Source organism: Mytilus edulis, chromosome 2, assembly GCF_963676685.1.
Source record: "Mytilus edulis chromosome 2, xbMytEdul2.2, whole genome shotgun sequence".
In the NCBI taxonomy this organism is placed as follows: Eukaryota; Metazoa; Mollusca; class Bivalvia; order Mytilida; family Mytilidae; genus Mytilus; species Mytilus edulis.
The window spans coordinates 70,001,995-70,290,352 of record NC_092345.1 but is presented as its reverse complement, the minus strand read 5'-3'; the positions used below and the strand labels follow the sequence as shown (position 1 = coordinate 70,290,352).

The 288,358-nt window shown below is 31.7% G+C and overlaps 7 protein-coding genes and 1 long non-coding RNA gene across 12 annotated transcripts in view; 4 read left to right on the top strand and 4 right to left on the bottom strand.

The window, feature by feature from the left end:
* The window catches only part of LOC139512802 (E3 ubiquitin-protein ligase TRIM33-like), a 3,930-nt gene extending 2,528 nt beyond the window's left edge, over positions 1-1,402 (top strand). The window contains exon 2 of the mRNA XM_071300721.1: positions 1-1,402. This exon is cut by the window's left edge and continues 823 nt beyond it. Within this exon, the coding sequence (XP_071156822.1) occupies positions 1-1,209 (1,209 nt within the window). The 3' untranslated portion in view covers positions 1,210-1,402.
* Positions 1,403-14,779: 13,377 nt separating this feature from the next.
* On the bottom strand, positions 14,780-20,971 carry LOC139512801 (uncharacterized). The gene is made up of 5 exons (XM_071300720.1): positions 20,527-20,971; positions 18,586-18,738; positions 17,054-17,186; positions 16,271-16,639; positions 14,780-15,372 (listed from the first exon to the last, which is right to left on the bottom strand). The coding sequence occupies exons 1-5, from the start codon at positions 20,946-20,948 to the stop codon at positions 15,175-15,177; spliced, it is 1,275 nt and encodes a 424-aa protein (XP_071156821.1). The 5' UTR covers positions 20,949-20,971; the 3' UTR covers positions 14,780-15,174.
* A 4,074-nt stretch (positions 20,972-25,045) lies between these two features.
* Positions 25,046-36,299, top strand: LOC139512800 (integrin beta-1-B-like). Its single transcript, XM_071300718.1, has 8 exons — positions 25,046-25,522; positions 29,819-29,868; positions 31,020-31,177; positions 32,674-32,783; positions 33,492-33,578; positions 34,091-34,238; positions 35,576-35,677; positions 36,118-36,299. Exons 1-8 carry the CDS (start codon positions 25,451-25,453, stop codon positions 36,198-36,200), a joined length of 810 nt encoding a protein of 269 aa, XP_071156819.1. The 5' UTR covers positions 25,046-25,450; the 3' UTR covers positions 36,201-36,299.
* Positions 36,300-53,030: 16,731 nt separating this feature from the next.
* LOC139512798 (secretin receptor-like) lies at positions 53,031-159,484 on the top strand. 3 transcript variants are annotated; one of them, XM_071300717.1, is made up of 14 exons: positions 53,031-53,416; positions 97,474-97,566; positions 143,351-143,450; positions 144,614-144,724; positions 145,093-145,229; positions 147,507-147,601; positions 148,690-148,858; positions 150,625-150,781; positions 154,464-154,524; positions 155,095-155,164; positions 155,598-155,689; positions 156,346-156,484; positions 157,311-157,352; positions 158,742-159,484. In XM_071300717.1, the coding sequence occupies exons 2-14, from the start codon at positions 97,564-97,566 to the stop codon at positions 159,102-159,104; spliced, it is 1,539 nt and encodes a 512-aa protein (XP_071156818.1). In that variant the 5' UTR covers positions 53,031-53,416; positions 97,474-97,563; the 3' UTR covers positions 159,105-159,484. The 3 variants fall into 3 exon arrangements, with proteins under 3 accessions (XP_071156818.1, XP_071156817.1, XP_071156816.1); XM_071300716.1 differs by having other exon boundaries at positions 97,274-97,566; XM_071300715.1 differs by lacking the exon at positions 97,474-97,566.
* Positions 159,485-169,098: 9,614 nt separating this feature from the next.
* Positions 169,099-191,422, bottom strand: LOC139512797 (probable N-acetylgalactosaminyltransferase 9). 3 transcript variants are annotated; one of them, XR_011662335.1, is made up of 12 exons: positions 190,414-191,422; positions 186,693-186,859; positions 185,627-185,804; positions 182,178-182,378; positions 180,110-180,227; positions 179,051-179,138; positions 178,640-178,737; positions 176,757-176,891; positions 176,086-176,193; positions 175,128-175,253; positions 171,355-174,551; positions 169,099-170,777 (listed from the first exon to the last, which is right to left on the bottom strand). XR_011662335.1 is itself a non-coding variant. In XM_071300714.1 (11 exons), exons 1-11 carry the CDS (start codon positions 190,743-190,745, stop codon positions 174,411-174,413), a joined length of 1,692 nt encoding a protein of 563 aa, XP_071156815.1. In that variant the 5' UTR covers positions 190,746-190,831; the 3' UTR covers positions 171,802-174,410. The 3 variants fall into 3 exon arrangements, 2 of the variants coding, with proteins under 2 accessions (XP_071156815.1, XP_071156814.1); XM_071300714.1 differs by lacking the exon at positions 169,099-170,777 and having other exon boundaries at positions 171,802-174,551; positions 190,414-190,831; XM_071300713.1 differs by lacking the exons at positions 169,099-170,777; positions 182,178-182,378 and adding an exon at positions 184,696-184,899 and having other exon boundaries at positions 171,870-174,551; positions 190,414-190,837.
* Positions 191,423-201,948: 10,526 nt separating this feature from the next.
* LOC139512796 (adenylosuccinate lyase-like) lies at positions 201,949-228,486 on the bottom strand. Its single transcript, XM_071300712.1, has 13 exons — positions 228,299-228,486; positions 216,490-216,693; positions 215,870-215,914; positions 213,588-213,667; positions 213,082-213,253; positions 212,516-212,562; positions 209,911-210,001; positions 209,286-209,355; positions 208,059-208,206; positions 206,988-207,078; positions 204,503-204,592; positions 203,694-203,870; positions 201,949-202,524 (listed from the first exon to the last, which is right to left on the bottom strand). Exons 1-13 carry the CDS (start codon positions 228,449-228,451, stop codon positions 202,432-202,434), a joined length of 1,461 nt encoding a protein of 486 aa, XP_071156813.1. The 5' UTR covers positions 228,452-228,486; the 3' UTR covers positions 201,949-202,431.
* An 11,432-nt stretch (positions 228,487-239,918) lies between these two features.
* On the top strand, positions 239,919-242,403 carry LOC139510655 (uncharacterized). Its single transcript, XR_011661943.1, has 3 exons — positions 239,919-240,139; positions 241,386-241,474; positions 242,272-242,403. It is a non-coding gene; the product is annotated as an uncharacterized lncRNA (long non-coding RNA).
* A 10,251-nt stretch (positions 242,404-252,654) lies between these two features.
* LOC139510654 (pancreas transcription factor 1 subunit alpha-like) lies at positions 252,655-254,044 on the bottom strand. The gene is made up of 2 exons (XM_071297205.1): positions 253,577-254,044; positions 252,655-253,144 (listed from the first exon to the last, which is right to left on the bottom strand). Exons 1-2 carry the CDS (start codon positions 254,001-254,003, stop codon positions 252,960-252,962), a joined length of 612 nt encoding a protein of 203 aa, XP_071153306.1. The 5' UTR covers positions 254,004-254,044; the 3' UTR covers positions 252,655-252,959.
* Positions 254,045-288,358: the final 34,314 nt, after the last annotated feature.

Below are 288,358 nucleotides of genomic sequence, written 5' to 3'. Positions count from 1 at the left end.
ATATGTTTAAAGGAGAAACAAGTCCTGGATACTGATGTACAGGGTGTCCAGGGAATTTATAACACGTCACACAACATGCACAGTGTTTTGAAAGCAGCTTCTAAACATGCAAATGATGTCCATTTCATACAATGGCAAAACAAGATTGAGAAAGAAGCACAAATGTTGAACGACATGATTTTTGATATTCATGAGCCCCTGACCAGTTCACGGGTAACTTTCACTATAAATGATGATCTTGAAAAAATAACAAAGTCTCTCCGTAACTTGGGCGATTTAAGTATTAAAAAAGAAAACGTAAATCTTATAACTGGATTAGGAAAAGTACAGGAATTGATGCAAGAAAACAAGAATGAGTACCAAGATAATGTGTCGATGTTATCTTATCAACTGCCATTGCAACAATTTTCGGTGGAAACCAAAACTGATGAACATGCAAGCTTTATTACTGGAATGGTAATGCTACCGAACAATATTCTGGTTTGTGCAGACAAAAATAACTCAAAACTGAAAGTATTTGATGCAGAATTCCAAATTCAAAATGAACATGAACTAGAGTTTTCTCCATTTGATGTTACTATTGTAGGTAAAAACAAAGTAGCTGCTACAATACCATCACAATCCGTAATTTCAATTTTCAGCATAGGTTCTTCGATACAGTTGAAGAAAACAATTGCCACTAAAGATAGCTGTTATGGTATAGCCTATGCAAACAAACGATTCGCATACACATGTCCGTTTGCGAAGGACACATGTGTAAAAATGATAACTGACAATGGTGAAGCAATAATGACAATATGTCCAGAGGTAAATTTCCAATCACTGTTTTTGAGACCGTGGTATGTAAAGTTTGATAATAGTGGAACACATTTGTATGTCTCGGACTGTCACCGTGCCCAGATTTATTGTTGTGTCGGTACTACACTTCGTCGGTTTGTCTATTCTCACGATCGGTTGAACGCACCAAGAGGTTTAGTTATGAGAAAAAATGACGATTTTTTTGTAGTTGGATGGGGATCGGACAACATTCATTTCATAGACCACAACGGACGTTTTATAAGGGAAGTTGTTAATCGATGGAATGGTTCGTTTAGTCCTCAAACAGTATGTTTGACTTCAAATGAAGATAGCTTGATAGTGTCTTTAGACCCAACTAGCTGTAACAGTAATACACTTTTAGTCTTCGAACTTCCAGAGGAAGGGTTTTAAAAATTGTTTTAGAAGAAAAAGACTATGCATTTGGATATACTAATTACAAAGCGTGAATATAAGATAAATTTCGCTATGATAAATCAAGTGGACAGCAATATATACAACTTTATTTCATTTGAACTCATATGAATATTTATTTAAACTTCAAAGCAAGCGAAGAAAGTTTCCATTAAAGTAATGAAAACCGTTTCGTCAAGTGTACCGTTTTTTAATTAGCATAATGTATTAGAAAAATCGGGATTGACAACTAAGTTGCAAATCTGGAAGAGAAATGTGGCGGAATGCATTTCATTGATCGCCAAATGACACACCAACACACACAAGTCATTTGGTAGGTACATTTTGATAATCAAAGAGATTAAGATTAGAAAACTTCATTTACTGCATTAAATTCAAAACTAAATGTGTTGTCACTCAATTTTGCTTGAAATATTTCTGTTGTCAAACTCAAGCCTTTCGAGGGTAAAATGAAGGACTCGTGTCATATTCATTCAGCTTATACATATATAAATATTTGCTATATACATGTATTTGATGACGATAAGCTATAATTGTATTTTTACTAGATTTCGAAATAAATAGCTTGTCGTTTCTCTATTTTGTTACAAAATCTTGCCGTTTTCAAATAATTGATCTTTGATCCCTTGAAATCAACTACAGTTTTCATCAGTACAAACGCAACGACACTTTGTACATCTTAACTTTCTACATTGCTTCATATAATCATTATAAGATAAAAGAAGTTTTGGTATAATTGTTAATGAGAGAAATATCTGCCAACAGAGACCAAATGACACACAAATTAACAACTGTTGATCGTCGATCGTTGCACAATGAACACTGCCCATTTCGCAAAAACAGCTACAAAAATTTAAAGGCCACGAAATGACAAATGAAAAACAATTTAAACAAAAAAAAACAGAATGTCTAATTTTTGTAGAAAATGATGAATTTTGGACAGGTACTTTCAGAATGTGGTGGAGTTAAACAAGTTTTAAAAGAACCACAAATGTAATATTTCAGAGGGTTTGAATGTGAAACTCCGTTGTCTGTGCCCATTTGGATTCTCCAATCGTGCATATGCGCTTATAAAGGGCGAGGGTACATATCTTTTATTATCAACCCAGTTCAACACTATCACATCTTCAAATGACTGTCCGTTTTCGGGAAACCTTTTATGGTGTCGTTATGTTTTCGTTGATTAAAAGAAGGCGAACAATACCAAAAGGGCCTTCAAATTCATAAGTCGATAATAAATCATGGCTAAAAAATCAAAAAGACTAAACGAAAAGCCTTCAACATAAAACACAACTGAACATAGAAAACTCAACACGAAGCAACCGAAAACGTTGAGTGATTTTAGGTAATAGCTTCCTTGTGCTCAACAACCACCTATTAAAGAAATCATGATAGAAAATACAAGCCCTGGAGTATCGTTACAACTAGAAGGTATATACTCCATATGCAGGCGTTGTTGAAATATTGCTACATAGAAATTGTACGTTCACAACTGTGAAGCTGATACCATACCTTTTGTCTTAAAAAGTTTTTTTTCAACCGACCATCAATATCAATTTCTAGATGCAAGACTTCATTTACATAGTGGAATGTGAGGTTGTCACGAGATAATGCTAACTGCTTATCTATCTTCCTAAGAAGCTTATGTATGAAGTCAGCCTCATATGAATAAAGAAACAAGTTGGCAAAAAGATAAACTCTTTCAGAGACATATCCGACTCTTTTAAGCTGAATTTTATAGTTTGTTCTCATGTTGTACTGTTACACTACTGTCCCAGGTCAGGGAAGGGTTGTTGCAGGAATTTTTTTTTAATCAAAGAGCAGATTGCTCTGAGGGGTACGATTGCCATTGTTTTCATTGATACATGTATTAGTATTATTTTCAAAAATAATTCGACTGCACGTGTAAAATACTCGTAAAATGTAATTTACGTAATCTAAATAGTTATTAAACTTTAAAAAATAGCCAATCCTCGATACAAGTGTATGAACAATGTACTAATTGTCTTTTATTTTTGTACTATTAATTCCAATTTGAATTTTCCACAGCAGTCACTGAGAGTGAGAGAAGGTATTTCACTTCGTACATGTCGTACCTTATCACATATTATCCTACGTGAATTCTAGGTGGAACCCCTATTCCCAACTCTTTAAATATTAAATTTCCTTTGGGTCAGTGGCACGACTCTTTTCCGTACACATTCCTCTGTTTAAATTGCGATCGGTTTTAATATAATACGACGTCTATCGAAAGAACGAGTTAATTTTTCTCGACGTATCGTTTGACGAAAGTTACTTACGGAAGGGAGACAACTCGAAGCGATTATATGGAAGACTCCATTTTGGCTGAAGGGGTGTTCTAGTTACACATTTACGTTGTGGACTACATTTATTTTAATTTAAATGATGCATATGATTTAAAATTATGCAACAACAATAACCCTCAATAGCATACATACATAGAAGGATCTCGTGAGTTTCAAATTAATCAATGGAGTGGGGAATCCAGGGCAACCATTCAATCTGATACCCCTTCAAGTCAAGAAAACTATACGCATAATTACATAAACAAACCTTAGACTTGTGATTTGTAGCAAGGACGTATATTAAATTTTAATTAAACGACCTCCATTTCTTTATGGAAGTACAATATCAAATATCAGTTTCATAACGGTGACATATATGAAAACTACACTTCAGTTCTTATATGACAGAAATAGATTCATCGATCGGAATTCAGAGAACTCTCGCATGTTATCAAAACTGGGGAATTCCCTCTGACGTGTTTCTAAATTTATAAAAACACTAAATATAAATACTGCTTAGTTTTGATTTTCCGTGTTGTTAAAAACACGCATACAAGTCCAGGGAAATATCGACACATGAAGATTATGAGAAGAACATTATAGGACAGTTGTTTAAATTCAATCCTTTTGTTTTTATACCGTTTAAAGCAAGACAATCACAAGAATCTGAGATGTTCCTTGATGTTTAGAATAAAACGGTTGACGTGAGGGCATGGCCCTGAGTCAATGGTATAAGTCTATAGATTGCTTAAAAGCAATCGTATTCCAAAAACCTGGCATTCTGTATGTGTCTGTCCTTAGTGAAGAGTCTGTTAATCAGTGGTTGTCCTCTGTTGCAAAATATCAAAATGATTTTTTCTTATATTGTTTACTACATAAATCAGGCCATTAATTTTCTAATATGAATTGTTTTACATTTGTCATATCAGAGCCTTTCATAGCCTGCTATGCAGTATGGCCTTTGCTCATTGTTGAAGGACATATGGTGCACTAAAGTTGTTAACTTCTACATTATTTGGTCTCTGGTGGAGAGTAGTCTTATTGGCATTCAAAACACATGTTTCTATTTCTATATTTGGTATTTATGAAACAAACATGTCTTAAATAAAGTAAGTGTACATGCCTAACTAAACTAGAGGCTCTAAAGAGCCTGTGTCGCTCACCTTGGTCTTGTGCATATTAAACAATGGACATGGATAAATTCATGACATAATTGTGTTTTGGTGATAGTGATGTGTTTGTAGATCTTACTTTACTGAACATTCTTGTTGCTACAATTATCTCTATCTATAATGAACTTGGCCCAGTAATTACAGTGGAAAATATTTTCTAAAAATTTACAAAAATTTATGAAATGTTAAAAATTAACTATAAAGGGCAATAACTCCTTAAGGGGTCAAATGACTAATTTGGTCATGAAAACTTATTTGTAGATGACGTTGCACACGATATTGGTGTCACTTTGGAAATATGGGTTAAAAGGCGTGTTATTCAAATTCAAGCTCTTATCCTATACAATAAATATCCATGTTATGCATATCATTCGAAAGGAAATAAACCACAGAAATCAATAACACAGATGATTTTGTGCTTTGTCTATTTTTTAATGAAAAACTTTGCTCATTTCGATGCCTATAACGTCATTTCAAGGGTGTCCCGGTGTTACAATTTTGTTTTATGTGAGTCTTTAAAATCCCAGTGCGGATTCATTAGTCAGTAGAATGGTTAAAAATTTTGCAATTGTTTTGTATACATTTAAATTAAAATGAAGTGACAGACGTTTTTAACTTTAAGAGACGGAAGATCGTCAAAAGAGTTTAAATAAAAAAGAGAAAAAATGTCCCAATTAGCTGCTCAACCCGAAATTTTTTTTTCTATCTTCACTTTCATAAGATATTACGAACGAAAATAGATTTTAATAATATCAGAAAAATTATACATGTCCCGAAGAAGCTATCTGAAGTCATCATTAAGTAACTGCGGTCTTATTTTAAAAACATCGTCATTTTTCCCGTGTCCAATAAAATGTCCCGATGGACAAAATAACACAAAGAATAATTCAGAGGCTTTTTATCAAACGAAATTCTACTATATCTCAATTTTTTAACACCTGTTAACTGATATGAATGGAAAATACATTTAATTTCCTTTAAAATGATATGATATGTACTTTTGTTTGAGTTGCAGTTAGAAAATCCGAAACGATCTAAGATGTCCAATGAAATGTCCCCGTAACCGTAATTTGACGTTCGCGTTATAATAACGTTAAACTGTATACGAATTTTCTTGCATATTTGGCATAACATAATTTCATGATATGGTCTGATCTATATAAAATAAAGTTCTCGTTTAATATGCATTAAAATACAGATCTGCATTAATTCATGCATATAGAATGAAATTCAAAACAGTGTGGCTGTGGCCATTGATTGGCACATTAAATTCATCCATTGACTGGGACAATTTACGTGAACGTTTGTCTGTAACGACCGCTGTTCACGACGTAAATACGATAGACATTTAAACTGTGGGGTCACCAAAGGTTTCTTAGCGCCTTTAATTATAAAATAATTCGAAAAATTAATTTCATTCTAAGATGTCGAAATATTTAACTCGGATATTTTATAAAGACAAGGCCCCGGAGCTATAACAAAGAGATAACTAACTAATGACCACATTGAAAAAGAAAATGCGATCAAAAGTGAGATCTTCTTAATTATCCTCCTAAGCCAGATATTATCTGTAATTCCTAGCGTTGCTATTAAAAGATTCGAAGCTATACACATAAATGAAAATTCTCAGAAAAATTTTATGAGAAAAAGTACACCTTAGTCGTGAACATTTCAGTAAAACGTGCATGCAATCATTTTTTTTTTTGTCACATCGACTCATTTAACAGAACGTTTTATCAGAGAAATACTTGTATGTCATAAACATTTCAGTATAGCTAACGATCATACTACTGTGAGTAGCAATTCCAAGTCATCTACCTAGCAATATGTGTTTGAAAAAGAAGGTTATTACATTTAAAAGTTACTGTAGTGTGGCAGAATGAAGATTATTTTCTCGAATCTCCAACAGAATTGCCTGGTACATAGGCAAAGTGATGAAACTAGTATATTGAAATTGAAACTTTTATTTTATCATAATTTGAGAAAGAACGAAAGAGAGAGAGAGAGTGAGAGAGTAGTTGTCCGACATATATGATGGATGGCACACAAACATGTAGCAGCTAGCTTCAAGGTAATAATTTACAGACACTCCCAACTCATTCTAGAAAAAAAATCAACCAATCAATCTGTGGTGTAAAGTAGATCTTTTTTTTATCTTCGCAGAACGCCACAAAACATAGCTTGAATTTTAATTTTTACATCGCGATGACCGTGAGGGCATTCCGATGTATTGTTGCCATAGAGATTTGACTTTCGTTTTTGACTGGTAATCGATCGTATAAATACGCGGATATCATCGAGTGCAAAATAACATTTCTTATCGCTTGTTATAAATTCACTTCTTCAATGAATACCCATAAGAACAGAAATTTATATTACGAAAATATTATGTCGTTACAAATATTTATATGCATTAAAAAATGCACACGTACAGAAAAATTGTGTTAACGCATGCGGAAGAATATCACAAGAAAGTTGTTTTTTTTGGAAAATATGAATGTCTACTCAAATCCAATCTATTGGAAAAATCGAATTGTTATAGAAGAGTGTCCACCATGCACTTGTACTGCACTTTTATTAGAATCATAGAATAGAATGATGTACAATTGGATGAAAATTATACATACATGTAACTGCTATATACAATTATAAATATAATATATAACAACAAACCAGGGGCCGTATGCATAAAACATCTTAACTTAAGTATTCCTTAAACTTAGATTTGACTAAGAATTTCCTTAGTTAAGTAAAATTCTTAAGCGGTATGCATAAACTTACTTAAGTCTTCACTTAACTAAGGAATACTTAAATCGGAACCTTTCTCTTATTACCGTATGATACTAGCTCATCACATGACTGTACAGTCATCCGTGTAAAAGTTTGTTATGATTGATCAATGCATGCTTTTATTTTAAAGAGCTGGGGTTAAATTGATATTGGTATGTAAAACAATTCAAAAGAACGTATAAACATAGTATAAATGATGAACAATAGGCGCATATAAGACAACGCTTTTTAAGGTTGATGTTTTTACGGATGAGCATTGGAAGAAAAATATTTCAGTAACCCAAATGAATAATCTTTAATCATCTTTTAATGGGTGTAATATTTTTTGGATACAACAATATGTTTTAAACTCTAACAATACATGATCAAGGTTTCAGTGGCGTAGCACAAGACTAAGGGTAACATTGTAAGCAAATCATTTTACAAAACATTTTTTTTTCAATAAAATGTTCACTAATTATATATAGTTCAGCTTATTATGCGCTGACATCTCCCTTTCCAGACCCCTTGTTTACATTTGCTTATGGTTTGAAAAAAATCTATGAGAAATTCACATTTTTATCACTTCCCTTTTTCAAAAAAAAAGGGGGGGGGGTTAGAAAATTTTTCCAGGAATCCATATACAAACAAGGACATTTTTCAAAAGTCCTACACTCTTTACTGACACAAATTATGACAGTAAGTATATTCTCAACATCTTAACGTACTTAGCAATATTTTCGAAACCGCAATATATCTCATTGAATATATAATGAAATATAAAAAAAAATTTGATACGAGTAAGGTATCATACATATCTTATATGATCTTATATAAACTGAGGTGTAGCAGTGGGGACTTTTGACTTCCGTAACAGTGATTCCATAAACAATCAACTTATTGTTTCAACAAAATGGAGGTCCATGTCCACCCAATCTAATTAAAAACCGATCTCTCATCGCTCCTGTTTCTGATATGTCGCGTGGGAGATCTAACGAAACCCGCTTTGAGGTCACATGTGAGTGACCTCGTAGGTGTGTCTTTTTCGACCAATGAAATTGAGTCTTCCACGATCTTGGAAGTTTAACGTAAGGCAAAGGGATGTAACTCATTTTATTTACGACGAAATCGTCAGTCATAATAATTCATAAACTTTTTTGATTGGCTTATTAATAGGTCGTCAACTCATTTGCATATCTTTATAAATTCATGACTTTTAGTTCACTCACATGTGACCTCAAAGCCGGTTTCGTTAGATCTCCCACGCGACATATCAGAAACAGGAGCGATGAGAGATCGGTTTTTAATTAGATTGATGTCCACCTCTCCCCTTTGTATGAAAGAAATCCACCTCTTGGTAGGTCTTAAAATTTTTCGATTTTGTCCCTGTAAGTGAAAAATGTTTAGGGTATGCCCTACTTCTTTAAATGAAACTAAATTGAAAATTCAAATGATTCCCCCCCCCAAAAAAAAACCCACACACACATGATATTAAAAATGTTTTTTTGCGTGCCCTCTCTTCATTCCTTAATTCTGTTAGAACTTACAGTTACGAATGATACACGCGCGGTGTATTTTTAAAATCTAAATAACGTGCACGTACAGAGTAAACAAAAGAAAAATAGAACCATGAATAACATGAGTATAAAAACTGAGTACTTTTCGGTATACACACGAGATATGGGAAATAGTATATAACTACCCACTGTTATCTCTTTATTTGTTGATTATACGTGATTTGAAGAAAATTACGATGATTGTTAATATTAAGCAATAAATAAACGAACAATTAGTATTTTATTACTGATATAGTTATTAATCAAGGTAACGGTAGGTAACCTATTCATGTTCTGCAAAAAACGCATACTTTCGATTGATTTTAAACTATGTTTGAAAATTTAAGGAAGCTCTATAGGTACCTTAGACTTAAGTGTTATCTTAGGCGTTTCCTAAGTATAAGGAGTTTTATGCATACCACTTAAGTTTTGTGGGCGTGACTTAAAACAACTAAGATTTTACTTAGGAAATACTTAGTTTAATATTTTTTATGCATACCACTTAGATAAAAAGGGCGGAGTTTCCTTAACTTAAGTGTTTACTAAGGAAAATCTTAACTTAAGTAGCTTTATGCATACGGGCCCAGAGTATACGTATTTGTATCACCATAATAGATATTAAAGCAGTGAAGTTGAATTCCTTGTCATTTATTCATCATCCACGCACGAACTTGTCTCAGAAAAAATATATCTCTGTACATAAACCTCAGTTTTCCGGTAAAGAAATGTGATTTTTTTCTGAGAAAATTAGTGCTTGTGACCATCCACAAGAACTTACGGTCATCCGAGGTTCAGTACTTCAGTACTTTGATTATACTTTTAAAACAATGTAAAAACGAAACCAAAAAGATTGAAACAAAAAACATAAAAATAATCAGATGAATGTCAAAGAAGATTTTGTGTAAACAAATACTCAGTTATATGTTGAAAATGGAAGCGCGGAACCAAAATTATTGTATAGTATAAAAAATGCATGAAATGCATTCCTGATGGTCCATAGTTGTTCGCTTGAGAAAACACTGAACTATGTTAACATGCACATATAGCAGCTACTTTAAAAAATCACATCTAGTAAAAAAAAATGTATTATTCAAAATCGGATTTCGACCTGCTGGTATTGGTCTGTGTAAAAGTTTCCATACTTTGCCAAATTCTATAATTTCAAATATTTAAAAAAAGTATTGATTGCCGACCCTTTTTTGAAGCTTGAGTTTGTGAAAAAATATCAGATGAAAGGATAGCTTGCAAAATATGTTTCCGAAAGCAAAAACAGAACAATACAGAATCACGGATCTCATTTGCACAATAAAGTAGAAGATGCGGCCGTATAAAACCAATTAATAATTTCTATATGCAAACAACAATGAGCAAAACCCTTACCTTATAGTCAGCTATGAAAAGCCTCGAAATGACAAATGTAAAACATCTCAAACTGAGACTACTATAACACATTTATATGATTCCTTGATTGGATACAATAAACGGGATGTTTCAACAACTTCGTTTGTCGGATTTATGAGAATTAACAATCCATTCTCAATCATAGTCGCATAGCTTATTTTAAAAACTTTTCAAACATGTTTATTATGAAAAACTATTAAAATACATTTATTATTATAAACTATTATAATATAATAATCATTAAAGTAGGATAATCATAATAATATTCATATAATAATAGGCATAATAATGACAGCATTGAGAATAATATTTTGCTTTGTATTATTCCTTTTTAATTGAACAATTACATGTCGTCTGCTAACGGTAAAATACGAAACTACGTTAAATTAACGCAGCTAGCTTTTTTGAGTGTAGCCGGTTTAATAGGGAAATCGAGAGTGACCAATCTCTGTGTTATAGTAGTCTCAGTCTCAAACGAGAAAACTAACGGTCTGATTTGTGTGCAAAATGTGTAAATTCCTACATAACATGAATTTTCTTAATTATTTGCCTGGTAAAACAGTCCTTATTTAAAAAATTTAATCAATGAAAACGTTTTCTTTTAAAAAAAAATTAATTTAGACCCCGACCAACTTTAAATCATTGAAAGTTGGCAACGGCAGCATAAGAGCACGTATTTCTTTTTCAAACATGATGCACATTTTATAAAGTTTTTTGTTAGAGATTTTTGAAATAATAATATAGTTAAAATTGACCATGAAATCGGGATTGATTTTACTTATACGTTAAAATAAATAATATGAATTATAATGTAATTATAAGTCACTGTTTAAGAAAAATTAAATAAAACCAAATTCTTGGACTTTTATAAAACGTTAATATAATAGTCCCAGGATTAAAGTATTGATAAAATAAGATTATGAAAAGAAAAATAGCTTACGATATACTACCTACATCTTTCACATAATCAAAGACAAATCAAGAAGCATTTGAATATTAATTGAGGGAGCGAAATTACCAAATTACAACAAACATATATACACGTGTAATTGGGGAAAAGAGACAGAAACAAGAAACGAAATATTTACAATTTCACTAGCAAAGATAGGAGAAACAGATTGTTGAAGGCCGTACAGTGACCTATAGTTGTTAATGTCTGTGTCATTTTAATCTCTTGTGGAGAGTTGTCTCATTGGCAATCATACCACATCTTCTTTCTATATATTTAAATCATTTTACAAGACATCAAATTGTCATTTTGTGCTATTATTGCAGACAATTCTTCGCAAAAATTAAAAACTGTTATGTATCTAAAATTTGTTTTAATTCAATGGAATTTTGCAACCGGCTTAATTGAAAAAACCGGCTTAATTGAAAAAATAAAACCATATAAAGAAGCAACTTCGAACATCTCTTTACTCTAAAGCGGCATTTTCACATGAGTAGAATATAAGGTCAACGTTTGAAACTTTCCGTTGAACAACGTCAAAATCGTCATTTTATTAGGAACGTCGTGTAACACTGAATGGCACCAATACCGTGCGTAACGTCAGATCTTATTTTGCTGAACGTTATTGCTGTATACAGTTTATCTCTATCTATAATAATATTCAAGATAATAACAAAAAACAACAAAATTTCCTTAAAATTAGCAAATTCAGGACAGTAACCTAACAACGGGTTGTCCAATCCATGTGTTAACATCAGGACAGATAGATCTTGACCTGATAAACAATTAAACCCTGTCAGATTTTCTCTTAATGCTTTGGTTTTTGAGTTATAAGCCAAAAACTGCATTTTACCCCTATGTTCTATTATTAGCCATGGCAGCCATTTTTGTTGATTGGCCAGGTCACGCCACAAATTTTTTAAACAAGTTACCCCAATGATGATTGTGGCCAAGTTTAGTTTAATTTGGCCCAGTAGTTTCAGAGAAGAAGATTTTTGTAAAAGTTTACTAAGATTTACGAAAAAATGGTTAAAAATTGACTATAAAGGGCAATAACTCCTTCAGGGGTCAACTGACCATTTTGGTCATGCTGACTTATTTGTAAATCTTACTTTGCTGAACATTATTGCTGTTTACAGTTTATCTCTATCTATAATAATATTCAAGATAATAACCAAAAACAGCAAAATTTCCTAAAAATTACCAATTCAGGGGCAGCAACCCAACAACAGGTTGTCCGATTCATCTGAAAATTTCAGGACGGATAGATCTTGACCTGATTAACAATTTTACCCCTGTCAGATTTGCTCTAAATGCTTTGGTTTTTGAGTTATAAGCCAAAAACTGCATTTTACCCCTATGTTCTATTTTTAGCCATGGCGGCCTTTTTGGTTGGTTGGCCAGGTCACGCCACACATTTTTTAAACTAGATATCCCAAAGATGATTGTGGCCAAGTTTTGATTAATTTGGCCTAGTAGTTTCAGAGGAGAAGATTTTTGTAAAAGATTACTAAGATTTACGAAAAATGGTTAAAAATTGACTATAAAGGTCAATAACGTCTAAAGGGGTCAACTGACCATTTGGTCATGTTGACTTATTTGTAAATCTTACTTTGCTGAACATTATTGCTGCTTACAGTTTGTCTCTATATCTATGATAATATTCAAGATAATAGCAAAAAACAGCAAAAATTCCCTAAAATTACCAGTTCAGGGGCAGCAACCCAATAACGGGTTGTTGGATTCATCTGAAAATTTGAGGGCAGATAGATCTTGACCTGATAAACAATTTTTCTGTCAGATTTGCTCTAAATGCTTTGGTTTTTGAGTTATAAGCCAAAAACTGCATTTTACCCCTATGTTCTATTTTTAGCCATGGCAGCCATCTTGGTTGGTTGGCCATGTCACGCCACACATTTTTTAAACTAGATACCCCAATGATGATTGTGGCCAAGTTTGGTTTAATTTGGCCCAGTAGTTTCAGAGGAGAAGATTTTTGTAAAAGTTAACGACGACGGAGACGGACGAAGGACACCAAGTGATGGGAAAAGCTCACTTGGCCCTTCGGGCCAGGTGAGCTAAAAACAGAGATTAATTGGCTGTGAATCATTTTTTTGTCATTTGTTTTGCCTTATAAAATGTGAAAATGGGTTTGTTTAAATGATTTCTATTGGTTGAATATTGCATTTCTGTAATCCTGATGCCATTTAACAGCTTATGTGCACAATGTATTCTCTCTGAAATCTAGAATAAAGTTTTAAAACTATTTGATATAATGATCAAATGCATAGTAATATTTATTCAAATATGAAACTTTATTAAGAAAAAAATCCTACAAAAACAAATGAAGTTTGCTTGATGTAAGGGGGTAAAAACAAATAAGATACTGAGATGTGATTTTTGAAGTTATGTTTGACCAAAGTCAATTCACCATTAAATGAGCAACAGTGAACTTATAATGTCAATTAGTTCTTCAAAGTGCATCTCTGCACACAATTTGATGAATTAGTATGATTTCTGAACTTAAAGGAGTAGGTTCAGTAAGACCCCTTTTTGGCCCCAAAATATAGCAGTTTTACAAAATTGTTAAAATGTATACCTTTAGTTATTAATTGGACAGTAGAATGCTTCTGTTACATAAATATGGGCTGTTTTTGACAATACAATGCACATATATCCAGTACTAGCACCATTAAGTCATGCTAAATTACTGAAATCCTCATAATTCTAGCATTTTAGTTAAATTTTAGACGGTTTTTGTGTAAAACGAAAGAGGCCGCATTTGTGTTCATCCTTAATATTGAAATGTAAGTTGTATTTTATGATAAAACATAACATATATAAAGGTTGAGGATGAACACGGATGTGGCCACCTTCATTTTTACCAAAAACCATCTGAAAAGTGACATTTTTCGGCATATTAGGTAGATTTTTCATATTTGAGCTTGAATCGGATCGTTTTGAATGACTAAATCTGTTAAAATATTTCACATAAACTAATTAATTCAAATAAAATAGACACTTAAGTGTTTAAAAAGTGGTCAAAATCTTTCGTCAGATGAACCTGAAATTTGAGGCCAAAATCGGTCCTTACCGGACCTACTCCTTTCACCAAGTCAAAAGTTTTGACTCAAAACAAAATTACAGGGTAGTGAAATTATTTGATGCATCATATATTCATTTACAAAATTACTGCTTGACACTGGTGCTTGAACCAATTTATTGAGAGAAAAACAGTGTGCATAAAAATTTTAAAAAGCAATTGAACTAGCTAATAATATAAGAGAGCTTAAATTTAAGGTAATTTCTCTTCAAGGTGTATTCCTATTCCATGTATCCCAACTAAGATGATTGCACAATAACCTGTTATTGAGATTGAACATTAAGTATAACACATGTCAATTTAACTTTATTACAAAGTAACCAATCCTTTACATGAATGACAATCTCACAGTTCAAGAGGATTAAATGATCAACACAATGAGATATAAATGCCGATGTAAAACCAAAGTCAATGGCCCATGACTTGTAGGTCTCTGTGATCAACAGTTGCCTGGATGCTGTTCTTATGTCCAGTTGCATCCCTACACATATTAACATGATATATACATGTTATATATAGTTATTGAGATAAGATCTCAGATATGTCTTATAACATAAGCACTAAAACACCAATCTTTGTCAAGGGTTTCTATTTTGTTCTTCCTAAAATTCGTTGAGATGAACTGATCAACTTAGCTTTGGCTTTATGCATGGTGCATTATTTTGTTTTTCAAATTGACTATGTCCTCTCAGCTTGTAGATGAGTTAGCACAACATTTGTCTGATAGTCTGAAAAATACTCTGTATAAAATCTTTCTGTCTTCTGGATAGAATATATCAAATGGTCTTGAATAAGTTATGTTCACTGAATGATCATCAGAAAGTTTACCAGTTTGTTTTATTTCATCATAGTCATCTTCTTGTAACTTCAAACAAGTAACAATTATCTAAAATTAAAGGTTAATAAATAAATTACTATTGTTATATCTGAAATTATTGTTTGAAAGTTGAGCATGTGCATTATCATTTCTCTGAATATAGTAGTACTTCTGTGATATGTTTGAGTAGCAAAAAATAGCTGTATGACAAAGCTCACACTTTTTTTCTTCAAAAATATTGTTTTTCAAAATTGTCAAGCTCGACCTTTAACCATGACTTACTTTGATTTAATCCACTTTGACCATGTTAACAGATAATGATAAAAGTGCATATCAATTTCTCATTAAAATAACTGTCCCCACCATAAATTAAGACATTTTACTGTCAAATCATATAAAATACAGGTGTGTTTTAGATGGTGCATTATAATCTCAAAATCCCATATATATTCATATTTGAAAAAAATAATTAATACACCTATGATTTTTCCTGAACATCCTGAACATCCTTTTTATTAATCAATACCCATAGAAAATATACCTGAATTTAATATATAGTTTTAGAAACAAGCACTGAATAAATTATATATGGACAACTTTTGGTTAATTTTTCTTATTTGTTTTGGTACATATATACTAGTCTCCATTTCAACCATTATCATGATTATTAAAATTGTCCAAAATATAAATTCCAAGATTTCTAAAGGACTACATACATGACATATAAAATTATATACCTATCTAAAACTTAAAAAGCAACAAATTACTCATTTTTTATAAGTTTCAAAATGGAACATTTTTTACATAAAAAAAAACATTGAAAAAAAAATATTTTAGAAAAATTTTATACAGATCTACATGTATCATGTTTCATACACATGATACATGCGATAAAATTTGTGATTATATTAATAAATATATCATTTTTATATGTACTACACTTCATATGACTATAACTCTAAAATACCTTTGTTCCATGTACAATCATTCCTATAACATAGGGACGGGGAGCAACGGTTTCATATTCTGCCAATAGTTCTCCACCATGTTCTCCTAGTATTGTTGGATCAAGTGTATGTATATTAAAATCACTCATTCTTGAAGAAGAAGAACCAAGGTCTGTATTTTCTGCGGAGCTAACAGTTGATGAAACTACTGTAGTGGTTGAGAACTGACAACTTCTCACTGATGATGTTGAAGCTGTATTATTTACTGTATGGACGACGGATGGCTCTCTATGATCTGATGTTGCACATTGATCTTCTATTGAGTTTACAGTTTGATTAGATTTTGGACAATTTTCACCATTGCATTTAAAGTTGCTCATCTTTTTTACCTATCAAAATGAAATTGTGCAAAATTTAGTTCATTTGGTAAACATTAATATTTCTACTTGTTAACTTTTGGAGGAGAAATATTTCAAGGAATATGTCCTATTGGTGGCATTATCTTCACTGCAGCTAAGTTAAAAGTTTGTTGCTCTAACCGGCTCCATGGAGGGGTATATAAATAAACACGCCAAAATCTTTACAAAAAACTTCCTTAGTTTTGCATTGAAATTGCAATATTCATGAGAAAAAAGTTATGTAAAATATTTTACAGACTATATTTTGTGATTTGTTTTAACCCCCATTCCACTTGATAATGGTATGTGAAATGATATCATTGCCACATGTCAATGATTAATTTACATAATTACATGTATCTAATGCTCAAAGAATCTATATCATCCAAAATTTTCAGAACTTACCTTAATAACAGAAACAACAGCTACTGTTTGAAAGGGCAGATCTCTTAAATCTATTAAACTGTAACGGATATCAGGAACAGATGAAACCATTGTGTCACCAACTCTAAAAAACCTTTGTTTTGAACCACCAGAACTAAAAAATAAATCAGAGGTCTATCAGTGCTGTGAAACAATTGATATAATATCAATATTCATAAATCATGTTAATCATGTAAATGTAAATTAACTGCATGTCATTTCTTTGCAAATGTTAATTTAATTCAACATGCTCAAAACATTTGTTGCTTCGCATCACTGTGCGCAGCTATTAGTTTCAGTTGACATACACGCCATCTTGAATTAATTACTGATCACATGATATATTCTGATTGGTTGCATTATGATGCAGCTGAAATACTTTAAACACTTTAGTATTGCCTTAAATGAGATAAAGAATTACAGACTTTACGTCCTGAACAAGACATCAAATGCCAGAAAATTACCTATGTGTATTTCAGTTCTGATCAACTGTCATTAATTCGTGTTCGTTTTATTATGCACATACTTCACAGATGCATTCCATATTGAAATATCAATTATTAATACATGTTTATTTGCCTTGTTACTCTTCAACTTGCACAATTTGCTTTCTTACAATGTTCCTATACAATGTTAACAAAAATGCATTATCTGTATTTTATAACTTTTGACAATCTACATGTAGGTACACCTCCAGAGAGGCACACCTCAGGCAAGAGACTTGAAGAGTCGTGTCTATTTATAATTTTTTTTAATTTTCAACAAGTAATTTATAATTTTTAAAAGCATGGGTGTATAACACACACTCTTAAAAACTTTACAATGGAGAAAAAAAGACTTTTCTTCTATCATGTCTATAATCCAGACAATAACATTTATAGCAAACAAAGGGGTAACATCCATGAGCATGATGAGGACATCATTACAAGAGAAAACATCAATACAATAATATAAAAAAAACACATAACAAATCACTTACAAACCAACCGCGTGCCATGACAAAGTTACTCAGAATTGTCTAAAATCAAGGGCTTACCACAGCGCTATCCAAAAATCCTGGGGAGAACACTGAGTCAGTACACCCATTTTATATCAATCAATATCTAAATATACCACATTTTCAATACTAATTCAACAACCACATGCATGCACACATATCAACTTAAATTAGGAAAGTGTGACCTGAGAGTTATTTTCATTGTTAAGAAGCACTTATTTTATCAGCTCTTCATGCTCTTGGTATTCAGTTTATAATTCAGAGAATAAAGGGTTGATAATTCTGTGGTTCTTTTGACTAAAACAGGATTCAGATATGCAGAGAATGGCACAATTTTAAACAAAATAGTTTTGTTTTGTTTTGACTGCTTTATACTTCCAGCTGTACTCTTAATATTGATCATGTTGATACTTTAAAAATTATTTCAAATGAAAACTTTCAAAACAAGATTGAAAACAGGAATCCCCATTCATAAAATCATGATAACGTTTCTTTGGAAATTTACTTTCATACTTACTCAGAAATCATACAAAACATCTCTCCAAATTTTAACATCAATTCTGTGAAGAACTGCTCATCATAATTATTGCCTTTTAATGTTCTAACAACAAATTCTCTAACTCGAAGAATGAAGTGGACTGCTGCTGCATATATCAATGGAATATTTTCTCTACAAATAACAATATATATATAATAATAATGGAATTAAATCATTTTTGTTTTTTGCGATTTATGAAATTTACAGTTTTATACATAGTATTACAATAAACCATGTTGTATATTGTACATAAATGTGTAGGCAGTGGTATGTACAACATGTACATTGTACATCAATTCATGTTTTAATATATAGTATCAAATATAAAATGCAAATGCATCAGAATTTAAAGCAAAACTATTACCAAACATATACATTGGTATATATATATAAAACGTCTGAATAGTAGTCAACGATTTTCCCCACTTAAAGGCACGAATCGGGTCTGTTTGTGCCCAATCATGTTCACAGCCCATTCACATTCACCCCCTTTCTCTTTCTCACCCTACACCTTCGCACCCAAAGTCTGTTGGCATCCTACAGGTTCGAGCCCAATTTCTATTGGTTTTGTGTTTGATAACTTGTAATCCAGTTATGGTAAGTGTATTGCTGTAAATATATATTTTTTTCACTGTTTCTAAATAAAGTGAGATTCTGTCAACCAGTATTTTTTTCACTGTGGATACATTTTGTATGTTACAGGGAATTTGTAAAACAAGGGATTTTGAAAAAATCACTGGACTATTTAGTGATTTTGTAAACACACTAACAGTTTCAGTGGTTTTGTAAAATCCCTGAAATTGTTAGGGATTTTACAAAATCACTGAAAATAGGGCTACATGACATGTAGGGAGTTTGGAAAAATCCCTGTTACAATTAAGTATAACTTGCTTTTAGAAATGTGTTTTTCTTAATATAAAGATAGACTAATGATCACTAATGATTTTGAAATATATTTGTTTAATAAACACTGTGAGCTAGAACTAGTGTATAATGATAATGACTATTTGAGAAAGTTTAGAATCTTATTAACAGATATTTCACTGTGTGGTAGAATACATGTAACTGATATACATGTATGACCAAAGAAAGTAAAACTTTTGTCCTTTTGGTTTGTTAGAACCTATTCATAAACTTGCAAGTACAAAACAAAGTATTTTTACCTATATTTTCTATTGTCTTTTTATATTATTATTTTGTGAATGTTATTTTGTAGGCAGCAAACTTTAATAATACAACACTTAAAAGTTATTTTCTTTTTATATATCAATTTTCATGCAATCTCTGATTTCACAAATTCCCTGTACAACATATATACATTGTAAATACCAATTAGCAGTAATGCAGTAATCATACATAATTTAAAACATTTAATAAAATTAATAATCAAATTAATAATAAAATAATTCCACAAATTTTATTCCAGAAAATAGAGTTATTTGATACATCGTATACATACTGTAACACATAAAAAATATCTAATAATCCAACTGAAATTCAAATAAAAATTGGGCGCAAACGTGTACATGGTGTAGGGTGCAAACGGACTTCAGCAAATGTTCAGGGGCAAACATGTGAGGTGCGAACTTGTAGGATGCAAACTTGTATTGGGAGCTAACAGGCCTGAAACCTTCATCATCCCAGGTTCAATACAATTTCATCACCTGACATGACCAGTTATCCTCAGTGGCAGTAGTCCAAATAATTATGACGTCTTGAAAGGCTATTATAATTTTTTTCTTTGACGCCTTACTTCGAAGTAAGGCGGCATTATTTGGACTACAGTGGCAGGTGATGAATAGTGAGGACCCACTGGCTGCCTAAAAAAGGGGGTCACTCTGGTCATGCTTAAGTGATTCCCTATATAATTAACCAAATTTTTTCCAGAAAAGGGGGCTGTCTGTTTATAATACAATGTACCTGGTAACTAATGATCCTGATTCTACAAAAGTAGAGTAATTTAATTTCAACTTATTCAAATTCTGGTCAATTGTTTCAACCATTCTTCTCGCAACGTCAGATCTGTACTCTCGTCTTCTTGACAAATGTTCGTCCTGAGATTCCTCAAATATAATACCATGTTTATTTGTTGATATAGTAAAATCAATGCAGTCTGACAGGTAATTGATCAAACTTTCGCAATCGTCTGAAACGTCTTTACAAATAAACGGGACGCTATCTAAAACTTCTAATGGAGAAGTTAAACTATTTTTTGAATACGAAATACCTAAAGATGTTAAGTTTTGTAAATTCCAACACGAAACATTCGTAGGCAAGACTTTGCTTGTACAATTTGAAGTTGGCGCATCTTCAAAATCATGTTTTCTTTTGAGAGCTGCCATTTTTACTAGGTCCGATACCGTATTCGTTCGCCCCAAATACTGTCGTCCTCATTCTGTCTCGTACGACAATAGTCGTTCCAAGTCCGATTCGTTCCAAGGTCGTTCCAAGCCAGTTCGTTTTAGATTTGGACAATTGGCGTACCAAGTCAATGGTCAATTAGTTCCAACTAATTTAGTTCAAACAATTTGTCCCAACTTTTTTATAATATATATGTATTTATAGATAGAGTAGTATATGAATAATATTTAATTACAAATTTAGTTGCTTCATAAACAGATATTCACATTTCAGAATATAAATCTGGAATGTGTTTCAAAATACAAATACCTAGGTTTATATTTAAGCTCATCTGGTTCATTCAGTTATGCTCAAAATGAACTATACAAAAAATCCCTGAAAGCTCATTTCAAATTAAGGAAAGATCTTTTATCACTTAATCCTGATGTAAAAACAAGTATTCATGTTTTTGACCACACTGTAAAACCTATTTTATTATATGGTAGCGAAATATGGGGGATGTTTAATTCTCTTTCCTCTAAATGTAAGAAGGAAGATATATCTTTTGAAAAATTGTATTCAGGTTTACCCTGTGAGAAACTTCATATAAAATTTTGGGGTACACAAGAAAACAACAAATGCTGCAGTGTTATCTGAACTTGGAAGATTTCCAATATATTTTAATATTATAAAAGGAATGTCATTGTACTGGTATAGATTAGAGAATTTAGGTAATAATTTTCCTCTATTAAAAGAGGCATATACACAATCAAAGACACTACATCACATGAATATAACATCATGGTATGGTTCAATAAATGTTGTTTTTAAAATACTTAGTATTGACTATACAAATGCCATAAATGCTCCATTTTGTGAATCCTTATACAAATTTAAGAAATATATACAAACCAAGCTATCAATATTGTTTATTAGCTGTTGGAAAAAACAAATAGATAAATTTTCAGACAGTAAACTGAAAACCTACCTTTTATATAAAACAAATTTTGGTTTTGAAAAATATCTAACATTGATCAAGAATTTTGAACTTAGAAGAAGTTTTACTAAATTACGTGTATCTTCTCATAGATTACAAATAGAATTAGGTAGATATCAGGGTATTCCCCGAATTAACAGAATATGTAATAAATGTTCTTCCAATACTGTCGAAGATGAGGCTCATTTTCTATTTGATTGTAACAAATTTGAGGATGATAGAAATTGTATGTTAGCTAGTATTGCACAATATAATTCTTATTTTAATCATATGAACAGTCAAAGCAAAATTATCTGGTTATTTAGTGTAGAAAATGTTGAGTTACTTAAAATAATATGTAATTTTATATACAAACATCTTCCTTAGTGAAGATTAGTTAAAGGAAATCTATGTGTGTATATACATTTGATTGGACATAGAAAATTATATTCATCTGAATATCACAAACATACTAGCCGATTAAAAAAAAAAATAATAATTGTTAAGATATATTATTTATTCAAATGTTCTCTTATATCCTTGAGGCATCGTCCCCTGGTATCAACTGCATTCAAGTTACCTATGATGCTTCCTTGTTTGCTTTTGATACAGGTAGGAAAGAGACATTTACACACATTTTACATGCCTATGGCCCATAAGGTATCGCCCCCTGGTGTCAGCTGCCTTTAGGAAACCATAATGCTTTCCTATTTGCTGCTGACACAGGATGAGTCATGGACATGTTTAATTTCTACTTTCTTTTTGGCTAATTATTATATATTTAATTGATCCAACTTTTTGTGTACTATACATATGTGGATATCAATTTTTCTTTTTTTCTTTTTGGGCTGCTTGTTTGTTATCTATATCAACCACACTTGCAATAAAATGCATTAGTATTAAAAAAAAAAAACATACTATAGATTCTTTATCTACGTATTCTTTAAGAACTTAAATAGTTCTCGTTTAACTTTTTTTTTTTTTTTATCTCATTGTTTGTATTGTATTATGAAAAAATTATTGATGTTGTAATGTTTATGCCCTTTGGGGCCCATAATTGGAAAATAAAATATCTTATCTTATCTTATCTTATCTTATATATATAAAACTTCAAGAAAAATACAAAAAACTGTTTTCAAAATAAGGGGTAAACTATTTTCTTGTTCAAAGAAAAAAATTAACAAGCTCTTCAAGAATAGACAATACACAATAAATTTGTTAATGGAAATGGAGAATGTGCTTTAAAAAAAATCATCAAAGAGCATAAAACAGCAAAAATACCACCAATAGGTCTTCAACACCACGAGAGATTACTGCGGCTGGATAAGGGTCAGCCGGTCCCTAACAAAAAATTGTACTAGATAAAAAAACACATACAAGGCTAACAAAGGCCAGACGGGCCCCTGACTTAGGAGAGTCGCAAAAAATTCGGCGAAAAAACTTTTACGCCTTTATATAATATCCAATAAGGAAAATACTATATCTTAAACTTTTAAAGATATCTTATTAACAATACAAGACATTCCATAAAGTATTTGTTCAAAATATATATATATATATATATTAAAAAGATATAAGTTTGTTAATACACATTTCCAGTCTAGCTTTCAATGCATTTGTAACAACCTTTAACCCCTCTGACAATTTGCATCTGTGTCCATACTTGTAAAAAGATATAAGATATCTTATAAACAATACACGATACCTTAATGGGGAAACCTCCTTGTATATATTTCATTAGATATCTGATTAAATTGGTAAGATCATTTCAAATTTGATAATATAAAAACCCTTTGCTATCTTTAATTCGTCATATTAAATTTTGTTTTTTTGTAGACAATTATGTTTCATCTTTTTAATTGTTTCTCAGGGTTTCCTTTCCATTCAGGATCCTAAATAACTTACTAAGCAGTGTTGGATTTTCTGATTCGTGTAGGCCATACAGTAACCTTTGATTGTTTTTAAAATCTTCATTCTTTGGTCTTTGCTTGTTAGTTGTCTCAAAATCAAAGATTTAACTGCATGTTTAGACAATGGACGTAAACACCATCCAACCATCGTCCCCACACATTTGAAAAATTTACTTAATAAATAGAAGTTCAATCTGTTGAATATACAGTTACTTCCTTTACACAAAAAATAAGGACTGCATTTCCTCTATTATCTTTGCACGTTTTACATGCTTTAAACATGCCAACACAATTAACAGTTTATCTTTGTTTTGTTAAAACTCTGTTTTGAAATTTCACTTACTATACAAATAACAAAATTCTAATTAAAATGTTGATCTCTGATTACGTTATAATACTAGAATTAAAAATATTGATCTCTGATTACGTAATCAGAGATCAATATTTTAATTAGATTGCAAATAACAATACTTGCATCAATGTCATGTTTATTTGTAACATTTACAGGATCTTGCACATTTTTTTTTTAACAAGAGACATTATTTGGTATAATCGGGTAATGGTTTAATGAGGTACCCTTTTTTAATTCTTGTCACGGAAATTATGATGTTTTAACGCACGATTAAATAGCATTTACTATATAACACTTGGTATAGTTGCCATATTGCTTGTATGTCCCAAGGTATCATCAGCTCAGTGGATGTTGTTTCGGTACTTACATGATTTAATTGCAGCGTAATCTTCTTAAATTAATATAAATCTAATCTTTGCTTGGTATTGTTTCAATATTTCCGTTTTCTTAATTTGCAGTTTTTAAATAGAGTTATGTGTATAATTTATGATTACACATTTATTCTTCGATGGCATCAACCAAATATACATGTATAATATATAAATTTGTTCTAATCGGACACAAATGTGGACATTTTGAATTCGTTTTCTCGTTTCCTAAAATAATACGAAGCCGATTAAATTTGACACTCCTAAATGATTGCCAAACGATATATTATGTAACTGAACATAATATCAAAGATTTTATTTACATAGATATAATATGATGTCGTCAAATTAGTGAAGAAACTGTATCATTCCTACTTCAACGATACGACAATTTTCGACTTCCTGCATCTAAAATAAGCATATTTTTTTTCGTTAATTGATACAAACGGTTTCAAATTATAATTATAATTGATAGTTCCCATGTACATTTCTTATTCATTTTTCTGGTTCCTAGTATTACATGTACATATAGATATCAAATTGTACAGATGAACTTTCTATGTATTAGCCTGAGGTTTTACATGACTTAAAATTGCAATATCATATAGTAACTTTTTAACAAACGGAGTTCTTTAAACATGTTAAAAAGGCAATTAATAAAGGAAATACTAAGAGACGGAAACTGCAGGTCATTGGTGTTATTAGCTATACTATTTCAATTCAATATACTTTTATATATTCACTAGTACCTACGCAGTTGTTCTGTTGAAGCACTAATCACGCTCATCTACACATGATTTTTTTTTTACTGCGTTGAGTGATAACATTTATACAGCAAAGTTGGTAGAGGAAAACGAAGTTCGATATATATGACTGAAAACAGTTTGAGAACAAATCAATGGATATGATTTTCGATTTTGCTGTTTTAATTTGTGTTCTTGGACGAATTTCTGGGGAGCTAACTACACAGGTAATCATAACTATTTTTGAAAATCACGCGTTTTAAGGTTATTTTGAATTACTGGTACACTAATAGCAAAAGCTATTTTTACATCGGTTCGATCCAATCAACTACACATAACGCATGTAACGTGAAAATCAACAAAATATTATTCATATTCCTAGTATACAAATCTTTGTTAGAAAATATCAACAGAGTAAAGTTCTTAATTAGTTCTTAGACTATCGTTTTTTCAACAACAAAAAAAGAAGAATGTACACATAATACAAATACTGGTATATTGTAATAAAAACCGACAACTAATTATTATACTTTGTAAAAATATTTAAACTAGAGGTAAGAAATGTAAAAGTGACACGAGGCTTGCACTTGTTTGTATTGACAGCTTACTTGTTACGTTTAGTTCACTTATTTTTATAGACAGTCATCTTGTTCACAATTATACGAGATAGTCTGATACCTCGCAGTGTCAGTAGCAGATAAAGTCACACACAACATCGTTTGTGTTTTTGAATCATATGAATTAGATATTGACAATACCTACTCTAGAAGTGGCGTGAATCAAAAGTGGATACTAAAAAAATCCACAGATCTTTTAGAGTACATAAAATCTAAAACGCTTTCATCTTGAAATAGTATAAAGCATTTGACTTTTCTTCACTTTACGCAAATATTCCCCATTCCAGACTAACTAAAAGACAAATCGAAAGAGTTGGTTGATAATTATGCCTTGTTTCACGTAAAGATACAAGTTTGTTATCTTAGGGAGGGATAAATCGTTCTTTGTAAAAAATCACTCCGATTCAGACAAAAAATTCTCTGATACTGGCATTATACAGATGCCTGATTTCTTCATTGACAACATGTTATTTTTTTTGGAGGACGTATTTTTAACAAAAAAACACCATACCCATGGGAAGCAACTGTTTTTTCTTCTTATACCGACTTGTTAATTTATTTATATGAGGCTGACTTCATACAGGAACTTCTTAGGGAGAAATAAAGCGATTAATATCAGTATTCTTTAATTTCACTTTCCGCTATATAGACGGACAGGTGTTATCTCACCACATGTATAATTCCAAAATTTGTGACTATGTTGAATGCACCTCTTTCATCGAGTTTACGATAAAGGATGCAACATTCTTAAGTCTACTTCATATTTTGACTTGCATCTACAAATTGACAATGACGGTCGATTGATAACAAAACTTTACGACAAAAGAGATTATTTCAGTTTCCAATTGTGAGCTTTCCATTTCTATGCAGCAATATTCCAGTTGAAATAATCCATTCGTAAATTGTACGGAGACAATCAAGAGTTAGTTAACGGTTATTGAATATCTGTTTGACAGATGACGACGGATATGTTCCAAATGTCGTAACTACAATCTCGCCCCCTTCCCCGAATGTGACCTACGGAGACATATTACAAGGTTTGTACTTACATGAGCAACACGACCCGAGCACCTGAGATGATCCCCAGATTTTGGTCAGGTTCGTGTTGCTCAGTCTCTCTATGATGTTAAGTGTACTGTTGTTTGTCTGTTTGCCTTTTTCTATTTTAGCCATGGCATTGTCAGTTTATTTTCGACTTATGAGTTTAAATGTCCCTTTGGTATTATTCGCCGCTCTTTTAATAACCTTTTCATGTATCTTGCCAAATCCCCTTTCAAAAAGTTTATATGGTAACAAGACATGATTTTAAACTTTAGCACTAGTATCATGGAACCTGTGTAGTGGTGCTCATAGTTTTATCCGTGATTTATTTATTGCTTTGACTTGACACTAAGATATTGGCTATTTCAAAAATCTTATGAGTAAGGTGAATTACATGATTTCTGCACGTTAAATGCACACATTAAATCAATTATTGGAGGGATCGTGCGTGCAGGACAAAATTTATGAGTTGTTCCATCATATCGTCTATTCCAAGTGGCAGTCCAAAGTTTGTTGCCTGACATAGCCTTTTTTTAATGAATTATCCAAGGGGTTATTATGGTATATAAACATAGCTGTCCTTATACTTCCCCAGTAATCATTTAAAAAATAATAAGTCTTGTTTTTAAGTTGCGTATATGAATAAAAAGATCATGAGTAATAATAAGACAATTCACCATCGAAGTCACAGTGTATAAAAAGTAAACAATTATAGGTCTAAGTATAGACTTCAACACGGGACCTTGGCTTACACCTAACATGTCCATTTTGTTTGGTTATGATGAATTTATAAAATACAGACAAATTCGGAATTGGGATGATAAGTGTTATCTTTAAGAACACTTGCAACAACTTTTTCAGAGTGCTATGGTGATCAGTTACAAGGGCATGTCCTGCCCCTGTCAACATTGTGACCTCTTTTTTCAGTCGATGGCTTAATGTCTGCTCTTCGTCCTGGTCAACCCCTCTTATCTGCCGAGAACCGATCTATTTGGTGATTGCTAGTTAGTTTGTACTCGTTCTAAATATGCATGTAACATTTTCCCTATACGTTAACAAAATTTTAATAACGTTCAGCCAATTAAACCGGTATAAACATCGACTTTTGTATCCGTAAAATACCAAAATCTCTTGAAACGCCGGATTTGCCATTGGACCATCCATTCTCAAATCTGCTGAAGCATAACCTCCCGAAATTTAAATCGTTTAGTCTCAATTAAAACAAGGGTCCAGCTACGCCACTCGAGTCAAAATGCGTTTGAAATTAAGTTAAAATTTGAACATACATGTATATGTAAATTGCTCTTACACATATACAAGATTCAGTTGGATACCAGAACAAATATCGAATCATTAATCATCAAGGAATACGTAAAAGTAAATATAAAAGATCTGTGAAGGAGCTTTTGATTCGACTGATAGGTTGTGCATATATATTGTAAGGAGTCCATACAAATAAAATGCTTTGGCAGCTAGCCTCTCTAGGAACATTAGACTGGGACCGTTTGCCTCGTATATCTCTTTTAAGGAATTTATCCAACTGATGACAATTTTATTCTCCATGTTGCAATTTGATAACCAGTATCGGTCGATTTCTCTTGCAAGACTTTACAATTTTCAAAGTTTAAAAACAATATTATTTTTACACATACATGTTTTTTCAGGAGGCGAGATGTTTTGTCTTTTCTATCCGTACGTTCGTATACGAATATTTTATTTTTTTCATTATAGTGATTATGAACATGAAATTTTATACAAAAAAGAATTGAAATATGAGTTGATAATTTGTTTAAAATAAGTTTGTAATATATAATAAATCTTGAACTTCGCTTTCGTGTATTATCATACATGCATTGTTATTTAACTGTGAATACCTTTTAGATTTGGTACATCGAGTACCCGCTTAACGAAAAGCCCGTGCACATACGTTAATATAGAACTATTAAATATACTAGGAACGAAATAATATGTATATTTATTATACAAAACCATGAGTTAGAAAAGAATTCCAAATTGTATGTCGCAAGAGATTCAAATTTTAATTCACGTAGTTGAAAAAAAATAAAATCTTTACTATTTAGCTGACTGAGAAACACAACAAATATTTTTATTGCAATTAATATGAAATTATAATACATGAAAAGTAATTAAAATTATAGTTGACAATCATAAGACCATCATAAGTCATGTCGCGAGGTGTCTTAAGTTTACGACAAAAGTTATGACGAATCGTAACTTGGGTCACTTTCGAAAACATATCTTACGACTATGACATGTCCTAAGACCATCATAAGACATGTCTTAGTCATAAGATACTTTCGAAAACCAGGCCCCAGAAGATCACATTTGCAGGTTTTTTTTTCTTCTAAAAATGAAACCCCTTGCAGTTCATCTTTCGTAACTTTATTCATTCTGGGTATGTGTTTAGAAATCTTACGACTTGATACACCTTGTCTCAGTTGAAGCAATCACAAAAGAATTCCTGTACAAACACAGAGAACCTTAAGTGACGAAAGTCATTTTTTTTTCTTTAGGATATAATTTCAGTTTCCTCGTATATATTTTAAGTCTAGTCATAAACTGTTATAATTGCATATCTATTTTTAATTGACTGAAAGTATGCAACGTAACATTTGGCACGCTTTTAAATTTTGTTGAATTCTATAATGTCAGTGAATCGTGCTGTTTTTAATTAATAGTTGTTCACATCATTTGGTTTATAAACAGCTAGCAGTATTAAACAATTTAATGAATTTAGCAGTTTTTTCTCCCAAGATGATTTTTATGATATATGTTAAGATGCGTTATACAATTATCATATAAATGTTTATACATTCATCTTCTCTTTCGTAATTTATTTTGCAGCCTCCTGACAGACGTAAGCTCTGCACAGATGAAGTAAGCCAATGTGTTCTGTGAGTAGTTATTTCAAAAATAGATCAGATGATAAAAAACGTATATAATCTTTCAATAAACTAAAACGCCCTAAGCACTGCTAACAACAGTTGATAAAACTGAATGTGAAAAATGAAAAGGTTAGATAAATGTCTTTAACAAAGCAATACACAAACATGGATTGGTAAAAAAAAAATTATTTCAGTACAGGTTGAACAAGACCAAACAACGATGTAGAACAATGCTCAAGATGGTTACTTTTAAAGAACACGCTGTCAGATAAAATACTGTTTTGTTTTAAATTCGCCGTGTTCCTCCACATCACCAAAATACCGAGAATAGACAGCAATCCCATGGAGTCTATTCGCGTAGTAGTCAGTTTCTTCGCCACTGGCTCTAATATTTACGTTTATTTCTTAAAAATTCAGTTGAAACAAATATTCAATTTAATAACTCACTTCAAATCAAAAGGCGGAGATATTTCGTTATTCTTAACCTGAAAAATTAAAAATTTTGCTATCGCCGAAGCAAACATAAAATTTAGGTTAGTGGACTGTACCTAGTCCTTCCAGTAATCTGTTTTTTTTTGTGCTAACAAAGATTAACTAAAAGACGGAGTTATTACATGTATGAAACAAGACATTGAAGTCAATTCATATGTTTTACAAAACACCAAGCAAACGTCCAATTCCCACGACCAAAATGTATTTAAGCTTTATAGCTTAATGGTTCATGCTTTTTTAAATATTGTTTTATACGTTTGCATGCATTGCTACCTACTTTAGATAATATCAAATACATGTAAACACTAAATAAAATAAAGAGATGCATTATAATTTCGTTGATGAGTTTATTCCCAATGAGACAAGTATCCACAAGAGACCAAATGGAGTAGATGTTAGCAACTATATGTCACCGTATAAATACATCACAGGTAAAGTTGACCATATAAGAATTTGGCTTTTCCTTTCATATCCCTTTTGTTGATATAGCCCCGACCGTTTAGGAAGTACGCTCGTCAAGAAGGTTAATACAGAAAAGCGTTGTGTACACAAGAAATATCAATTGTTATTTGCGTAACTTTATTTGGTATCGCTTTTTTTTTTTTATTTTGATAGCGTTGTCTTTAACATATCTTTACATTTAAGCAAATCTTATTCTAACTTTGTAGCCCAGGATCAACAGATGTATGTTCTGGGAGAGGAGATTGTGTTTGTGGTAACTGCCATTGTTATTCAAGTAGAGGCGATTTACCACTGACATACACAGGAACATGGTGTGAATGTGATCCATCTAGTTGTCCGTCATTTAATGGGTTGGTTTGTGGAGGTAAATATATGGTCCGAGACCACAATTATTTCGTACTAACTTGTGCATTTCTTTTAGACAATAAAATATTGAAAATTAAAAAAATCCCACCTGCGCTTTCTCAATAAAATGTTTACAGTGTGTTGTACTACTTTTGGGACAAATTATTTGAAAATTATAGAAAACTTCACCAGCTCTAACTCAAAATATGGACAATATTATGTTAAGGGGGTCTTGAAATCTTTTGACAGCTTCCGAAGTGCTAATTTTTAACCTTTTTCAGCTGGACCAAATCACTCTGAACCCAATTTTTTTGACAGTGTAATTTCACCCCCTTACTATTTGAGGCATAAAACATGAAGAAATAAACTTGGAAGGTGTATAAAAAAAAATTGACAAGTAACACACTGTTGACCAACACTAGGGACTATATTCAACGAAAATCAAGGAACGACAATTGTGGTCTCGGACCATATAATACAATGTATCATCTAATGGGGTTGTTTGTTGAGGTAATTTTTTTTATAGAATGGTAACTACTAATTATTGTTTTAGAATACGGATACAATAGAACTTTCAATATGTATGCTTGTTGTTTAAAACGATATTTAAAGTCATATTTTTGTGACAGAAATAATGTCAGAAAAAAAGAGAAAAAAAAGAAGAAAAACACAAAATCATATAAAATCAGCAAGAAAGAGAGAGAGAGAGAGAGAGAGAGAGAGAGAGAGAGAGAGAGAGAGAGAGTATATAAATATATATATATTTCAAAAAGTATATAAAGGAACGAGACTTCTATTGTCTTCCCTAGGGTATACACAAACAAAGATATTTTTTTAGCAGAAATCAAATAAATAATGCCAAATAAATTGGGCAAAAAAAATCCTGAAAAATAAAACGAAAATGTTGATGCTTTTCAGGTTCTGCTTTAATTTATTTAACTTAGTAAAATTTGAAATCGACCAGAGTTGAAGAATTCAATTCGACCTATACTTTTCTCCCCTTAATTATTAACTCAATAGCCCATATATGGATTTTTTAAGATTTTATTCATAACCTCAGACACATACTTGTGTACAAGAGGACAATATATACAAACATATTAAGATAATACATAGCGAGACAGGACAAACGAAACACAAATACATAGTATATTTTAAAAGATAATTGGTATAATTAGATTAAGTATTTTATGATTTTCTTCACGAAAATTGATAATTTCCTTTGAACTTTGGACGAACTGTTACGTATTGCTGTGCTTTTATGTCAAAAAACACAACAACATCGATACATATGTTCATTTTTTTACAGATATGTATGTGTGTGTTTTTTAAGGGGTAGGGTTTCTAAGAAAAATATGTATGCAGTTGTTCAAATAATAAATTCATGAATTCAATCTTAATATGTTGGATCACAAAAAAAAAGATCAAAATCAGTTGAAATATCAGAAAGGACTTAGTACTACTACACCTGCTCATGTTGATAAGGTAAGATATAATTTGTATAATATATTACAGGCAGTGATCATGGCGTCTGTGATTGTGGATTCTGTAAATGTTATAAAAACTTCGATGGTAAAAACTGTGGATGTTCAACAAAGAAAGATATGTGTACAGCAAATGATGGAGTAGGTGATACAATACATTTTTGCCTTTGATATATGCTGATCGTAATAAAACAAAAAGAGGCACAAACGATGAACTGAAAACTATTGTGTATTAGACAAAATTTCTCACAGCTGTAATTATTATGATAAAAGAGGGGCGAAAGGTAGCAGAGGGACATTCAAACTCATGTTTATTGTAGAAAAAGGTGTATATATCAAAAGAATAAGATGCGGTGTATACGCCAATAAGTCTGACCCAAAAAATAACAAAAAGTCATTTAGATGGTCAACATGCAGTCATTAAATATAGCAAGGTGTCTATGCAATCTGTCAAGCTCTAAACATGTAAACCCGTGATATCAAATGTGCGAAAAAAATTAGATGAAAAGATCTGTCGTTGACGTAAAATTACCAAATAACAAAATCAAATAACAAAAATACATATTTGAGATCGGACGCATGGGACAGGCACATAGATGGGGATATCTAGTCCAGACTCCTCCGTTTACATGTCCCCTCAAAGTAATGTTATATGTTTTCCTGCAATTTGTTGTCCTAAGAGCCAAAACACTAAAAATCGGTACCATTTTGAGCCAAAATTTACTTATCTATGAGTTTGCATTCAACATTGAGGACTAATGCGCTCCATAGTATACTAATTCAAGATTTCCAGAAAACCAGGTGGTCCAATATAAGGAATACAATCAATCAATTATCTTTTTTTTATAGACTATTTGTGGAGGACACGGTGAATGTATCTGTAACAAGTGTAGATGTGACAAAGACTATGCAGGAGAAAAATGCACAGAATGCAAGGTACAGTAGTTACTTCTAATGTGTTTCACTTTTAAATTAGTCAACTTTTGCCTTGTATCGCATATATATACATTTAGAAATGTCAAACAATGACGAGTCTGAAAACGTTCTAATGATTTTATCATGTACCTTCTTCATAGAGCTAATTTTACCCACATTGGATTTGGCATTTGCTCTTTATTTTCGTTAAACCAACAAACATTCATTTGTTTTTGTAAACTTAAAATGAAATAAGAAATATATCTAATAAACACTGAAAATAAAATTGTGGTATTAGTTTTTAAGGCAATTTGATATACTTTCTCACAAACAAAATCCTATTAGAAGTCATCTTTTAAGTTTACAGCGGAGACAAACATTGAAAAAAAACCCAACATTGCACACAATAAATGTGTATACACGTCGTAATTCTTCTTAATAAACAGTCTACGTGTGAACAACGTGAATACATTTCTATATAATACATTTTATACTGGAGTGCATTAAGAAATGTTTTATTTTTATTGCTGTAGAATTGTCATACGTGTGATGCCAACAAAGAATGTGTTAAATGTATGTTAGCGAGGTCTGATAATTCCAAAGGCGAGACGAGTTGTAAACAGCAATGTAGTCAGATTAATGTCAACTTTGTAGACGACGTAGAAAAGACAGATTTACAAAGTACGTCCTTTTATTTTTTTCACAATATGCTCATTTTCTAATTAAAAATTAAAAGTACATAAACATACATTATAATTATGTCTCCGATTTCAGTGTCCAATTATTTGTTTTTTTAGATGTGTGCAGAGATATATCATATGAACCTACATGCATGACATTGGATGAAATCTGAAAGAACATCAGCGAACCAAATTATTCAGTATATGGAAACATACTAAAATTTTCTCTTCGAAAGCTCTTATTTCACGATACTTCTATTTAAGGCTCAGGGTAGGTGTTTCTGGAAAAACATCTAATAATTGGACTTTTTTTAATACATGTATTAATAAGATCTATACCTTAACTATGTAATTGTTTTTATTATTAAGTTATCTAAATAAACTCTTACCGATAGTTGAACTTTATTAAACGCATAATATTTTTAACGGAGGAACTTGCAACAAGTTCTGTCGATTATACGCACAGTAGGAAAGGTATATAAATTAAGGGAAAATCTTACAAACTCAGTGGGGACCTCGGTTTCCGAGTGTTCTAACTACTTTCAACACTGAAGTTATGAGTTCGAACCCCGCACTCTTTTGTTCTTTTTATTTGGATTGAATAAGAGTATGAGTTGTCGAAGTTCGGTTGTTCTACCCGGGCTCTCCGACTAAAAACAACTGACGCCACAAAATAGCCAAAAGTGCCGAAAGTTCCACAAAAAGGTATACCTTCCACTCATTTTGCCCATAATCATCACCTTGCGAAATCTTTAGTAGCAACTCTAAGAATTCTATGGAGATTTGTTTACAGCATATTTTGCGGCTTGTTTTTTTAGGCTAAGGGTAACATCTATTTATCGATATTATTATTAAAATTATTTGAAGTATGGAAGAGGATTAATATGAATAAAAGGATACACGTGTAAACGTCTTTAAGATAACATAAAAGACCGACTACATCATAGTTTTGCATGAACATTGAATTTCTTTCTTTTTTTGTGAGGGGTTTCTTCATCAGAAAAATCGTATATTATTCTCTCCAATACATAATGCTGTTTACAGAAGGGCAAACCACAAGGATGATTAAATGAATAAAAGTCAAGTTATCTCGCTTTGAATAAAAGAAATCTTTATCAGCGTATATTCTATTTACTATAATTATAATATAAAGTTGTAAACTATCATGTCTTGTTAGTCCAACAATGTAAAATCTGAATATTTGAGGAATTTTCAGGCTTTGATTCAGTTTATGCCTAGATATGCAATAAAATCTTGGTATCCCCCAACTGTACTTTGTCCAGTGCATATAACTAATCAGATATCTAAGCTTAATATATGTATGTGTATTTATTGTAGACACTGATTCTGAAATATTGTGTGAATATGAAGGAATAACCTACATTGTACAAACAGATAAAATCAAAAGAATACAGATCAAAGCTGCTTCGAGAATTGAAGGTAAGATAAAAGATATCTAAAATGATATTCAATCTGACATTATTCAATGGAATCAATGCTCTTTTCATGTTTCTGAAAGAAAAAAAGCAGCATAACAATTACAAAGATTGCATCACATTCGCCTGGAAAAGTTAGCAGGTGGTGACAGAACCCTACACAATAAAAGCACTCTGATATTACTATACAAAATCTACGACAAACTGAATTTAGCTTTACTAATTGAAGTAACTTTTTAGCTAAAACCAGCTTTAGCCTGCAGCTATTTTACGCATAAGCGATCATATACACTTTAATAGTAGATGCTTCAATACCAGTATCAATATAATATGAGTAATTCGAACTATTCACAAGAAATATGTGTTTAGAAATATTACTGTTTCCTAGTTTTTATATATGATTTTTGACATAGTAAATATTCAAACCTTTTTATAACTTTGTAGAAAATCCTAAAAGCAGTGGAGTTATGTATTCATCGATGGTTTTTGTACCACTGCTTGCTGTATTGACATGGGTGTTTCAGTAATGTGTACTTTGTAAAGAGACTTATGATACGCAATGTTGTTCTTGTGCCAATACAAATCACGGTGTCGATTTATTTTCTTAATAGATTTTTAAAATTACATTAATGGATCATTGATTTGTTTACTAACCACCATCATACCAATTTTACTGAAAAAAAATCTGGTGGTGTTTTGTTATGTAGACTTGTGTATATATATTTAATTTATTGGCTCCAAGCATTATCGTTTAAAACGGTACTACCGAATAGAGTCCAGAATACAGCAAGTCACACATATAATGAATAATCCGCATATACAATTGGAAGAAGATTCAGACAGTGTTATAGATTGCTTTAACTTGTTCTGTGTCCATGGGTGCAAATAACGGAACTACACCCGTTCCGTCTAAGATATACTCAATATTCTCTTTAAGGATGTATTCTTCTGAGGTTTCAGTCTCATTCAGTCTCAGTGAAATCTCGTTCTGTAATTATTTCCAAAACATGGGTCACAAGTGGAAAATAGCAATGAATTTATTGCATAGCATAATCAAACTTAACTCTGTGAAAAAATTGGGTATTTCCAATGAGTCCTTTTAGGGTAATCAAATTTTAAAATCTTATTACCAATCAAGTAAGTCTTTTTAGCCAAAATCTTGAGAAAATGATTGAGGGATACACAAAAAGATTTTACCAGAAACATGTACATCCCACATCCCTTTTTTCTTTTCAATTTTTTTAAATATGTATTATTTCAATCATTTATTACAAAGAAGTTGAAATAATTTGCAATTTGTCATTAAAACTGAGAATAATCACAAATTTATAAAATTGACAACATGGTAAATTTGACACAAAAAAAATATCAAAATATGATAAAACTTTCTTACATTAACACCTACCTATGTTTTGTTTTAACTAAAATTTATTCAGATTGGTCCCCTCCATCTTTATTGAAAGTATGACAAAAAGTTTAATTGTGGATTTGTGATTTTTTCATGATAATAGGCCAAAAATAGGTTAAATTTGATGAAAAATGTGAAAATCATCAAAATTGGGTACTTTCAAAGGGCCATAGCAAAAAAGAAGTGCACCACCATATGAATTTTTCTTCAGCAACTATTTTTTTACAGTCATATAAACCCAAAAATCAGGTTTAGAAAAAAAGTTTAATTCTAGAAATTTTTGACTCCTCAGAGGTGTACATCCTTAAAACTAATACAGTTGTCTGTTAATAGATTTAATGATAATTATCTATTGCATAAATTTAGACGTTTATGGTCTTGTCGTTTACACATTAAGTGGGTATTTTCCGAACAACACGCAATTGAATGTATACCATTAGGACGTTCCTCTGTTGTTATCGTTAGTTATATTTTTAATGGAAAGCCATGGTACCATCTGAAGCAGGATTTTCTGGAAATGTTCTGACCTTTTCTGGTTACTTTTTTACTACTTTACCAAAAAATTTCATGTGAACCAATGAATAGCGTCCTGGTAGATAACAAGACAAATGAGTAATATTCTTTTAATCCAACTTTAAAGTCAATCCTGGTATCTTTGATGAGTTTATTTATATAACAATACTTGTAGTCTTGATTACAGAAAAACATCCTATTTTGAATCTAAGGTTACAAATTAAGTCATATTTTAATATCATAACGTTTCTGGTTAAAACCATTTGCGGGCGCAAATGGTCACCTTTTTGAATAATCTTATAATTCAAAATTTCTGAATAATTTCCGTACATTCTATGGTAAAATTGGTTCTTTTGGTGGTGCATGTTTTGTGAATATTAGTTTTTTTATTGTTTAATTATTTTCCCACGTTTTGCACAACAACCTTGATAATATCATATTTATCACTTAACCCAAAAAGGATCTTTTTTCATATTTATCTAATCTGTAATCTTTGTACTTCCAGTTAAAGCATGAATTGAGTTGTGTCTTATTATGTTTAAGGTGTTATCCTCTAAAAACTGTCTATTGTGTTATGATGTTATCTTGATTTACTTTATATTTTATTGTCTTTACAATGGAAGACGCAGAAGTAAAATCAAAATGACAAATGGAATCCTTTCTTATCTGTAAACGTTCGAATAACCAACATTATAAGTTTAAAACATATTCATGTCACTCAAACAACGGTTTAAGTGACATTCATGATATATATTTGTTTTATAACCTTATAAAGGTAAGACATAATACAATAATACATTAAGCATTTTCTTTTTGGCTGGTCAGCATTTTGTGTTTTTTCATCAAGTGTAGTTAAAAGGCTTTTTGAAACATATGCTACTGAAAATACTTTAAGTCTTATATCATATTCGAATCAGAGATAGTATTTATTTCAAGAGGATATTCCCATACGTTAAACCTAATCTTTCTGAGAGTCCTCAGAATAATAAAACCATATATGTAAAGGAAATACAATATTATCAGATAATACATACACAAAATACAATTGTAAATAGATATAGAAGAAAACGCATATTAATTTGCACGATTTATGACAATTTGTGTAATATTTTGTTTTAAAATATACTAGTGTAATTCGTATGGTAAACTGTTTCATATAAGAGAACCAGAATTGTAAATGTACTATTAAAAAAAATAATGTTTTTTTTGCATTGGAAGATTTTATAGTTTTTTATCAGCTGAACGTATATAATTGTTGACCCCTAACACATTTGATTTAATTTACAGTTAAGCATTGGAACATATTTTTGTCGTGCACACCACATGGTTCTGTGAATACATGTCTGGTACGATAAAAACTATTGATTGATTGATTTATTGTTAGTCTTTTTCATCTAAGTAGTACAAAAGGCAGACGATGAAATGAAAAGGTTAATATGGAATAAACACGAGTTACAGGAGAATTATATAAGGAATGGATCAAAATAAAAAGTAACTACAGTTTTGACTACTACAAGAAAGATATGCGGAAACGGGTAGTCTCGGAAAATAAGGATGATTTAAGGGTCTTTTTCAGACTATCATACATATCGTCCTAACATGGGCCACACATTAAAGTTTCTCTGACGGACAGGTTGCATTTTTGAAGATTCCTTACAATAATGGAAGACTCGCTGGAGGAATGTAAAACTCAGGTGAAGTAGTTTGGACAACTTCAAAACCCTATTGGTACTTGCATGTAGTAATAAACAAAACGTATTTTAAAAAAGACATGAAAACAAACTGTGTATTAAAATTCAAAAGTCTTAACTAAATGATTTGAAGAGACATTGTAAACTAGAACAGTAATTTACAAATGCTCCAACATTATAAACGCGAAACATGAAAAGAACACTGTTGGTTAGTTATCATTTCCGAATGAGTTAAATAAAGGCAACAGTAGTATACCGGTGTTCAAAAGTCTTAAATCGATTGAGACACAATAAATCCGGGTTACAAACCAAAACTGCATATATATAAAGATGTGATGTAAGTGCCAATGAGACAACTCTCCATCCAAGTCACAATTTGTAAAAGGAAACCATTATAGAGTTTATAGATTTGTATACCAAAGTATGGTCTTCAACACGGCTCCGTCCGTGAGTTGTTTACTATACAATCAAAGACTGAACTGGTCTATCAATACTAATGCTACGTATACATCTAACTCCAAATACTCAAATGTAGCTGAATTCATGTTGTACTTCCGGACAAAATCTTACAATATTGAGGGAAAGATGATTGAAATGAATATTTTTCGGCACCTGGAGACCCAATACATACTCAAACGACATGCATTTAAAAGAAATGAAATCATGGACACTCGTAGGTTCATTTTATGTTCCTTTGGAATTTAAACCAATGATGATGATCTGATTCTTCATTCTACTGGATACCAATATTGCATGAGATTTGCTGTACTTTGAAAGGTAAATGACTTACATACATCATTTTCGATATTTACATTAACTTTTCGCATACTCTAGTTGGATACACAATTTCTTAAAATCCGTGAAATTGGCCATTATGATCTTCGTACCTTAGATATAAATAACTGATACAGAAAATACCAAATAAATTGTAAAAAATGAGAAACAGAAAATAATATAAAAGAAATGGGGAAAATTACCAAAGGGACATTCGAACTTGTTAGTCGAAAACAAACCGTTTTTAAAATAGATTAGACCATTGGTTTTCCCGTTTCTATGGTTTTACACTAGTAATTGTTGGGGCCCTTTATAGCTTGCTGTTCGGAGTGAGCCTAGGCTCCGTGTTGAAGGAAGACCGTATCTTGACCTATAATGGTTTACTTGTATAATTGTAATTTGGATAGATAGTTGTCTCATTGGCATTTATACCACATCTTCCTATATCTATGACAATGCCATACCAAAAAAGGAAAGTTAAAACAAGACAAACAACAGTGTATATGTTAGCGGCAATAAGTGAAATTAGGCATTAAGCTTAAATCCTAGGCAATAAGCTAACGCCTAGGCATTAAGTTATTGCCTGAAATTTTCAGGCATTAAGCTTATTACCTGAAATCTTATGATGATTATTCATCCTATTGCCGAACATAATTTTAGGCAATAAGCGAAATCTGGAATTAATGCATATTTGGTGATTATTTCTTGATATATAGGAGTTACTTAATTTATTTCTAATATAACATGTGTAAATATACATTTATTTGACAGATCTTCAAATTTAGTAAGTTTATTTAGTAATTTTAGCAGTTAAAAAACAGAATTTACACATACTTTTTTCATTTTTTTGTGATATTACAAAATATTAAAAAGATTTAAAAAAGTGATTGTTATAATCCAATTAAACAAGGGGGAGATTTTATAAAATAATTTTAATATTTATTTGAAAAAATTTTTCACTTCACTATAGTCGAGCTGGTTTAAACTGGTCAAAAGTAGACTAAATTAAAATGTGATTTTTTTAGCTCACACCATTTTTCAAATTTTTTTTATAGGATAAGTAAGTTTTCTTTATTAACAGTTTCACAACTTGTGATAACAAAATTATTTGAACACAAATTTTTATCAAGTTTTCATATTTTTAGATTATTATTTTAATATAGATAACATATCTTATTAGTGATTTTATTTCCAGTCTCTTATGGAGAGCTCCCTCAAAGCATGATTTTACTGATTATATGTAAAACTTTGCAGTTAGTTTGTTCAATTCTAATATAAAACGTAGTTATATTTTTTACTTATGTTTTGTTTCATATAGTTTACAATGTACACATTATTATAATTTAAAACTAATATTTATTTTCTAATAATTAGTCGGTTTTTAAATTAAAGTTGTTGGTTAAATTTGATACAATATTATTTTTTTTTTCATTTGCTATTTTTTACGTCAATACGCGGTAAGGACATCCTATCTAAAATAATCCTCGGATAGCTTCAATGTGCATTCTGAGACATGTCGTAAGTCGGTCCTAATTTTATCATAATTTCTGTCCTAGGAATATCTTAAAGGATCGATCTTAGGACAGTTTCGATAAACAGGCCCCAGTTCTCATATTTGTTATTATTTAACAAATATATTGTTATTTAAATGAATAAATGTCTTTTATTTACTAGCATTTATGTTTTAGGCATTAAGCTTAATGCCTGCACATATTTTTCAGGATTTAAGCTTAAATCCTAGGATTTAAGACTAATGCCTAACATCATTTAGGCAATAGACTTACTGCCTAGGCGTTAGCTTATTGCCTAGGATTTAAGCTTAATGCCTAATTTCACTTATTGCCGCTAACATATACAAACGTAGAGAACTAATGACTGAGCAACACAAACCCCAAAAAACATCCGGATGATCTTAAGTGCTCTGAAAGGTTGAGGAGATCGTGCTCTACACGTGGTATCTGTTGCATGTAGCTCGTGTAAAGAAAACATCGGTGACAAATATGATTCGGTATGCCATGTTTGTGGAAAAGAGGTATTATGTGGTTACGACAATTGGAACATATATATATATATATACATATGTTTGTGGCATAACATCTTGGCCACAAGTTTATTGTTTTCTGTTTAGTATTAAATTTATATTAAGATCTATTTTGTTACATCTTGTGATCAATTTTATTTGGCAATCGCCAATGGAAGTCAGTAGGGTTAAAGAACATCAGTTGTTCGACCTGTTAGTCAAATGCGTTTCGTTTAAATATACTTTTTCACTTTTTGGTCTTTTGGAAAATGTTGTGTGTGCTGTACTTAGACCCTTCTTCAACGAAATTTGTTTTACATGCACACGTATAAAAATTGCGGTTTTTATCCAACGCAATCATAGGTTTGAACGTAGTTTTTAATTTAGAGTATATATACTCTAAATTAAAAACTACGTTCAAACCTATGATTGCGTTGGATAAAAACCGCAATTTTTATACGTGTGCATGTAAAACAAATTTCGTTGAAGAAGGGTCTAAAATCTTTTATCTTTTACAAAAGATAATTTTAATTTCATCGCTTGGAACTCTTGGTTTAATTAATTTTTTATGAGCAGTTATCCTCTTTGGAGGAAATTAATATTAGTACACGCAAGCTTGTAAATATCGGATCGACTTTAAGATATATATACTCAATATGCAGGCGCTGCCTCAATGTTACAATCTAGACATGTAGACAAAAGTTCTAGCTAAATGACACAATAAGAATAGCCAAATTTAAAAAAAAATCAACATTTGCGGCAGGCAGTTTCTTAGAACTTTTATTAATCAACACGGAGTTATATAATAATAGATTAATTAATGCAAATACCAACGCTCGAAGATTCAATATCTCTTTATCACATTAACACATTTGTTTTTTTTATATATCCTTTAAGTAATATTTAGTGTGATTTGTGGCCGTGAGTGCTCAGTAGTAGGTGTATCGAAATCAAATTTTAAGAATTGTATAACATCCATACTTCTGTTGTAATTTGTTTTATGAACTGAACTGCAATTATGAGAAATAACTTAATCAATACAAATGTTACCACGTTGTAGAGCTCATATTTTATAGTAACGTTTCCTGGTTTGGTGATCCATGTCATCATATCTTGAGCAAGCATGATATGAACGTGACAATCTCCTAATAGCATTCAGATTACTCAATGGATAATTGAATCGAATTAAAGTATACCATGATAAATGCATGTCCGTCCCTAATGGAGAAGAGATCGAAATATCGTGTATCATGGAACATCATAAAAGATATCGAGAAGACAAGATATGAAGGGAATTTGTCAACAATACAAAGTGAATGATGTGTTTACAAGCCTCACATTGTCATAATGATTACAATAGAATAAGGATAGGTAAAATCATCTGTATTGAGAAAAATTCTTCCATAATTTTCAACGAATTTTATTTATGACTTTCATTGATAAAATGCAAAAACTTGCCATATTTCGAAAATAACTTCCTATGTTTGTGTAATCTATTGCTAATTTTATATTATAATGTAAGAGTTATAATTTATTTGTAAGTTTATTTCTTGATAGGGTAGTCAAACCAACATTAATATATTGATTAAGCTTTCTGATAAGTAAACTCATCACAGATACCAGGACCAAATCCTGTATATACGCCAGACGCACGCCTCGTCCACAAAAGACCCACCAGTGACGCACGAATCCAAAAAGTTAAAAAGGCCAAACAAAGTACGAAGCCGATGAGCATAAAGGACCGAAATTCCCAAAAGTTTTGCCAAACACAGCCAAGGCATAAATTAAGGTAAAAATAGTTAACTAATGTTGACATTAGGAAGAGACAAATCAAGATAACACACAACAACAGAGGGAATGGCATAAACTGCAAAATGAGCGAGACTGGGATCGTTGACTATGTAAGCTTCTCCTCCTATGTATGCATCACCTGTATTCACGTTCGCCCAAAATGTCAAGAATAAGATACAATCGGTAATATTATAAATCTGGGGTCGGTTTCACGAAGCTATCATAAGACCTGTCATAAGATATATCTTAGGATATGTCTTATGATCCTCTTATGACTATCCTAGGGCATATCTCAGATCTCGCCTCGAAGCTGTCTTAGGATTATCTTAGCAAGATATTCTAAACATGTCGCAAGTTCTTTAAATTTTAAATATTAACATGGATTTATAGAAAAAATTATGTAAATGAAAAATGTCTTTCCGACAAATTACAAAGAGTATTGATAACTAGATAATTTGCAAAATTGATATAAAACATAATTGTAATTTATATAAATAATCTAGTAATAGTTAACTTATATAATTTACATGTGCAAAATTGAGAAAAAGGAATGAAATTATTATATTTTTTTGTACAAGTGAGTTGAATTCAATTTGTTACTGTATCGGTTATAATAAGGTTAAAGGATAAAATCGTGCATTCTTGATACAAATGCATCAAATGTACATTGTTGACAAATCATGAAAATCAAACAATACAATTTTAGTGGTGAGCAGGAAAAGGAAAATAGATTATTGGATAATAATTAGATAATTTGCAAAATTTTATAAAAAATGGGTGTAATTTATATAAATAAACTTATGTCTATCCTCAGACCATCATAAGACACCTCTCGTGTAGTCCTAACTTTATGACCAACTTTAAGAGAAAGTTTGTGAAACCCACTTAGGACTAATATATGTCGTATGACCATCCTAAGACATGTCTTAGTCCTAAGACAGCTTCGTGAAATTGGTCTCTGTACTGGTATCTAAAGACTTGACACGACAAAACATGCCGCTGTTTTTGCTTAATCTGTGTATGGCGGTTTATTACTGTATTTTTGTGATTTTACTTTTTATTTCTACTTTGGTTGTTATCATGAATCTCAGGTTCACATAGATTAATGAAATGTTAGCACTCATTTAAGGTAAGGTTAGCGTCCATAGGGAGATAACTTTAATTCAAATATTTGAAAAAAGGAGAGACCCGCCATTTTGAATTGCTTTGATTAACCAATGTTCGATTACTACAATATTATCGAAAATAAAACAACACCTACCCCAAAATCGCCATTTTAATGTACTTTATCAACATTTGAATCGTAGAAGTAACCAATGGTAACCTTCAGTTTGTTTGTTTTCATTTATACGACATCACGTTTAGTCATTACGTCTTTGTGCAAAAACCATTCACGAAGTTTCACTGACTGTTAAGCTGTCTCTTTCATTGAATTTTTAAGTCTGATGCACGCCGTTTACAGTGGCGGATCCAGAAATTTACACAAGTGGGGGCCCACTGACTGCCTAAGAGGGGGCCCGCTCCAGTCACGCTTCAGTGATTCCCTATATAGGTAACCATTTTTTTCCTAAAAAAAGGGGGGGGCGGGCCAATGATTTTTTCTAAAGTGTAAATACAAATTATAGAAACGCAGGATTGAGTGAAAAACGGCACATTTTTTGTGACAATTGGTCTTTTCAAATTTACAGTTTGCAAGGTTTGTCCAGCAAATACGCACACAACACACACGTTTACATTATTCAAAATTTGATATTTTATCAATCACTTTTACAACTGAGGGAATGTTTTTAATAGTAATTTTTTTATGGATGCAATAAATATGTGTCTTTCAGACGCAACTATTGTATTGTGTTGTCCTGAACATGACTGAAGTATTTGCCACCGGACATTTTACAACCTCTAATCCAACAAACTGCTATGCATATTAGTCAACTTTGAAGTAACTTCTCTAAAAAACAAGGATGGTAACATGTGTCTCTACACAGACACACTATAAAATTTGGGAAATTGTTAGTTTTAGTCTTTCTTGGCGATTTTTGAGGAAGAAAACAAAATATATTGCAATACTTATATTTCGAAGACACCGAAAACATAATCTGAATTGACAGCTGCACAAAGTGTGACATTATCCTCTGGACTTTTATTTCATTCCAAAATAAAATGTAGAAGCCGTTGCTTTGACAACCTTCGGAGTAACTAAACATTGATTGGTCGTTGTTTGCCGAAACAGTTTGATAAAATATATGGAGGTAAACAACTACTTATTGAATGAAGTAATATGTAAGTGCACGACTGCCTGCAAATTCTACAGAGTAAGAACGCATAATCTACTTTGATTAACATTTAACAAAATAATGCATCCTCAATTTGTTGCTTAATAATACGTCTTACTAAAAAATGCTGCCTTTCTGCACTGGTATATATAAAATTATACGCGTAATGATGTACATAGTTACAACGTTAACGCAACATACCGATTTACCAGTAAACTTCAAAGACTGTTTTGTAGACATGTCTATATATTGGAATTCACTACTAAAGAAGGGATATAATTATTTGCCATATTTTGTTTTGAAAAGACAGGATATTCTTCTTAACTTTTTGAAAATTAAAATGCATTTTCTTTGTACGATTCCATAAATGTTTCAAATGGTCCATTAACCAAACGATTATCAGTAGGTAATGGATTTCGATTTTCTAATGTGTATGTTTGCAAGTCATGGTTTTCTTTTGTAATCAGTATCACGTCCCCAAGACAAGACAATATGCAACTACTACATTTGTTCTTCTTTAAAAATGATAACCATTCAATTTTAAAATATACCATTGATTGAAGTGTAAATATATTTTACTTTACTGGCCACAGGAGTGCCTTATATTTGTGACATATATATATATATGTTTCAAAATAAAAACACAAGTACTTTCGATTCTACGAATGGAATTACTGACGTCATTAACAATAATTCGATTCTCTAACTACTTCTATAATCAGTTATTGTTGTTGTTACTTAACGCTTTTGTCCGTTTCTGCATTTTCGAGTTGATTTAAGAGCTTTGTTCATCTCGGATAAATTATTAAATTTGACAGCCTCACAATAGTGGGTGTGTTAAAATAATAAAACGTAAGTGCTCTGTAGGAAGAAAAAACGACATTGTTTACATTATATAATTTGTTTTATATGTGGATCATTAGTAGTTGATAGTAGTGCGCTGATTTGTGCTTTCCTTATACTTTTGTGTACGTTATGTTTTGGAAACATGAGTTATTGAAAGTCAAAAGTTTAATGTCACTAAAGTATTGGTGTACTTATACCAAATCAACAATATGGCAACCAACATGTTTTACTATTTTAAGTGTTGAAACTATCTCAAATGTTAATCAATGTTCAATTTTCTATTCGCATTCTTTAGATGTTTTGCAAACCCAATACGTTAAGTAAGTAATAAAAGGTATAAGGAGGACACAATGAAACAATTGAAAAGAAAAAAACCAACTGGATTTCAGCCTTCTTGCTTAGTATAGGGAACCCACAATGAATTTCGTTAGAGCTCATTTCGAAACCCTTAACAAAATTACAAACTGTGAATATCAGTTGAAAAGATAGACTCGTCAAATCGGTAAGTAAATAAAAACAACCCAATGAGATGATATATGATTAAGTTGGTAAATAAAACGACCAACAAAAGATTTATCAACATCAGAGTAATTTTAGCAACTAAACAGTAGCCCAAGTCCAATTTCTACAAATAAATAGTCTATGTTTGACAGGCTAAAATATAAATAAATACACGTCCAAATTATGTAGCAGTAGTCTGTGAAAAGTTAAACTTGCGTTAATCCAGAAGAAAGCATCAATAGGGTTCATGAGCATACGCGTGAAAAACAGGACAGCAATATATGTTTAGTGATATATTACATTAAAAAATAAAACATTGGTAGTACCTTTATGAAAATATCTGACTATATAGTTCAAAAGTACCAGGCTTATAGTTCTTTAATATAATTTGATTCGCCAGACGCGGGTTTCTTCTACATAAGGCTCATCAGTGATGCTCAAATCAAAATAGTTAAAATGTCATGCAAATACATGTATAAAGTTGAAGAGCATTGAGGACCCAAAGCTCCAAAAAGTTGTGCCGAATACTATATCAAATGAATTGATCAGATAAAGGATACATATTCCAATTTTTATTTTTATTTATAAATGAATACCGTTCATCATTTTAGAAATTTATGGTAACGGAATTAATTTATTAAGTTAAACATGCATTACGTTATTTGAATTCAATGTCAATTAAACGCTCATTTGAAAGGTTAAACTAAAGACAATTCTTTAACCATTTTTTGATAGTGTTCGTTATGTTTCACAGAGGACATCTTTGTAGTCAAACTCCCGTTTAGTTTGTTTTCGTTGATAACAAAACAGACTGCGAAGTATCACATAATTTGTGTTGTCATGAGCATGATGAGTGCTACCTTACTATTTTGGATCACATGAGATAATCCCCCGATTAATGTTGGGTTAGTACGCAATTATAAATTTGCCTAATGCTGTTTTCTGGACTGCTGTCTTTTCACAAAATAGAAGTACAATGTGGGTAAAAGTTTTAAATCAATTGATTTGTAAATCAAAAGTAATAGTATGTAATTCCAATATGAATTCAGTTCGAGTCGTTTAGAATTAAGTTCTTCACATGTTTTATACTCATTTGCGTTTATGAGTTCGATTTGCGATTCGTTTTAAATCGTTTATCTGTCTATCTTATCCACCAATGTATCAAGAGTAAAAGGGTTTCAAAATGACTTTGTTCTTATCAATTTCTTAAAGTTTAAAAAACTTGAGACTAGTAGTTTCAGAAAAGATTTAAAAAGAAATGCTATATAAAAATCAAATCACATGCTTCCCTTCTATAAACATTTGTTAGAATTGGTCAAATAGAGCACTAGTATATCGGGAATGTTATCAATGCGTTTCAATTTTGTTACAACGGATCAAGTTTTGAAGATTGGCTCAGCAGATTCCACAACTGCTTTGTCATCAATATTTTTTTAAAATGATCTAGACGAAATGAGGATGTTTTATGCAGTTCCATATGTTATTCCTGTAATTTTTATTCATATTGCCTGGTAGTTTCAGAGAGATGATCAAATGTCTAACAGCGAACGAAAATCAGACAGACAAAAGGAAAATTGATTACAATAAAAGCTCACTTAGCAGTCATCAGAAGAACTATATTGGCAGAACAATATTTATTATGAAGGCTTTATTCCTCTGTATACGGCATATTGAAATTGGTCAGGTCAAAAGCCGGTAAAGTAGAAGAAATATCGTTTTATATCTATAATTTATTTGATACGATAACACTGCACATATCTGTGCAATGCTTTAACAAATTACTGCAAAAACACAGTACTGCTTTATTCATTAAGAAAGCTTATTTGTCATATCTTCACATTAAGCAATAATCGTATCGTTAAACAGGCTATAAAATTCAACGGTATAGTAAAATTTAAAACAACGCTCAAGAGAAAACCAACGTCCTGACGTATGCGTAAAACGATAAACGGAAACAAATATGGCAGATACCAACGAATGATAATCACTGAATTTCAATTTCAATACTTTAGATAGGAGAGGTTAATATGTTTTAAAGTCTTCAACCTTCTCGTTACCTAGTAAAGAATTATAACAGCACCACATATTAACAAGCTGTAAAATCAAGTTGAAAGAGCATGACCCATTAAATCAGCACGAGCACAAACAACGAACTTAGAGTACCCAAAGTTCAATATAAGTTTTGGTTTTTCGAATATTGAAGCCCAGTGCTATAGATCCACAAAATTCTGGTCCGATCGGAGAGAACATACAAGAAAGTAGTACATATTTAAACAAAATAGTTGTTGAATATCTTTTTCAATAGGTGAAATACTTATTTAGCTTTGGTATCAAATGAAAGCATGGGAACTTGGGATCATTGTAGAACACTTGTTGAAAGATTCTTTTGATTAATAATAAATTATATACAATTATAATAGAAGAACACATTTGCCATGTTTTTCAGATCAGAAGTACCTGGTTTTGTACTATCAAAATTTTGGGAACTAGTACGCTCTAATATGCAATTAAAGTTGTTTCAGAATAAGGTATAATTTTGACATGAAATGAGTACTACTTTATTTGTACTTTAAACACAGACATAGTATCCAGTAATGCTTAGAATTGTACAATTTAACGTAGAAATCAATGAAGATAATACAAAATATTGCAATTTGTCTTGAAATTGGGACTAACGCCGTACTCTGTCTTTAATTTGCAATTAACTGCAAAGATATGGAATTAGATTAAATAGAACATTTATAAATTTAATAATAAAAACTATTTAAATTACAAGAAAAGGAATGAATAGTTTCTGCATCTACAAATTTCATCAGTCCATCAGAATATTTGGTTACTTGGAAGATAATTTGCCTACTTAGCAAAAAAATTTCTTATAATCTGCTACAGTATTAAATTAAATAATTGTTTTTAAAAATTTAAAATTTTTGCATCTAATGCTATTCTGAAGCAAATAATAATGACTTCCTAAAATAATATTGAATTATTGTATCTTGTATGAGACGAACTATAACAGCATTATGTGTAGTTTCAATGTAATTATAATAAAAAAAAATAAGATAATATTCTAGAATTATACATATGCACACACACATATATATGTGTGTGTTCACGTCTAGCGGGACGGCTGCAGTGCAGGCGATTTGGTGTTAGCATGGGTTCGAATCCCGGCGATGGAAGAACCAAAAATTTGCGAAAGCAAATTTACAGATCTAACATTGTTGGGTTGATGTTTAGACGAGTTGTATATACATTATGTACACAGCCATGTATCACCATCATTGATGTATCATCTGTTGTAGAGTTGTCACTGACTCAGACGTACTTATAAATATAATTATTTTCTGTGACTGTATATTACATTAATTTGTAGGATCCTTTACTATAGATAATTTAGCTGATCTGTAACAATGACATCTTCATGCCTTATATATCATGTACTGTAGTACGCCGCTAGATTAAAACTGACGAGGAAAGGTAACACACGGCCAGCGAAAGCTCTTTTTTTGAGAGCCCAGGTGGTCGTGTGGTCTAGCGGGACGGCTGCAGTGCAGGCAATTTGGTGTCACGATATCACAGTAGCATGGGTTCGAATCCCGGCGAGGGAAGAACCAAAAATTTGCGAAAGCAAATTTACAGATCTAACATTGTCGGGTTGATGTTTAGACGAGTTGTATATACATTATGTACACAGCCATGTATCACCATCATTGATGACGATCCGATGGATACATCTGTTGTAGAGTTGTCACTGACTCAGACGTACTTATAAATATAATTATTTTCTGTGACTGTATAATACATTAATTTGTAGGATCCTTTACTATAGATAATTTAGCTGATCTGTAACAATAACATCTTCATGCCTTTTATATCATGTACTGTAGTACGCCGCTAGATTAAAACTGACGAGGAAAGGTAACACACGGCCAGCGAAAGCTCTTTTTTTGAGAGCCCAGGTGGTCGTGTGGTCTAGCGGGACGGCTGCAGTGCAGGCAATTTGGTGTCACGATATCACAGTAGCATGGGTTCGAATCCCGGCGAGGGAAGAACCAAAAATTTGCGAAAGCAAATTTACAGATCTAACATTGTTGGGTTGATGTTTAGACGAGTTGTATATACATTATGTACACAGCCATGTATCACCATCATTGATGGCGATCCGACGGATACATCTGTTGTAGATTAGTCACTGATTCAGACGTACTTGTAAATATAATTATTTTCTGTGACTGTATATTACATTAATTTGTAGGATCCTTTACTATAGATAATTTAGCTGATCTGTAACAATAACATCTTCATGCCTTATATATTATGTACTGTAGGACGCCGCTAGGTTAATAACTGACGAGGAAAGGTAACACACGGCCAGCGAAAACTCTTTTTTTGAGAGCCCAGGTGGTCGTGTGGTCTAGCGGGACGGCTGCAGTGCAGGCGATTTGGTGTCACGATATCACAGTAGCATGGGTTCGAATCCCGGCGAGGGAAGAACCAACAATTTGCGAAAGCAAATTTACAGATCTAACACTGTTGGGTTGATGTTTAGACGAGTTATATATATTTATATATATGTGTGTGTGTGTGTGTGCATATGTATAATTTTAGAATATTATGTTATTTTTTTATATATATATAAACACGTTTAAATTGAAAACAACGTTCAAACCTACGATTGCGTTAGATTTAAACCGCAATTTTTATATATACGTGCATGCAAAACAAATTTCTTAGGAGAGGGGACTAAATAAAACCCAAAGCAAAATTTTCTAAATGACAAAAAAGTGAAAAAGTATATTTTAACTAAAAGCTTTGACGAGCATGTTAAGCAACGAATGGTCTTAAATCATCCTCCTGACTGCAATTGGCGACTGCCAATCAAACGTATCACCAGATGTAATATATAAATATTAGCTACACTATTTGTCAAAAACCTATTGTGTTACAAAATGTTTCATTGAAAGATGTTAAAACGAAAGGAGTATGTTTTCTGGATACAGCTGATGCTAACATTCTGTTTAAGCCAAACATCATAATTTAATGGAAATGTGGCATGCATTGAATGACATAAAGTACCAAGAAACGGCCAAAACTAGAAGTTAAGGGGATTACGGAGACAATCAAAAGTCTTCCATCAATACCGAAATAAAAATTAAACAACACAACACATGAAGACAACCATAGACAACCACTGACCCACTGACGGGAATAAAAAACCAATCTAAAGCCAGCAAGTTTTGTAAAAGATAATTATTGAATTTAAGTTATTATTACTAGAATAATTTCAATCCTTCGATACATGCAATGTGTATCTATCAAAACCAAATATTGAGTAAACGACTTCCTTGATGATCATTTGTGTATTGCTTTTTATAATCATAATAGTTATTCTGCATGCAATTTAATTTGTATTTTACTGCTCGATGTACTTAAATACTTCCCTTTCATAATACTGTTCTTTTGAGAACTTTAAGATTAAAACACGTGATCAATAGATTTGCAGTCAGTATATATAATATGTAATGAATATTTATATCACTTAATTTTCCGATTTTGTACTGTCTTCGTTTATTTCGTTACTTTTGTTCAAATTGTTTTATTGCCAATCATGTTATTTTCAAACCAATCATATTTTTTACACTTAAATAGTTACTTTAATAAGCGTTCAATGAGAGAACAAACTTTGTTATTATTGTTGTAATAATCAGAAGTTTTGTGTATTCCAATATAGAGGAATATTTAACGTACAAACTAGTGGTATTCGAAGACATAACATTTCCTCGCATTTATTTATATGAATTACATCTTTCAACTTTATCTTAATTGCTTTTTAATTACAAGAGGATAATTTATAATAACAGTATTTTTCCTGATGGAAACTCATATGCTTAATAACACGAACCAAAGATTAAAGACCGTACTACAGGTGAGTTTCTTCTTACATTTATTTTGTATATTTGGTTTATTTATTTTTTCGTAAAATATTATTATTAATATAAACATATGAGATTCTCTACATGATAAATACACAATTTGGCAAAAGAAAACCCAAAAGAACTCTTAATTATAGTAGTATTTATTCTTTAAAAATTGCTTTAATATATATATAATTTGCAGTATAAATTGTTTAATTTGTTACAATAAATATAGCATTTTCACATTCATAATGCACTTGTACTTCTCATAACCAATAAGAGAGATGGCGGAGCATTTATTTCTTATTACTGCTCTTTAAGTATTTTGAAGAAGAAAAAAAAGGAAACCTCCTTCCCACTTTTTCGGACAAGATCGTCATTTAAAAATGAAAGGCTTACGGAATAATTCCTACTTAGTATAGGTTCCAAATTTGTTCACTTTACTGAACTTATTCACCATACTGTGATTTTTTTTCTAAACTTGATTTCTTTCACAAGTTGAAAACATTTCATCTAAATTTGATATATTTTTTTAAAACGATTTGCACAAAAAGTGGTAAGAACTATATTTTCTCTATAAATCATTTGAAACGTCTAGCTGCCGAGAACGCTATTCAAGTCATATGTAGATAAACAAAAAATGCAATTGTTCATGCGTTGACTCGTTTCGCTTTGAAAATCTTCACGAGGTTCTTTAAAGCACAAAAACATCACAGGACCATTAAACACAAAAAGGCACATCAACATAATATCGCTTAATACCAAGAATGCCTAGTCGTCATTCACATTACTGGGTTTTCATATTCTCTATCATGATTAACTACACTTTTTTTGTACAGTAAAAACAATCCGATAATTCTTTTTTTCTGAATGCAAAAGCAAAAAGATATGAAATGAATGTGCTTATATATGATAAAGAGGAGAAAACAAATGACCGAGTAATTGCATATGGAAAAGCGATTCACGCTGAGATTAAGTAATATATTATGAAATATAAATTGACATAAATGTCTGAATAATAGATTGAATTGCAAAGATCTAACTATTTATTTTGTTTGTAACCATCTCAAAAATGTGTTGAAAGTCGGCATTAAACAGATTGTTTGATTTGTATTTGATTGAACATTTACTACTGCGTTATTTGAAGGAAATGGTTTAATAATGCAAACTTTAATTTAATGTAGTATTGACAAAAGAGTGTGGCACATTCAACACTGAATGTTATAATTATGTGGTTAATTCATTAAGAGTGTAAATCGTGTTATAAAGAAAAAGGAGAATATTTTCATCAATAAGACAACAACCCAGCGACACAATTGATCAATAGGTACAAAGACTAACTCGGAATGAAGGTTAATATAAATACAATGCATCAAATCACTAAGTGAATAAACAATGTTAAAATTAAGCAGCTACTGACGAGGTGCTTTATTTGAGACATACACTTGACATGTTGTGGCGTTCCTCTAAATTTTCTTAAATTTTTTACCTTCCTCCTTGTTTATTCCGTTCAGTGAACTAACACAGTAACATACCCTTACTTTGAAAATAAACTTCACGGAAAGGAATTAAAACTCTTTAATAATGTGCCATACCGATTAAGAAGTATTGCCGGGAATGTATCAACATGAACTAAACGACACGTGGATTCAGATCTGCCCATCCTTTGGAGCACCTAAGATCACCCCCCCCCCCCCCAGTTTTTGGTGGGGTTCGTGTTGCTCAGTCATTAGTTTTCTATGTTGTGTTTTATGTACTATTAATTTTCTGTTGGGTTTTCCTTGCATTACAGCTAATTTTCGACTGACGAGTTTGAATGTCCCTTTTGTATCTTTAAAACTCTATTTTGATAACAATATAATAGATTAGAAAAACACAATCACAATTAACGCATCAAAAGAACAAAACTGTGTCAGAGAATGCTAGCATGCTCAAAAATGAGAAACAATGGTCTACATATATATATCACTGACAGCATTCACGTATATGTCAAACAGTTTGCCACAGTGATAAATGTAAAACATTCGTGACTAGCATGTGTATCATGCAGACAACAAACTGAACTGTTCAGTATAACACTGTAATTATGGTAGTTATCGACAAACCAAGTAAATTTATACGAAAAAATATATGACAATTACTTAACATGTTTGACCAATATATGACATTAACTATAAAGTGGTGGTAGAAGTGCTTATGTTGTGAAATAATAACGCTGATAGAAAACATGACACGTAACTTCCAACACGAGCAAATCGAACCAAATTAGAAAAAAAATACACTCCATGATAAGCCATCGGAAAATCGCAATACCAAAAAGAAATTTAAGAATGGGAAATCCAGGCTCTTCCTTTATTAAACTTTGTAATAGCAGTATTTTGTTTTGAATATTTTATTTGAGAATTCCTCTGCTTTGGTCAGTTTTACCTTGATAATAGATCTCTTTTAGGTCATAGTTCTACTCCTTCAGAGTTACTCAAAGACTCTGTGTTTTTTTTTAAATTGGGACTTAGTTCGTTTCTGCTTGTCAATGTTGTCTTAAATCATGGATTGTTCGGAGTATAGCAATTGTCTACTAAATATGCAGTCTTGTCATGAAAAATGTTTTCCTGAATAATTTATTTCTTTGGTAATTATCGGCAATTATGCGGTGTAGGATTACTATGTTCAAAATAATTGTTTTACGATTCTAAACTGAAAAAAATCAATTTGGGATTTTTTTAAACCTACTTTTATATGTTTATAAGTTCATAGAACGACTTTGCCCTGCTGTTATATGCAGTGAATTGTCGTCTAATTATCTTTGACGATAAATTTATTACTTGTATATTGCCTTCCATTACATTGACGATAAATTCAGTGAACTGTATATTCCATGAATTCATTGACGACAAATAAACATCATATAGTCAACGGATACAAATATTTGGTATCTTGATGCGAAATGGTGACACTCGTTCTGATAGGTAATATATCGCGACAAGTAGATAGTATACCTTGCAGATCAGCTGTTTGTTTGTTCGTAAATATGCTTGCCACTACACATAACTGACTGTGTTTCAACCCTTTTTTAAGCTGACGTGGAAATGCATTAACCGAACACGAAAGTGATATTTTATATAGCCTAGTTGGTCGATCGCGCGAGTGATTCAGGACGCTGAACACTATACATGCAGTGTTTTAAGATGTCATAGATGCTGTGTTCGATTCCCTCTAAGGGAAGAATACAGTGTTCTTACGCTATCATGCAATCTAATTTTGTTTGTTTAAACATGAGGCGAAGTATTTATAAATTATGGTGTTAGTATGTAAATGCATAAGTAGGTTCTATGTATATGGTATATACATTGACGATTTGTCTTAAAGAATGATAGTTTTATATATACTTCTAAATATGTAAAAATCATTTAAAAGTGAGCTGGGTTGTCACTTCGTTCTTTTTTGTCCGAAAAAGGAACACTTCCGTTAGAATTAAATGTAAATTTTTTAGGTAGATAACTCCTTATCTTATAAATTAGTAAATATGAAAGTTAGAAAAGTAAGGTTTCTATGTATGTTGGCGTTTGCTTTTAGTTGTACATGTAGTTCTGTAATTCTCTTGTTCCATTGTTTTCCTCTTATAGATGATGTTTTTCCTTCGCTTTTATTTTGTTACCCAGATCGGTTTTTGTTTTTTTTTTCTTAATCAAGTTTCATTTATGACTATGGAACAGCGGTATACTACTGTTACTTTTATTAAACGTAACGCAAAATGTAAGCGTATGAGTATTTACCTAAGAATTTACATTGTAAGGGGAAATGTTATCGGCACTGATTTTTTCAAACCATATTCAAGATAATGTTGATATGAACCCTTGATATGAATTTTACGAAAATCTGACAAAACTCTTTTTTTTTTATTTGTATGAAGTCAATTGCGAACGACAAGTAGATGGAATCGACAATCAATGGTTTTATCTAGGCAGCAGTACTAGTACATGATTTATAACATAGTACACAGCTGTAACATAAAAGAATATTTGATAATTAGCTCTCACATTATCTCATCATTATATAAAAACGTCGGACATTCCTAATTGAGATTTATTTAAACTTAGCAACGACGAAAGTATATAACCGGTTAATCACCAACATAATTAATATTACTTTGTGTTTAAAATATGATTATAAATCTTTTACCCACAAATCAATAAGGGTCATTTATAGCTGTACAGAAAATCGTCGCAATGAAAGGATAGAGATCGACAAGTCTTTGTAATGAAAAAGCATCAGCATTTTGTTAAACTTGATATGTTCGTAATCTCCATCTGTACACTGCAAAATGCCAAATCTACTATTTAAAGTCATGAATAAATTTTAATTAAGTAATAGCTAAGACTATTTTTTTATTTGATATTTTCGCATTAAAATCGCTTTACTGTTTACAATGTTCAATACATTGTTAGCAGTACTACCTTACAAACCATTGTTTCTTTTTGTTTAACTCAAAACATAGAATAAAAGAGTTTCACTTTGTTGTATAAAACATGTAAATCAAAATACAGCAGTAGAATAAAAGCAGTAGCGTATATCCATTTGCAAATGTATTTTTAAAGTAAAATCACAAAAACGCAGAGGATAGTTCAAAATGGAATGTCCCTAATCAAATGTAAAAATTAAAAGCTCAAACACATCAAACGAATGAATGACAACTGTCATATTCCTGACTTGGTAAAGGCATTTTGTTCTCTAGGAAATGGTAGATGAAAACCTGGTTTTATAGCTAGCTTAACCTCTCTGTGCTTTTATCAAAATTTGTACCAAGAATATATGAATTTTATATTTTTCGACAATTTACACATTTTGCTTGTATCCTGCAGTGCAATCCAGAACTGTAACGGGTTTTTGTTACTGCACATCGTTGTCTTTGATTTTGTAGAAAAATCGACTTGTATTTGAACACATAAATGTTGTTTGTAAAATAGTTGGCTGATTGCAGGATAAAAATAGTTTTAAGAGCTGATACTCCAACAGTGCATGTTCACAAATGAATAAGTTGTGTGAAATATTAATCTTAACAATCTTATATATTACCTTCAATGGTAACACAAAACTGTTGATTAAAAATCTCATAGAACAACGTTTGATTGTATCGACAAGCTATGAACTTTGAACTATTTTTATTACGGATAAATGAAACACATGCAGTAAATACTTACAATTTCAACCAACGATATTTATGAATTAATGGTCATTTGTTAAAAAAATTGAACAAAATAATCCATAACTAGGCAGTTTCATGTTTGTAATTATTAAGCAAGTATAAATTGTGAAAGTTAAGATTTTGTCCAACGTGTTTGCATTCTACAATAAGTCCGTCTGTTATCTTTTTAAGTGACCAATATACAAAAATGCATGAAAGTGTGCTTCATAATGGTTTATTCAATGGTCTGCTTAAGACGCAATATTAGTGTTTACTTAATCCTCCTATGGTATATGTATTTAGAGGTAATGGGTTGAACTGCAGCCTTCCTTCCCTAATATAACCATTTATCATGAAAAAGGGGGGGGAATCGAAAAATCATCTTTAACTAATTTTTCGTCCGTACGATTCTAATGTATTAGCAGCTGGATACACAAAAAGGTATACTCCAACGAATCAAAAGATTCCTGTAGAGTTTGATTGGCAAACGTAACATGTTAACTTTAAACGTAATAGGTTAATTGCTTTAGAGTGTAGAAACAGATAGAAGTTACAAAGGGAACAATCGATTATCATACTTTGTAGAATAACATACCATGAACAAAATGACATACTTTGAAAAGACAAACAATAATTTACGAATATCACACACTGCACAGAACATTAAGGAATAAGCAAAACGAACTGCAACTTTCTTAAAGATAACACAAATTAATCAAATATGATGATCTTTCCCTCTTTCAAGTTTATATAGGGAACATAAACACGCAGTTCATTTTTTGGTAACATTTCTCAATTCCCTGTACCCCTATTTTTGACACTTTTACCTTTTATGTCTGTTTGTTTTGTTCACGCATCATTGTCAATAGAATGGAATTTAATGCGACTGTCATACCTGTCATACACGTGAGAGGTTTAACTAGCTTTAAAACCATGTTCAATCAACCATTTCTGCATAAGAAAATGTCTGTGACAAGTCAGGAATATAACAGCTGTTATCCATTCGTTTGATGTGTTTGAGCTTTTGATTTTGCCATTTGATTAGAGACTTTTCGTTTTGAACCTCAGAGTTTAGTGTTTTTGTTATTTTACTTATTTCATTGTGCATGTTTATTTGTCTGAGATGTGTATGTTGACACAGTTTTGGATTCATGATCCCAATTATTGTCACATAAACATTAAATTTGTCTCGATCAATCTGGACATATTTTGACATTCTTTATAATGTCTGAATATGTCTTGACATTTTCTTGACATTCTTGGTAAAGTTTAAACATGTCTTGACACATTCACGACTGTTTTAAAGCTGTCTAAATATATCTCGACACATTATTGACGTTCTTAAAGATATATTGATCCTATATTACAACAGTATAGATTTCAGCTATATTATGTATAGACACATATCTAAATAAAGGCAACAGTAGTATACCGCTGTTCAAAACTCATAAATCCATGGACAAAAAACAAAATCGGGATGACAAACTAAAACCGAGGGAAACGCATTAAATATAAGAGGAGAACAACGACATAACACTAAAATGTAACACACATGTAACACTTTAAACACTTTCTTCTGCTGTTTTATACTAATTTTTATTATCGCTAAACTAAACTTAGAATAATTATCATACAATAATACGCTGCTTATTATAAAAAGCCACATTTTGTTACAATAATTGTTTATATACGCTATTAACATTAAATAGTATGCATGAAAAATGAAACATGTCTATAGTATGATTGGTTTTAATCATTTAGCAATTATTCATAAGTGTTATAAATCATCATTTGTAATTATTTACAAACCCCCATTTGAATTGGTTTATATTAAAATACTCACATTGGTATTTGTTATTATTTTAGATTTCATACTCGTAATCGTATTTATAAAAATATTTATTTAACCAACATGCCCAGCTTTTGTTTTTATTGTAATTAATGTAACATTAAACATCAGTATAAGAGAAATAAAGATAAAGATATATCATGTTTATTGGTCATGATATGTAAAACTCAGACTTGTCAAGTAAATTGAAGACACAATTCAAAATGTTCCGAAAATGTCAACCCATACTGAAAACAAATAAGAATGTCGAGAACATGTCGAGAAATTTCAAAACAGAATTCAATTGTCGAGATTTATCAAAATATATTAAGACAATGTTCAGAGTATGAAGAAGTTGTCAAGTAAATTTCATACAACTCAATATAACGCATCAATTGTCAAGAAAAAATAATACAAAAGTCATACTTTCGGAGAATGTTGAGTAATTGTTCCTGCAAATTAAGACAAAAATTGGTCTTTTCTGAATTTTGGAAATTCGCCAACCATGGGCCTTATGGTGTTACCGTTATCAGTAATTCCGAGATTGTTCCGCAACGAATATTAAAAAATCCGCGATAATAAGTTATACCGACTGTTTTTCTTCTAAACGGTTTCACCTATCAAGCTGAATTTTTGTATATGAATGATAGAATAAATAAAGATAATTAGGTGAAGGAGTCAGTTCAAGGGCCACATTTTTAAAACATCATTGCGTCTTTTTGCAAGAAAAAGAACGAAACGTTAGTTGGTATGATTGGGAAACATAACGTATTAAACAAAGTATAAATTATCAGTAAATATCAAAACAAATATAGGCAACAGTAGTATACCGCTGTTCAAAATTCATAAATCGATATTTACTAGTTTCCATGCTGTAAGGCTTAGAAGTCAGCGATCTTTTTAGGGAACTTTTTATGCTTGCCGGCCTGATAAGATTGACAATATTACCCAGAAGACTTAATTTATTCTCCTTGTATTGCAAATAGATTGTCATCGTAAGATACCCATCAGGGTGTCTGGTCATTTTGTGAAGAAATATAAGTAAACAAAAAAAGACTACACTGAATTTAAATTATTTAACAACACCCTCTATATGGTCAAAAGACAACAATAGACGGGAAATACCAGTAATAAATTTGAAACCCCTGAAATTATATGTAAAGTATCTTCAAAAACATGTCAACATTTATACTCTTTCTGAAGTTCTTAACCTCATAGACAAAGGATATTAACATAAATGACGTCTTATTCATATGAAAATTAACAAAACCCACAAAAGATGTCTGAGATGTGTTTACAACATGGTAGATCTCCGTTCGGTCCATCCTCAGCTTCAATAACTTTACAACAATCCCTGCTGTAATAGCACTTAAGATCAAGAGACAAAATACTTGTATACTATTTAGATGATTGGTTTCTTTTGAATCGGAAAAATCAAATAATTGAAGATCGAGAATTAGTACTCAATCACCTTGTCGAACTAGTTATCGTTATTACCCTTAACAAATCTACATTGAATTCATCCCACGAGATAGCTCACTTAGATGCAATGATATAGTTGGAAAAGGGTATCGTTTTGTGTATACAGAACAGAACATTCAAGTAATTTAGTTTGCAGATCTGATAATTTTTAGATATTTTATGTATCTATTAGGATAATTTCACCCTGCATAAAATTAATTCCAAATGTAAGATTACACATGATACACGCTAGATTTAGCAATCAAATTAAACACGATGTTCATCTCAAATTTTTATTTTGTTTTAATTTTTTTTTTGTTTTTTATGATGCTTTCTACTAGTTTCTATCGGTAACGTACATTTGCGATTCTGTTTTGTTTGTTTTTGGTAACATTTCCATCAGTATGTCTATTTGTCTGTGATATTTATCTTTTCCTTTAAGTAGTAGCAGTTAACTTGTAACCAAGGGACAACATACTTGTATTCTATTTGAATAATTTGCTTGATTTAAATCATAAAAAAATCAAATTATTGCAGATCGAGAATTAGTACGTAATCACCTCGTCAAACTAAGATTCATTATTAACCTTAAAAAGTCTACTTTGAATCCATCTCAAAAGATAACATACTTAGATACAACGTAACATTTGGATGTGGTAATCGTTTTGTCAATATAGCAAAGAACATACAATTGATCTAGTTGAACATATATATTTGTATATATTTTTTTAAAAGTTTACAAATTATACAAAAGTAATTTTCCATGGTCCTTTATTATGGTATTGACCTGTTCTTGAGTGACGAAAACAATCACTCATCTTTCGAGAGTGTGTTTGATTTATCGCATTAGTAAAACCTTCTACCAGTTTCTTTTTGTTCCACAGATTTCGTATTGGTGACGAAATATGAAAAACGCATCTTTTTAGGTAATTTGATACTGTAAGATAAAAACAGATATTCAAAATGCAGACACAAATTCTTACATTTTTGGTAAAAGCATCATGAACGTGCTTTCCAATTAATCTATCCTGATGTAATCCACTTTTTGCAATACACAAGACACATCGTTAACGTAAGCGCATCAACTTTATACCTTATTTAGCCTTAAACTTGTTTTTTTACATCGTCACTGATGAGTTTTCTTTGACGCAAAACACGCACCTGGCTTGTAATATTATAAGCCTTGTATATTAGACGAGTTTGTTTACTCTAGCGATCCTCTAGTAATTTTCTACAAAACATGTTAACACGAACTACACGTTTAAATAGCCTTTCACGTAGCGTTATGTATTTTTTTCATGCATTTTTGATACAGTCGTGAGTTTTGTTTCATGTTAAGAAGTTCGTTTAAATGCGAAAAGGTCCATATTTCAAGTATTTGTTGATAAAAGAGGGACGAAAGATACCAAAGGGACAGTCAAACTCATAAATCTAAAATAAACTGACAACGCCATGGCTAAAAATGAAAAAGACAAACAGAAAAACAATAGTAAACATGACACAACATAGAAAACTAAAGAATAAACAACACGAACCCCACCAAAAACTAGGGGTGATCTCAGGTGCTCCGGAAGAGTAAGCAGATCCTGCTCCAAATGTGGCACCCGTCGTGTTGCTTATGTGATTACAATCCGGTAAATAGTCTAATTTGGTAGGTCACATTCATGACAGGGAAGGGGATTGTTGTTACGACGTAAGGAACATATCCGATATCATTTGTGAAACGGTTATTCCATAACGGTCAACCAACTCGTGATGGCGTCCGTAAAATTTACGAAGGGATGATTTCAACTTCACCATTTGGAACTCTTGGTTTAATAGCTTCCTTGTGAGCAGCAACCCTCTATCAAGAAAATCATGATAGGAAATGCAAGCACGGGAATATCGTATCAATTGGGAGATATAATTCTGACGATGTTCACTTCAAACAATTATTAATTTAATTTCATATCAGAAATGATTCACAATTCAAATTTACTATGGACAGTGACTTTGTAATATCAGGTCGTTTATGTTGAATATCATATCAAGTAAGTAGTCATTATGCTGAAGACAAATACATTAATGTCATTATTCAAATGTGTCGTCATCTGTGAAATTCTTAATTGGTATAAATATACTCTGAATCCTAATGTTTTGACATTTAAATATTCATTACATAAAATACAATATCCTATCTTGATATGTTCCTTAATTGTTTGCAATATTTCTAGATGAAAAATGAAATATTTGTTTTGGTAGCCTGCTTCAGTATTTCCTTACACCATGCAATCTATCAAAATTAAAAACATATTTTGTTTAAACGAACTTGTCAAAATAAATTAACGATTTCTGCAAAATTATAGATATGAATAGACAACGCGTAATGAGTTATGAATATTTCAACGTTACAATGAGGCTTACCACTTTGCAGTTATTTAGTTAAGTATTTTTGCACAGAAGTAGTGATATTGTTAGTTTGATTTTACTTAGATATGACCCCAGAATAGTAATGGTTATGCAGGATGGCACTATATTGTGAATATGATGTTTAGTTTGTATAAAGTACCTGAATCTATAACAAAAAAACAATTAAAGTTTTGAAGTTTTACATTTTATTCACCTGCGCATCAATATTTCAAATTCACCTACATATGGAAATGGAAATGATGGGATATACTGATATATAATGATTTTCCAACTCATTCGGTATTAATATATAAAGAGCTTGCATCTGCTACCCATACTTTATAAAATGTCACCAGTTTATGTGCAGAACGTTTATGAACCGGGGTCTTGTCAAAGAACGTCCTGTCCGTTTCCTAAAAATAAAATCATCGAAAAAGGGAAGCAAAAGATATTACAGGTATATTCCAACTAGATTTACTCGCACATGGTTGTCAATATAACTGACTGTCTTACATGTCAGAGGTTTAAATACACATATACAACTGAATTTACCATATTCTACACAAGGAAATGACTGTTCCAAGTCAGGAATACAACAATTGTTAACCATTTGTTTGATGTGTTTGAGCTTTTGCCTCAGTTTGGATGTAAGACTTTTCTAAACAAGTGAAACTGTGAGCTTCTGCTCACTGATGATACCCCCGTCCAAATATGCATTTGGATACTTTTAACTACAATATTTTTAAATATGCATTTGAATGAATTCAAAACGAATCAGGATATAGAGGGACCTTTTAATTTAGGACGGATCTAATTGATGAATGCTATAACCTTGCTATAGCAAAGCACTGTAGAGAGGAAATTTTAAGTAAGAAATGGAAAAGAGGCAACTGGATAATCTAATCTTAATAATGTAAAATGGTAAGTGTTCGGTAAACAGGAAGTTGTCGAGGGTTGAATCTGAAAACGCATCACACGGTATAGCTGACTTATATCAAGCCTGAAACCAAATTTCAGAAATCCTGGTAGTGTAGTTCCTGAGAAAAATGTGACGAAATATATTCATGGGACGGACGGACTGACTGACAGACTGACGGACTGATGGACTGACGGACTGACGGAAGGACAGACAGAGGTAAAACAGTATACCCCCCTTTTTTCAAAGCGGGGATATAATTACATAGAACCGCTAAGTTTTGTTACGGAAATTTACGAATTGTGACAGATTAATGTGATTTTATAAAGCAACATGATTAATTCTATAATGTTCTTAAAATGCGATGATTTCTTTTCAGAATTGATTGTCTCTTGCATCAATTTCCCCAGTGCCTTATTTCATGCCTTTAATAATCTTACCATAAAATAAACATATCTAACAATCGGTAGATAATCAGTAATATTATGCAATTTTGAAATTTAAAAAAAGAAAAATCATTCAATTCCTATTTTTTTTTTACACAACTGTTACGTTGAAATCAGAATAAAATGAGAAAGTGTGGTAAAAGAAAATGAATTAACTCCAAACGGATGCAGACCAGACTGTTTCAAAACTTGTATGTTATGCTTGTAAAGGGAAGCATCCACGTTCCCTCAAAATTCACAATTCACCCGACGCATCTATTCATACAGGTGACACCTTTTTCCATTATGCCCTTTCACTACCCTGTCAGGTACCTAAAAAGGGAAGGCATCACACAACGCCCATAATTCCAGTCAAATGAATAAGCGGCAAAACTGGAACTGGCAGAATCGGTAATAATATCGGATAGACACACCACAGTTTAAACTTGGGAATTATGATAGAATTAAAATGTGACAATTGACCAATTCGTGATCGTGCCGGTTGGATTTGAGTTGTGAAGTAGTAATACAATAGTATTACATCGATAGTTTCAAGTTAAGAAAAAAAACTCTTGTTTTACGATTGCTATAATGAAAAAATGCACTTCAATCGATATACATACACGCCATATTCTAGTAGGTTTTCAGTTGGCCATATAAATATGTATTTTATCTTTCATCAATAGGTAGTTCACATGGGAAAACCTAAAGCATTGCGTTTGACAATTCAACCCTGTTTTCAAAAATCTTTGGCATTTCTTTTATGATCAAAATCCAAATATAAAGCAGAATTCTTGTCTATCAGTATTCTTAGTTATAAGCACAATAAGCTGAAGGACATTTTAATAATAATTATTATTGGAATTTCAAGGATACAAGTATCATTCATAAATCAGAAAATGAAATCAACGCACTTTGCTAGAATTTTTGTCTTTTGTCATTTTAAAAATGTAATCTTATATCTATTATAAGGTTTGGGATTGATATTCTAGGTTAAAATTGATTTTTTTGTTTGTCTCAAATAAGGAAACAAAGTAAAATAACAAAAGAAAAGAACTCCAAGGAAAATTCATAACGAAAAAGTGCATTATCAAATGGCAAAATCAAATGCTTAAACACATCAATGGAAAGGAAAGAAACTGTCATATTCCTTTCTTGGTAATAGGTATAGATAGCTATAAAACCAGATTTAAACCACCATTTTCTACATAAGAAAGTGCCTGAAGTCAGGAATATGACAGTGGAATTATCTATTTGTTTGATATGTTTGAGCTTTTGATTGTGCCATTACCTTTGGGATTTTCCGTATAGAATTTTCCTCGGTGTTCGATATCTTTTCTTTTTTGTTTGGCCCATTTTCTGGAGTATTGACCCATTATTCCACTTTTCTATTTTTTGACCCATTTTTCTGTTGTATTGGCACATTATTCTGTTTGTTGTTTTACTTTTTCCTTATGTAAAAAACGGTCTTTTATGATGAATGATGAAGCTTCTCGGATTATTAAACCTTTTGCTCTTTTTAGATACTGACATGTCTTTCAAAGATTATTTGATCAGTTAAAGTGCAGACCCCTTAATGCATCTTTCGATTGATGATATTCTGTTATTATGATTATAAGGAGATGAGTGTGCATTTGAATGAGACAAAACAATATGTAAAGGAGGTTTCAACGGTATCATCTGCAATTTTATATACGCGTTTAACAATAACAAAGGGCTATACGCACTTTAAACAGTTGAAAATCAATACTTATATTTCAGAAAAACCGTAAAATATATATCATGTTCCTTAATATGTTAGCCATAAAGTCATAAATACACTAATCTGGATTGAAAAACAAGATTAAAGCCTTCAGATTATATGTAAAAAATATGTTTTATTCAGATATATTTTCAATGATAACAAATTGCAAGGATTATATAAATTTTCTGCCTTCATCACTTAAGCCTCGGTCACACCTTACCGGATAGCACGAACGGATGACTAAAACGGATGAAAATAAAAGTTGTCCGTTTACAAAATTATTCTCCGTTGGGAGTCCGTTTGAAGTACTGACCGAATAAAACGGCTTTTATCCGTTTCAGATCCGTTCATCATCCGTTTTATCCGTTATACGTCCGGTAGAAGTCCGTATCTCGTCCGTTCAACATTCGTTTTATCCGTTAAACGTCCGTTAGAAGTCTGTTGGTGAATTTATCTTCCAGACCTTCAACGGATGTATAACGGACACGTAACGGATACAAAACGGAAACGAAACGGATGAGTACCGTACAAAACGGACGCCTACCGGACGTTCAACGGACATTTCATCCGTTGGACGTCCGTTCAAAGTTTTGAACATGCTCAAAATTTTCCACCGGACAAAACGGACGTCGACGAATAAAACGTACGCTAAACGGACATGCAACGGATATGGATGGACGTCTAACGGATAAGAACGGACGTCTAACGGACATGAACGGATTGAAAAAAAAAGATATCCGTTAGGCATCCGTTCGAGCTATCCGTTAAGGTGTGACCGAGGCTTACGGCATCCGTTCAAGCTATCCGGTATAGTGTGACCGAGGCTTTAAAAAATAATCTATTCCAAAAGAACCTTTGAATATTAACGAAACACTTTTGAAGTGACTCATTAATTTATAAAAAAGTCTACCTGAATATCCATTTAAACATAAAGGATAAATATGCTAAACTGTTATTATTTAGCAACCATTAGGCTAAGTAATAACCCCAATTTATGACCCTAACCACTTAAAAACAATAATCGGACATAGAATACACTTTCCACTCATCATTGACCGTATTTTAGAAATAGCTAATAAATGGAATGAAATTTATAAAATTGTGATCAAGTTCTTTTTAAATATAACAAGACACCATTACTTTAAATTCAATACAGATTCTAATACAGGAAACTCAAAAAGGGAAAGGTAATGGCAATGTATACGGAACATTAGACTAGAGATGTAAGGTTGTCAAAAGTGTTAATGGTGGCTTAAAAGAATCTGTAATTGTTTATGTCATTTTATAAATCTACATTGCATATCGATTTCTTAATGACAATCATTGTCATCAGTTTTGTATAAGAAGAAAGATGTTTCATGGTATTGCAAGGCTTCAGTTTCTATGCATTATCAGTTAGCTCGCTTATTGTTTGTCTGATTGGTTATGCTTATGTAATAGATAAAACGTAAATTATATTGACAAATTTAATTTTACCCAAATCTTACTTTAGGTCGAAATTTATTCATACGGAACAAATAACCAATTTAAAGTCTTTTGATAGAAAAACTGTAAAAGTTCGTTGAGATATACACTATTCGGTTTGTTTAAATTAATGTGTTCTTGCGAAGGAAAGTATATTTATTTGAATATGTGTACCGTATTGATCCAAAGGATAATTTCACAGATAATAACAATTCGTTCCTATATTTTAGACCACGAATTTCACTAACATTAAAAATACCTTACACAACAGCTACTTTTGTGTACACAAGTGATGCCAGGACCTGCAAATATGACTTCCCAAGTACAGGTGAAATCATGAAAACCGATTATGAAAGTTTAAATCTTTTATTTTACATTGTTGACCTGATATTAGAGTAGTTATAAGCCCCAAGTTTGCAAACAAAGAATTGCGGCCTCAATTTTGTCTGAACGGAAGAAATAAATGTTTACCACGATGTTCTTTCAGACTGTGAAACGCGTGTTCAAAATTTTTAAAAGCAAACTATTCTTAAATCCACTTTTTTTGTTTTATTAAAGCAAAACTATTATTGTAAAAACATATTAATCATTGAGGCTTTTTTATGTTTAGAAAATTACAAAGATTTTGTCGACAGTCTTCTGTTTAACTTCGAAAAGAAATATTGTTGGTAAAACATATTGTTCATTTTTCGTTACATAATCTCTTCTGTTATAAACGATTAAATCTTTTAGAACGGGAAATGTTTTTTTTAAGACCTGAAAAGATGTAAAGTTTCTGGATTGAGATGTGGCTATGTTATCAATGACCTATTCAAAAGTTTCAGACAAATGTATTGTATCATTCAGCATTTAAGGTTTTTAAAGTAGATACAACTGCATTAAGTTTCATGTGTTTCGTATGAAGTATGTTGAATTAAACAGTAATTTACATTGCTATTGGAAAAATCTCTCACAATTCGTATAAGTCGTCATGCAATTTAATCATCCTTATACGGAACCGTGAATAAAGTATACAGTTAAAACGGTCAGTAAATTCTAGATGTGTATTTTGTAACCTGCTTCAGTATTTCTTTACACCATGCAATCCATTAAAATTAAAACTGTTAAAACGAACTTGTCAAAATTAATAAACGATTTCTTCAAAATTGTGGATATGAATAGACGACGAGTAATGAGTTATGAATATTTACTTAACGTTTCAAGTAGGTTTACTACTTCGTTGCTTTTTAGTGAAAGGGTCTTTTTAACAGAAGTAGTCATATTGTTAGTTTGAATTTACTAAGATATAAACACAGCATAGTACAGACACATGTAAGATGGAAAAACAATGTGAACATGATGTTACGTTTTCATTCAGTACGATTTTAATTTTGAAATTTTATATATCCTCCAGCTTAGCATCAATATACCAATTTCAAACAAAAGTACACAAATCACAAAATAGAATTCTAGTGACTGAGCAACACGAATCCACCTAAAAATGGGGATGATGAAAGGTTATCCGGATGGGTAAGCAGATCCTGCTACACATGTGGCAACCGTCATGTTGCTCATGTTAGTACCAACTTGGTAAGTCTTATTCGGTAGGTCGCAATCATGTAAATTGAAGGGGATTATAGTTACGACGATTGGAACATGTTCATTGTCATCTGTAAAACGGATATTCCATATTGCTCAACAAACTCGTGATGGCGTAGGTGAAATTTACGAAGGGATGATTTCAACTTCACCACTGATAATTTTTGTTTGTTAAATCGACATCCCCTACCGACGAAATCAATAAATGGGGAAATATCGTATTAACTGGGAGATAAATACTCCGTATGCAGGTGCTGCTGGAATGCTGCTACATTGGAAATTGACATCTAACAATTGGAACGCTGTAACCAATATAGAAAAGAAGATGTTGTATGATTGCCAATGAGACAACTCTCAAAAAGAGACCAAAATAACACAGAATTTAACAACTATAGGTCACCGTATGGTAAAGCCCATACCGCATAGTCAGCTATAAAAGGCCCTGAAATATCATTGTAAATCAATTCAAACGAGAAAACTAACGGATTCAATCAGTCTTTTTCCGTTAGCTTTTGTTTTCAACCAACCCTCATTGTCAATTTTTAGATGTATGCCAGATTGATATGAGGCATATTAAAGATAGAAATTATTGTTCTTCATATAGTTCCTTGACAACAGTTATCAATACTTGCTACCATTTATCAAATATGAACACGTAAATTGTCTGCGTTTCCTGAAACTCCCAATTACAGCTCAAGCGAAGGTTTAAACAAATTTGGAATTTTAATTATTTCAATCCATTTCTTACTCCACTTTTTCATCAACTTATCATTGCTCTTTTTCTGTGTATTCAGGATTAATTCTGCACTTTACAAGACAATTGGTCTTAAGACACACATTTATTTCTGTATACAGAGCGTTTGTAAAATGAGAACCTATGACTTTTCATTGTGATTCGCATTTTACAATCTTGGTTCAGTTTGGATGCAAGACTCTTCAAAATAAATTAAAATCACTTAGTTTTGTTATGAAAATTGACAAATATGACAGATTTAAGTAATCATATAAAGGGATATGATTAATTCTATAATTTTCTTAAAATACGACGATTTCTTTACAGAATTAATTGTCTCTTGCATTTCCCCAGTGCTTCATTATATTCTTTTAATAATCTTACCATAGAATAAACATATTTAACAATCAGTGATGTTATGCAATTTTGAAATCTTCAAACAAGAAAACTCATTCTATTCTTAATTTTTTAACACTACTGTTATGCATAAATCAGACTTAAATGAGTGTGTGTGGTAAACGAAAATAAATTACCTCCAAACAGATTCAATTCAGGCTGTTTCGAAACTATGTTATACTTGTAAAGGAAAGCATCCACGTTCCCTCAAAATTCACATTCACCCGGCGCATCTTTTAATACAGGCGACACCTTCCTTAACAAAAAATAAACATACATAACAATCAGTGGATAATCATGTTATGCAATTTTGAAATCCGAATAAAAGAGAAATCATTGTAGTTCTTTTTTTTAACACAACAGTTATTCCTGTATAAATCAGAGACGATGAGTGGGTGTGGAAAATTAAAAATGATGACTTCCAAACGGATTCTGATCAGGCGGTTTCGTAGCTTGTACGTTATGCGTGTAAACGAGAGCACCTATAATGTTCGTGTTGTTTATTCTTTAGTTTTCTATGTTGTGTCATGTGTACTATTGTTTTTCTGTTTGTCTTTTTCATTTTTAGCCATGGCGTTGTCAGTTTGTTTTAGATTTATGAGTTTGACTGTCCCTTTGGTATCTTTCGTCCCTCTTTTTATACATAATTTCCGCTTTGCATCTTTTAACACAGGTAACACCCTTATCCATTGTGCAATTTCACGACACTAGCGTGTACATCAAAAGAGAAGGTATTTAATATGCAGGCCTCAACCAACACATACAATTCCAGTTGAATAAGTAAATCAGGAACCGATAAAATCAGAAATAATATCGGATGGATATCCCATAGTTTATATTTGGGTAGTATGATAAAATTAACGGAGAAATGGGAGAATAAATTAATTTATGATAGGAGCGGATGGTTTTAAGGGTGAAGTGGTAATTTCATAAATTACATCAATAGTTTGAAGTTAGGAGTATACTCTAGTTGTACAATTGCCTTATTAAACAATGCACTACAATAGATCTCCATAAACGCCATATTCTAGTAGGTTTGCATATAGCCATATATATATATATGTATTTTATTTTTCATAAGTAGGAAGTAAACATAGGAAAACATAAAGCATTGCGTTTGACAATTTATCCCTGTTTTCAATAACCTTTGGCATTTATTTTATGATCAAGATCCAAATAAAAAGAAGAATTCTTGTCCTATGAGTATCCTTGAGTACCCTCAGTTTTAAACTGACTGAGCTGAAAACATATATGTATTAGCGATTAAGGGAATTATGAGTAAAAGGATACTAGTATCATCCATAAATCAGAAAGTGAAATCGAAATCATTTGCTAGAATTTTTTTCATTTTGTCATTTTAAAGATTTAATGTGTTGTCTGCGTCATATGGGTTCAAGAATATTTGGCTAGATTATATATTATGAGGTTAAGGATTGATATTCAGGATTGAAATCGATATTTCTACATTGGCTAGAGGTATAGGGGAAGGGTTGAGATCTCATAAACATGTTTAACCCCGCCGCATTTTGCGCCTGTCCCAAGTCAGGAGCCTCTGTCCTTTGTTAGTCTTGTATTATTTTTAATTTAAGTTTCTTGTGTGCAATTTGGGGTTTAGTATGGCGTTCATTATCACTGAACTAGTATATATATTTGTTAAGGGGCCAACTGAAGGACGCCTCCAGGTGCGGGAATTTTTCGCTACATTGAAGACCTGTTGGTGACCTTCTACTGTTGTATGTTCTATGGTCGCGTTGTTTTCTCTTTGAAACATTTCCCATTTCCATTCTCAATTTTATTTGTTTTTCTCGCAAAAAAGAAAACGCGGAAAACAAGTAAAATTACAAAGGTACGGAACTCCAAAGAAAATATTCAAACGGAAAGACCATTTAAAAAAAAAAGCTTAACCATATCAAACTAAATGAAAACAAATGTCATATAACTGTCTTTATACTTCCTCTAGCTAGCTATAAAACTGGGTTTCATCCACCATTTTCCCTATTAAAACTTGCCTGTATGAAGTCAAGCATATGACAATTGTTATCCATTTGTTTGATGCGTTTGAGCTTATGATTTGGTCATCTGCTTAGGGACATTCAATTTAAAACTTTCCTAGGAGTTCGGTATTATTGTTATTTTACTTATTTCATATGAAGAAAATGGTCTTTTGTGATAAGTCTACTCGAATTATCAAAACACCTTTGTTAGAAACTGACATTCTTTTCAAAAAATAAAACAGAAACAGAAAGAAAAACAGAGCAGAGAAAGGATAAATGTATCAATGATAATATTCTAGTCTGTATAACGATTGTTTGATCAGGTAAACATGCATTAAGGTGTCGACACTTTGATCAGGTAAAGTGTCGACACCTTAATGCATGTTTCGATTGATGATATATTTTTGTTTATGTGATTATAAGGAGATGAGGTACATTTGAATGCGACAAAGCAATTTGTGAAGTATGTTTTTACGGTATCATCTGCAATTTTATATACGTGTTTAACAATAACAAAAAGCTATAAGCACTTTAAACAGTTTGAAATCATTACTTATATTTCAGCAAAACCGTAAAATATATATCATGTTTCTGAATATGTTATTCGTGAAGTCATACATACATTTATTTGGACTGAAAACTACATTAATGCCTTCAATATGTATGTAACAAATGTGTTTTTATTCCGATATCTACAATAATCACTTGTAACAAGATATATATAAATTTTCTAGTTTCATGACTTTAAAAGAAATCAATTCCATAGCAATCTTTGAATGTTAGCAAACCATTATTACTGTTTTTTTTTTTTTAACTAACTCATTTATTTATCGTGTGTACTTAAATATCCATTTAAACATTTTAACATACAAGAAAAATGTGCAAAATTGTTTTATTTAACCAAGTTCCCTTAGACCTAACTTCAATTTAAAAACACTACCACGTTACAAACCATAATCGGACATTTCATATACTTTTTACTTATTATTTACCATCTATTAGAAGCTATTTATAAATGGATTTAAGTTATAAAAGTGTGATAAAGCTCTTGTTTAAACATTAAAGGACACCATAACTATATATACAATACATATTCTAATACAGGTATTTCAAAAAGGGAAAGGTAACGGCTATGTATCCGGAACATTAGACTAGAGGTGTCAGGTTGTCAAAAATATTAATGGTGGCTTAAATGAATCTGTAATTGATTGTATAATTCGGAAATCTATATTGCATATAATGTTTTTAGTGAAAAATGTTTCATGGTATTGCAACGGTTCAGTTTCTATGCATTATCGGTTTCTCGCATTTGTCTTTTGTTTTCGCTTGCTTATTGTTCTTATATTGGGTATGCTTAAACACCAAATATAAGAACAATAAGCAAGCGAGAGAAAAAAAATGCGACAAACTGATAATGAATAGAAACTGAACCCTTGCAATACAATGACACATTGTACGAAAATATTAGTTGTATAAATGGATCCTCAATAGATATAAAATAAATTGTATTGAAATTTTTTATTTTGCTCAAATCTTATCTTATATATAGGTCGAAATTTATTCATACGGAATAAAAAACCAATCCATTGTCTTTTGATTGAAAAACTGTACAAGTTCGTTGAAACAAACAATTTTTGGTTTGTCCAAATAAATGTTTTTGCACAGGGAGGTCAGTGAAATTATTTGAATATGTTTCCCATGTTAATACAAAGTATAATTTCTCGGTTTATAACAATTCGATCCCGTATTTCAGACCACGAATTTCGGTATCATTGAAGAAACCTTAAAACAGCTACTTTTGTGTTCACTTGTGGGTGTTAAGATCTGCAAAACATGACTTCCATAGATCATTGGAAAATCATGAGACCCGATTATAAAAGTTTGAATCTTTTGTTTTACATTGTTAGCCTGGTATTATAGAAGTTATTAGTCCCAATATGGCAAACAAAGAATTGCGGCCTACGTTTTGTCAGAACGTAGGAAAGAAATGTTTACCCAAATTTGATTTAAGACCATCAAACGCGTGTTAAACGTTTTTAAAAGCTAAATATTTTGAAAAGCCACTTATTTATATTTTCATTGAAGAAAAAGCTATTGTGCAATTTCAATCACATATAATTCATAAATCATTTAGTCTTTTTTGTGGATAAAAAATAATAAAGTTTAATGATTTAGTCGACAGTCTTCTGTTTAACATCGAAAAGAAATACTGTTGGTAAAAGTTATTGTTCATGTTTCGTTGTATAATCGATTCTGTTATAAACGATTAAATCTTGTAGAACGGGAAATGTTTTTAAGACCTGAAAAGATGTAAAGTAGCTAGATTGAGATGTGGCTATGTTATCAATGACCTATTCATTACTTCCAGACAAACGTATTGTATTATTGCAGCATTAAAGGTTTTTAAAGTGGGTAAAACTGCATTACATTTCATGTGCTTCGTATGTAGTATGTTGAATTTAACAGCTATTTTTGTTGCTATTGGAAAACTCTTTCACAATTCGGATAAACCGACATGCAGTAGTTTGAACATCTCCATATGGACCCGTGAATAAAGTATATAGTACAAATGGTAAGTATCAGTTTATTTTCCGTACAATTTGAATATTTTAGTTTATCTTTGGGTTTTTTTCTAGAAATGGATCCAATGTAGACAAATGTAAAACAGAAGTCTTATATATCCTATAGTTAACTCTTTAAGAGCAGGCGATTTATGACAGCCGGACAAACTTCACGGACATTGTGATTTTACGATGTTTTTTCAATGAATACTTTTTACTCCTTTTCTTTATCTCTTTTTTTATCGGTTATCAAAGATCATTGAATTTTCAATATGATTCAATAGTAAGATAGATGACGTATTATTAGTTTTTGATGATGGAAGGCAGCTTTTGTGGCTTAAAGGGATAATTCGCGATTTTTCACTTTTCATCTTATTATGTTCATAATACCATAAAAAACATATTCACCAAGTTTTATTTCGATATGAAAAGTAATAAAGAAGAAAATTGGGAATTATTAATTTTATTTTTTCAAATTCCTGACTTATGTGACGTAGTTTAAGTCTTTTAGCATGCTGGGAGTGAAATTAATCTCATTTAAGTCTTGTTCGTTAACCATCTAATAACGCTATTTAAAGCGCATCGACGACCTTTGGTGTAGCTATTAACCAACGAAAAGTAAGTGATAGCCATGCAACTTTTAAAATTAGATTGTAGGATTTATGTGTGGATTTTTTATACGAATTCTAGTAATTAAAGTGAATAATACAATAGAACATTTTTATGATTTTTTTTCTTCAAACACTTTAAACAAACATATGAAACTGACACGATCGATAGTGTTTTGAAACATACATGTTTGTATTCTGAACTTTTTGCGTCATTCAAGCAAACATTTTCACTTGCTTGTACTGTGGAAATAAAATGTGTATTAATTTGTGACACTTAGTGAATGTTGAATGCGTAGTTAAACTGAAGGTAATTAAAAGATTAGCATTATGTAATTCTAATCTTTCGATCTTCATTCAGTGACATCTAGGCGTCACGGTTCACCATTTCAGGTGTGAACAACATTTCGTATGAATGATATACGGGAGTCAGTTATAGTTTTAGACACAGAAATGTAAGAAAAAGAATTAAAATGAATTTACGGGAGAAATAAGGTCGCACAATAACTGGATAGCTGTTGTATATTTTTATATAATTTGCATAAGCTCAATTTTAAATGAATTATGACTTCTGATTACTTTTGTAACGATAAAATACTGAATTATTTTAATTGAATAAATTTATAAATAAAAATAGCCTTCTAAACACGAGTGTATGAACTAAAAATTGTACTTTTTTAAAATTAGAATCGGCAACCTTTAATATTTCAAACAGATTGCAATTATATAATTTAGTCCATCCAAAGCGATCTTTATTTAACTATTTAGGAATTAATGTTCTCATCAAAATATTTTAAATCTCGCACCGCATGAATACTTCAGCTATTTGAAAAAAAGATGTTTTAAAAAATTGAGAGGAAATTTAAAGATCCTCTTGGAATGGAATCGACAAATTACGAATAGATATTCTTTTCAAGTGTGAAAAACGTCAACCAAATTTATTCATAATCGGGAGCATCCTTATTAAAATAGTCTTCTTTTCACAACGTATAATACTTTAACTATTTGACCAACGATGTTTAAAAAAAACGAATTTAATGTTATCTTAAAGTCTGTTCAACTGACAAGAATACCCCTAAAGCGGACAAGCAGTTTATTCTTTAAATTGCTGTCATTGAATATCAAGAAAGAAAATAAATCCCGAAATTAATTTGAAACTTTAATACTCAATAGTTTTCCTAGAAAATATTCACATCCCTTGGGGTTTGTTAGTGTACGTCCAGTTGGTTTATTCCCGATTGTCCCACTTTTTAAAATTTTAAAGTTCTGATTGTCCCACATAAAAAGTTCTGATTGTCCTACATTATTTTATGAAGTAAAATGTTCTTAGATAAACAAGGTAACTGTTGTTTGTTTTGCAAAATAAACAAGAATTAATTATTGCACATAAAATATTAATTTTATAAAAGTATAAAATATCAATTTTATAAAAGTGCAAAATATTAATTTCATAAAAGTACAAAATATTAATTTTAGAAAAGTATAAAATATTAATTTTATAAAGGTATAAATATTAATTTTATAAAGGTATAAAATATTAATTTTATAAAGGTATAAAATATTAATTTTATAAAGGTATAAAATATCGATTTTACAAAAGTATATAAAAAAAAGTCATCAGATAAAAACACTTTTAATATAAAACCAATATTATATCTCTGTTTTATGAAATATATCTACAATGTTACGTTTAATATTTATAAAACAAATGTCAATACCATAATTTTAATAACATTTTCTTTGTAAAGTTTTTAAATAAATAAATAAATAAATAAATAAATAAATAAATAAATAAATAAATAAATAAATAAATAAATAAATAAATAAATAAATAATGCATGCAATTATTAACTCATTTACATTCTACCCTCTATCAGAGAACAGTATATCTAACAGTCAATTAATATGTTCCAGCATCTATATATGAAATTATTGATGGAGAAATGTTTCTACTAGTGCCTTTGCAATGTTACTAGGGATTTCAGAGGACATGTTAACAACATTCTCTGCGCTATTGATTAGACTGTTAAAAAATCACCTGAACCAACAACGTTCTTTATTGATAACGAAGCTGTTGTCTAGATTTTGACCAGTTTTGTCTTTTAAATAACTACTATTAAAGATTATTTTACCAATATTCCTTTTGTCTTTGTCGAAAAGACTCGTAACCAACTATATACAGAAGAATCAGACTTCAATAAAAGAAAAAGAAGATGTGGTATGATTGTCAATGAGACAATTCTCCACCAGAGACCAAATGACACACAAATTAACAACTCAAAACAATTCCCAATTGTCCCACATTTAAACTTCCCAACTGTCCCACAAACATATTACCGATTGTCCCACAAAATTTCGTTACTTTTTTACCTGTAATTTCAAAAAGTGGGACAATCGGGAAGACACCGTCCAGTTGCATATATTTTACATGAATGTCGGAACAATTGTGATGAAGTCGAATTTCTTCCTTTATTCGAGAATTATCTAATTGATATATAAATTTGTGATTTTACTATGTTCATAACTTCGATGAACCGAAGCAAGTTATATATCGACCTGTATTTAAATCAAATTGGTCCTCTTCTTCTTCTTTTGGTATACAATAGTCTATCGAATTCGATGATTACATACTGTTGGCATACGTGGACTAGTCTATTTACAAAACTGTGACCCCGATTTACACAAAATGTATGTTTCTTTCTTATGTTCAATGTATACATGTATATATTTTAAATTGCGATATAGCTCCGTAACTTCACGGCTATACAGGCGTAGAAACTAATCGTCGACAAGTGCGTACATTTTTTTTAAATCAATATTTCTGGTATGTGCCAATCTGTCCTTTACTATTGACAACGAGTATATATTATATTTTCCCAAATTAAACCTTTCATCAAATCTTTTTTTTTGGGGGGGGGGGAGGGTATTATTTATATTTTTGTAAATAATATTCTTTACACCAGTAATGTTATTTATAAACAAGCGTATGAGTTTAGTAATGACTAGTATATTATATCACTTTTGGACACGCAAGACAGAGATGTATATTATACACCTGATAGTTCAAAATGGAGAGTTATAAGTTATCTGCCGTGTACACTGATCAATACCTACAGAAGTGAAATGATGCATGAACTTGCAAGCCCGACAGGAAATCGCTTGAATATCTGGACGTGTCACCTCACACCCCTCACAATACCTTTGGGAGTAATACCTTTAGCCATGCTGGTGATCAGATGAGGGAAGATACCAATTTATTTGAATAAAATTTATAACTAAAAGAATTATAAACGAATTAGATTTTCGAAAACAATTTTCACGGAACACTTATTTATGATTTGAAGTTTGACTTTTCAACTAATTCCAACATTAACAGTTTAAAAATAACAGACTATGGTTATTTAAAAAAAAAAGAACATTTTCCGTATCAATTTAGTTAGTCAGATAAAACAACTGTACGATTGACAAGATATCTACACGCAATTACGACTACATCGGTTACTGTGGTTTTGGTCCTTTGTGGTTTATAGACATATCGTGATTTTTAATCGGAGAAGATGACAAAATGGCGGAACGCAGAGAATTGATACTCTAAATTGAAAATCGATGGTGATCTCTTATCTAGCGGAATAAAACTTTAATATCTATAAATTTGAGCATTTCTATACAGAATGGACATAATATCAATTTTTGATTTTTTTGCGAAGTTTCCCTTTAATGAATGACTAGTATAATAATTATTATATCAGGTGAATAGGTTAATATGTTGTATGTAAATCTATAACAAAGCTCTGTGTGAACGATACTAAGCTAGCTTTTCGACAACACAAAAGAGAGACAGGAAACATAAATCTCGTATCTAAGTTAATAAGTATGTCAGGCCAATTCCAAATGGAATGGTTTTCCGTAACCCCTTGCTCGAAAATAAAATATTGAAGGACATATATAAAACTGAACAATATAATTGCATTGTATCGGAATATACACTATGCTAGACAAAACCATATAAATGTAATTATATTTTTGCATCGGATGAATGTTTGTTTTCAATTTGCATCAGATGACATTTTTTATCTATCGTAACATGTTTAAACATATTTCATTTTAGTTAATCAAAATGACTTCAAACAAGTTTTGATATGATATCTTTACTATTTTCCCATTATCAGTTATCTTAGTGCGAACAGAATAACGTAATGCTGTGAAATCGATTGAAAACCTCACATAATGTCATAAAGTGATCTTGCATTTTTTAACAGAATATCGAGTTAATCTAACGAACGAACATCATTTGTAACAGATGAAAATACATTACAGTACTTTGCCATGGTATATTAATCGTAATAATAATATCAGATTATTACATGGCATTTTTCATATCGCATGTATTATCAGCCCTAGGTTCAATATCAGCCCAAGAGCCGCATACGGAATTGGTTTAATTAACTGTTGAAGTCCTTCCGGTTGTTAACCTCTATGCCATTTCGTCTCTAGGGTAAAATTGTGTCTTTGTCAATAATGCACATTTTATTTTAATAGTGCTGTCTTAATTTCTGAATCTTAACTACTAATATCTACTAGATCGCCTTTAAGGAAGGACGCTTCATTTATAAAAACCGTTTGCATACGAACTATTATAGCTACTGCTTATACAATATACGTTCCATACCAGGGGTGACAGTCATCAATTTAAAAGATTATTTCGGGCTGTTTTTGACATTAGATAACTGTCAAAATAACTGATTATAGCTGTTAGATTTGTGAAACATGCCTAATGTACTTGTGAATCAGTTAAATTGTATACATTGACCAAAAACAATCAAAAACAATCAAAAGAAGATTTATGTTTTACGATGACAAACTGTACGTTTATCTTGTTGAAGTATTGGTTGTTGGTGGTTAATGTTATTTGTTGTACTTTAGAAGTTCACATAATTTTTTTTTTTAAAGTTTTACACACAGTAATTGGAGTACTGATAGCGTAATGCATAGAGTGGTTACTGTCAATATAGAAAACTAAAAACTTAGCAACACAAACCCCATAAGAAACTGGGGGTGATCTCAGGTGCTCCGGAAAAATAAGCAGATCCTGCTCCACATGTGGCAGCCTTCGTGTTGATAATGTTTTTTTTCAAATCCGGTAAATAGTCTAATTCGGTAAGTCACATTTGTGAAAAGGGAAGAGTATTGTGGTTACGTCATAAGGAACATATCATATATCATCTGTGACACGGTTATTCCATAACGGTCAACCAATTTGTGATGGCGTCCGTAAAGTTTACGAAGGGATGATTTCAACTTCACCATTTGGAACTCTTGGTTTAGGAGCTTCAAAGTGTGCCGCATATTTTTAAAGGCACACGTTGTATTGGAAGAAAAACAATGTAAAACAGTTTTAAATGTTTACCCAACCTTACAGAGATATAGAATGATTAAAATTGTAAAAAGTGCACAATCTTATTATTTAAATCTTTGCAGTTGAACAAGCACATGTAAACTAATTTTGATCTGAATAGATCTGAGTTGACTGAACTATAAATGCATAAGTAATTTTCAGTCAATTTTTAGACTTGTCAAATGCTATTAATTTAGTACTGTTCCGACAAATGGCTTGAGGTTAGTTAAAACTTTTCATTAGTTGTTATATATCTGTTCACATCAGCTACATACCAACGTACTGTTAAATTACTGAACAGCACTGAATTGACTATAAGCGAATTGTCCAGTATACTTAATTAAAGCAGTGGCTGAGTCAGGAAATCGACCGAAAGACTCAAAATGAATGAATAGTTCATTGTTCAGACTTTTCACATGATGTTAAAATTAAAATGTCTGTTGGCGACTAATATTTATTTACTAGTGAAAACAATTGAATGTCATTAATGTTCATTGAATCGTATTTTTCCACCTCATGAAATGTTTTTGCAATTATGATGGTATTTCAATAAACTCAGTACCTTTTACATATATTATTTTGAGCTGTTTTCGTATGCCTGGTTTTTTTTGGTCATAACTCCTTCAATATATTTTTAGACAAATGAAGGGTTTAGTGCAACAAATTTTACCATATTTAAGTCTGCACCAAACTGCAGTCATAATACTATTTAACAACAATCCAGCTATGCCGGTCTATAAGATATATCGATAGAAATAAACCGATGGGGTTTGTTAATAAGACAACAATGGTGGCCAATAAAGATCAAAAGACAAATATGTTACATGTCAGCGTTTGGCATTTAACCAGGAAAAAAACCTGAAGTCTGCTCTCATTTGCATCATACCACATCTTCTTTTTTATATATAAAAGACTTTGGTATGGCAAGACGAGAAATATTTGAAAAAAACCATATTTGGTATATACTGTAATAAATGATGAAATGGAAATGTAGTGTTCAGTTACCAACGAAAACCGCTGCAAAATTTGCTCCCGGTTACTGATAGGCATACACATATTGTGACAGTGTTTTACTTGTTGTAAGCGTTCAACCCTTTCTAATATTTTTGAACATTTTGGGACTTTCAAAAACATTTTATTAAATAGTGAAAGGATAGATACATATTGTTATAAAGTTTTAAAATTTTGATAGACATATTTGTCTGAAACATATCAGCCTTCAATCTTGAGTTTTTGAATCTTAGGTCGTCCAATTAACACAAACATAAAATTATATTAAATCGCAATAATATATAGTGTATAATACAAATATGATATTGATTGTTCAAATAATTCGCTAATAAAGAATATAGGTATATTGTGGTATTCTTCAACAATATAAAGCACAGAATATTACACATAAATAATCTTAAATACACTTTTGCATTGCTATTGATAATGATTGACGCTCCCCTTAATCATTGGGTTATCATTAATGCCACAATAATTATATCAATAAATAATAAAGTCGTTATCGTGTCGGTTCTTTAATGTTTATGCATCTTGAATGGTTGAACAAAATTGTAAGTTTAAGAAATATGGTCTATATTAATCATCAATGATATCTTAAAAGCATTTGAAAGATTTGAATAAAACAAAGGGAAAAATAACAAACATTAAAATGCAGACGAAAGAAATATCGTAAATAGAATTTTCTGCAACACAGCCAAATAGAATAGATTATTAAGTGGGAGTTCTTCGAACAGCAATTGATGTTGGTATTTTAAAGTATATTATCCCAAAATGATACTTTTCTTTACTATCTATATACTTACAGAATTTCAAATGTAAGTTATGGTTCAAAGCGTTTCTACATTTACGTTCCGACTTTTATTTTTGCGTTACCAACGATATGTATCAAGTAATATGGGTTGAATGCCAATGAGACAACTCTCAATCCAAGTCACAATTTATAAAAGTAAACCATTATATTATGTTATTTTTGTACCATGTTAAAAAAAACTTTTTTCCGAATCGTTTTAAAATGGTATTGATCGAGGATGTGTTATTGATAAGTTGCAAAATTTTGTTGTAAAACTTTAAATGTTGGCTGTGAATCTAAGATATTTAATTCATATCAGTATATACAAGTCTAAATGGAAAATCACCTTCATATATTAATAGTTACATGGTGTGTAAGTGACCTTATACGATATATATGGGTTCAGTAAATTTCATATGGGGTAAGATCGAAGCTCGAATCCCCATATGACATTTACCGACCCCATATATTAGGTGACTAGCACAACGTGTAACGAATTTATCCTACCGTCTATCTTCACATGTGGTATTTTTAGCGGCCTCTCAAGGTGATCAAGTCTTCAATACTTAGTATTAGGATCCTACTTCCATTTAACTATACAGAAAACGAATGCCAACAATAACAACTTTTTAGCTTAAATTTTTTTTTATGAATTTATTTCAATCGTTCATTACATGCATCAATTTCATTTTCTGTTGAATCCTTTTAGATTTTTTTTTTTTTTTTTGAAAGGGAAGAACCTCCGGTATGCCAATAATAACCACTTGTTAGCTTTAATTATGTTTTATGAACTTATTTCAACCTCTATAATCATCAATTTCTTCGTCTGTTAAATCCTTTCAGATTTTTCCTCAACACATGTTGTTTTTATAAAGGGTTGTGGCATCTTTATGGTTATGAAATGGAAGGAACTCCTTAATTACAAACCCCATATGATAACTAACCATCTATGGTAACTTACCCTATTTTTTTTAGGACATCCTATATAAAATATACATAGTCACCACTTGTAGTCCTTTAACTAATCATATCTCTATAAATCTATAGTAAGTAAGATGAATGAATATCTATACTATTAAACAATTGGCACGGATCAAACGTGAAAGGTTAGTAAAGGCTGGATTGTATGTTAGAACAAACGGGACTATCTTGCTGCGCCTAAACCCCTTATCTATGTCCAATTTCTTATAGCCTCGTTTTTTAAAAAATCCGCGAAGTTCCTGTAACCGTTTCGTGACAGCCTCCTCAGAGGAGCAAATCAGCTTTAATAGTTTGTTCTATCATACAATCCGGCCTTTACTAACCTTTAACGTTTGATCCATGCCAATTGGCAAACTATTGCCAAACACCCTAAATTATCCAAGATCTTTCCCAATCCTCCTGTCTTAGCTTTTTGGAGACCAGCCAGTCTGAAAGACTTGTTTGTTAGAGCTGACGTCTCCTCAAATAAAAGCTGTTCAATTGCAGGATGGTGCAAGTCATGTGGAAACAAACGATGTCTGACTTGTCAACAAATACAAAATACTCAAACATTTACGTGCCACTGGACTGGGTCTGTGTACACTATATTTTGCAATGTAACTTTCAAAACCCAGAATGTTGTATACCTCCTTCAGTGTCGATGTAGCATGCAGTATGTTGGCGAGACAGAGCAGTCATTCAACAAACGCATGAATGGTCATCGAAGTGACTACACTTGCAAGCCCGACCTACCCGTAAGTCGTCATTTGAGATCACCTGGGCACGCACAAGCTGATCTCAAAAACCTTACCATCACAATCATAGACCACAACGAGGGTTGGTCGAAGGTTGACAGAGTCGCTCGGTACAGATTTTGTATAAGAAAGTTAAGGACAGTTTCCCCAGAGGGCATAAATGAAAAACATAGAACGAGTCACTCATTTTCCTGTCATCACTTGTTTCTAGTAACTCCAGCTTCCGTTCTGGCTTTACAGTTCGAAGATTTTTTTTAAATACCAGTTTGAATTACAGGGCTTCATTCATTTGGGATGGATGTATAAGGACGTAGCCACGATCAATTATTTTACCTTATTAGATAAAACTCATTTTTCTAATCATTATTAAACTGCTATTCGTTTGGGAGGCTTAAATATGTAGTTTCTGTTGCAATTGCCCTACCTTTTTCAAATTTGAAATATTATACCAACTTGGATCGGTTAGGGTATTTTTTATTTTTTTTTATTTTTTTGTTTGGGGACTGCCCTCCATGCAGTTATAACATCTAAACTGTCAAAACCTTTGGAAATTTAGAGTTGTGTCATTTCACATCGCAAATAACTATTTTTATTTGGCATATCTTTGTAATCTTTGCGCCGTGTTTGGAAATTTTAAAATTGTACAAGCGTCTGTGGTGTTCGCTTAAATTGTATAAATTTCAAGATTTAGATATTTTCTCAGTTTAAATATATTGACATGATTCATTTGACATCGTGCTATTATTGAAGAAGGATATCTGTTATCCGAAATATCTAATATTTGTTCATTTTATAGTTATTTAATGGTGATGTTGTACCCTTTTTGACTTGTTATATATTATATTTTGTAGTGTACAGAAACACATTACATGATCCATCGCCCTGTAAGATTAATCGTTGACTATTTATTCATTCATTTTATATATATATATAAAGATACAGTCACAGATATATATGTATATTTTCCAAAAGAGCAAAAAAGTGAAAAAGTATATTTTAACAAAACGCATTTGACTAACAGGTCGAACAACTAATGTTCTTTAACTCTGCTGACTGCCATTGACGATTGCCAAATAAAATTGATCACAAGATGTAACAAAATGGATCTTGATATAAATTTAATACTAAACAGAAACAAAATTCAACTTGTGGCCACGATGTTATGCCACAAACATACGGTGTCAATATGTTTTTAGTACATCAGATCCGGATTTCGACAATAAATGTCTCTTAAGTGATGTTAGGGATCGAAACGGTATTTGGAAGGCCATATAAAAAGTACCCTCATTTTTAGATAAACTCTTGAATTTTAAGAGTCGATATAGGATGAACGGATCATATAAACCGGAGGGAAAATATGATACAAGCCCAAACGAAAAAATATAAACGAGTCTAAATTGAAAACTACGTTCAAACCTATGATTGCGTTGGATAAAAACCGCAATTTTTATACGTGTGCATGTAAAACAAATTTCGTTGTAGAAGGGTCTAAAAACAGCACAAACAACATTTTCCAAAAGAGCAAAAAAGTGAAAAAGTATATTTAAACAAAACGCATTTGACTAACAGGTCGAACAACTGATGTTCTTTAACCCTGCTGACTGCCATTAGCGATTGCCAAATAAAATTGATCACAAGATGTAACAAAATGGATCTTAATATAAATTTAATACTAAACAAAAAACAAGTAACTTGTGGCCACGATGTTATGCCACAGACATAAGGTGTTAATATTTTTTTGTACACCAGATCCGGATTTCGACAATAAATGTCTCTTCAGTGATATATATATATTTGCCTTTGCAAAAGCAAATATATCTATTTCTGAACTTAAAAATTGCTAAGTGCTTTAACTTTGGGTACAGTTACACAAATGAATGACCTCTAATGTATTCATAGAATTTAGTGTACACAGTAGGAATGTTTAACTTAATCCAACATCGTAAAATAATGCATGTATCTCTTTGATTTAAGAATATAAAAATAAACTGAATGTACTTGAAATAGATACATTTTTGCAATAAAATACATTTAAAGTCGGTGTAACTTCATTTCAAAGTTTTTCCCTTAAAATCGTAAGATCATTATAATAACCAATCAATTAGGTTTTTTTTCATTAAAATTGACATGATGCTGCTAGATAAGTTTTCTTTAAGTAGACGATATAAATCCTTGGGGTCTTCGAGACTTGAATTTACCGTTAAGTGTCATTTTCTTTATGGATGCACAGCCTCAGTGGACTTGTGGTAAGGTGCTTGTCTCGAGTGTGTAGGGGTCGTGGATTTTATCCCCGTTCGGGTTAAAAAAAAACAACTTTAAAATTCATATTTTTCAGCTTCTCCTCTAAGTTTGCGAAATGAAATAGTCCGTGGAAATACTTTTCGGCTCATAGTTTGAATATTTGGCTAACCATGTCTTCCTATGAACAAGCTGGTTAAAATATATCTGCTCAGTGTGTCAATCTTGTACAAAACAGAGTTCATAAATATATATATATTTATATCGCATCAACATGTCCTCGTCCTAAATGTCCATTAACTTTGCGGTTAGACGTTATACAGCAATCTTGTCATATTTTTTTTTGTTACTTACGAATTGTTAGAGTATGTTAATTACCAGAAAACAAAACTCACCTTTGAATGATGAGTTGAAAACAAAATCAGTAACCCGATAAATACGTATTTAACATTAATAAAACTAGAAAATGTTCGGACACAAACAATTAATTTTAAATCATTAAATCCAATTGATAGTTGACGATAATTATACAATAATACGTCATTAACAAGACGAATTTGACACAAAAAAAAATCCCAGGTCTATTACATAGTTTTGGACATGCATGATTTAAGTCCTTTCAACAACATTGTGTAACCTTTTTTAAATACATCAAATACCATATATATTTGGTACAGCCTTGGCTCCTTGTACATATCAAGGACATGGTCACAAAAAGAGGTAATTTTTGCATGTTTTGCAATTCTAGTCCTACTCAAAAAAAGTTTGAAGCTTAAATGCAAATATGTTAGGCAAATTCCAAGACTATACATACTATTAATATTTGTTTGTGAAACTAATCTCATAAGGGATATCTGTTACATTTTTTTAATTCCGAACTCAAGGTTCCAAATAAGTGACTTAATCATACCTCCTACTTTTTCCGTGCATAACCTTTAAAGAGCGACGAAAGATACCAGAGAGACAGTCAAACTCATAAATCGAAAATAAACTGACACCGTCTGGCTAAAAATGACAAAGACAAACAAACAACAATAGAACTCATGACATCACATAGAAAAATAAAGAATAAGCAACACGAACCCCTTAAACTGTAGGTTAACACAACGAAAATTAAAAAAAAATGTGAGTTTTTTTTAGGTAATTCGGGTAGTAACACTTGCTCTTACTTTTTGCGTACTGCCATTTGATGATCATTCAATTATATAGAAACTTTAAGAAAATCGAAACTCTACCTACAAAAGTCATGTAAAATAATTGAACTATATAATTATAAGGCTTTTAGAACAGGCAGTACAAACCAATAAATTTATTCTTTTAAATGCGCAATAAATGTCATTTATCGACAATTTCCAGTAAAGATACATTTGTAGAAAGATTAACACTGTTGTAAAAAAAACATGAATATATTTGATCGATCACAGATTTTAATGTCAATGATATGAAATCTTGCTACATTACATAATTATAGATAACATTGAAAAGAAGGAAATGTCTAATTGCTTCCATTGATAAAATCAGCATTTGACATATGAATTCCATCTATTATGTATGAAGGTTTAATTTTTTAAAAAATATACCTGTTGAAAAATGAGTTGATTATTTTCCATCGTTTGCTTGTTCATAAAATTAGTCGATCAAACTTACAACAGTATTGTTAATGTTGAATTCATAGGTTTTTTTGCTGAATTATTAGCTTAATCTTTGAGCATTTACGTGTATAACGTATAATGAAGCACTTTTTATTATTATTACCGATTTCCATGTTCTGATTGTTCTATAATTTGGTTATGATCCTGCAATATAATACTCTATAATTGAACTAGATAATAAACATTTATCGAGTTAACTGTGGTAATGGATCTAAGATAAACATCATAGAAGTGGTGGAAACAAGGGATGTTGGGCGTATTTTTTTTTACACGAGACTCGACATACAAACACAGAATCTTTTCAGGAACTAGTGGGTTGGGTTATTCTTTACTTCCCTTTTTTTATCAATCTCAGATATTTTCGGCCTTGACAAAATGAAACTTGATATTGCTAGCAAAATTGAAGCAAGTTTTCGATGTAAGTCCGAAAGTATGAGAACATAGGCGAGTGCCGATTTGAGAAAAAGCCTCTCGTAAAGGTTTTTAATTCACCTATCTAACACACAGCTAATTTTGGTATCAATTGAAAGAAAAACTTTTAGAGCATACGATTTGGGTGGTCGTCAAAGTTCCCTATGGTTACGTTTCTTGCAAATCTCACGAGAACACAGACATGTCGAAATACTTTGGATTATACAATGACATTTAACATTGAATATATCGGCATTGTTGTAAATATGTTATTCATTTTTATCTAAGATAGCTTTGACTACATTCTAAAAAGACATAGAATCCAAAAGAAAGAAGATTTTAATGAAAAATTAGTTAATTCAGACGCATCTGTCAAACCAACCCTAAAATGTAAAAACAAATGCCATATTTGTTAAGATTGTCAATGGCAATGACTTATTAAAACTCTCATATGTTTTGTTTTTATAAATTCCATGTACCTTGAAAGATTGCGACCCACATTGAAGCACAATGATGGATATTAAATGTTTGACGACTTCTCTAAAATCTGCACGGTATTCCGGATATGTATCGTGTTTATCCCAGACACTCAAAATTTATATAAATCAAGTATCTAATATGCACAGTTTACATTTTAGTTGCCAAAACACAAGTCGTGTTTTAACATATTTCTAAATGAATATTCGTATATGTGTTAACGAAAGACCATTTTAAGCATTACTAACGATATTGCCATGTGATATGTAAGCAGCAGACTGCATTTTGTAGAATAGTATATTCTTAAATATTATCATAATTACTCATCATGGGTGAGTGGCCAAATCCTGTGAAATGTGCGCCATCTCCAATAGAGTGCGGTCGCATGTCCATTAATTGGCAACACTGTATAATATGTAAAAATACTACACCAAAGACACTGAGTATAACAACCTTAATGAATGCTGTAAGGCAAAGACAAGATGATGTGTTTAGGTTGTTTTTGAGTAAGGTTGGTCCATTAGATGACATTATTATGAACGACATAAAATATCACAAAACTTGTTACAGGACATATACAAGCAAACACAAATTCCGTCTCCATCAAGTCGTATATCTGCTGCAAAATTCCAGCAACAGCAGTCTGAAGCAGAAACTACAAGTTCATGTTCATCTCCAAACATCCTTACTAGATATAGGCTAACACAAGATTTTTTGTGTTGTATCTTTTGTAAAAACAAGACCTTTAAAAAAGATCGAAAACTTCATCGTGTTTCCTCGTCTATGAGGGTTCAAAGCCTTTTTGAAACAGCAACTAAATATGCTGCCAATGAAATGCTCTCTCAAATTGCAGATAAAGATTTCACATCAAATGCTATAAATCACTCTGGTTGCATAACAAAATACCTTTTGCGAGAAAAAGAAATTAAAGCAGAAACCAATGAAAATAATACTGGTACCATGTACGATAAAACATTATCCATTTGTTGAGTCTATAAGCGAAGAATTGTTCGTTCACAAGATGGTGTTCTCCTTGTCTAATCTCCTTTCTAAATATAAATCATTTCTTCCAGAAGACGTATCATCTAAATACACTTCTTATAGACTTCAACTTAGATTAAAAAATCACTTTCGAAAACATATTGTTGTAGATGTAAATCACGGCAAGGGGAGTCTAACTTCCTATATAGTAGTTCTCTCACATTTCCCGAGGCAGTTAGAACTGCTATTCGTTTCAAGGCCGAAACAAAGTTTACTTAACTGAAGATGTCTGCGTGCACTTCAAAAAACGACCAAACCGACGAAAATCAAATATCGTATTCAGCTGCTTCAAATCTCAGACGTGAGATTAAAAATGCCGTTGTCCCTATGGATACATATCCTTCAGTTGATGAAATGTCTTTGTCGAAATCACTAGAGACCGTGCCTTCTGTTTTGACTGGCTTTATAAATTGGCTTATCGATGACTCATACAGCCAAGTAGATATTGAAAACCATTTATCTGACATTCCATTTGAAAGAATAAGGAAAAGCTAAGCTTTATCTGAATGCATAGTTTGATTGCACAAAAAAGCTTTATCACCACTATACATTGGCCTTACATTTCAGTTACATCATAATATGCACGGTTCGAAAGCTTTGATCGATACATTACATTCGCATGAAGTTTGTGCATCATATCATGAGGTAAGGCGATACCTTACAAGCCTTGCGTGCTCTGAATTATCTCAAGTTCAAATCAATACATTCATTCCCAGTGGAATTCGCCAATACAACGTTACAGTCTCAGTCATACATAAAGGAACTGATAATGTCGACATCAATGCTGAAACAGTTGATGTAAAGGATGCTTTCCAGTCAATGACAAGAGCGGTATTCCAGGTATGTGAGGAAATAAATGGTGAAACTGAGCATCTGGAACACCAAAAAATTGCTCGAGGTCGCATAAAAACCCTGTCAATAGACGAGAAAGTATTTTCCCTTACCACATGTGCTTCCTTTACAAAGCCGAAACAAAGAGCGTAACCTAAACGCAAAAGTGACGTTTATTAAGAGCACAAGTTTGTTGCGATTGCCACCAAGCGAATCTGCATTCAAAGAACATGTTTTGCGGTCATGTCTTCAAACAAAATTTTGGATTTTCTCACATCTCGATCACCCAAATCCTTTGTCTCCTTATGAATTAGTCCGATATTACTCTGACGTCAAACGGCTTTTTTTGCCAGACAAGCTGGGCCCATGGGACGTCAGAGCTCGTCCCATATCAAAAAGTTGATATTTGCCCGTCCAAAATAAATGCGCTGCTTCTTCGCTTCTGGTGCCAACTAACGGCCTTGGAATTATATAAATCGGGTATCAATTCATTTTTTATTTATCTCTTCATTTAGTAAGCTTCATCTACCTGCGACCCTTTATTTTCTCATAATTAGACAGATATGGGACGAGCTCTAACGTCCCACGGCCCCAGCTTGTCTGGCAAAACAGCCGTTGGACGTCAGAGTATTCTCAGACTACTTATGAATACGGATGCTAAAGAGTTCACATGGCCCGGATCCAGTCTACTTTTTAGGCATGATGACATCCGATTTCCTGCAAGATTTAATAGTTTCTTGCAAGGGGAAATATATATGTAGCAAGTCGAGGAGTTGCTGAGAGCAGCAGATGTATTGCACTGAGCTTTGTCTATGTCAGGATAGCAAAATATATATTCTAAAGAGAACATCGACCTCGGAGATGAAATGAATGACGATGATGAAGATTAAAACGATACCATTGACTAACAAAAGAGCAAAGGAGCAAAGGAGCAACATAAACAACCTTGCTAGTGATCTTCGACCTTGACGTGGTTGGCAAGCTTAAGACAATTAAATCATAATGTTTTTATAACTGTCGAACTAACATTAGACCAAAATAACATATATTTTTAACTGTGCTGTAAACATGGTAAATATGCGCTTTAAAGCAGTTTTACGATATGTTTTGATATAGTTTTATCAATATTTTGTCGTTATAAAAAACATGCTAGGCGATACATTAGAACTAAGAAAACTAGTTATATATGTTATTATTATAAAACCAATAGAATTTGTGCGTTTTCGATGCAAAATTAAATATAACCGAGCGTTTTGCGTCAATGCTCGTAAAAAAATATCATTTTCACAAAAGTACGAGATTTTTTCTTTTTAAACACTTTCATTTTAATTTTATTTCAGAAACAAAAATTAGATAGATTATAGTTTATCAAATGATATATTTCTTATTATATTGCAGATGATTTTGTTTTTAAACTGCATTTTTCGAAACAATATCGTCAAATTATGACTTATATTTTTTCCCTTTTTTCCCGTTTTTAGAACAATGTGACCATTTCCCAATTTGACGACCAGGCAATTCTGAATGTACAATAAAAGACCTTTCAAATGATATATCATATAGCCGTGTGTTAGGTAGATGCATTAAAAACCTTCGAATCCTTGTTTTGGCGCTCGCCTAACAATTAATATCCATGATTATAAAATCAACTGTTCATGACACAAATAAAGTTCTTTAAAACATGTACCCTTTGTAGGTCCCTTGATATAGTTTGGGTCGTAAAATGAAATAATTCAATTGGTAATAGCCAAATAATGCGCGAGAAACCTACATGTCTGTTTGGTTTCAGTGTCAATTATAAAATAACTATATAACTTAGCATTGCAATCTGCTATTTCATCTCTAACCATATCACTAAAGTGCATAATAGATATAAAGCACTAGGGTGATTTTGTTTTATTTAAATGTACTTTTGAACATAGCTATTATCAATGAGAAATTGTTTATGAACTGAAAATATCAGACCAAGTGGTATTGAAAAACCACTTCAGTGTTGTAATAATTGCATATTTAAGTCTACTTCTTTCTGACTAATTATTACTGGCTTGTTTTGAGTTCTGAAAAAAAACCGTTTATCTTATTCTCTGAATGTAATTAGTTTCTGTTAATGCGATAGAGCTATGATATAGTCCTGATAATTAATAGTGTTAACAAGTGTCATTTCCCTATACAATATGCTAGTTAAAGCATGATTTTGGTAGTGATGAGAAATGATGAAATGCGATTTAAGATATGTTTCCGATTTTCAATATTAAATTTAGCTAAATATATGGAATCAAACACAAGTCTGCCATCTATCGGTTTAAATGTTTGTCAATGACCTGCCCTTATGTTTTAGTTCCGGGAAAGTGGGACTGCCTTTGTAACGAAGATATCATAGGTGTCATTCTATGTTGTGATGTTACACAATGGTATAAGGTTAGAATAAAGCTTGGAGCCTATTAAAAAGTTTAAACCTGCTCCATGCATGTGTTTGCACCTGTCCTAAGTCTGGAACCTGATGTTCAGTGGTTGTCGTCTGTTGATGTTGGTATACAGATTTAACCGTTGGTTTTCCGGTTTGAATGGTTTTACACTAGTAATTTTTGGGGCCCTTTAATAAGAATGTGAGGTGAGAAATCTTAACCAATCAAATATCAACTCTGTAAAAGAAGAAAATCTGCGTATTGTCTATCAGTTATAAACTACAAAAAAAAATCCTATTTGGTCAATGGTGTTTTTAGATCTACATTTTACAGATATAACTGTATAAAAAATCATCTTTGACGGCAATAAAAACTGTAAATGATTGTAAAACGAGGGAATATTGGTTTTCATCAGCTAATCAAATTTGGCGTTTCAATATAAATAATATTCGGAACTGACAATTAAAGCTTGATTAATTGTATCTGGTGCAATTGTTGTTGAAACACTACTGTTCACCGTCAGACGGTGCCCCTCACATACTTTACATATTAAATAATCTATCGATTATTTCTGTACTGTATTTCTGTTCATAAATTATTTCAATATGATTCCGTCTATTTTTGTTGCAGTGTTTAGACTGAAATTATTTACCAAGTAATACAGACTATTGATGGATAGTTACATTGTTACATGAAACCACCTCATTCGGCAATGATTTATCTTATCGAAAAGTGCAAAGAGATCTTCAGCTCTTTCACAAAGATGTGTTGTTATATAACATCTGTGATATCTATAAATAAATAACCCATATGTTTTAGAATATTGTTTAGAACTGCAAACGTTCGGTGTGGATGAATTGTAAAAATATGAAGCCATAAACTTATAATGCTTAAAGGTTTCTCTTCGCAGATATCTAATAAAAGTTCTCAATATTATAGATATGACAATGTGCAAATGTGTTAAATTATTGCCATAAAAAACTTCATTTAAGAGCCAACATTAACATGTTAAACATACATTTATTTTCTTGACAAGAACAAGTTCTACTAATTTCAGGTTTCCGATTGTCAACTTTCCTTTTCTACGTAGTAAAAGAAAAGCAACACTTCTATTTGGAGTGTAGATCTGCCTCATATTTCTAAAGCGTGCATTTCCATATTTTGACTACTTTACCGATTATGTCTGTTTTGTTCACGCATCGTTGTAAAAATAACGGAATTTGATGCGACTGTCATCAAAGTGAGAGAATTAGCGCTATAAAACAAGGTTCAATCCACCATTTTCTACATTTGAAAATGCATGTACCAAGTCAGGAATATGACAGTTTTTGTCCATTCGTTTGATGTGTTTTATCCTTTGATTTTGCCATTTGATTAGGCACTTTCCGTTTTGAATTTTCCTCGAAATTTTGGAATTTTGTGATTTTACTTTTTCCTATCATGATTTCCTTGATAGCGAAATACTGTTTAATTGGAAACTTTTAAACCAAAGGTCACAGGTGGTAAAATGAAAGACATCTCTAACATAAAACGCTAGCACTTTTGTCTTTAACGCTTTACTTATGGAATGGATTTTTCTAATTTGGGTAACCTTAATGTTAAAATATCCCAAGATTTGTCAAAGATACATGTATAAGGCATTTGCATCTAGTGTAAATTGAATGTAATGATTATCATAAGATTTGCACATAAATAAACTATATACTTAGTATCATTAGAATATACATATTGTGACAACACCACAGCCAAGAGAAAAATACACAAAAAAGCTTAAGTCCATGACACCTAACAGAAAAATTAAATTTGTGCAATGCAAACTAATCGAGAAATGAACAAAACCAGATCCTGTAGAAGGATATGCAGTTACTTCAACACTTGCACCGGTTACTCACTAAAAGTCAGATACAGTGTATGTGATGGTGCCGTGCAAAGTAGGATTTTGTCATATCTTGATCAAATGTGACGACATTTGTTATCTTTTGGCTCATTTGTATAAGCCTCAAAAGAGGGTCGAAAGAGACCAGAGGGATGGTCAACGGTTTTCTAGTGTCAGTGGGGATATAAAAACATCATATATCATTTTTTATTTTTTTATTTAGTAGAATCAGGTATTCGAATCAGTAGCGGTGTCACGGAACATAAGTTCCTTCATAATATAAGTTCCAAAAGGAAAAAATATTCTGCAATATTATTTCCATATGAATAAATATTACAGTATATGTTCATAACGGAATAAATAGTATAGAATATTTGTTCCCACAGGAATAGGTATTATGACATTGTTTATAACAAAGTTTCCAGTGGAACTTGTGTTAGGCGGAACAAATATACGGTGACAGTGGATCAGTAAACGATTTATATTCAAAAGACCTTTTTTAAAGTGGATTTAAAAATTGCTATCAAATTAAACTGTGAGAATTTGGTTTGATGTTACTAGATTGGAAAATCATTGTGTTAAGACTCCTTTAAGGTTTGCTGATTGTCATGTAAGAATACCTTTTTGTCCTTTAAATGGCAAAGTCGATATTATGTTTAAACTAGTTATATAGGATGTTTTCCTGAAATAGATTTACATTTGATTATGTGCATGTAATATATTGCCTTTTTTGTATTATATTTTGAAGATTATTTGCTGATACGTGATTAGTACAACATTCGAACATTGACCATATGGAACATCAAGAAATATTTCCGAAGACTTCTCACATAATTCTATCTTTTATCGTTGAATGATGTATTGGAAGATATAATAACTTTGTTTGTATGGTCTTACGAAATATTACAAGTTGGTGCTGCATACTTGACATAATCACACTGAAATTAGTTTGTAGGAAACATCATAGTAACAGCTACTACTCAACAAGCAAAGTAGGAATATCAACAACTATAATGAAGTCTCAACAATAAAGTTACAATGGTAAGTGCAGATATTTCATTCTTTTTGTTATTGCATGCGTTGTTCAATGTATCAAGATCTTAACACTATATGCCACCAAAGGAAGGGATCGGTTTGAAAGCATTCGATAGTAAAACTTACCTAGATCTAACCCAATTTCATTATTATAGTAACATTCATTTTGAAAACAGTATGTTGCCAATAACCTCTCGTTTTTAAAAGACTATTATTATTTTGTGATGTGATATGTAAGGTTTATAGGCACTAGCCACACCATAATTTTAATTTTAATTAGAAACGTTTTATGCCTTTGTAGTTTTTGTGCTGTTTTTTTGTTATTGTTCTTTACCTCATCGTCAAAATTAAGAATAGCTAAACGTTAATGAAACAACTAAACATTTTAGTAAAATAACTGCTTTTAGGATGGAAACTAAGAGTATAAACACTTAGGTTTAAACAAAAAAGTGTCGTTCAGTCTATCTAAACTCATTATTGGCATAGACAATGTCTTAACTTATAAATCAAAGTCCTGATGCGAGATACAAAATAAACTATTCTTGTAAATATTAGTTCTATTTAGCCTTGATATGTCTTGGAAACCATAAAAAGAATAATAACGTGGAAAGACACCGAAACCGAAAGGCAATGTTTTAATGAACTCATCCTATAAAAGTTAACAAAAAGGATAAACAACATAATTAAAGTTAACTTTACCAAATGGTATATTACCGTGATGTATTAAAAATACAAAACTCTACAATTTGAATTGAATACCAATGTATGGTATACAATAACATCCTGATCATACATGATACTAAATCTGGATGAAAGTCTTCGGTTTTAACAAAAGATACCCTGAGGAAACTTATGCCAATATCTATGGCAATATAATAGTTTGCTGGTTACTAATGAGGTGTCTAAATCCTCTAAGAAAACAGACGTTCCCACTTTTGCTTTTATTGCACAATTATGATGAAGGTTATACTAACCATTGAATTGTGGATAAGATATATTGGCCTTTTTTAAAAGAAAGTAATGAATCTGGATTAAATAAAGAAAGCAACTATCAATAATTATACCAAACTTAAGTTTATCCTTATAATCTTATAGCACCTGCTAATACCGAGATCGTTACGTATTTGTTACCTAATATTTTTTAAACAAATCTGGCTGTTGTATATGAATAAGAAATAACAGAAACGGAAGAGTTTATAAACATCTTTTGTGTTGAATTTGATCAAAAAGTAAAAGTAAGCAATGATGTTCTTGGTTACCAAATAAATAAACATTGTTCATTACTGCAGCTTTTTGTCTCTTGACGTTAAACCAATAAGGTTTTTTTTTTGGGGGGGGGAGGGGGGGGTTGATATCACAGTGTAATAAATTTCAAAGAACTGTTTTAAATGAAATCGCTGAATAATTGAGAATGGAAACACAGCGACAAAATTCTGCACCATGAGGTAGGCTTCAGTTGGTCCCTTACTACAAATGTGTACCAGTTTAGTGAAAATGGCCGTCATACTAAACTCCAAAACATATGAGTGAACTAAAATTAAAATTAATACAAGAATAACAAAAAACAGGTGCGAAAATGCGGCGGGATTACACATGTTTAGTGAGATCGCAACCCTGCTACTATACCTCTAACCAATGTAGAAAAACAAACACACAGCAATACGCACAATTTCAAAGAAATCCGGGTCAGATTTCAGAATAAGTAACAAAACAAACTGAACACAATTCCAATGATACAAAAATTATGAAAGGACTACTAGCAGTTACTGATATGCGAGCTCCAGACCTCAATTTAACCGATTTAAAGATTATGTCTTAATCATAGGAAGAAAATAATCCGTACCATGCCAACAACTGGTTTTATAATACATGTGTCAGTTTCGATACAAAGACCTCATGAGTAAATCTATATTAAAAGCAAAATATTCTTTTTAGTCGTTTTGGGGCGATTTTGAGGTTGTCATTTCTTAAAACACATCGCTAAAATAAAGAGCAGCCAAACGTTATAAACCACTGAACATATAAGAAGAAAGAAGCTTTCCTCTGAGACCTATATTGTGAATCAAACCATTTGAAGTTATATGTAAAACGCTATAGAACGAAAAAGTTGTGTTGTGTTGTGTTCTGTTGTTTTTTTCTTTTTTTCATTGAAACCATTATGATATAAAACATATTGTACGAACTTCAAGAACGTTCTGTGTGGTTTGTGACAAAAAAGTTATCATCCAATCTATACTCGTTATTTGCATTGATATTATCTTAATTCAAAGATCCTGGTGAAGAATACAAAAGCTTAATTCGATTTATGCTTGCTTTGTCTAGAAAACAATGAAAAGTAAAAACACAAAAATACAAAACGGAAAGTCCATAATCAAATGACAAAATCAAAAGCCCAAGCATATCAAACGAATAAATAACAACTGTCATATTCGTTACTTGGTGCATTTTCTTATGTAGAAAATTATGGATTGAATCTGGTTGTATAGCTAGTTAAATCTCTCACTTAGTTTAAACAATATTTGTTTTCAAAAAGTGCACAAAATATAATTATACAATATAAATAAAGGGATTAGGAAACAAGAAACACTTATATAAATCTGTCTCACTTGTATTACAATCGCCTCAAATTTAATTATATTGACAACGATGCGTAAACAAAACACGTACAATACCGCTGGCGGGCTAAAAAATGCAATGTTTATTTTATTTAACGTTGCGTCGTTTGTTTTCTCTTATTTTTTAGTGTAAATTGACATTGCGATAAGACGTGTCACGGTACTTGTCTATCCCTAATTCATGTATTTGATTTTGATGTTATATTTGTTTTTCTCGTGGGATTTTGTCTGATGCTTGGTCCGTTTCTGTGTGTGTTACATTGTAGTGTTGTGTCGTTGTTCTCCTCTTATATTTATGCGTTTTCCTCATTTTTAGTTTGTTTCCCCGATTTTGTTTTTGTCCATGGATTTATGAGTTTGAACAGCGGTATACTACTGTTGCCTTTATTTATATAAAAAAAATCCGCTATAAGACCAGCAGAGACGTAAATTAACAAAGGAATTAAAAACAACAAGGAGTGACTCAAGTAGTAAAAACATTTAAAGAGGAATACGATATTGTATGACTGCCAATTAACAACGTTTCATCCAAGTCACAATGTGTAAAAGGTAAACCAATTTAGACCAAAGTACGGCCATCAACACGGAGTCTTCAATCCCACCTAACAGTAAACTTTACATACAGAGTTTTTATCCTACTGTTATAAAGACATCTACCATTGAAATGACATTGCCATGTATGGTATACAATAAATCCGGACCAATTTCATACTACCATATGAGGATGATAATCTTCGGTTTTAACTAGAGATACTCTGACAAAACTAACGCAAATATATATGTTGCAATTTGATATTTTGATGGTGGCTAATGCGCTGTCTATATTCTCTCAGGACACAGACTTTTGCTTTTGTTGTACGATATAAAAGGTTATAATAGGCAATGACTTATGAATAGGATATACTGGCCTATTATAAACGAAAGTAATGATTGAATCTGGATTAAGCAACTATCAATAATTATACAAACACTTAAGTACAATCTTATGATCACATAACACCTGCTGGTATCTAGAACGTTAAGCAGTGTACTTGTTACCTAATATTTTATAACAAATATTACTGTTGTAAATGAATAAGATAAAACAGAAACGGAAGAGGTTATAAACATCTTGCATGTTTAATTTGTTCAAAGAGGAAAAGTAACAATGATGTTCTTGATTACAAAATATAAAAAAACCATCGCTTATAACTGTAGTGTTCTGTTTCGTAATATTAAACAAATTATGATTATGTTTTGGCTTATATCACAATGAAGCACAGTGAAAACAATAACTTCTGCTTGTATAAAGTCATTGTATCTATTTTAAAAGGATTTGTGGATTAGTTAATTAATTTGCACATATTATATATAGGAAAATGTATATAATTAAGATATATAAAAGAACAAGACCAGACTTTTTTATTTTATTATAACGTTATCATATGGGCATATTTCCTGACATTGCAGAAAAATCATGCCTTTTCTAGGTGTATAATACTTGTCAATCGTTAATCAACTTGCAAACAGATACAACTAAAGATGATAAAGTAATCGTACAAAATATACAAATGTCCTCATGTTTTGTTGCCATGATACATGAAAAGATCAAAATTATAATTTTATTTTATTTTCAAAATACCCTTCACTACTTATAGCAAGTCATAAAAGGTCAATATTAAAAACATGTTTGCATGTACATATATAGCAATCACGTGCAATTTGATTTTTGTAAGTCTGTTGGATTTCATATTGTAGGTTAGAAAGAATGGTTATAATCGTTTTTACATCAGAATCGGTTTGTGGATCGAATCAGTCAACCTTATGGTTCATCAATGTTTCACGTTCAATATTTTATGACTATACTTTTGAGTTTTAATGCAAAACTATTACATTTTATCGTTGTCTTGATTTAGTGGTTTGAATGACAAATGGCAATTATTGACCACTAAAAGTTTATTCATAAAATATTGGTAGCATAGAAATGGTACTATTCAGGATTGTTAGCAGTATGCTTAAACCTTTACAATATTAATCGCAGTAATCCTCGTTGTGAAAATCAAGTTTATTAACGAGCAAAAATGTTAATGATCAAAGTATTAGATATACTTATTTTGTAGTAAGTTTCGAAAGTAATTCTTATACATTTATGTGTATGTGTTATTTTTTTTTGTCATAATCAGCATATTTTCATTTGCCCGCCCTCTCCCTTTTTAAATAGAAATAATCCGGTAAAGTTTGTTATGTTACATATACAACCAACAGACAATTGTATTTATAGAACATCATAAGGAAGGTTTTTTTTCGCCATTTCTAATTTTAAACCCATTCTTTTTTACATAAGGAAATGTCTTTTCCAAGTCAGGGATAAGACTGTTTACCGTTCTTTTTTTATTTGCTTGGTTTTGATATTTGTCATTTGATACTGTGCTTCATTTTTGCTGGTGTGTTTTGTAAATGCGACTTTCTGTGTTGCTTTGGTTCTTACAACGTGACTCTGTACTTTAAAAGATCCTGTCAGTATGGTATTGTCATTATGTTATATTTCTATTATAAACTAGGGGGAAAAAACGTTTAACCACAGACGTCAAAATTATTCAATCACGCAGTGGAATGAACCATTTGTGGATTTTATTAATCTTTAGAACTTTTGGACAATTCTAAATCTCGGACTATTTCTTAAATTAATTCTTAAATACTTTTGATGTTTTAACCCTTTATGCTAACACATGGCTAACATTACCCAAGTGACATTTAACATTGTTTGTGTAAACATTGAACGACTAAAATATGTGACGTATACATTTTCTGACGTCAGAAACAGCAATGAATTTGTTTTTAATTTGATAGATGCTTTTGTGCTCTGTTTAATTTTTCTTTTAAAATTGTAACACGATGATGACTGCTGTACCCATATGTCAGACACAGCAATGAATGTGTTTTTAATTTGATAGATGCTTTTTGTATTCTGTAAAATTGTTTCTTTTAAAATTGTAACACGATTATGACTGCTGTACCCATATTTTGAATATTTTATTTATTATGTCTGTTTAGTTCACGCATCATTGTAAATATAACGGAATTTGATGACACTGTCCTACAAAGTAACAGGTTTAGTGCTATTAAACCAAGTTAAATCCACCATTTTCTACATTTGAAAATGCATGTACCAAGTCAGGAATATGACAGTTGTCATCCATTCGTTTTGATGTGTTTTGTCATTTGATTTTGCCATGATTAGGGACTTTCCGATTTGATTTTCCTCTGAGTTCAGTATTTTTGTGATTTTACTTTTTCCGTTGTGATTATTTCTTGAAGATCGGAATTTTTGTTATTATAGTTATCAAAGGTACTATTATACGTTTTTTGTTAGTTAATATATAACAATTTGATATGCAAATGTTAGCCTGGTGAATATAGAGAAAGTTGTCACACGTTCACTCTCTTAAATTTCCAGATTTCCTATAGGTTTATATTTGATGTACAACACCCCTCTTACAACGATACTACGAGTATAAACAATAAAACATACCAGTAATATAATCAATTGTTAATAGAAATCTACGCGCACAGAGATATTTTTATAATTTTTGTTAGTCAATGTCAGGAAAATCTACCATGTCCAATTTTCCGTACAGGTGAAGGCTGTACAAAGGTATGAAATATGAAATTTTATAAATGATAACTATAATTGTAGATAACAACATCTGATTAAACAATCATAAGGTAAATCCTGATTTTATTGCAATATTATCAGTAAAGCAAACATCTTTTAAAGTTTGTAAATTTTCATTAATCTTTTACTTTGTCTAAAGACATATTGCTAATTACTTGTGTCTTGTATTGCAGGAATTTTATATAATATCCGATGTCTGCTTTTATCGGGTTTTTTTTTTGGTGATGCTGTAGGGATATCAACCGAGTTTCATCTCTATAGGGTGCAATCAATACACTTACAACTACTTTTCTCTTCCCCATGGATAAATTACAGATTGTATTTACAGCACAAAAAAAGGTCATAATATTTATGTTACATTACATCCCAGCTCCTTTGTTCTAACAAGGGTGATCTGAGACGGATCACCCTACCAGATCACCCCAGTTTGAGTTTCTTTGTTATGCATGCTTTCCTTTGTTCTGTAACATTTTGGCGGGAATGTCAAATCCACCATAAAACTTAATTAATTATACGGAAAAGACTATTTATCAAAATTCAGGTAGAAAAAATCCAGTGTATATGCTGGGATTCGAACTCAAGACCTTTAGCATATCAAGCCACGACACATTTTTTTTATCTTTATGCCACGACACATACCACTACACCAGGACGACTGGATACGAACTAACAGTTATTTAACATACTTAAAGGAAGCAAGATCTTTTATAAGTGGGGCGAGTTGGCAGACCTTTATTCATTGGGGTTTAAATCTTTTTCGTTAATAAGTGAGTTTTCAGACTGATTGTTCAATTTGATATACACTTTTTCAAAAGTCGGGCGAGTCGGTAAACAAGAGTGGGGCGATTTTTTTGAAAAGTGGCGATATAGTAAGGGCCGATTGGCAAGTGGGGCGAGTTGACATTGTTTGATATCTACTCATCGTGTTCGGGGGTCATAAAGGGTATACATCATATAGTAATATATAAAGTATATTTTAATGGTTGTGTGGCGTTCTAAACTAGATTTTATTAATTGTAAATGGTTTTTTCGTCTAATCTGAAACAGCTGGGATGTAAAATAGTTATCCCATTCGGACTTGTTGTGTCAGTGTTAGATCACCCTCTGGCCTCCGGAGTAACTGATTTAAAAATCGCAAACCAACAGATCGTTTGGAATTTCAATTCTTATCCCAAAATATTTGCATTCATATTACCCTTAAGATTCAGATATGCCAATACGATACATGACATTCATATTTTGGCAACTGAAATATAAAATTTAAAACAACAAATACACCGCATGATTTTTGATCCTGGTATGTGTACTGGTGCGTTTTTCTATAAAAACAAATATAAACACGAATGAGAACAACTTATATTAACAGCCCAACCCACCAATATGTCTTCAACACAGCGAAAACATCCCGCACCTGGAGGCAGACTTCAGCTGAACCCTAACCGAAATATTTACTAGTTCAGTTAAAATGTACGACGCACTAAACTCCAAAACATATGAATTAACTATTTTAAATTTTAAATATATACCAGCTTTCATAAGTGTTTGGTATGACTATAAATTTTCACTTCTGTTTTCGTACTATAAACAAAAAAAGTATTTATTTTGTAAAAAATATTTCCTTTCTTCATTTATACTGTCTACCTTTACAACAAAATTATATTCATTTACCTGTGTACATTATTCTACTTGGCGGCATTTTGTTCAAGGTTGTGGTTGACTTTCTAAAATTATTTAACATCGCACCCCTTATCATATTGCTTTTGTATTTACATTGTGCCATAGATCAAATTTCGTTGTTCAGTGTATAGGTATAGGGAGATGTGGTATGAGTGCCAATGAGACAACCCTCCATCAAAGTAAACAATTATAGGTCAAGGTACGGCTTTCAACACGGACCCTTGGCTCACACCGAACAACAAGCAGTAAAGGGCCCCAAAATTACAAGTGTAAACCCATTCAAACGAGAAAACCAACGGTCTAATCTATATAAACAAGGCGAGAAACGAGAAACATGTATAAATTACATAAAAAAACGACAACTAATGTACATCAGATTCCTGACTTAGGATAGGTGCAAACATTTGCAGCGGGTGTAAACGTTTTAATGGTACCAAACCTTCTCCCTTTTACTGAGACAATAGTATAACATTACAACATAGAAAACTGTTCACTTGTAATATTATTTCTTCTGATTCAGTTAAGCCATTTTAATTGATATGTTTCCATAGATTTACGAGTTTTGAACAGCGGTATACTACTGTTGCCTTTATATATTTAAAGTGTGTCGTTTTATGTTGTGATGTTACAATATTGTTTCAGGTAAGGATGAATGTTTGTACCTATTAAAACGTTTAAACACACTGCATTTGTTTGCACCTGTCCTAAGTCAGGAATCTGATGTTAAGTAGTTGTCGTTTGTTGATGTGGTTCATACGTTTTTCCCGTTTCCCGTTTTTAATTTAGATTCGGTGATCCCATTTGAATGGTTTTACACTAATCATTTTTGAGGCCCTTTATAGCTTGTTGTTTGTTGTGAGCCAATACGCCATGTTTGAAACTGTACTTTTACCTATAGTTTTTCCTTTACAATTTGTGACTTGGATGAAGAGTTGTCTCATTGGCACTAAAACCACATTCTTATATCTAAGACTTACAAAGCCAGGAGGCTTCTGACTCGTATAGATAAATTTAGAAATTGCTGTACAGATATTTTTTGGAAGATTTGTGTTTTTGCTTAATCTTTCCATTGTGATTAATTTTTCGCTGGTTTGAGTTTAGTTTAGTCAGAATTAATTATGAGAAGGTATGTTGGATAGGAATAACTTGTCTTATTGTTTGAATTATGTAAAAATAAATGTCAGTGTCAGACGTTTTAAACAATATTAATAGATTTCACGGAATGGTTCAATTCGTGTTAAGTGTATAAACGTCTAATTCTAGTTTCTGGAACAACCTTGATCAGCCATAACGAGACAATGAAGTTCATTTAAAGATATTTTTGAAATTGGCTTGCAATCCAATAGTTTGAAAACATTTTATCGCTTTTTAAATAACAAATAATAAATAAATTTGACAATAAATCTGAGCATAATCTCCGAACCGTTTTCTATTGCTCATGCTTCCTGTAATAATTCTTTCGTTAGTGCGTAGTTGGAAGAGTGCAACCCTCTGTTAACGTTATCGAGGGGTATGTAAGTGAAATGCCTTAAGATAAAATTTCTTATGCAGCAAACACCTCTAAATACGTCTATATCAAGTGCCAAATTAGCCGGTATTATTTCAAGTCGTTGCACAACCTACTTTGTCTATCGATCCATTAAGGCTCCGATCATAACTTTGGAAAATGTATTGGCCACCTGTAAACCAAGAATCATGCTTGAATAATTTCCAGTCTTTTGAATTTATTCCTTTGTGTTGATTTTGGCATTACAGAATAAGTTTTTTCAGATGTGTGTTGATCAAATCTTTCGATTCCATTTCTTGGTTTTGTTTTTTGAGATAAAATATGCGCTTTTTGTATTGTAGAATTTATAATTGTAATTATAATATTGTTATAAGCATCAACGTCTCTTTGTATAAAGATCAGCCTGACGTAAACACATACTGAGTTGCCAAATATCAAATATCAAATTTTTAATATTTCATTACTTTCTATTTATACCACTGAATTTGGCATACGTTTGCATCTGGTGTTCTGTTTTGTTTGAACATTGTATCATCACAGTTATTCACAAGTTTGTTCGTGCAGTAAAGTGTCAGTATATGTTTAATCAGACTATAATGAAATGATTGGTAAATAATGGGAACTTGTTTAAAGCCTGCATTAAAATGAAATGCATGTTCATGTTATAAAATTAGAATTAGGAAAAATCAAGGTTCGATAGATAAAAAAAATAAAGGTGTTGAGAAATGTTTGCTATATCATTCAATAAATATGATATATGCATTATATGTAAGAATAATAATAAAAAATTGACAGGAAGACCAGAATTGATAACTTCTTTATTCTAATCAAATTGGTAATTCTAAAAACTAAAAAAAAAGGAGTTAGGTTGTGTACTATTTACTGATTCACATAAGGTTTGTTTTTTTAAGAAGTGAGTACCGATATTATTGATTTTTAAAACTTTTGTATTGTTATTCTGTTCATTTCAGTGTTTGTTCATTATTATACAGATTATATGGGGACTGGATCATTAAATACTAATACATGTATAATGTTTAAATAAAAACGAGTACTTAATCAATCCAAATATCTCAACACAATTCCTAAGACACAATTCTCCTTTTCTTGTAATAGTATAAATATTCAGAGATTTGAAATAAGAACGAGTCATTAAGCAATCCAAACATCTCAGTACTATCTCCAGGACAAAAACCTCTACTTTTGTAACAGTATATATCTACTTGGTCGCACCAACTTTTAAAAAAAATACAAACTCTACAGAAGACTCGGAATGGTTTACAGCTGTCATACAATAATGACTATTATTCTTTGGTTTAAACCGATATTCTTTTTTTAAGACCGAATGATATCGTTTAAAAGCCAGACAATTAGTTTAGTGTTTCCAGAGTATGAATATGTTATGTATCCCTATGCTTTCAAACCTTAATCAAGGAAAAAGAAGGGATTTGTGTTTACGTCCATGACACAAGATAAATATATGCAATCTACAAATTCAAAAACAAAGGAATATTGCTTTTAATACTGTTGTTTTTAAGCTGAATAATAGTAAGGATTTCAACACGGAGAAAAGCTGCCACATTACTGCAATTTAAACATTATTGATGTTTATTTGTTTTGTTTTTCTTTTTTTTTTTTAAAGATGTTTAAAGCTAGTTCGGATAGACTATCTTGCTTATTCATCGTTCACCTTTCCTTTTAGAAATTATACATAGGAAGGATTGCATGTTAAAAATTAAATGTTCATGTGATTTTCAAAAATTAGTATGAAAATGGGGAGGGAAAAACGCCTTTAAGTTATCACAATTTTAGATTCTACGGCAACGTGCTAATCACTCCATAAGGAACAAATCAATAGGTCTTTACTGGTAACAAAAGAGTTCATACATGTACAAACAAACGAATATCAACTGCCATTGCTGTTAGGACCTTGATATATATTATGACTGCTTCATGCAAAATTATATTGATGAAATAAAACACACATTTGACGCAAGATAGATTTGTGCTTTGTATGAATAGGACACTATAATTTTCCCTTATGACCAAATAGTCATCGGCCAAAGTACACATTTTATAATGTTTTGTATAAAAATTGGATTTCAGATTAATTGCGTTGGTATATATATAATGTTATCACTTTTATAAAAATTGTTTTCACAAAAAACATAATTTTCAACAAATCAACTTTTAACTAAAAAATGTTGACATATATAGCAGATAATCATGCTAAAGATCTATGTCAATGTCAGTTTCATTTATAAGTTACAACTAAACCAATTAGAAAAACATAGAGATGCTACAGTATGCAATTAAGATGTTATGTTATATCATCACAAATTATCTGCATATATTTCCTGAAATAGGGACAAATCATGACCAAAAGTCACGTCAGATAAATAATTCAGTAGGATTTCTATTTATACTTGTTTCTTTTCTACTTAACATTTAATGAAACCAGACAAAAGTTATGTTAAAAGCCCAATTAATCCTTATTTTGATACATTCTCTAAGAGAATGATCATTTGATTTCCCGGTGGCGGGTGAAAGGGAATTAAAAATGAATACAGAAAAGAAAACAACCGCCTGTCATTCCCTTCGAAAATCAAATAGTTGCCCTCTTAATATAGAAACAAACACAAAACAAATTACGAAAACCTAAAAAAATATTGTGTGACATGGATCTTGGATATAACATGGTGCAATAGAATGCTAGATAGCTCCTCTTTGCATGTGGCACTGATACTAAAAAAAACAAGGGTCCTGTCGATGAAATGTGGTTTTATGTCTCAAAATTATGTGTCTGTCTATAGCTGGTATTCAAAAGGTTGATGGATGTATAACTATTTCATCTGTTTCATATTTTGCTTTATATGTATTGGATATATACGCAACTTATTTATTATTATAGTAATTTTATCCTGCATATTTTTCGATGTTATGAAAACATCACCAAACGACTTTGATACTTATTTAATCTTTTTTAACATAATGTCAGCTGCTTACCAGATAACCTATTACTACTAAGTTATTATAGATATCTTTAATGCATTTCACATTGATATCGAAGATTTCTAGTAAATACTAAGTATTGTGATAGAAAAAATATTTAAACCAAGAAATAAATAACCTATTGAATACCATGATATCTCATAATGTTGAATGAAACAAAACTTAATCTTTTGATTTTCTGGTGAAAACCGAGAGTGACATCTACTAGAGAATAAATGGTATCGCTATTTTACGAAACTTTCCTTTGATCTTGCTGACTGATAATTTCCTTTCTCAAAGGAGTCGGATAATATGAAAATTATCGCTAGAAACTAAGGGGGCACGTAGCGTTGTCAATGAAATTGACATAAAATTGACAACGTCGTCATAGGTAAAATAGCGATAAACAGATTATCATTGGTCATTTCAACTCAACTGTTTGTCTACCTTTCACCGTACCTGCTCAAGCGAAAACAGAAATCTCGTTAAGATGATCAACGATCATCTATAATTATGGCATAGAGATGACTGCAACTTTCCCGTTGAGAATGTTTCATTTCCCAAGCAACAGTGTTCCAACAGCCACTGAATTTAGAACATGATAAAACATCCATTCTTTATAAACGTCATGGATCTGGAAACAGTGTCTGGTTTCATAAGGAACGCCAACAGCCGAATAATTAAAAGTAAAGGATACATAAGAATTGAAGCGGTCGAAGAGCTAAATTACCAAATAAAAACCTAAAAGTTAAAGCCAAATCTTTCCATGGTCGACTTTGTCTAGGGAAGTTGAAATCTCACTAGTTCTTTTTATATTTATAAATTCATCAACGGATTATTTTGAACTAGTTTTTTTATAAATCATGAAGTACTGATTTCTGGGCTTATGATACCATATAAGATTTCGAATATGGGTTACAGATGCTATTACAACTTAAAAATGTGATTCATAGAATTGTATTCCGTTGGTCGTGGTTACAATTCCATCGGTTTTTGTTCTCTTAATTCATATGTTGATTTCATATTTACAATGTGATAATTTGATACTTACTTGTCCTGTTAGTGATTAATGCGTCTAACCTTTTACCTTATTATTATTGTTATCGGCAATTTGGCATGTTCAAATATTTCGTTTCCAATACCAACTTTTTTTAAATACTGCTAGTTTACTTTTTTGGTTGTTATTATATAATTTAACTTTCGACGTGTAAATAATTTGATGTTGGATGTAAAATGTCTTCTGATTGGCTGACACACTTTTGTCATTTGACCGTGATGTCATCAAAATTTTTTCATGATTTTCTCCCCGGCTTTAAATAGAATTTAAAATCAAATTATAAGGAATGCTACACGTGTTATTCAGTGTGCACCATATTTTTTATGTTATTTCTTCAGACAGAAAAAAATATTATAGTCATTCCTTAAAAATATAAAGAGACTAGCGTAGTCGTGAAAGTAATCTAAGAATCTGCTATTCAAAGATAGGAGTATATACTAATGGTTGTATAATCTCCATTTATTGTTATGTACAACATAAATGAATATTACTCCCCGTCGTAAACTAGTGAAATCTGTAATAAAACAAGAATAAATAAAACGGAAAGCACTTTATATAACATTAGCATTTTGTCACCCACACTATTTTCCCCCGTATATGTAATCAATTAAAAACAATATATCCTATGATATCTTAGGAATTCATACACATTGAAGGAATGTTGATAAAATGTATTCAGAACATCTAATATTAACATAGAGTTTGGTTCAGTTTAAACTTTTATTATTTTTTTATTCTATTCTCGATTCGTTCGAGGAAAACTGTCATAATCATTTTTTTCTAGGATAGACATGTCAAAATCATTCCTGGGACAGAACTGACAAACAAGGATAACTGGTTTATAATTTGGTGACAACAGACTTCTGACTTGGTCTAAACATTGACTCATCAGTGACTCCCGACTGAAAACATTTAAAGTCATCTAAAGACCGCGGTTAGAGAGCATTGAGAGCTAAAAGATATTCTAGGGTAGAAAATATCTACTCTTAATTTCTTTTGAAAGTCACAATCAATAGAGAAAATTTATAACAATTGTTAGTGTGTTTCAGTGCTATTATATATAATACATTTCTATTTCGTGCAGTTACAATGATTTTGATAGATTATCTGACAACTACGTGCAGATTTGCCATGAATAGAAAGATTATAGTATAAAAGGACTTTTCAAATGCGTTGAAATCAAACTTACATACATAAAAAACAACCAGACAAGTCTGATTGTCTTATACATTATACTCCTGGGAGAAATTGCATCCCATTTTCTTATTTATATAAACAATAAATTGATGAGAAATACATTAGGGAAGTTGTAGCTCATGGGTTATGATCGTGAAATATTTCATAAATATCTGTTTACATCACTATTGTATTTAATTGTAATCGGAGAAAATCATAACGTTTGGTACTTCTATGTACCTGAGTATTTAATTTTGTTTTTCCTTTTCGTGTCTAATAAAATACAAAGTAGAGACTTGACGAAAAATACAAAGGTTAAAGCAGAAATAGCAGTTTTAAACTAATGAAAAATCTAAATCGTATCGGAAGATATCAGCGCTGTATATTAAACTTCTTATTCAACTGAATATTTACAAAATGCTATAATAGTCATGTATGGTCTTATGTTCACATAATTTGAACTCTGATTTGAGAGTTCCGTTTGCTATGTTTCACAGATAATGCAATACAAACATAAAAAAACCACTATATTTGCAGTTGTGTCGTCACTGAACAGACCATTCTACACGAAATTATATGGATTTCGTATTTATTTTTACCAGAAAAGATAGAGTTCTCTGCATGATACTATTTCAGAATTATTTACCCTAATGTTCTTCTTTATGAACATATCTAATCATGTTAATATGTATGTGGTACAAGCATGTGCTCGATATTTGCCATTCCTGATTTATATTCATAAAAACATATATTCTTTTCTTTCTTACTTAGATCGATTTTAGTCACACTATCGAGCATAGTCTCATTCTTCAATCTTACAGTTTAATCTATACATATTATTTTAATTATGTTCAACCATAACTACCGAATTTTGTTATACTGTACATCAATTTTTGAGATCCTTATAGAGTAATTCCAGGTCATGTGCGTTATGTTTTATAAATGACATCATAACCCTCTTAGTGGTTGAATATTTCTAGTTGATTTAGCAATTAGAATTGTAAAAATAAATTTCAAATGTAAGCATATATTCAAAGGTAATGCCGCTTATGAAATGTAACTGTATTCCTTTTTGTATGTGGGGATATAATACGAAAAACAATGATATTGTATATTGCTTTGGACGACAGTAGTCTAAAAATGGTAATAACCGAACACTAATTAGAAGAAACAAATTAGGGTAAAAATTGAAATGTGAGTGGTAAACTTCCATCAACTGCCATGCAAGTTTACACTCGGTCAAAACTTCACTATCCATACAATTACAGATCAAACGACTATACTGGTATCTACATATCTAAAACTGCAAACACATGTTATTATTGATTTGAAACACCGATAAATCGTATGAGGCAACAAATCCGTCATCATTACCATACATTAATAAAGGTCAATTGCAATAACCTGACATCAAAGTCCCATGGTTGACATTTTGTATTTGCGCCTGACGCGTGTTCTCGAAAAAAATGTAAAAATAACAAATAAAGTAGGAAGTTCAGGAGCATTGGGGATCAAAAATTCATAAAGGTTTTGCCAAATACAGCTAAGGAGGTAGTATATTCCTGAGGTAAAAAAAAGCCTTAGTATTTCAAAAATTCAAAGTTTTGAAAACAGATAATTTATGATAATGAACATATCAATGATAACTCAAGTGAACGCAGACGTGCTGACTACTCAAGTCTCTACTTGAATGGCTGTTGGGGCGGTCTTTGTGTTAAAGGCTGTACGTTTAAAACAATTTTAGCAGTATAGTTGACGCCCTTTATCCTATCACATTTTAATTTTGCATTTATTATTGCGTTTCTGTCATTTAAGACTAAAATGCACAATTTTAATTTCTGCGATATTTAGAAAAAAATCCTGTTTAATTTATATAAAAATTGACAAAATGCGAGTTTAAATTATTGCAATTATTTTTCCCAATAATTTCTGAGTTTGCATTAGTTAAAATCTGACGGGATATTTGTTCTATTTAGAATATGGTGTTGAGGGTGTAAGTTATTTAAAAACTGTACCGTCGTAAAGTTATTTTTATCTTCTCTCCCAAAATTTCATTAAAATTTAAATATTATAACCTGTTCAATATTTTACTTTGGAGAATACAATAATATATCGTAGTCAAACTTTGAATTTATTTGTTATGAATATGCATGTATTAAACATATTTTGTTTTAATTTAATTCAAGTTACCTCATGTCATTAGAACATTAAAACTGTGTAGCAATTATAGCGTTCTAAGTTCTGGCAGTCGTTTTTAATAAATAAGATAAATGAGGATTATCTCCCTTGCCATTATATCGATGATAAAAATCAGTTTTTAGTCAATACACTAGTATCATCAATATAAGGTATGGTCTTAAATTTCGATTATTCATCTGTTATAGGTATCTGCATATCAGTTTAACTTCACACTCAATTGATACAGTCAGAGAATAGCCAGTGATTCCAAAGTGTAGTCATGACATTGGCAGTTTAAACTTAACTTTTAGCTATTGTGTTTGAATATCAATTTGGTATCTTTTGCCTTTCTAATAATAATATATAGTATACAACAACAGGTTATTATCAAAAATATTTGTACTAATATTGTCTGCTCCGCATATCATTAAAAGTGCGATGTCTTATAGAAACTGGGCATGTGTTACAGAGACGACAACAGCCCAGTCAAATAGCAGAAAACAGATAAAGGCCAATAATGTGTCTTCCGCACAGTGAGAAAATCCCGCACTTGGAGACTGTATTCTGATAGCCCCGAAATAATCATGTATATTCAGCGAAATAGATACTTCACTAACGCGCAAAACATACAAATACAAAAGAATTGAAAACAACAAACACAAATAAAATTAACAAAGCCTAGAAGTGCAAAAAAAATGTTTGTGTATAAGTTAATTACTTGATTTCTGTACAAACGATCATTACTGAAGCTTAAATAAGCACTGCAACCAAAAGTGTCTTTTAATAAAATGATTATGGTATACGGTATTTAGAAGAGAACGGATACCCTTTTCGACTCTGAAAACATTGATTCTTAATAAAAGATTTCTTAGTATAATTGAACGAATTATTTTAGATACTTTCTTCATGAAAGTATCTTTTACCTGAAGACTTTTCCTATTTACACGAATCAGTAATCAGTTAATGTACAATATTTCCTTGTGATAAGCGCAAAAAAGTTATAAGTAAATGTTTTAACAAATGTTGAAAGCAACTTAATCACAAATGATTACATGTAAAATAAACTGTCAAATGATTGCCAGATTCTTGTAAACAAATGTTTCCGAGTCTACTTAATGCATCGTCAATGCCAAGTATATCAATTAAACAATAAATAAATGTTTAATAAATAGTTATACAATTGTATATTAAATTATTTCTCCAAAGCTAATTAATAGGTAAACATTCATTAAATATTATTGTTACAAATGTGACACGAAAAAGATGTTAACCAGACACAATATCAAGCTTTTAAATAATATAAACAAGAGCTGGTCATTATGACATGCACTGACCATGACACCTGCAAAAAGTTTCAAAGTTATCTATAGAAATATAAAGTAAAATCCTTTTCCTGCTTTATCTTTTTATTCAGAAACTCTCAAAGTCAGTTGTTTGGAAAAGCTGAATAAATATATTTCAGCAGCAATTTCATTACATTTGATTTAAAACAAAACAAACAATATGTATAAAGTGCACTGAGGCTTTCGAACTGCTAGTGAAATATACAAATGTTGCTTGTTTCATTTTGTCTCATAAAGGTTTGATTGATATAATTAAACTTTTGAAAACACATATTGGATGTACAGGCATAGTTTATTTATTACATGATAATATAAGGCAAAAATTTAAACAGAAAACGAAGAAGTCTTTGACTATCCCTCCTTTGATTTGAGGTAATATAATTACAATAAATATTTGAATCGCTAAAAAAGTTACATAAGAATAATATATTGACCTTTTCGTCCTCAGGTATTGATTAACTTATCACCAAAGCTATAAATGCATATATGTAAAGTATTATCTGACTAAAATTTGTATTGTCACGATAATACAGTCAAACTAATTCAGAAAAATCCAGTGAATGGATATTAAAGTTACTACAAAAAAAACATAAACGAACGATTGTCAGAGAAATGTTTCATTCAAGCTGCTTTGTATTAAATCCTCAAAATCCAATTTGGTTACTTTTTGATCAATAATTATCAAAATACAGAAAATAAAACATATATCAACATTAATTTTTGAATGACATAACACACCTAATACCATAGGACACAGAATTCGTTACCACAGATATAAATGACAATATAAACAAAGAAATGTCGTTGCCTTTGTGAGTACTCATTCGATCACATCAACTGAAGAAACAAATATTTAAGTTAACAAACGTACAATAACTATATACTCCAACAAGCAAAAATCCATAATTTTTTCTATAATGGTGTTAGTATAGGAATGAATATCAACCTATCACATGTGTAAAGCGAAACGATATTTATTAACTGTTGTGAAATTATGTACCAAAAAACTTTTCCTAACAAAATAAATGCCTTTGTAAGATTTCAATACCGCACAGAAATTCACGATTTATAATTAATGTTGGTATCTACACAATTATGCATCTGACTTTTCAAAGAGTATTGGAATGATCAAGTATCTGGAGATTTACCAATTCTGTTCTCCTTTTCCCAAATTAGACCTTTACTGTTTATATATTGTGACGTAGGTAGATAGTTGCCTCATTTGTACTCATACCACACCTTCTTAAATATAGCTATGAAATTTTAACATCAGTGAACTAAATTTGTGGCCATATCTTCGGAAAAAATTAATGAGGTTTGAACATCACTTGACTACTGTTGCCTATAACCAAATACAAACGCTACTCGACTGCAAGTAATAATTTCTTAAAATTAAGTTTTATGAATAAGTATTGTTTTATAAAGTGTTTGCAAGCTTATTAGTTAAAACCGATAGAAACAACCTGCAAACTTGATCTGCTACTGAAGAAAGTGACGTCTATGTATGGTCATATTCATTATTGCCGCTAACTATTTCCTGTACTTGTGGAGAAAGAGTCAACATTCGCTAGCTTAGTATTTTGTAGTTATTATATTTGGATGAAAGTGACTTCAGGGTTTATATATAGACATAAATTTATGAGATGAAATAGTCATTTCACTTTATGCACTCTATGGCAATTATCCGAGTCAATACTTTTTTTTCGATATAACATATTACGCGAATAAGATAATTGTACGTGTCTACTATAGTTGTCAATTTTAGGTATTGTCCAAATGATGTTTACTAACAATGTCCACGGGGAAAATAATGTTCACAGTTCTAAACGCAGAGTGTGTAATATACTACCGAGAGAAAAAACCAGTGCATTTCTCAAACCAAGAGAAATATTTTGAACATTTACTGTCTTTTTTTGTATACATTTTGTCGTTAAAAAAGTCATGGTCAGTGCCATATTGCCCATGGAAAAAGGATCGGGAATATGTTGCATTCTATCCTACCATTGTTTTTCGTTATTGAAAAGACGTATCAAATATAAACGTTTTTTTTATTAAACTTACCACCAGAAGATATTTTTTCTCCCTATCGATGAGATTTCGATGTCTTGATTCTGTTACGTCAATAGTGTCAGCCGTTTACACAATTCGTCGTCTAATATTTACAGAATAAATCCCCACATAACAGATGATTTGGTTTGTACGATTTATCTTAAGCAAAGTCATTTGCAACGCCAGATCTAAAAACCTTAATTCTCTGTATCCATAAAGACGCTTATTTTCATTTTTCTGAGCAAAAAAAGTGAGCTCATATTTAAAAACAAAATGCTCATCTTAGTTTAAGAATTTAAGAAAAAAATGTTCACAACGCATGGAAAGCCATTGACACGATAAATTCCCAACGCTCAAAAATCCGAAATATGAACATTTGATCAGAAATCATACAAATACCTCATGCAAAAATGAGTATCAAGGGATATCATCAAAATGGTTTTACAAAAATACTAAAGTACAAAGTACGTTCAAAAAGGGTGAAGTCTAAAAAAATCCGTTAATATAAAACTATATCAGCCGACGTAATGGATTGATAACAACTGTCATAATTTTGACTTTGTACAGGCGTTTGATAAGAAATCTGCGGATAAACTGATCTTAAAGTTATTAAACATTAACCTTATTTTCACTTGTTTATAGTTATTTGATATAGACAAACTTGAAGGTGGATTTTTATTGCAATAAGAACATATACCGTCGTTTGTTGTTAATAATGGTTAGAAGATATCAGTAGAAATATCATAGTAATAATCTTCACTTAGCGTTTTGTTATATAAGTAATTTGTGCATTCCCCTGACTTTTGATTATAATAGTAGAGATATAACAAGCGTGTACCAAAGTCGTAAAATTCAGATTTATGTATATGAAAGGTGTGTTTTTCATCCCTACAGTTAATCTACTAATTCTTCACAAATCTTATGTTATATCTTGTCTAGCATCAGCAAAACTTTTGTGATTGCAATACTAGTCACAACTTTGGTACACTTATCTTCATGTATGTGTTCTTTTCTTTTAACAATATTTTCATGCAATGAAATTCTGTTAGCTTGCTTAGGGCATTGTCTAAGATCGTATCTTCCTGCACTGTATGCATTAACATTGAAATGGATTATAAATTCAGGATATTGGCCAATTTAATACACCTTATCGGGGATTAGCTATGTGTCTGCCATTACGGGACATCACAAAAGTTTCTGTAAAATGTTGACGTCATAATTGAAAATACCTGACGCCATAATGGAAAAGTGATTGTTGTAAGTCGTCAAAAGATCAAGCGGGACAGAGTTTCGAGTCAAGCGGGACAGATTTCCAAATAGCGATAAGGTGTATAAAATGACTATTTAATATAAAAAATGATATAAAAGTGGGAAATCTTAAGCACAGCAACAGGTATGAGAGTAGAGGTCAGCATGATTGCATATCAAAAGAATACTTTGGGCTTGCTTTCACTTCGTTTACACTATTTGTTGTTGTTTTTTTTTAATTGAGTAGGTTTTTTGGGTTTTTTTTTTTATCTTTCATAATCAACTGATTAAACCGAAGATGTAAGATTCGGATATCAAAAAAATGTGTAAGGCATATGATTGTGTGACTATCAAAAATGCGTTTGTTACTTTGTTACTTTGAGAATTTGATATTGATGACAGTGTTTTGATAATTTCTGATTTAAATATCCACAGCTTGTAAACGCTGAATAAGAGCTTGACTTCTTGTTAAAACACATTGTATAAACACCTGTCTTTTGTTCAAGTGTTATGTTACTCCTCAGATGTCTTTATGTCGTTGGTTGATGTGAATCTAACATAATTTCACATCTTTTTTTTATTCATGCAGCTTTGAATATAGCATAATTTTTTTTCATTGAAAGAGAGATGGATTAAAATGACCAATATTTAACTTTTTATAAAAATATGGAGGTGTGATAGTGTTGTTAACACCAAAGGCCGATTGGGGTTAATATATGAATTGGTATATCATCGTATACTGCCTACGCGTCACCTGCAATGGGAATAGCCATTTCCCAACTCAATTGGTATACAAGAGCTTGCAGTTGCTACGCTACTCAGTTTCGTCCTTTTTCTACAAAGTTTATCAGAAGATACCACGCCCTTGTTGACAAATTTTGCATTTTAATAAGGGACTTTCCGAATTGAACATTCCTTGGTGCTCGGTATTATTGTTATTTTAATTTTTTATTATTATTTAAGAATCGTTCATATACGTCAGTCACGTTCGTTAAGAGATTGACATCGGTTTACTTTCTCCTAACAAGCATTCGACTTGGACTTTTAAAGTTCATATGACAATTTTTACTGTTATGAATATTGTTGATGCTCTCTGTGTCATGAATTACAATGTATCAACTTTGTCAGTTTTATAATCATATGCTCCCATTGGAGCAATAAACTAAATTTTCTAATTTCATATTTTGAGAATTGTATTAATTTTAATGTACTTGCGTAATTATTGAAATGAAATTTCCAAAGAAGCTACAGCTTACTTTGTGTTAACTTTCTCATATTGAAAGTACCAATTAATCAATATTTTTTACAAATCTTCTTTCATTTCTTAAAACGAATTTCGCAAACAAAGCATATATTTGAACGATATTTCCAAAGTCACGTTTGTTTTTTTGTGTGTGTTTAGGTGTTTTGAGTGAATCTGACCACTATTTCTTGTGTAGACCGGTTTTTTTATTGAGTGAAATAACACACGATAAAAGCAATTAACCCTTATTTTGAAAATACACTATAAAATTGAGAAAGGAAATGGTGAATATGTCAAAGCGGCAACCACCCGACCATAGAGCAAACAACAGCCGAAGGCAACCAATGGGTCTTCAATGTAGCGAGAATTCCCGCACCCGTAGGTGTCCTTCAGCTGGCCCCTAAAATATGCATAATAGTACAGTGATAATGGATTTAATTTACTAGTTTAATTCAATACTACCCAACTTATTCTAAATAGTATGCAAGTTTTTAACTCAAACTACGCTCTGTCTGTAAATTTCACCACAACGTTGCAATTTTACAAAAACATAGAAGCTAATAAAATTATTCGCAAGCGAATCATTTTATTTTATTTGGTTTGTTTTCAGCTTTGTACTTTTTATGTTTCCACAACGTGTTGAATTATTTAAGGAGTGTAGCTATTGTGAATACCAAAGTTCATGAAGGTGTCAATTCTAGATCTTTGACTTTCTCTGTTTAATGTATTCCCTGCTATTATTTATGAACAAAGGACAATTTATAACTAGAGATATGGTCTAATAGACACGTTGATATTGTTAAAGACTTATTGATGCCGTCGCATTAGCATGTATTGCGCACTTTTCTTTTTCATTTATAGATACAGTACATCCTCGTTTATCATTTTAAAAGATTCAGGGATATTCAGGGATGTTTGTTGCGTTGATTTATTCAGTTTACGTAAGCTTGTACTAGATCATTTCATGAAAATAGAAAGCTCCTGTATTGTCTATTGTTATATATTACTTTGTAAAATAAATAAATAAATTATTAAAGCAAGCTCTTTTCCAAGTGTTACACATCCCAGTTCCGATTAATCTTCCTAACACTTATTTTTGAAGTGTCTTTTGAATTTTCCTCGGAGTTCAGTATTTTTGTGTTTTTACTTTTTTCCAATTGCACGATAAATGAAAAATAAATTTTCCATCGGGAAAACTTCAATTGATGCATAAAAATGATTTTATCTCAAAATTACTGTATTCGTTCATCTACACTCAAGTATTCTTTTAAAGTAACTGTAAATGTTAAGTAATATAGATTCACTAAAAAGAATTGTTGTACATGTGCATGTGTATCAAAAGGTTATCCTCCCACATGTTGAAATGAAACTGTTCTTAGAAGTGTTCTAGTACAAGCTTACGACATCCGAATAGATGAAATCAACTTACAAGAAAATTGATATCCCTGATGTTTTTTTAATGTGTAGTTAATAAATTCTTTTCATCACATATACTTTATATTCATATTAAACTCGGTTTCAAGTCAAAAAGAAAAAGATATAAGTTTTCTTACAGAATTACATCATATTCACCTGAAAATCGAATTGTACACTTTACCTTTACCGTTTTTTTTAAGGAAACTTTTGATAGCTATATTTGTAGAAATATCAGTTAAAACACAATTCTATGTCAATTGTTGGTATATCCAAACTGACTCTGATGTAAAACTCGAAAGCAAGTAAGATATTAGCAAAAAATCAATTCATAATCAAAATATTAATCGTATTTAAATATTATACATATTTATCGATATATAGAATGCAGTTGATAATAAGTCATTTAACAGATCACTGACATCACTTGGTCAATAATTGGAAGTGATGACCAAATGGTTAATGAACATATTACAATCTATATCATCTGTTATATCTCTGTTTGTGGTTTCTTTTGGAAATCTGGATTTGAAGGCATTTTTAAGTGTCTGTCTTAGTTTTTTTTTTTTAAATAATTAAAGTTTCTGATCAATGTCTTGTATATAAAATTTTATCGGTAAGAAGCGATCATTTGCATTAATTAAATTTTGCTTGTAAATAAAGAGCTGTATGAATATAGATAAAAAAAAATCTATGTAAATTTTGTATTTTCAAAAGCAGGTGAATGAATATGAATTCATTTCAATATCATGAAAAACACTTTAACTGCAAAAAGATTTTATACACGACACATACACACTCTTGAATGATGAATACAGCAAATACAAAGTTTATAGTTAGTATTCATTTTGTTTTAAAAAATCAAATTTTGGTAGTAGAAATTGGTTCCTTTTAAGATGGATCATAGATATATATTACTACTTTTGGTTTTCTAATTTATTGCCAAAATGATTTGGTTATGCTTTTTTCAAAAATATAAAAAAAAATATGGAACATTATGCCATTTTTTAAGCTACAAGTCGTGCAAAATTGCCATATTTGTACAGATATTTCATAAAAAACATTTAGTTATGTGAACAAAAGAACTCTTTGAGACAGAATTTTTCAATAAAATATGGGAAGATGAATTCTATAAAATGCTTTCAGAAAAAAAAGAAAAACAAGTGTTACCGAAGTTGAAAATTATACGATCATTTGTTGAAAAGTTTTATTAAAAGAGTTATCTCCCCTTAAATGGCTAAGTATATATGTACGTATGTTTGTTCTGGTAGATTCCACCGTTATTCGAAGCACCACACGAGAGCTGTGAGGGTACAATGGAATTCGTATACACTCATAATGATTAAAATGCAGATTTGGCACTTACGTATCAACAACAATATCTACAATGACAGTCCCGATCCCACAAAAAGGGAGTTCTGGGACACCGGGAAGTCTTGGTTTTTTTTTATTGGGAAAGCCGAAGTACTCAGCAATTCAATATGATATTTTCCGGGTTTTTTTGTCTATTTAACGTGTAATCTATACATTTCTTCTTCTACTAATATGGGACTTTTTTAAGTAGCTATATCTAGAGAATCTCAAAAGTCCAGTGTCCAAATTTGTTTTTACATTTATAGTGATACCCGAGTATTCATATTACGTTTGTAAATTCCCGCAGATAAATAGAATAAACGAAACAACAACGGGGAACCATCAATATCAATCACAGACAGAAAAAAGAATGACTAAAAAAGTAAAAGACAAACAGATAAACATCAGGCGATAAATGAGTATAAGAAACGTCACATTGATATAACTATGAGTTTTTTGGTAAATTTAAAAACCCATGAAGGTCTAAGACTATGACGTATCTACACTAATTCCTGTGGATGTTAGATGTGTACTGATTGATATTTAAGTCTTAGATGTACAATTGCTTTTATATTTTGGTTTTGGCTTTGTACTATATTTCAATAACTGCAAGTATTTCCAGATCTATTCTTAGTGTCGTTTATTTTGTTAGGAAGTATTAATACCATGTCACGTCCGGTCTGTGTTCTTGTTAAAAATATTTCTGCTGTGCATCGATGTAATGAGATTAGTAATTTTTGATAGATTTAACGTTTTATCCTCATGTTGTTATGTTTCACAAATGTTCCAGGTTAGGAGAGGATTGGCGTCTTCCAGCTAGTTTAACCCCGCCACATTCTGTATGTTTCCGTACCAAGTTAGGAGCGGGTTATTCGGTGATTGTCTTTTGTTGCTGTAAACCATATTTTTTTTCCGGTTATTATTTTATACATCAATCAGGCATTTAATCTCCTCCTTTGAATTGATTTACTTATTTTCTCAATTCACTATGTTCAACCGAAAATAAATTATTTATATACTCTAGGCTCCTTATTTTCTACGACACCCTAATACCAACCACGAAATATAATGCGTATGTCTCAATTATTTGCAGTGAAACTATTTCTGTATTAATAAAACAAAGACTATAATAGAGACTGTCAGGTGCGGTGACCATCTTCATAATTTATTAAACACATAAAACACAAGACAAATGTTCTCAAATAATTTTCACCACAAATGGCATCAGTTCATTCAAATAATATACAATGGCATCAGTTCATTCAAATAATATACAATGACATCAGTTCATTCAATTGACATACAACCTACAAAAGAAAAGCACATAATCAAAATATGACCTTTAGCATTAGGCATGAATTGTTATACTGAAGATTAATCTTCCTATAAACAAGTACACGTATACACTACTCGTTAGATGGTCTCCACCCTTGTCGATAACTTTTCTCGTGCACGCACGACTTTAAATACTAACGAAACTTCTTACTTTATTGTTATTACAATTAGCCCGCTACATGAACTCGAAAATTCATACGCCTGTCGTAAATAAATATATATATATATATATGATTTCGGGACCTTTTATAGCTTACTATGCAGTACTGATTTGGCTCATTGTTTAAAGCCGTATGTTGACCTATAGTTAATTTCTATGTTCTTTGGTCTCTTGTGAAGAGTTGTCTCATTGGCAATCATACGATATTTTCTTATTTTTAGATATATGAACTATATACTTACGCAAAGCCCTTGTTTTTTCACAAACAAATTGAAAATATCGAAGGTACTATTAAAAAAGATCAATAGAAAAAATTACCCATATACTTGAAAGTTAATACACGATCAGATCAATATGCGTAGAATAGGGTTGCGTTCAATATAGTATCGGCTACGTAGTGCTGCGTAGATTTATGACTATTGAACGAGTAGCTAGCCTAGCTGCTATCGATATCTTTATAGCAACTAGGCTAGCTACACGTTCAATAGTCATAATCTACGTAGCCCTATGTAGCCGCTACGATATTGAAAGCAAACCAGGTGTTCCGAAAATAATCACATATCACTAATGTGGGTAATACAAGTACGATGGCGTATTATAATGGAATATCCAGGGGAAAATATAGTAATAGGAGAATTACACTTTGTTATGTAAGGTGCCACGACACCATTTCAACCAATCTGTATTGAGAATGAATGTAAACGTAACCCTACTCATACAGGATATTGTCGTTTGATGTTGTATTTTTTTTCTCTTAAACTAGCATATAAATATACACGAAGAAAACTTTTGGTAAAAAAAAAACTCAGTTGTCAATGAATTTGTATTACAATTTAGGGGTAGAATAGCAACATAATATATACACTGTTTTTTTTTTGTATAAGGCTAATTCCGATTCAATAAATTAATTCAAACATGGTATGTAAACTGGCATTTTAAAGGTGAAATGAGAATAATTCAGATATGCATAGTATACTTAAGTAAATTTAGTAAATATTAAGCGACCTGTGGTAATTGGGTTTTAATTTTGGCTGAATATATCACCAGTTAACCAGTTTAGAGCTGAGTAGATCTAAATAGAATGAACAATAAATCCTTATGTTATTTTATGTCGTTTTCAGTTTATTTTCGATTGAATATCCTTTGGTATCTTTTGTCTCTATCTTCAGACCTTTGATTGATTTTCTGAATCATTCACAACTCTTATGCAATCCTGTTCAGATAATTCGCTTGTAGTCCATGAAGCTTTGTTCAGACTGTTCAGTAGTTGCTAATAACCTGTACACTCAACATATACATAATACTGAATTAAATAAAAGCTACTAAACAGTTATAAGTTGACTGTAAGCTTATTGTTTGAACAAGACTGAATTTACGACAGTGTATAAGTCTGAAAATTGATTGAGAGATTGAATTTACTTAAGAACTTATTATTCAAACTTCAATGATGCCGTTCAAAACAAAATGACTGTATAAGACTAAAATTTATTTACCATATTATAGGGGTTTTTAAATGGTTGTATAACAACTTATATATGTATGTGAAGCTTTGGTGTGAGCAACACACGATATTTAGTTGGAATTTATTTCGATTGCTGAAAAAAAAAACAAGTATATTAAATAAAGTTTGCTTGTGAATTCATTTATGAATATGGAACAATTGATTAAGAAATCATAGTTCAATCTTCTATGATAAATACGAGATAATATCATACCTAATTAAATGTTTATATAAAACTCCTCTGTATTTAGCTTTTCTACTTGTGCTACTAGAAAGAAATAAAGACTCGCCCACTCATTGGTAAAGAAATATATCCATCAACAGAATACAACAGTGAACCATTAACATGGATATCACAAGAGGAACGTGTATTTGTTTTGTATTATTTTTGATCGAGTGGTGTGCACATGGATTCATAACATATGAGGTAAAACGTTCAATATTTCATTTTCTTTCAAAACGATATCACTAATCGATTTAAACATTTATTTTGCTGCAAACAGTTCATCATTTTTTTTTATAATAAAGCATACGCATGTAGGTTTTTTTAATATCATTAAAACATTATGTATACGGCATTACTTTTTAACAAGTGAAACAATATTCATTTTTATTGCAAAATGAAGGGTTGTAAGGCCACTCTTTTGGTCTCTTTAAATTCAAAAATAAAAGGATACTTTATAACTACTAGATAATAGACTTCAGAAAATTAATGTTGCTGTCCAATATATTTTTCAACTTATTTACCTATTTTTCTAATTATATTCCACAATACAAAATTCCATATGAAATAATGTTTGTGACCCGTCCGTCTGTCAGTCTAGTCTGTCCGTCCTCGTTCTGTAAATCATATACTTGACATCTCTACGCCTCTGAAACCACACAACCTAATTTCTTGACACTTCGTTAATAACACTGACATACTACTTAGATTAGCATGACAACATGAATGTATGAGTTAGTTTTATTTCTAGGAGTTCTGTCCCTTTTTAGATTTAATTTTAGACAAATTACAAACTACTACAACAGATTGTCATCGCGACGTCTCTGAATACACACAGCAGAATTTGATCATACTTTGTTAATAGTTCTTAAGACATTATATCTTTATGTGTATATCGTCTAGAAATATTGATAAGTTGACGTTTGAAGGAGTTCGTCGTCTATAAATTCAAGAATCTAGTGAGATTTTATTTAGTTTATTTACTGGTGAGGGCCCGCAATTTCTTGCATTTTCCGAATTGACGAGAATTATATCAATTAGAACTTGAAACCTCATTAAAACTAAAACCACTAGTGTTATAGACTGATTTAGATTTATGATTATAAAAATATTTCTTTCGGATAAGAATATTCATATTATTCAAAAGAGTTAATAAACGTTATTAAAAGTGATTATAAACAATAATTTAGTTTTTATCAAAATATTGTCAATATTGTAAATAGAAGATGTGGTATGGTTGCAAACGATACAACTTTCCAAAAAATGACGTAGAATTGAGCAAAAGTTTGTTTACCAAAAAATGTAAGATAAATCGACATTACATAAAAAGTACGAAAGACAATTTGTGTGTTCTTCAATACAATAAAACATGTCCACGGTAGGTATAGTGTCCGGTTAGGATCGTGGTTTTTCGAGTGTGACCACTTTTTTCGAGTGAATATGATAAAAAATGTAAACAAACATACTTCTTTTCTAACAAGATGTGATATAGAAGTTTGAGTTTGACATACAAGGTTATACATGATATGTTAGTATTTGAGATATAAAGATAGTTTCATTCTGACATTGCTTTTCGTTAAAAAAGTTAAATTTAGCCTTTAAATGCTTTTATTCCAAAATACCGAATACAGCCATTTTCTTACACATATCAATGCAAATGGCGACGGAAATGCATACATGGAATCTATATATCATTAGATATACAGACACTTTACAAAAACTATTGTTATTGCATTGAAAACTACATTTTGAGACTAAATTCAGTTTTTCATGTCGGGGTTTTTTCGAGAGCAGTCCGGGATTTTTCGAGTGTGTCCTTTTTTATCGAGTGATTATACACATTTCTTATAGCTAAAAATTGTATGTGTTTACGTTTAATAACTATAAAATAAAGGCTCAAATTAAGTACTTTCAAGGCGCATGGTGTATCAACACTTGCATTTTATAAACAAGTATCGGTCATTTGTATATATTCTTTTTCTCACATCTTATAAATTGCATGTACAGTATATATCCGTGATGTTAACAATCTAAAACTTCCAAAAATGTTTTAATGAACTGTTAAATAAGAGTTCAACTGTTTTACTAACTGACAAAAAAGTCGATATGATAAAGAGTCTAATAAGTATATGTAAGAGAATGATAATCCCTTTCTTCATGCATGGTTAAGAACGAGCGATAGCGTGAGGAGCGTGGCCAACTTTGAACATGTTCAAAACAATCGTGGTGCGGTCGTGCCGAAATCATGTCGTAGTAGATGCGTAGTGAGAGCGCAGTAAGGTCTTGGTAATATCGCTGTACCATCGTAGCGACAGCGTAGCAAAAGCGCGATTCTAGTCGGGGAAACTGCGCTACAATCTCACAGCGATTTTACTATGACCTCACTACGACCATAACGTTCTTACAGCGACCCAAACACGCTTCCACTACGCATATACCACGCTTATACTGCGCTGTTCAAGACCATAGTACGATTTTAGTACGCCCATGCCGTCCTCATCACGCCGTTCTTACGACCCGACTACGTTCATACTACGATCATCATGCTCATTTTCATTGTCATATAAAATTTATAAAAGCTCTCCAGCTTTTGTTTGTCTGTATGTAATTTGGACCTCTTGTCCTTTATCTCCCACGGCTCAATCATTCTTGATTCATCTCTGTCATCCCTAATATCGTAAACTAAAACATCGTCATTTGATTGTGATGGACCAGCAATAAGTTGTGATTTAGGTTGTATTGGTCGGTCCAACATATATATTCTGGATCATGATTCGTTACTATCAGACCTCCCTCTGCCTCTACTCTTACCTTTACGTAGATTTTGGTTGCATGACTGCGTTTTTTCCGAGAAACTCTACGCATCAATCAGACATAGACGGAATAATTAGTTATCAAAAGTACCAGGATTATAATTTTATACGCCAGACGCGCGTTTCGTCTACATAAGACTCATCAGTGACGCTCAGATCAAAATAGTTAAAAAGCCAAATCAATACAAAGTTGAAGAGCATAGTATTTATATGGAACACGATGATCACGTTATTGGTGGGAGCGTAGTAAGATCGCGGTATGAACGTGGTATGATCGTAGTATGGTCGTGGTAAGAGCGTGCTAGAATCGCAGTACAAGCGTGGTAAGATCGTGTCCCAATCGGATAAATCGTGGTATGGTCGTAGTGTGGATGTGATGAGCGTAGATAGATCGTGATAATCGTAGTGAGGTCGCAGAATAAGCGTGGTGAGAGCGTGGTTTAATCGTAGCGGGATTGTTGTAGAAGCGTAATGAGGACGTAGTATCAACGTGATTGAAACGAAAATTAACATTTTCATGCCGCTCATACTCCGACCTCACCACGATCTGAATTATTTTTAGATCGCGTTGAGCGTTGTGCGATCGTGGTCTAGTGGGACTGGGGCTTAATTTCTGGGTTTTTTTATTGGAATATTGGAAATAATTATTCTCATTTGTTTGTTTTAGGTAAATTAATTGAAGTTATTTATTTTCATAACATTATGGGCACAAATTTTACTGCAGCAGTAAACTTCAACTTATTTTGATTTTTTATTTGTTTCATAATACCTCAATCCCACTAGGCCAAGATCGCACTACGATCTGTGAAAAAAATGCAAATTTTGATGATCGTAGTGCGATCGTGTAGATCGCAGTAAGGTCGTATCACGGTCGTGGCGAGGTCTTCAAGATCGTGAAGAGCGTGGCCAACTTTGGACATGTTCAAAACAATTGTAACGTGTAACCGGACGATCAATGGATCCGTATCTGAATAAATCAGGATTTCAAGTGTTCAACCTAAATTTGCACCACAACAAGTTGTCCTATTTAAAACAATTAACACACCCTTAAATGAATTCACAATGTCAAATATATAAGCTACACAATGCACATAAACTAAATTACAAGGTGAAGTACCTCATACACAATGCATAAACACTCTGTATCATAACATAATATATATACACAATGTCACTATGCAATCAATATGCAACATGCATCAGACCGATTTATTCACAATGTCACTAGCAGATTATTATGCAACATGCATACGGCCCTTTATTACACCATGTCACCAACAGATTACTTTGCAACATGCATCAAGCAAGTCTCACACAAATCGTATGGACACAAAATCACATATATACAACTTCTATTTACAACCAATATGTAGTATCACCTTGTTAGTCTGCAACTAACCACAATAACACAATGACACAATTACACATGCACAATGTTTCAATTCACAAGGAAAAATACATATAAAAACACAGCTGAACTCACGCACTAACTATCCCTTTTAGTTCCCACACAATGAATATTATCCAACTGGTAAGGTTTAACACAGTGCACTTTCACTAATACACTTCCACAATATAACAACTTGCAACACCAGCAAGTAAACACTTTGTATTCTCACTAATACAAATCTATGAAGTATTCACACTTCCACATAGTACAACTTGCAACACCAGCAAGTATACACCTTGTATTCTCATTAATACAATAACCACTTATATATCAGATTCACTTTATACATTGTATCACAATAACTATTGCAATATTCACATATAAATCCGAACACTATTTATATATCCTTTGGAATCACTTAATTCACTCTACTTACCAGTTGGAAAATAATCCCTGATGTTATCACTTCAACGGTCCACATATAACTGACAAAGTTTCTCTGTCTTGAGCTGGCTTATATACTACCATAGGGAACGGTCCATTATACTTAAAAGGGTGAAAATCAAGACTATACCAAATTTAGGGGTGTTTTAACAAATAGACGATGCTCCAACTATGGAGAAACTTATAAACATATAGAAACACAATTAACAGGAAAAGGCAACTGGTATTTCACATCGAAATAAATTAACTATTACCGATTTTCGTTACACAATCATGGTGCGGTCGTCGCGAAATCAGGTCGTAGTAGAAGCGTAGTGATAGCGCACTAAGATCGTAGTAAGATCGCAAAGGTCGCTGTACAATCGTAGCGAGAACGTAGCGAGAGCGTAGCGAAAGCGTAGCGAAAGCGTAGCGAAAGCGTAGCGAAAGCGTAGCGAAAGCGTAGCGAAAGCGTGATTCTATTCGGAGAGACTGCGCTACGATCGCACAGCGATGTTATCACGACCTCACTACGACCATCACGTTCTCACTGCGACCCAACTACGCTTTCACTACGACTATAGTACGATTCTAGCACGCCCTTGTCGTCCTCGTCACGCTCTTCCTACGACCTGACTACGTTCACACTACGACTATCATTTTCATTGTCATTTTCACATAAAATATATAAAAAAGCTCCCTACATTTTGTTTATTTGAATGTAATTATCCATTTGTTCTAACGGCTCAACCATGCTTCTCGTTTTGATATAGATTAGACCGTTGGTTTTCCCGTTTAAATGGTTTAACACTAGTAATATTTTGGGTCCTTTATAACGTGCTGATTGATGTGAGCCAAGGCTCCGTGTAGAAGGCCGTATCTTGGCCTATAATGGTTTACTTTTATAAATTGTTACTTGGATGGAGAGTTGTCTCATTGGCACTCATACCACATCTTCCTTTTGGTTGCATGACTGTATTGTTTCTGAGAAATCTACGATTTAATCAGAAATAGAAGGAATTGAACTGTGTTGATATGGAACACGATGTTGACGTTAAATTGCTGAGAATGTAGTAAGATCGCGCTATGAACGTAACTTATAATCGTGCCGGTAAGAACGTGTTATATTCGCAGTAAGATCGTGTTGCAATCGGATAACTCGTGGTATGGTCGTAGTGAGAACGTGAAGAGCGTAGAAAGATCTTGATAAGCGTAGTGAGGTCGAAGAATAAGCGCGGTGAGAACGTGGTATAATCGTAGCGGGATCTTTGTAGAAGCGTAGAGAGGACGTAGTAGCATCGTGAAAGAAACGAACATTTTCATTTTCATGCCGCTCATACCGCGACCTCACCACGATCTAAATTTACTTTAGATCGCGGTGAGCGTGGTGCGATCGTGGTCTAGTGGGACTGGGGCCTAATGCAACTTTTAGTCAAATCCAATCATTGTGATAAATCCTTTCAATCTGATAAAAGTGCTTCAGGACAGTGGTAACTCATTTATAAAAACTCTTCGTTTTGAATTGTTAGCAAGTCTGCATTATAGGATAATCCCAGATAGAACATGATTTACATTCATTCTTCACAATTAATAGACACTAAATTCTACAATTTCATTGGTCGAGAGCACTTTGCTATATATACTAGAGACGGACGGACGGAAAACAGATGCACCCATATTTAGACAATTAATTGAAAGACAATGGATTTCAACTTGTAACTTGTGCTGTTTTGGGTAGCCTTTGAACTATAAAATTAATACATTTCATGTAACCGTCATTGTTATAGATAAGTTTATTGTATTATTGAATCGTTTATACCTATATGGTACCAATACTCATATGGTCCGGTTCGCTAATAACTAAATGAGTATATACTCATCTGATATACAGTAGTTATCGTTTGTTTATGTAATTTATACGTGTTTTACGTTTCTCGTTTTTAATATAGACCGTTAATTTTCCCGTTTGAATGGTTTTGAACTAGTTATTATGGGGGTCCTTTATAACTGGTTGTTCAGTGTGAGCCAAGGTCCCGTGTTGAAGGTCGTTCCATGACCAATAATGGTTTACTTTTATAAATTGTTATTTGGATGGAGAGTTGTCTCATTGGCACTCATACCACATCTTCCTATATCTATCATATGGTCCGACCATACGCGTACAGTTTGACCATATGAGTATACGCATACGGTCGTGACCTTACGCGTATGGTCCAAATACTCATATGGTCCGGAACATAAACATAGACAATTCGAATTGAGACGTACATACATATATTGTATAAGATGAGAGACATGTTTGGTTTTAAAAGAGTATACATCTTAGATATTTCATTAACTATTTGTCTTGTATCTTGTATTATTTATTTTTAGATTTCATTTATTAATCTCCGGAGTTCACCACAAGAAATATTATTAACTGTAAAATCAAAAGTAGCATGAAATGAAGTAAAAATGAATATGAGTTCCCTGCATTATGTTCAAGACATCGTTTTGTTAAGGATCAAGTAATTTCGAAATGAACACTGGAAAGCAGTTTAATAACGCTCTCCAAACAGACAATTTGCATTAAATTAAAAAAAAGATTCATTTTTATATGTTTTTGATGACTTATTGGGAATATATGATATTGTCCTTCACTTAAATACAGTTATAAACTAGAAAAAGGTCATTTTTAAAGTCTAGAATACCTATTTTCTTATTCAAATTTTCTGTAAAAAAACCCGGACCATTTGTTTAAAAACCCGGACGATTTCACAGTTGCGGACCCGGACAATAACAAACACTGATTATTTTGATTAAATACAAAGACATTGTGCTTCTTTGTTGATAAAACATATATAGTATTCAATATAAGATAAGCATTAATGTTAAAACCTGTTATAATTTCGAATTATCCGTCAATTGAACTTATCGCATGTTTTATCACTCGAAAAAGCCCGAACTACACTCGAAAAAATGGACCAAATCACTCGAAAAACCACGATCCTAGCCGGACACTATACCTACCGATATGTCGTTTTATCGCTATTTTACGACAATTTCCTTTGATTTTGCTGACTGATAATTTCCTTTTGAGCGGAGTAGAGTGATATAAAATATTATCGCCAGAAACTACACTGTAAGGAAGCACGAGCCGTTGTCAATAAAATAATTAAATTAACACTGAAAAACAAAGTATTCATAGGTGCAATAGCCATAAACAGATAATCATCGGTCATATCAACTAGATTGCTTTCCATACTTTCGCCGTACCGGCTAAAGCGAGAAAATAAATCTCGTTGAGATAAACAACGATAATCTATAGTTATTGCGACAGCTTTTTTGATGCATTAGTTGGACATGTCATTTTTTCTGTATTCTTTCGACATAATTATTTGGTGATTTTAACATACGATATCGAATTTATTACATGTCGGAAAGATAACTATAATATCATAATGAGTCATATTGTTGTTATTACAACGTATAATTTCATTAACACGACAAAGCTATCGTGTTACACGGTGGCTCGATAAAAGAACATATATGTCGCAAAACGGCATGATTATATTTCACCGTGGCACTTATTGCATTTAATAGGGATTGCTTAATTCTTAGGAAAAGTATGTTGATCTAATCGTTTAAAAGTTTGCAGTTTTGAGTGGGACTTTTGGTGTGTATTGAAGGTGTTTAAATAAATAACCTGACATGAGGTATTAAATGCTGTGGATTCTTTTATTTCGTGGGTCCCAATTTTCGTGGATAAAGGACAACTTGCTTATAAGTGGGTATTTAATTTCGTGGTTTTGTCAAAGTCTGTATAAAATTTGTCATTTCTTGAATATTTAATGTCGTGGTTCGCCTGTACCAACGAAATTCACGGAAATTGGTATCCCACGAATAATAATGAATCCACAATGCTTTAAAATTAATCCCTAGTTAGCATTATGATATGCACAATTGTAAAACACATATGTTACCTACGTTCATTCCTATTCCATGTATTTAAACGTAGAACCGACTTATGAGTATCCATTCGCTGAATTTCATCATTCAGATATATTTCATAATTGCTTAATCAGTCATTGTATTTGTAACTATATTTCATTGTGCTGAAGAGCATTATTTGAATTAAGTGTTAAAGAAATGAACAGTATGTACCTCCAAATTGTTCGTGTCTTTTGTAAAAATACACCATTAGGGACCGTAAACCAGTTGTGTCTATTGTTAAAATAATACAATTAGTTATCGTAAACCAATCGTGTCTGTTGCAAAAATAACCCAATTAGGGACCATAAGCCTAAGATGAATTAATTGGCGAATTACGCCTCCTAAGCTGTTATATAATAAGATATCATGTGTGATATCAAGGCACGCCGTCACTATCATAATTTTCTGGTACAAGTTTTCTAGGTCACAGTTTTTTTTATGAATGTTTATATAGTAACAAAGATTAAAGGAAGCTTTGATTAAAAAAAAATTAGCAGACTTGGATGCAATATCATCTCATGAATCTTGGATGGACTTAGACGAGAATTATCCAATCACGGTACCGTTTTTAGCTGACTAAGTTTTTGACGAAAAACTTTGATGACTTTTCCCATTTTCCCTGATCAAAGAAATAAATTTGACCTAGTTACCTTTGGTAGTTAAACCCGAGCAGTATTAAGTTAAAGTTTTAATTAAACATTGGTGAATTACATATATAAAGTAACATGCAGGTTCACATATTCCTTACTCTGTCTACGCTATATCCGATTTAGAGTCTTTGTCTGGTTTTTCAGTGAAACGAAATCGTATGTTGATTATAATGCAAAAGAGAGATTCATTCAGTTCCTCACTTTTCACCGGTGAGTCTCAAAAATGTAATTACATGAAATAATTATATGGTGATTTCAAATTCTTATGAAAGTCTTATCGAGTAACAGAAATTATAATTAACTTTGTAGAAACCTGAGAATCGACCATGCTGGTCGGAGTTGACTCTCCCTGATAATAATAGATTTCACATTCAAAAGTTAATAACAAAAATACTGAGTGAATTCCAACTAAAATTCTAAACGGAAAGTTCCTTAGCAAACTGCAAAATCAAAAACTTAAACAAATCAAACGAATTGATAACAACTATCATACTCCTGACTTGGAACATGCATTTTGTTTATTACAAAACGGGTAATTTAACCTGCTTTTATATTTAGCTCATAAAAAATTTATTTTCTTGACAACAATATGTGAACAGAACAAACAGACATAATAGGTAAAATGTCAAAATAGGGGTACATCAGTCAACATTGTGTTATAATCTTCATCACCTTAAACCAAACAAACAAACCTGCAAACAAAGAAAAAATATAACGGCATATAGGCAAATCACAATAACAAAAACGAAAGATAAGAATATGAATATTTATCATTGCACAAGAGCACAGTGACGGGATGTGTAAGTACCGAACCAGGTCAATGATATTACAAAATATAGGCTAAACAGTAAAGGTAATATTAAAGTGAATAAGTGGCAATTAATGAGTCGCATGCCATTCCCATACAAAGCATTACTTTTAGATTTCTTTTAATATATTCACAATGGAATGAGACATTTATGTGCATATAATCATTAACCTACATATATTTCTTCATCTTATATAAATCCTTAACATTTTATTCTAAGCAGGATCAGAACCATAAAATCAGTAAATATTCATGAATAACTACAATAAAATTCACATAATGGGGTTCATGACGTCTCCTTTCAATAAAATTTCTAAAAACAATGTCTCCCTCGATAACATTACAATCATGATATAAGCATAATTGAACAGCGAACTACGTCTTCCTCCCATAATCACTTAAGGATGTACTTAGGTGATCTTAGGTGAAATTAAATAAATCAAGAATTTAAAATTAATTATATATGCTGGAAGAGTATTAGTTAAGGATCAAAATAAGCTAAAAAATTGATAGGTCATGGAGCTCCTTTTCGAGATATTTGATTTATAAAATATGGCGAGGAAAAGCTGACTAGGACTTTTACCTTATATTTGCATTGGTATTATTTGGGTCTCAAATCAATAGAAAGAAAATCAAGAATCTGCTAGAATTTTGTCAAATGAACTTTTATGAGCTATTAATTCTTATATCAAAAGATAAATAGGTGTTATGGGGCAAACTATTTTACCTTGTATTGTATGGAAAAACACTAAGGAGTCCGAATATCTTACAAAAATACCAAAACTTCACCTAAGTACATCCTTAATATGATCAAGTTCTGTCCTTTTTTTCTAATATATCAGAAAGCATGTAAATGTTGATTATCTTAATATATAATTGTTAACTTTTTTGTTATTTTAAAGCTTGCATGTTTGTGTTTGTTGAATCAAAATCAACATTTTGTAAGGTACATTTGGATAAAAATTGCAATGTTCATCACAACAACATTTATTCTGAGTGCAAACAAACCTGTGCAACTGGCACCATTTCTGGACATAGATATCTGACATTCAAATGCATTTTATTCAAACTTAACAAGATTTTGCTGCAATTCGCCTTTATTGTTTACTTTCAACGAAAACCAAACTATTCATTTAATGACAAATTTAAACTTTTAAAAGACTAACTGACATTTGTTATAATTCTTTTGTGTCTGATGCTGTAAAATTGGTATCGTCTATGTTATTATGATCAAATTTCAGGATGCCTAGCGTTTGAATTCTGGATTAGCGCAAGTAGATCTTATAATTTAACAATTATATCAATACCATCTGCAAATGTGAAAATTTATAAGTTGTTGGAAAAGATTAAAGCCCACACGACGCTTATATGATATATCAAACAATTCATTCATAAGCACTGAAAAGCGTAGGAGATAATATACATCCATGTTTAAAATATTATTCCTATTTAACCAATATAGTTTCAATGCCACAAAATTAAAACCTTTTTTTCTACATAAATGGATATTTTCTCAATTAGGTGCCGCACCTTCCCTTGCATACCACTTTTCACTATTCAAAATGCCTGCGATAAATACATAAAAGTATGGGGTTCTTCATAAGAACGCCCCAAAAAACAAAAAATACATTTTGAAACGTCAATCCTAACAAAAGGCTACCTAGTTATTTTTTTTTCATATTTAATTTCTAGGAAGACGTGTCCCCACTATCTAGTGGTATGTTTCGCGGTCTTAGATTTTCAGATAATAGAAATATGTCTAGTCTATTGATTTACCAATTATAACATTGTTACAGTGTTGATTCGCAGGGCAGCTGAAACATGCATGAAAAGCAGGAATTCAGATTTTTATAAATCATTTAAAACCAAAATCAAGACAAATTACCATTTAAGTCTTTTGAACATATTTCACATAGAAGTTGATGATTTTTGTAATGATGTCTTATTCTGTAAGGAGATCTTTATTTTCTATGATACTATCATAAACCCTTGGTGAAATAATTACCTGACTTAAAATGTGATCATGGATATAATTTTTGTGTAATTTCAGCTAAATGACAACTTTATATAATTTTTCTTATGTAAATATGTTTTTTTTATTGTGATAATACGAATATGGTTTTATTTAAGAACAATTTAATTTCAATATTTCCTTTTTATGAATGATTATAACTACAATGTATCTCTAGACAGCTGTGGTTATTCAAATGCTATGTAAATATACAGTCTTTGATTCTCTCTACTTATAGAATCCATATAATTGCTTTCAAAGCTTGTCTTGTATTAAAGAGACAATCGAAGATAATTTTCCGAAAAATGTTCAAATTTGACAAACGTAGTTTATTTACAACGTAGACAAGTGTTTTGAATGTAACGGAGTTTTATCATAGTTATACTCAAGATTAAACAGTACACTTTTCAGCTGTAATAAATCAGGATGCTTTTCAATTAAAACTTGACATTCAATTATCTGGTGATTACTAAGATTCGAATATAAAGTTATTACCGTCAAAGGATCTTGAAAAGTCGACAATTCTACGATTTATTGACATATTGGTTACAGTATAATATAAAAGATGGATTTTAACGACACTGCTCTTAACTTGAGGATTGGTATAAAAACGACTATATTATAAGAACAATGGTTATTAGAAGTTGATAAAAGGGAAATATATCTGTTAAACAAATGATTTCAAGATCGGTCTAATTGATTATGCAGGTGTATTCCGAAAAGAATCGTATAACAGTTGATTGCAAATAAATACTGATCATTCAAATGGCATAAAACAATAAGATGTGATATGATAGCCATCAGAAACCAAGTGCTGTATAAGTACACACATACTGTTATAAATTCCTTTAAACAATTGCACTTTTAAGTCGTAATTTTTCAGTACATTGGACCTTTGCAGTATGATTATTAACATATAAATGATAAAAAAAAAAAAAAGATGCCAGAGGAACAATTAAACTCATAAGTCGAAAATAAACCCCCAACGCAATGGCTAAAAAAGAAAAAAGACAATTAATAGTACACAAAATACAACATCGAAAATTTAAAACGCAGCAACACGACCCCCTCCCCCCACCCCCCAAATAAACAACTGATTTGATCTCAGGTGCTCCTACGATTCTACGATTTATTGACATATTAGTTACAGCATAATACAAAAGATGGATTTTAACGACACTGCTCTTAACTTGAGGATTGGTATAAAAACGACTATATTATAAGAACAATGGTTATTAGAAGTTGATAAAAGGGAAACATATCTGTTGATCTCAGGTGCTCCTACAATTCTACGATTTATTGACATATTAGTTACAGCATAATATAAAAGATGGATTTTAACGACACTGCTCTTAACTTGAGGATTGGTTTAAAAACGACTATATTATAAGAACAATGGTTATTAAAAGTTGATAAAAGGGAAACATATCTGTTAAACAAATGATTTCAAGATCGGACTAATTGATTATGCAGGTGTATTCCGAAAAGAATCGTATAAAAGTTGATTGCAAATAAATACTGATCATTCAAATGGCATAAAACAATAAGATGTGATATGATAGCCACCAGAAACCAAGTGTTGTGTAAGTACACACAACACTGTTATATATTCCTTTAAACAATTGCACTTTTAAGTCGTAATTTTTCAGTACATTGGACCTTTGCAGTATGATTATTAACATATAAATGATAAAAAAAAAAAGAGGCCAGAGGAACAATTAAACTCATAAGTCGAAAATAAACCCCCAACGCAATGGCTAAAAAAGAAAAAAGACAATTAATAGTACACAAAATACATCATCGAAAATTTAAAACGCAGCAACACGACACCCTCCCCACCCCCCAAAAAAAAACACAACTGGGGTTGATCTCAGGTGCTCCGGAAGGTAAGCAGACGCTAAAGTCTTCCCTCAGATATTCTCTATTTTAAATCGACAGACTGGTTGAAAGAAATAGTTTTGTTTACATTAAGGGTAAGTTTCAAAAAAGATACAAATATCATATATTAGGTGATAATTCGTCCTTTGTAATAAACATTACAATGACATTAAAAATGTTACGTTTTAGTGATATGTGTTCAACCATTTATTGGCATTCCTGTCGAGAACCGAAAATCCCACAATATCTTTTTTCCAAGCCCATGAACTTGAAAACGTCATGCTACTGATAAATGTAGTAGTTGAATATGCTATAAAATGTGTTAAGAGAAAGTTGAAAGAACACAACTTTACACGTTATATCAATTGATCATAGCTGGTGGTTCATAAACTCAGAAGTGAAATCAAAAACTAATTTGTACCATGAGCACCCATGAGTTGTGAATGTTTTAATACATTTTAGTCCCATCAGAAAAAGCTTAAAACATGTTCCTTTTATATCCAACCGTCATGTAATTGAATACCGAACTTTTATAAATTTGGATTTGCGTCCTTCTCTCCTTTTTTATTCACATAAGGAGAGATGGTAACTTAACTTCACAAAACTCCCTATATAGAACACTATTTATATTGTAATGTCATTAGATCTGCTCAAAATTATGACTTTGTCCTTAATTTTGCAACAGATGTACGACTTCAAATGATTGTCTATGATTGCAAACGGAATACTTTCAGACATGCGATTGATGAGCTTACCATTTCTCAACAATACCATACATGCTGCCCAATATTTAAGCTTTCATTTATCTCAATTTAAACTAAACGTTCGTTCTTGTTCACGTTTTGTTGACTTCATCTAAAAGCGTACTACTGACGAAAACATGTTCTTCAGAATTGCATATACAAGGAAACACAAGTGAAAAATTGAACGAACCCATAACGAAGTCGGCGTTTCAAATATTTTACGTTCATCATCTCGAAATGAAATGCATAAAAGCTGTGTCTGTGATCAAACTCACTTCTTCGTAAATAGTTATCAAAGGTACCAGGATAATCAAATATAATTTAAGATGCCACACGCGCGTTTCGTCTACATTAGACTCATCAGTGACGTTCAGACAAAATTAGTTATTAAGTCGAAGAGCATTGCGGACTCATAATTCCAAAAATTATGTCTATTGCAAATGTGAATATTATAATTAGTTCTTCGAGAACAAGGGAATATGTATTTTTTCGTCTATATTTACTGAAAGTATACATATTTTTAAATTAAGTTACGTAATTGAAATTTCGTATTTATTTGTTCATAAACATTTGGTATAGAAAAAAGATAATACAATGAAGTAAATATTAGTTAAATGGAATAAATCAACGGAAAGAAAACAAAACTAATGTCGCTTTTAAATTATTATGTTCCAGCATCTCCAATTATTTTTCTCTCATATCATATTAATCGTTTATACAGTTTTTATGGATGCATTACGGAATAGTTTATAGTGTACATATCTCGTTTGGTGACGAAGTAATGCTTTACACCATATTTGATTTTAAAATTTCATTTGGAGCTCATTGTTTTCACGAAAAAGATAAAAAAAAAAATGAAAAAAAGGTGTGTCTGTAATGATGATCATCAAACTTTATAAATAACCACCCCAGATATTATAACAATACTTGATGTTACGCATATAAATTGAAAAACATAAATATTCTTCACATTTATAGGTTATGAATTGATAAGAATAGATAAAACTGCTAATCTAAGTCACTAGCCATTCAGCTTGTTTATTGATTAAAATAAGATTCAAGTTGGATGCATCTTAATATTTTTGAAATGATGTTTTATAAACATGTCAATCTTTGTTCAAATGATATTTTAAATCTCCTGGAGCTGAAATTGACTAATATATCAGATATTCTTAAATAGAATTGAGAAATGAAAACATCAATATGACATCTTCTTCCTGACCGATTTTGTCTTCACAATATATAAACAAAAATACCTAAAATTATGACAATCAACTTTCACAAAACTAATGATATATCTATTTCATTCGTGGATGATGTAATTATTAAGTCTTTACAAGAGGAACAAGAAAACCTGCATCTTTTCGTTGAAATATCCTGTCGTGTTATCGGTATTTTACTGATTGTTTACAAGATATTCACATTAAGTTCCGTGGACATTTTATTTATAAAATGTTATTTATAAAATAAAAGGGGCGGTCAAATTTATAGATCGAAAATAAACTGACAACGCAATGGCTAAAAAAGAAAAAGACAAACAGATAAACAGATAACTATTGTACACAAGACACAACATAGAAAACTAAAGACTGAATAACACGAACCCCACCAAAAACTGGGGATTATCTCAGGTGCTCTGGAAGCGTAAGAAGGTCCTGCTCCACAAGTGGCAACCTTCGTGTTGATCATGTTATCACAAAGCCGGTAAATAGTCTGATTCGGTAGGTCACATTCGTAAAAATGGAAGGGGATTGTAGTTACTACATAAGGAACATATCCGATATCATCTGTGAAACGGTTATTCCATAATGGTCACCCAACTCGTGATGGCGTCCGTGAAATTTACAAAGGGATAATTTTGACTTCACCATTTGGAACTCTTGGTTTAATAGCTTCCTTGTAAGCAGCACTCTATCAAGAAAATCATGATAGGAAATACAAGCCCAGGAATATCGTATCAATTGGAAGATATATACTCTGTATACAGGTCAATGATATATATACTCCGTATGCAGGTCAATGATATATATACTCCGTCTGTAGGTTATCGCTCGTTATTTGATTTAAAATTATAAGTTCTGGTCTAACAAATGGTAACTGTTATCAATATAGAACAGTTAATGACACGAAACATATTTTTCGTTGGTATCTTTTAAATTACCATATTTTACCGGTTTTTCAGGTTTCCCTTTACAATATGACTTTTATATATAATGCCTCTTTATATATTTTTGCATATTTTCTTCATGTCAATGCTTGTAGTTTTATTCATTAATCGATTAATGAATATATCACTAAGGTTTCCTTGAATGCATTAAACTGAAATGTAATTGTAAATATTATTTTGTTGCCAAATTGAATTTTATGTTTCTTTTTAGGGTAAAGTATTCATAAGCCCAGATGATCAAGAAAAAGCTATTCTACGTGCACATATTGACTGTTTATCACAGCCTTCACACAGACCACATTCTAGTAATGGTACTTATTTAGATTAAATTGATAAACTTTTGAAACTTGTATATTAATTGCTTTACTCATATTTGCATTATCTGCTCACATAATAGTTGTTTTTGAATCCTGTTTTTTTTTTAAATATTCAACCAAGGAATCAGTTGAAGTTATAAAGCAATTACCATGCATGAATACTGATATTAGCCTCAGCATTTTATTTTCTACAGCTGAATGTCGCACAGTACATCCGTTATTATGTATATTCGTTAGATTGTGATGCTAAGCTATCACTGTTTTTTGGTGAGATTCGTGTTGCTTATTCTTTAGTTTTCTAAATTTTGTCATGTGTTCTATTGTTTGTCTGCTTGTATTTTTCATTTTAAGCCATGCCGATGTCAGTTTATTTTCAATTAATAAGTTTGATTGTCCCTCTGGAATCTTTCGTCCCTCTTCTATCAATTATTTCAGATATTATTTTAAGGTCTTTCCTTTTACAAAGTGATACACCTTACTTTATTACTTCCGTATTTTTATATAATTTCCCGCCAATCTTTGGATAATGTTTCACCGTAACCCTATGTATTGACGCAACCATGTTCACACCTGTATCAATATTATAAATATCTATCTAAAACTCACTCTGCGAATCGTAAGGTATTACAATATGAAGTTATTTGCCCCAAACTAAAAAGCCTTGTAAGTGGATAGACATCGGACAAGTTATAAGTGGAGAAATCCAAAAACCAAAAAGAATCAAGACACCTTAGTAGAATTATGCATTATGAAAATTAACTGATTTCAGTTTGCCACAAACAAAACAAAAAACTGTAAGTCATAGACACAAGGGATCTTCAACTCATATAATTATCAGAATGACTTCAAACACGTCATAAATTACATTCGTTCGAAGCAAAATCTTGATATTGGAAAGATTTCGGGTCATTACATGGAAACTTTGTTATATTTTGACAAGATGGATTTGATCTTGACTTCAGGGGCATCAACCCATTGCTTGTTTGTGAAAAAAGAGACTATCATCTATAACACCGAAATCTAATATTCTTATCCCATAAGTTGTTTTGCAAGAAATTCTGCATATATAGGGGTTTACGAAATTAAAATAAAATAACTCTCAGTTGTTCACAAACAGTTGACATTTTACTTCTACTTTTGTCTTATCTTTACTTCAGATGTATATTGCAATAGAACATGGGATGGGATACTGTGTTGGCCAGAGACTAAAGCAGATGAAGAGGTTATTCTGTCATGTCCGGATTATATCCATGAATTTTACTACAACAGTGAGTATCTGTATACTCTTCTTTTGTTATATAAGACCTCATCACGAAATTTTTAAATTCATTGTGTATGATGCACTATTTAATGTATAATGTCTGCATATTGTGATTTAGAACGATTCATGTATAAATATTATGTATTTTAGTTTTTTATCAACCTACAATTTTACTGCACAAGTGAAACCTTCATAGAACAAACTTGATCATTTATAGTCTAAACCAGAATTATTTAATGTAGCCAAAATCTGTGAGTATAAAAACTAATAACAGATAATACTTTCGACAAATTTGGCTGTGAAATGAAAGTATGTCCTTTTGTTTCAGTTGTGGTATCAAGATGCATAAATAATTGATGAGAAATTTTCCTTCAGATAATGCATCGAAACATTGTATGTCAGACGGAAGATGGTACATTCACAATAGTTTGAATAAGACATGGACAAATTATACATCTTGCTATAATCAAAGGCAGCAAAATCAACCGACAATGGTTCCAACATTAGTTCAGGTAATTCCGTATATTTATCATTACAATAAGATTGCGTTAGAGTTGAAATTGAAAGTCAGTTGTTTTGCTTTTTATCTTAATAAGAGGCGCGTATCAACTGAATGACCTTTACTAAAATAAACCAGTATCTACAGATGACCGAAGGAAAGATAGTTAATGATACGGAATAATGAGAAGTATAATAGTAAATGTTAATGAAACTGAAGATATTTTGATATCACTTTCAATCGATTATGACCTTGCCGTAAGTGTCGAGAACTCCTAACAAATATAACTCATTACCGATTGACTACATAATATCAGAAATTTCCCAGGCAAATATTGAATGAGTATGCCGCTTTAAATTCTTGAATGGAAACCCCAAAAAACGAGAACAACAAACATATACACAATGTTGTCTATTTTATTTTCTACTTGTTTTCGTCAAAATTATGAAAAGGTATGACTACACATTTGTTATGCTCCATGTTGCTAAACAAACAAGGGAGAAGAATAAACTTTTTATAAACCAAACAAAACAACGAAAATCATCTTTTTATGCTAGAATTTCAACTTGAATTGATTAGCCTATAAAGGTCTTGTGATTTGTGCAACAATATTGCTATGAATAAAATAGTATACCGCTGTTCAATAATAATATATTGATTAAGCAAAAACAAAGCCGGTTTACAAATTAAACCCGATGTTAATAAGATATAAGATACGAATATACGAGCAAGAGGTTATGCGATCGTATAGACAACATTTCAGCTAACAAATTGCCTTTTTATGTGTCAAATTCAAAATCGGTTAACATTCAAAGAGATCAAAATTCAATGTGCAAGATCGGTCGTTCTCTGTAGATATATCAGTTTTTTTCTCAGTTTTTGGTAGGATTCAATGGTAGTCGTTTTAGCAAATTTTCGAAATTTTTTAACCAGAACGAAATACAAGAAATCTTTTTTGTAAGTTGTATACGTCAGCAGCGCTTTTTTTATTGCCTTATTCATGAACGCTTACAACTTAATATTTGATTTCTGATTACTATAGCAGAAACATCTAAGCTTTTAATCAGATTTTAAACAATATATCGTTTGACCAAGATGTTCATTCGATTCCAATTGATGCACCTGCTTGTTGACGTTTCTTCTTCTACCTCAGTTGTGAACTTTCCATTTCTATGTTTTAACATTCAAGCCATCCTACAGAAGGTGTATATATCTCCCAGGTCTTGAATTTCCTATCATTATTTTCTTGAAAGAGAGTTACTTCTCCGATGGAAACTATTAAACCTAGAGTACCAAGTCGTAAAGTGGTATCATTCCTTCGTAAATTATATGGACACCATCTCGAGATTGTTGACCGTTATAGAATATGTTCGGTGTGAGCTAAGGCTCCGTGTTGAAGGCCGTACTTTAACCTATAATGGTTTACTTTTTAAATTGTTATTTGTATGGAGAGTTGTCTCATTGGCACTCACACCACATCTTCCTATATCTATTTACAGATGACAACAGATATGTTCCAATTCTTGTAACCGCAATCCCGTCCTCTCTCCTCAAAATGTGACCTACTTAATTAGACTTATCACAAGGATTGTACTAACAATAGCAACATAACAGGTACAACATGTGAATCAGGATGTGCCTATCTTACGTAGCACCTGATATCACACCCTAGTTTAGTATTGTTCACGTTGCTCAGTGTTAAGATGTGTATGTTGTGTTTTGTATATTAGTCTTTTGGTCTTTTTTGCCACTTCTCATTCACTGAAGACATGTCCAAATTCTTTAGATACCAGAATATACGTGTATAAATATAAGAAGATGTGGTATGAGTGCCAATGAGACAACTCTCTGTACAAGATTAATCTGTAATTTATACCCCTTGCGCACTTATCCTGTTGAAAACATTTTAACATGTAGACAACGCACCAGGTCTCTCTTCCTATGTAGTTCTTGCGACTTTCTCAGACTTAATTCCTTGATTTTTCTATCGCCAGCTCAGTAGTCAACACTCCTTTATTGACAAGAAATTCCATTGAAAAGACATGTATCAGAATTGTTCTGTCTTTAAAATATTGAATTACTCAAAACACTTAATTTTGTTTCTACCCAAGGCTTAAATAATACGAAACATGTTTTGCACAAGTATTTGCAAATATTTGGATTTAATGCTCATCATATTTCAACCTAATGTTGAGCCAACCTAAACTGCCAATAAAAATACCTTCACGGTAGATTTTATTTGTTATCAAGCTATTAGTTATAATGATTTAATTTCTGTTTCTTTTTTCAGCAACATCTAGAAAACATCAAAATTATGTACAATGTCGGTTATGGTATATCTCTGGTGTCATTGAGTTTAGCCGTGTTTGTTATGGTATATTTTAGGTATGTTTTACAGTTAAATATATTGTTTGCCAGAAGATTCAATTACCCATATTGAATATCTAAACCTGCTCATGTTAAACTGCTATTAAAAGAAATGAAAATATATTGAAAACATTCAAATACAAGATAGAATGTCCCATTGTTTTGTTATGGAAGGAAATTCAGAAGAGTGTTGGGTATACTATATAACTATGATCTTCGGTTTTTTGTGGGGTATTTTGGGGTGGTTTTTTTTTTTGTTTTTTTTTAATTTCTGTTAAAAAAAACTCCCTCGTTATGATAGCATCCGTCTTTTGTTAAATATACGTCTTCATTTATAATATAAAATGTATCATATGAACAGATTTTTGTTCTTCAGACGCAGAATACATCTGAAAGTCAGGTGAGAATTCAACTCTGAAAAGAGTCTCACCATAACCCTCATCAAAATGATTATTTTTTTTATTTTTTTTCATAAGACAAGATATTCATAGTTTTATCTAAAACTCGCCAATGGCGACGATCGTTTTGGTTCTAAAATTTTAACTTTGTATGAAACTTAAACTGTATGCTCCATCAAATCTGATGTACAATGTTTCCACGTGAAAAAGAATCCTATAAGAACCGTATTGCATTTTAATAAAGGTGTATGTATTTTCAACTGAAATTCGGGGTCCTATTGTCAAACATCTGGAACTTATTGCGCTTTTATATATTTGATGCGTAAATTATATTTTAGTGATAGATTCATAAAGTTAAAACCTTGATATTCCCAGTTTTTTTTAATTTGTTGAACGGAAATAAAAGAAAGGGGACATAGATATTCAGGGAAACCAAGTTTTAATTCAATGGACTAGTAATTCATATGAAAGTCTAATTAATTTTAGAAGAAACGTAGAACATGTCAAATTTAAGTATGGATTTAGTAAGACAGCAAAAATATTGTTTCATCAGTTTTTTTAAAGTTTATCACACTGTTTGTTTTCAATCATATCTCGGCAATTATAAGTTATACATATTGTTTTAAACATTTTCAATTAACTGTTATGAACTCGCCTTTTGTATCAAAAATAAGTTTTTCTGTATCAATTTAAATTGTCTAATTGCAGGCGCCTACATTGTCCTAGAAACACGGTTCACGTGAATTTGTTCATATCATTCATTTTACGTTCTTTGGTGACAATCATACGAGACAATGTACTGGTCCAGGGATTAGGTCTACCAGGGGACGTCGAACAGACGCCTTATGATACTGTGATATTTATAACTAATGGCACGGTAAGTTTTCCAGTGAATATAGCTAGGCAGACTTACATGTAACATAATTTTTATTTTGAAGGAAGACTCATGTTCCATTACAAGAACAGCAGTTAACGAAATGTGGTCTATCATTTAAACAGAAGACTAAAGAAATTTAGTAACTTGGTTAAAGTGTTAAACTAAATGATTCTCAGAAAATATCTTACAGCATTGAAATGTTGACTTTATTGAAATAAAATAAAAATTCGGTTCTATCTCTAATAGTATCTGTAATTTGTACATGACATTGCAATGGCAATTTTTGATTTCCTAGTATTTTATACTTTTGATCAAACCAACTACATGTATAAGTATTTTTGTTTGATGATCGAAATACGGTTATTAAGATTCGTTGAAGACAACAGAAAGAAATTGCCAACGAAATAAGTTCTGCTTTTTCAAACCATGGAAGACCTGTTCAGAAGTAGAGTCCATATTGATATTTTGTAGATTGAAAGCATTATATCCTCCTATTTTTACGTAAAAGAAAATAAACTGAAAAACAATACATGTTATCTACCACTTATCGTGTAACGTTTAATGGTCTACTTGTTTCAACGTTGTTTACAACGATCCTTTTATCATTATAAAGTAAATTTCTGAGAATTCATTCATGTGTTCATTTATTGCAATGATTTATGATACAGGTTTTTGTTTTGTTTCTCAATATTAGATATACAATCAATGTAATATTATTTAATGATACTAGAAACTCCTTGATTGCTACTACAATCAATTTGTTCAGATGCATAGAGAGCGTTGTCGTGGTGTAAAAAGTACCACCTTATATAATAGATTTGGATGAATTATTTCAATGTATATTGTGCTACATGTATTTGAAGAATGTTCTAACAATGTTCAATGATCTTTCCCAAAACTTTGAAAGACATTATCGGTTCAAACCAAATTGCTGTTACAGTAGATAACATATTTTAACTAGCGTAGTCAATCATAGTGTTTCACATAATTTTTGTATTGACATGTAGTAGCTTTTCAAGAAAAAGAAGTTGAAGCAGGCGTTATCGCTTAGCTTCAATTTACGCTATATTTATGACATCCTTTCTCGGAATAGTGATTATGTTGCCAATATGTATCTCAACAACAACTTAATATCAAAGTATATCTCATATTTTTACCTACATCTAGGAATTTGAAATTAAACATGAAAATCGTTTGAGAACTTTATTTTATGAAAACGGGACGATTTCTATATTTCAATAATGAACTTTCTATTCTGTGTAACTCCTGTATATGGGTTATTAATTTCCAAGTTCATCATAAAACAATCTAAAGTTTGCGTTTCCTAACACAATTTTCTTGGTAGAGGGTAACTGTTTACATGAAGCTATCTAATCAACGGTTCCAAGATATAAAGTTGAAGTCATCCTTTACAGAGTTTTATGGTCGCTATCATGATTTTGGTGACCTCAGATATGTACCATTTGTAGTAACCAAGAGTCCGAGTACGATATGTCACCGAATGTTTATTTGCATTTTATTTGCACGAACAATACGACGGGTGTTACATGCGCCGCATGACCTGCTAACCTTTTTGGGCTCCTAATTTCAATTTCGAGTGTTGGTTGGGTTATTGTTGCCATGCCATCACAGGGCATTTGTAGTTGAGATTGTTTTAATCCAAAAACTCAAAATATACCCGAACGATAAAGTTGAGTATAAATCAATAGATCATGTTTTTAACGGATACAAAGGTTTTTTCTGAGTAATTATGTTTTTAATTGCAGCATTGGGAATGTAAGCTCCTCTTTACAACGTTTTACTACATACTGTCTGCAAGTTATATGTGGATATTTGTTGAGGGACTACACCTGTATATATTAATAATGGTCTCAGTATTTTCGGAACGAAAATGCGTTAGATGGTATATACTACTAGGTTGGGGTACGTATTTTCATTATTTGATATAATGCTAACGAAACTGCGTTTTTCTTGTTACTTATACGGGAAAAACTAGGAATCTGAAAATTTGCATCGTTTCTTTTGTTATTCGTTTTCGTTGTTGCTGTTCAAAAAAGATAAGATTAAATGATAAATGTAAACAATTAAACAATTTATCATTTCAAAATATCGCCATAGATATCGCGACTAATTGATTTTACTAAAGAAATAAATCTGATGGAACTCTTATATATTAATATAAATGAAAAGGAAACAATAGCAGACATGATTTTTAAACAACTTATTATATGCGAGAAATCAAATCTAAAGCAAAAAAAAAGTAATTTTGTCCCTTTTTTCCGTGGCTGCGATACATTTCATAGTTCAATTTCATTCTTCATTAGTATTTATTGATTTTATCACTTAAAATATAAAAGCTACATTTTTCAATTTTTCGATAATCAGATTCAGTTCTAAGACTTCTAAATGCATTCAAACTTTAAAAAAAATACAATTCGAAATTCTATAGATAGAGTACGTATTATACATATGGTTTGGGTTTTAGATTTTTGTGCAAATGTCAGGAATGGTATTACCAATGTTATTTCAACTGATCGGGCGGAGCTTATGTTTTAATTTGCATAAGGACAGTCTATTTGAAGATGTGTGTGATAAGGATGATTGCCGTTATAATTGATATTAAATTCTAATCACCTGTCAGTGTCACCAAACGCATATACAAATGAACTGAGTGTATGATATGGGACGAATAACTAGACACTTCATTGATGAGTTTATTCCAAAACTCCTGTCTATAGATGGACTGGTCTAAAATAAGCGAACTTCTTAAACCCCGCCCAGTTATGTGAAATAAATCTAGTAATACATTGCCAAAAATTACTTAAAATGATTTTTTTTCTTAATTTGTTTCTGCACACTAAAAAAGTAAAATAGCGATCTCCTAGGAAAATTCTAACGGAAATTTCCTAAGCAAATAACAAAATTTAAAAGCTCAAACACCATGAACACATCAAGCGAATGGATAGCAACTGTCATATTCCTGACTTGGTACTGTAATAGACATTTTCTTATGTAGAAAGCCAATACACAATTAATTATAATACACATAAACTCATCTCAAATACCAGGAAGTAAATATAAAGACTTCTCTAATCAAGATTTACCATAATCAGTTTGATGAGGATTTGACAGTCTAATATTACAAAACAAATGCAAAAGTTATTTCCACATTAAATCTATATTAGCAATAGAATTATGAATAATCATATCTTGCAATTATTGCATAAAAATCCAACAAGTACTTTGATATAGCAAAACATTTTCTAGAATAATTGTATTTTTCGTAATGATATGTTCTTTTGTATAGACGGTGATACTTCATTAGTAACTAAATATTTTTTAAAGGAGATAAAAGGAAATGTCTGTATAAAAGTACGTTTCTCGTTGCTTAATTTGAAATGTTTTTCGATAAATTCTTTTAGTAAAATTACATTACGGTATATTAAGAAATGGATATAAAAATATAAGCATTAAACACCGAAAGCATGTCAGATACATAATTGTTGTCAGCGTATTCAGTTATTATTGTCATTGTGGTAATTGTTGCCATAATAACATTAAGACACATTAGAATTGTCTACAATTTATCACATGTATACAGTTGATTGTCCTAATCTAAATACTTTTTGAATTTCTGTGGTAGATTATATGCTGTTTTCGAAAAATATATAGATACAGAAAGGCCGAACATAGTTGAGCGACAATTTTCATTTACCACAGCAAAAAAAAACCATGAACGACGAAAAGACAATAGAAAACCCAAGACTAAGCAACGTGAACCCCACAATATATAAAAACCAATTTAGTATACTATTTAGCGTCATTAGTTATTGAGGATTGACTATCGGTTTAAACTATCTGAAAATGATAACGATGGTACACATGCAAACGTGTTACAGATTTTATGGTATCCCTCTCTTTAAATATTTTGAGAAATCGATTTGGTTATTTCTTGAATCAATCACTTTAACCATTTTTAAATGCTATTCAGAAAAATGACTTTTCTTCTTTTTTAGCTGATTGGCTAGACTAGTTCTACCTATGTAGTGGATATATTCCGAAATTGATATTCTTAACTTTTGTCCTTTGTATATAATCGGAAAACTTAATCATAAATAAGTTGAATTAAATGTATTATCGAGAAAGCGTACAGTAATTTGTAAGTTATTATAGGTAAATAAGCAATAACTGAGACAACAACGGTCTTTGAATTATATTATTGATGAACCTAATTATACTAATCTGATATACTTCGGCATTAATAGGAAGTTATTGTACTATTCGTGTACTTATTAAGATAATAGGATGTTGCACGGGCATTCATATGAACAAATAATAGAAACAATGTTGTTCTAGACAATTGTTATTTTTCATATTCAACACAATCCTTCTAAACGAATGCTTTAAACGAGACGAGGAAGATAGGACTTTTGTTTGTCATGGTCAGCTTATTATATTTATAAATGCGCTGAAAACTCCTGCTCTTTGCAACATTTCAAGTCGTTGTTGGGTTTAAATTTACAAAAGAGGAACAAAAGATACCAAAGGGACAGTCAAACTCATAAATCTAAAATAAACTGACAACGCCATGGTTAAAAATGAAAAAGACAAACAAACAACAGCACACATGACACAACATAGAAAACTAAAGAATAAACAACACGAACCCTACCAAAAAACTAGGGGTGATCTCAGGTGCTCCGGAAGGGTAAGCAGATCCTGCGCCACATGTAGCACCCGTCGTGTTGCTTATGTGATAACAAATCTGGTAAAAAGTCTAATTCGGTAGGTCACATTCATGAAAGGGAAGAGGATTGTAGTTACGACGTAAGGAACATATCCGATATTATTTGTGAAACGGTTATTCCATAACGGTCAACCAACTCGTGATGGCGTCCGTAAAATTTACGAAGGGATGATTTCAACTTCACCATTTGGAACTCTTGGTTTAATAGCTTCCTTGTGAGCAGCAACCCTCTATCAAGAAAATCATGATAGGAAATACAAGCACGGGAATATCGTATCAATTGGGAGATATATACCCTGTATGCAGGTGCTGCTGGAATGTTGCTGCTTAGAAATTGAAAGATCACAATTGGAAAGCTGAAATCATCTCCTTTTCGTAAAGTTTTGTTTTCAACCGACCCTCATTGTCAATTTCTAGATGTAAGTAAAGATATGAGGCCGACTTAGCTGTATCTGTAGTTAAGTATCCTTTATCTCTAGCTCGATTGGATAGATGCGTTCCACAAAGTCACCAAATTTTGAATTATTTAGTGAAAGAACATCATCTATATAGCGGAAAGTAGAGTTAAAGGATATTGCTAACTTCTTATCTTTCTTCCTAAGAAGTTCCTGCATGAAGTCAGCTTCATAATAATAAAGAAACAAGTCGGCAAGTTATTCCTTTAAATCGAAGTATTTATATAAATATTAATATTAACTGCAACAAAGGAAACCATACACAATGAATATTGCAAATATATATATATAACTAACCTTTCCGACTAAGATAGTATGGAAACAAATATTTGAGTGATTAAGTTTCATAGACTGTTGTAGTGTATAAATATATATATTTATAGTTTGTTTTGTATGTTTACAGGCTTGCCAACATTGTCTGTATTTCCATGGGTTGGATTAAGGATAAAATTTGAAAACACTTTGTAAGTTTGTACGTTCAGTTATGTTCCAGAATACTGTCATTGGTGATCCTTTACTGTGTTCGGATACAATCAATTCCGGTTATGATACTTTTTTTATGCTGTTTCCGAAGGTTGATATACGATCGTCTCATTTTGATTTAAAGCTTGAGAGTTCTGATTGTTCGACTTTAAAATCTTCAATTCCAGCATTATTTTAGAATGTAAAATACAAAATTTTCTCCTTGTTTAATAAAAATTTAATTTAAGTTATTTAGACTTAAAATTTGACCTGAAGTAATCAGCCACATGTCTATTACACAAATCAAATACTATCAAAACAGAATGACAAAAATACTGAACTCCAAGGTAAATTCAAATAGGGTAAGTCCATAAGAAATGGAGAGAGAAAACACATTATTCCTTAGTGGTGTTATATGTTAGCTACTCATCGTTTGTCTAGGTGGTATCTCTAAACATGCACTTTTTTCCTTTAAAAAAAGAAAACTTGAGTCCCATTTTTCAGTTTTCATTCTGCAGTTAGCAACACATGCAAAAACATTCATAATCTTGAAATGTATTTACTATTTACAGATGTTGGAATACTAATCCTACACCTGGTTATTTTTGGATTTTGAGAGGACCCGTCGTCTTAAGTATTGTGGTAATTATTCAAGTTTTAGACTCAAGTTTTAAAATGTTATAAAATGTTATTCGTCATTTTTAGAATTGGTTTAAAGAAAAAATGCAAGAATTGTAGAACACCGGTACATATAAACAGTTTAAACAGCTAATATCTGAGAGAAAAAAATAAAAGCGAGAACGTCAAACACATCAACAGTAGAAAAAAAACTATGCATAGAATTCACATCTATTTCAGTGCTTTTTCATTTCTGATCAGTGAATTTCTATTTCGGAATATAACTTATGCCAACGCTTTTTAAAATTTCTATTTTAAGATAAATATGTTTATGTCGAAATAGTTACAACCCTAAAAAAATATATTCATCAAATAAACAGTGGATATGTTACAACATATCACAGTCGCACTTTCTTATTATTAAATACATTCTACTTAACATTAATTTTAATTTTAGGTGAACTTTTTCTTCTTCATCAATATTTTATGGTCTTTGAATACTAAGATGAGAAAGGCGTTGTCAAGGTCAGCAAGAAAGAACAAGTACAGGTACATAATTTGTGTTGTTTTATCGTGTGGTATGCGATATACCTTAATGGAGTTAGTTTGGCTGAGTAATCAGATCTCAGCACACCTTTTTGCGTCAGACGAGAGAACCAAATATCATTGGTATCATACACAGCTATGTGGATTTGATCACTTAAGTAATATTTGATATAGTATGTGTACATTTAAAAAGTTTTGTCATATTAAGCTTTCACATATATGTGTATGTCATTCACAACCCAACGTCTTGTGATTGACAACAACTTTACCGAGTATCATTCATATTTTCAAGACATTCAAAAATAAAGACAACAGTCGTATAATGTTGTTCAAAAATCATAAATCATAAATCGATTGAGAGACACAAATCCGGGTACAAACTAAAACCGAGGGAAACACATCAACTATAGGAGGAAATTAAAGGAACAACAGAAACATTGAATTACAACAAAAACAAACGACAACATACATAGAAACGAACTATTTGAAAACAACTGCTTACTAAAAACTATGCTATAAAGTATGGATAAATTTCTTTAGACCAGATACGATTGGTGGTTTTGACATAAATAAATGTACAACTGGTGTTTCGGTGTTATATTGCCATTGCCACCGTTATTGTTTATATTCTTGTAATGTTTGTTGTGTTTTACTTTCAGGCGTCTAGCGAAATCCACATTAGTTTTGATTCCATTATTTGGGATACATTATATAGTATTTATAGGAGTGCCTGATGATATTCCTGCTGTGGCAGAAGTAGTCAAACTTTATTTTGAAATGTTTTTCAGCTCATTTCAGGTAATTTACTTGAATAACAGTCCTACTCATGTATTTAATTACAGTTATAAATATTGCAATGCAGATTTTAACGTTTGATAAAGATTTAAAGGAATTATTTGAACACGATATGGACAGAAAAGTATTATAAATCTTCAATGTTAATTGATTACCAGTTGATGTCGAATAAAACTTTTACATTTATTTTAAATGTATTAAGATTAAAATCATTATGGTGTTTTTCGATATGCCGATTGTTCTATTTAATTTGTTCCAATTATATTTGGCTTCTGTTTGTGAAAAATATAAGCAGCAGTATTTTACTGCGGTTCAATAGTAATAACTCGATTTAATAACTCGATTAAGGGAAAACAAATCCGGGTCACAAATTTAAACCGAGGGAAACACATGAACTTTTAAATGACAAACAACTTGAACGGAACAACAGAAAAACTGAAATGCAGCTAAAAACAAACGCAAACACATTGAATTGGACTTTTCGGTAACAACTGCCATAATCCTGACTTGGTACAGGTTATTTAACAAACAAATGATGGGTTCCTTTTGTGTTTGACAAGAGAACCAAATATCAAGGATATTTTTCAAACCCTTCATGGAATTCAAAATTTATTAACCGGACCCAACTCTATAGATGTGGATTTTATCCCCTTCAATATTATTGGATATAGTGAGTGTAAAGTAGAAGTTTTGTTATCTGAAGCTTTCAAATATACATTCATGTGTCATTCATAACTCAATATATGATGGTCGACAACAACTTTACCATACGATGTTTTTCGATATGCCGATTTTTATTTATTTTTACACACTTTTTTTTCTTTTTCAGGGATTAGTAGTAGCAATTTTATTTTGCTTCATGAACGGAGAGGTAATTTAAATAAACAAATTATACAAATGTATTAGTCTATTACTTTATGTTGTTGACTTTAATGCTTGCTACCGTATAAGTATCCTTGTTGCAAAATAGCATTTATATTACATGCTTTTTAAACAAATTTGTCTTCAGTATAAAAAAAATAACATGAATAAGATTCGTTATTTAAAGCTAATCCACTGATTCCTGGTTTTGAAGCGCTAAATGTAGGTCTGCAAACTTTAACGTTAGCATGATTTGTTTTATGCTTATTCTTTCATAATAAAAGTTGAAGTTCGCTTATTTTCAAAACACGCTTTTTTTATACTATATTTTAATGGTTGTCGTTTGGTGTCTGTCATAATTGTTGTTCGTTATTATTGTTTAGTCAAAAGACATATTGCTGGCTTGTTCTTTTAATTTTTAACTCATTTCGTCATGTCGGGGTCTTTTATAGCTGACTTTTATACAATTTGTTTTTCTCATTGGTGAGGAACATACGATGACCTATATGATTCAGTTGTTCATTGTATGACAGTTGTCATATTGGACGTCATACCACATCTATTTATTGTATACCAGATTATTTTTTATCCATATAAAATCAATACATAAAATCGTTATAAAGTATCAACTGTGTAAATAAACTCATCATAGATACCAGGACTAAATTTTGTATATACGCCAGACGCGAGTTTCGTCTACAAAAGACTCATCAGTGACGCTCGAATTCTAAAAAGTTTTAATCTTTGGCACCCACGGTTAAAATCAAACCGTTGCTCTGTTAAGGAAATGATCACTATATATTCAGCTTTTAAAACAACAATAAAATGGGTTAATAGGGCCAAAACAGGAGGTAACAAAATTGTAAAACACACTTAACGTAAGAATGAATTCGATACATCAGCGTAAGAACAAGTGAATATGGCATATTGCCTATTAGAAAACTACCAGACTCTGTGCCTTAATTCTGTGAATTCTAGCAACTACAAGATCAACGCACTGCCTTGAACAATGATCAAAACCCATCCTGTATAATAAGCTAGGAAAAGCTCGAAGTGGCAAACATGAAACAAATCAATTAAGAAAGCCAACTAAAACTGATGTGTGACAAATATTGACGAATAAACCATATGCCAGACAAGAAAACAAACGACAACTATTTAACTACAGGCTCCGGGTTTGGAACGTTACCAAAAAGTGTATTGTGGGCTTAAATTTGTTGCTCAATTCTTCTCAATACGTCTCTACATTTGTCTTTGTTTTCTAGAAATGCCCCTCGCAGAACTATGAATACATATACACACCCCATTTGTTGTTATAACAAATATTTAGGATTCATTTAGTATGGAAATAGTTTAACTTTATATGTGAGTTTTATTGTTTCTAATCTCTTAATTTTAGGTTCAATCTGAGATCTTAAAGAGAGTATGTAGGCGACGACCATATAACCACTACCTTCGATATTATAGGTCAGCTCGATTAGCATCTCAAGAACAAAATTCATGTTCGGACCGGGCACAGTCGGGCATATATGACAACTTTGAAATTCGTTCAACAGGAACAGTAAACGACACCAACAAAAATTCTTCGAACACTCAATCAACGGACATTACTCAAGATAATGTTCCACGAAATGTACGATCCAGGATTTTCAAATGGCACATAGACTCTAAAGGCCATTTATGTCGTCATTACATGAAAAGAAATGAAAACAAATACTGTAATTTACAAATCAACCTTAGACGAGCTCAGAGTTGTCTTTGACGTACGATCCTAATGTATCTGTTATGTTGTTAAAACTGTTTGTAATACTAAAACATTATATAACATACATTGTTTAAGTATAACAATGAAAAAGTAATTTTGATCATCCCTAAGAATTGATAAATATAAGAAGTGTTATGAAAAACATAAAAAATATCTTATTCTAAAATTCTGTTTCCTGCAAATTTGAATTTCATACGGAATCTGTTGATTTTATTTCGTTTCAAAGATGTTTCCATGAATTAATTTTATTTTTAATTTTAAAATGACAAAGCCCACACAAAGAACATATGTATGGTATTAAACCCTCATGAGCGATTGTTCAAAAGAAAACTGATGTATTGTGACTGCTATAAAAGTTTGATAAAAATAAGTACTGGTGAATTAGTTGAGACCAATAATTATCGTTAACAAAAATGAGGTTCAATTTGGAGATTTCATGTTCCATGTGAATTATTTTACCGAAGACTAAAATTGGGTATACCGCATATACGCGATATCATTAGACAAAAGGTAAAAATAAGTATATATTTCATGCATCCAAAGTGCTTATCTTGATAAACCTTCATCTTCAGTCGAATATTCGACGGTTGAGGTTGTATAAGAACCGAAGCAACAGACTATTTTCATATTACCAACTTTTGACTCTGAAGTTTACATAGGACTTCCTGGTATCAAGTCACGTTAGAGCAACGTAAAGAAGTAACATCAAGCTTTTATAATCTGTACAATTATTGGGAATAATATACTTCTTTATATTTTCTTTACACGACAAACTCATCGGAAAAAAGTAAAATTTCCCCTCAAATTACACCGATTCAAATTGAATGTTTGATTTTACTTGCTCTTAATTGACCGAGTATCAGGGTGTCGTTAGTAACCTGTCGAAAAAAATATAAACCGGAGTCAAAAGTCGGTAATATGAAATTAGTCTATTGAAGAGCTACATGACCAAAGGAATCCAACATATAGCCAAATATGAAGTACTTACAATTTAACTGATGATATCTTATGGGATTGATAGTTCATCAGCAGAGGTATCAAACCAGTGCTGTGAAGATGAAAACAGCGCGTTGTAAATTTAAGGCGCTTGGGAGCGCTTTTCTGCATTTACCTTCATAAGAAACCCCCAAAACCGAATGCTAAAGATGTGTAGGAACTGAACAAGTTGAAGAGTAGTTTGATCAAAAAGGACCTGAATATAACCACATCCAGCTAATGTCAAATGTGCTTGAGAGATTTGAAACCCTAATTTCTTTATAATTTATCAATTCATAAACTGACAAAAAGTACTGATTACTAAGCTGCTGATACCATGGGGGACTAATAGTCAACCTGCAGATGTATCAACTTAGTGTTTTAAAAAATGAGGTCAACGCGTTCAAAATTGCATGCGTCAGAAACACTTTTCTGCATTTACTTTCATTATTTTTTTTTAAATATAATAATCAAACAATTAACAAAACAAAACAGTTAACAGTGCATCATATTTAACATTCCCATTGACTATATATGTCCATAAAATATACTATCTAAATTAAAGGCAACAACAGTTTAAATCTTATAAATCCATTAGAATATACGAATCAAGAGAACAAAAACCACATGAACCACAAAAGATACGAAACCGTGTGCATCGACAGGATAATTGTCCCCTTCTAAACATGCAACACAAGCCATGTTATCCACACTCAGTAAAGTTAAACTAAAAATATGACACAATCGATAAATTTATAGATACAACTATCCTAGTATCTTAAGATATAAGACCGCAATACGTACGAGCGAAACCAAATAGTTGAAAAATGTACATTTGGGCAGAGGTTATATGTTACTGCTGAGAAATGGAACATTGAGACTCAACGGAATGCTGAAATCATCATGTTAGTCGTAGATTCTATTTTTAAATCGTCCATCAGTGTCAATACCGTGGAAAAGATCAAGATACGAAGTTTCAAAAATATCATTATTCACTTGGATATATGAGATATCAGTATTCACTAAAAGGTGGGATATTAAGTGACAGGACATCATCAATATACTATAGTATCTGAAAATGAAATTAAAAATTTGCAAGATGCTATTTCTCTTTGTCTTTGAGAATGATCAGTATATGTATATTCGTTCTACTTCATACAAGTACAAAAACTCATCCGCCTGTTGGGATGTAGAATTCAGTACGCAAATGGAAAACCGACTGTCTGTTGAAATATAAGTTCATTGAAATCAAAATTTGTCGTCGATCAAATACCAGTTTTTTTTTTTATATCAAATTCGATGTACTTGTTGGAATTAGTTTCGCAAACTTAAAAGGTAATCTAAAATATCTTCTTTATAGATATAGCATAGATAATTGTCCTATGCACAGATCCTATTGACAAATGAAGTAATTCCAAGCAGCCTAATACTGAAATGCGTCGCTTAAACTTTATATCGTAGATGGTCTCATATCACCGAAAAAGTCGAAGAGTATCGTTTAAGTGTTTACCGTACACTTTATTTGGATCATTTAAAAGGCGCTCCCGCGCTTCCTAAGTCGAAAATTGTGCTTTCACTATAAGGTAGTAAAGTAATAAAATTAATGGTACCAATATTTCTGCACAAAATGACAATATATGAATCATCAGATTGCTCGCGGCCAAATTATTTGAAATTCCAAAAGTTATTTAAAGTGAAGAATTGATAAACCAAAAAAAGGCAAAAGTATAGCCAAAGCAAACTGAATATCATGAAACAAAACTGGAAAAAAAACATGAACCTACAGGCTTGTGACTTACGATCGGAAATGTAAAGTATGTGGCATGGTTCTCATCCACCTACTAAACTTGTTTGGATTTATTAAGATGTTTCATTATGAAAGTAGTTTATAAGCAGTCAATCTGTTATCTTACAACATGCATAATTTTTAAGCAAGCATGATCATAAAAATAGGTGAAATGCGACCAGCATATGACTGTTCAAGAGTATTTTACAAATTGTCGTGACTCTGTGACGGCAAATATTTTTGTGACTTTTTCTAGGACATCATGATAATGTCACATTTTGATTTCTCAGCAAAACAGCATAAAACGGCGATGAATAATGTTCCATAGAAATGTAATGATACTTGGATATCGACATATCATCTATACAGGCTTCGCTCAACTCAAAATAGCACAGTAAGATTTGGAAATTGGAAGTTCCAAAAACACAACATGTGAAAAATATATTTTACACACCGCTGCCAATATTTTAAGGCGTGATATACATAACCTTGATCTAAACAATGATTATTACCCAACACCTTCCGAATGTTCTCTGCCGTTGTCAATTCAATCAATGCCCCCTAACCTGACCAAGTTTATTTGTTGGTTAATAGATGAAAAGTCTTTTCTGGCCGTTACAAACCAAAATCATACTACATTCGAAAAAAATGCGAAAATGTATGTCGCTTACAGAAAGCATAGTTTCAATGAGTACTAATGTAATCACTCCATTTAAAATTGGTCTTGCATTACAATTGTATCACGAATTTAGATCAAAACAATTAGTTGAAACATTAAATGCTCATGGGTTTTGCAGTTCGTATGATGAGGTAAGCAATACCTAACAAACTTATCAAGTCATGAAATTGATAGGATAAAAATGGCGTGCATGTTTCAAACGGTATTGTACCGCTGTCATCCAATGGTTGTCTTGTCCAGGAAGGATCAGATAACATTGACATTAACACGTAAACGGAAACGGTGGATGGCAAGGATACTTTCCATTCTATGGCTAGGAGCTGTTTTCCAACTGCAGACTGAAATGACAAATGCAAGCGCTGTACATGCTGAACAGGTTAAAGTTAAACGGGGACAGGAAAAATCTCTACCAGTCAACGAGCAGACAATGTCATTGATAAGCTGTGTACCATTCAACAAGCCAAAAGAGCGTCCTGAGCCTCCCCGCCGTGATAATGCATATAGTGACATACAATCTTTTCAGAAAGAGCTAAAGCTTCTTTAGACCTCGTTGGGGTTTTGCTGCGACTTCTGTTCAGAGAAGTAATTAAATTTCTAATGGAACGTCCAGAACAAATTAAACAAGCCATCCCTTTCTGGACTGGGTTTAATGGCCTAGTCTCAGAATCACTTCCTTGTCGGACACTTGTTACATATGCACCAGTTGTTGACTCGAAGCCAAGCGATATGTCAACCGTTTATACAACAATGAAGAAATGTATGGACATGTCAAAAGAAGTAGGACAATGGTCAATGCCGGAAGTTTTTCAATCCCATATTTTGAGGCTTGGTGGATTTCACACACTTTCTTGTTTTATAGCTTGTATTGGCAAATTGTGGGCAGATGGAGGTCTTCGGGATCTTATGGTTGATTCTGGTATTTATGCCAGATGCACTGTTGACCAGATGCTCTTAGGGAAACAGTTTAACCGATGTTAACACTCGTATACGAAGCATTACGATCGTTATGGTTTGCTTCGTTTTTCAAATGGTGTGAGGAAAATGATGGCATTGATGCAATACCAAAGGTTGCTGTCCAAATGTCAAGCAAAGTTTTCAGATGAATCGGAATCTTACAGAGATGTACTTAACGAGCTAACGATTATGTATACCGCCCATTTATTACCATTAACAGTAAGATTCAGGAACTGGGGATATCTCAAGTCCCCGACATTTAAGTACTGGGATATGTTCCTGAACGCGGTTGAATAAAGCTCCAAAACATTCGTGCAGAACGGGAGGGTTTGTGTTCATTGTATTTACATACTACTAATGATATGCTGCCATACTTCTTCATAACCAACAGAGCAAATTACTCCAGATGGACCCCGGTTTATATTCTTGATATGCTTGACATCCCTCATAAAGTCCAATCAGCATTTGATTCTGATGAATTTGCAATTCACCAAAAAAGGGAACTTTTAACGGCATTTGGATTGACATGGCCACCGAAAAAAAACATTATAAAAGACTCTAAAGGGCATGAAGGAATTGTTGGGTTAACCCGCAAAAAATCTGCTTTGATTAGATGGACATTAACGAGACATGTTCTCGGTCATTTCGGTTCAGAAATGTGTGATAGAGCTGGTTTGTCCATAGAGAGTGATTTATCTCACGAGGAAATGAAACCAGCAGCAATGACACGAGATAATCAACAGGTTAGTTATTTGATAGATCATATCATCAACAAAATGACAGATTCTTTTGGTGTTACCTTACCTCCAGTTCCTCTCATTAACATTTCAACTTGGATGCACGCATCTAAAGAAGTTCAAGATTCTTTATTGAATTCTATTGATGAGGGCACACAAAGGCTTAAATCCTTTGTTGATGGTTCTTTGTCAAATGGGCAGTCTCGAAGTTTCTATAACCCGATATCATGATCTAAACTAAAGTCTTTCGAGGATATAACGAAAGAAACTAAACTAAAGTGTCGTTCTGGTGACACAGTTAATGTGCATATCAACCCAGAGTTAGTTGTTAGGCGTGCCTGGGCTTTGGCAAATTGTCGAGAGGATGTAACAGTTCTGTCCTATCCAATTGGTCCATTCCCAACATCAATGTTCCATGACGATGGTACAATGCGCAAGACTTGCAAGGCAGATTTAGCTCACATACTGGAACAGGATGTAGTAGTCTGTCAGATCCTTCCAATATTCAATATATCCCGAACCCCCCATAAAAAAGATGGCATGGCATTATTGCAATCTATCAATGCAAAAAGGTGAATTGTCTTTAGATTTTGTGCGCAATCAGGTTGCTTGCTTTCAATATGCTTCAGTGGTTGCTGACATTTTTGATAGATATGACATTCATAATTCCATTTAAAGCTCTGAACGGGAACGTCGATCAAAGTCTTTTTTCAATCCAAAGGTGTTTCAAGTAATCGAAGGAAGAATCATTCCAGACTTGAAAAAATTTCTTAGTTCAGGGGAAAACAAGCAGTCACTTATAAAGTTTCTTGGTGAATTCACTTTGCAACATATGAAAGAAAATAGTTGTCATATGGATGGACAAAAACTGTACCTTGCTGGATCATTTTCCAATCCAGAAATAGTGAAAATAATAAGTCCCAAAGGTATATCATATTGCAGTGAATTGTCAAGTACACAAGAAGAGGCAGATACACGTATTTTTCTGCATGCCTTGTATGCTGACAAACTGTACATGGAAAACGGTGTAAACGGTAGCATTATTGTAAAGTCTCCGGATATGGACGTGCTAGTACTTTTAATACATTATTTCCCACAGATGACTCATATATCTGAATTGTGGTTTCAAACAGGAATGATCACTAGCATTAAGGATTGTCGGCGTTACATTCCTGTTCATGAGCTGTGTGGATCGATAAATTCAGTTTTGTGTAAAATCCTACCAGCTGCACATGCTATTACAGGATATGATACTACATCGTCTTTATTTGGCATAGGCAAGAAATCCATGTTAAAGGCACTAAAAGAAACGCCTGTTCATTTCAATGACTTGTCCCAGATATCTTTATTAGATATAGAAGATTCGGTAGCTGTCATTCGAAAACTCGTTACTAGGCTATATGATCCTAAAGGAAAGTCCAAACGCTGCCATAATAATCTGAACAGTTTCCGGGTGAAATTAGCCACATGTAAAGATTCTAGCTTGGTCTGACTCCCTCCTTGTGAAGCATCTTTTAAACAGCACGTCAAACCAAAATCTGGATGACTGCACATATCGCCAAGTCTGCTATTGGATCGCCTCTACAGTTTGGTTGGAAAGAGGGAAAGTGTGGTCTTGAACCTGTCTTGTTTGAAGGTCAAATGTCATCTGACTTCCTTCAAGATTTGGTGTGCACATGCAAAGGAAGATCAGTTTGCAGTAAAAGTTGTGTGTGTTTTGAACAGAATTTGTCCTGTACTGAACTTTGTCAATGTCAAGCATCAGACCTTTGTAAAAACATCAATACACACCTGACAGATATAGATGATGATGATGATGCTTGATTACTTGACCTATTTACGTCTTAATAATGCTTATTCATATATAAACTTGTTTTGCTTTTAGTTTTTGTCCACTTTTTCTGTTGATTTAATATACGTTTAGTTTACTTTGACCCTGAAGCTATTTCCGTTTATTATGATAGGATGATTGGGACATCCGAATGTTAAAAAACGTCAAAAACGTTGACATGATGCTAATATATTTTATAAACCTTATATGAATACATTTTGATTGTACAACAAAAATATTAATGACAGCTTTTGTCTGCAAAACAAATGTCAAAAATTTACTAAAATAACCATCATGACCATTGAAACTGAAATCAATGAAATTTAACTTTTATCCCTCCTTTACCTGACTTTAAATTTTTGTATAGTAGCAAGTCGTATTCAGACTTTATTTGTATGGAAAAAAAATATCACCAAAGTTCAAGGTCATCCTTGTGTGGAAACTAATTGAAGTATAAATAAACAAAATGTATCATATAACGAAAAACATCAATTTTAACGTTCAAAATGAAATATTAAAAAAAATAAATGGTATTCCCAACAGGCTCCATATATGCTGTATGAAATATTGTCCCATGATTGTTTAATATGTTTTATGTTCCTAAGTTTAGCCCAAAATTGACAGTAAAGACAAAATTTTGTAATATTCAATTGTTAACCTTTGACCTCAATTATGCAAAATTCCGACCACTTTTCATGCTTACAACATCAATAATATGAAAGTTAATAATTTTTTCTTTTCAATGATATATAATTTAGCCGTGTGTTCGGTGAGTGCATTAAAAAAATATGATTCTACCGCTGGTCTAATAGTCATCGTGTTGATAAACGTTTTTATCACATGATCAAAGTCTAGTTGAACCAACCTTCCTGTATCAGTGACCTCCCGGTTGTACAAGACTTTGTATACCTTAGCTATAAGAGGAATATAATTAATATGTTCTTTGCTCTTATGTTATTATGTCTGATACAAAATACTTCCATTCTAACAAACACGTATTAGCAGAGATCATGTTGGGTTGAACTACTGCAGTAGGTTTACCTCATAAATCCTCCATAACACCAAGAACGGCTAATTTTATTGCTTATCTACTTTGATAAATCTCAATGTGTAAATACACTTTTCTAGCTCCAATCGATTTTAACAGGAACAGCCAACAATTGCTAAAATGCAAAAAATTGTAATTACAGGGCACACAATTGAAAAGCAAGGATTTAGATTTTCCTCCCCGCTTCATTGTGGATGCATCTCGGGTGACAGTTTTGAAATAGCTCTGAATTTTATACGATGGCAAGGATTTGCCGAAACATTTCAGTGGCAATAACTGCAACACAGTTGGACAGATTGTTAGCCAAAATGTTCATAGTAGATAGGATTAATTGAGCTCACCATTTTATCCATTCGGGTAACCTCATAAAAAGAAAATATGAAGTATACGAAACCTGAAACAAGAACAATGTCCTAAAGGCCTCTGGGGCTTTTTCTATTTACCACATTTAATCATGTCTTTGAATGACGTTTCGATTAAAATAGTTTATAAGAAAAGGATCTATTGCGTGCATGCCATTTCAGCACATGCTCTTACGACAGTCATGCTGGTATTTATCTAAAAGGGGTTGATCTCAGCTAGATGCTCCGGAATGGTAAGCAAATCCTGCTCCGCGTGTGGCATCCATCGTGTTGCTAATGGAAGTACAAACCCGTTGATTAGTCTTATACGGTTGGTCACATTTTGGGAACAAGGAGGACGGGATTGTGGTTATGAAGATTGGAACATATCCGTCGTCTTCTGTGATATAAATATTTCATAATGATCAACCAACTCATGATGGCTTCTGTAAAATTTCCAAAAATTGATTTCAACTCTACAACTTAGAACTCTTGGTTTTATAAGGTTCTTTTATTAGCTTCAACCCTCCATTAAAGAAATCCGGATTTGTAAACTTAAGCCCTAAAATATCGTATCAACTGGGAGATGTATACTCCACATGCAGGCACTGCTTGAATGTTGCTACATTAAAATGGAAAATTCATACATTTGGAAGCTGAAAACATCTCTTTTGACGTAAAGTTGGGTTCCCAACCGACCCTCATTGTCCATTAAGATATAAATCGAGATATAGTGGTCCTTACTCCTTGATGTTGCATACTTAGGGGAGAAGCAGCAAATATCAATTTTAAAATCTTTGGTTCCTCCCACACTCATCAGTATAGCAGTAATGGAGGTTCAAAGAATTTTATCTTATTTTCATTCTCCTTAGGAAGCTCCAGTATGAAGTCAGCTTTATATGAATAAAGGAATAGGTCAGCAAGAAGAGCACATATGGTTGCCATTGGAATGCCAATTGTTTGATGGAAAAAAATGTCATCAAAGACAACAAATATGTTGTCAGGAAAAAAATCAATTATCTTGATAATGTCAGTTCCAAAGAATTATTTGTTTGATGGTACAACATTAAGTTCTTAAAGATTTTTATAAAAAGAACACGCAGCAGAGTATACAGTTTCAACCCATAGAGAGGACCACAACTAGTGTGTTTCATCTGCAGGCAGCATAAACATTTATCAAAAGTACCAGGATTATAATTTAGTACACCAGACGCGTGTTTCGTCTACATAAGACTCATCAGTGATGCTCATATCAAAATATTTATAAAGCCAAACAAGTACAAAGTTGAAGAGCATTGATGATCCAAAATTCCAAAAAGTTGTGCCAAATACGGCTAAGGTAATATATGCCTAGGATAAGAAAATCCTTAGTTTTTCAAAAAATTCAAAGTTTTGTAAACAGGAAATTTATAAAAATGACCACGTTATTGATATTCATGTCAACACCGAAATGTTGACTACTGGGCTGGTGATACCCTCGGGAACGAAACGTCCACCAGCAGTGACATCGACCCAGTGGTGTAAATAGTTATCAAAAGTACCAGGATTATAATTTAGTACCCAAGACGCGCGTTTTGTCTACATAAAACTCATCAGTGACGCTCATATCAAAATATTTATAAAGCCAAACAAGTACAAAATTGTTTAAAAAAACATTTAATAATAATTTTATTAGCAAATAAACAAGGATTTCTCTAGCACCCAACATAAACTATTAAAAGAAAATAAATAAAATTACTAAGTATGATTATCAATTTAACAGATCTAAGACTGTTTATGGCATGTTTAGAAGTTACATGAAATATCAAATGCACCTGTTGGTAATGACTTATAAACTAATTTTTACAAATAAAATAACATAACAATTATTTTTTTAATAAAGATTCCTTTTAAATTAGTTATTTAATTCATTTGAGCAAACAATTATTTAACAATTCCTGTTATAGAATATATGCAACAAAGCAACTCCTGGGATGTCATAACTTTGCAGTAATCTTTAGATATATCAATATTGGAACAAGTATTGTTAACCACTGTGTACTCAGATTCCCTAGGACTACATCTGCTATTAGACTAAATCAGTATTTCAAATAATTAACTCATTGTGTACCTACTCATAATAAGACATTATTCCCCAAAACAGAGCAAATTATTCCAGAAGACAAAAGCTGCACAAACTAAAAAATAAGTACTTGGAATATAAAAGTTAGTCTAGCTGCATGGTTATATCTTCCACAAATACCCCTCAATCAGAAAAAAGTTGGCTATATGTCAACTCATCATTACACTAGTACTGCTGCACACACACAAACATATCTAAACTATTAAATTATAACCCCAAATGTTAAAATAAAAATCAAATGGCAGTCAGATAGACAATGTACTTACTAAAAGACTTAATATTCTTGATGGCAGAATAAATGTACGAAGACATTGTTATCTGAGAAGACTCCAAGAGCATACAAATGTACTTTAAACCGTATTTTTTTGCTCATTATCATAATGTATTTTAAAGTTGGAATAATTGTCATGGTTCAAAATCTGAGACATAATCCTCAATTTAAAATATGAAATTTTGACTGTAAGACGTTTCTTTGCCGGACATTAATAAACAGATTAAGAACATTGTGGCTCATATCTTAACTTACTTTTATCTATGTTTAAATAATACCTGCATCTTAATCTTAGGTCTTCATTATGTGTCTCTATTATTTCCAAATGAATATAATAATATTGGTTTTCTCAAAGTTGCAGGAAGTTTCTATTATTAATTTCAAAGCAATTATTGATTTGTTTCAAACAATAATTTAACAATAGGAGTAATGTGGGGAAATTGCCCAATACCCCTTTAGGACAATTTTATGATACCATCAGGAACAAATTTCCCTCATTTATATTTATGAGTCAATCATTATTGTATCTAAATTGTTAATACTCATCTTTAAGATCAAATTGTATTCTTAAACTTATTTCCTCAATAAAAATGATATTGTTAAAATGAAAACTTTTTGTATATATGAAAATGTAATACCATCAAAACATACCACATCAAATGTGGTTTCAAATACAAAAATAATAAAGAGCTGCGCCATTAGGGCATGATACGCCCGTCGCTTTTTCAACAAATAAAGTTCCTTTACTCCTCAATGTTATATCAGAGATTTATATAAAAAAAAAAGTTAAAGGTAGGTAATTATAGATATAAACTAGTCACCAAAGTTTCATGAAATCTGATTAAAGCACTTTTGAGTTATTGTCCGAAAACTGGAAAATCCCCCCTTTTTTTTTAATAAAATGTCATTACTCAGAAAAGTAAAATCTAAAAGGAGTAGGTCCGGTAAGGACTCATTTTGGCCTCAAATTTCAGTTTCATCTGACGAAAGATTTTGACCACTTCTTTAAGACTTAAGTGTCTATTTCACTTGATTTAATTAGTATAAGTGAAAGATTTTAACTGATTTAGTCATTAAAAACGATCCGATTCAAGCTCAAATATGAAAAATCTCTCAAATATGCCAAAAAACGTCACTTTTCAGATGGTTTTTGTCAAAAATGAAAGTGGCCGCATCCGTGTTCATCCACAACCTTTATATATGTTATGTATTATCATAAAATACAACTTACATTTCAATATTAAGGATGAACACGAATGCGGCCACTTTCGTTTTACAAAGAAACCGTCTAAAATTTAACTAAAATGATAGAATTTTGAAGATTTCAGTAAATTAGCATGACTTAATGGTGCTACAACCCGATATATGTGCATTGTATTGTCAAAAACAGCCCATATTTATGTAGCAGAAGCAATCAACTGTCCAATAAATAACTAAAAGTTTACATTTTAACAATTTTTTAAAACTGTTATATTTTGGGGCTAAAAAGAGGTCTTACCGGACCTATTCCTTTACAAATATCGAAAGGGAGCTTAAGTCAATAAATATAAACAATTCTACAAAGTTTCATGAGAACAACTCAAAGCATTTTTGACTTTTGAAAAACTGGAAAACTGGAAAATCACAATTTTTTAATGAATAAAACCCCAAAACTCGGAAACCTAAAATCGAAAGGGAGCTCATGTCAATAGATATTTTCAATCCACCAAAGTTTCATACAAACTGGATTAAGCGCTTCTGACTTATTGTACATGTGGACGACCATTTGATTTTTAGGTGATGGTTATTATTTGATATTCCAAGAAATGTTATAAGAAATTTTTACTGCAGTTCTCTGGACAAAATAAAACTTACAAAGACTTATGAACGAGAAAACTTGGAGGTATTACTACTGAATCAATGTGTTGCAAATTGACTGTAATCTATGACTTCAAAAGAAAAACTAATAAACACGTTCATAAATATTGATTAAAACCTTCAATAAACATTACATTCCTCTTTTATACATCAAACATCTATTTTTCTTACCTTATAAAATTGGACAATTCAGTATCGTTAAGAAATAACTGACAATTTTCTTAAATATTTACAGTGTCAAGAATACAGTGATTTGTTTTAAGCACAAGTTGAATAGTTTTGTTGTAAAATAAAAAGTATACTTATAAATGACGTTTGTAGCTTATAAAATTGATAACTGTATAGGCTAGGTATGCAATATGATTGATTGATTGATTGATTGATTTTGGTGCTAAATGCAACTTAAAGCATATTCTGATATAACATGAAAACAAGTTTTAATTGGGGTATTCATTATTTTTATGATGTCAAAAATCATTTGTGTTTAAGTTTTGCTAACTTTTAGTCCTCAGAAAGTAGTAACTTTTAGAAAATCTGGTTTTAAATTAAAGTTGCATTTAAGATAATATGGGTCAATACCATATGTTAGTAATTAAGTAGAAGTAGTATGAGAATTAAAACAGGTTAAACAACACAAAAAATACAGAATACATTGTATATACACCCAACAAGCACTAATTATTCACAACATTTACATATATATATATTACCTGTTAATCTAAATATTAACATGTCAATGATATGTTAATAATAAGACACAATATACTCGTTGCTCATAATGTAAAAAGTATATAACAATCATCGAGTAGATTTAATACCATTTACAATTTAATTCTGAATAGTTTCACGCATATCAGAACATTAATAATATAAATTTGATAGGGAAAAGGGGTGTGATCGCCAATAATATAAAATCCATCTAATGACCAAAGAACAAAGATATAAATAACTATAATACATGTATATGTATTTTATACTTTATCTAGTTACTTTCCACTTAGAGACTTCATAAATCATTATCGTAAGATTGTAACATCACATGTCAAAATATTAAGAAAATATCTAACTTTTAAAAAAAGAAGGGACAACTTATTTATATAGACACGGTATCTTAAAGTAAATATAAGAATAAATAATACAATAAATGTAAAAACATAAATTCCTTACAATATTACAATTGGTTTTTTAAAACTAAATTTGCAGTAGATTTTCTGAAAACTTCATCAGTAAATTATGATAGATATAATCTCTGTAAGAGAAAAAATAATCAATTGTTAACACTACATTTTCTCATTTAGATGTAAATTGCATAGAGGTAATGGTTGAGATGGGTACAAAAAGGAATTCTTTATAAAAATAGGTTATTTGTAAGTAGATGACATTTAAAAAGGTAAATTAGGAACCTAGAACTACATTACTCATCTGACAAACATTAATTATGAAGTAAAGATACAAAAAAGATATAAAAGCTTGGGATTTGTTTAACAAAAAAATGAATGTCTGACTAATCAAAGAATGGCTCTCTTTTGTGTTTAAAAGGTTTCTATATACATTTTTTATTTTCAAATTTTTTTTTAGAGTATCAAGAAATTTAAAAAACATTCAAGTAGTTTTAAACACGATATTTCTGTTAAATTCAAAACAACATAATATGATTTCAGAAACCAGTGTGGTGTTTTGTATTTTGAACAAAAGATAACTATGTTAAATCACATTATTTCAAATACTATTTTTTTACTTATGCAGATTTCAAACTTACTGAAAAATGTTTATGTGACTCGAATATTATTGAGCTCTTAAGTATGAACACCAACCAATGCCGACACTGTAGGCTGCTGATTTACTTAAACACGGTAACTGTGGAAACACATTCAAAAAAGAATATTTCTAAACTTAATTCACATATCAAAGGAGTAAATATAATTGTTTAAAGACACACACATTTTCTTCAAGCTTGAATGCAGACTTTGGCAAAACTGCAAAATTAAATATTTAGGAAAATACAATTTCCCTCAGTCCACAAAAATGTGTTCCCACAAAAATTACATGAATCCACACTATACTATTTCAACACAACAAATATTCATCACAGTGTAGATTAATTGAATACATTATAAATTATAATTGGATTAATTTCGATAATAACAATTTACAACATAGTTTACGTGAACCATTGAATAATACTCAACATCATTTTCAAAATAGAAAAACAACCTGGATTCTTAAATTGTAACCATATATTACTTCAATACTGCATGGGGGTTTCTGTGTTTAGCAACAAACTTTACAATAATTCATTACATTTTAAAATTAGATAATAGGAATAGCTCATTCTTATATTTAAAAAAATAAGGCAAAAACGTTTGACAACCTTTAACAGATAAGTACAAAAGTTGTAAAAATTCAATGTAAGAATATCAAATAATTTGTAATGTATGATATAGCATGTTTAGATGGAATTTACACAAAACATTCGCCTTATTTTAAAAAATCTTTATAAAAATTTGTGAATAAAATGGTTTAGATTAACTCTAAAATCATATGGTCAATGTACATGAATATACATGAATGTAGACTAATATTCAAAACCCTCATATAAATCACAGATATAAATCTAGCATAACATAGTCTACACCTTTACTGTATAAATCCCTGAAAGCATATCTCAAACAAATACCAACAACTATGTGTACCATGTCCAATCATAAATTGAGATAATGTTCAAATGTCCAAATCTGTGAGTCTTGACCATTACATGGATTGACCACAACAGTTCCACCTGACTTCACTCCTGCTATGTCTAAACATTTCCCGGACTCCTTGTGCTTTATTGTTCCCTTTTCCTGTTTAATAGAGACATATTTACATTTAATATGACTCACTGTTTTGAAGGATCATTGTATGTCAATATACATGATAGGTAAAATCTCAAGTTGATTTAACACACTTTCCACCGTCTGATAGTTAATTGTATCATTCTAGTTTCATTTCAGTTGGTTAACAAAAAACAAAATAAGCTATCTTTTCATTTCATTTATTTCAATACTTTCCATGTTTAATAAAGAGTTATATCTATGTCAAGAAATAAACAAGTAGGTCAGAATCAATATTTATGAACCAGACAAATAATTGATAAGCATTTATGTTGACAGCTACTAATCTGTTATGGCTCTCTTCACATCAATTTATTGTTGATTCCCACATGTCTTTTAGGAGGGAGATATATTGTTCAATATTTCTCATCATCATGTAAAAAGACAATAAATCTCTATCAGAAATGTTTCTTGTAATGGACCATTTTATATTATTTTCATCCATTATAACCTTCTTGTGGTACATAATTACCAACATGTATTTCACACTTTTCTCTTCCATCCAGATTATTATTCCATACATGATAACAAATATATAAGGCTTACCTTATCATGGACCCATTTATGACTTTTAGCTCCATTACAGTTTTCTAGCGGCACATCTTTACCAGAATGGTGTGCTAGACATCCTTCCTCTCTGCGAAGTTCATTATCAATGCTTATAGAAAATACCTGTAAATATGTAATGACAAACGGTGATGCAAAAATGAAAGAATATAAACGATTATCTCTCTTTACTTGTAATGATAAATTTCTAACTTCATTGTTGTTTTTAAATAAAAAGTTTTTTTACAAACTATTGAAGTTAAGTATGTAATCTAATCAAATGATCTTTATTCTCATAAACCAAATACATAGTTATAGAAAAGATAATATGAACTAGAGGCTCTCAAGAGCCTGTATCACTCACCTGGGATTTTGAAATAATATTAAAAAATGTAAAAAATTGTAACAGGCCAAATTTGGTTTAATATTGTTTTGTTTGGTTTCATTACATTCAGTGGTTCTTCAAAAGAAGACATTTGTATGTGTTTCCCATAAGGTCCTATGTTAAATTAAGTCAACCGCTGGCGTCCATCTTGGATGATGGATCGGCTACAAAGTAACAACACTTGGTCAGCTTCTCATAAGGAACATTCATGCTATGTTTGGTTTCATTCCATTCAGTGGTTCTCTAAAAGAAGACATTTATATGTATTTCCCTTAGGGTCCTATGTTAAACTAAGTCCCCCCGCTGGCAGCCATCTTGGATGATGTATCGGCTACAAAGTAACAATCTTGGTCAGCACCTCATAAAAACATTCATGCTATGTTTGGTTCCATTGCATTCAGTGGTTCTCTAGAAGAAGTTCAAAATGAAAAAAAGTTTACGCCCATGGACGACCACAGACGACAGACACCAAGTGATGAGATTCAAAGAGACCTTGTAGCTCTAAAAAGAGATTGAAACTACCGGTAAATCAAAATGTTGTAAATTTCATTGCCATATTAACATGTAATATACCTCATTAGCACTTGCACCATTCTGACAACTAAATAAACCCATATTAAATGTTATCTTCTCATCTTTCTGTAAAGTGTCTAAACATAAGTTAGTGGCTGGATTCCGTACCTGGAAAATATGACAAAAATATGTTTGAACTCAAAAACTTATTTCATTGATTTATTATTATGAACTTAATTCATTTTTCAAAACTTCATCAAGATTCAAATTCAAACATGAGAATACCCTTTTTTTTTTTTTTTTTTTTTTTATATCAAACAGCTATTGATATGTTTTGGCAACTTTTCTGTATATATGCACTTTGTACCTTCTTTTGTTTTTAATACATCAAGTAAATTTTTACCCTACTTGGTTAATTTATGATTAAATTTGTGCTTAAACTAGTCTTAACAAGCTAAAGGGAACAAAGAACTCTTACTGCAATCATTTTTTTTCAATTGGAATAATAGGTTAATACGAATTTATGTAAAATGGATGAATATTGTTTTTGTATCTTGTGTTCCTGCCATCACTATTTATTCTCACATTTAGGTCTGGCATGGTAAAAACACCATTCTAAAGGAATACAATAACTTTTGAATTGACAGTATAAAAGCTTAATTGAAAACTTCACTTAAGCAAACTACAACTCTTATTGGTAAAATTGAAATTATCAAATGTATGTGACTTACCATTCCCCAGGCATATACATTTTCATCTGGAATGAATTTTTCTGGATACACATTTTCCAGAAACCATCTAAAACTTTTACATTTTAAGTTTTCTCTTAATTCTTTTCTTCCAGATATATCACCATAATCCTGACCCTATAATTACAAGTGCATCCATTATATTGCATTCATTTCACAATATAAACACATCTGTTAAATAAATTATTTTCAGGGAAGCTTTATTTTTCTCCTATATGCCTGTACAAGTTTGTACTTATGTTAAACATGAGATTCTGGTTGCAAAGTTGTTTAAGTAGTACATCTAAAGTAATTAATAGCCTTTGAACACTGAGAATGTGAGTTCAAACCTTGACCTTAAATGACTAGGAAAGCAAGTTTTCTGCTTAAAGTAAATGTTTTCTCTGGGTACTTCAGCTTCTTCCATCAATAATAAACAGCTGCGGCATGAGCGCATGATACGCCCGTCGTTTTATGCAATAATCATAAATAGTTTCTGAGATACAGCGTGACATGTGCAAACACACCTTTTTTTAACAAAAAACTCAATATCTCTCACATAAAATTTTGAATCAAAACCAAAAAGTATAAAGATCTTAAGATTAATATAACTAAGAAGTGTGTTAAGTTTTAAACAATAATCATAAAAAGATTCTGAGATACAGTGTAGCATGTGAAAACACACTTTTTTTAACAAAAACTCAATATCTCTTAAAAAATTTGTTTGAATCATCACCAAAAAGTATACAGATCTTAAGATTAATATAATGAAGAAGTATGTAAAGTTTTAAGCAATAGTCATAAACTGTTTTTGAGATACGGCGTGACATGTGACCCCCCCCTTTTTTTTTTTAAACCAAAAACTCAATCTCTAACATAAAATTTTGAATCAAAACCAAAAAGTATACAGATCTTAAAATTAATATAACTTAGAAGTGTATGTGTAAAGTTTTAAGAAATAATCATAAATTACTTTTGAGATACGGTGCGAAATGTAAACCCAACCCCCTTTTTTTACAAAATACTCAATAACTTAAATATAAAATTTTGAATCATCACCAAAAAGTATACAGTTCTTTAGATGAATTTAACTGAGAAGTGTGTTCAGTTTTAATCAATTATCATAAATTGTTAGTGAGGTATAGCGTGACATGGGAAAAAAACACAACCCTGTTTTAGTAACCAAGTCCTGTTACTCAAAAAGTTTTAATCTAATTTTCACAAAAAGTATACAGATCATTTGACCATCATTAGAAACAATAATATAAAGTTTCATGAAATTTGGATAAGTCATTCTCAAGTAACGGTGCTGTGAGCTTCTGCTCGTTAATGATTTTCAATTCCTGAGATAAATATGCAGAAAAATTAATTCCATAAATAGTCAATTATGTGCAAGAATAACTCAGTATTCCATTAATAGACAGATGATAAACAATGAATGAGAGAATGCATCATACAGTTAAACATGTCCTAATGCAGCAGAAACATCTGATTTGCAGTTCACAAGAAAATTAGGAAGGAAATTACATGGAAAGGAGGGATGAAACTATATATGCCTCTTTTCCAGGAGGAGAATCATTCTACTTTATCAAGAATATCCTACATTTGCTAGTGATAGAAGATCTAAAACATAGTTTTGTTAAATCATTAGAAAAATTAAAAGCAAGGCCATAAATCAAAGTGTTGCCTGGTGATCACAAAAAAAAACCTACAAGTTATCTCCCTTTCAATAGCCATACAACACATTTTTTACTACAACAAATGGTCTTAATGAGTTATAATTGTTAATTTTGGTGTCCTTTGGTCTAGTCTTATTGGCAATTATTGGCAAATATACCACATCCAATTTTTATATTAAATATTGGATACTATGATATATAACTTACTAAGAGATCTTTCCTGTGCATATAAAATAATCTTTTATACTCATCCATCCAGACTTCTGCCAACCTCATGGAATTTATGCCATGTGTATCTTTATTTCCTGAAATTGAAAATTAACATTATAAAGTTTAATATATGTCATATCAAATCAAAATTCATAAATCAAAGAACCACTATCAACATTCATGAATCTACTCCTTTAATGTCTTAAACTTATCCTATTCTTGCTTATCATTATACAAATGAAAACATCTAAATACAATACTTCAAAATAGATTATATGTCTACAGAATTTATACCTTCTTTTTGGTTGTATTTATGATTTATTTTTTTAGGTCAACCATGTTATCTTAATTCAAAACCAATGACATTTGTGATTATATGTATGCTACATTTGCAGTACAATACTTTACCTGGAAATGTGTAAGGATGACTAGATCTGAATATATGACCTACTCTGGAACAAGGAATAAACTCTAATTTGCCACCACACATCCATGTCTGCAATGATGAAAATGAAGATCATAAAAAATATATGTGTACTTTCCTTTTTCACATGTGTTCTGCGGAAATAATGTCGACTAGTAAATAGCTCTATGTTTTGTTTTTTTTTCTTTTTGGGCATGTTTATATGGAATGATTTTCATTTTAAATTTAAACTTTCTCAGGTACAGGTGGTTTAGTAATTACAAGCAAACATTATTTCTTTCAGAATTTTCCTTTTTTTTTTGTCAAATTGTGTATTTTCAGATATGGTGAATGCAAAAATAAAATCACAGTTTGGTAAAAAGCAGTACACCAGATATCCTTTTGTCAAGTTATTTTTTTTTATTAATGGAGATAAGTCATGTTTGATAGCAATGGATAATTATTATCAATTCTTTAAGATCATAAATGTATTGCTAAATTAATTCATACTTTCCTTAGACTATGCATGGGTCATGTATATTTTGAATGTATATATGCTACTGATGGTTGAGGTTTCCTTTTCCAAGGGTATCACCAGCCCAGAAGTCAGCATTCTGGGTTCACATGAATTATCATTGATATGGTCATAATTATAAATTAAATGTTTATAAACTTTTTATTTTTTGAATACCAAGTATTTTACCACAGGAATAGATTACCTTAGCTGTATATAGCAAATACTTTTGGAATTTTGGGTCCTCAATGCTCTTCAACTTCGTACTATATTTTGCCTTTTTAACTTTTTTTATTCAAACGTCACTGGTGAGTGTTTTGTTCACAATACTCATGTCTGGTGTACAATATTTAAACACTGGTATCTATAATAATCTAACATACACAATAGAATGTATTGGAAATATTTTTGTAGACCTTGATACATCTTTTTTGTAATGTTTTCTTTTTTGGCAACTATATCATTATCTACGTTGTAGACATTCACATAAATAAGCCATTAACCTCAGCATTATCATATAATCAAATATGAAAGCATTACACATACTTACTCTAAAAGAAATTTCTAAGTTTTCTCCTCCCCACACATCCATACCAGGATCATAGGATCCCAGTTCAAAGAAATATTTCCTGTCTGCAGCAAACAGTCCTCCAGCCATGGTAGGAGATCTGTTTTTAGATTAAAAAAAAAAGACTATCATTTACATAATAGACATGACATAATATAAGGCCAAAAAAATATTAATTTCAGTTTTGATCTGATATATTTATTTTTCGTTCACTTTCTGTTGCATTTATTTGTATAAAAAACTCTCTATTGTTTCGTACTTTGATAACTAAATTCATTGGAGATTGGAGTTGACATTTAACCATGTTTACAATATACCAACATGACCAATGAACAATAAACTGCATGTTCATAATGGCCAATAACATATGTACGCTTTTTGAAGGAAGATATATTTTAAGTACATTTAATAGACTATTATTTGAACTTGGAATTATTTTTAATTATGGAATTTGCTTGATTTCTTGTTATTGAAATTTTTAATAAATTCCATGTTTATTCTGTACTGAAATGTTCTGTGCTGCGCACAACACTTTCTATTACAAAGAAAATAGTATATTTTCAATAGAATGTACTGTGCCGCACACAACACTATCTAACCAAAATACATTGTATGGAAAGTGTTATTAACCACTCAAAAGATTATAATGCCAAATAAACATGGAATTTATTAAAAATTTTAAACACAAGAAATTATGCAAATTTCATAATTAAAAATAATTCCAAGTTCAAATAATAGCCTGTTATTTGTACTTTCACTTCAAGTGTTTAAAAATAGTTTCCAGTTAAAATTGTGATTTATAATTTTGTTGTAAAACTGAAGAAGTACCATAGTAATATAATGATTTAAACATTAATCTCATTTGTGGTAGTTTATTTCTGATATAAAATATTGCTTTATATTTAATGTACTAAAACAGTGAAATGAAAATAAATGAGAGAGCACATGTGTACCTGAATAAATATAGTAAATATAAATATTTCATCTACAGTATGCAACATTATATACTAAAACAAAAGAGAAAACAATTAACTTTTCAATGATCCTCTTCATACAATATCAAGATTAAATCATTCAAGCAGCGTTTTGCATTTGCGCCGATCTGCATTTCATTTGCGCCGATTTTTTCTTTCATTTGCGCCGATTTTTTACAGGTAAATTACAGGTTAATTACAGGTGAAAAGATATAAGAAGATGTGGTATGAGTGCAAATGAGACAACTCTCCATCCAAGTCATGTTATTTTTAATTTATCATTATAGACCAATTCTGTCATCCAGTTGTACACTATAGTCACATACTTTAAAATCAAGAAGTAAAAACTTTAGATAAAAGCACTCTGGTTTATACTAAAATGACGAATTGAAAATCTATTTACAGCATTCAAATCCATAAAAACGGAATACATTAAAATCATAAATCTGTTATTGCTGAGTATTTATAGGCAACATATCTAATATATTCCTTTCTTGTGATTTCGTCTCTTCTATATTTGTTGTAATTGTCAATAACGAAATCCATCTTTTCTTTGTCTTGCTATTAACGTTCTTATGTGTATGGCCGTCGATGGTTAAAAAAAATGACTCCTCGGCTCGTTGCAGTGTGCAATATGTCCATCAATTACAGCAAAGTTCAGAACAATATGAATCAAAATTAACTAAAACCTTTGTTTATAAACAGATTTTTCCAATATACTTGCACGGTATAGTACATGTACAAGTATTAACTTACCTGTAAATCCAATTAGGAGCAAATATAAAATCGGCGCAAATGAAAAAATGAAATCGGCGCAAATGAAAGAATGAAAATTTAAAAAATCGGCGCAAATGTCATACGCCCCATTCAAGAGGTACACATACTAATTGAATAAAAAGTTTTTCAAAATCACAGGATTGCCCATTTGTATTAACAAACGCAATGATTTAAGAGACAAAAAAAACCAACCACATATGAAAGCAGAGGTTTCAACACATAAAAAAGTATATAATTGTATATAATAACATATTTTTGTTTTATCAGTGTTCAGACTGACAATTAACCCTGACAGTTACCGTACAGGATCTGTGTATTGCCTTGAAGTTCTATCTTGTTCTGGGACATCTCGCCATGTATAATGCATGCTCCACGTAAACCCCCCAACCTGGTACCCGCCATTTTTAGAATACTCCAATGTATCATCCATTACAGCATCCACAATGGGACACAGGACATTCCTTCTGTCCTCCTTTATCCTGGCTAATAAAGGCTCAAGCCTATAGAAAGACAGCAACATAAGAAAAGCTTCTACCAATGAAAATCTAATCATGCATAAGTAAATATATACAATTGACTTGTGTTGTTTTCATGATCTATTATCTTCTAGTGTTAGTCAATTTAGTGTTAGTTTTCTACTCATTCTACTATTGATTCTTTATGATTGGGGAAGTACCAACTTTTGTGGATTTTGTTGGTAGGAAATCACAAATTATTATGTTCAGGAAGTGTACATTTTTTAGAGAAGATGGCAAATCCATGAACTCAAATATCCCAAAAATGTGTTAATTTTTTGTAAATCCTCTAAAATAAATAAATAAAAAGTATTTTAAATCATTTGTATACTTTAAAGTATCCCATATTCTATAGGAAACAAATTGAAAAGTCAATTGTATATAATACTTAAAACTACATGCATACCTTCACACTACCATTTTAAACAAAGTAACACACACCTTTTCTGATATTTCCATCAAATTCTTTTTTTTTTCGATTTAGATTGATGTAACATGCATGACAAAAGGTTTAGGAAGCATGCTCCAAACCATTTTCATCTATATATGTAAAAAGCATGAAAGTGTCAGAGCCACTCCCAAAAATCCTTTTTTATAATACTGGTAAATGAAGTCTTGAGAAGATGTGTTGATCCTGTATAAAGTTTATACAAGATCTTATTAAAATAAGAGTCTGTGTGAATTTGTGAAAGCTGCTACCATCAAATATGAGAAATTGATGGTCAAATCCCTTAAAATAAAAGACGCATAACAACCATACCGAACATTTACTGCTTCAACCTGAAGCATACAGTGGTAAAGAATAATAAAAAGGCTGTAACACCCCAAGAACCAATGAATACAGTAACGACATTTGAACAGGTACATACAGTCTCAAACAAAAGACAGGTTTCTGTATCTGTGGTCAAGTTTTGAGTTTCCCCATGTCCAGAGAAGTAGTAAATGCAAATAACAAAGACATAGATCAAATATCTGCTATAACCATCACATTCCTTATGGACAACAATACTAAGATATGATCAGAGTCATTCATTATAGACCTTCATAAATTGGAATAGAGAAACCTCAACAGTTAATCTTTTGGGTATCTATCCTTTTCTATTATTTTTCTGATAATAATACATACAAGAATGACCGGGATGAAAAACAATGCACAACACAACAAACCACTCCACAGCAACAAACAAAAGTGAGAAACAAATCGGATTTACAAACAACATTGAACAACATATGGTTCTAAATGCCTGAATTAGTACAAGCCCAGATAGTATCTTGTAACTTGTTTTTATGATCACAAACCCCCTACCCTCTCTGCCTCCCCCTAAATATTTACTGTTCTAGTCCAAATGAGTGGGGTTGACAATGTTTACTCGAGGTAACAATCTGCTCTATTACCCTCTCAGCTATGTGTTATTTATATAATGTTCTACTTGATGACCTTGAAATAAACCAGGAAGTTGTTGACAAGAAGTGAATAACTCTTAGTTTAATTATATACCATGTATACCCAACAGATAAAAATGCTTACCAATAAAACATCAAAATTCAAGGTATATCAACTCACTGACTTTGCATATGTCATCAATCTTATTCTGTATACCTATCAGCAATACAATTTGATAAAAGTTGTATATTTTAACAAAATAAAAAAGAACTGAAATAACTTAATATCCAATACTTTGTAAGACCACTAACCAACAAGGCAGTTTATGGATGCATCCCATTCACAAAGTACATTCATGATTGAATGAATGAAATGAAATAGGAATAAAACCGTGTGAAAGCTCTTTACAAAACTGCAATACATCATTATGATCATGCTTGAGTCACTTTAAATAATTTTTTGGTGAACTTTAATGTGCATACAATTGTAATTTGTAAAATAAAAGGTAGAACATTGATATACAGGTTCAAACCCAAGGTCTTGAGATCAATAAATTGTCAGATATTGCCACTTGCAGAATTTTGGGAGACTGAAAAATACAAAAAAAAACTGTATTCTGGTGCAGAACCAAGTATTTATGTTTGTGTGTGCTTTATTCTTTCTCCATGATGCATCACATCTGTAAAGAACTCTATAGTGGAGCAAAGGCATGCACTGTTTAAGTTTCAAAGAATAAGATTAAGAAAAAGATAGGACATGCAAAAAAAATAATAAAAAAGGATTTTTATCTAATAGAACTTCCCTGAAATTTGCAATACCAGATCCTGTACGTGTAACACACAGATATACATCTATATTCATACAACCAAACATTTTGGTTAAAATGAACTTGTTACAAAACAGTTACACACTGGTTACCTAATGGGATCAACTGAAGACTTTCTCCTGTTCTGTTCATGGCTAGGTATAGGACGCCATGAGAAGTGTAAACTCCACCAGAAACCTCCTACACTGGAACTTCCGGTTCCGCCATAACTTAATGACATTTTATCAATGTTATCTATACTGGGACATAAGACAACCCTTCTATCTTCTTTTATTCTGGCAAGGAGTGGCTCTAACCTATACATGCACAGTTGTTTTGTATTTATTAGTAAGCTTAATTATTGAAAACAATTTTTTTTGTTTTATTTGATCAGCAATTGCAATCTTTAACTGTTAAATATGATAAATTAGAACAATAAAGTACAGATATAGCTTATTAAACTTAAACTATACATTTGAAACTACACAGGAACATGATTGAAGTTATTATTCTACAGTAAAATTTCATTGAATACATCCTACTTAAAACCCTTGCAGAAATACTATTTCCACGGTCTTTTTGTTTTTACATGTCTCTAGATCTTTATATATGATTTTATGATTTAGGTAATAAAATTAACAGATGTCACACAATAATGTGTCTTTCTTTCTAGTATTTAACTAAAAATCATTGACTTTTTGTTATTTGATGTCAGGTTTAAAATAAATCTATGATATATTACAGCATAAAATCAATATCATCAATATTATTTCTACATGAACCTAGAGAAGTTAAATATATTTGTTTAGATTACATAACAATGTGGTAGTAATTGCTTCAACAGAATTCATAGATCTGAACCAATTGATTATCGTATTGAATTCTTATATCTATATAAATATTGTCTGTTTGAAAAGCTTGTAAAAGGGCTATGAATAGCCAGGTGGATTGCAGCTCTTTAAATTTCCCTTCACATCTAAACTTACTTAAATCTAAATCTCAAAAGGAGACTTTCATGACTATATAAAAACAAAAATGTCATACCACATCTCTGAAGCTTCACAATGTGAATCTAGAAATATTATAACATCTCCAGTAGCTGCCTTGGCTCCTGCCAGACGAGCTCTTATCAACCCACTTCTTTCTTTAGTCCTGACAATTTTAACAACACCATCAGGCCAGGTTTTAGCAACATACTCTCTTAACTTGTCTCCTAATTCAGCTGAAAAGTTGAAAGTTTTATAACATTGTTATTCTATTTTAAAATGTAGAGAGTCTTATAACAACAACACTTTAGGGACTGCTGCAGAAAATTTATTGATCGACATGTTTCGGTTGTTGTTATAAGACTCTCTACATTTTATGTTTTTATCATAACGACCCTGCATACCCTCGGGTATCCACTTTATGGACTCTACCGTACTACAGACTCACCAGGCGTTGGTTCACTTTCGTTTGTAATTGATTCTATTTTAAAAGTGATTGATATTCACATATATGTATGACAAAGTTAGACAAGCATCTTTTCTTTTGATTCATTATCTAAAACGTTAACTGATACAGACTATATTATACATTTGTTGGGAAAATAATAAAAAAAAAAAATTTATATTGACTAAGTTTCAGTAAAATTTATTTATTCAGTGTAGAAATATATTTTGCTCATGTCTATATGTACACAATACACTATTTAAAGTGATGCCTGTGGTACTATATGCTCTGTCATGATATATTGTGATGAATAATTCTAGTTATATGCAAGAATGTCAATGGTGAAATATTAACCTATACATTGCTATATATATGTAGATGACGAGAAAAGTTTGGTTCAAATTAGCAAAATTTTTGCATGTGTATACACCATGTACAAAACGTACACTAATTGTACCATTGCAATTTCAGTTTTTAAATAAGAGAAGAATTGCATGATTTCAAATTTATAATAACATGTATAATGATCATTATAATTTCAATGTACATTTAATCTAAATCAGATTTTTATGACCAAAGCATATCATATGGAATGTATGGTTACTATTACAAGAGAACAGAAGTGGTAACTGTTATCAATTGTCATGGTTATGATGCAAAATTAATTCAATGTACATACGTCTATCACTAAAATCATCCAATAGAATAACTTCATATAGATATTCTGGTGGGGATCTATTGACAACACTGTGAGCTGTCCTCAACAATGGAGACCAGGCTTCATTATGGAATATGATTATCACACTAGCTGTAGGTAGCTCTTTAGGATATTTTATATTTTTACACCTAAAAAGAAAAATTGAACAATTTTATATAAATTTATAATACATTTTGTAATACGTGAATATGTATGTATACATAAAAATGAAATCTAGTACATGATCTAAATCTCTATCCAAAACTTGAACATGTCTACATTAGATACAAATGTACATGTACATGAACACATGTACAGTAATATTAATATATACTATATCATCATATGATCATGTAAGTACTTAAAAAAAAAAGTGAATATTATTGGACTCCTCATTTATAATATTGTAGAAGTGGCTACATATAAATGGAATGCTGTGGCTTTGAATACATAGTTAAATGCATGTATCTAAACTAAACATGCTAAAGGAAGTGAGCACTCAAAAACATGTTGAATCCACCATGATCATTTTTAAAAGAGCTTACTTTACAATACAAAGAATGTGTTTTAATCATAATTGTATTGTTGAATGCTGTAATCTAAAAAAATTTAAAGTATTCATATCATGTGTTTATATTCTCATCCTTTGGTCTATGGTAGATACATGTACATGTACACATATTGACATGTACATTGTTGTTATCTCATTGGCAATTATGATCATACCACATATCCATACTTTTATATGGCTGTTGTTCATGTTGTTAGTAAAATATCCCAGAAACAGTTCTTTGAAGCAGTTTGCAGATGTCACTTGGTGATGAACCTGGTTAACAAAATGGAACACAAATTGAATAACCAAAAAGAAATATGAATAATTTAAGGTAGATAGGGTGTCTTCCTCCATCTTGGATTTTGAAATACTAGAAAACAAGGTCTAGATCTTTGATGAAATGTGCAAATTTTTATAGTAGTAGGTAATTCATGTGTAAGAATTTTCATTATAATATAGAAAATGCCATGTTTGATCATATTTATGATTGTATTTTACAAAAATAAGAATCCTTTTGTTTGATTCATTTTTTTCCAACTTTGTCAAATAAGGGGAGGCAACTCAAATGCAAGGGCAGATAATCCAGATAGTGTTACTTTTACAATAGAATGTGTTAGGAATTTACCCATTTTTAAATGTAGCAAGAAAACGAGTCCGGTGACCCCATTTTTTCTTTTTCTTATCTGAAAGCATAATATTGAAGCTATCTTCTCATATTTTATCTCAAAATTCTATGGTGTGGTTTGCGTTTTATGGCGGAAAAATGGGTTTTCCATGCATAATCTATACAAAATCTTGACAATTTTGAACAACCTGTAGCGTGAAAGTAAGTCCGGTGACCCATTCTTTTTATTAATGTTTTTAAACAAGCAGGATATGAACTACATTTTGGCAAATTATTAAAAGATTCTATGGATTATAATTTAGACACCCCATCTACCTTAATAGATTAAAAAATGTACATTTTTTTTTATATAATTGAGATATGAATTGAAAGGCTTACAGTGATATTCTCGGTTTCTTTAGAAAAAGAAGGGAAAATATTGAATTCTATTTTATTTTAATAATTATATATTTCCAATGAAAACCAAACTTAAATGAACATACATGTATATATAGGTCTTTATCGCAAATAATTCATGCTAGTATTAGTTTAGACGTAATGGAGTTGTTTCACTTCTTCAAATATTTCAGATTTTAATAAAGATAAACGTGTAACAAATGTGTAATGAGCCATATTGAACCCGCGACAAAATATTCATATATCTTTGCTGTGAATCTTTGTGGTATACCAAATTAATATTTTTTAAAGCTATGATTATTAACATACATGCCATATCAAAAACTTAAATAACAAAAAACCAAACTTAAAGAAAAATTCTGAATGGTACATGTACATGATGTAAGTCCCTGATCAAATGGCAAAATTAAATGCTCAAATTATACAGTTCAAACGACCATGACGACTGGGTAACAACTGTCATGTTCCTGACTTGTTATAGACATTTCCGGTCCTAATGCAGAAAATTTTATAAAACAAAATACTTTCTGAAAACGTGCTACATTTTATTTATAACCTTCTATTCATTATTATCATTGAAATTGCTTTAATATTTTGAAATTTATTATAATCAAATGTAATCATGATTACAGTTTACTTACAACTTGCACTAACATGACTAAAGTAATCATTAATTTACATGATTTAACAAGATAAATTGAAATATGATGCACATTGTATGTTGTAATCCTTAATTTAGTTTTATCCTACAATTGACAAAGTTAAAAATCAATTATATATATATAATTACGTTGAAAGTTTTGGGGCACATCACTGATGCCCATGATATCTAGTCCAAATAATCTTTAAAATGTTCTGTTTATAAATCATGACCAAACTCAGTAAAGACCCATCTACATTTGTACATGTACATGTAAATTGCACTTAACTGATAAATTCAACAACACTAATCATCATCTTAATGATCTAGTTTCGTTAAATAAACAAGAATTTTCTAAATACAATGTACATGTATACTGCAAAAATTTAGCAAAAGTAACTCACATTTGTACTTTAAATAAATAAATCAAATAGAAACGGTAATAAAAAAACGTCCATTTCTAGATTAAGATATTTCAATTGATGTTTAATAATTGTTATACAGGAAACTTTATACTAAAATTAAGACAAGGTGATGATTTATCTTTCCTCATTGTAAGTGAAGAGTAAGTACAAAGCCTAAAGCCCCACACACAATAGACCATGATTGCACCACACTCACTGCAGTCTAAAATATATTCAGATCGTGGTGATCAATGGTGATGTCACGGGATGAGCGCCATAAAAATGTAAATTTTCATTGTTTTCACATGCTACATGTACTACCCCTTCATTACGTTTCTACTATCATGACTATAATCCCCTAATGATTATAATATATACCATGTTCCCACCAAGCTTATTCTGGGACCTCATTACAACTATCATGATCTTACTATGCTCATCATGTTTTCACTACAACCATACCACAATTTGACCATGCTTCTACTGCAATTATAAGCACACTCTAACGCACTACGCAATAATGAAAACATTGTTTACCATATATATACATGTATACTAATCCATTCCTTCTAATTTCTGAACCCTAATTTCTCATTTATACTGGAAATAGATGTACATCTACATGTAGTACATGTAGTATGAGCCTAGTCAGGTCGTAAGAAGAGAGTGATGAAGACAGCATGAGAAAGCTATAATCATCTTGTATAAACATGGTATATAGTCAAAGAAGAAGTGTGGTTGGGTTGCAGCAAGAACATAATGGTTGTACATTACATGTAGTAAGTTAAAGTGGCTGTAATATTGTAGTGTAGTATCTCTACTTTCACTACCCTTCTCGGGACAATGGTACATGTACATGTTCAGCGTTATTGACCTTTGCGACCTTACCAAGATGTACCTTACTGCGATCTACAGGATCGCCACGATCGCACTTTGATCTACACAATCGCACAACGATCGTCAAAATTTGATTTTTTTCAGAAATTGTAGCGGTTTCCTGGCAAAGTGTGACCAAGGTATTTGATGGGTATATTCATACAGACACAACATTAACAAGATCCAAGCTACATGTAATTGAAACTTACCCAGGATCCCTCACATCAGGTACAGACCGCTGTAATGATATTTTATCACTTGCAATGATGTTGAAAGCTTCTTTTTTATACAGTTTTTCTCCAAGAGCTTTCTCTTCTCCTTCCAAAATCACAGCTTTTCCCTTTTCACCAGGGCCTGTCCTTTTACTCTCAGATGTCTTGTATTCCAAGTAGCGTTTCTTCCTAAACGCCAACAATTCGTCATTTCTGATATGTGAAAATTTGTCATTATAGAAAAAAAGATATATTCCTATTGTCAATACTGACAACAGTGCTAAATATTTCCATGGGATCCGATATCTTCTCAAAGAACGTGGCAACATTTTCACCGGAAAGAAATGTCCATGTTTACATCGATGTAATATGCACACCAATTCCGAAAACGACAACGAAATCCTTCCGGAATTAGTCATTGTAAATAATGAGTCGAGCATGCCGATGAGAGCGGACGTGAAAATTTGCAGAGAGAATCCTTCAACATCATTGAAATTGTTTTGTCAAATTAGTTTCATGGATAAATATTGCTATCCTTACATCGTATATTTTATGATTTGGATTATATTTTTTTGTTGAGGAAGGTTTCTGCAGATATTTCCAGGTTTGTTTGAGACATGTAGTCAAATGTGATCCATACATGTAAGTTCAAAACAACTGGCAAATTCATGACGTTTAACAGATATTTCCTTATGTAGAAAATGGTGGATTTGATTAACCTGGTTTTATAGCTAGCTAATCCTCTAACTTGTATAGTGAGTTGAAAGTATTTATGCTACACGTTTTTCTGTAATCAAGTTTTTACGCAAATTAAGACCATTGTTCTACTAAGTCCTGCTCCTTTATCTCGCAGTGCGTATACAACGTGTTTTTTTTATATTTCACCCGCTATGAGTAGGTAAATATTATTACTAATTTCATTGTGCATTATGCAATAGTGGATACAGCTACTTTTTGAATTCGGACCAGTCTTCTTGTTTCTATTTATACAAGTTTCATCCTAATAAAAAATGAATATCATATATATAGTCATCATCACGAAACCCAATTGTGTTATGAAAAAAATGTATATCTAAATCACAGTTCCCTTAATATCCGACAATTTATAGACTTCTTCTACTTCTTCATATCTTTTATCTGCACGTGTTTCATCCCTATCAACAAATAAATGGGAAAAGATGGCTGACACGCTTTTTAGCTCCTGATATATTTTTATTCGTAAGCACGTTTTAAACAGCTTGTTTTAATGCACATGTGTATATAACTGTATAGAAACATTCACTTCACCGCCACATTGTTTTAAATCAGGACTAGGCCTGTTCAAAGTGCGTCTTGTCGCCGGCTATATTTTGCCGCCATCTTGAAAATATAAAACAAAGTAATATTTTAGTACCTCCCGGGTATTCCAGCACCTCATTTATATTTTACTAAAAGAATTTTATGAACATTTTAATTGTATTCTGGTAAATATACCAGTGCACTGTACATTATCCCTTGCAAGTGAGTCTGCATCATTCCATCCAACCAACATAAACAATTCAATATGAGTCTAGTTGAAATAAGAAGACGTAGAAATAGGGTTAAATCAAGGAAAATGATCTACACACCTGTTAAAGTTATAAACAATCAGTGTAAAGGCAATACAAAAACTTCAAAGATATATGTTGACTATGAACTGAATTAAAACAAAGCCATGTCAAATAAATTAGAAGCTTCCGAGAGAACCCTTACGGTTGTTGCAGAGTATAAAAGTGGTAATTTAGTTTTAACATTCTCTGTGGCAGCTTATGAAGAATTCCGAATAGTCACCAAAATGTCCTTCTGAGCTCAGACTTGCATATAAATCAGACTAATAATTCTGATAAATCTGGAGCGATTGTCTCGGAATCTCTAAATGTTACAAAGTGTAGAAAAAAGATATTTGTACTAAACTTCTACAATTCAACCTCTAGAGTACTTTTGAATGGAAACTGAATCATGTAATTGACTTTGTATCTTCACAACTATCTGACATTCTACTGATATTAGATCGTTATAAAGACTTTATTAACTTAAATGCCAAAATTAGAGAGTATTGCAAATGCTTCCTCGATAAAAGTAAATGCCAAGATAAAAATATAGAACCAAAGAAAGACTGTGACCCAGCACCCTCTGTTTGTTACTCTGATCTGCCAATAACAAATGATATTAATTGCAGCGATAACGAAAAAGATGAAAATTCAATATGCCCAACTTGCCTATTATTGTGTGAAACTGACTCAAAGGATGTTGAATGTGATTCCTGCTCCTTTTGGGTACATTATGAGTGTGAAAATATCACGTTAGAAGAAATGATCATGCCATTAACAATCAGAACGATCTGTCTCCAAAAATTGTTACTAATACTTACTCTGCTCTTAACAATAATGCAAGCAATCAAATAGTGTCAATACAAACTTTACACAATGGTACCAGTACATGTATGAATATTGCTGATAACAGTAACAAGAAAAGTGACGAAAAAACTATGCATTCTCCCAACACATGTAAAGAGAAATATACAACTGAAGGTTACTAAGCTACTCATCCAGTCGAAAGATAAAAGTCCAGTGAAGGTTCAAGCACAAAAACAGTCTAGTCCGTCAAGGTGTAACATCCAAAACTCTAGCTCAATACAAGATGAGGAAATCAGTCACTTGAAAACAAAACTAGCTCGTAGTGAAAAACTTTTGAAAACTGAAGATAGCCAATTTTGTAAACTTTACTAAGAACTGAACACTTTAAAGAAGGAGCTTGCAACAAATAGAGCTTACACAGTAAAACTAGAACAGGATATTATTGATTTAGAAACGTCACTCAGAATTCAAAAACAAAAAAATGGTGTCTATACAAGAAAGGAAAGCCATAATGGTGTTGAATACTCGAGAGATCAAAATGAGGACTTAAAATCATTGGTTTTAGAACAAAGAATAAAAACATAAGAATTTGATGCAATCAAGCAGGACAACAAAATTAGCAATTTGAGTGATAAACTAATGGATATGAAAATCGATTTAATGTCTCATGGCAACCAATATCGTCGGCCACATGGACAAAAACGATCCAACAGACACAATAATGAAATAAATGAGCCTGGTAGTGACAATATAAATCCATGTACAACTAACAGTGATCATTTCATGGAAGAAGAATTTTGCATAAGAACAGATAAAATATCTGACTCACAATCTGGAGCTAGCCTTGGTTCTTTAGACAAACAAGGCCAGAAGAAACATGTACGGATGAAAGAAAATCAAATACCGAAAAACCGAAAACGGCCAATGAATCCAAATGTACATACTCCAATCAAGAAACCTTTTGTAATACAACAAATGTATCCACATCAGCCTACTATTCAACCGCCTCCAAGCTTAACATGTCATCAGAGCCATTACCCAAACCAGCAGACTCTACTCAATATACCACCAAGAATTCCCCCAAAGATAACACCAATCCAACATGTGCCTCAACATCTATATCAATTCCAACCAAACCAACATCTGCCTCCAATGATGCGAATGTACAGTCAAATCAATCAAACTCGACGAAACTAACTTGTGAAAGCCATGATTTAAAAGGCCACAACAAAAAGCCAATTACTATTTCATCTTTTAACATTGAAGGATTTACATCAAACAAACTATATTTAGAAAACTTGTCTAAAAGAGCCGACATTATTTTTATGCAAGAGCACTGGGTACATAGTTGGGAAAAGAATAAAATTGAAGACTTTATGGATAATTTAAACTTTATAAGTCACATAAAATGGTATGATGATGACATTAATATGGACCCACTTGAACGTAAACGTGGACACGCTGGAATAGCCATTTGATACAAAAAAGACATTGCAAATTGTGTTGAAAAATTAAATGATGGTGGAAATAGAGTAATAGCTATCCGAATAACTCAGCAAAGCCTGTTATTTCAATTTGTGTTTATTTACCAACTCGTGGAAACAAGATCACGAGAGATGACTACATAGCTGTACTTGATGAGCTAGTTGAAATTATTTTAAAATATAGACAATCATCTGTAGGACTCTAAAGTGCGATGGGGACGCTAAAGTACGATTGTCAAGCTAAAGTGGGATGGTCTACGCTAAAGTATGATTCCTCTATACGCTAAAGTGCGATGGTCCGCGAAAGTATAGGCGAGAGAATTGTACTTGGATTATGACGTTAACAGTCGTTTATACAAACCAAAAATGTATATGCCGGAACATAAATTAAGAACATTTGATTCACAACTTTTAAACCAAATGTCCATGGTTTAATTTCAGACCTAACCGTGCTTCGTCGGCTGAAGCAACTGTGTTGATTTATTTCGGATGCTGGAAGAAGGACTTGTGTCCTGCAGTCGACCATTTTACTTTATAGATGCTAAATAGGTTGAAAATAGTATACGCATATGTATCGTAGATCCTGCTTCTATTGGCAGCGAACGGATGAACTAAAATTATTGTTTACAATCCAGTTTACATTGCGGTCCCCGTTAAAATATTCTCGATTTTATTGAAAAGTAACGTCAGGAAAATAAAGGTTCATGTTTTTCAGCGGAAATTATAAATTTTCGGCTAAAACATAGTTTGTACAGTGCAGGAAAATATAACATGTCTTTTTTACGGAAAAGAGAAAGCTCGACGAATATCGCGTTTTCTCGCATTTAAGAATAAAGCTAAACACCTTGTACAAATAAATGTTACTTAATGTATTCAGACAATGTGGTCGGTCTTATAAATTTAGAAACTATCACTATATAAGCTTACCGATAAATCATAAAGCCTATCACATATGTTATACCTTAGCATTCTAGCTTTTGCAAATAGACTAATTTTTTTTTTAAATCCATGTATTTAAATGTTTTAAACCGTCGACCTTATCATATTGGTCCATCGCACGTTAGCGTGATATACAATCGTACTTTAGCAAAGAAACAACCATCGCACTTTAGCGTGAGACACCATCGTACTTTAGCGTAGACCATCGCACTTTAGCGTGACCATCGCACTTTAGAGTACCATCGCACTTTAGAGTCCTACATATTGATTGGAGGAGATGTAAATGCGTCCTTACATCGTAGTTCTATAAATGTGAGAGATAATGACTTTAAAAAAATTCTACTTGAAAATAAATTGAAAACACCAGCTATGTGTCCTGTACAAAATACTTTTTTATCATTTTGATAATAGGGATGAATCCCAAATTGACTATTTTATTGAAAACAACCAGATTGTGGAACTTTACATAACATTTCAGAGAGAACCCCTTAATACATCCTGTCATGACCCTGTAATGATACTAATGCGTAGAGATATGCAGGCTGTTAAGACACTGAATGAAAAAGTACATGTTCATAGAATTAAATGGAACAAAATTGATACTTCTGAGTATGAAAAATTGGTTGACATTGAGATGAAAAAGAAGATAAATGAATCTGAAACTTTAACAGTGGATAATATAAACTCATTTATGTCATCTATATGTAACACAATAGTTTAATAGCGGAAAAAACTGCAGCCAAGGAAAAACCAAGTCTTTTAAAAGGAAACGTGAGTGGACGCCTCAAATGTCAATTCTTGCTAAAGATGCAATTTTCTTTCATTGGAAAATGGAGGAAAAACAAGTGAAACTGCGAGCTACTGCTCACTGATGACAACCCCGCCGCAAGTGGATAATATTAATAGTGTAAAAATATGCAAGTGTTCGGTAAACAGGAAGTTGTCGAGTGATGAATCTGAAAACGCATTACACGGTATAGCTGACTTATATAAATCCTGAAACCAAATTTCAGAAATCCTTGAATTGTAGTTCCTGAGAAAAATGTGACGAAAATTTTTAACTTGGCTGTCATGAGTAAAATCATACAAGTGTTCGGTAAACAGGAAGTTGTCTAGTGATGAATCTGAAAACGCATCACACGGTATGGCTGACATATATAAATGTTGATACCAAATTACAGAAAGGGTGGATGTGTAGTTCCTGAGAAAAATGTGACGAAAATTTTCAACTTGGCTATCATGTGTTAAATCATACAAGTGTTCGGTAAACAGGAAGTTGTCAAGTGATCAATCTGAAAACGCATCACACGGTATAGCTGACTTAGATAAACCCTGAAACCAAATTTCAGAAATCTTTGTGTTGTAGTTCCTGAGAAAAATGTGACGAAAATTTTCAACTTGGCTATCATGTGTAAAATCATACAAGTGTTGGGTAAACAGGAAGTTGTCAAGTGATGAATCTGAAAACGCATCACACGGTATGGCTGACATATATAAATGTTGATACCAAATTACAGAAAGGGTGGATGTGTAGTTCCTGAGAAAAATGTGACGAAAGTTTCATGGGACGGACTGACTGACGGACGGACGGACGGATAGACAGAGGTAAAACAGTATACCCCCCCCTTTTTAAAGCGGGGGTATAATGAGATCAATAAAGAAAGATCTACGTTCTGTCCAGAGGAGGCATGAAGCAAATAAGCGTCAAAATAAAATGTCAGAAATAATGACGCTAAGTGAAACAAATGATAAACAATTTTACACATTGGTAAAACACCAAAGAAGACAAGGATCCCCGTCTACCTTAGTCTTAAAATATAATGACAATGTTGCAGATTGTGATGAAGATATTTTGGAAACATGGGCTGATTATTTTGAAGATCTTGCCATCTCAGTTAATAACCCATGTTTTGATAATGATTATAAGACCCGTGTTGAAAATGACAATTGTTTGTTGCATGAAATGTATTCTACAAATAGAGACCCACTTCCGATGGTAAATGAAGACGAAGTAACGGACTGCATATTTTCATTCAAAAATGGAAAGTCTCTCGATGAGACCAGAGTTACTAGCGAACACCTTAAACATGGAAGTCAAAATCTTATATCCATACTTACAATCCTTGTGAACTTTATATTTCAAAATATACACATTCCAACTATTCTCAAGAATGGCATAGGTTGTCCAATTTTTAAAAGTGGTGGTAAACCAATCGACAATCCTAACTCTTACAGAAAAATCAATGTAACCAATCCTATAGGAAGATGATAGAAAAACTACATTTATCCAGAAAAAGCAAAACTTATTTTACAAAAAGGATTTACCGAAGGAGAGTGCCCTGCGATAGCTGGATTAATTTTGACAGAATTATTTATTGAGGCTATTGAAAACAACAGAAACGTATTTTTTGCCTTAACAGACACACAATCAAAGAACAGAGTGCTCTGCGGAATACGATTGCCATAGTTTTCATTGACACATGTATAGCAGTTCTGCCAACTTTTCATTAAGCAATTGCGTGAGATTTGGCCAAAATTTAAAAGATCAAAGAGGAAAAAAATAGATCTAAGGATACTGCCGCAAAAAAGCATGAACATGCGTGAGTCTCACGCATTTTTTGGTAACCCTGGTACAGCTGGATAGTATTATTTATTTTCAAAACTAATTCAACTGCACATGCAAAATGTAATAATCAGAATAGTCACTCAACTTTAAAAATGGCCAATCCCGGATACAATACCATACAAGTGTATAAGCAACGTACTTATTGTGTTTTATTTTTGTACTATCAATTCAAAGTTTACTTTCCACAACAGTCACTGAGAATGAGAGAAGGTATTTTACTTCGTATCTTATCACCGTTAATTCTAGGAGGAACCCCTTTTCTAACTATTCAATTATAAATTTCCATTGGGTCAGTGGGCATGACTCCTTTCCTTACACACTCCTCTGTTTAAATTGAGATCGTTCTTAATATAATACGACGTTTATCGACATCTAACGAGTTAATTTTTTTGTAGTCATACTGTATTTCAATTTTGACGGAAAAGCAAACAGATGTTTTCATCATGGACTTTTCGAAAGCCTTTGATAAGGTCGGTCACAGTCTCCTAATGCATAAACTGGAACACTATGGTATCCGAGGAAATGTAAATAGGTGGATCGCTAGCTTCCTGTCTAATCGAACACAAGCAGTAGTTGTTGATGGAGAAAGTTCATCTCATATTGATGTAGAGTCAGGAGTACCCCAAGGATCAGTACTGGGGCCGTCACTATTCCTGTTCTACATTAAAGATATGCCAGATGGAATTAAATCTACAGTCCGACACAATAGCTTACCTTACAATATCATCGGACAAAGATTCACATCATTTACAACTAGATCTGGACAAACTTGGAATATGGGAATCAAAATGGAAAATGTCATTCCACCCTGACAAATGCAATGTTCTCACCATCAGCAGGAAAAACAAGACAATTGCAACCTCATACAGTCTACATGGTCAAATTCTTGAGTCAGTCAGCAGTGCAAAATATCTAGGCTGCACATTTACATCCGAACTCAGATGGAATGACCATGTAAATAGTATATGCAATAAGGCAAATCGAACAATAGGTTTCCTAAAAAGAAATTTAAATATAGGATCAACTACAGTGAAGGAGAATGCCTATAAAACATTGGTACGTCAAATTGTAGAATATGCCAGTCCAGTATGGGATCCATACCTTATTAAAGACAGACTGACAGACTTGAGATGGTACAAAGAAGAGGAGCTCGCTATGTATCTAACAAGCATCATAACCACTCAAACAACGTTTATTAAATGATATGATGAATTGTTCTCCATTTCTTTATGAGAGTACAGTATCAAATATCAGTTTCATAACAGTAAAATATAGAAAAACTCCACTTCAGTTCTTATATGACAGAAATAGAATTATCGGAATTTAGAGAACTCTCGTATTTATCAAAACTGGGGAATTCCCTCTGACGTGTTTCTATATTTATAAAAACACTAAATATAAATACTGCTTAATTATGATTTTCCGTGTTGTTAAAAGCACGCATATAAGTCAAGGGAAATATCAAACATGAAGATTATGAGAAGAACATTACAGGAAAGTTGTTTATGTTCAATCCTTTTGCTTGTTTTTACCTTTTAAAGCAAGACAATCATAAGAAAAAACTGAGAATCTGAGATGTTCCTGAATGTTTAGAATAAAACGGTTGACGTGAGGGAATGCAGCCCTGAGTCAACGGTAAAAGTCTACAGATTGCTTGAAAGCAATCGTATCCCAAAAAGCATTCGATATAGTTTGGCATGACGGATTGTTTAGAGAAATGTTTAAATGCAAAATAGTGGGTGATAACTGGCTACTATTTAAAGAATGGTACAACAACGTACAAACCAAAATCAAGGACGTATAACTAAAATATACGTCCTTGCCAAAATCAAGTGGCAAGGACAATTTTCACATACTTTTCCAGAATTGCAGGTTGTGAGACAGGGAGGTGTATGGTCCCTGCTGCATACAAAATATTTATCAACTCTTTATTAAAAATTTATGAAACTGAACAGCTAGGTGCACGTATAGGCTCAGTTTACTGTGGAGTCCCAACGGTAGCAGATGATGTGACCCTTGTTTCTAATGACCCGTACGAATTACAATCTATGCTCGATATTCAGATGTTTCATGCAAATAAACAAAGATACATTATCAGTTGTCAAAAATCATGTGTTCTTCAAAGAAAAAGCAATGAAACTCACAGCTGGAACATCAACGGTCAAGCTCTGAAAACTCCTGATACGGCAACTCATCTGGAAATTAAACGAGATAATGGATCAAACACTGGCACAAAAGAAGTTGTACCCGACAGAGTTCAAACTGCACGCAAAACTGTCTATGCTCTAATGGGTGCAGGCCTCCATGGCTTAATGGTATAAATCCAAAAGTGTCTCTTCATCTCATTAACTGTTATGTAATCCCAGGTTATTGTATGGATTGGATGTGATTTGTTTGTCAGCAAAAGATATTAAAAACCTTAGTACTTATTTCATTTAACTCATGAAACAAATACAGCACCTGCCAGAAAGAACTGCTAATACTGGTACTCTATTGTTACTAGGTTGGATCCCAATTGAAGCTGCTGTTCATAAGCGAATGTTATGTACTTTTAGAAACATTGTAGCAAACAAAAACCCTGTTGAATATAATATTGCCAATAGACAATTAGCTATTAAAAACAAGGACTCTAAGAGCTGGTTTATAAGAATTGTTGTGCTTGCTGACAAATATGAACTACGTGTACCATCTCCTCACGAGTTATTAGTCAATCCTCCGTGTAAATCTAAATGGAACAAACTGGTATCGAAGGTTGTTAACTTTTTCTGGCTGGACAAACTAAAAACTGACGCCAAAGAAAAATCAACTCTAAAATTACTTAATATTGAGGACACAATTTTTCGCAAGACTCATAACATTTGGTTTAGTGGGGGGCTGATCCGTTTGCTGTCAAACGTTGAAACATAAAATCCAAACTCGCTTGTGGAACCTACACACTTCAACAAGACAGAGCTAAATTTAGTAGGTAATCCGTGAGTCCAATTTGTCAACTATGTAAGCATGAACCTGAAGATCATGAACACTTTATAATCAAGTGCAAAGTTTTGGAGGAAGTTAGGTCTCCGTTCATCGACAAACTCAGATGTTATATTAAAGACATTACTAGTGGAACTCTATTTGATGAATTATTTCAGAGTAACAACAACTTGCTACAATTAATTATGGACTGCTCGAAGATTCATTTCTTAACAAATCAACATGTACACATTGAGAAAATTAGTGCTGGACTATGCTTTAGCTTATATCAAAAGCGTTCATCAATGTTATAATAGTGAACAGAAATGCCTTTGATATGGAAATATATGTGATAATTAGAAATGAGAACTGTAACTGTGTAGATAAAGTGTTGGTGGGATATGATGCAGTGTACAAAGTATTAGTTCAATATATTTTTATCTAACCGATTTTATTAGTGCACCATTGTTATTGTGACCGTGTATGTATATAGTGATAATTCATAGGATTTTAAAGAGTTTAATTCACACTGACAAAGGACAACAGTGCCAGTGGTTCATCTGACAGAGGTGGCAAATACAGGATAGGCAAAGGTAAAGGTAAAGAACTCCAAGTAACCATTCGTTAACCATATTTCCAATTTATTTTTCTTTCTTGAAACAGGGACTTCATACTTATACCATGGACTCTAAAATCGACATGCTTCCTCCCATACTCTAGTTTCCCATAAGTGTGACCCATTTGTCTTCCATCTATACAAGTTTCATTCCCATCAAATTAATAATACTCGGGTGATAACCCGAAAACTGTTTGTTTTGGATACACTCACGGACGTCAGAATTTCAGAATTACGGACAAGGGTAAAACTATATGGCACTTACAACTTCGTTGTGGGGTCATTTGTTGGGGGGGGATTGGGCCATACAAACACACAAACTTTTTACATTTATGTACTAAATACTCCAAGGTTCATTCTGGGTTCATTGATATTGGTCCAGAGTTTTCAGAAGTTTTTTTTTATATTTATAATGATAAAAATCAACTGTGAACATGACTGATGCCAAGTGATGGTAGTAGATCACATTGGCCATTGAACCAGGTGAGCTAAAAATAAAATTTTGAATCCCTCTATTGATAAAATACTGATGACAATCTAGCAAGAAAACATGTTTATTCAGAATTATAATAAATATATCAGCAAATTATAAGCAGAAAAAAATATAAGCATGCAGAAGGCAATTAGATCGGTAAAGAGGTACATGTACTGAATTTCCCATTGTCTTTCAGTTGGGAGCCTTCGATGGTCCAAGCATTCTGTATCAATCTAGGTTAAGATGTAATGGATCCTATGATTTTGTCCAGATACAAAAAAAGGTGATGTTCAGACTTCATATTATAGGCCAAGTTGAACTTCATTGTGACTATTAAAGCTAGCACTAGCTTTAAGGTCTTAATTTCCTATATGCTAAACACAACCCAGATTGAGGATTTCTAGCCATACAAAAAAAGCACATACCAAAGACAGAATCAAATGGTATGTTTTCTAGGCCACTACCTCTGGCCCTGGGGATAATAACATTTCAATTTAAAAGTGGGAAAGGAATTTTTGACCATTTTTTCAAAGGTCTTTCCTTGATCATAAATTTAGATCTGACGTCCCAAGTGCCTTCATTTTCTCAGAATACTTTTCAATTAGGGGATCCGCTTCTTTATCCAGGAATTGATCAACCTGAAATGGACATAATTTCATGCTATTATCACAAAAAAATTATATTAATATAAAAAGGTTGCAAAACAAATTTATCAGATTAATCCTAACAGGGTATGTAAATATAAGTACTTATCAGAAGATTTGCAGCAATAAGTGCTATAATGCTATTTAGAAGGTCAATTGGTGCTGTAGAAGTATCTTTGATTTAAGTGGACAAAAGAAAATTCATTTAAAACCTTTGGTTCTTTCTAACTGTTCACGTGTTCATTAATTTTCTCAAAGTTTTTAGCTATCTAAAATTAAGTGTTGCTGTTATAATTCGATTAGTTAATTGTAAAATGCACATTTCTCACAAATTCCGATAAAAGGTCAGATGCAAGAGGGACATACATTGGCAACTCTGTCTGTAGAGTTTAAGTATGGCATATATGACAATACTGAGAAATTCATTATGTATTCGTTAAATGGCAATCCAGAACAAATATTGTGATTTGTTTTTTTTCAGGAAACTGTTGTATTCTTTTACTAATCACCTTTTCAAGTTCTATGATTATATGCCAATTATACACAGCTACATTTGCATAGGTACTATTTCTGTACCAAAAATCTGTAGTACTGGAAATCTACTTTTAATATTCAGTACTATTTCTGTACCAAAAATCTGTAGTACTGGAAATCTTCTTTTAATATTCAGTACTATTTTGTTTCTTAAGAATTATTGTAATATTTAGGTACCTGTATTTTACAGTACTTGATTTGTACATGAAATTAAGTACTACAGTTTTTCGGTTGCAATAAAATTAAGGAAAACTACTGTAGGTACTTCCCAAGATGTGTTTCAACACCAATTTACATGATTGTGGATAACTTAACAACTTTGAGTTCGACTAAAACTCCAAATGTAATAGAGGTTATGGAAATGTGAAATGTAGGTCAGTATAACCTTAAAATTGAGAATTGAAAGTTTATTCTACATGGATCTAAACCATGTTGTAGGATTATAAGGCTAGCGCTACCAGGAGTATTCCAACAGCGTCTTAAACAGTGCCAGACAAATATTTAATTTAACAGGTTTTTTTGTGGTAATTTTCTTCCCTACATGAACACTTCCACAAATTTGGTAACAGACAATGTTTAATATATATGAACTTGGGTCAAGCAAATGTAATAACTAATCCAATAAATACCTGCTTTGGTGCTCTACCAATGAAAGTTGATGCATCTAACAATGTATCAAGTATTTGATGTATTGGGTTAAAATAATTAGTCCTCCGTATTCTTTCCACTAGGTCATTATCCTTCCCCTCTCGTTTGACTACATTTCCTGCCTCCTGAGACAACACACGAATTTGTTCATGACATTCCTACAAAATGAATGAATTATGATTGTTTAACAATATTAATTTCATGAATTTACAACCAAAGAGAACAAACAGGAGTCCTCCCCCCCTTTTTTTTTTTAAAGATGTATAGATGTATACAAATACAGAAGAGTCTGAAAGGACTAATTTTCAAATTTAATGAACATCAGTGAAGAAATAATGCATGTTTTTCAATGAATTAATTTGAATGATTCCTAAAGAATATAGAGCAGTACTTTTAATATATCCTGAAACACATCTTAACTATTCTGACCAGTAATTAACCTGGTCTGGATTGAGTATTGACTGAATTGATCCTGGTTTGAACTGTTTTTGAAAAGTTAAAGCAGCAAAACTGTTACTGCAACTTTTAAAGTCTTTTTAATTAAAGATCTATAGCTGATTTAATTCATTTTATGTTTTGCATATTTTGGGGTAGCTTTTTATTGCTTTCATTTCAGCTAGTCTAAAATGTTCTAATGTAAGTATGTAATACCTATTGAAATGCATATGACATGTATCTGTAATAACCTTTCCCCAAGTTTGAGACCACATATTTGGTAACATTTTTTTATAAAATACTTCTATATATTATCATTAGGAAACCTTATGATTTGTAAACCCTAGATATATACCTGTCTGTCACCTCCAGATTTGACCATGGCCATAATTATGTTTTCTGTTGCCATAAATGGCAGCTCTTGATTAACTCTTCTCTCTATTACCTACAACATAAATTCTCTAACTAATAATTCTAGTAACCATCTTATAAAAACAAAAAAATTTCAAAATTGCAATTTGATGGAAATATTTTTCTTCTACATGAATGGTTACATTTAATCAGCATTGAAAAGCTGCTAACTAGTCCATAGAATTGTCATATTTCATCCTGTAAACCAAATATTAAGTAAATGCAATGGTTGTGTCCTTATCAGAAGTAACAGAAAAACCTGATCTAATTTGGAAGGTCAGTCACAAGATTTTTTTTATTTACTTCTAGCAATAAAAAGTGTTCTTATTTTAAAATGTAAAATAAAAGTCTCACTCTGCAAACTTGCAATATGCAAAAAGTGTAAGAGATCCTCTGACAAGAATGACAATCCTGGAATCATTCTGGAAAGTTCCAGTAAACAAGAGGCTCTCAAGAGCCTGAATCGCTCACCTTCAATTTTTTTGTTTAAATCATTCATCAATGATTATTTTTGCTTTTCAGGGTCTGCTAAAATATGCCATTCAAACATTCTTTGTATCTGTTATATTTTCTTCACAGGCAAAAATAATGCATTTTACCCCTAGCAACATTGGCTATTTTTCTTGAAGTAAAAGGAAATGAAAGAACATTTAAAATTAATAATAATTAGAGTTATCTCTCTTTGCATATTTTAAGTCAGTGTGTAGAAACCAAAAAAATAACTAAATCTATATAAATTAAGTTAATTATCTCCCTTCAAATATTTCAGACCAAGAATATCTTCCTTTATGCACATTCTCTGGTCATGTACTGGATCTGTGTAAAGTTTAATTAATATTGGTACAGTCATTTAGGAGGAGTTGTGCTTATCTCCCTTGAAAAAAATCTTACCAGAAATATCTTCCTTCATGCACATCTACACTTCTACAGGTTGTGTACAAAAACTGTGTAAAGTTTCATCAATATTGATTAATCTGTTTAGGATTAGTTGCGCTTACAGACTTGTTGCCATTTATAGCTATATTTAACTAAGTAAAATCAATTATCTCCCTTAAAATAATTCCGACCAGAAATATTTTCCTTCATGCACATCCTCAGGTTGTGTACTACAACTGTGTGAAGTTTCATTAATATTGGTCCATCCATTAAGGAGGATTTGCGTTTACGAGACATATGGACAGACAGACGGACGGACAGGGTGATTCCTATATACTTCCCCAAAACTTTTGTTTTTTGGGGGGTATAAAAAACAAATTAATACAAGTTACCCTAAGGATTGTTAAGTTTTAAGTTAAAGTGAAATTGGTTCAGTAGTTTAAGAGAAAAAGATTTTTTTAAGTTAGCAAACAATGAAAAATTGTGTAAAATTATCATTAAAGGGCAATAACTCCTTAAGGCATCAACTGGCATTTTTAGTCATTAAACTTATTTGTTGATCTTACTTTGATAAACATTTTTGTTGTTTACAGTTTATCTCTATCTATAATAATATTCAAGATAACCAAAAACTGCAAAATTTGCTTAAAATTACCAAATAGGTGGCAACAACCCCACAATGAGTATCGATTTGTCTGAAAATTTCAGGGCTAATAGATCTTGACCTAATAAACACTTAAACTCCTCAACATATTTGCTCTAAATGCTTTAGTTTTTGAAATACAAGCCAAAAACTGCATTTTAACCTATGTTCTATTTTTAGCCATGGCGGCCATGTTTTTTACAAAACACAAACTTTATACAAGATACCCTTAGAATCATTTAGCACAAGTTTACCTGCAATTGGTTCAGTATTTTCAGAGAAGAAGATTTTTGAAAGTTAACAAATATGATGAACAAATTGTGTAAAATTGTCTTTAAAGGCCAATAACTCCTTAAGGGGTCAATTTACAATTTTGGTCATTCTATCTTATTTGTAGATCTTACTTTGCTGAACATTTTTGCTGATTACAGTTTATCTTTATCTATAATAATATTCAAGAAAATATCAAAAACTGCAAAATTTCCTTAAAATTACCAATTAAGTGGCAGCAACCAAACAATGGGTTGTTTGATTCATCTGAAAATTTCAGGGCTGATAGATCTTGACCTAACGAACATTTTTACCCCATGTCAGATTTGCTCTAAATGCTTTCGTTTTTGAGATATAAGCCAAAAACTGCATTTGACCCCTATGTTCTATTTTTAGCAATGGCGACCATGTTTGTTGATAGATCAAAACTTCGGATACAATTTATAAACTTGATACCCTAAGGAACATTCAGTTAAAGTTTGGAAGTATTTGGCCAAGTAGTTTCAGAGGAGAAGATTCTTGAAATAGTTTACGACGACAGACAATGGACGACGACGGACTCGAAGTGATGGCATAAGCTCACTTGGCCCTTCGGGCCAGGTGAGCTAAAAACCACTGACATAATTTTACTATTCAATACCTTAGGATATACTACAAGTCCATCTGATATATTATGTAATGTACCCATCAATATATCTGCTGTAAGAAAAGCTTCAGCTAAACATATTCTCCTGTAAAAAAACATGATTTAAAATAAGAACAGAGTTTACAAACAACAGCTTTTCATTTTCATAGATTTCAAGTATAAATGTCTTGGTATTTGAAACTTATTAGCCAAGCCTGTTATTAAAATGCAAACACTTCTTTTTTGAAACCCTTTAAAACAATCCCCCTATCAGCATAACCCAGTAAGTATTTCGGCAAAGAAATTGCTAAAAAAAATAATATGCAACAAAACCTTGTTATGCCATATGCAACACTCTAAGACCTGAAATTAAGTTTCTTTTGTGTAATATATTTGGAATCTCATTCAGAAATGAATGGTACATATTGAAATATCTCGTCTCCTTTGTAGAAGCACCATAATCACAGATCATTTGATGAGCTAGTCTTTATTTCTTAACAAATATGACTACATAAATATTGAGGTGAAAATCAAAGTGCAAGTAGAATCCAGAGAGTACAGAAATATGGTCACCTAAATTTCAGGCAAAAAGAAAATTCTCTTAGATAAAGCAGATTTAACCCCAGCATTCTGTCTACATGGGAGTGACAATGATAACATATTCAAGAAAATGGAGGTTGTCATCAAATAGAATATCTATGTAGTATATGATAAGATATCATGGTGTAATTGATAATGCTTTTGCAAATAAAAAAAGAAAATGCAAAAAAAACAGGGGGAAAAAGAGAACCAGTAAACAAAATACCACAATGAAAATTAAAGACTGTGCAAAAAAGAAACCCACCTAAAACCATTTTAGATGCTGTGTAAGGGGTAAACAATTTTGCCACTACTTGTCCTTTGGTGGATAAGTGTAACATTGTAAATTATACCAACTCTTCTTATAGATATTATATACTACATAGATATTCTATTTGATTAAAATATACATTACCCAAGTTTTGTATGCTGGGGGTATAACAAAAGTTGACTTTTGTATTGATATTGATGGATTAAGATAAGACAATAAACACTAGATGAACCAACCTATTAGCACTATCATCTAAAGTCCTCTCCATCCATTGTGTGGAGTGTGTCATTAGGGGATCTTGGATTAAACACATTAAATGTCTGGCTAAGGAACAACATCTCTCACTTCTCATTGGATTTCTTTTGTATGGCATAGCACTGGATCCTGAAAATATAGAATAACCATTGAGAGAAAATAAAGAATATTGTCCACACAATAATTGTTTAACTAAATAAATCAACATATTGTACATATCTTATTTGAGGTTTACATATAAATGAATTTCAGTGAAAATCAAAGCGTAAAAAGTAATACTTTAAAATATGCTTTTTTTAAACTCAGAAAAAGATACAGCATTCACTGGATACAAAAGCATAGCAAGTATATATATGATACATCTAAAGAAAATATTAATGTTATATATATCTTTTTTTTCAATGATCATGTGCAGTTCCTCATGTTCTAGTAACATCCAAGAAAATTGTGCAAGATCACCCATTTAAAGTACCAGTACTTGTTACTTTATAATGAAGTCACTTAGTGATAGAGAATTTTACTGAGTATCATTATCATGTGCATCTTTTTTCATTTACAACTTCTCTTTCAGTATTTTCAATTTATTGGTTTAGTTTTCAGTTTGAGTTTCAGGTCTATGTTCTTGTTTCTTATGTTTCAACAACAGCTTGAATTTATTAATCCAGATCACCCACACAAATGTGAGTCGTTTCACAGGTGCTTTTATAATGAAACATGTGCATAAATGTACAAGTGATAATCAGTTACATTAATTGCTTCAAACTCATGCTTCAGATGTGGATAACAGTTACAACCGGAAATGTGTACATTTATATAAAATTCTGGGGTATCACAGTTACTTAGTTGTGTTTCGGATAAGATTGACGACAGAAAAAGTTGTTGTCTTTTAAGACATGTATTTTTTATCAGAAAGCAGGATTGACACAAGGGTAAGCTGTAGAACCTTTTTCAAATTTGCTGGTCATAATCTAAATTCACAGGACAAACAATTTATGACATCTTTGTAGTATGATCTAAAGACATATAGAGTAGATAGTCAGATTCATGAAATAAGTATTTAAGCCTAGGAAAAAGATCAAAGCAGACAAATCATATATTACTATAAACTGAAGAATCCTTATTCCCAGCTCAAATTAAGTAAAAACTGAATAAGAAGTTTTATTTATTTGCATTTAATACATAATAACAGAAAGACCTTTGAAAATTACCTATTTGATCCTTTTCGAATGGTTCTTCCATCTCTTTAAAATTGGCCAGCAATCGTATATCTGTACATATCTATAAAAAAAAATAATGACCTTGTAAGTTACTATTGCAATGTTTCACAAAATTGTGAAATAACATGTGCATATTCAGGAGACTTTCTTTATCTTGGAAGTCAGTCAAACCAGAGAACTATTTTAAGACATCATAATTTCAACTCAAACCAATGCTGGAAGTTTGAAGACCAAGGGACACAACTGTTGATGAGCTTTGAAAGGCTTAAAAAAAGGTGCAGAAGAATATCAGTAGGGAATTGATAATCTGGTCTGAGATTGATGTATCAATATGAAATGGTCTTTTATTATTATAATAAAATTAATGATTTTTTCATCTTATTAATTTCTTTGTACAGTTTCATTTTTTTTTTTTTTTTTAGCCCAGAGAATAATTTTCAATAGATCTTAGCGTGATTTAAGGTTTCTAAATTGTTCATTCTATTAAAGATCCTAGACTAGCTTTTTAAACAAATTTAGATTAGTTAAAACCATATATCAACAAACAATCTTAGAAAAGAGCAGTTATAATTTTAAGGACAAATGAGATTTGACTAGCTAAATGCTGCTAACATACCTTATGTACAGATGATCCAAGACTAGCTAGAGCAGCTAAACAATCTACATCAACTTTTCTACTATATGTCTGTCCACATATCAGGTAATATCTGCAATTTAAAAGTTTACATTAATTATGTGATTGAAAATTTAGCTTGGAGTTGTAAATACTAACTGTTCTTTATTTGTGAAATATCTAAATCTTTCTGTCCTTTTCTATTTACAGATTGTAATATATCTGCATTTAAAATATGAACAAAATGTAAAGAAATAGAAATATTTCAAAAATATAAATAATAAAAAATGGAATTTTAAGCTATTCGAATGATTCATAAATTAGAAAATAATAATACTTTAGTGCAATATCAATCAATAGTTTCATTAATATTTTACAATTCAAAATTTGATGAATTACTGTTAAATTTTAACAACAAATGGTGTATTAAAAGCATTGATATTAAAGCACACTGGTGATTGAGAATCAAATGGTTGCCTTCAAATTTTGGGCACAGTGGATACTAAGGGCTAATGAATCATTCCAATTTATAACTTCTTTTATACATTTGTGTGTTAACCTTAGAATTGGACACTCATATAATGTTATTTTTGAATGTCATTCTAAGATGCTTGTATGAATTTCAGAGAACCACCATTTTTAGATTCATAGAATTCAATTAATAATAGTTTTTTTTAATTAAATTTCAATTTTTTTTCAAAGCATTTACCATATCAAAACAATTAAACTTTTTAAGTGGGGCAAGTGAACATGATATTTGAAAAGATTGAAGGAGAAAACCACTTGTCCAAATTTTTTAAACAGAAGTCATGAACACAAAATTATTTCATCATATTACAGCAGATTTCAACGAGTATGAAACTAAATGTAGATTCTTTGGTTAGCTTCCTTGCTAGCTCAACCATGAAATCATTATTAGGTTAGGTACACAAGCCTTTGGGTGGAGTCAATAGTTAAACAGAGAACCAATCAGAACTAGAGACAGAATATAAACATTGTAAAACTTGTTTTACAAGTCAGTTTAAAAATAAGTTTTCAATCTAAATTTAAAATTTATTGATAAGTATAAGCTAATTCACAAGCATGTTGTAGGTGTGTTTGATTTGCCAATTTTATTTCAATCAATTACTCAGTTCATTTATAAATCCAGTTATGTGTATGTATAAGGTTGATGACCCCTTCTGTAGCCTTTGAATGACGAATGTTTCAAACTGCAATAATATAAAAACAGCAAATATAAAGAATAATAAAGATAGGCCATTTTGTACATTTACAAAGAGGAAACTTCGATCAAGCATTATTATTTGTAGTTTTATTGCATTTAAAAGTTAAACGGAATTTTGGGGCAAATAAACCAAGATTTTTGTAGAAAATCCACAGATATTTGTGTTATAAAATTTTAAGCATAGATTACTCAGTTACTTGATTTTCTATGATGTGCTAGCAATTATTGTTGACAAACAGTCCTCAACCGTTAACGTAAATTTTAAAAAATCGTCCGAAGTCACGAAATTCGAGCGCACCCTAGAAGGTGTACTTGAATTGGTCCATATATATATTTGTTTAAACCAATATCTAAATTTATAAACTTGTTTAAATTAAATCACTGCTTGCAAAAAATCCTCCATATAGCAAGTACTAAATTTCCAACTATGAAAGTGCAAGGGGAAATGCTATGGATTTTCTATAAAATTTCCAATTGTTTAGCATTGAATCAACACAAGGGTACATCATCCTTGAACAAAACATAAACCGTTACTCCGCTTATATTTTATTGTAATTCATAGAATTTTTCAATTCAATCAAAAACTATAAGAAATTTAATTTAATTTGCAAAGTTGTTTAGGGAAACCTGTTTTTATGAAACATACATATTATAAACAGGCCATTGATATGAGTGTTTTCATTGGATGATGAATTGGTGCTATGCTCCTCCCAATTTTGAGGTAATAATCATTTCATGGTTGAGCTAACAAGGAAGCTAACCAAAGAATCTACCTGTAGCTTCATACTCGTTGGAATCTGCTGTAAGGGTTTAGTTTTCAATAATTTGACTAAGAAAATTCCCTTAATTGGCCTGGGTTTTTTCCAAATAGGCTCCGAAATGAAAAATATGTGATCTATTAAAACTAAAGGTAACTTGTTGATTTTGTTAGGACTAATCAATATGAACATTTTTGTTAAAATGAGAAATAATTTTTGAGGTTAGATTCAGTACTTTCATGTTTTTTTTCCTGTTAATTTTTAATTTCTAATGGGAAAAATTTACTGCAGCAGTATATTTTACCAACTACTAATAAAAGTTGTAGGGTATATATATGATAATCAAACATCAACCCAAAACCACAAAACACTAATGATATCTATATTTAAACATGATGTCTTCAATAATAGACAAGTGTTCATACCATATGTAACACTATAAATCTCAGGACCAATATAAATCCAGGTCTTCAATTGAAATTCCTTATCATGCTTATTATCTATACTATTTCGATATAATTTACTGTCAACCAACTCAGAACATGTTATTTCTTCTGAAATTGTTGTTTTTACATATGTAGCAACAGTTGTTCTTCTGCTTAACAATAGCCAGGCCAAGACTTACTTCTCAAACCCTGCCAACTCCGTGACTATTTTATCTAATTGTTCAACCTGTAATAAAATACTTCAAAGTAGTATAAAGAGAAGTAAGAATGTGAAAAGAGAAGATGTGACATGATTGCCTATGTATGGTATTCAATATTTTGCTTAATATTTCATATATACCTGAATTTCTTATTTCATATGATTTGAAAGTGCATTTTTAACACCTAAACATCAATTTATTGATCCTTGCCAATCTGATGAGTCAAGCCATTACCAACTGATTGTTAAAATTTGTTCTTTATTACCCTGTTATAACACTGTCACAGTTTATGGTATGTTGGATGCTAACAAACTTAGTTGTGTCTTGTCATATTTGTTTTTCATTTAAGATTTATGTAAAAAATCATGTCTTATGTCTTTTTTTGTTTGAATTTTTCTATTTTTGGTAATGTTGAGACCTTTTACACAGTCACCAGCGTTTTGCACATCGTATATGAAAATAAATCTATAAAGAGCAACAATTCATAAAATACAATCCTTATTATCAAATATATAATGTTAATCCAAATCAATTCAGTCTGATACCTTGTCATCATCTCCTTCAAACAACTGTAGAAAGCTTGCCTGGGTCCCTGTTGTACCCTTCACACCACGAAAACGTAAGTTATTCCTGGCCGTTTCTAAATTTGAAAGATCCATTAGTAGATCTTGAATCCAAATACAGGCTCTCTTACCAACTGTTGACAACTGTGCTGGTCTGGATAAAAAAACCATGAGTATTAATGACTTTTTATACTGGTAATAAATATGAACATTATCAGCTGTGCAAATCATATATTAAAACAAAACTTATATGAATTAATTTACTAGTTTAAAATGCTTGCTTTGATTTCATAATTCATATGCCTGTTACATTAAAAGAATTTCAGCCAGACATTTTTTGTCTTATCCCAATTTCAATCTCTTAAGACTTGTTAACAAAAGACAAGCATTTAAATCAATTAGACATTATATAACAAACAAAGGTTGACACAAAAATAATTTAAACTTGACGTTTAAATATAAATGGGACAAATATATTAGGAACTTACTGTAAATGTGTATATGACAGACAAGGTAGATCTTTATACTTGCGAGCAAAGCTTGATAAACTCTGTATACATCTAGCTAACTGGAAAATAAAACAAGTTTTGGATGTTATATTCATCTCGGTTATAAATCTAATTTCTACAATAATTTACTTTTGAAGATGTTTGCATGCATCAAACAGCTGCTACAGTAAATTTTTAAATATTGATCTGCAATGATACGATTATACTAAATACATGTATCTCAGAGGCTCTTTTTAAATGTCTTTAATGAAATATGATTGTAATTCTAACTGAAATGATGATGACTAACAGTATAAAAATAAAGAGATGTGGTATGATTGTCAATCAGACAATTATACACCAGTCCTAATAACTTGCATGTAAGCATCAATATGGTAATGTAAAACCTTCAATGACGGGCAGCACGCATACAGCATTTAGTCAGCTATAAATGGCCCCAACATGACAAAATGTATGAAAATTCAAACCAGAACACTAGCAGCCAGAATTATGACAAAACAACAATAAACTAAAAACAAATATAAAAGACAGCAACCACTGAATTACAGGCTCCTGATTTGTGAATTTATTTCTCCAGATATTATTTTTTTTTATTTTGAAGAAACTTCAGGTTTTTGTTAAATGTGCTCTGTCTATATGCCTTCTTGTTTCTCTCTGTTGACATATTTATTTGTTGTATAGTGTCTAGATTATAACATAATGTTGACTGCTGAAACCCTATTTTTGACGTTATAACTGTTATGTCTGTTTGTTTTGGTCACACATTGTTAGTTGTTAAAATATAATTGAATGTGACTGTCATACAAGTGAAAGGTTTATCTAGCTATAAAACCAGGTTTAATCCACAAATGCTTGTACCAAGTCAGGAATATAACATACGTTATCCATTCGTTTGATGTGTTTGAGCTTTTGATTTTTTCATTTGATTAGGGACTTTCTGTTTTGAATTTTCATCTGAGTTTGGTATTTTTGTTATTTTACTTTTTTCTGTCCGAGTTTATTACCATTTCAACGAAAGCTTAAAAAAGTTATTGATGTCTATCATTAAGTTGGCTATGTGTAAATGCTATCTGCCAAAAATAAATCTTTAGTAAGCAAATCTCAACATTCTGAAAATTCTACACAATTCATGTTTTTCTCTATCTATAGCCATCTTCAGATAAGAGACTATTTTTGGCAAAGTCCACCCGTTTATAGTTTATGTAGGATCATTGCACATATGATTTGAGCCTGATACCCTAAAAGTGATTTTGGCCAATTTTGTTTCAATTTGCCCAGTAGTTTCAGGGGAGAAGATTTTTGTAAAAGTAATGGACAGCGCTGACAACATACAGTATTTTCTGCTGGCAGGTGTCAACACAGGTATACATAATGAGCAAGTATTTATCAAATATACTTTGCAGTGATATTGTTTGCCTTAAATTACTGGAGAATAAAGGCTTTTTCCCCTGGAGAAGAATACCAATTTGAAAATATAATGGTTTAAATTATTCACAAAAAGACAACTTTTTTCGCAAACAGTGCAGTCTCAGTATTAATTGTGCATAAATACAAACTGAAAAACACTCATTTAAACATTTTTCATGCCTAAAATGACTATTTGTGCAGATTTGAGAATCTACTTATATATCATGACTGACAATAACGGGTTTTATTTCAAATGAGGGTCTGCAAATTGAAGTTCCAGTCAAATTCATGGTTTATTATAAATTTCCCACACATTTTACCAATAAAAAAGGGTAGAGGTAGATTTGAAAAAAGCCAACAATATCACTGCTTTGGGCCATTAAACAGTAACATAAGGCCCTGTTGGTTAGCACACAATACTGAGTGGCAGTTATAAAAGAAAAAGAATTGGTATTGTAGTTGGAATCAAGAATTTGTAACTTGAATCTTAGGATGCAATTTCTGAAAAAAGGGGTTGAATAAGTATTTGATCTTCATAAATTTTCATTTAAAAAAAATAATTCTCGACTTAAATCTCAAAATAAATTTTGCTCAAGGACCGAGAAACAGTTATGTCTGAAAAAAGAAACTGCTACCATACCCTTGTATCTGATTAAATATCACTAAATAGACTTTTGCATTTCAAACTGATTTAAGCAATAGAAAGTACTTTGTGTTAATAGAATGGAAAAGTTCTCACACATTTTATATCATATTTGTACAGCTGCTAACCATGCTAACCAAGTGAAGACATTCTGAACTACAACTTACCTAAAATGACAGTATGGTCAATATATATATAGTATACATCTTACCTTTGGTAGGAGAATATCAAATCCTTCTCTCATGACTATTAAATCCTAAAAGAAAAAATAAGAAAATTTGTAAGGATCAAAATTTGATTTTTTAATCAGCAAAACTTCTATTTACAAATGATTTACATTGATAATTCATCCCACAACCCATGTTATAGAATCGAAGCCACAACAACTCTACTGAATGTGCTACAGGACCATTATAATGTGTACGTTCTGTTTCTGGGATATTGACATTTGGAATATGCTTCAGTTCATATATCACAGAAAGAAAATATTTCATATACCGGTAGTGTTGTAATCTAGAATGCATATATATTGTTGTAATAAGAAACAGAAAGTAGGTGTCAGCATGGTCAGATGGATTGGAAAAGTTCTCACATTTTATCTCATATTTGTACAGCTGCTAACCGAATATGACGTAATGCAGTTCAGTATTTGCTTAGAAATGAGTGAAGGAAATATTTGTTGAACGAACAGATAGAAAATTGAAAGGACAGACAAAGTGATTTCAAAATAACCATCACTCTTAGAATGGGAGTATATTAAATGATACTTGTCAATTATATATATTTATACATTTAAATACAAATTTAACTAGACATATATAATAAACATACTGTGTTATCACCAACAAATGCTGATGTAGCACCAAGATGTATAATAGGTGATGCTCTAGGACAGGCTTTTGCAAACGTGTGTACATGGGCCATTACATCATGTCGTACTCGTTCCTCCTCTTTAGCAGCTGTTTCAAAGTCAATACAATCAATATTTTCTTCCATATCCTTAATCTGTTCATCTGTTATGTCCAAACCAAGTTTCTAAAATGAAATGACAACATTAAATTTCATAACAACCTACCCCCCCCCCCCCCCTTACATTTATTGTCACTTCTTTTTTTTTAAACTGATGGGGAGAAATGACAAGACTTAAAAAGAGAAGTGTCCGTTCACTCGCAGCACTACAATAAAATTAAGAAACATGAATGTGTTAAAGAGACATCAACCCAACCAATGGTTCTTCGACACAGCAAATAAGTCCAGCACATGAAGGCAACACGAGTAGCTTATATAGACAGGCTTCAGCTGGCCCCTAAACAATGATGTACAAATGTATACTATACCCGGTACATGAAGTTGTTCAGCAAAAATGGATGTCACACTTAACTTTGAAATATATAAATGAACCCTCTTTTTTTTTAAATCTTACAACAATTAACAAAGGCCACAGGTTCCATTCTTGGGACAGGCGCCAACTAATACTTTGTGTACCTCTATCCAATGTTGAATAAATTTAAAGTACATGTAAAACAAGCACACATGTACCGTGAAATTCAGTTAAAAAGATGCCTGAGTCAAATGTTAAAATTTTGGTAACAGAAGAAACTAAGCAAAAAGACAATGATGAACATAAATTAAAGGACTACTAGCAGTTACTGACATGCTAGCTCTAGATCTCAAGTAAACTGATTGAAAGATTATGTTTTCAACGTAATTTATGAAAATCAAGTACAATCCCTTGCATAACATATTTGTTAACATAAAATACACGAGAACATAACATGTATCATGCCAACAACTGGTTTAAAAAACTAGAGGCTCTCAACCTGTTACTGTATTTACTGATGTCGGCCATCTTGGTTGGTAGGCGGGGGTCATTAGACACTTTTTTAAAATAGATACCCTAGTAATGATTGTGGCCAAGTTTGGTTAAATTTGGCCCATAGTTTTAGAAAAGAAGATTTTTGTACAAGTTACAAAAATGACGAAAAGTTGTTCAATATTGACTATAAAGGACAATAACTCCTTAAGGGGTTCTCTGACAATTTTGGTCATGTTGACTAATTTTTAGATCTTACTTTGCTGAACATTATTGCTGTTTACAGTTTACCTCTATCTATAATAGTATTCAAGATAATAACTAAAAACTGCAAAATTTCCTTAAAATTACCAATTTTAGGGCAGCAACCCAACAACGGGTTGTAGGATTCATCTGAAAATTTGTTAGGGGACAGATCTTATTCTTATAGACATTTAAATCTTGAAAGATTTGCCCTAAATGTCTTAGTTTTAAAGATATAAAGCAAAAACTGCATTTTACCACTATGTTCTAATTTTAGCCATGTCTGCCATTTTGTTTGGTAGGTGCAGGGGTCATCGAACACATTTTAAAAAATATATACCACAATTATAAATGTGGCCAAGTTAGTATAAATTTGGACCAGTAGTTTCAGAGAAGAAGATTTTTGTACAAGTTACAAACTAGAGGCTCTAAAGAGCCTGTGTCGCTCACCTTGATCTATGTGCATATTAAACAAAGGACACAAATGGATTCATGACAAAATTGTATTTTGGTGATGGTGATGTGTTTGAAGTTCTTACTTTATTGAACGATTTTGCTTCTTACAATTATATCTATAATGAACTTTGCCCATTAGAGAACTATATTTGGTAAAAATTTACATAAATTTACCAAATTAATGAAAATTGTTAAAAATTGACTATAAAGGGCAATAACTCCTTAAGGGGTCAATTGACCATTTAGGTCATGTTGACTTATTTGTAGATCTTACTTTGCTGAACATTATTGCTGTTTACAGTTTATCACTATCTATAATAGTATTCAAGATAACCAAAAACGGCAAAATTTCTTTAAAAATTACCAATTGGAGGGCAGCAACCCAACAACCAGTTGTCCAATTCATCTGAAAACTTGATTAACAATTTAACTCCTTGTCAGATTTGCTCTAAATGCTTTGGTTTCATAGTTATAAGCCAAAAACTGCATTTTACCCCTATGTTCTATTTTTAGTCGTGGCGGCCATCTTGGTTGAATGGCCAGGTCATCGGACACATTTTTCAAACTAGATACCCCAAAGATGATTGTGGCCTAGTAGTTTCAATGGAGATTTTTGTAAATATTACATAGATTTATGAAAAATGGTTAAAAATTGACTATAAAGGGCAATAACTCCTAAAGGGGTCAACTGACCATTTCAGTCATGTTGACTTATTTGTAAATCTAACTTTGCTGAACATTATTGATGTTTACAGTTTATCTCTATCTATAATAATATTCAAGATAATAACCAAAAACAGCAAAATTTCCTTAAAATTACCAATTCAGGGGCAGCAACCCAACAACAGGTTGACCGATTCAACTGAACATTTCAGGGCAGATAGATCTTGACCTGATAAACATTTTTATCCCATGTCAGATTTCCTCAAAATGCTTTGGTTTTTGAGTTATAAGCCAAAAACTGCATTTTACCCCTATGTTCTATTTTTAGCCGTGGCGGCCATCTTGGTTGGTTGACCAGGTCACGCCACACATTTTTTAAACTAGGCACCCCAAAGATGATTGTGGCCAAGTTTAGATTAATTTGGCCCAGTAATTTCAGAGGAGAAGATTTTTGTAAAAGATAACTTTAATTTACGAAAAATGGTTAAAAATTGACTATATAGGGCAATAACTCCTAAACGGGTCAACTGACCATTTTGGTCATGTTGACTTATTTGTAGATCTTACTTTGCTGAACATTATTGCTGTTTACAGTTTATCTCTATCTATAATAATATTCAAGATAATAACCAAAAACAGCAAAATTTCCTCAAAATTACCAATTCAGGGGCAGCAACCCAACAACGGGTTGTCCGATTCATCTGAAAATTTCAGGGCAGATAGATCTTGACCTGATAAACATTTTAACCCCCACGTCAGATTTGCTCTAAATGCTTTGGTTTTTGAGTTATAAGCCAAAAACTGCATTTTACCCCTATGTTCTATTTTTAGCCGTGGTGGCCATCTTGGTTGGTTGACTGGGTCAAGCCACAGATTTTTTAAACTAAATACCCCAATGATGATTTTGACCAAGTTTGGTTAAATTTGGCCCAGTAGTTTCAGAGGAGAAGATTTTTGTAAAAGTTAACGACGACGCCGCCGAACGCCAAGTGATGAGAAAAGCTCACTTGGCCCTTTGGGCCAGGTGAGCTAAAAATGAAGAAAAAGTTGTTAAAATTGACTATAAAGGGCAATAACTCCTTAAGGACATCCGATACAGTTTCAAGGCAGTTAACTCTTGGCGCAACGTTAAGCGTTTGAATTCCCGCAAAACGTCACTTTTTGCGGGACGTAATGCGTGTAATTTTCCGTAATAAGAAACGTAATGTGGATTTTCCGATGCTCCAATTTCTGTTTCTCCTGCATGCTAACTTCTACACCATTATATTAGTGCATTTCATTCTAAAAGGATAACAGTCTAATAAAATCATAAGAAATAAAACACATTACTGTTTCTGTGAGATCTTCAACAAATTTAAATATCGCTTGGTTAGCAATCTCAAGATGACTGACCCTTTTGATGTTACTAATATAATGCATGTCAATTATCATTTTAAAATGAGGAAGGCGCTACCTTAAATTCCAGCTTTATACCAAGACTATGTCCAATAAATTGATTGTATGTTGTTTGCTTAACGTCCAGTGGCAAATATTTCATGCATGTTCAGGACGTATGTCCTATATATGATATAGTTTTTGTATAAAATAAAATAATATATTCAGATGGAAAATATTTATGGAACGATCATTGCACTTTAAAAGGTTGGAGGAAGTATGGTATCTTACTAGTCCAAACGTCTTGAAAGGCTATTATATTTTTTTCTTTCACGCGTCACAGGAAGGCGGGTCGTCAAAGCAAAAATTTAATATACCCTTCCTGACTGTCATAATTATTTGGACTACTAGTAGTATTTGTCTTGAAAACATATTCTGATTCCCAAATTGATAAAAAAAAATATTCTGTTCAAGCATAGGACATTTTTATTATCATTCATCATCCACAATTTAGTCCGGCTCCGATATTCTGTCATATTTTTTACAGCACAGAAAACCAACAATGATATTTTAAAACTAATACCGAAAATTTAGGTACAAGAAAAAGTAAACTTCCTAACTGAACAATTTATTTATGTTAGATTAATAATGGCATTCCACTAATATCAACAATGATACAACTTTAATAAAGTTCCTATTACCTCCACGTAACACGTATTTTATCTAACAAAAAGTAAAACGACAAAAAATACTGAACTCCTCAGAAAATTCAAAAGGCAATAGCCAACAATATTTTTACACGCCCGTACAAATTTTCACGTCACGTATTATGGTATGCAAATGTGCAGCGTCCGTCTGTACGTCGTAAAATGGTACAACATATTATCCTAAAGTCATTAAACTAAATATGGTTGTTTTTGTCATGATGGTCAAACGATCTGTATATCTTTTTGGTGAACTTTTTGAGTTACAAGACTTTGTAACTAAAACAGGGGGTGTTTTTTTTCACAGTTCGCGCTTTATCTCAAAAACGATTTTTGATTATTGTTAAAACCTTACTCACTTCTTAGTTATATGAATCTCAGATCTGTATACTTTTTGAGGATGATTCTTTTATTTTAGAGTTATTGAGTTTATATGAAAAAAGAGGGGGTTTTCACATGACGAGCCGTATCTTAAAGAAACTATTAATAATTATTGCATAAAATTTCATATACTTCTTAGTTAAAAGATCTGTATACTTTTTTGTGATGATTCTTTAATTCGTTTTTTAGTTCTCAAATTTTTATTGAGCTTCAATTTGATATAATAGTCAATATAAACTTCCTTTTGAGCAAGAATACCAAAATGAGTCAGTATATACTTAGCATGACTTCCTGTACAAGCCCCGTGTTATTTCAAAAACATGTATTATGGTGTTTTTTTCATAAGACGACGGGTGTTTCATGCGCTCGTAGCACAGATGTTTATTTTGGTTTTTAAAAAATAAATACAAATATATTAAGAGAAATGATGGAATGACAGCAAATACAATGCAATTTCCAATATAACTAATATTTCCAATTGGCGTAACTCTTTTAAAGAATAGTTGATATGCACTGATTTTCGAACGTGTCCATACAATATCAGTTTTATAGAAATTTGGCAAGAATTGTACACTTGAAAAATCTAAGTAACCATTAGGACCGAAAGGACAGACAGAGGAATGAACGTGCCATATTTTATGTACCCCGCAATGCGTCGCACTTTGGTGAAAATATATATAGTTATTTACCAATGAAATTGCGCATAGGTGATATGTCTAGTCCTCTCGCTATTAATTCAATCGTTTTGCGAAATCCAAAAATTTCAAAATATGGTCTAGTTTCTCTCTCTGGACAAAAGCCTCCTTTAGCATATTCCTTGATAAGATTTTGTTTTTGTTTGCTGACAACATGAAAAAGGAGATACATGTATGGTATAATTTCCAATGAGACAACTCTCAACAAGAGACAAACATGCCACAGAAATTAACAACTATAGGTCACCGTACGGTCTTCAACAATGAGCAATGCCCATACCGCATAGTCAACTATAAAAACTGTGAATTTAAAAATATTTAGGAGCCTCCCAATTTTATTCGATTGTAATTATTGACCAGAATAAAAGTTTAATTTTATGAATAAATGTGAAATTATAAAAAGTGATTAAAACGTGAATAGAAGGATTTAAAGGAGTATTGTACAATGTTGTAAGGAAATATATAGCAGCCAACAAAACAAAACAAAAACAAAAAAACAACATCTAGAGGTCAACATATGCTATAAATTAATACATAAATTAATGCACGAGTGTTTTCAGTGCATGTAACCTGTATGTCAAGTTTTAAATTGCCGAGTCTTTAATTTTAAAAGCCGTAAAAATTATCAACAGTCCGTTATCACTTTTCTTGGGATGTTTATCACTTAGACCACAAACAAAGAGATGTATTTAGGATTCACATGATTTTATTTCCGAAAACAATATTACAAATTTTTAGCTAGCTCTTTACAAGCAATATTCATACATCTGAAAAATGTCACCGGTAATTTGCAACAATTACGTTGAAAAAGTCTGCCAGCGAAGTAGTGCACTTTAGCGCTAACGTTGAGGTTACAAAGGGGGGACGCAATTTTTAGGATAAATCGCGTTTATCATAGAATCCAGCGCGGCGACATATATTTTTTATTTCAGATTTGGAGAAAGCATGACAAAACGCAGTTCATGCAAAAAAATGATAAAAATGACATTTTCAGAAACACTTCATTTCTATATTTTTTGGATTAAAAAAATCCCACTTTGAGCATCTGGTTCGCAATGCAAAGCAAAGCTTGAAAATTTGTATAGTCCTTCGTGTAGGGATTTATTTTTTCCTTATTGTCACTTATCACAGCTTCAAATTGAACCCGATCTTAATAATTTACGACAAAGAATATTTGCTCCAAAAATTTTATAACATTGTTTAACTTTTTTGCAAAATTGCACAAGTCCCGAATTTTCAGCCTCAATTTTCTTGAAAACAAGCACGGTGACCTATGTTATATTTTGTGTTTTATTTAATAACTCGCCAAGGCCTACAACACATTTAAAAATTAAGAAAACGACATTTTATCGAGAAACTGTATCGGATGCCCTTTAGGGATTGACTGACAGTTTTGGTCATGTTGACTTATTTGTAGGTCTTATTTTTCTGCTCTTTACAGTTATCTCCATCTATACTAGTATTCAAGATAATAACCCAAAACTGCAAAATTTCCTTAAAACTACCAATTCAGGGGCAGCAACCCAACAACAGGTCCGATTTGTCTGAAAATTTCAGGGCAGATAGATCTTGACCTGATCAACAATTTTACCCCCTGTCAGATTTGCTCTAAATGCTTTGGTTTTAAAGATATAAGCCAAAATATACATTTTACCACTTTTTGTTTTTTTTTGTGGGGGGGGTATCTTTTGATAGTCTTCATACAAAGAATGAAAAAAAGAACAGGTTGACAATATTGAAATCAATTTTTGTTTAATGTAATTTCCTTTCCTTCGTTTAGGATTCAATTTGGACCAATGGAAGAGATCTGCATCTTCTATATCTAAACATTCGATTAAAGTTGATAGTTAATTATCTAAAATTCAACTGAATTCTGTCATTTAACAACAACTTCTATTTTTTGAAATCTTAATTGTGTACCACTGAACTGCAGGTTAGGGCCATTTTCCATTTTTTGTGACAGTACTCTAAGATTTTAATTTTTTTTTCAAGAAAGTTAGCATTGTGTATCATCAGTACACCGGATATAGGTACTAACTAAGCGGGCATGATCGATTTTGACCTTACAAGGTAACGAAAATCTTTGTTTTGCTTTATCAATATTCAATGTACATTTCTCAACATATGAAATTCCTGCTCCCAAATAATATTTGCATTGATTTTTTCCTATTCAAATAAGAACAATTAACTTGTTCATGCGCAAATAGTTGTGAAATTCAACACCCACTTTCAATTTCAATACAGTTGTTGAGACATATACATGTTTTATCTGAAAGAAACCTAATACAGGGCAACAGTAATGGTTACCAATCATAAACCTACCTGTGATTACTCATTCCTTGAAACTGTTTGGGTAATAAACGAGTATGAAAATAAAGTTTTTGTGTACGGTGTACAACTTCTTAACTATGCACCGTACATAAGGATTCATGTGGTCAGCTAAACACCATACACAACGCTTCTTTAGGGATAAAATATCGAAAAATAACATATGTATGAAAGATTTCAATGCCAATTATTGAAACAGCTATACTTATTACACACACACATTGACCTTCTATCAGAAAAAGAGTTGCAATGAATATAGAATTATATCGGATGAGACGAGGGCCAACTTCTTTTACAAGTATTTGAACATGATTTTAGTAATCGATCCCTCTTGTTTTGGGAAAATAATGAGACATCTCTAATCATCAACCTACAACCAAATCATTTCTTAAAACAGCAATTATGTTTAGATTAAAGTACACATTGATATTATGTGAACAAAACAAAGATTTTTCGTTACCGAGAAAGATCAAAATCGCTTACGCCCGCTTGGTTAGTACCTATATCCGCTGTACGATGATACCAGTGGTTAGGACTTAAAAATCCATTCAGTTTTAAATTTCCAATAATTATAAGTTCCCAGTTACAACTCTCATCAAAGAGATACAGGTACTAATAAAAAACAAAATGATTGATGTAAACTGTGAGAAGCTTGTTTCCAGATCTTACATTTTGAAATATTTGTAAATTTCACGGATAAATACAGTGTAGGTTTAAATGTTTAAACTCGAAATGCATTATTTTTAATTCAATTATTTTTTTACCATTATACAATGATTATGTTGGTACACAAATTTAGTTTTAATGGAAGACTACTTATCATATACTAAATGTCACATTTAAAGTGTTCAGATACATTAACTTTTATTTTAGTGGATAATTACTCATCAATTGAGGTGCTCCTGAATTGGAGGAAGATTTTCAAAACAGAATTTTACAGAAAAAAAATTAAAAAAATTGTTTCTTTCCCCAATCTCATGTATCCCAACAGACTTTGTTTACTTTGAAAGTTGCTGACCTACTAATTAAAGTATTGCATGTTGATGTTTGAATCATCTACAGCAAACAAAATTATGTTTCAATTTAACAAATACTAATTTTTAATTAGTGCATGATCTCTGAGAATGATTTAATAACTTATAAATAACCAGTGCAGTGGTGGATCCAGAAATTTTCATAAGTGGGGGCCCACTGACTGACCTAAGAGGGGGCCCACTCCAGTCACGCTTCAGTGATTCCCTATATAAGCAACCAAATTTTTTCCCAAAAAGGGGGCCCCCCCCCTAAATCCGCCTCTGCAGTGAAGGATATCCTTGCTTCTGCGTAGTGTGGCATTCCAACAATGCCGTCACTATAATATAATGTAGGTTGGATATATTTAGAATTTCTCGTCATACTGATTTTCATTTTATTTTTCCGAATTGTAAAAGAAACATAAATAGTGTAAAGGAGAGCTCAAGATACGATAATTTCACGAGAAACAGAAGGGAAAGTCAATCTATTCATTTGTGTGTCTCGTTTTCATTAATATCAGTAAGATTTGTTGGGGGGTTTTCCACACTATAAAAACAAATGAATGATGTGAGGGAATGTCACTCTGCTCAACCACATAGGGGATTAACGGCTTGAAGCCGTCTTTCCCCAAAAATCCTAGTGAAATTTGACCAGCATATGGTCGATTTACATGAAGTGGCCTACCCTTTACAATGTTTGTTTATGGGATATAGTCAACTTATTAACATTTATAACTGAATTATATTTTGTTTAATCTGATTTACAGGTAATTTGTGACTTCTGACAACACTTTTCCAGCTTCACTAACCATGCTCACCAGCCAAGCAATGACCAGTGACACTTTGGAGAGTATTGTTTGGTAAGGGATCATCATTTCACAGTTTCATGACAGTGGTCCAGATCAGTTTTCCTAGTTTTTACTACTAAGTCTATTAATGTCATTATTTCAGATTCAGTACAAGGTAATCACCTGACATGACCGGTCTTCCTATCAACACATATGTTGATTCTGCAGCCTTCATGTTTAACTTTGAGTCCACAAGCCAGAAGCTCAGTTTTTTGAAAATTATAGTTGATTCTGTTGGTTTGTAGAGAAGAATTATACAAGCCCTAGAGCAATTTCAAAAGCCAATGTTGTAGGACTTCTGGTTAAGCATGAAGACTGGTTCTGATATTTTGATATTCTGAAAATTAAATCACTTATTCTAGGGATTCTATTATTTATTTGTGCTACTTAAATACAAATGTTGTTGGTTATTTAAGAAAGACACCTAGCTCTTACTTCAAGCATTTGAGGACAAAATGTTACTTGAATCAGTGATTTAGAAATCATTCATTTAAGTAAGTCCTTTGACCATTGATGACTGTTTAGTATAAAGCACTGGCTACATTTACATGTAAATGTAACAATTATATGATAATTACTGTTACATTAGAGATTAATTGCTGGAATGCAGCCTCCAGGGTTGGGTAAGGAACTGATTAATTATGAATTTAACAATAATATTCGGATCTATGGTTTTATTGCGTTATCGTTACATTAAAGACTGCAATATTCGCTAGATTTACTAATTAAAACTAAAACCTTCTATAGTTTTGTTCTTTTATTCTTCAATTTCTGATTTAAAATTCAGATCTATCTTAACTCGCATGCTCGTATACCATATGAGGCTGAGATATATATACATTTTTCATTTTTTATTGACTTTTTTTTAACGAAAATAGATTATATTTTTCGAATGTGGTCTGTTTGATATGATCTGAGTCAACTTTGTCCTGATCAAGGAATTGTATATTTAAGTTGATCAAAATAATAAATAGTGTGACCTCATTATTAATTACATGTAATCATTATTCCAAAATTGAACACAAAATGTATATTAACTTTAATACTTAGATGTTAACTCTTTAAAAGATCCAACTAAACTTTGCAATGATTCGTAAAATAACGGTTTAAAAGGAAATTACACATTCAAGTTTACATACAATAAACAATAGAACATAGGTTTACCTTATTTCAAAATCAATGAACCCACAAGGGCAACATGCGGATATTATATTATAACTAAAACGGTCTAGTTTTGTTGTTTTATTCTTCGATATGTACTAGATAATGTTAGTAATTAATAGTAATGTTATCATTCATCGAATTTTTAAATTTGATTGTTTTGATATTTTTAAACATTGTTAAAGATACTACTAATTACATTATCATTCAACAAATTTTTAAGTATGTGTTGTTAAAGAGACTACTACAGTTTAGTTCAATGGAACTATTTATGAATACTAATTAAATTTATCGTATATTGCATTGCATTCAAGTAACAATAACGCAATGTAACCGTAGACCTAGTCCAAATAATTATGACGTCTTGAAAGGCTATTATAATTTTTTTCTTTGACGCCGAAGTAAGGCGTAGACCCAAATATTATTGTAATTTGTTACATACATAATTAATCAATTCCTTACCTAACCCTGCATTCCGGCAATTAGTCTCCAATGTAACAATAATTTTTATATTATTGTTACATTTCCATGTAACTCCTTAGTATAAAGGCATGTTGGAGTACAGAAGCTTATGAATTTGCAATTTTCTGCGTCATACAGTGACCCACTGTCAATGACTGTAAAACCAAAACTTACAGATAAAATTAGTATCTCTGCAGTGAATTCCTTACGACTACAGTAAGCATTCTTTGTCATAGTATGAGTTTCATGTAAGTAATTCGTATGAGTGCGGAAACAAAAATGTGTCTGTACATTTTGTATTTCTACTGACATGACCGAGATTACATGCTTTATTTCACCAAGATGAAGTAGTGTTGGATCATGGATGGTTTGTCCAAGTACTTAGTGTGGGGCACCTATTTTTTTTAATTTTTTTTTTGAATGGTGCGAGTTCTTTTTATTATAGGATCGTTAAAGGGAGACAGGTCAGATAGTGGGGAAGTCATGCTCATGTTCATACCTTTTCCCCCATAGCAAGCCACGTCCACAATTTTCTCCATGTGGAAAACTTGTTCATATCGCTAAAATTGAAGGACATTTCGGGGCTAGCATATCTAGACACTAGAGGTGTCCTGTATTTTAAAAATGCATGCGGTGTATCTCCCGCCTTCATTTTAAGGTCGGTCTTTTCGGTATCAGGTCCGTTCGCGCCCAATACACTTTCGCACATTTTCTGGGTTACACTAAAGACCTGAAAGTGGACCTGAAAAGACCTGAAAGTATACGATTAAAATTATTCAAATTGCAATAACTTTTTTAGTATTGGATGGAATTTCTTCAAGTTGGAATTTTATTAATTGTTAATATCCATATTTCATTAAAATTTAAATATTTTAAATCAAAAACATTTTTTTGAAGTTAAAAGTTGGACCTGAACGGAGAAATGAAAAGACCTGAAGGGACCTGAAAAATCTATGGTTGGACTAATTCTAATTTTTTTAAGACTCAGTGGTTATCTTTCAACTTTAGATTTTGTGAAACAAGAAATTCAGTAACGATAATATCAAAATAAAATATTGAAAAAATATCGTTGAGGTGTCAAAACTCGGACCTGAACGAAAAATTAAATAACATAAATTTGCTTGAAATGACTGTGGTCAGATTTATTCAAGTTCTTTAACTGTTTTTCAATCAATCTCCTTGAAATATGAATTTTGTTATAGGAAAGGTATAATATATCATTGAAATGATAAAGAATTTTATCGAAATTAAAAAAATATAATGATTGAGTTACAAAATTTTTTTCTATTTGTTTTCATTTTAGACAAAAGTCTATTGAAGAGAACGAATGACTTTATATTTATACAGGAACCTATTTGAATACAAAATACCTTTTTGATGATGAAAAAAAGAAGATTGCCCGTTGAAAATATTCAAACCAGAGACATATAATACAATTTAGTCTCTGTTCAAACTAATTAAACTTGCTTAAACTGCATTAATATATAGTAAAGCAGGTCTTAAACTTAAAAATGAAAATAATAGTATTGCTTCCCCAGTAAACTATGTGTAATTTAAAGACCCATGTTCGTCGATTGGAATGTTTTAATTACGTGAACGTGTGCCGGTTGTAATTCAAACCTTGTATTGATATTAGGTGATAATTGGACCATTCGTCTAAATAAACATTTCACTTTAATCTTTTAATTGGATTATCACTATATATTATATATCTTGTTATTTATAAGATTTTTACCAAATTTTATAGTATTTCATACTTCATAGTTAACATATATCTTTTTTAAACTAAGAATTATCTATATTTTAAGCTACTTGTCCCATTTTTAATATAACTTTTATGAAATTATTTACAAGTATATATTTTTGTATATATTTTGGTTTTAAGGATCAGTGTCTCATGAGTAATTTTTTGGCTGGATATTGATTGTTGTTTGTGTGTAAATGAATATTGTGTGAATGCCTTGTTTCAATCAATATGTGACACTAACTTTATTCTTTATTCTCTTCCGTCAATTAAAAATTACAAAGAAGATGGGGTGTGATCCCAATGAGACAGATCTCCACAAGAGACAAAATGACATCGAGAAAACTCCCCATAAGAGAAGAAATGATACAGAAATGAACAACTGAGTTTTTATCCCAAATTTCACGGTCCATGGAATGTTGAACATAGAAAATAATAGTGCGAGTGGCCGGGTTATACCCGTGTACTATCATCGGGTGACACATTCTTGTCAGTCAAAATGTAATGCAATTTTTTTTTCTAGCATAATATTTATAATTGAACTGTCTTTAAAGATCATATGAAGGATTTTGACCGGAGTGTACATTTTTTCGTGACTTTTAGTACAATCCAATCAAGGTGGCACACATTCACGCTTAATCATGTTAACTTTTTGGTAAATATTCATTTTCTAATCAAGAATATTTTTATCTAAAATTATACTGAGACCTTTTCATCAAGTTTTGAAATCCGTTCCAATTTTTATTTACATCGAGCCGTATTCAGGTATATATTAGAGATCATTAGAGAAATGACTTCAGTAAAATATGTCAGTTTTACACTTGCGATTTCCCAACTTGGTTTGATTGTATATTTGGAGGATTTATATTGAAGCCACTTTGCAAATATGTTGGTGGTGGTATTCCTGGACCACTCAGATGGTTAATATTCTGATACTGAGCTCTTTGGTTTGGAGGTTGGATGAAGGATGGTACATGTATATGATGATGAAATGGCCGCGGGGGTTGTTGCAACACTGTTGGTGCGGGTTGTCCCATTTGTTGGTTCATAAACTGGTGTGGTCTGAAAGTAGGCATTGGCGGAATTATTGATAGACTGTCAAAGCTTTGTTGAAAGGAATATTCTCCCGAATGACAAAATGATACTAAGAACAATAGAAATGAAATCAAGGGACTACTGCCACCTAATCCACATGAAAAGAATGAACATTACTAATGCCTAGCTAGTGCGTGGAGTTAGAGGGTATATCTCTGTGTATGGTCAAGCCAGTCTCATATCAAAAACTTAAAAGTAGTACGCCATACGAACATTATTAAACTAATCAAAATAATACTTCTATAACATCAGTCATGATTTCAGATTATATAAATTTTCATCTTATAAGAACATTTAGTAGATACCGTTTATTCTAACATTAAAAGTACATGCTACTTATATTATATCTTGGCAGTTTAAATTAACTTTAAAGCCTAATTAAATAATGTAACTCAACATCCAAATTAGTCATGCTTATGTTTTAATATTGCATTGAAAAGCACCTGCTTAAAATTATGATTCCCGAGCCTTACGAACATGTAATTTATTTATGTCTCTTGTCATTTTAATTTTACATTACCTTAAAAGTCCCTATATTAATGCTTATATATAAATTCACGACTTGTTGTACATACACTGGTTTTTATGGTGGAGGATGCTGTTCATTCATATTTTACAGAGGATTTATTGTGTGTTTTAATGTACATATACTGTTAACATTTATCGGTCTCATCCGAGTGCTCCTAAACAGATAATATATAATATAAAATAGAGATATACCCTCTAACTCCACGCACTAGCTAGGCATTAGTTATGTTCATTGTTTTCATGTGGATTAGGTGGCAGTAGTCCCTTGATTTCATTTCTATTGTTCTTAGTATCATTTTGTCATTCGGGAGAATATTCCTTTCAACAAAGCTTTGACAGTCTATCAATAATTCCGCCAATGCATACTTTCAGACCACACCAGTTTATGAACCAACAAATGGGACAACCCGCACCAACAGTGTTGCAACAACCCCCGCGGCCATTTCATCATCATATACATGTACCATCCTTCATCCAACCTCCAAACCAAAGAGCTCAGTATCAGAATATTAACCATCTGAGTGGTCCAGGAATACCACCACCAACATATTTGCAAAGTGGCTTCAATATAAATCCTCCAAATATACAATCAAACCAAGTTGGGAAATCGCAAGTGTAAAACTGACATATTTTACTGAAGTCATTTCTCTAATGATCTCTAATATATACCTGAATACGGCTCGATGTAAATAAAAATTGGAACGGATTTCAAAACTTGATGAAAAGGTCTCAGTATAATTTTAGATAAAAATATTCTTGATTAGAAAATGAATATTTACCAAAAAGTTAACATGATTAAGCGTGAATGTGTGCCACCTTGATTGGATTGTACTAAAAGTCACGAAAAAATGTACACTCCGGTCAAAATCCTTCATATGATCTTTAAAGACAGTTCAATTATAAATATTATGCTAGAAAAAAAATTGCATTACATTTCGACTGACAAGAATGTGTCACCCGATGATAGTACACGGGTATAACCCGGCCACTCGCACTATTATTTTCTATGTTCAACATTCCATGGACCGTGAAATTTGGGATAAAAACTCAGTTGTTCATTTCTGTATCATTTCTTCTCTTATGGGGAGTTTTCTCTTCCGCAATCATATGTAACATTTTCTGTTTTATATCTAGGTATCCCTAAGAGGTATCCTGTCGTGCTTTCCCACTTAATTTTATACCCAGTTTACCTATTATTTATTAAACTGGCCATCCGCTGTTTTACGTTCTGCAAGAAAGAAAAACTTCTTACTACAGAAATCTTCTGACCAATTCCAAGACTTAAAGAAACAATCAAAGCTAACTATTTCATATCCCACTATTTCATATCCCGAATTCGTACTTCAATTTGGAACACATCAAGTTCTATTCATTTATCAATCTGATTTAAAATTCAGATCTATCCCAACTCGCATGCTCGTATACCATATATATGAGGATGAGATATATATACATTTTTCATTTTTGATTGACTTTTTTTTTTATCGAAAATAGATTATATTTTTCGAATGTGGTCTGTTTGATCTGATCTGAGTCAACTTTGTCCTGATCAAGGAATTGTATATTTAAGTTGACCAAAATAATAAATTATAGTGTGACCTCATTATTTATTACATGTAATCATTAATCCAAAATTGAAAGCAAATGTATATTTACTTACTCAGATGTTAACTCTTTAAAAGATCCGACTAAACGTTGCAATGATTCGTTCTCTTCTCCCACAAAGAATTTTTAAAGTCTGACGGTCATTTGAAGCTATGGCACTGCATGAAGTCTATCAAATTTTATGAAACTCGGCACAATCTGAATTTCCTATTCCTTTTCGCCTTCAAACTATATTTATATGTATACATATGCACACAACGAACTGTATTATCATCATAACTTTTAAAATAACGGTTTAAAAGGTACACATTCAAGTTTACATATACAATAAACAATAGAACATAGGTTTACTTTATTCCAAAATCAATGAACCCATTCACAAGGGCCGCGAACATGCGGATATTATATCAATAAACAAACAATTAAACAAAAAATTAATACCAGGGAAAGAATTGATTGATTGGTAAAATATAAATGAGACAAATAAAACAAAAACAAATAAACTTTCGTTTGTTTGCTCTTTGGTCGGGTTGATATCTTTTTGACATATTCCCCATTTTCATATCAATTTCATTTCATACATGTCGATATAAATATATTTTTAATTCAATAGCATTTTCACAAAGTAATACAACAGTACACAAAACACAAAATAGGAAACTTAATATATGGTAATAATTTAGATAAAGTTTAAGACAAATAAACACATAAAATTAACTTACAATATATACCTCACTTTTCCTCCTTACCCAGTTAACTGACTCTTTTATTTACTTTATTAGATATGGCATTAGTGCAGTGATATATGATACAAGGCGATATTTATGAAGTAGAGGAACCCTTGTGTCCTACAGAAGATGATGATACTTTATCACTTTCGAATAATTCTTGGATTGATTACAAAATTTGGATTTAGGCAGGTTTTTCCATATTTTTATTGTTTTTATAAAAAAAAAGAATATTGCATGTATTATTCTATCTTAATAGTATGTAATAGTGATAACTGTAATTGATAGCATTATGGTATGCATTTAAGAATTAGATGCTTCTTTTTGTAACTTCATTGGGGTGTAAAAGCGTTGACCGAAGTACATTTTGTATGAAGCGCGTGTCATCATGAATGATAAATTTTATCGTGTAATGAAGTTCATTTAATGAATGGCTATTATTTATTTTGAATTTATTGAACCATAAAATTAATTTTTGACTCTTTACATTGAATAATCCGCGAAGCGGATTATGTAAAATGTGAAGAGTCAAAAATTTATTTTATGGGTCAATAAATTCAAAATAAATCATTACCATTCATTATAAATAAATTTCTATCAAAAATAAGGCTCAAAGAACGTTTTATATTATTTATATTAACAATAACAACGTACACACATGTTGGCGTATGAATACACAACGTCAGAGTGGGCGTGTCGCCATAAAAATTGACAACATTGAAAATAAAACTAATAATTTTAACCAATCAGAAAACAGTAAATACACCAAATTTATTTATTAAGGAATAACGCGAGATGTGCAGTTATCTAATCAGAATAACGTATTATAATGAAACATACATCTAATTTAATTATTTTAAAAATGGTTTTATCAGCAATAGATATATATCATAAGATGTGGTATGAGTGCCAATGAGCAGTATATTTATTAGGAGTAAACCAATTATCAATTCAGAGTTGCCTATTGTGTCAATTACAACAGGAGAGAGAATCCCCAAACTTAAAATGAAAAAGCAAGGGTACCACTCGTCTGGTTCGGTGTATGAGTATACCAATCGATACCCCGATACCAACGCCGTAATTCTATCTGCATATTCGTCAAAGACAACACATGTTTCACGATATGAAAATTTCCCAAGAAGATATGTGATATTTAATATACAGTATACACATTTGCATTCGCTCCCATTCTCTATCGACGACGGTTTCTTGTGCTGCATTTCCTCTTACCCTTTCCGAACGTTTTTATTTGACATTCAGGAGGTACAATGTATGCTTAATATATCTACTGTATCTACACCCGTTTATTCGGCGGGTACTATGTATTATAACGCAGGTTCACATAATGGGTCTAAATCTTCGGAGTTAAAGACTATATACCACGTTTTAAATTTACTAACTGTGGTTGTATGTTAGATTATTCATCATATTTCCCAATTGAAAGCTAATATTCTTTTTTTAGGAGTTGACTGTTCATGTACTTTAAGTTCCTTTAAAGTTTGAAAAGCTCTTCATCGTTTGTATCAGGTTTTTTTCCCCCAAATATTTTGGCCTCGAGAATCACTGAAACAACTTTGCTTGTGGAAATACACATCTGGCGCAGTAAGATTCATACCGATTTTGTTATTACAACTCCAGGTCTTAATCTAGACCTCCATGGCTGCATTATTTTCCGTGAACGGGGTATCCTCCTTTTCCAGTTACCGTTTTCCAGTTTTTGGTTTTAATGGGATTTTGATGTACAAGGTTATTTCTTCCCGCAATAACTACTTCATTAGAGTTCTTATTAGTATATCTGTTTTGATTGTTCCTTTAACTATATCCTAGAACAGTTCCCACTGCTCCAGTTCAGGTAATTTAAGCAATAATTTGGTTAATACCCCTGTTTCTTTTAGAGCTCTTCCATTAAAATTTGTCTGCATGCTATAATTAATTCGGTTTTGAGAATTCTTTAAAGATGCTATTTATCTTTAAAGTTGTTTTTTTTAAAACCGACCAACTTCCCTTCACCATGACTATGACACAAGATGTTGCGGATGAGAAAAAAGTTGATGAAGATGGTATTGAGTTGCTATCGGAATTCTAGTAGGGGGATCCACTGAGAAGTGGAATATAAAATACCATGAACGTCGCACGCATAGACAAATGCCACTAGGCATTCTAAAGTTCGACCTTCTCAGAATGATCTTATTCATGAAATCCAGAAATTGACGCAGGTCCTTCTCATTTGAAGGATTTTCGAAATCATGTCTCATTTCTCATGACGGTTATAACAAAGAAACCGTTTGTCTCTCTTCTTTGGACTTAATAGATTGTCGCCTACTTTATCTACTTTTGAGGCTTCTTGTGTTTTTTCTAGGAATCGCAAAATGCACATATTTTCTTTCCCCCGAGCCAAATCACATGATTATTACAATGGGAATCATCATCACACATCATCAATAATTTTGCTGAAAAAGCAACTAACAGACAAATAAATGGGTTCGGCATCTCTTCTTTGTCTAACATTTTTTTTTATCTAGATACGTTTTACTCGGATGTATGAAGATTTGTTCCTGTCTGTAAAAGGCTTTTTTCTTTCTCATTTGATTTAAGACTAAGAATGAAAATCTACATCCTAAAGCTTCTCATGCTCTTGGAACAGCCAAACACTTCTTAGCAGCTCCATATAAATTATGAAATTGTGTATAGTATCTGCTGCATTAACACCCTCCTCCCAAACATACCAAACCTCAGATCTATTGGATTAGCTCTCCTGTTTGTAATATGGATAACGTTTTAAGACCTGTAGTATGCATATTTCAATATCCCTATTTTCTCCCACTTTTGAACAGATACCCGTTTTGTCGAGAACAACAATGCCTTTCAATTCATAAAACGACATTTAACCTATCCACATTACCTCTGGTATTCTCCAAGATTGTGCATATTGAAATTGTCCACCTTCATTCTCAGGCTATTAGAATTTATTCCCGCATTTGACAATTTTCTCATTAAAAGGATTTCAGTTGTATGCACCTCTACGCTCGGAGGGATTTGACCACCAAACTCTATCTGTCCCGTGGTCTCCTAATTTTCTATAAAAAAAAAAATCAATTCCTTCACCAGATTCTCTTTTCCTAAGTGAAAACTTCCTCAACTTTCATGGACTAATGCTTCTCACAAGAGCAAACACTTCTTTACCTGTGATAGAATTTCTTCTTTATTCTGAACTTTACTCATTGTCTGTGCGTCAATTCTTTCAATATATGGGTCTTACATTCTGCTACATGTATTACGGTTATACCGGTAGTTCATCTGTAACGACTTCATATTGTACACTTAGTTTTATCTTAAGGGAGTTCGCTTCTCAGTTTCAAAGTAATTAACATTTCAAAACACTAGTTTATATAGATAGGGGATTAATAAAGGAATCCAATGATAAAAAAATATATGTAGGTCAACGTGCTTTGTTTTTGAGATATTAGCCATTTTGACGGGAAAATATTCTCTCTTGACTTTTCATAGCTTTATCATTGACGGAACCAACAAGAGGCCCTAACACTCTGGACCTAGCAATTACAAACAATTCAATTCGTTTTACTCGCAACAAAGTTATACTAGTACCTGGAATATCAGACCACGACATCATCTTAAGTGCAATAAACACCAAGCCTTTATCAAGGGAACACAACAACAAATGGAAGCTTTTAAAAACCTTGACTGGTTATACAGCCCTTGCACGGTTGGCTAAGGAACACAAGCCACGTAGAGTCCCTTTATATAGAAATGCAAACTTGGATACCATCAAACAGGAAATGATTGACACTCATGATAAACTTACAAAATTAGCTGCAAACGAAGTTAAAAAGAGGAACTCTGGCTATTATTTAATACCAAGCAGATCATAATTTTTATCCCCCATAAAAAAGCAAAACAGAAGACCTTTCACCAAAGGTACGTAAATTAATACGCCTCAATGGCAGATTATACAACCGTAAATTAAGAAAAAGTCAGCGGATCCTAAAATCACAACTAAATTCAAAGAGGTCAAGCAAACAGTACATAAAGAAATCCCTCGAACATATTTGAATTTTGTCGAAAATATAGTAACATCTAAAGAGAAAACCCATCAATACAATAAAATGAAACGATTCTGGACAGATAAAAAACATATGAAGACTAACAGCAGCGGAGTGGCACAACTACGTAGTGATGGAATACTAGTACCTCACTCTAATTAGACCAACCAACCAACCATCCTAAATAAGAAGTTTCTATCTTCATCTCTTCGAGGGAAATATATAACGGAAGTCCACATGAATTCAAATCTTGGTGTCATATGCCAGGCCAATACCCATCTGGAAAATGGAGTGCAGAAACTTCTCACAAAAATGAATCCAGATAAAGCATCAGGACCAGACAATCTAAGACAAAGAATACTAAAATTTTGCCATTTGTTAAGGGACTTTCCGCTTAGAATCTTCCTCGAAGTTCGATATTTTTGTTATTTTATTTTTATTTGAAAGTATTGCAATGCAATACCACTATAACTGGCGTTGGAAAAAAAGTGTCGAAAACTAATATGTGTGTAATGTCCTTTTTCTACGGTCCATAACTTTCACAAATATCATTCATACTGCCTTAAGCATCTGCGTTTCAGATATTGGTTAAACAATATGGTCGTTATGTAAAATGTTTGTTTTGTTTCCAATTTTATGTGAAATAATAAACTGAAACTGAGCTAATTCACAAACTGTAACATTTTGTTGGCACCACTCGAAACGACTTATATATTGATTATTCATATTTCTGCGTTCGCGAGTCAAGCATTCAGAAAACCACAAAAAAGCAGTATAAATATCATCTCTCTAATGTTATACAATGTGCATACGACCCAACCTTTCTATAAATGTCATCAGTTACGTGTATAGATAGATAAGCCAATTGTGATAGTCCTTAAACATTTTCCTGATCTGATTAAGATAAGTTGCAATAGAATTTTTATGATAAGCGAGTTATTTACTTATATATAGTGAGAGTCTTGACCCTGTAGATTTTTTCCGAGAAAAATGCATGTACTAACACAATTATGTAGAAATATAATAACACGCTATTATATATATGTTCCGGACCATATGAGTATTTGGACCATACGCGTATGGTCATGACCATATGCGTATACTCATATGGTCCGACCATACGCGTATGGTCCGACCGTACGCGTATGGTCAGACCATATGAGTATAATACTCGTTTGGTTATTAACTGGCCGGACCATATGAGTATTTGGACCATATAGGTATGTTTTTTTTTTAAATTACATTATAAAAGTTTCAATAATAAAAAAACTTAATCTAAAAAACAATGATGGTTACAGGACAATGTATTATTTTTATAATTCAAATATTACGTAAAAATTAAATATTGAAGCCATAGTTAGTTTACATCGCTAATTACATTCTTGCATGTAGACTTGGGGTGACATTTATTTCCAACCGGTATCATGGCGGTTTTGCATTTGCAAGTCCTGGTTGTGCTCAATCCTTTTCATTTACACCTTTTGTTTGCGAGTGAAAAGCTAGCCTTTTTGTAGCTGCGTACAGTGATACCGAGGTCTTTGGCTAATTCGATATGTCGACGGTGTTTTTATCAAATATCGTAGCATGACTGCAATACACCAAACTCACAAGATAACTTGAATAAACTATGTTACTTTCCAGTGACTTTTTGTGTAACAGTTCATTAGGAAATTTTTGGAATTTATTTTTTTAAGTCGACATATTGCCATTCACTCGTAATAACAAATCGGTAATGACCATCGGTATAAAATGTGTTTATTATAATCTTTTTAATGATTGGTCATACCATATGAAAAGTTTAGAAGTATTAAAAGTAAACTGTAACAGAGTGTTAATTACCCCGACCATACGCGTATGGTCGGACCATATGAGTATATACCCATATGGTCATGACCATACGCGTATGGTCCAAATACTCATATGGTCCGGAACATATACATTATAATTGCTTAAAACAATCGTATTACATAATGCTCTAACGTAAATATAATTTGAGGATTTAGAAAATACTTTGAAACAGGATTTAATGTACAAATGTTACAGTGTTTTATTGATTATTCCATTCATATTAATCGCGAACGTGATATTTACTTTAGCAATTTCTAGAATAAACCAGCCTAATACTTACTTCTTTTTTTTTAAATTATTCAACTTATTTTGATCACGATTTTGTTAAAAGTTTTTTTTCAAAACCGGTAGAATAATATATCACTCAAAATGTAAAATAATTAAATCGCAATACATCTCCAATTAAACTACAAAAACTGATAAACAACACAAATAAAAAACCAGGAAATGACATTATAGATATCATTGTCTCATGTCATAATGATTCCAATAGCAAAACAAAAAAAAACTATGGACCATCTTATCCTAACTACGAGAACAATGACAACAACCAATCAAAATCACACGTTGTTAAGTGATTTATCTAATTAAACATCTTTTCCGTGTATGCTATACTCTTGTTTTTTCTCCCTTCCCTTATTTAAAAGTGTCTGCGATATCCTGTAGGTATTAAGTTCGAACATTACTGTATAATAAGACATTAAGATAATTTTCTGTGAGCAGATTCAAGTGTAAGTATTTTTTATATTTTTTATATTTATTCTCGTTTCTTTTCTTATTACACACAACACTAAATTCATATCGAAGATATGTTATAACAAGTAGCATTTTGAAATTTAAAAAAAAAATTTAAAAGATGAATTGAAAAAAAAGAAAGAAAAATCACTTAAAGCATGAAAATCGAGACTGTCCAGTAAAAGACAATCTTCCTCAGACCTACTCCATATCATGTTCTAGTAGTTTTACAATTCTGTGTAGTTATACCCCCTTTTATTTTGAATAATTAAAGAATTTGGATTCAGTTGAAATGCAATCACATAAAACCAAAAATCAAAAGAAATTGAATTTGAAATTCAATAAAAGCTAGGATAGCCAGTCTCGTTTATCGTATTCATAGTTTCAAATTCCTCGTTGGCATGTCATTATACTTCATGCCAAGGTAACTGGAAAATAGCTAAACAGATATATACAAAGTAAATATTTTAGGAATAATTTATGTATGGATTATTTCAAATCAGGCAAGTAGTTTCAGCGGGAAAATGTTTAAGTATGTGTCGGAGAACAGACAGTGACAGACGGACTACAATTGGATTGTTGTTGTAATTCACTGACACGTAAGATGGCATGTTACCGTATAGCGGGTTATTTTCGCGGGGTGTAAATTTTCGCTTATTTTCGCGGATAGAACAAAATCGCCAAAATAAATTCCGCCAATTTAAAAGTGTACATGCAAAGGTAATGTTAAAAATCTTGAATCCGCCAAAATAATAACCGCCAAAATATTTCGTATACCTTATTCAATGAAAATCGCGAAATTTTACACCCGCGAAAATAACCCGCTATACGGTATATTATGCTTAATTTCATTGTAAGAAATGAGAATTTCATTGTAAGAAGTTAATTTCATTGTAAGAAGTGAGCCATACGGATTCCTGTCAGATATTAAGATCCTTTCGGAGGAGGCTGTACCTGAGTCATCTCTGGCCGCAAATTTTTCAGGATATCAAGCTGATGCCCATAAGCATAACGCACATTGCAAGTCACCAGAAACAGATTTGGCACAAAGTTAAGCAAATCAATATCTTATTTTTTTTCAGTCCTAATATTTAAAAGTAACGTTTTATAATGCAATACTCCATTGTATCTGAACATTCCCAGAAACGGTTTCCGAGACTCAAAAGGAACTCCTATAATTAATGATTTTTGTATAAATGTTTAGTTGGATCAAACATATTAAATGCTTCTTATTTTATACAGCGAGAAAATGATTGCTGCTTGGTGTACGATACTGATCTTGTTATCCATCCTGTACCTGACGACTGCGTATCCCTGGCGGTACGGTGGAGGTAAGAACAGTTTATTGTATGTTATATCAATTAAAGGAGTATATGTCAATGAGGCTGTAACCCATGACTTAAAACTCTAAAATGCAGTAGACTAGTTAAGTGTAATTTTTATTTATTAAAACAGGAAAATCGGGATGTAAGCTGATTTGTGTGGTCTTTTATATAACGTTGAAAACTGTACTTCGTTTATACAACTATCGTATGCGATATAAATTTGAAATCAAATTGTGAGCGTTGTGCTATTTGTTCGATATTTGACACATATTTGGGGGTCTATTTTCCCAGGAAGACATCATGTAAATCTTTGGATTTTTTTGATTCACGGATTGTGTCCTATATACTAGTATTCAATATCTGTCATGACACTTTTGACTAAATATGGTATCAAATGGCGTTTGAAGCTCTCTATCGGTGTGACTTCTTGATCCGTGTGGTGTTTACGCGTTCTCTTTAATTTAACTGGTACTTTCAAAAAGAATTCACGGATTTTGAACATCGAAAACTACTTTTGCCTTTTATTAATGAATACATTCAAATAGATGGACCATAACAGAAGCAATGAGATCAGTATTACCGAGGATTTCAATACTTAATTATATATACCTTACTTCTATAAATTGAGAAATTTGTATTATGTCTGTGGGTAAGACGCATATTTTGCAGCTTAAAGTTAAAATTTTGACCAAATTAAATTAAGTAGTAAAAGTCGAACCGTACTTGAATTTTATTTCCTACTTTCGACATTTTGTATAATAGAAGGAATGTTAATTAATTTATATTTCTTTCACTATTTTCAGGTGGATATCGGTATGGTGGTCCTGTACATTATGGAGGAGGTGGATGGGGCTATGGAGGTGATGACGACGGCTATAACGGATGGGATAATGGATACAACACATAATCATGAAAATTAAATATACTTTTATGCAGTTGAAATTTTCTGTTTCAAAACGTCCAAAACGTGACCGACGCATAAAAAGTAAAATAAAAAGAAGACCAAACTCCGAGGAAAAAACAAAATAGAAAGTCCCTGGCAAAAGGAAACACTCAAACAAACCAAACTGGTACATGCATTCTCTTATGTAGAAAATAGTGAATTAAACCTGACTTTATAACTAGCTAAACATCTCACATGTATGAGGGTAAAATAAAATTCCATTATATTGACAACGATGTGTGAACAAAACAAACATACTAGTACATGATAGGTAAACATGTCAACATAAGGGTACAGCAGTGAGCATTGTGTTACAATCTTAATGACTATAAAAAAAAACCAAAGATGTCAACAAAGATAAACAAAAAGATGTATTGACAAAGCACATTATCAAAAACTATAGACAAGAATACAAAAAGTTTACCATAGAATAATAACACAATGACGGGGTTTAATAAATACCGAACCAAGTCAAATGAATAATGCCAAAAAATAGACTAAACAATTAAAGGAATGGTTTACAAAGACAAAACAAAAAAATACTTTAAAACGCGTTTAAGATGATAAACCACGTCAGTACCTACTCAAAATGTTTTATCATCTTCTATTCCTGACTTTCTAATACATTAACCTAACTGTTTGTGTTATACATGTTATATATGTGCATATGTATGTAATCAGTATCTTCCATAGATTTATTTTTAGAAGTTAAAATGGTGAAAAATAATTCCTTCTTTGTGAAACCATGGCAACATTCTGTATTTATTTACCATAACATATTGCAAAAAGGGGGTAAATATGTCACATATTCCCCCAAAAGTTTGGTTTAAAGTAGAATTTCAATGCCTTTCAGATATACCTTTTTAGAAACTGTTGACATTAATCATATAGAAAAAAGCCCATATTACATACATTACATAATCTTGATGTTCCTATAAACCCATTATGAAGGCTATTTTAATCTTCAGCTATCCAAAAACGAATTTTATTCTACACTAGCTATTATGTTTGAAAAAAACAAAGGGGCCAAAACACACCTAAATGTGGAGTGCATCAAGACCATCGTGTATTTTTTGTGAAGTTGATACGGAATATTTATCAACAAGGTCTTGGTATCTTCCGATGAACTTTTTGAGCAAAAGGACGAGACGTTCTTTAAGATACCCCTGGTTCATCAACGTTCTGCTCAGACACTGGTTACGATTTACAAAATGTGAGTAGCAGCTGCAACCTCGTGAATACCGAATGAGTTGGAAAATATATTTCGCATATGCAGCTGAAGTTGGTATATTGATACTCAGATGGAGGAACTTGATAATTTCTAAATTAAAATGATCTTGTTTGTCAAATTCGAGGATTAAAAATGAAGCAGAGGATACCGGTATATTAATATCATACTATATCAATGGAACACGATCCGAAAAGTTTAGATTGTTAATGAAAAGAATATTATCAATATCTGAATGTTTAATTAAATTATCTAGTTTCTTTCATCTTGTTTTTGTAAAGTTTATGAAGGGGAACTCCGGCTCATATGAATGTAGGGAAGGCGCGATCGCACAGTTCGTTTCCATAGGAATGCCGACAATTTGTTGAAAAGGTCAAGCACCAAATTCAAAAAATATGTTGTTAATAATAATAAAAAAAAAAAACCTGCATACTGATAACTTGTTCCTCTGTGAAGCATGTTTTACCTTATTTTTCACTTTTAACAAAAATATGGCGTCTGGTATCCCAAAATAAAAAATTTATAGCTTATGCTACCATTTTTATGCTGAAAAGCACTGTGGATTATTTCGTTTAGGTGATTTGTTAATTTCTTACGGGGAATGTGGTTTGCAGAGTTGAAAAATCAAAATTATCCAGAAGTTCTTAAGAGTTTTTTTTTAAGAATCCACATATGCCAATACGCGAGTAAACAGATTCACAGTATTTCGGAAAACCCTCTTTCACTACAGACAGAATCTTTCTTAATCTAATGGACATTTTTTATGGAACATGCAGATGAGCCGGCAATGTACCGTTGTTTGTACGGAATTTTGTTAGGCTTACGTATCCAAGTCCTCCGATTTGCGGTTCAAAATAACATTCAATGAATCCATGCATGATTTATAATTCGCCAAAATCTCACCCTTGTCAAATGATATGTTCTTGTATGCGGAATTACCTGATAGCTTATTTATTCCTTATTCTTTAACAAGACACTCGTAGTTCAAAGACAGTTCAAAGACAATATTATTTGAAGCTTTGTCTGCAGGAAAAACAGTATATACTTATCGTCAAGAGATGATAAACATTTCACAGCCTCTTTGTCTCTGAAAAAAAAACTTTTGTCGAACTCACACAATTTTTTTTTTAACTTATGAGTGCGACCTGATTGTTTTGACCCATTTTGACAAAGTGTGCCCATGCTCTAGCGTAGTCCTCAATGGAATTCATAATTATTTTGAAGTCATTGTTCCAATCGATGTGTTGGAGTTCTCTACACTAGGAACCATGCGATATCACCTTTCTGAGATGTTCCCGATGAATTTTGTTTAGATCCCCAGTAATAACATGGCCAGAGAGGAGAGTTTCATAGGAATTTTTATGTATTGTTCTAGATCAAAGGATCAAATTGAATGTCCTACATTGCTTGCTTATAGTTAAATACTTTAGGTTCAATGTTTTGTGGTGAAACTATAGGATATAATGAAACAGACTGATTTTGAAAATACAGAAGAGTTTCAGATGTTAACTTCTTGTAATGTAGAACGTTGCTTATGTTGATTGCGTCAATTCATTAATTGGTAAATTGATCAAGAAGGAATTTCTATGTAAAGGTTCCGATCTTATTGGTTTAAAATGACGGAAAAGAGTACTACAACATTACTTATGTCGATTCGGCGTTGAACACAAAGGGTTTCTACCCAAGACACATTTGCCTTAAACTATTCAGCACAACGGTTCAGAAATTTGCTTTATTATGCTGTTCAATTTCATATTCTATTCAACCTTCTGACTTTTTAAATTCGAACGCAACCGATATATAAGTCTGATGTAGACGAATATGTGCTCAGCGTACCAAATTATAAGCGTGGTATGTTCGTGTCACAGTATATTTGCGTCCAATCGTTTTTCATTTTTCGTTTGAGATTTCTCAGAAACCGTAAATGCAAAACAAAAGTGTTTTCGTTTTTCGTTTTTGAATTCTCAAAAACCAAATCGGAAAACTAAAAAGTTGTCCGGACATTTTTCGTTTTAGATTTTTTTAAAACCAAATATGAAAAACAAAAGTGTTTTCATTCTTCGTTTTTGATTTCACTATAGAAGAAAAAAATCGACATGTTGATTCATTTTGGATTTATGGGTATCTTTGATATGTTTTACCGTCAAGATCAGCTAGTGCTAGTACATACACTTTACTTAAACGTGTTCAGTTACATTTCCCACCTCTTGTGTCTAAAGGCTCTGTGTAGGGTTATGAACGGATATACCATCGACGTGTGCAAAGTCCCAAATATTTAATGAAGTTCATTTTGTATCTCACAGTGTACAATTTGGAATTTTCTTGACAAATGTTCTACATTCAGGCAACTGAAGGATCCTCCATGTTTGTCAACAATTACCTTTCGCATGACAACCTTATATTTTATGAATATCCGACTTGTGTTACCTACAGTTATTATCTTCCCCTTTGTTTTTCTAGTTATTCGTGTATGTTTGTTCTTGATTTTATCAGTTTTATATGATATTTGTATGAAACGGCTTTTGCTACCTGTGCCAGACTTTCAACAACTTGTTCCATCACTTGCTGGTTCCCTTAGAAAGGATCTATAACCACGTCTATCTGATTTTCTTCTTCTCCTGACTCATATTTTGGAACGGTTAAATAAATATCTTTCCTTTTGTTGTTCCGTATTCACATAATTCAGACTCCAATGATCACACACTCTTTTCGTCAAAGAAAATCATTTCAAGAATTCTTGAAAACAAATCGGAAAACGTTTTGAATTTTTACATTGCTTTAAAAGAGGGACGAAAGATACCAAAGGGACAGTCAATCTCATAAATCGAAAATAAACTGACAACGCCATGGCTAAAAATGAAAAAGACAAACAGACAAACAATAGTACACATGACACAACATATATTAAATTGCACATGTTGTGTCATGTGTACTATAAAAAATACACATTGACGTTTTTGTAATGATGGTGAAATCGGATTCACATATAAGAACCTGTTGCAGCTCATTGTTCAAGCATTTTGCTGCCTTATAAATAATTCAAAATTGAATGAAGTTCAAGGTTATCTATTTTATTATAAAATTTGTGGTTGACGTTTTCAAAGTCCATTTGTCAATTTAAAAAAGGTTTAAAGGACGATGCAGTATCATTCATAATTCTGGATCTTTTCTGTATTTTTTCCTCGTCTTTTTCATTATGTCCATCATGTTCTAAAGTACGGAGCTTATGTATCCAAACGTTTTTTCTTCTTTTCGCAGTGGTTTCTCACTCTGTGCGCTCTATGATATGGAAAATAACATTTCCAAAAGGATGTTTCTTTGAGTAGTACGTCGTTTGAAGGGACAGGTTTTGTTTGTTTTGTATCATGACCGCTGGTTATTTATCCGATTAATAGATTTGCCCAAAGTGTCTCCCATATATACTGAATGTCATAGGTGCTACATGCTCATACATCAATTGTATTCAGTTTTACACATGGAATGTGTGTAGATAGTGTAATTTTGTTTTGATAAGGAGCTGACGAAAGAAATGCTTGTATTGGTAGCTTTGCAACATGAGCAATGCCTTCTCTCACATTGTTTGTAGCAACAAGGAGGTGGAGTAGCTGGGTTGCTGTATTCATACGTTCACGTTTATATGTATATATCATGTTTTATGATTAATTTACAGCGAGGGGCTTACTGAAAAGTGACATACACATTCAATGTGTCCAATACTTAAAGTACTAAAAGTCTTTTTTTTTTGTCCCTTCTCTAGAAGCCTCCAAAATGATAAAAACTAAAGCTCAAATAAAATTTAGTGCTATATGTTAATGAAGTAAATCTCATTGAAATGTTCCATAAATTTTGTAGCAAGATATATAGCCGAAAGAAGAAAACTCGGTAGAATCACAATTTAAAAGTTATAAAAAAAACCCTTCAAAATGCGCATTTAATAACCTAAATGTTAAGATACTTGTTGATCTACTAAATATCTAAAAAAAAATATATGTTTGTGCTAATGCACAATTCCTCCTCGTTGTTAGGAAACAACTTAAACCGTTTCTTTTGAGAATTAGCAAATCATGTTCAGGCATTAATATTTAAAAAAAAAAAAGAATTGTTCGTTTAATACTAGTAACAAAATTCGTTTTGACGTGAAGGCTTCAAAGTAAATAAATGCTATTTTAAAGGTAAGAATTAGCAATTATACATTGGAAGCAGAATGAATTTTGATTTTGAATTATCTCTCTTAATATGAAAAAATATAGGATAGTTTTTTAAATTTTTATATTGAATTGAATTTGAGTTATTCCTCTTGTTGTGGATATTCAGAAAATAATATCGAATATTTGATTTACAAGTAGCAGTTAACATTTTACAAATAGCAGGAAATTTAATTTATAATTAATATCCTAAAATGCCATCTCATTTCTTTTAATATCAATTTATAGACGAGAAACTAAAAGACAATAGTTGAGAATTTTACAGTTATTTAAGACTGCACAATACATCTCAAAATGTTTTTTTTTTATAATGAAACGCCATAAAAAGCTGAGAAGTGACACCTCTACTCAAATGAAAATGTCGATGTAGTACGAAGTAATTGTTGCCTATGCCATACTAGATGTTAACGATCGTGCATTTATTTTGTGTCACCAGCAATAAGCAGGTGGCGAAAAAAGGGTTGAATGTAAAAAATGGTTTCCACTGTAACAATTAACTACTTTTTGGATGCTGTGATGATACTTATACGTTTTTATTCTTCCAATAGTGACCGGTCTGAATATAATAATTGACCAAAAACATTAACAAACCTTTAGCATGAAAAAGTCATTTATTTGGAACTAAACTATTATCATATCTTAATGCAATTTATGGTTTTTCAATATGTAAAGTTAAGTTGTAGTTTGGCCATGAATAGAAAATCAAATTTAACAGAAAATGGGCGTCACTTTTCATCCACCCTCTTAAAAAGAAATCAATTTATCATTAATATAATTCTAATCTTCGGTGAATGAGGAAAGACAACCTATAAAATCGTATTGTTATACTATTATAGATCATTATAAATTTTGAAAAACAAACTTCAGGGCAACAAATGTAAATAACCCCCGTATTGTCATGCGACATAAATTATATCAAAATAAAATTCAACGGCAATAAACTACCCTAATTATAGAACTGTACATCATGAATCTAGATTGTAGAATAAAACCGACCTTCTTCATTCTTAATTGTAAATCTTTAAAAGTCTGTTTATTTTAGCAAACAATTGACGCAAAACAAACGTTGTTCGTACGAACAGTATGATTATAAGACTTTCGTGATATTATATAGTTAATATGACAGTATATGTCAGTCATAACATGTAAGTTTACGCAGGTGGCACGCGTTCTGGTGCACATACGGAGTAAGCATATAATTAGATCTGCAGATTTTACGTTTTAGCTTTATATAACATAACTATTAAGTTGTTTATTGAGATATAATGTAAGTCGATCTAAGGGCAAAAGGTTCTCCCTACCATCTTGTGCTTTTATATAACGTCGTCAATTATTCATTGTCACTTTAATTTGTTTAAGTTTTGAAGTTCTCCAATTTTTTTAGGCTTCGCATAGACTTAACAAAAAACAGTTTTATAATTTTTAACCTATGTAACATAGCCAAGTCTACTTGTGATACAAGTCTTAGTAACTTCCATCTGCTTTATCTATTAGATATTTACAGGACATTCCTAAAATGAATATAACCAGCTCAGTCTACATTTGTAAGTTTTCCAAAAAAATATAAGATAAGACAAGGGGAAAAAAGAAAAAAAAAGAAAAATTATAACACATAAATTTTGATGACCCATTGGTGGCCTGTTTTCTGCTCTTTGGTGGGGTTGTTGTCTCTTTGACACATACCCTAGGCCTATTTCCAGTCTCTTTGACACATACCCTAGGCCTATGTCCAGTCTCTTTGACACATACCCTAGGTCTATGTCCAGTCTCTTTGACACATACCCTAGGCCTATGTCCTGTCTCTTTGACACATACCCTAGGCCTATGTCCTGTCTCTTTGACACATACCCTAGGCCTATGTCCTGTCTCTTTGACACATACCCTAGGCCTATGTCCTGTCTCTTTGACACATACCCTAGGCCTATGTCCAGTCTCAATTTTTTTTACAAATGTAACTATAACAAACTAAAACGATTTTTTTTAATAAAAATGAAATTGTTTTCTACAAAGAATATCGTTCATTACAATGAATATTATGTGATACATGTTTACACGTAAACTTATAAAATGTGTTCGTATATAAAAACAAGGTGCACAATGCAATACAGCATTCCGATTTTTTGGGAACTTCTTTTGAAATGGACTCAAAAACTTGAGGACGTTTTAGATACAATGTGTGGTCTTACTTCACAACCCTGACTCGGAATATTTGCGGACAAACACTAACAAAGTATTAAAAATAAATAGTTTTTAATCAATAATATTCCCATTTCTTTCTTCCTCTCAAAAAAACGAACAAAACAAACACAAAAAATCAATTCAAAGAATTTTCTTGTTCAAATGTTAATTTAAACATACATTTAAACAAAGAGATTAGACAACAGGCAAAACCTATACAAACACTTTCTCATGTGTAAGATGGATTGATTATTCACTGATACATAATATGTTTCTGATCATTCAGAAATCATACATTTATTGCAGTAAGTCAGGGAGGCAACCCCTTCTTGATTTTTTATGCCCCACCTACGATAGTAGAGGGGCATTATGTTTTCTGGTCTTGCGTCCGTCCGTCCTTCCGTCCGTCCGTCCGTCCTTCCGTCCGTCCGTCCGTCCGTCCGTTCGTACGTTCGTTCGTTCGTTCAGGTTAAAGTTTTTGGTCAAGGTAGTTTTTGATGGACTTCAACTTCAAACTTAGTACACATGTTCCCTATGATATGATCTTTCTAATTTAAATGCCAAATTATATTTTTTATCCCAATTTCACGGTCCACTGAACATAGAAAATGATAATAGGAGTGGGGCATCCGTGTACTATGGACACATTCTTGTTTTTATATAAATAGATGCATATTTAAGAAATACTTGTCAATGAACCCTTGACAAAATTAACACGCATCGTCTTTTTAGACTTCGTCAATACAAATATCCTTCAAACAAGAGAGAAAAGAAATATCATCTGTAACATTGGGTATATTGAATGTGTAAAATAAATACTCAATAATGTATTGAAGTATTTAAAAATCACTTTGATAAAACATGTTATGTTAATTATTACAAGAGCATATTTCTTGAATCTAAGCTTTTTAACTATTAATCTATTTTATAGAGGATTGCTGCATTGTTTTTATTCAATCTTTAATCTTAACGATGTAATTACTACGGTGCTTCGCCGTTTGTACCTAGCCTAGCTGCTATCTAGATATATTTAGCAGCTAGGTTAGCTACACGTACAGTGGTAAAAAATCTACGTAGCCCTATGTAGCTGCTACGAAATCGAACGCAACCCATTGGAAAACTTCTATACAATGCATTTTAAACAGCAAGCAGTTATTAACAAAAAAAAGAATTAAAGTGGCTACATCAATTTCAAGGTTGAGTATTATCAGGATTAATTGTACTTGTTAGTATAGGATTGTACAACTACCAAGCAGTCTGGTGGAGCCTATATAAGTTCGTCTGTTTATTTTAATTTAAATTTAGTCTGTATAGCCAACTTTTGAGGGAGATAGCATTTTTTGCTAAGAGATGAAAGCAACAGTGTATATGTCAGTGAGATTTTTTAAATATTGTGACCTCGAGAAATTTCGAAATGCACATATAATGGAGAATAGATCAACAAACCGAAATGAATTCAATAAAAATAATAGGTTATGTCAGAGAGCGGAGCATATATGTCTTTATAGTTGTATGACAGGCGGGGGGGGGGGGGGGGGGCGATGGCCATCTATATACTTAAGTACTATATTAGTGAACATATCATATTTTTAGTTTCCAATAAACAAGAGTAATCACTTTTCAAACTTTTGTATTTGGCTTGAAATTTTTTAAATATTGTGACCTCAAAAATCACTTTAAAGATACTTTAATTGTCGAAATGCACATCTGATGCAGAAATATAGCAATGGGTTTTTTACAACGGCTGTGGGTTTTATTTCCCAAATCCTTGGAAGGGTAAACTTCCTATATCAAGAAATACTAACATGCTGCTAGTATATCGCATTATCAATACTACCATATAAATGAATATGTCAGTTTCTTTTTTTTTAAATGTGCGTTTTGCATGCCGTCCAGAATGTGGGGTTTTAGTGTATTGTGTTATAGAAGAACATTGTTTAATAATTCTTTTTTTAATGAATACTGTGTTTGTTTGTCAAGCAATTTTGCATAACAGAAACAAATATTAGTATTCGGTTTCAAGTTCAAGAAACACGACGGGTGCCACATGCGGAGAAGGATCTGTTTACCCTTCTGAAGCACCTGCAATTATACCCTGCTTTTGTTGGGTTCATGCGGCTCAGTCTTTAGTGTTTCATGTTGTTTTTTGTATACTGTTGCTTTTTTTTATGCTTGTTTTTCGCCATTGTGTTGTCAGTTAATTGTAGACCTGTGATTTTGAATACCCTTTTGATATCTTTAGCCTCTCTTTTTGATGAAATATTGTGGGATTAAAACAATGAAATTATATAGTTTTATATATAAGGAAGATGTTAGAATTTCGGTGAAATTTCAATTGTTTTGTATGTACAGCTTACTGCTAAATGATATGAGAGCAAAGTCTTCAATTCAACTTTAAGAAAAAATATACATATGTTTTTTGTAAATTGTTTTCAAATGTTGTGATAGCTCTTTTTACTGGGTTCTCTTAGATGCTCAATAAAATGATAATGTATGTTGTAAACCGCAGCTGTGTGAAAAGAGCAAGCATTTTGATTTGTAACAACAGTGATTGAATTGTCTTCAGACGATTCTTTTTTAATTCAGTAAATTAAAAATTGTAACCTTGAATATACATATAAATATAACTATATTATTCAGTAAATAGTCGTTTAATATATTCGAACATCAATAAATGACCATACAATATATAGTTTGACTAGAAAATATATTAATTTTAAATATATATATATTTATCGTCAGTATACTTTGCAACTTTTCACAAAGTATTATTCGAATCACAGGCGTAAACAATCTCAAGCACTATCTGTTAGCAGTCTTATCACAGTTCCTTGTTCTGAAAATGTCTCAAGACTCTCATGGGAATTATACCATATGGAAACAGGCACCTTTATCCAGAGGTGATTTTGGGGATTCACCTTAATGAGTCTGTATAGTTCATCGATAATTATTGAAATCGGTCGCGAACGATGATATATTAATTAGATCTGATTCTGTTGGACTTTCCGGTATCCATAGTTTGGCTGTATGACGATTGTTCCCGATTTTCGTTGTATTTCTACTGTCCGTCCAGGATAAAGAATGACCTAGAAGCTCTTCTCCATTATCTCTATTGGTAAAATCTGAAAGAGAGATAAGAATATTAAGTCAAAGAACTAGAACAGTTTGAACTAACAAACAAAAAAGCATTGTTTTGGGTCTTTATTTTTCAAAATGTTTTACTATCATTCAATAATATATTTTGAAACTTGGTTATTATTTCGAAATTGAAGTGTGTTTTCTGTGTGTGTGTTTATGTTATTTTAAACGCGTATTTTTTATGAATAATAATACAATATATGTTTTTGAAGTCAACCTTAAAGAATTAATAAGAACATTCAATTACACTGCTTTATTCTTTTTTTGTAAAAACATTTTTTTCTTAAATTCTATTCTCATTACCTGTAAGACCATATTAATTGGCCTTACAGGTATGCAAAAAGACAAAAATAGAAGTTAAAACAAAATAAAGCAATATCTACGAAATAAAGACTTCACGAATCCAAATATCTTACCTGAAAAATGGCACCGAACAATAACCTTCTCTTGTTTGTCGTCAGTATTTTTATCCTGGGAATAATCGCTACAGCTTTCAACTATCCCCGAAAGATATCCAATATAACGAATTGCCAGTTTTAATGTATCCACTTTGGATAGTTTCCTTTCTGTTGTAACGGTAGGAGGAATAGATTGTCTTAGGCACTCGAAGGCTTGGTTTATTGACTTCATCCGTCTCCTTTCTCTCATATTAGCAGCCTTTCTCTGGTGAACCCTTTTAGGTGGAAATGATTTATGTTCGTCACTGCTACTGTCTAAACTGTTAAAAAATACATTTTCTTGGTCTGAATCATTAGAACTTGGAGAATCTAAACTGGTAGAATAATCTACGGCATCGTAGAAATCTAGAAAGTCGTCCTCTAATGCATATAGATAATTTTCCATTTTTAGATTTATAAGGTAAAGATAAACTTATTCGTGTGACTGGCCCGTGTCGAGATATTAAATAGATATGTACACACTACGATCATATTTATATATTATAACTTAAAGTCTTTGGGCACGTGCCACGGTGGGGACCATCGACATCAACCAATCAGAAGGCCTGTCGCGTGCTTCTCACGAGTAATTTAAAACGTCTTTAAATTTTATTGACAAATAGGAAAACTATCATTTTTGACAAAGTCAAATTTGATACGGTAGAGTTGTTATCATGGTTTAATAGCCCTTGACAGGTACCTGGTGACTGGGTTTATTTTGGGTTTCTATTGTTAATAGTTTTATCACTTTAATACCCGAAGATACCGGTGCCTTTAATAATATTAAGTTAAATCGCTTAAAGTGTCAAATAAAATATTTAAATTTCAATCAGAAATAGTTGAATTTATCAATTTTATGTAACAAATTAGATAAAATGAAATCACCTGTGTAATAAATAAAAATTAAAGGCAGTTTGTTAATATAATACAACAAAACAGGAGCATCAGGAATAGCTATATATTAAAAACTCTGGTACCACAACTTCGGTTAATGAAATTAAAACTCATATATCGCAAAAGAATAAATCTAAGAAAACGTAAAAGAAGAATCTGACTTTTTTGTTTTTGTTTTTTTTTAACTTTAGCTGCATTGTTAATAATGTAACCAAATATATCCGATCTATCTTACCTGGCATTTTTTGTATTAAACTTGTAATTATCAAACAGTTAAGTTTTGTATATAAGATTTTTTTCCAATATGCTTTGGTGCGGATATCGTTATTTGCACTGAAAAAGAAGATTTTCCAGTGGCAACTATTTTAAGCATTTTCAGTCCGATTGAAAAAAAAACCGAGTACCTAACTCTGAAAGAATGCAGCCGAATGTTGGCGTACCTGCATATATTGAAAATGAACACTTGCAAGGTCATAGTTTTTTTTCTCAGACTGCTTACGACGGCTTTACACTTATTCTTTGGTTTTGAAATGATTAATATTTTGTTTTGGATACAAAATTCTTTTATATGTGTGTATTGTCTTTGGAATAGCTTTAAAAAACTTCGATAATCTCTGATTGTTACTTTGTATATTTATACTTATTAGTCCATTTGTTGTGTGCTTTGTGATGATCTGATGAGTCAAGCTATGTTCAATTGCATTTTACGGGTGTATAATTATCTCATTGACAATCATACCTCATCTTTTTATCATTATATAATGGGACATGCTTCATTTCTAGTTTCATTCCGATGTCAATTACTTTTAGTATGTCGATTGCACTGGAGTAATGACAATCGGCAATATCTATACCAATAAAAACAGAGTAATATGAACTATAGTGTTGCATGCAACAGTTTAAGATTCCCAGATAATGCTTCTGAACTAAACAAGGTTTATATCACGTGTATTGGTACTTACTTCATATTATTTTAGAGTGTTTGGTTTTTTGCTCTTAAATGCTTTATATGTTTGGCTTTCACAGTTTTTGAACTTGAGCAAAGTTAATGTTCTCTGGTTTTTTTGTTCTAAGGTTGCTATCGCAATGATATACACCCAATTGTTTTTACTTTTGTACTTGTTTGGCTTTATAAATATTTTGATTTGAGCGTCACTGATGAGTCTTATGTAGGCGAAACGCGCGTCTGGCGTACTAAATTATAATCCTGGTACCTTTGATAACTATTTTATCCACGCTCTTTAAGAATCTTCCAGGTATGCAACTTTATTATGTTATCCGGCTTCTTAATTGAACAAACGGCAATATTAACAATGCTGTTTATCTCACATATATACAGTTCATTTCGATGTCCTCATAGTGGCCTAATTGTCAGCCTTGTAGATGTCTTTTTAAAAATAATCTAAGACAACCATTGGAAATAAAAAAACTAAACGCTTATGTTAAATTACAGGATTGAAACAATATGTACATGTTCATTTTCTACTTTTTGTATTTGTTCATATACTTGCCAATGCTCATACAAATATATGTTATAGTTTCCGTCAATATACATATATATATTTTTATACATATGTATAACTTATCCTCCTGTTTAACACAGAGTATTATTTTGAAATGCATTTATAATCTTTTCTTTTCATTATTATAAATATAAAATAAATTCGTTTTTTGCTAGATTGAAATTATATATATATTGGCTGTAAATACAGTCTAGCGACAACAAAGACTGAAGTTTTTATATGAAATTCAAGCATTGTACCACTTTTATTATTACTCACCTAAAGCAACGGTTTACAAAACTTCGACGAAGAAATGATTCAAAAATAAAGTATTGATATGTGCAATTGTCATTACATTGATTCATAAATATTGAATTAATGACAAAGAAAGTCAAGAAAGTAACACTATCACAATAAATTTTCAATATTTAAAATCCTGCTACTGGTAGACTGACTTGGACGTTAGACGCCAGTATGAGTACTTCAACTCCGGGTCAACATCAACTTGACAAAAGTCTATTCACTTTCAGTACCCTGCATTTGTATGCTGCATCTCTCAACGTTTGATGACAAAAGTCGTTTTTTTGTCACAAGAGTTATGATAAACATAATTTGGGAGATGGAGTATCAATAAGGCGTGGTTAGCAAAGATTGAAAAGTATTAAATTGAAACATTTCAAAAACCAATGTACAATGAGAGAAAACGAAAGTGTCTACCTCTAGGTCCACCCTGCGGCGTCCAAAATGGAAAGAAATATTTAAAAAAAATCCTTTGTGAAATCTTCTAGTGACACTGTGCAATTTTTATACCTAGATAAACTTAAAAACAACAATGAAGGCATTTGATGTAATGATTTAAACAATTAAAAGAACAAATATGCTTCTCCTTTTCAAGTACTTTTTTCTTCTTACACAAGAAACTAAAGTAATTGTTGAACGATATTATGAGACACGCAACAGTAGATACAGTTAACGCAAGAGGTCAGATACACTAACTTGTTTTCCCTGAATGATGTTGCAATATTGTATTCTATATATTTAGTAGATTTCTTGGCATGCATTTTTGTTTGATTTCATTATATGCATAAACTTTTAAGAACCATTTAGAATTGCAAATAACATTGGAGCTTATTTGATTAAATACAAATATTGTTTTCCTTTGTTGTAAAATATGAGGTTGCAAAATATTAAACATACACTTGATAATGTTGAACAAACACTACCTTCTCAGACACCTTTCAATATCTAACTTCAAATCAATTATTCAAATATCGAAATCGAACGTTATAAATTATTGATACGGTCATTTTGTAACACGTTATTATCTCCCAATATTTAATTTGACAATATGTAAAATTCATTAATACCTTCTTCATAACATGACACGAGTCAAAGTATTTGTATACAAATACGTTTCAATACAGAGAAGTTTGTTCTAAGGCACATCTTATGTATCCGGTATAATCAAAACAATTAAGGTGGTACCTAACACCTTAACTAAAATTAATTTGGCTCGTTTAATTTTCTTAAAATTTTGACAAAGTATTTACTTTGACCCTTTGACAAAAATATATAAAAATTGAACCAACCCGGCGTTTAATCAGAAAAATTACACTGGTTATATAGCAGTTTGACAAACACTTATTTTGATCATTGAGAAGCTTAATATTATCTTAAGAACACAACGCAATGAAAACGTTCTGCTGATTTTACAGAGTTATCTTCCTGTAGTGTTTTAGGTACCACCTAAAATAGGAACATTAACTTGTCGTGAGTTCCAGTGGATGTATATTTTACAAATATAGACAAGTTTAGTTTATAATCGGAAAATTCTTTTTATCTTCCGTTTATATATATAATGAATAAAAAAAAAAGAGCAGTGAACATAAATTATCAAAAAACCATTATATGCTTTAGATTTCTATAGTCTTGAAAAGTCCATTATCGCTATAATGCTGCGTGACTGGCAAAATAGGCATGTTTGAAAATATATGTCACCCCGCGCAACAGCAATATCCCCAGTTTGAATTTCAGGCTTTATATTACAGAAAGCTTTATAAACCTTGGGTTCTTATTGGAAAAGTTGAGTTCGCATCTTCGAAAGTTACACGAACGGCCATAATGACTTTGCTGACCTTAACGAAATATCTTCTATGCTCACGGATAAGTATTCTTTGTTGTAAACCTATCCTCCTTTTCATGATATGGTAATCACAGAATGCGACATTTCACTGTATTTTACTTTTTAAGTCATGCAACGGGTGCCACTACTAGTGAAGGGAATATGAATGTTTCCACTGCAAAACACTTTTCTATATTGATTAACGCTATAAAGTACTTTCATAAAATGTAACTTTCAAATATATCATTTCACTGAAATCTATACCTATCATATTATATATTTATTTCTTTCACTCTGAATAATTATTTATTCCCACTCGTTCAAAAAAACTCTCACAAAAAAGAGACGAATGAGTTATCTTCGGCTAGATGTGTGATTAAAAAATATAGTGAAACATTTTACTATCAATGTGTGTAAAATTGAAAATAAGAGCCGTAAATTTCAATATTTCGTTAGAAATTCCACAATTGTTCTCTCATTTGGTACGGGAATGCATTTTTTTCTGTTTTTAATCTAATTCAATTCTATCTAGTATATTTCACGAACTTACTATAAAATATTTGCTTGTTAAATTAGGAGAATAAAAAATAAACGAATTTCCTTCCAGTTTATTTTATAATCTATTCTTATTTCCATCGTTTTATTTGCACACCATGAACAAACAAATTGATTGAAATAAAATTGAAATGAAAATCCATAGTGAAAGTCGTGCCTTTGATATGCATACAAATATAAGCTTTGATGGTCACATTATTTGTTATTTATATTTGGAGAGAACAGTACATGACAAAATTCATATCACATAGTGTATCAATATAATAATCAATATATCAATATCAATCAGAGAGCCGATGAGGGCTGATACCGATCGATGGTTAGTGCAGCAAATCTAACGATGCATTATACTCTTTTTCATATTTTCCACATGGTATAACGGAGACATACAGGGTTTCAAAGAAGAACATATATTCAAACAATTGTATACGTATTCACACACGAATCATGCAACACAGTTGTTAATTTCTGGTCATTTGGTCTCTTGCAGACATTTGTCGCATTTGCAATCATACGACATCTTATTTTTATAATACAAGGTGCAGGAAAGGGAGCAAGGGGTTCATGCGTGTACCATGAATGCATGAACGGTAGAGGGTATACATATTCAATTGTATCATCCTCATCATATATTCAAAACAATGGTATTAACATCTTAAAATAAAACAGGATTGCTGTATAATTGTGTCTTTATTATGATAGCAAAATTTATCATATAATAGCGAGTTTTTGTCGAAATGAGTCGACTTGTGTCTGATTAAAACGCACAAGGAATTAGAGGACTACCGAAGCAACTGTATAAGAAAATAAAAAAGTGAGCGATACCATTTGCCCAGCAGCACCCTTCGCACTGCCCTGTTGTCAAAGCTAAACCAAAATACTATGTATGACAATAAAAGAGACGCGAAATATAATAAAGGGACGTATACACTCATAAGTCGAAAATAAACTGAAAACGTCATGGCAAATGAATTATCAGATCCAATGTTGTTAGAACAAGTGATCGTTTCTTACTGTGCAGCGATCAACCAACTTCTTGTGCCGTTTATGAGAGAACGTCGATATAAATGGCTCAGAAAAGAAAAATTCACAATAGGGAAATTGAAATCGTCATGCTTTTTAAAAAATTTTGTCGACGTCAGTGTAAAAAAAAAAGAAGATACATTTTATTTCAACCATGCATATGCTGACAACATATCTATGCATTAGAGTTGTGAACTTCAAGCAGTCCGGCAATATTAAAATGTTTCTATGCATCAGGCATAAATATTTGATGCGAGACACTTTTTTGCGTAATATACACTTTTCTCAAGGTATAAAAAACATCCTTAGATATACTGAAAAAATAATTTGGAAATATGTTATCCAAGTTTAAACTTGAACATTCGAAAGAGTTTTCTAAAGAAAAAAAACCCATCTCATTTCTACAAATGTCATATAAGTGGTAGGTTTAGCTAGCTATAGAACCATATTTAATACACAATTTTCTTCGGAAAGTGCCTGGGCCAAGTCAGAATTATAACAGTTCCATTCTTTTAGTAGGTTATAGAGTCTAACGATTGATCTTGACAGTTTTTTTTCTCTTTTTTAAATTTACCTTGGAGTTCGATATTTTTGTTGATATTTTTTAAGGATTTTGTTTTCTTTTTACAATTTATAAAAGTAAGTTTATGATTGCGAAAATAAAAAAATAAAAAAAACCCGGTCACTTCACTCTCTGTGTTAAAAGCAAGAATATGATTTTAAACCTTTTATAGAACTGTAACTTAAAGAAAGCAAATTTAACCTTGCAATGACACAGCTTGTACAATCAATATTGTTCTTTCTCACGACGAATTTGAAAGAAAACCATTCTAAAGAATTTTTTTTTTATTAAAATGAAAAATGAAAGTTCTTTAAGTTCTTAAATTTATCGTTAATTATAAGATTTTTAATTTTCTGGTATCTCACAGTCTGTTGGAAAAGTGTATTTGCTCGAAACAAGAATCAAATAACAAAATGTTTATTTAACAAAGGTAATATAGTTCTATCAAGTGTTTATAGTATTCGACTTTCATCGGCTTTAGAAGTAAATTGTTTACTTCTGGATAACAAAGACATTGTAAAGATTAAATATAATCAATATAGTATTGACTCAATAGAGTAACTTTTCTATGTGTAAAGCGGCCCGACAGAGTTCACTGTTGCTTCTTCGTCTTTATAGTTGATTTATCAACAAATTGTTACTTATACAATACTTCCCTCCTTTCTCGGCGGGAATTCTAATCTGTACCCAATTACCTAAAATTATAATATACCACAGTTGATCAAATAATGGAATGACATTTTGAGTCTATTCGTGAGAAATGTATCATCTTGCAAAATCTGCTAGAATAATTTGTTATATTTACTTTTGGCGCGTGGATTTTATACAAAGAAAAAAAAGAAAATTCATTAATTTCCTTTCAGAAAATTTCAAAATTTTTCTTTAATGCAAATTTATAAAATCATAAAATTAAAATTTTGAGAAACTTATGCCATAACCCTCAAAGATACTGCTGTTTTGAACAATTTCGTCACCATTGATCATTAATTTATGACAAAATATTACATCTTTTAATTCACATGCAGTTAGCTGCACCTTTGTTTGAAGCAGCATGTCCTAATATTGCTCTTTCCCACCATAATGCCATGAAATATTAAAAAGAAGTCTAACTTAAATGACTTATCCTATTCTTGCATGAGGAAAATTTTACTGAAAAATAAACATTTTTTTCAAAATATAGAAAATGAATAAATTTCAATAGCGTTTTAATCTTTGGTTCGATATGTTATTCATTGTCACTCTTAAGACTTTAAATGATTACCAAAATAATAAGATGTCTCAGTTATCGATTTAGCACCGTTAAATGCTCTTAAGAAATCGTGCCAGGTAAAACTATGATTACAATTACTTATTTATCTATAAATATCATGTCATAAGTGTTAATAACGATTATGTACTGTTAAATCAAACAAAGCTACCTGGCAATCAGTTGATTCCTTTTTTTTTATTACAAAAATGAATGATCTAATTAATCACATTAAACACTGCAGAATGGTTTCAGTGAGTGACACTATATACAAAACAATGTGAAAGGAATACATAATAACAGGAAAAACAATATTAAGATATCCATACTGTTTATGCGGTTCAAGCGATATAGGTGACGAGTACCATTACATCATGAAATGTAAAATACTTGAGTTAGAAAGAACGACGTAGTTACCTTAGCATACTATTGGCCCAACCGTACTATATTCAAATTTGGTCAGCGACTAACTCAACAAATAATGTAATATTAAAAAAATGTTCATTTATGTGAAAGTCAGTCCTCAAAGATAATTTCATTGTTATGTTCACACATTTTGTCATTCTATGCTCTTCTCCCATCCAGCTGTACAACCTATGGTAAATGTGATATTGGGTTTTTATCTGATGTTTAGATAGCAACCATTTTTAGTCGAAATATGGACTTTCAATTTGCCTTATTAGGAGGGGTTACAAGCACGCTCACTGGATGCACACGTATAGGAACTCTTGGAGTAACTATATGACTCTTTGATATAGGAGTCAGAAGGTGGCCTGTTGTAAGATGCTCCTTTCCAATGTGCCATCTTGTTATAGTAGCAGTCACAAATTAAGACCTTTATCTCGGTCGACATACTGAGCAGAACCTATCTATTAAACTTATTCTGTAATTCATTCTCGTCCTGAATATGCATGAACTATTTACTGGACTTAAGTAACCTACATTAAATCTAAATCTATCTAATACATATTTTTTTTTAGAAGTATCCGCTTTTTTTCGAATAATACTGAATAAATTAACTAGGGGGCATTTAATATGCCAAAACAAAAATAACGATTCGATCTATGTTATTTCTGTTTCAGCATCAATTACACGAAAAATATAAAATAATTCTACGAACTTTAAGTTTTTTTTCCTTGATAGAGATGAAGATTTTAAAATAATATTTATCTCTTATTTCACTTTTAAGTAAGAACAAAACAGCATTAGCGGGGCATTCAGTTTAAACTTTTATTTGTTTTTGGGGTTTCGGATTGCTAACTTCTCTACCTCCGAGGACTTCAGAGTTCTGAAATATCTATATATATGTCCATTGATCACGCGCACCGCATGGTCCTTTTTATCGCCATTTGATAACTAAAGTGGTTGGTCAAGTCCAACGAGAGAATACACCTACTGTATGTAATACAGATGGAGGGTCAGTAAGACCTGTGGTCAGTACCTTATCATAGTGTCAACAAAAATGACCGTTAAAATACAAAGAAAGGATTATAAAATAAGTGGCTGAAAATCCTCTGTAAATATTTCCACTATCTCTTTATTGATATCAATGATAATAATGAAAAATAATAAAATCAGGTTATAATATGACGAAATCCAATAATAAAGTAGACTTCCAAACTGTAATTAAATCTATTAAAAAAAGGAGTCCGGTTTTTAGTCATATTAGACTCTAACTTTCTTATACCACGGATGATACAGAAAACGTTATACATAATGTATTGGAATTACAAAATATATAAATCTTATTCAAAAGAGTAAACTACATAAAGACTACAAATATTTTATTATTTTTATTTCAAATATACTTTGTATTTTTTGATACTGCACTTATCTTTGGAAAATAGAAAAAAAATCTTTACCGTAAAAGGTAAAATACAATGAACATGCAGAACTGTTGAATGGGCGTATGGCATTTGCGCCGAATTTTAAAATTGTCATTCTTTCATTTGCGCCGATTTTATATTTGCTCCTAATTGCATTGACAGTTTAACACAGGTGAATAAATACTTGTACTATTCTTTGAAGGTATATTGGTAAAATTTTGTTATAAACGTTGTTTACTTGTGTTTAGTTAAGAAAAGCCAGAGAAGGAAAAAATGGACTTCGTTATTGACAATTACGACAAATATAGAAGAGACGAAATCACAAGAAAGGAATATATTAGATGTGTTGCCTATAAATACTCGGCAAGAACGTTACCAGATTTATGATTTTAATGTCTTTTTATGGATTTTAATGTTGTAAATAGATTTTTAATTTGTCATTTTAGTATAAACAGAGTGCTTTTATCTTAGGTTTTAACTTCTTGATTTTAAAGTATGAACATAATGCGTTTAAATTGACTTATCCTGCTCGACATCCTACATCCACCTCCCCGTGGTGAGCAGAGGACAACCGTCATATACATGTTATGGTTGACAATTCATATCATTTGTACAACTGGCTAACGGGAAAGGTCAATAAGGATAAATGAAAAATAACATTCACCTGTAATTTACCTGTAAAAAATATCGGCGCAAATAAAAAGAAAAATCGGCGCAAATGAAAGAAAAAATCGGCGCAAATGAAATGCAGATCGGCGCATATGCAAAACGCCGTGGACAAAAATCCTTTTGCGCCAATTACTGTTTTTTAGGGATATCATTTGCGCCAAATTTTGTTTTTCAAATGTATTAATTGCACCAATATTCGGAACTCATTTGCGCCAATTTACCTGTACACATATCTATCATAAATATAAAAATTATTAAATTTTATTCTTATTTTTGGCTTAAAAAAATAAATTGTTCGGAGATATTTCACCATGAAGAGGAGCATCTGGGGAGAAATGACTTGAAATGCATTAGACAGTCCATGTACAGAGAGAAAAGAAAACTTATTGCTTTGCTAAATATTTAATACAAGATATGTCAAAAGAGATGAAAATAGAAGCTTTTGCTTATTATGTTAATGATTTACCCACAAATGTTGATGAAACAGTGATTTGTTTCCACCATCCATATGGGCTGAAACTCTATCTACCGCAAGGCGTACCAGTTATGGAACAGAAGCATTCCATAGCAATTATTATTACCTGTTTAATGCATTTCATCCTTCAATATTAATCTTTTTAGACAATAAAGTGAAGTTACAAGCTTCTGAATACATTAAATTGGGGAGTACCCATGCAGCAGCAGTAAGAAGAAAGTATGCTTCAGAAAAGGTCACATTTGTCGTGTAAACTGCCGTTTCCAAGTCCGACACAATCATATGTTTTATTGTTGGCGCAAATGACACCATGTAATTTTAAAACAGGTGGCGCAAACATTGCATTGGAAAAAAGTTGTGGCGCAAAAAGACGCATTTTTGGCGCAAACGGATCTCTCCCACGCCGTGTTGGGTACGGTTTACTCCTGGTTTGCCCACTTTTAATCATACCAATTATCTAAAAAGAAAAAAGGTTCAATGAGCATACAATTGTTTAGTCTGTTCCAACTTAATTATATAGTTTATCAGTGTATTCTTACTATATTCAGTTATACTTTATTTTGTAATTCCATTTTGATTTGTTAAAAAATAAAAGATAAATCAAATATGTTTTCTCTCAATAATTTGATATCAATTTAATCTATTCATTTAACATACATGTACAACTATAGACAAAACAATGACATTCAGCTATAAAAGTGTCTTAACAATTCATTAGTTTCTGAATGATTTTCATGATATAAATACTCCAATACACGTCCTCCTTTGTTGCAAGCCTAATATATATAATATTTGAATCAAATTAATAAATGCATTGGATAAGGAAATGATTGAATAAAGCACTATGGTAAAATAAGTAATATCGGGCACTGTATGTACATAAATTGGAAATAGAATATTTTTATATCTTTCAAAAGTCACAAAAAATTTATTTACAAAGTCAGAAATAACAATATTTCAATAAAAGAGGGACGAAAGATACCAGAGGGACATTCAAACTCATAATTTGAAAATAACCTGACAATGCCTGGCTAACAAATGAAAGAAGACAAACAGACAAACAATAGAACACATGACACAACATAGAAAACTAAAGAATAAACAACATGAACCCCACCAAAAACTAGGGGTGATCTCAGGTGCTCCGGAAGGGTAAGCAGATCCTGCTCCACATGTGGCACCCGTCGTGTTGCTTATATTATAACAAATCCGGTAAATAGTCTAATTCGGTAGGTCACATTCATGGAAGGGAAGGGGATTGTAGTTACGACATAAGGAACATATCCGATATCATTTGTGAAACGATTATTCCATAACGGTCATCAACCAATTTCTATATATATATCTTTAAAAAATATGATGATTGAGAATAGATGAATAAAAATAATTGATAATAGTTATTTTGTAGCATGAAACCTGCGCAAGAAAACGTAGGGATTTGCGACTTCAAAGCCTTTCAGGTAAAAAATGGCAGGTAAAGGGTATACGTTATACCTTACTTTCTGAGAATTTCATCAGTATAATATAATTGTATTATATTAACATATATTCTTACACAAAATGCAAATATAACCGATAACTAACCATATTCAATGCAAAAAGATGTTTGATTAACGTTTTTCCCAGACCAGTCATTTCGTTGATGAAGTATTATGCAACTGAACTCTATGAAAACAGAAGTAGAGGAGCCACAATCTGAAACCGATGGCAATGTCAGAAAGGACGTCCGGAATTCATTTTGTTTTTTCGAATTATTTCAAAAATACAATATTTTAGAAACATTGTATAAACCAGCGTAAAATTGCACGTTTGGACGTATTACAGTCCTTATGAATAGATTTCCTTAGCTGCATTTGGCAAAAGTTTTAAGAATTTGGGTCCCCAATGCTCTTCAACTTCGTACTTTATTTGTCTCTTTTTTTTTTTCTTTCTTTTTTCTTTTTTTTTTTTTTTTTAACTTTTTTGGATTCGGGCGTCAAAGATGAGTCTTTTGTAGACAAAACGCGCGTCTGGCGTAAATGCAAAATTTAATTCTGGTACATGTATCTATGATTAGTTTATTTATTGGCAATATGTTATAAAACATACAATAGCAAAACCTTCAATGATTGCTAGTGTTTTATATGATTGAGGGTTAAGTATATTAAATTATGTTTAAATAACTTTCAGATATGAATAAAGGATATATGGAGTATTATACGTCAATAAGACTTCCTTCCAACGACAAATTTTACCAATTGAAAGCTAAAGGCCAACACACAGTCCTTAACAATAGACCGGTGTTTATGTCTTTTTCTAATGTTTTAATAAATAAGAAGTAGGACTTTGCTTTGTTCATTATAATTTGACAAGTTTCTATTTAGTGAGTCAGTAGTTCACGAGCCAAACCAGACGGGAAGAACTTAAAAATTGAAATAAATGTTTCTTTTGTGTTGTTGGATACTTCCTTACGGACAGTCCAGTCTAATGATTTCTCAACCATTCAACCACCCACCAACTTATAGAAAATAACTGATGTCAGTGATAATAAAATTCAATTGATATATTTATACCTGTCATACTGTTTGAAAGTGAACTAGTGAGATTAAAATCCTATGAAACGAGTTGCTAGTTAATGTTAAGAAAACTATTGAATCCAATGCTCGTTCTTCATTTTTAAAATTCGATTTTTTTATTATCTCAAAGACACGTGTGCGTATTGAAATCAATGTCGTAGTTTTCAATTTTATATTGTTTTATCTCGAAAAGAAGTATTATAGTAAGAAATAAATGCCCTATACTCAAATAAATGTATGGGTAAATAAATGAATTACACTAAAACTGCAATTCTATAGTCAAAATATTCATATACGATATGTATGTAGCTATATTAAACAACTTTAGTTTTTCATGACGGTAAGTGGCTTGCCAAATAAGGCAAAGGCCCCAAGTTGTTACTTTCATGTTCGTTTATCATATTTCAATAATAAAGCAATTAGTCGTATAAATTTCTTAACATCAACTAAGGTCAAACTGAACAATCACTACAGTATCCGCCAGGGGATATAACGTTGACCACTGGGTCACATAAGAACGAACTCATGTTATTTTATTTCTCGTCAACACGACTTAGCCTTGCTAACCAAGGATCTGGACACTGAGATAGACGGATCATTTATATCCTTGCTCTCTACGAGTCCATTCATCAAACTGGTCAATTACCGGACGCAATATGTTCCCGGACATTGAAAATGGCCAGGACAGATGTAGAATTCGTCGCTTGATTACTTTTCAATGATTATAACATACATTTATGATACGAAATGCACAATGGAAAGTTTATCAAATATTGTTAATACTTTTGTCAAGCTGTGTCATGCGTACAGCAAATATCATCAGAGAGAAAGCATATCAAGTGCACAGGTGACATTTATTAAAAATGAATATTTAGAAGTAATGCTCTTGGTGTATTGTTTCCCACTCCAGTCCTTCTTTCATACTACTTTAAACAGTAGAAACTCTCTGATGACAAGAAGATATGTATATTTAATTGTTCTGTTTTTGAATATGACGAACATGACTGTTTTGCTGAGTGTGAATTCGCATTGCTATAAGACCGCCTCTTTAAGACGTGTCTCTGTATTTGTTTATCCAGCGTTTATGTGTTTAGTTACGAAGTTTTATTTGTAATTCTGATAGGATATTGTTTTGTGTCTTATCGTTTGTAGTTGTGATTCTATTTTTTTATTTCCTATTCGTATTTAAAAGTAAAGATAATTAATCACCCAGTTCATTTGTATGATTTTAGTTTGAAGCAACTATGTGCACATAATTTATTTGTTTTACACAGATTTATTTTGAAGAAAGGCCGACAAAGTTAGTTGTACAATTACTAACACAATTTTATATTAATATTCTTGTAATTGTTATAAAGTACATCACATAACATAACTAGAAACCTAGTCTTGAATTACATCCAATTTTAGACATATACCTGTGACGTTACTTTTTGAGGCGTTGATACCTTTGCGTGACAGACACACTGTTCGTAATTCTATTAAGCTGTTTTTGTTTACTGTCTTAAATTAATTTTAGTTATTTGTTTTCACTTATTCTATGGTTATCATTTCGAAATGTACTGCTAGTATTATTTTATTTATTCATATATTTATCTGTCTTGGACGTCATTGCATTTATTTGTACTGTATTCTCGTCATGGACTGCCATTTTAGCGGTATATTTAATATTGCTGTAAAGCGCAAGGTTTGGCTAGCCACAAAACCAGGTTCAATCCATCATATTTTAGAAAAAAGACCTGTACCAAGTCAGAAATATAGCAGTTGTTATCGAATAGTTCGTTTCTATGTATGTATGTTGCATTGTCGTTTGCTTTTTGTTGCACTTCAGTGTTCTGTTGTTTTGTTGTTTTCATCTTATAGTTGATATGTTTCCCTCGGTTTAAGTATGTAACCCGTATTTGTTTTCACTCAATCGATTTATGACTTTTGAACAGCGGTATACTACTGTTTCCTTTTTTTGACGCCGCCATTACACCGTGCATGACATTAATAAGACAATACTTTATTAAAGTCTCATCACTTCTTACAAATAAAATATACTGCAAATTAAAACATAACTATAACGGGAGTGTATGTTTTTATCAGCGCTTTGGATCAAGGTTCATATCAGCAAGGCCTTGGACGATTTAAGTAATCATGTTAAACGATTTTAACCCGAGTTATTTTTTGCGCATTAGAAATAGAAATGATAGAAATAATTGCACTGCGATCTGGAGCCTACATTTCTTGTAACATATATGAGTTATTGATCTCTGATAGATACACAGTTTGCATCGGGGGAACATATATTTCATTTACTTCTATTGTTGAATACTTTTCAGATATATCTTTCTATTTCCAATTGCTATCTATGTTTTTTGATGTAATTGACATTACTGTATGGGCCACGATTTTTTCTCTCAGAAATATTGATTTGAATATAACACATTAATGTCGTTTAAATAAAAACGCTTTCATAACAAAAAAGTGTCCCTTTATGTTTGCATGTTAAGAAATGCAATAATCGGTTACATTGATGTTCATTTGTATGAATGTTGCTGTTTTGAAGAATTTACTTATTTTTTCGAACACACATATTAAAAACATATACTGAAATCTAAATCAGCAAATAAGAAAACTAAATGGAAATTCTTAATGCAGTCTCAGAAAAAATAAATATGTATTTGTGAATAGTCGTAAGCGATATAATAGCAAAGTCAGCAGAACACACTTCTTCAAGATAAGATAATGGTAATCCGTAATATTCATAAATATCAACGAACTTGGTGACTTTATGTATTGTTTCAAAGTATTATCTATGAATAATAATTGTTTCTTCAGATTTGAAGTCAATTTGTTTGCGAACCTCTTCTGTGTATATCTGGTCATATTAGGAAAACAGATACAGTAAGCCGTTAGGCCGAGTTAAGGAGTTTGAACTACTACAATATGTTGATAAATTTATCAGCTGTCTTTTGTAGCGACCCTTCAGTTTATCCTGTAAGTTTTGCTTAAGAGAACTATCTAGAGTTGTATTTACTGTAAGTTTGGTGTAAAAGGTAATAATCTTTGATAAATATAAGGTTTAATCTGGTACGTTTTCGATCGCGTGACTGTCGCGAGACCGATATCCACACCTTTTAAAATCATTTCATAATTTCTAAAAATCACGTTTTGAACATACTTGTAATAATTATTCATAGTTTTATATCAAAATACTCGTTATCAATGATTGGTAAATTCAAGACAAAAAAAGATTTTTCTCAAAATAGTACTTAATTTCTATGCCATCAAAAATGATATCATATAATTAAAGCTAGATCTTATAAAATTGTATCCATTCCTTTCTCATAATGATTTAATACCTTGTTCACTGTGAATACTGAGGACTTTCTGATAGTGCACATACATATTATAATCGGATAAGTTGAATTTCTATGATATTAAAAAGTTTTAGATTCCTAATTAATTTGGCCTGGAGCATCACTGAAACGACTTTTACCTTCATCGTCTCAATCTGGTGCAATAAATTGGAACCAACATTTTGCTTCATACAACTAGGTAATGGGGTGACTTTCATCATAATTATACCAGATATATTGATAGAGCAAAAACAGAAAATTTATAGTTTTTATCAACAAGTTCCCGACCAGATTAAAATACAGAGTATGTGTCCACAATTTGCTGTAATCAAGACATCACTTAGGGAATTTTGTTTCATTTTTTTTTTATTTTATACTCAATGAACTTTTCATTTGCTTTAAATACAGACCCTATGTACTTCATTCACTTTCAAAAATTACTATCATAAAAAGCTGGTTGGGTAATACCAATTTATTATTAAATTTCTGCAGATGGAATCATACTCCCACTACAGATATAGTTAACGTTATCGTCAATTAATGATAACTGCTTCATCGCTGGGCACTGAATTGATAATGTCCAATAAAATCACTGCAAACACAAGCATCAGAGACAACAGAACTTTACCGATGTTCACACAAGCATCAGAGACAACAGAACTTTACCGATGTTCACACAAGCATCAGAGACAACAGAACTTTACCGATGTTCACACAAGCATCAGAGACAACAGAACTTTACCGATGTTCAAATCTCATATATCCATTAAGAAGATCTGTATACTCTTAAGCATGCTGTGAAGTTTCCAGTCTTGTGGAATACCTATAGACAGTACTGTTCATTTGACACTGATTCCGTCCCGACGGATACGTTTATTTGCAACCACTGGGTCGATGCCACTGCTGGTGGATATTTATTTTCCCGAGGGTATCACCAGCCCAGTAAAGTGCTGACTTGAGTTATCATTGATATGTTCATAATTATAAATTAAGTGTTAACAAAACTTTGAATTTAAAAAAAATAAGGCTTTTCTACTTCATGAATAGATTACATTAGCAGTATTTGGCAAAACTTTTAGGAATTTTTGGTCCTCAATGCTCTTCAACTTCGTACTCTATTTGGCCTTTTAAATATTTTTTTTTTATTCGAGCGTCACTGATGAGTCTTTTGTAGACGAAACGCGCGTAAATATAAAATTTGAATCCTGGTATCAATGATAAGTTTATTTGCAACCACTGGATCGATGCCACTGCTGGTGGAGATTTATTTCCCCTAGGGTATCACCAGCCCAGTAGTCAGCACTTCTGTGTTGACTTGAGATATCATTGATATGTTCATAATTATAAATTAAGTGTTAACAAAACTTTGAATTTAAAAAAAAACTATGGCTTTTCTACTTCAGGAATAGATTACATTAGCTGTATTGGCAAAACTTTAAGGAAGTTTTGGTCCTCAATGCTCTTCAACTTCGTACTCTATTTGGCCTTTCAAATATCTTTTTTGATTCGAGCGTCACTGATGAGTCTTTTGAAGACGTAACGCGCGTCTTGAGTAAATATAAAATTTTAATCCTGGTATCTATGATAAGCTTATTCGTAGCTAGACTGCAACAGGAAATTATAAAGATTTATCACCAAAACCAAACTGCCTAAAGGAAAAATAACAATATGACATAAGCAACCACAGCTATCAATATGACTGTTAGTCCACCAAAAGCAAGGGATACCTTCATCCACTGAAAGTCGATTCAAAGTACTAAATCTAATCAAAAGTTTCCAAACTAAAATATTTCAAATTGAAGTTAAATGCCAAAATGACAGATAGAATTAATCAACATCTGTGAAATATAAATTTCATAAGCTGGCGAGAACAAAATTAAAAAAAGGGAAAAATCAACCAACTGTTGTTGTCATTATCTTGATGACAAGATGCGATACGAAATGTCTATTTGTAATTTTTCTATATTTCATGTGGTTTGACTATTTGTGTAGTACTTCAAGACCATATGAGTATTTAGACCGTACGCGTACGTTCTGAACCGTATGCGTACTTTTCAAAATACGATCGGAACTGTACGCGTACGGTCTGCCTAATATTACGCAGTTGGTTTTGAAAGTTGTTAGATACCAATGTATATTGCAGATCAACATAACTTAAATCTCAAATTAATATAAAAGTTCAATTGTAATTGAAACTTAATGTTTCTACTATTTAAAAAAGTCACGCTAATTCAATCTGTTTAAAATCTCCTCTAGATAGCATTTATTGAAAAATGATCACTGAAATTGAAGTTATCGGAAGTGAACATAATTTGGGAGGACGATTTTTTTAAGAATATTTAGGAACTTTACAAAAAAATGCAAAGGAAAAGGAACTTGCATGAACAAAACATGTAAATGTAAAACAAAATATTATGTTCCTTGTGGTACGTTATTGGAGTACCATAAAAGGATTCAGACATATAATTAAACAAATATTAATTTTAATTGTTCGCTTATTCACTATATTCATTAAATTGTAATAATAACAATTTGTAAAACTTAAAAAAATATTTCTTTAATGTTTGTTCAAATTTAACCCATATGATCCAAAAACATGTATGGTAAGCTCTTACTGGACCGTATGCGTATGGTAGGATCATACAAGTATACGTATACGGTCCAGACCATACGCGTACGGTCCAAATACTCATATGGTCTGGAACATAGTTATATCCTCGTGTTATTCAGCAGTCTATCATTTGTAATACAATAACTCATCTTTCTATGTATCAATATAAGTGTTGTAAGAGTCCTTTCTGCTTGTTTTATGAACTGATAATTTGTTCGTTAGTGTTTGTATCTAGCAATAGTTCGAATATTTTTACATTTCATACGTAAGGTAGAGTTCTAAAAAAACCTAGAGTTATTGCGCTTGTTTATTATTTTAAATAAATATTTGGTGGACAACGTATGTTCAAATTTGTGCGAAAGCGTAGGTAGTCAAAGCAAAACAAAGAGAACAGGAGCTTCTGTACAAACAAATCTTATCGATGTAAAAAAAAACCTATTAAAATATTCATGTGCTTGAGTCAACAAAAGTCATCATCAGAAATACATATCGGGTTTCTATTTAATGGAACTTTCAATGCAATATGAAAATTAAGTAACAGTTACATTTCTAGTGGTCTGCGTTTTAACAAATCATTTTTTAATGAATGAAATCGAGCAGAAAATTAAAACACAATATGCATTAATATAACGTTTAAAAATATATTAAAAGTTACTAAATACAAACTTTCGAATTTTGTGAGATAATAAAAAGCATGATGTCTGAGTATCATGTCGTCTAGTAGACAATTCGAAGATCGCTCCGCGTAAGTTATTGTCGCGTGCTGCACATTGATATGCATTACACAACCATTATGATATGACAGAAAATGTAAATTTTCTTATATCATTACTTTACAATTTTCTTTTATTATTGAACTTTTATATTATCTGGTTCTTTGCCTAAATGACATGTATTATAGAGAATTGCTGACCGATAAAATTGCTATTAAATTCACACTGGGCATATTTGAAAGTGCTGTGCGAGAACTATTACTTTCAAACTGAGGCTTATTTAGTAGCATAACTAATTTCATATTTGTTGAATTTCATTACCCAGTGAAAGGATTTTTTTATACATTTTTACTAAGCAACAAATATCATAGATCATTCAATGTAATCTTTATCGTACATACAGAAATCAATTAAAAGGCATTATCATTTTTAATCCGTGAAAAAAGTAAAATAATACAAAATACCGAACTCAGGGTTATCATCAAAACGGAAAGTCCACAATCAAATGGCAAAATCAAAAGCTCAAATACATCAAACAAATGGCATATTTCTGACTTGGTACATTTAAACAATCGTAAGTACAGTTTTATACATAAAGTATGGGATTAACCTAGTAGCTAGTGCTTCGATGCAGAAAGTCGTTGGATAGACTCTGCTGCTGCTGGACTATCGAATACCGAGTGTAGAGTATTCGAAAACGATCGAATAACCCAGGTTGGCGATTGAATTTGAATCACCGAGGATAGAAAATATTTAGGAGGCAGGAGTTCAATATCGATACTCCTTGGATTGGCCGTTGTTCCACTTTAAATCTACGATGATTTAATGTGTCCAGTAGCAGTTTCCTAAATTCAGAAAATTGCTAGATAGGCACTGCTGCCCCATGCTACGTAACATCATTTATATAGCTGAGAGTAAAACATAATCATAATTTATAGAGCGGAGAGTACAGATAAAGGATACTGCTAACTTCTTTTTTTCTCCTAAGAAGTTTCTGTCTGAAGTCAGCCTCATATTGACAAAGAAACAAGTCGGCAAGTCGAAAGACACAGTTGTACCCATTAGAATGCCGATTGTGTATTGCAAAACATGTCCACCAAACGTAACAAATATGATGTTAATAAAGAAATTAAGCATCTTGATAGAGTCAGTTTCAGTAATTTTATTTCGTTTCATTCAGAGTAATTTTATTCAAAGAATGATTTAATCTCCGGAAGACAAGATACTTGTATGTATGTTGATCAATCTTTTTTCATAAAACAAAGCAGGATCAACAATTTGTCTTGTTGTTCAGAATGAGCAATACTTGTGTAAAGAGTAGAAAAGCAAAATGTTTTAATACTATTGCAAGATGAGAGAGTCTTTGATTTTACGTACTCTAATGCATGGAATATATGTATTTTAATTAAATAATACAATCTCTATAATATTTACCCCTTCCTGTTCTATTTTTCGACCGTTTTGTTTATCGAAAGAGAAATGCAGTCAATCCGAATTATATGCCATATGAATTATTTCCTGACAAGTAATATATATCATAGTTTTTGATGTATCACGTGTTTGTGTTAACGTTTATACTATTTCTGTGTTTGAAGTCGGATAATCGACATTTTTATACTCTAAGATTTTGGATTTTCAAATATTTTGGCCTCGAACATATCTGAAGAAACATTGATTGACGAAATGCGCATCCGGTGCATTCACATTGGTACTGTTTATGTTATAACAACCACTGGGTCGAAACCTCCGAGAGTATAAGCATCGCAGTAGCTATTACTTCGGTAATGGCATAGAAGTACGGTTATTGTTGAATTAAATTTTGTTGTTGCTTTCAAATTAAAAAAATATATCTCCTACACGCTAAGATCTGATTCCAGGTTCAGCTATGTCTTCACTTGTTCTTTTCGGTTTGATTCGCTTTCAACAAATGTACTAGATTTTGAATATTCAAATATCTTAGCCTCGAGCATCACTAAAAAGACATTATAATTGTCGTGAAAGAGGGACGAAAGATACCATAACTCATAAATCGAAAATAAACTGACAACGCCATGGCTGAAAATAAAAAAGACATACAGACAAACAATAGTACACATGACACAACATAGAAAACTATATAATAAGCAACACGAACCCCACCAAAAACTAGTGGTGATCTCAGGTGCTCCGGAAGGGTAAGCAAAATCATGCTCCACATGTGGCAACCGTCGTGTTGCTCATGTTATAACAAATCCGGTAAATAGTCTAATTCGTTAAGTCACATTCATGAAAGGGAAGGGGATGATTTCAACTTCACCATTTAGAACTATTGGTTTAATAGCTTCCTTGTAAGCAGCAACCATCTATCTAGAAAATCATGATAGGAAATACAACCACGGGCGTAATGTGCATCTGTTTATGTTATTCTAAACTTATATATAATACTCTAACATCGTTAGTTTGATTTTCTAAGCAAATGAATGTATATATTTAAGTTGATACGATATTCCAAAGTTATGATTTCTATCATTAATACCTTGATATGGTTGCTGAATTCAAAAAAACTGGGCAACCAAGTTCCATGATTTCCTTGATATAGGACTGCTGCTCACAAGGAAGCTATTACACCAGGGATCTAAATGGTGCAGATGAAATCATCCCTTCGGAAATTTTACGCACGCCATCACGAGTTGGTTGACCGTTATGAAATAACCGTATCACAAATGATATCGGATATGTTCCTTATGTCGTACCTACAATACCCTTTCCTTTCACGAATTTGACCTACTGAATAAGACTAGTTACCGGATTTGTAATAACATAAGCAACACGATGGGTGCCACATGCTTACCCTTCTGGAGCACCTAAGATCACGCCCAGTTTTCGGTAGGGTTCGTGTTGCTTAGTCTTTAGTTTTCTATGTTGTGTTTTCTGTACTATTATTTGTCTGTTTGTCTTTATTTTCAGCCATGGCGTTGTCAGTTAATTTTCAATCTATGAGTTTGACTTCCCTCTTGTATCATTCATCCCTCTTTTCCAAGTGGTAGACTTGAATTCATCCCTTCCAGAAAAAATTCAGGCTTGGTTAACCGTTATTAAATAGCTATTTCGCAGATGGCAACGAATATGTTTTAATTATCCTCGAAAATGACATCACCGATCGAAAAATATTATCTTATTTGTATTTACATAAGGGTTTCCTCGTGTGGAGTAGGATCTACTACATTTCTGGATCACAATACATCAAAGTCTGTTTTCGTTTGAAAGGGTTTATGCTGCTCATTGTTAATTTTGTTTTTTTTTTGTCGTTTTTTATATTCTGTCGTGGCGTTGTCAGCTTGTCTTTGAGTTATATGAGTTTGTATATTCCTATGGTATATGCCGTCTCATTTTTGTTGTTAATATTATGTGTTTACATAAAATTTACTTGTGTGTTTATTTGTCATAGAGTTTCGAATTGTTCAATTTTGAGAACTTTACTTAATTTTGATTCATTCGTTTGATTTGCTGATCAAGGCGAGGTAATTCAAGTCAAAGCTTATAATTAAAAGATCAATCTATCCTTATCTTGGTGCCTTCCCAAGATCAAAATTAAATTAAAACAACTTAATAATTTTATTTTAAACAATTTTTCAATAATTGTCAATGTTTTGAAAGGACTCAGCGCCCCATATTTCTTCTATTCTCAATTATATGAATTTTGAATGTTTTGAAAATTTCGTTAGAAAGGAAATTTAGCATTAATGAAAGTAATTGGTATTTACAGAAAAATCCTTACTTTACTGTCTGTGTAGAATTGCTTTTGTTTTTGTTTTGGTTTTTTTTAAGAGGCTAATAAATTAAAAGATGTCCATGACTTTGTATAATTTCTTTGAAAAAAGATTAGCATATAGTTTCTATGTATGACTTTAATCATCCTATAGATAGATAGTGGATTTTTTCCTCATTATTGATGCTAAAAGTGAAATAACAAAAATATCCAACTCCGAGGAAAATTCAAAACGGAAACATATATAAATTAATTCAATTTCTGAAATTTGAAACATTTTACAGTACAAAGAAAAATATTCTGGGTAAATGTTGATTAATGAAATGTAAATAGACACGCTCAGTATTCTGATTTGATTTGATATACGTATACACTCACGTCTTCGAAAAATAAATAATATTAATTTTGCATGAAAAGTGCAATACAAATTGTTAACTTGAATTGCATAAGGTATGCATTTTCTTGAATATCTGTGTTTAGGTCTACACACACCTTGACGTTTCTGATTATAAATAACAACAATAGCCTCGGTTTTCTAGTGTATATTTTAATATAGCCTACATACTATGATGTCAACTAAAACTGTTTTGGGTAAGGCTGCTGTTCATAATTAGTTTTAACATTATATTACAATTACCAGTTTAAGCCAAATACGTCTATTTTTGCATGGTCATGAGGTCAGAAGGACATGTATTCCATATCCAGACTTTATTATCTTATTTCAAAGGTATTTGGGAATCTCATAGTTTTTTTCTGCTTTTTAAGCCGGCAAGTTATAGGACTGTATTTCTAACAATTCCTGCCTTCCCTCTCTATTTGCAAAAATTATTTGGGCAAAGTAAGGCAACTGTAACAGTAGTTTACCTATGTTCATATTAAACAAAATTTTAGTTTGCAAAGGACAGCAAACAGAATAAACTAGTACGGATATATATATCACAGCTTATAGTTTTATATAAAATGAAAACTATTTCATTGATACAAAAAATGTAGAATAGAAATATAGGTTTCTAAATATTTAATCCGGCAATTAATATAATTGATATCTATTTTGAAAGCCCCAAACTAGTTATCTTTGTTTTACTAAGGAAAAAAACACAATCATATAAGGCAATTATTGTCAATAGCCAACCACATTTCAAAATTGGCCACGTGTCTCAGTGGTCTGATGATTGTACTTCCGGAACAGTTTCAATTTTTGCACGTGATTTTATTTCTTTTTACTTTGTGACAGATATCGTATTAGGTTTTAATGACTGGACATTTACATACTTTCTCCTACTCGGGACACAAATCAGAAACATAATGAGTATTTTAATGTTCTAACATCAATCTATCATTATCTTATTTTCTGAAATATAATCCCAAACGACGTTCCAATTTCTTTGGACATGCAAATCAAAGTTAGCCATGATGGCTAAATCTAATCGACGATTTCAGGAACACTTTTCAGTCTGTTAAAAAGTAAATGAAAGTGTTTATTAAATTCAAATTGATCGAAAATTTAAAAACATTCTTATTCTATATCTGTCAAATATGTTGAAATACTGAAAAAAATATATATTTGTGAATTAGAAATCCAAACAAATAGGTATACAATTGATTAAATCAGAGGCCATGTCAACAAAACTGTCCTTGGACAAGGACATGTCTAAGGGTGGTCTTAGGACACGTCTTAGTCCTAAATCAGGTTAACAAAAGTTTCCTTAAATAAGATATGTCATAAATTTTGTCCTATAAATAGGTGTCATAGAAATAGTCCTAAAAAATTGAAAACAACATGTTTAATAATTTCTTGTGTCCGAAGCGCTTTTCTGGATTAACCTTCATCAGGAACGCTCAAAGCCAAACATTTGAAATCCGAAGATGTATGAGTACCGAAACCGTTGAAGATCTATATATAATAATATACTTAAAATAAATAGCCAAATTCATCTAAAGCCAACTTTGCCGGAGGGAGTTGAAACCTTAGTTTCTTAATAATTTCAAAACTTATAAACGGACAATTTTAGTAAAGTTTGTTAAATCATGTCAGTACCGAAATACTGACTACTGAGCTGATGATACTTTCGGGGACTGATAGTCCACCAGCAGAGGTATCGACCCAGTGATGTAAAAAAAATGAAAACAACATGTTTAATAATTTCTTGCGTCCGAAGCGCTTTTCTTGATTTACCTTCATCAAGAACGCTCAAAGCCAAACATTTGAAATCCGAAGATGTATAAGTACCGAAACCGTTGAAGAGCTATATGTAAAAAATACTTAAAATAAATAGCCAATTCATCTAAAGCCAATTTTGCCTGAGGGAGTTGAAACCTTGGTTTCCTAATAATTTCAAAATTTATAAACGGACAATTTTAGTAAAGTTTGTTAAATTATGTCAGTACCGAAATACTGACTACTGAGCTGATGGTACCCCCGGGGACTGATAGTCCCCCAGCAGAGGTATCGACCCAGTGATGTAAAAAATTGAAAACAACATGTTTAATAATTTATTGCGTCCGAAGCGCTTTTCTTTTTTTACCTTCATCAGGCGCGCTCAAAGCCAAACATTTGAAATCCGAAGATGTATGAGTACTGAAACCGTTGAAGAGCTATATGTAAAAAATACTTAAAATAAATAGCCAAATTCATCTAAAGCCAACTTTGCCTGAGGGAGTTGAAACCTTAGTTTCGTATTGATTTCAAAATTTATAAACGGACAATTTTAGTAAAGTTTGTAAAATCATGTCAGTACCGAAATACTGACTACTGAGCTGATGATACCTCGGGGACTAAAAGTTATGATGTCCTAAAACGAAATTAAAACAATAAATATGACATAAACTCAATATAAAAATACTTATATAATATTAAACTATTATATGATTACAAGAATTTAACTTATTAAAGTGGTACCAAACACCTTGACTAAAATTAATTTGGCTCGTTTAATTTTCCTTAAAGTTTGACAGCATATTAACTTTGACCCTTTATCCAAAATATAAAAATTTCAAAGAACTTGAACCACATAATTTATCGAACAAATTTCATAAGAACATATCACAGGATACTTTCATTGACACGGCCCCCAATTTTTAAGTGATCAGTTGTGATGTATTGTCAATTATGACATGTTGACTGCGTAGGGATTTGCATTGCGATTGATCCATGGATAGCTGGAGATGCTTACCATGTCTACGCATCCGGTCTTCCTACTTTGGAGTTCATGTGATTCCCTCAGTTTTTGAACTACTGAACATTTTTATTTTGCTCATCAAATTGAATTATTTGCTCATCAACTGAAATATAAGACATTACAATCTACATTTACCTCCTTACCTTTTTTGCAAAAAATGTTGATCGGTCAGATTTCGAAATATAATATATTGGAACACTGTTTCCGAGTTTATTTTATAGCGCCAAGCAAATTGAATTATCGAAAAACGTAAAATAAAAAAAAATACAGATCTCCGTGGAAAATTCTAAACGAAAAGGCAAAATCAAAAGCTCGAACACTTCAAACGAAAGTAGAACAACAACAGTCATATTCCTGACTTTTCTTATGAAGAAAATTATGGATTCAACCCTGGTTTTATAGCTAGCTTAATCTCTTACTTTTATATTAGTCTATTACCATTTGTTTCCTTAACGTCTAATTTCAGTAAGGACAAATCTGTAAAAACAACCAAAATCGTTTTGTCATTTTATTTTTAAAATCTATCAAAGAAAGAAACCGTCCCTGCTGTTTTATTTCATTAGTTGGTTGACTTATATCATACTTCATGTTTCAAGTTTTGTTCCAAAATACCAATAGACCAGAGTAACAATAAAATATGGTGTAAGAACACATCTAATCAACAATAGTATTGATATAGACAGTGACACTGAAAGTCTAATAATTATTTAAAGAACAGTTTGTAATACAGCATCACGTTGATTCACATATTTAAATTATGTTTGTCTCTTAAATTTATTGATTATTAACTAATTGATTAATTTTAGTTACGGCCCTGTTTATGTTTGTCCCTTAAATTTATTGATTATTAACTAATTGATTTATTTTCCCGTATGAATTTAATTAAACAAATAAAGAAGTGTTTTTCTTCTTAACTGTTAAGACTTTATGCAAGTGAAATAATGTCTTATGTGAAAGAGAGAAAAAAAAGAAAAATGAGAACAACTACACGATGATTTCTAAAATATTGAGAAAAAAAACCAAACTAAACTTTTATGCAATCTTTTCACCGGTTTATTCTGCAACATTTCAATCTTAGGACGGCAAAACATTATTTGTTGATATTAATGTTCATGTTTTTTTTATTGATTTTATTTAATCGGATAACACATTTCTTTGTATATTTGTATATCTTACATTTTTCTATTTCCCGTAACTTACTTGCATGATCAGTTTATTACTTGTTTCGTTTTTTCAAAGCAAAAACCGTAGATAGGCCTTTGGTAAAATAGAATAAATTTTCTTTTCAATTTATGCAATAAAAACTCCTTTCTCAATAAAAATTAATAAAAAAAAATATTTAAATGTCCAACATTCATACGTGTGCCATCACGACTAATTTATATTGCTTAATAAGTCATTTGTATAAAAGAAACGGACCAGTAATTAAATTCCAATTTTACTCTAGTAAAAAACTAGATTTTAATTGCATCATAGTTGAAAAGAATTGACCATTGAAAATGACATTATTATCTTGTCCTTTATAATAACCCATGGACCAAAGATAACTCAAATGACATATGTATTGTGTGATTCTCCAGGACACGATCCCAAATTTACATTTTATAGAATAATTTCGTAAAATTATGGTAATATGTAATAAAATGACACGTGACTTTGTAGAGCCAATTAAATAAACCTATTAATGAACTCAGAAGAAGTTAATAATTTCAAAAGATTTATCGAGAAAGTAATTGGGACATCTTTTGGATTTACTTGATAATAATTTATGGCTCGTTATTACGCTTCACAAATGTTGTTTTCTCAATTTGACCGTAAGCTTTCAAGTAACCATAACGGATAAGGTTATAGTTTTAGTGTGTCATCCTTTATAAACTACAGGTGAACTGTCTTTAATTTACACTCAGTGGAAATTGTCTCTTTTTTAACACGTTTAGAAAAAAAAAACAAGTAAAAAAGCACTATCATGTTTACAGAAAAGACCATCTGCACACATACCTAGACTTAACTTTAATGCCGAGGATGATTAACACAAATTTATGGCCTTAGCTGTCACTATATGTAAAGGCATATGTGCTGGTTTAAAAAAAGGAGCATCTTTTTAAACGCGATATTTATTTAACCCTTGCTTAAAAAATAGTATTTCACCCCTTGACAAAATCAATCAGTTAATAGTCGAACAGATCGAATGACAAAAAAACGATCAAGGAAAACTTATTTTTCTCTTAACCCGATAGTCGAAAATATCACCAATGAACATTTAAAAGTTTCCTGATGGTGAAGACAGTTTTATTTAAAACAAAATTGTGATTGAAACCACAAAAGGTAATACTTTACTTTTTATCCTTAAGCATTCATCCTTATGCTTGGGTCTTTTTGTAGCAATTATTCCTAAAAATCGTTTTTACATTTTCACCTTTTATGTCGGTTTGTTTTGTTCACACATCGTTGTCGATATACTGGAATTTTATGCGACTGTCATACAATTTAGAGGTTAAGCTAGCTTATAAAACTAGGTTGTTTAACCCTCCATTTTCTACATATGAAAATACCTGCATGTACCCAACTTGGTGTATGACAGTTGTTATCCATTCGTTTGATGTGTTTGAGCCATTGATTAGGGACTGTACGTTTAGAAGTTATCTCGGAGTTCAATATTTTTGTAATTTTACTTTTTAACATTTTTGAAATTAGCAGAATGTAATTGATTTTGACAATAAAGAAAACTGAATCTCCTGAAAATGTAAATACGCAAGCTAACCCATTTGTATTCTTTTGTTTGTCTTTTTCATTTTTAGCCATGGCGTTGTCAGTTTGTTTTAGATTTATGAGTTTGACTGTCCCTTTGGTATCTTTTGTCCCTCTTTTATAACACATTTTGAAAGATTTTATAAATCAAACATTTTCATAAATTCTGTAGAATCTGATATCATAAAATTATTTTCAGGAGAAAAACTCTGAAATATGATTTTCCCCCTTGACATTCCTATTATCTAGTCAACTCAAGAACATTAAAATTGGCAGTTACCTTAGAACTTATATTTTTGGGAAAATAGAATTTGGTACTGATGATTGAACTCTGTCTACTGTCACTATGGAGTGTCACACGAAAGTAATTTTTAAATGAATATAACACAATATATTAATTCTTCCCTAGAAGTCATATACTTAGTTTATATAAGATTTGCGGATATAATAACTACTATTATGAAAAAGGTAAATATTATTTAAAGTTGCCACATTATAGATAAGACAAAAAATAAAATAAGCTCTAGTGAACAGCTCTTACACCAAAAATAAGTTACCGAATTCCAAGGTACAAGAAAAAGCTTAAATCGATAAAAACTGAGCAAATAGTCATGTTTTATAGACTATGACCAATGGCTTAGCAAGGCGGTTGGTGTTCACGTAAAATTGGATCTAAATAAAGGCAACAGTTATGAAGGTCATACAGACTTAACTTCGACGGGCTGCGCCGTTTTCTATAGCTGTGCTTCCAACTATTGTTAACCCTGATTAATATACAATTAACTGATGCATATGGTTTTTCAATTCGTTATACTATTCATGCAGAAGTTGTGAAGAGGGCGAAAAATACCAGAGGGACATTCATAATCATAGATCGAAAATAAACTGACAACGCAATGGCTAAAAAATGAACAAGACAAACAGACCAACAATAGTACACAAGACACAACATAGAAAAATAAAGACTAAGCAACACGAACCCCACCAAAAACTGGGCCGATTTCATGTGCTCCGGAAGGGTTAGTAAAAAAATAAAATAAAAAGGGAGCTGCTCTATTGAAGGTTATTTAATATTTTTATGGATCAAAGTAAAAGACCTGATTGGAGTTTATCATGGTTTTGTTTTCTATTCTAAACAAAAAATTTCTAATCCTTTCTTTCTGACCGGATATTATATAACACTTGCTATAAATGAATTTTTGCTGAACTATTTATTTAATGTGTTTTGTTAAATTCATTTGTTGTTGTCTTTTTAATCCACAGTGCTGTTCTGATGGTTTACTCAATAAGCTGTTCTGTATATGTTGCTTTGTATCTATAATAGTATTTGTGCTTTTTATTATGTAGCATGCTTTTATTGATATTTTTATTTGAAAAGAGCATGTGTACACACACACACACACACACACATATATATATATATAACAACTAATTTCATAACACTCATTAGTATGTTAAAGTTACATTCTTAGACACTTATATATGACGAGTTGTATATACATAATGTACACAGCCATGTATCACCATTACTGCTGGTGATCCGATGGATAAATCTGTTGTAGAGTTACTGGCTCAGACGTACTTATAAATATAATTATTTTCTGTGACTGTATCTTACATTAATTTGTAGGATCCTTTACTATAGATAATTTAGCTGATCTGTAAAAATAACATCTCCATGCCTTATATATCATGTACTGTAGTACGACACTAGATTAAAACTGACGTGGAAAGGTAACACCCGGCCACCGAAAGCTTGATTTTTATGAAGCCCAGGTGATCGTGTGGTCTAGCGGGACGGCTACAGTGCTAGCGATTTGGTGTCACGATATCTCAGTAGCATGGGTTCGAATCCCGGTGAGGGAAGAACAAAAAATTTGCGAAAGCAAATTTACAGATCTAATATTGTTGGGTTGATGTTTAGACGAGTTGTATATACATAATGTACACAGCCATGTATCACCATCACTGCTGGTGATATATATATATATATATATATATATATATATATATATATATATATATATATAAGTACGTCTGAGCTAGTGACAACTCTTCAACAGATTTATCCATCGGATCACCAGCAGTGGTATATATATATATATAGATTGCCTAACAATGTAATTTTAAGACACTATTTAGCATGCAAAATATAAGAATGCTTAAAATATTTACAAAATGATGAAAATAAACGCAATATTTCGCTAGACCAACTAGCTTTATCAAGCGTGCATCTATCCAGGTGAAATCGGATGTAGATGATAAAAAACTTTTGAAGCTTAATGTATATGTTGCACTTGAATTTAGCTGCCTTGAAAACAAGAAACTTTTGCAGCTCAATGTATATATTGCACTTGGATTTAGCTGCCTTGAAAGTAATACATAATTTGGATGAATTTCAAGATTTTTACATAATTGGTAGTTGAAGTTAGCAACGTCCATTGGCCAATATTACGGGATAAAAAGGACGATGCTGTGTATTAAATTATTCTTTATCTTATCTGTATCTTTTCTCGTCTTTTTCGTTAAGACCATCAGGTTCTAAAGTGTGGAGTTGGTGGATCCAAAAGTTCTCTTCTCCTTCTCGACGTGGTGTCCCACTTGGTGTTGACTTCTATGATTTGGAAAGTAAATAGTTATCAAAGGTACCAGAATTATAAGTACTTTTAAGTAACATTATCAAAAGGATGTTTCGTTGAACGAAGATGTCTTGTGAGAGGACAGCTTTTGTTGGTTTTGTACCATGAACGATAGTTATTGAGTCGAATATTAAATGTGTCCATTGTTTCTCCCACATACTGAATGCCACAAGTGTCACATGTAAATATATAAATTGAGTTCTCCGTTTTACAGTTGGAATTTGAGTAGATGGTATAATTTTGTTTAATATCGGAGCTGATGAAAGAACTGCTTGTATTGGCAGCTTTACAACACAAACAATTCCTTCGACCACATTGTTTGTAGCAACCGGGAGATGGAGTAGGCTAATACAGATGTCACTAATTTGTCACGGATGTTTTTAAGTCTTCTGAAGGCCATAACTGGTGGTGATGAAAGTACTTTTTTTTTTAGATTTGAATCATTTTCTATAATTTTACAATGCTTCTGAACAATGGGTGACACATTTTTAAAATCAGGATGGTAAGTGAGTACAAGGGGTGTTCTGTTAGCTGCTTTATTCTTATCTTTGTACTCTAGAAGTTCTTGGCGACTAGTTCTGTTTGCTCTTTCGAAGGCGTTATCAATGATATTGTTATTGTAACCTTAGAACAAATAGATGTTTACGTAGTTGTCCAAGTCTAGAATTTTTCGTATTTTCAGTAGAGCATGCCTGGCTGAATGGGATACCACGGGAGCAGTGTTTAGGATGGTAACTTTTAGGAGAAAGAAATTCATGTTTGTCCGTTTGTTTGGTATGAAGGTCCGTTATAATGGTTCCGTTCTTGATGTAACTCGTAGTATCGAGGAAGTTTATATTCTCCATAGATGATTCATATGTAAATTTTATTAAATGGTGGAAAGAGTTACAGTGTTCTAGAAATTCATTAAGATGTTCTTGTGAATCTGTCCATTTGAAATCAATATCGTCAATGAATCGGAACTATGAATACGAAATATGCTAGCTGCTTTATTTTGATCTTTGTACTGTAGAAGTTCTTGGCGACTAGTTATGTTTGCTCTTTCGAAAGCGCTATCAATGATATTGTTATTGTATCCTCGAACAACTAGATGTTTACGTAGTTGTCCAAGCATTTTTCGTATTCATGGTTCCGATTCATTGACGATATTGATTTCAAATGGATAGATGTGTTTGAGCTTTTGATTTTGCCATTTGTTTAGGGACTTCACGTTTGGAGTTCGGTATTTTTGTTATTTTACTTTTTCATGCATCCGTCTGTTTTTTACTTTCGACGTTGCTGTTGCAGTTAGGTGCAGGGGACGTAATAGGTTTTTTATTTTGTCTACCATTTTATTTTATGTTTTAGTTTAATATGTAGTTAAGCGGGAAAGTGTATGCTATATACAGTTTGTATTATCAGCTACAAAATCTCGGTTTTGTTTGCATATTTTGTTAAATTTTTAATCATCAACTACAAACGCTCTTTTGTTGGCGTCTTTTTAAAAAAAATTTGTATGTTTGTTAGATTTTTTTAGTCAGTTGTGTTGTATGTCTGTGATGTATTTTTACACAGTTTTGGCTGCTGTATCCAAAATATTATGTTTTAACGCACTTAACCTAATAAATATGTTTGGATTGCTCACCAAATTGTGTCAATATAACGGAACTGTAAAAAAGGTCATACAGGTTGGAGGTTTGCTGACTATACAACCAGGTAAGACCCACCATTTGCATCGGGAAATACCTGTACCAATGTCACGAATATGACAGTTGTTTCCTATTCGTTCTGTTGGTTGATAAAATCCAATGCTGGAATTCTTGCATCCTTTTATTTAACTCTGTTTATTATGCTATACGAATTCCATTGTTTAGATGATGATATCATTTATGCAAGGGGAAAGGGTCATGGTAAAATCTACTTTTTGACTTAGGCAGCAACCATTTGATTTTCTGGGGGGGGGGGGGGGGGGGGGGGGGGGGGGCTATGGTTTTTTTTTGGAAAAAAAAGTTTGTTTCCAGGTTTTGGTGAAAAAAATAATTTGTTTTGGACCCTGAGTAAAAAAAATTGTTTGTTTCACCCTCAGCTGCCACTATATGTAATGCTAAAATTGAAAGAAAAAAATTGTCTTCGGTTTGTCGCTAAAAAAATAGATTGTTCTTCGCCGAAGGCGAAAAAAAAAGTTTGCACAGAAAAAAAACCCATAGCCCCCCCCCCCCCCCCCCCAGAAAATCAAATGGTTGCTGCCTTATATATATATATATATTTCTTTGATTTTTTTTCATTTAGATATAAAACACAAGTCTAAAACTCTTAAACAAAACAATAAATCTCTAACAGTATCATTTATACCGCTTCCGGACTACGCTTG

Coding starts and splice junctions, on each gene's coding strand:
- LOC139512801 (XM_071300720.1), bottom strand. CDS start 20,948: ATGGCAGCTCTCAAAAGAAAACATGATTTTGAAGATGCGCCAACTTCA. Junction 18,739..20,526: donor TCAGGATCATTAGTTACCAG/GTACATTGTATT, acceptor TGTTATTTGTAG/AGAAAATATTCCATTGATAT. Junction 17,187..18,585: donor ATGTTTTGTATGATTTCTGA/GTAAGTATGAAA, acceptor TTTATTTTTTAG/TTCTGGTGGTTCAAAACAAA.
- LOC139512800 (XM_071300718.1), top strand. CDS start 25,451: ATGGATATGATTTTCGATTTTGCTGTTTTAATTTGTGTTCTTGGACGA. Junction 25,523..29,818: donor CTGGGGAGCTAACTACACAG/GTAATCATAACT, acceptor TTTATTTTGCAG/CCTCCTGACAGACGTAAGCT. Junction 33,579..34,090: donor AAAAATGCACAGAATGCAAG/GTACAGTAGTTA, acceptor TTATTGCTGTAG/AATTGTCATACGTGTGATGC.
- LOC139512798 (XM_071300715.1), top strand. CDS start 53,363: ATGGAAACTCATATGCTTAATAACACGAACCAAAGATTAAAGACCGTA. Junction 155,690..156,345: donor GCAAGAAAGAACAAGTACAG/GTACATAATTTG, acceptor TTTTACTTTCAG/GCGTCTAGCGAAATCCACAT. Junction 156,485..157,310: donor TGTTTTTCAGCTCATTTCAG/GTAATTTACTTG, acceptor TTTCTTTTTCAG/GGATTAGTAGTAGCAATTTT.
- LOC139512797 (XM_071300713.1), bottom strand. CDS start 190,835: ATGACTAATTCCGGAAGGATTTCGTTGTCGTTTTCGGAATTGGTGTGC. Junction 176,892..178,639: donor TGCACAGGAAAGATCTCTTA/GTAAGTTATATA, acceptor TTGTAATTATAG/GGTCAGGATTATGGTGATAT. Junction 176,194..176,756: donor ATGTATATGCCTGGGGAATG/GTAAGTCACATA, acceptor CATATTTTCCAG/GTACGGAATCCAGCCACTAA.
- LOC139512796 (XM_071300712.1), bottom strand. CDS start 228,451: ATGAAGGCGGGAGATACACCGCATGCATTTTTAAAATACAGGACACCT. Junction 213,668..215,869: donor TTGATATTCTCCTACCAAAG/GTAAGATGTATA, acceptor TTTATTTTCCAG/TTAGCTAGATGTATACAGAG. Junction 212,563..213,081: donor TTGAAGGAGATGATGACAAG/GTATCAGACTGA, acceptor ATTTTATTACAG/GTTGAACAATTAGATAAAAT.
- LOC139510654 (XM_071297205.1), bottom strand. CDS start 254,003: ATGGAAAATTATCTATATGCATTAGAGGACGACTTTCTAGATTTCTAC. Junction 253,145..253,576: donor TGTTCGGTGCCATTTTTCAG/GTAAGATATTTG, acceptor TCTCTCTTTCAG/ATTTTACCAATAGAGATAAT.